Source organism: Boleophthalmus pectinirostris, unplaced genomic scaffold (assembly GCF_026225935.1).
Source record: "Boleophthalmus pectinirostris isolate CB_2022bp ecotype Guang Dong unplaced genomic scaffold, ASM2622593v1 HiC_scaffold_16, whole genome shotgun sequence".
Lineage (NCBI taxonomy): Eukaryota > Metazoa > Chordata > Actinopteri > Gobiiformes > Gobiidae > Boleophthalmus > Boleophthalmus pectinirostris.
The window spans coordinates 19,036,095-19,273,336 of record NW_026571095.1 but is presented as its reverse complement, the minus strand read 5'-3'; the positions used below and the strand labels follow the sequence as shown (position 1 = coordinate 19,273,336).

The following is a 237,242-nucleotide window of genomic DNA, read 5'->3' as shown; positions in this document are numbered from 1 at the left end:
TTGTTGGCACAGAGCCTGCCCGGGCTGCGTTTGGTGGATCTGACCTGCCGACCCACCTGCCGCTATTTGATGTAAAGGAATATAATCTGATCCTGGGCAAAAAAGAAAAACACAGAGACACAGTGTTGTATATTTCTGAGGTACGTGGAAATTATAATATTCCACTAGAGTTTCTGAGCTCCATATAGTGCCCCTTTATGTTCTGGGAGTGGGTAAAGCAATAGGTTTATCATATTAAGAAAGAAATGAGAAAATAAACATGACTTTTTCACAGAGGAAAATATTCCTGTGGGACTACTTCATTTTTTTACTTTTGACTTTGACTTTTTTTTTTTTTTTTTTGATTATGAAGACAATAGTTAGACTGTAGCTAGTTATGTGTTGTCAAAAATGGTTCACAAATATTTAACAAATGTGCATATTTTCAATATATTTTCATATTATTTTATATATTCAATATATTTTTTGTATAATTATATAATTGTATAATGAATAGGCCTATATGAAATAATCAAAATAAAATAAAACACTAACCTACTTACAAAAATACATAGGCCTAGTATGCATTTTATGTCTTTTATTATTTATTATTCATATGTTGTAGGCCTAGATTCAAAATTAATACATCACGTAATTATAAGATTATCATGGTATAAACATTGGTTCAAGATTTATCAATGTATTTTTACTCCAATCCACGAGAGGTCGACATTTAACGATAAGACCAGAGCTGCGCACCTGGTCAACAACAGAGTAAACTCCAGAGCCTCTTGTAGCTACAGAAGCAGCCGGCTAATCTCTTGGACAACGCAGTAAAACTAATGCTTATTTTATTTTTCTAACGTTTCGATTTTCTGTGTCGTTCTGTTGTTTTGATTTGAGTCATTCCTGTTGTTGCGCCAGTGCTACGGATCAGGCAAATGCGTTTCATCTGAATTTCTCTGGATGTTTTGGACACAGTTCAATCTCAGTAATGTTAGCATACAAACAAGCTAGTTAGCCAATTGCTGGAACTTAGCGACCAGACATCGGTGCAGCCCGGATGGTTTAGACAGCAAGAAAGCGCATCTGTGGGAGTTTTAGTCGGCCTTGCATCATGTCGAGCAACCGACCGCAGCAAAACGCCGGAGGAGCGAGCTCAGTGCCCGGGACCAGCAGCAGCAGCAGCAGCAGTGGGGGAGGCACCGGGAGCTCCAACCCCGGCGGAGGTGGCAGCAACTCGGTCACGAGTAACGGGAACAGCTCTCCAAATGTGGTGCCCACCTCTCGGAACTTGGCATCACCAGCAGCCGGCAGTGACAGCGGCTTGTCCGTGCCAAACTTGTCCGCCGTGCCGTCACCCAGGCCCGGGTTTGCTTCACTAAACAGACCCTCTGCTTCTACAAGTAGCAGAAAGAGGTCTCTCCACCAAGCTCCTCTTTACAACGGACTATTAAACTCATACGAGGATAAAAGTAACGATTTTGTTTGGTGAGTATAACCTAGGCACGGGTGACAGATGCTCTGAAAGACTTGAGTTCATGTTTTAATGTCGTTTCAATTTCACAGCCCTATTTGTTTCGAAATGATTGAAGAAGCACACATGACAAAGTGTGGGCACAGTTTTTGGTAAGTGTCAGTCCCTGCAAAACAAAATAATGAAGGAAGTAGCTGCACATTTGTTGCTGTTGTTGCTGTTGCTATGCATTGATTACCAAGAAAAAAATGTTTTACAGTTTCAAATGCATACGGCGAAGTTTGGAGGACAGCAACAGGTGTCCAAAGTGTAACTATATTGTTGATAATGTGGATCAGTTGTACCCAAACTTTCTTGGTAAGTTGTAAACATTATAGATGCATATTTACTTTATATAATTTTATTTTTTGTTTCTTTTATTGTCATTTTATCAGCTGTATGTGGACATGTATTTTGTACGTTATCTTCTATCTTCTTTACTGTTATCTTGCAGTAAATGAGCTGATTCTTAAACAGAAGCAAAGATCAGAGGAGAAACGACTGAAACTAGATCATCCTGTGAGTTGACATCATATTGTATATGCAGTATCCCCTTTACCTGCTTTTTCTGACACTGATAATACTTTGTGGCCTGCAGAATGGGTCCAGGTGGCAGGTCTTCCAGGACGTTCTGAGTCCAGACCAGGAGAACCTTGATCTAGCAAATGTGAATCTGATGCTGGAGCTCCTGGTTCAGAAGAAAAAACAACTTGAGGCGGTAAGAAGTGGAGAACTGGGAATTTGATAAACTCATTAGAAGAACAAACTCAACATTGAAGTTGGAAGTCTAGCTGTAAACGTTACTCTTTATTTTAGCTTTTTCACTCTTCCTCTTTTTGTGTCATCAAGAGGAACTTTCAAAACTTTTCTCAATAACAAGTATTGAGTTGAATGCCTTTTTATTGTAATAGAGATGTCAGTATGTAAAAAAAGCAATTTTAAATCAAGCTGCAAAACTGCCAAAAAACACATTACCTTTAGGATTACTTTTTGAAGTGATCAAAATGACATTGCATATCACAATTATAATCTTTTAGTCCTTACACCTACATTGTGACCTGAATAATCATGATTATCAATTAGCTGAATAATCTTGACATCCCTAGTTTGCAGCATTTTCCCTGTTATGGCTTCTCTTGTTGGTTTTCTGATTTTAGTCAATGTTAGTACTGCGTGCATGGAAACAGCAGGGAAGCGAATGTCTTTTAGGAGCCATCACACTGTCTTTTTCCAATAGGAATCTCAAGCAGCGCAAAGACAAATCCTCATGGAGTTTCTCAAAGAAGCGAGGAGAAACAAGAGAGAGGTACTTTTATGTTTGTGTGTTAGTTTGAAATAATTAATTCAAGGCAAATTATAATCTTTACTCGTCATTCTATGAACAGCAACTAGAGCAACTGCAGAAAGAGCTCAACTTTCTTGAAGAGGACATCAAACGTGTTGAGGTATATCAAGCAATCCTGTCTTATATAGAAACAATTTTGTAAAGTTTGTACATTTGAGCCGTCATATTTATTGTGCTAATTAACATCTGTGTCCACTTTTCCAGGAGATGAGTGGGTTGTATTCTCCGCTGATGGAGGCAGATGGCACAGTGCCTAATGTGGAGGCTCCCTCTCCAGCTCCCAGGTACAGTGCAGCAAATTATAGCTTTGGAAAATCAGTACTCTTCAATTATCATCTATTCCTGTACAGTGTGTATCTCATGTTGCTTATTTTAAACTTGACATTTTGGTTCTTTTTTTTCTTACAGTTGTAGTATTATTGATACACCAGATTATAATCAGCCTCCAGGGTTTGGTGCTTCGACACAGGGTAAAAGACAGACTTGGTACAACAGCACACTGGCATCAAGAAGAAAGAGACTGACGGCACATTTTGAGGATTTGGAGCAGTGCTACTTCTCCAACAAAATGTCCAGAATTACAGGTATGGATCCTATTGTTAACATAAGTTCATTTTTTAAAAGTTTATTTCAGGGCAATTTGTTAATATGACACCAGTTGTAGTAATAAAAATCTACATTTTATTATTTTTGTCAGATGAAGGCAGGAATCTGAACCAGCTAGATGACTTTATGGAATGTCTATCAAAGTTCACCCGCTACAACTCCGTTCGGCCCCTGGCCACCCTTTCCTATGCCAGTGACCTCTATAATGGCTCTAGTATTGTGTCCAGGTAAGAAAGAGTAGTGTCTAGTTGAACATCTTGACATTACATTTGAAAGTGAAAGTGACATCTGTGTTTGTTTTTAGTATTGAGTTTGACCGTGACTGTGACTATTTTGCCATTGCCGGAGTGACCAAGAAAATAAAGGTCTTTGAATATGGCACTGTGATCCAAGATGCAGTAGATATTCACTACCCAGTCAATGAAATGACCTGCAATTCTAAAATCAGGTAAAATGTGGCAACTGGCAAAAATATTAAGAATATATTGTCAATAGAAATGGTCTAATTTTTTCTTGTCCACTAGCTGTATCAGCTGGAGCAGCTATCATAAGAACCTTCTAGCCAGCAGTGACTATGAGGGTACTGTCATCCTGTGGGATGGATTTACCGGCCAGAGGTCCAAAGTCTACCAGGTATATACAGTACATTTGACTTACTTTTGGAAAATCCATTTTTTTGGGTCAGTTCTAAAATGTTCTTTATAATATCCAGGAACACGAGAAAAGGTGTTGGAGTGTTGACTTCAATCTGATGGACCCCAAGCTATTAGCCTCAGGTTCAGATGATGCTAAAGGTAAGTTGGGGTTGAATCCCGTACTTCAAATACTTGCTTACTGAAGTTATTATCTTTTTTTAGTGAAGTTATGGTCGACGAATCTTGACAACTCAGTGGCCAGTATTGAAGCCAAGGCAAATGTCTGCTGTGTTAAATTCAGTCCAACCTCCAGATACCACCTGGCCTTTGGATGTGCAGGTGAGCAGAGTTCCTGTTGGTTGGCTACAATGTGTTTTATTTCATTCTTCCAAAGTTACGCAGACTAACCATAGAATCAAATTAAAAAGGGTTAGGGTAACCTAGCTGCTTCCTTGATAGTTTGATAGTTATACAGTAGTACAAATAAATACAGTTCTGTAAATTCTAAATATTACTAATGGATTTGGCACTGGGTCAAACTGGGAAAGTGCCTAAAGAATGTTTTATTCTCTTGACAGACCACTGTGTTCACTACTATGATCTACGTAACACTAAGCAGCCAATCATGGTGTTCAAAGGCCACAGAAAGGCTGTGTCTTATGCCAAGTTTGTAAATGGAGATGAAATTGTCTCTGCGTAAGTATTGCTTTTCCCCAAACCTAAATATTTATTACTTTTGGCTAAAATTCTTCTTTGAACCTTGCAGATCTACAGACAGTCAGCTAAAGTTGTGGAACGTCAACAAAACCCATTGTCTGCGCTCATTTAAGGGGCACATCAATGAGAAGAACTTTGTTGGTCTGGCTTCCAATGGAGACTATGTGGCTTGTGGTAAGTGTTTACTTAAAAAGAAAATCATCCTGAGATATTGGCAAATCTCAGTCTAATCATTTGGGGTTGTGTTTTTCCCTGCAGGCAGCGAAAACAACTCCCTGTACTTATACTACAAAGGACTTTCAAAAACACTGCTAACGTTTAAATTTGACACAGTGAAAAGTGTTTTGGACAAAGATAAGAAAGAAGACGACACAAACGAGTTTGTCAGTGCTGTCTGTTGGAGGGCCTTGCCAGACGGAGTGAGTTGACATACATTTTTGAGATATTAAAAGATGGATACGCATTTTGTGTAACACCAATTCACTGAACTTTATTTTCAGGAGTCAAACGTGTTAATCGCTGCAAACAGTCAGGGAACAATCAAGGTTTGTCTTTTTATTTTGTTTATCAATGAAATACTGTCTCTGGTAAATGCTCAGATTAAAATCTCCCTTTAAGGCTAGATGATGATCTTAATGTTATGACCTTAATCTTGCAACATAAGACCTTTATTCAGGAGTTTAAAATGGAAACAACCACTGACCATAAAACTACTCAGAACAGCCTGTTATCGTAAAATGTCAATACTTAATCCAGCTTTTCTGTTTTCACAGGTACTCGAGCTTGTATGAAGACCCACATCTGAATTTACAAGTTCTCAATATACATCAGCCTCTACAGGAAAAGTTTTTGGGCAACCACAGCCCTCAAAAGCAGAAACTGAAGATGCTGCCAGAACAGCTGCTGTGATCAGAGTTGTCCTATTTTAATAAGCTTGAAGATCACAACATCAGAAAATTTAGAGGAACCAACTTGAACCCATTCAGAACAAAAGACTTTGAAAAGCATTTGTTTTGTAAAGCTATATCAGCACCAGTATAACTCCTCTTTGTGGTTTTAGGTCAAATTCTCCGCTATGTACTTTTTAATAAAGCTCTTGATCTTAAGGGTGCATCTTCCAAATCCCATAATGATTGATGCACCAACCTCTTTTAAAGGCCAAAGCACAACATACAGAAATTATGTGTCTATGTGAAGTTTTAATCTCCCCTTTGTCTGTTCACTATGTTTATTCTTTGTATGTACAATACTTCTGCGTTCTTTTTCAGTACAGGAGAAACCAGTTTTAATAAATATAATTTGAATTTCCCTCTGTTCAGTGTATATTAAGTAATTGTCTCAGTTAAAGCCATATCCCGTTTAATGGAGATGAAATTAATACAAGCCTGAACATCTCATACTTTTGTTTGTGTGTAACAAATACCGAAACACCATTTTAGTAGCAGTCGGGTGTAGTAGTTGTATAACTTGAAAATAATTTCAAGTCATAGCTTTTGTTCAGATGAATATTAGGAAAGACTGGTCTGTTTTATGATCAAATGAGGTGTTTTGTACCTGTATCTTAATAAATTATTTGTAAATCACAGTTGGCTTTGACTCGTTGCTATAGGTGGTTGTAGTATAACATAATTATTACATATATCGAACTTAATTAACGATCCACGACACTCGGGTCTCCTGCTGTTCTCGATCTCGGCATACAAACCGGAACCTTTGTTTCTCTTTGGCGGCGGAACTTGTTAGCTGTGGGACCATGGACAACTAGCTTGTTAGCGGCCGATGGAAACAAAACCCTCTCAAAGGAAGTTCTTGTAACCTAGTCAATCCTAATCTGAATCCAGCCATTTTTGTAGTAAAAAAACTATTCAAAGGGATTTACGAGTTATTAATTTGACTGTAAAACTGGGAAATTTGCTGCGAAGATGGGAGTCCCTAAATTTTACCGATGGATTTCGGAGCGCTACCCGTGTCTGAGTGAAGTTGTGAAAGAACATCAGGTAACACTGAATAAATAAAAACCTCTCTGTAGATTCAAAGTCTCTGTGTCTTAGTGGTTTGCCTATTAATAAAAGTAGAAGTATATAGTTTTATATTAACGCTGGTTTATTGTGTTGGTTTCTTTCAGCATCACGACTAAAGGGCTCTATAGAGTACCACACATTATTGTCAATATCAAAAGGGCACATAAAGGTTAGCCTTACAGCGCTTGATGAGATCATGTTTACTAACCATAAAATAGGCCCCTTAACATTAAAGCAACAGTGCTCGAGGAGTAAACAAAAATAAATACACCGTGTCAGCAAGCCGCCCTGTAAGTGAGCGCTAAGAGGTGGTCATCAAATCCCATCGTATCTATGAGATTAACTACAGTCCAAAGACTTCTATCTGTAAACTTAATTCGGAAAGTTAATGTAAAAATATCAAATTATCAATAAATAAGTCAAATTAAATTGATTTATCTTAAAGCGCGAGAATGTGTAACCAAAGCAGCTGTTTCATCAGCTGTGTTATGTCAATTTCACCAAGTTGCGTAAGGCGGTTATTTGTATAATGTTGTTGTGTTCAGTTTGCACTGTTTTACATTTGATCCCATTATTTATTGATATTGAACTGCAGTGCATTGTTTTTTGTTTCAGATTAAATCAAGACTCCAATAAGACAAAAGTCATTTATTATAAGCAAATATGAACCAGATTTTTGCATTATTTGACTGTATTATACACAGTAATTTGATGATTGATGTCCATTTCCCTTTGTTCATTATTTTACTTAGATTCCTGAATTCGACAATTTGTATTTGGACATGAATGGCATCATTCACCAGTGCTCCCACCCAAACGACGAGGATGTCCACTTCCGAATCTCTGAAGAAAAGATTTTTGCAGATATCTTCCATTATCTGGAGGTGCTCTTCAGGATCATCAAGCCACGCAAGGTGTTCTTCATGGCTGTGGACGGTGTGGCTCCAAGGGCAAAGATGAACCAGCAGAGAGGACGGAGATTCAGGTAGAGCACAGACAATCCAGTTCACCACCTCACACATTCATTTATGTAATGTTTTTGCTTTTGGTTTTAATACACTTTTTTAATTATGAATCTTGTGTTAAAAAAAAAAAAAAGACAAAAAACACTGCTTTCTGTTGACTCCCCCTTCTTTATTTGCCCCTGTGTCTTTATGTCTTGTCTCTGTGCCTGATTGTATGAATCATGCAGGTCAGCCAAAGAGGCAGAAGACAAGATTAAAAAAGCTTTAGAGAAAGGAGAAGTCCTGCCCACAGAGGCTCGCTTTGACTCCAACTGCATCACTCCGGGTATGAGAATGAACTGTATGGTTTTATTAGCCTTGAATCTAAATGATTCTATTTTGATATTAGTTTAAATAATGCGTAATAGTAATAATCACATAAAAATAACTTAATATGTAAGCAAGTTTAAATTTTTCATGTGTTGTTAGGACCTTATTTACCGCTGCCATTAACTTGAAAAATTTAACACTGGCTTATGTTCCAGGGACTGATTTTATGGTTAGACTACAAGAGCAGCTCAAATATTTTGTCCACAGTAAGATTTCTACTGACAAACTTTGGCAAAAGGTCAAAGTGTACCTCTCTGGGCATGAGGTGGGTGTCAACTTAATGTTAATTGTTTTGATATAGACTGTACTGACTTCACATCGGCATACTCCATTTCTTTATTTAGACTCCTGGAGAAGGTGAACACAAAATCATGGAGTTCATTAGATCTGAAAATGCAAAGCCAAGTCATGACCCCAACACCCGACACTGCTTGTATGGCCTGGACGCTGACTTGGTATATTATTGTTTGGGAGTATTTTATTGTATCCTTTTTCAGACTAAATGTAACATTTCATGTGTTTCCTGTGTGGCAGATAATTCTGGGTTTGACCAGCCATGAACACAACTTTTCGCTGCTCAGAGAAGAGGTCCGCTTTGGAGGCAAGAAATCTCAGAAAAGGTTAGTGCCTAGGATAATACAATTTAATGTAATTAATCTTTTTTATTTGTAACAAATTTCAACTGTACATTTTTAGAATTACTGCTCCAGAGGAGACAACATTTCATTTGCTCCACTTGTCTCTGATGAGAGAATATATTGATTATGAGTTTTCTGGGTTAAAGGTAATAATTTACAAATTAAAATTGTGGCATGACCCATGGCACCTTTAAAGAGCTATGCTCCTAATAATATGTAATAACATTTGCTGTCATGTTATTATCACATTGTATTTTTCTTAAATCTATTAGGAACATTTAGGTTCTAAATATGATTTGGAGAGAATAATAGACGACTGGATTTTAATGGGGTTTCTTGTGGGAAATGATTTCATTCCTCACCTCCCCAATCTTCACATCAATCATGACGCGCTGCCAATGTTGTACAAGACATACATCAGTGTGCTTCCCAGTGTAGGGGGATATCTGAATGAAAATGGCCACTTGAACCTTCGAAACTTTGAGAAGTATGTGGAGAAGCTTTCTGAGGTGAGATATTTCTACTATGACTATGACTGTCTATTTTGATAGAAGTTAAACCATTAAGCTAAGAAAAGACATGTTTATATGTGGAAAATGTAATAAAAAAATGTCATATTTATATTTCAGTTTGACAGAGAACATTTCAGTGAGGTGTTTGTAGACTTGAAGTGGTTTGAAAGCAAAGTGGGCAACAAGTATCTGAATGAGGCAGCTGGTCTGGCTGCTGAGGAGGAGGCTTCTGGCAGTAACACCAACGAGAAGGTACAAAAGGTGCACAAGATCAAAGGAAATCCTTTGCTTCCTGTGTAATAAATAACTCATTGTTTTCATAGATTCGAGCCCTGGTAGACATGACCTCACAGCAGAGACCAATCGGAGGAGGGAAAAATGCTCAGGCAGATGATGAGGAAGAGGAGGATGATCTCTTTGAAACTGAGTTCAGACAATACAAACGCACCTACTACATGACCAAGATGGGCGTGGATGTAGTGTCTGAGTGAGTGTTTAGCAAGATCATCATAACTGTGGATTAGAAGCGAAAAAGTAACTGTAACCATGTCCATTTTTGTGTAGTGAGTTCCTTGCTGACCAGGCAAAGGGCTATGTTGAAGGACTCCAGTGGATTTTACACTATTATTACCATGGTGTTCAGTCTTGGAGCTGGTGAGTTATCAGTTACGTGCTTCTGTATAAATTCATTAGAAGAAAAGGAAATACAAATTATTAATACTTACTGGTGACCTTATTCTCAGTCCTCTTTGTTCATTAAGTTATGCCTTGGATTAATTTTAGCCTTGTTTTTGTTGTCAAATGATAGAAAATCATCAGAAAAAAAAAACATGCAATACATTTGTTATAGTTGTTGAATGGGTGAAATTGACATGTCATTTAATGTATATACCTTTGTTAACTTGCGCTTTCTCTTTTAGGTATTATCCCTATCACTATGCCCCTTTTCTCTCTGACATAAAGAACATATCTGAGTTGAAGTTGACCTTTGACCTGGGAAAGCCCTTCATGCCTTTCCAACAGCTGTTAGCAGTTTTACCCGCAGCTAGTAAAGAGCTGCTACCAGAGTGCTACAGGGTAAATAAATATAAATACTGTAGCACGTATGCATTTTTATTGTATTACTTGGTGTTATATTACTATTTTATATTTTGTATATTATTTTACTGTAGTTCCTTATGACCAGTGAGTTTTCCCCTATTTTTGAGTACTACCCTTTGGATTTCAAAACTGATTTGAATGGAAAACAACAGGAGTGGGAGGCTGTTGTGCTCATTCCCTTTATTGACGAGGTACACCCAGATTTTAAGTACAAGGTCAAATTGATTCATTTCGTTTCAGCTCGTTTTTAATTAATATGTATTTGGAAATGTATTCAACAGAGACGGCTGTTAGCAGCGATGGAGCCTTGCAATGAAAAGCTGACCAAAGCAGAGAAAGCCAGGAACCGCCATACTGAATGTGCTGTGTACATGTACGACAAGGAGAGCGAGTTCACATACGCCTCCAGTCTGCCCCAGATGTTTCCTGATATAATTCACTGTCGTGTTAGGTATTTACACTTAACACAAAATTATAATCACCATACAAAAGGTCACACAGAGTAGATCATATGGGTATTGTATACTCTTAACAGGCAACAGACTATTGCTATGGATGCTTGGCATGTACCATTGGATCATGTCAGCAGGCGTGTTGACCGCTCAGCCCTCTACTTCTGTGGTTTCCCAACGCTACAGCACATCCCACATAAGGTAGGAGTCATTATTTTGTACAAGGGCTGCAACTAGCATTATTTTCTTAGCCGACTATTCAAATATCTCATCTAAAATAAATATCTAATCTAAAATAAAACACAAATAATAAGATAAGATTGATTAGCCACTGTTACTTATTGCAGGCCTATTTTGTACATTGAGTCATGCCTTATATCTTTTGTTTTCAATTCTATTTTTCAGTTTTATAAGAAGAAGAGTGGAGTGGTTGTATTCCAGCAGAGCAGCAGAGGGGAGAACATGATGCTGGAAATCCTTTCAAACAAAGATGGAGAAGCAGTGAGATAAAATTTCTACTTCTGCAACTGTAACCTTTATTATTCTAATGATTCATATTCATATTCCTGTGTTATTGCATTCTCAGATATGTGACAATGTTGCTGCCGATGTATTGGGCAAGGCCATATTTGTGAACTGGCCCCATCTAGAGGAGGCACGGGTTGTTGCAGTATCTGATGGAGAGACCAAGTATGTAGAGACACCTGGAAATACTTGCTGTATACACTATATTTCAAGTAACATTACTACATAATTGCAGTTGTGACCACACATATAAAGGAACTGCCTTCAAATATATTGAGAAAGAAGTTTAATGTAAATGTTATTTTATAGGTTCTCTCTGGAAGAATCTCCAGGTATCCAGAAAGTGTATAACAGACCCTCCACTCCACCTCCCACCAAAGTGTCACGCCTGTCTGATAAAGAGCAGAAAGACTGGGTAAAAGACGTTCAGGGAATCACAGAACAGTAAGTCAAAATGTACATCTTATATCAATGACCAGTGATGGGAAGAATAATGTAGTTAGTTAGAGAATACTGAATACCTGCATTGAAATGTTTTTTTTATTTATATATATATTCTGATACATAGTCCAAGCAGAGTATTGTATTCTGAATGCTTAGAATACTTTTAAATCAGGTTATATTGAAATAATATTGTAACAACACAATATTAAAATCAGCTTTTTGTTTGTTTCACCATTTGTTATGCATTTGTCTGTCACTAGCTGGAGAAGTTAAAATCACACATCTGCACACTTTAAGAGAATTTTTTTTTAATTATTATTATTTTTCTTATCTTATTATTATTCTCACTAGTTATGTGTCGTTTGATGCCTAAATTGTGTGATGAGGTACCACCATGTATTCCTTTTGATTTTAGAAAAGTAACTGTATTCTGAATACCACCAAATGAAAAAGTAACTATACCAATATGCAGTTACTCAAAATTTGTATTCTGAATATGTATTCTCACTGCATGTATTCAGTTACTTCCCAACACTGTCAATGACATGTTTTGGGTTTATGCCTATTATAAACACAGTACATCTTTTACATAGTTACCTGAAGAGAAAAGGCATTGTGACAAATGAGATCGACGTGGTTGTGTATGGCCAGCTACTGACAGGAAGAAAGTTTGTCCCTAAAGCCAATGGGCTTGTTGAGCTGGAGAAACAGTGGGCCAAGCAGATTTTGCCTTTTCCCTACCAGGCTGTTGTCAAGGTAACTTATATAAGCATGCTTTCTGTGTTTTTGTATTGTGGAGTTTCATATGTAGCTATAACCATTTTAAAATGTATTTATAGGAAATAAGGGCCTTCTACTCATCTTTAACAAACTTCACCAGCCTGGATGATCTCTTTCCCCCATCTACTGCAGTCTTCATGGTTGGAAATCCCTACTATGGTGCTATGGGAGAGGTTAATGACTAATTGTCTATTGTACTATTAAACTAATTTATAAGCAAATTCAATATTAATATGTGCAATGTTTTATGTCTTATCATAGGTGCAAGACTCTAGTGATGTCATCAAAGATGGACGGGTGCGAGTTGTGTTCAGCCTGCCACACGAGCCACAGCTTGACACTTTAATACAAAACCAGCATGTATGTAATGCAGTGTTTAAATTCACAGCCAAAAAAGTGAAATGCATTAGCTTACAGTGTATATATTGCCTTTTGTAGAAATACTGTGTGAAGTACAGTCCTGGCTATGTTCTGGCCTCTCGTCTTGGGATCACCAGCTACCTCGTATCCCGCTTTTCAGGGAGCATCTTCATTGGCAGAGGTTCAAAGAAAAAGTAAGTGTGTTTTTGAGCATGCTTTATTGTTTATGATGAATTGTATCACTATAAATTTTTCCTTTCATCTCACGTAGTCCCTGTGGAGAGCAAAGAGCCAATATTGGTCTAAACCTTAAGTTCAACAAGAAGAATGAGGAAGTTCCAGGCTACACCAAAAAGACAGAGAAAGAGTGGCTGTACTCTGCTGCTGTGGAGGAACTGCTGGCTGAATATTTGGACAGGTCATTTTTTTCCATTTTATCATTCATATTTTTATTCATGCCATAACTGCAAATTGTCTAAATATAAATTTGATTGTAAAATAGGTTTTCTGAGGTTTTCACAGCGGTATCAAGAAACTCTCATGATGATGTCTTCTATGAGGATGACATCTGGCCTGGAGAAGATCAGAATGGGTAAAACCACATCCAGCCTAAGTGATTCCATCTAGTGCAGATTTTGAACAAATGTTGTAATAAATAATAAATATGTGCGCAGAGCTGAGAAAGTGGCAGAGATCACAGCCTGGTTGAAGAGTCACCCAGTAAGTTCCATGAGCAGAGCATCATGTGACCTTCAAGTACTGGACTCGGCCATTGTTGAGAAGATCGAGGAGGCAGTGGAAAAGACCAAGGTTGGAAATATATTAATTTCATATCAGTCCATGGCATTTCCATCTATATTAACATTTGTTCTCTGTCAGGTCAAAAAGAGCACTCGCAAAGTTCGTGTGACAGTGAAACCTCATCTACTCTTTAGGGTAGGTCACATCTGATTATTATGAATATATATATATATATATATATATATATATATATATATTTTTTTTTTATGTATTTGTGCAGCACTTTGGAAACAGTTTGTTTGTGAAATGTGCTATATAAATAAAGTGGATTGGATTGGATTGGATATTTATTTATATAGAAAAGCATTCACAATACTGGACCAATTATGATTCTTTAATTTTTCATGTGTGATTTCCTGGCAGCCCCTGGAGCAGCAGCAGGGCGTGGTGCCTGACCCAGAGGCGGAGTATCGGCTGTTCGATCGAGTGGTGAATGTCAGGGAGGGTTTCTCTGTGCCACTGGGGCTCAGAGGAACTGTTATTGGTATCAAAGGAGGTGAGCACAAAAACACTCACAATCACATGTAAATAACTTGTAATATGTTTGAACCTGTCTTTGTTTAATCCATGTAAAGCTGAAAAGGAGGCAGATGTTCTTTATGAAGTGTTGTTTGATGAAGAATTCACTGGTGGTCTTACCCTCAGGTGGGTGACTAGTGAGGTGGGTACATGAACTAATAGACCGACAACTCTGTATTACACACGTTTCTGTCCTTTCAGATGTACGTCACCTCGGGGGTACCGCCTGCCTCCCTGCGCCCTCATAAACCTGTCCCATGGAGCACGAGTAGACCACACATCAGGCAAGCTCACTGCCATCGTCAAACCTCAGCCTTCATCTACTCCCAACAACTCCAACAGACAGCTGGGAGGCCTCAACCACTCCCCAAGATCCCCCTTCATACCCACACAAGTAAGCCCCGGCTCAGGTCTATAACTACTGATCAGATCCAATCCAATATTCTCGAATGCACATGCTGGTGACCAGGTCAGAATGATGGTTTATGCTCAGTATCTGTGTAATTACTAGGCCTATCCACATAAAACTTTAATTTTAACTTTTATTTTAACTTTAACTTAAAAAAGTGTAAAAGTCATCTGGACAGGAAGTAGAAACGAATGAATTCCTAAACATATTTTTTCTTTTTCTTTTAGCATAACAACAAACATGGCATGAGAGGTTCACCTCAAGGCAAAAGGGACTCTCCAAAACTGCTTCAAAAGCAAACCAAGGTCAACTCAAATACTATGATAACTATAAATATAACTATACAAAACACAGTCTGTATTCATATTATTGGTCTGTTCTCCAGAGTAAGGATGAGTACAGCAATGTGTGGCAGTCTTTGCGGAACTCTGGACCACCAAACAAACCCCCTGCTCACTGGCAAAATGATGTAAGCCTATTAAAAAGTGTCAAATATAAAAAGTTCATTGAATCTACATAGATAAAGTGACTATATATTCGATATTACCAGGCCCGAGCTGGTGGCATCAGACTGCTAAAGAAAAACGAAGATGCTACCTCCATTTTGCCCACACAAAACACCAACAAGGTATTTTCTCACATTTACTTTATATACAATTACATTTGAGGTTTATTCAAAATTTATTTTATCCTTATTTAGACCTCCACTGACTTTGAGAGCCTTTTGGCTAACCTGAAGATTTCAACTCCAAAAGAGCCAACTGCACCTTCAACTGCTCCTGCTCAACCATCTACAAGCCAATCAGATGAACCATTATCGCCGCAGTCATTTGCAATGGTGAAAATTGAACTGTCCATGTTTGATGTTGGTTATGTCTCTATGTTGTATAACCTGTTGTACTGTTTTATAGAAGGGGACCATGGTGCTGAAGGAGATGCTGAAGATTGACAGTGCATCAGATTCTGCCCAGTCTGATGGACAGCAGCAAAACAGGAGACGGTCATCTAAGAAATTAGGTTAAAACACAATCGAAAGCACACCTGAACTAAACACAGAAACTGGCATTGTGGTATTATAAATTATACATAGAATGACTCACAACATTCATATAACTTTCTTTTTTTTCATTTAGCTGCAAAAATCAATGCGCCACATGTGGACAGTCCTCCCACAACCTCAGCTCCTATGGCAAACCAGCACCCCATGCTGAACAGTAAGGTGTCTGAGCTGGCCTGTGTGTGTGTGGGGCTGGGCATGGCACCTCCTGAGTTCAGCTTCATCGGAAACAGACAGGTACAACAATATGAAACCAGGGCATTGCTCATTCAAAGTGTTTTATGGTGTGAATGCTTTGACAGTTGATGCATTTGTCTTGACAGGGTGTAGTGTGTCAGGTGAAGCTGTCCAATGGGCTGATGGTGCACGGACCTCAGTGCCAGTCGGAAAATGATGCCAAGGAGAATGCAGCCTTCTTCGCTCTTCAAAGACTGGTACTTGCAAGTTGATAGTTATGAAACCATAATAATCTATAATCCATAATGCTAATATTTTGTGCTTTAAATAATATTTTTGCTTTTCATTTTCTTCAGAACTCAGTGGGCTCAGGTTTACCTCTGCCTCCTCCTGCTCTCTACCCTGGGATACCGCAGATCAGACCGCCACCTTTAGGTCCCATGAATCCAATGTTCAACAAACCAGGTTAGTGTCATGTAACTTTACAATTGCCTATGATGGCTTTTATATATTTCCCATGCTTTGTAGTCATGACATTTTCAGTGATTCTAACGGGGGAGGTGGAAATGATCTATGCAGTCTTGAACCAGAAGTCAGTGGTCCTATTTCTGTTATTTTAGATGAATATAGTGTGTTTTAAAACTCACTCAAAATCTAAAATATTATTTATGATCTTTGGTCACCGTGGATTTTATCTGTATACCAGAAAAAAGCAAGATGTCTTTTTAAATATGGATTCTTACTTTACATTTAATTTTGAATGTGTTCTTAAAATACTTTGTTTTCTCTTGTGTAGGTTTGCTGTTGCCTCCACAGGGCTATGGCCCCGCTCATCTCTGGGGGATGGCCATGCCGCCTCATCACCCACAAAACCCACAGTTTTATGGAGCAACCGGAACTTACCCTGGAGCGGTCCGCCCTCCACCCCCAGCTACTGCTCCCATTGGATCTCACAACCAGTTCATCCCACTGCAGGTAACTAAAGAAATGCAGAAAATGCCTACATTTTGCTGCAAGCTACATGGTACAATCATTTAAAGTTACTCTATATATTGAGATAATTCAAAATGTTCAACTGTCTGGCAAAACTGAAAGATAATCTATATAATGGTTATCAAACTTTTCACACATTGCCACCTAACATAATGTTTAGGTATCAGATCTAAACCAGGACTATACTTGACTTATATTAGGGGTAAACTTGTATTAAACTGAGACTAAATTCATGAATAAGGTAGTTCTAACAAAATGAGGACAAAAACAGTAATAGATTTATCTCTACATGTACACAGTTTAAGAACCACTGATCTAGATGATTTGGGAGAGATCATATGCAAATTTGCAACACATTTCTGCAAACAAACGTTTAATGAGTCATGAAAAGCTTAAAAAAAAACATTTGTTGATACACTAGTTAATCCTATATTTCTTCTTCAGGTGACGAAAAAGAGAGTTTCAGCCAACAAGAAAAACCAGGACAGAGAGTTTTACAGCGCAGCCCAAACGGTCGCCAGAAACCAAACTCAGAAATCCCCAAATCCACCTGTAGACCAGCCACAAGGGCAAAGAAATGTGCCAGCAGAGAACAGCCAGTCCAGTGCATCTATAGCAGCACCCCAGACTCCACCCAGACAAAACCCTCCGCCCTCTGGCCACACCCCTGGCTCTGCCTCCAAGAGGAAACACAGAAAACTGGCGGTAAACTTCGAGGCTGCGAAAGTGGCAGAGTCGTAAGCTCCAATAACAGGGGTTTGAGACAGGTGCTGCTCAAACTTATGAAAGAGTGAACTGAAATTAGTGTGATTGTCCATAGCCTCCATAGCCTATTGTCAGTGTATGGAACATATTATGGTAACAATGCACAAGGAGATGATAATATTCACAATATAAAAATATAGTATTTTTCACAAAAACTTATCAGTACCTAACTATCCCAATTGCTTGCTTATCGTTTAAATGATGCTTTAAATTATATTTGTGGTGTACAGAATAATGATATGGGAACTCAAAGAAAGGTAATAAGTGAAGTGTCTTTGTGCCTTTTAACTAAATAGAACTACATGTACTTGTACTATACAATATTGGCTCTTTTACTTCTCTTAAATACAACTTGGATATTTCACTAACAGTCTCCAGTTCACTTCAATTGCATTTGAAGTTTACCAATCTGAACTGACAAAACCAATTCCATGTTGCCTTTTCGTCTATTCACAGGTGTTGTCAAAAGGAAGTTATAGGAGAGGGTTGCCAAAAAACTTTTTTTTGTTGTTGTTGAAGGCATTTCCTAGCAGCTCATCATTAAATAATACTGCCTTGTTTTAGGAACCAAATTATGCAACAGTAAAAGCGGACCTTGAGTGGACAGCCTAATATGAAAGAAATTTGTGCAATACATGCATGCAAGAGAAATCATTTAACTGTAGGCTCTGTTATGATTGTCTTTTTATTTTTTGTTTAGGTCCATGTAATTGTAATTACGCACCTTTTTAAATGTGTTGTTTTCATGGATAACTCTAGGTGGCGCTATGGGCATGTAGACACTTTTTGGCTCTCATTATGTTGTGTTGCTGTTTCAGTTTGGCGCTCTCAGGGACATGGTAGTAGCCCTTTTAAATGAAACCATAAAGGGTAGGAATGAATGACTGGGTTGGATTATGTGTTTCAAACTACATTTAGTTTTTACTGGACTGTATCAGCAGAGTATTTATTGTGTATAAGATGGGTCTCCGATCATGGCTGATATTTGTACATAATGGTCACAGTTATCTGAGCTGTGCTATATTTTAAAATAGCCTAATTGGTTAGGCCAATGTTAGTTTATTATTTGTTTTTGACTCTTCCATTTGACCCCTTTTGACCCATTTTTTCCCTGAGACACCTGCCTTTATTGTATTTGTATTTTTTACAAAGAGTAGCACACAAGACACCTCTTTATACCAACTGAAATTCCATAAGAACCCTATTTAAGCATCTTTGATCTAAATTTGAAAAACTACAGGATTGGCTAGTTAATAGGCTGACATTACACAGGTGCAGAAATGAGATTCTTAGACTTGTACTTTTCATTTAAATTTTAACTGTATTCATTGGGCTCTTTTTCATATAGTTCGTAAATATTTAAATCTGGAATTATTAAATGATTTTTATTAAAGTTTAAATCTGTCATTTTAGGAATTGAAGCTCTGAATTTTGAGTCTTAATAGGAATTAAATTATATTTTTGTATCTGTGTAACTGAAGCCAAAGATGACACATAATGTAATCTATGTCACCAATAAATGTACTTGGCATTACAATTGATCTGTTTAATTTTTTAAATTCAAAGGATATGGGTTTTATCTTCTCTTTTATAAATTGCCATCAGATATTTTCTTAAACATTATTTGAATTAAGTTTGGAAACTACACAGATGGAGTCTGTTGTAGCAATAAATAATAACATTTTAATTTGTCCTCATTTTGAGAGACTCTGACTGAAATGTTTTTGCTTTTTTAAGCTTAATAATTTAATGTCTTTTGCTCTTTGAGGCTCTGGTGCAATAAGGGAGAATTTATTGATTTGAACATAGGTAGAAGCACACAAGAGAAGATGATTGTCTCCCACATAATGTACTTGATGTAATAAATTAGGATTGTGCTGTATATATCCATTAATAAAGTGGTTCTCTTTTGTTATAACGTGTCTTTTGTATTTCAACATTTTTGCCACAATTGTGCTACAATTGTGGCCATACCGCCTTGTAAAAACCTGATCCTGTCAGATCTCAGAAGCTAAGCAGGCTGGGCCTGGGTAGTACTTGGAGAATTCCAGGTGCCACAGTGGGGCGCCAGTGGCAAAAAACTGTCGTTGTGTCCTTAGGCAAGACACTTCACCCACATTGTCTAGTATGAAAGTGGTGTGAGCGTGAGTGATGGTGGTGGTCGGAGGGGCCGATGGTGCACATTGGCAGCCTCGCTTCCGTCAGTCTGCCCCAGGGCAGCTGTGGCTACAGTGGTAGCTTACCACCACTGAGTGTGGAGTGACTGAATAATGAACTGTAAAGCTCTGGGTATCTTCAAAGGCGCTGTATAAATGCTATCAATCAATCAATCAACAATAATTATAATGTGAATAAATATATATCTGAATGGCTTTAGATACTGGCCACTGCAGACTAATCACTACAGTTTTGAAGATGCAAGTTCCCAGTCTACTAGATGTGAAAACTTCATTTAATATCATTACCATACTGTTAACTTTCAAAGCCACAAAAACAGGATTAAATTAAATTAAAGTGTATTCACAGTATCTCTGCTAACCCTGCTATTGTTTGCCCTATTATGTACCGGATCTTAAGTAGGCTGGAGTATTCTGAATGAAAAATATTCACCCCCTTAAAAAATACAAAATAAAAACATTTATTCATAAAGCACCATCTATCAGTACAAAAGATTTCATGTCATCCCACAAAACAAAAGAAAAGCTGTGTAGAGTGAACTAATACTGTGTAAGTCAAGACACAAATGTAGTGCCAATATCTATCCTATTTGAAAATAGGGAAAGAAAAATTGTCTGTTACAGTGTACACTTTACAAAACCTACATAATACAAAAATAGCACTGAACAGTATATACATGGTCAACAAATATGTCAACTGAGGAGTGGGGGAATTGTCAAACTACTTTACTTATAAGATAAATAAAAGCAAAGTGTTTTTTCTCAAGCGAAACTAAAACAGTTAGCAATTAGTGTAAGCAGCAGGAGAGTTCAGCAGATTCCATCATCCAGATTTCCATACTTTGTTCATTCAATACCATGCGACTTAAAGTACAAACAACAAACAACTGTTAAACACCAACATAGTTGAAACCAAATGGGATAGTGTCTTATCCTTATAATGAAAAATGCAGAAATCAGATTACATTGGACAACCCAGCTGTCGGACTAAAGTTTTACACTCACTCACTCTCAGATACGTCTGTAAACTGGTTCATAAAAGTATGAAAAGTGTGAATTTGTGTAATTAGTGTAACAACCTAGCAAAAACGACATTAAGACACAAGACTAAAAGCATAGATGAGCAGCTGACAAACAAATACTCAATAAACAAATAAGCAATAAGACCTCTCTACACGAGTAACTCTTATGTACTGGCAGTGAATCACATTGATAAAATAAAGGCAAGTTAAGGCAAGTTACATTGAGGGCTTTACAAGATGGGCTGAACCATGTTAGCCTGTTTGTAATGACTGTAAAGCTGCAGTAAATATAGTTTGTTACACTCTGTGCAAGACGTCATCACATAACAAAATGGGAGAGGTAATGCATTTTCCAATTAACTATACTCATAATGGACAAAACTAAACAAGACAGCATCTAGCTACAACAACAAGACAAGACAGTATGGAATTTAATACTGATAATTATAGAAAAAATAGGCCTAGATAAAAAAAAAGTAGTTATTAAAAGTCACTGTAGTTCTGTGATGCTATACTTCTACATTAGTAACCACCTTGAGAAGTGCCCTTTCACTTGTCCCTCGTGTCAACAAACAGTGTCATTTTGTACAGAGTATGTGCCTGAATTTGTTGAATAAATGTGGTTTACTTCATGGAGCTCCATTCTGTCTGTATTTCAGTGTTCAGGTCCTTTTGGGGTTATTGTGGCCCACATAGGTGTTTTCTATACAAAGCACGATATAGTGGTTGGAGCAGGCGCGTGTGTGTTGTCCCAGGAGACGTCCCGACTGGAGCAGAGCAGCCTGTCCGGTCACCGCCATGTCCGCTGTCCTCCAGGCCTCACAGTAGTTTGTAGTCAGTCTGATGCCCACCGGACTGGAGCCATGCCAAATCAACTTCTCCGGCCTAAAAAGAAAGACAACATTTTAGACACTCTTGCAAACTTTTCTGGTAGGTGGAATCTGAATTGGTTTAGTATGTAAAATTTAGTTACTGGGATGTTGTTCTTCTGAATATCATTAAGTTATGAAGAAACAAGTTTGTTTTGTTTTTTTTATTAGTTTTTGGACATATTATTTGGTGAAAATTAAACACTGATTATTAGTGATACTGGGCTGATTTGCATAAGGTGCAAGTCCTGGATTGATTGTTATATTCAACCGTGCAATTTCAATAATGTACTTAATCATTCCACTTATTCACTGATGTCGCATTAATTGTATAAAAAGAGACATTACATTTAGATACACAATACATTACATAGATTTTCTTGTTTTTTCCGGTTGTAATATGTTGGCACTATTAATCTTCCAAACTCTCTCTCCCTGTGTCGCAATTCATAAAAATATGTAGATCACAAGAAAACATAAGAAAGTAATATGGTGTTATTGCATTTATTATCACTTATTTCACTGAGTAGTCCCTCCATGTCCATGTCCCTCTTCTACAATGGCCTCAAATGTTATGTGCATAATCACAGTTTCCTTGTTTCCTGGTAAAAGGTGAATTGTGTAAATTTTCTGGTGGAGGGTCCATCACCTGCTTGTTTCTATGGATATGTCATTGCTCTACCTGGAATGTCCACCAGTATGATATTAAACAGCTTTACATTAAATTTATTCAATTACAGGTAATTTTATAGCTCAAAAACACAAAGAAAAACAGTCATTCTGACTGTGAGCGGGGTTGCCTCTCCACAGATCTGACCTGTAACTTGGTCTGGTTTGGCCTCCATGAAGACAGAAAGGTTTAATACCATACTGTGAAACATTCCAGACAAAGCAATAACATCTCCATGAAGAAAAGCATTTGACGGACCCTCCACCAGAAAAGTTACACAAAGCACTTTTAGGTAGTATTTAAAAATAATTTAGTCATGTACTCACCATGCAGGGTCAGTTAGAACATTGCGCCCATCAAAGGAGTAAATGGGGACAGAGGGGTTGAAGACTCCTCCGTTCCCAGAGAAGATAGACGCCCAGCTGTCGAATAAGACCTCTCCCTGAGCAGAGACGGACAGGTGAACTTAGCGGACCCTTCAGCACTTAACATATCATCTATCACGACAGCTCAATTTACTGGAACACATTACATAGTCATGTCAGAGGAGAAATACTGCCTCTGCATCCTGGGCCAAGATTCAGATAAACTACATATCTGCTTAGGCCTATATAACATGTACTGGCAACTGATGTTTAACTGTGTATCATCTTCCAATTTAACACTTGAATAATTGAATTGCAAGTTATATATATTATAAAATAAATATATTATATATATATATATATTATAAAAAGTCTGTTAATGTCTGAATACACATCACATAGTATAGTGCAAAGACATCTTTGTACAAATGAAATGAAATTAAAACTGGAAGGAAATATATATATATATATATATATATATATATATATATATATATATACACACGCTACATACATTATTTAAACAAATGCAGTTTCAAAAGTCATAGCTCACCCTCATATTGACCACGGGCATGTCATTGCGGTCTGCCTTTCTGACTATAGTGGCCAGGTCCTGGAGGTGAGAGGAGAGGAAGGCTCTGTACGTGGTGGTCAGCCCCATGGAGCGAGCCTGCTGGTAGCACTGGAAGTCTGCCCCCCTGATGCCCCGCATGTCCCCCTTCAGTGGTGTGTTCAGAGCGACCAGATGAAGCTAAGAGAGAGAATAAACGAAACAAAGAATGAATGAACATAGCAGTCCAAGTCTTACAGCTAATTTATCACAAAACAGTCCAAAGAATATCATCTGCTTTGGTTTCTCATACTAATGTTTCTTCACTCACTCCTGGGACTGCGTTGAAGGTCTGTGGCAGCACATTATAGCTGGGCTGGTAGCCCCTGTCACCCTCCTGCAGCTCCTGTGGTGGATATATTAGTTTATAATAAGTTAGTATTTTCTTTTGTATTTTAAATATTACTGTGCATTATGAGTGTGTGTGTGTGTGTGTGCACCTGGCTATGGATCCTAGGAGGTCTGCTCCAGTCCCCAGGTCGACTCAAAGCCTGTGACGCAGCGGAAGATGAATGGATCAACTCTCCAAGCTAAAACATGAACAGGAAATTAAGCATGTGTGCGACAAACCAATATACATGTATCATATTACAACAAAGACATGTATTATCAAGAAGGTTATTCACACCTGTATTTTTTTCCAGCCATGGCGTGTCCTGATGTATAGCTCCCCACCCCTCTCTGATACATAGGCTAGTGTTCCCTCGGCAGCTCGCTGGGTCTCTCTGCTCAGAGCGTGAAGGCTCTTATATGTTGTGATCTGAAATACACAATTATTTTAACTTTAAAGTTGCAATACAATATATATTTCTTTAGTGCCAGTCTAGAAAAAAGCCTCTGTACCGGGTTGGTATATCCTGGAGTCCCGGGAGGACCAGGAGGACCAGGTGGGCCAGGAACAGTGACTGATGAAAAACAAAGCAAATGCTTAAATATTTCACAGATTCATGTTCACTCACATAGTGGTATGTCTTTTTACCTGATCCATAGGAAAAGGCTGACCCTGAAGGTCCTGGAGGCCCTGGAGGACCTCTCGCACCTGGGCGTCCAATCCCTGCTGTACCAGGCAGACCTGGAGGACCAACAGGACCTGGAGGACCCACCACAGACTCACCCTTTGGACCCTAGAAACACATATGTTGTGACTAAAAGTGTTATGACCACATGTGGCCACATGACCACTCAGACACAAACTCATATAACTCATTATTATGTCCAGTCCACAAAGACTCACCACCAGTCCTGATCGTCCTGGCAACCCTGGAGGACCAGGAGGGCCCGTGTCACCCTTCTCTCCTTTCTGCCCTCTGTAGCCCTCCTCTCCCTTTTCACCTCGACGCAGCTAAAGACCAAAGATGTTGTAATTAAGTATGAGTAACACAACTTTACACTTATTATGAATACATCACAAATGACTCACCTCGGCTCCATCTGGAAGACCTGATTTACATAAAAATAAACACATGCTGAGTCTTTGACAAACTGTATTTTGTTGAGTGATACAGTACAATATAATATCTAATAATATAATCACCAAATACAGCAGGCTCCCCAGGTAATCCTGCCTCTCCTTTGTCTCCTTTAGTGCCCACTGAATACGAGCCCTTTAGACAGAGGATTTAATGAATTAATCATTTGTTCTATTTGAAGCACATGCAGATTTAGGTTTACATAAACACAAGTGTTACACACAACAGTTTATTCCCACAAGCTTAAAACAAGGACAATTACTCTTGTTATGTATTAAAAAAAAGGGGTTGGGTAGATTTGTTACGGACACTGATGTTATCAATCATTTATCTCAAAGAGTAACAAAAGTCTTTGGTTCTTGTCATAAAGGTATAAATAAAGGCATTTTTTTTATTTCCATGGGGAGGTGGTTTATACAAATACTACTATCATACATTCTACCAAGGTTTTGTTACTCCAAGGCTCTTGGAAGCATTGCGATGAGAAACAATTGTAGACATATAATTGACATATAGGCACAGGCAATAAACTTAACAAAAGCAAGAAAGCACACACATCATCCCACCAGCCCATCACCACAAGAGGATACACCATAGGAAAGTACAAGGCCAAAAGATTCACACCGTTTCACTACAGAGTACATATGAATCTGTCCTCTTGGTAAATTCACTCCGGTGCAGATAATACTGTACATACAGGAGCACTACTGTAATGTATCAACTGCACCTTTTGTAATGATACAAAACAAGAAAAAAAACTTGCAAAAAACTCTGCATTAATAAAACAGTTGCACCACACCCAAACTGTTAATGCATTGTCTGTCTGATGCCAAAAGACCAGAATAAAAGAAACGGATAAAGAAGCATTAGAAGTAAAAGGTTAAAGCTGAGACGGGGCTGCATAGGTCCTGTTAGCTACCATGCGTTTGCACCCACACACCCACAGAGCCACTCTGACTGGTGCTCCTATGTAAAGGCTCAGTCAGGTGGTCTGGTCTGGACTTACTCGGCCCGGTTTGCAGTGCGGTCGGGGGCGCACGGGGAACACTGTCTTTAGAATTCAAAGAAGAGCAGCGCAATCAGACCGAGTCATTGTAACAAAAGCATTTTTAACGAATCACTTTTTTCTTTCTTCACATTTTCTGAGTTTCACCAGCTTCATCCACTGCTTATAATTACTATATGTATTAGAATAATGTGAAACTTACCCCATTCAAACCAAAAATCCTTCCTGGGGGTCCAGGTGGGCCAGGAGGACCAGGTGGGCCCTAGAAATAGAATTTAAACATTAATTTGACTAAAATATTCACATAGGTTCAGTAAAATCTATACAGCCTGTATGGTCCTTACTGGTGGGCCAGGAGAATCCCCTTTCTCTCCTTTTCTTCCAGGAACACCAGGCCGTCCCTTCAAAGAAAGACAAATGTGTTTATCAATTAAGAGCTTGTTCATTTATTTTTTATTTTTCCTGATATTTGCTAATCAAAGGCAATGCCAGAAGTATCATTGAGCATCATTAAGAGCAAGATTTCCAAACAGAAACAATCTGATGAGCTACAGGTACTCACTGAACGACCAGGGAATCCATACTCTCCTTTTTGTCCCGGTGGTCCGATTGGTCCCTGAATATATGTCACAAACATAGTTTAAAAAATATACATAAACAAATAAGTATATGTTGTGAATGCTTCAATGAATGAAGTATGGACCCACCATAAGTCCTGTGGGGCCTGGCAAGCCACGATCACCCTGCACCATTACAAAACAGTACACCAGTAAGTTCTGATTTGTTTTTTATCCAATGATGAAATGTAGTATTGAGCAAATCAAATGAAGTATCTTGCCTTCACTCCCTTAGGCCCAATAGGACCTCTTGGAGATGAAATGACAGATCCATCAGCAGCGATTGTTACTCCTGGCTCCCCTTTCTCTCCCTTAAGCCCTGGTAAACCCTGAACTCCTTGATTGCCCATGTCTCCCTTTGGTCCCCGAGGTCCCTGAAAAATAATAGTACAATATTAAGTATAAGCTTATAGGGGCATTTGATCTGACATTGAATATGTTAATACAATAGAGAACTATACAGACAATGAATCTCAATACATAACACACTTACAGGAAATCCAGCTCTGCCAGGCAAACCCTCTGGTCCCTGTTGAGATAGTGGGGCAAGGCAAAGTCAAGTTATTAGCGTACAGAAGCAAGAAACTAGTGTCATGATGTATAGTGTCCTAGTATCTATGATGCTTCTACCCCATGTCTGAACGTACCACAGGTCCAGGTGGTCCTTTGATCACAGTGAAGTTATACAGCCCATCTGTAAAATTGAAGAGAAACTGTAGATGCAGAAAGAGTCGCTGTTAATCACTTTGGCTCATAACTGTAATTATACATATATAATTGCCTGCTAAATTTCATGCACTTACCTCTTCCATATTTATAACTGGCCCAGGAGGCCCGGGAGGTCCGGGAGGTCCTGTGATACTGAGTCCATCATTGCCGGGCTCTCCCTGAGGGAACAAAGGAGTTAAAGTGCATAGTTTGAGCATTAATCTGTAATTTATATTGCCCAGTAAGATACAATTACTTTTACCTTTAGTCCTGGGCTGCCCTTTTCTCCTTTAGCCCCCTGTAAATGTTTGTAAACATTCAGGTTGTTAGATGACAAAACTTATTAATAAAACAAAGGATCAGTTGGACATCTTACCCTCGCCCCGGGTAGTCCAGCCAGACCTTGAATACCGGGTGGACCTGTGTCTCCTGCCTCTCCCTGAGACATATAACATGGATATTTTATTGGTTTAAGGTTTAAATAGTTTTTTTTTTATCAAATTAAATAAATTCTTAAAAATGTATTTATTTAGACGAACAGAACATCACCAAACCTTTACTGAGAGTCCTGGGGCACCTGGGGCTCCATCCTCCCCCTGTCAATAAAACAGTTTCTTTATAACAAAGGAGTCATTTCTACTTTTTTAAGCTCTAAGCATCATTGTGCAAGACATATGTAAGATGATGATGATGATGATGTCAATCTAACAACAGTAGCTAAAATACAGCTTATAGCTTTTCATACCTTTGGCCCTCTGGGACCAGGTAGACCTGGAGAACCCTGAATAAAAATAAAAAAAAATACTGTCATATTCATTTTCATTGTCATGAAAATTGTCATATTCAAATTTGTGGTAAGAAACAGGGTTTCTTTACTGACCTGAGGTCCTCTGAATCCAGCACTAATCAGCATATCACTCTTTCCTGAGCCCTCCATATCCTGAAACATATGAATGGATGACTTTACATTATAGCATTGTATGCCATATTAAACTACTTGACTGACTAGATCCAGAGTTACCTCTACAAAGTACTTAGATCCTGGTGGTCCTGGAGGCCCTGGTGGCCCTGGGGGGCCCACTGGTCCCCTCTGTCCAGGGGGACCTCTAGGACCTTCAAGTCCTTTGGCGCCAGTGCTGCCTATTGACCCACATTCACCCTGCAAAACAGGAGAAATACAGTACATTCATAAACAACATGAAAGCACCCAATTGCTTTTTAAGTGCTTTTTAAAATGTATTCATGTTTACCTTTGGTCCAGGTAAGCCGGTCAATCCTTGGTCACCCTAAGAATAACCGTATAAGAATAAGTATTGGTCACACAGAACTAACAGTTTAAGATATATGGTTATCAAAGGTGATGTTTTCACAGTGAGGCTATGTCAATACTAATGTTTTATGTGTTATTGGAGGTATGGTGAAATTACTTTCTGTCCCTTTTGTCCTGGCACACCCGGAGCACCGTCTTTTCCTGCTGTTCCCTGGGAAAAACAAACAAATCAATCTACATAAAACCCACATAAATCATTGCTGTGTGCATGACCAAGCATTAGTATAAGCCTCATTCCAAAATGCAAAGTTTCAAGGGTCACTGTATAATTTTCATCAGTGATCCTTCAAGCTTTGATTCTGATTCAGCAGACCATATAAATAACAAATTTTATATTTTCTAAAAAGGCAGATAATTTCCTTGGCCATGTTGCATTTAAGCTTAAAATAGTTGTTATACAACTGTTATAAGCAAGGTATATTTTCAGTTCAGCCTCGCCTCTTCATTAAAAAAAAAAAAAAACATAATTAAAATAAGTTGGACCAAACATGAACTGAAAGTAACACTGAATAATGCAAGCAGATCAAGTACATCAGCAGCACAGGTAGAAGGAGAAAATGGCAGCCAGTGAAACAACATAGCCACGGATATACAGCCCAAAGCTGAGCATGAAGGCAAAATGTTTTATGTCCTCATAAAAATTATGATACTGCCTCAATGCTAGTTTTGAGTGTAACCTGCCTTTTGTGTTTGCTGACAACAGCAAACCAGGGCAATATACCTCGCCTGAACCTGAAGTGGACCCAAAGTCAAACTCAGAACTCAAGGCAAAAGAGGGTTCAGAGCTGAACCCAGAACTGGACCCAGATCCCAGGTCTGAGTCCAGTCCAGGAGCCAGCCCTGAGCTCTGGCCTGACTCTCCGGAGCCAGAGCCACTAAACCAATCCTCCACAATCTGCAATAGAGTGGAGAGTTGAGATACACACTGAGACAACTGAGGCTGAGAAAACACAGTTCTAATGATTTAATATTAAAGATTTCAGTGAAAATGGGCTGCATTGTCTTTTCTATCAGAGAAACGTACTGGTATTCCAGGTCTTCCTTGTAAACCATCTTTTCCAGGGGCCCCTGGAGGTCCAGGGGAGAGTCCCTCTATATTAGGAAGTGTGTGGGGTGCAGGAGGGCCAGGAGGGCCCGGTGGTCCTGGTGGGCCAGGAGGTCCCTATAAGAAAAAAACATTTATTTAACATCACTACAAGCTTCCATTGAAGATGAGATGAAGTGAACAACATACCCTGATGACTTCAGTGTCCATGTCGAGGTCTCCAAATCCAGAACCCAGTGCATCATTTCCATACTACAATACAAACACTGTGACCCTCAAATCCAACGATCTCATTTTTAGTGCATACTGTTTAATGATACATACTGGTACACTGTGTGATCTGGGCGGTCCAGGTGGCCCTGGGAGGCCAGGTGGCCCAGGTAAACCCAGTCCTGGATCTCCCTAAAGTATAGTATATAAAAGATGTCATACAGGGTACTATATAGTACTGTACTAAGCAAGTGTGTTACATTATTTGCATGAAAGACACACCTTCGCTCCTTTGGCTCCAGTTTCTCCGGGTAAGCCTATTGTTCCCTGAGTCCCTCTCTGACCCTGAAGTGAAATTTTATTTATTTAATTTCATAAAGAAATCAACAACACAAACAATTTGTAAGAAAAACATACTTGATCTCCCTTTTCTCCTTTGGTTCCCTGAAACATGAGTGATGACATAAAAGAAAAACATTATTAAACTCTCAGCAACCTGTTTCTCCTCAAATCTTTGCATACAGCACCTGCTCGCCATCTCTCCCAGGAAACCCTGGTAGTCCTGGGGCCCCTGTGGGTCCTTGAGGGCCACGGGGTCCTGGTTGGCCTTTTCCTGGAGCTAAAGAGGACCCAGGGGGACCAGGAGGACCGGGCAGCCCCCGGGGCCCTGGCTCCCCCCTCTCTCCTTTCAGTCTGTGGCCTCCCTCTTCGGCCTCTTTAATTCTATGAGAATCTGCAAAAGACAAAGCACAATATGAAGTTTATCCAATAACAACAAAAGTCATATGACATAACAACTTACAATGTGACATATTTGGTTAATATTGCATGATTTAGAAGGAATCACCTCTCAGATGTTTGGTGCTCTCAGTGGGAGTCAGCTGACCAGAGTATCCATCTAGTTCAGTCTCTGGGGCCTCGGTGGGTGGGGCACTCACTGGAACACTATCCTCCTGTTTAAGACAGAATGAAATCTGTTAAAAAGGTCTTATAGACAATGTAGATTACCATCACTAGCAACAGCAGCTATTTGCTGTAAACTTGTATTTGAAAACACAAGTGCCTGTTATGTTATCAGTTTTAGACTCATTTAACATTGTTAAGGACAGTCCAGCACCTGTTTGTAATACACTGAAGGATAAGTATCTTACTTAAATATACATCATCTTAAATGGCCTAAGTCTTTGCAAAATTAAAATCTCACAAACTGGACAGAAATGTGACCTTGACTTCTCCATATCTGGGAACATTTATTTTGTTTATGGAGGCAAATTTCTTTTGAAGTTCCAAAGACCCTGATGATTACGAGATGTGAGGTCAGGCTGACTTCCTCACAGAAGGAGGATGAAAGGCCTAGAAATGCTTGAAGATGGGAATGTTTGGGTCTGTCTGGAGAACAACACAGGGTTGAGCATCAAACGGGGCTAACAACAAATCTCTAATATGCAATACAAAGCTGTATGAACTGGTAGCTGTATTCTTTTTGCCAACAAAACTGAACCAGCTACATACAACAATTTGTATCCAGAGACACAATAGCATGTACACTCAAACGCAAACTTAACCCACTCCATCAATGCAATAGTGAGGCAACATCAATATTTCAAATGTAATAGTTTCAATATAAGGAGGAGATATGGTTCTTGGGCCTACCTGTGCTGAGGTGGGTTTCCTTCTCTGTGAGTTCTTCTTTACCTCCTCCTCTGTCTCCCTATCATCCAAAGAATCATCACCACTGGAGAACCCTGAGGCCTTGAGTCAAATAATAATAATGTGAGATTATTAGAAGGCATTTCAAATTTATCCTATGTTTCAGAACCTTTGGAAAATAAAACACAACATTAAACTACACACAAGCAGACTCATTTAATGTATAATTTTATTGACCACAAGTAGTGCTATTGATCTTATGTTTGGAACTCCATGTTTGGATAGGAAATACATACATAAGGATCATCATCTTCACACTGCTCCTCCGCAGCTCTAGGGTCGTCTCTTATCACGAGCTGCTGAATAGACCCCTGGGAGAAAATGGAAAACAATAATTTCTAATGCATAAACAAAAACTAAAGAAAAAAATGTATGTAGAGGTCCCTTACTGTCCAATCCATAATACACAAGCATTCAAATTTAATTGATCAACTTGTAGCGACTCACATGCTACTAAACCCTGATCAAGAGTTAAGACCAGAAAGACTGTATGAAAAATCTTTTATGAATGCCACTTTATTTGATGAAGCTAATTTGGCTGCTTTGAATCGATTCAATCATTCTTTTGTAAAAAACAATTTAGGTTATTTGGCAATGGCTTACCACAAACTTGTCAAGGCCAGTGCTTCCTGCATTGCCCACAAAAATGCCTGAATTATGTGAAAATGTGAGTCTGTCTGGTCTGCGCTGGAAGGTGGTCCTCTCTGCTTCACCACAGTCCATGTAGAGACGCACCTCTTCATGCTCCACAACCAACTTCAAGCCACATCACATAGTTTTAGTTATTCATTTACTGGATTCATATTTCATATATTTTTTATCTAATATTTTGTTTGCTCACTGTAAATCGCGTCCACTGGTCTGTCATGTCCTGTACAGTGAAAGCAGCTGCTTTGTGGCTGTGAGCAGCGTGTTCTCTGTCCGTGTAGTACAACAGGATGCTCTGGAGGCCCTCACGCACTGGAGTGAGGGCCAGCCCCAGCTCCACCACCTTCTGATGGGCATCTGTGATGGCAAACAGCACACCTCCTCTCAAGGTCGTTGGTCGAATCTGAGTAAAATGACAAGTGTGTCTAGTGTTGCAGTATTCCAGTTAACCACGAGATGGCAGCAGAGTGCAATAAACAACAGAACATTTCTGGTTTACTCATAGCAATAGACTAATCTATTTATTATACATGGGTGAAATTACTAAAAGTTATATTTCCTTTTCATTTCCTTTCTTCTCTTAATGAAAACAATTTTGCAGTCCCCCAGAAATGTGCTAAAATTAGGCCATTGTAATTCATGTACCCCACAAAAATTCAATAGACTATAAAATAAAAAATAAAAACTTATATCTAATGGATTTATAAATTTTTTTTTAAATTTTGATATTAGAAAGTTTTATGAGTGATAGTTTAAAATTACCGTGACAATGATGGCGAAGTCCCTGTAGAATGGGCCAGGGATGAAAGTCTTGGTGAGCCGCCCGATGTTGGCTTCAGGCCCAAAGTTGTACGCTGGGAAACCTTCAAAACCAGGAGCAAAGGAAACAGAGGGAGGAAGAGGGACCCCTATCAACTCAGTCAGGTCCAAGTGTCCCCCAGAGCCTCGTTCTGATGTAGAGAGGGAGAAAAAAAAGAATTTTAAAATCTGTTTATTCGCTAAAATTTACAGAAGAAAGGCGGAAGTAAATGTAAATTATATTATATTACAATATTCTTAAATCTATGTAAAGTCTTTAATCAGTAGGCCATGTGAGACTGCTATTTATGTTTGAGTTGCTGTATGCCAATTTAAATTGAGCAAAACAGCATTCAGTGAAGTGTGGAAATTGTAGCTGATATACTTCATGTATTAGTTTTAACTTTAGTAAACTATTTCAGAAGAAATATTTCTTCTCATCCTCAATTAGCCTCGCATGAAATGCATCAGGGAAAAAACAAACAAACAGCGCTTATAGAAACCCCTATAGTCCGGTCATTACGACAGTGATGCTAGTGAATCCACCTGTCATGATCCTAATTGAATAGATTTGGAGCCGGCTACACTTGAGTGCACTGGTCCACATGGATATAATCCCTCATAACAGACACAGGCCATGACACAAGGAGTGTTCAGTTTTTATGCAGACAGCAACCATGTTCTCTAGACAATAAAATAATTAGCCATGAAAACAAAACAAAGCAAAAAAAAAGTATCGTATGTAAATAGATAAAACAACAATTCTCCCCTACAGTAACATCTGTGAATCCTCAAGAAAATAAAGCAGCATAATAGACCATACACGTTTTTAAACAATTAACAGATAAAAAAAAAGTCCCATTTCAGTTGTTTAATAGTTTGTGATAAGGATTTAGGAGGAGCACAAAGCAAAAGTGAAATTTTGTTTGTTGATTTGTAGCATCATGTTGAGATCGTTGAAGATAACTATATTTAACTGTGGTGGTAAAAAGTTCGGATATAGCATTTCCTATGATCAAACAAGTATGACGTAAATAATCTGTGGCAATAAAAGTGTGTGTTGCACAAAAGTTTCGAGGGTTCTTCTGGTTTGGTCCCCGTCTGTAATTAGCTATGATCAGGAAAAAACATGCAGCTGTGTGAATAAAACAGTGCAAAGGAAGTTTCTGCCGGCGCGATTATGGTCCACGGATAAAGGTAAAAGTGCAAAGTCATCACTTCTTAATTAATTTACTAGGTGATGGCTTTTGTGAAAAAACAAACAAAAAAACAAACTTCTAACCATAGGTTTTTAGCCATCACTGTAAGAAAGTTTGAAAAAGTGCCAGCATTTAATAACTTTACACTCCTACTCCTAAACTTAATACCAGTCATGTTGCCTGATCAGCATGTGGAGACTTATAGTATGAGTATATACAATAGCATACTCCTGTGTTGAGAAGTGTATTAAACCTAGTTCTAGCCCAGCATGCTGCACAATGTATTACTGCTAACCGGCTTTGTTCCAATTGGATTTAGTGGAGAGAACATCTGGCAACATCTGCGCTGCATACCACCAGCAGGAACAGAAATAGCCAATCACTGTACTCTTCTTTGCAGAGATATGCCTGTGCATCACAGAGTTACACTTGAGATAGTGAAGAACAGTTGGATAATGGAAGACAACCGCTGACAAATTTATCATTGTGGTGGACCTGTCTAGATCGTCAACCTTCACTAATTTGGGATCTTGGCTGTTAGGGACAAGTAAAACCTGCTTTTCCTATAAATACAGACCTCTGGCAGCACTCACAATTATAGTCAGAAAACCTTTCAACCATTCTCTTCCATATTCTCATAAGAGCCACAGAATAGCATACAGATGACCTCCTAATCAGGTCAACTTTTTCTGGTTTAATAATGATGTAATAAATAATCAAAATAAATTATGCTCATTCTCCAAAACGTGTGTGTCTCTTAGCACATGGGATAGAACATAAGCAGGACTGAATCAAACCTACAGTGTCTTAATAAGTAAGATAAATCAAGACACAAATGTAAAAAAAAAAAAATTGAAACCAGCCAGGAGTGGATCAGTAGCCTACATACTAGGGATGTGCAAATATTTCAGTTACAATTATGATTACTGCTCTTATCATTAGCAAAAACAGTAACATTAATAACTATGTGCACCAATGCCTGTACCTTTATACTTGTAAAGTACATTTACAGTCTGTGTCTGTAAGATACATCACCTACTTTCATTTCATTTTAGGCGCAATGGTACCTTATCTCTAAGTCATTTGTTTCAATAATTGTGATTTCAATTATGCTTTAAATAACTGTGATTATTATTTTTTCTATAACTGAGCACCTCTACTCTATACCACAATGATACTGCAGTGCACTATGACTCACCACTTTTCCAGTGCTTTAGTGGTTTGTAAGTGTTTTTAGACTTGCTGCTTCCATTGCCCTCTGGAGGTGAGAGCCAGGACTGAGTCGTGCTCTGCTCAGCCTCTGACACTGTAAGGATGGTCGGGCTCTCTGTTTGCATGCTGCTCCACACTGCTCCCCCAGTCACCTGCTCCTCTACACCCCAAATAGTAGTCTCCTTTGGGTCATCCAGGCTGCTGTTGGATGGAGAGAGAGTGGAAGTGGAAGGAGGAGAGGTGGTAGACTTGGCTTTAGGGTTGGCCCAAATGAAGGTCCACCATTGGGTTTGTACCGGTGAACAGAGTATGAAGAAGACAGCAAAGAAAAAGCTGAGAGCTGCCATATCCTAACACAAAATGCTCCTTATTATGCAAAAATCTAGACAACTAAAAGTTAGCATTAGCAGCTCAGGATGCGTCCAGGTTCTCCAAAGTTCTCAAAAAGTCAAAATCTCTGCATAAATAGCTGCCAGGATTCTCCAACTCCTTGAGTTTTTCTATACGATCCCTATAGCTTTATTGTCCCTTTCCCCATTTGGCGTTGGTAGCTGCTTGCCATCTCATTCCCTACTCTGCCCATGTGTAATTACCGACTCCCCCTCTGGCCACAGCACACTTGATTTTCTCTCCCTCTTTAGCCTCAGACGGCAGATTAGAGGCCATTCACCACTCCTCCCTTGTCTTCCTCTTCTCACACCTCCTACTATGTACCATGAGGCCGACCCACTTCTATGTCTGTGGACACATATATGCAGCAGTGTTGTTAAAATAAATATAATAAGCCATCACAGTACATCAAATACAGCAGGCCTTGTTTATGCAGCTCAACATCTATCACAGTGATCATACCATATTGAGCGAACTTTACAACCTGTTGGCTAAAAGACAGTGGTTTATATAGTTTTGAATAATTTTTTGAGAAAACTGAATTAATTAGCCTAATTTATCATTAAATAGCTACAGAATGAACAGAGTCTATAATTGCCAATTCACTGGACTGAATGAGGTATTTATAAAGTGATTTATAAAGGGCGGATGTTCTCTTGGAGTTGACAGTACACGGGCAACTGAGAGAGGCCCCTTATGACAAAGAGCAGCCTGTTCTGTTGCATTGTGCCTGACTAAATGTTTGGTGAGGGCCAGGATAAGGGCTGCAGTGCGGCTAAAGACGGGTCAGTGTGGTGGGAGTTTTATTTACATGGGCCAAGGGGCGGCTTACACAAATGATAAAAGAGTTTATAATAGAGATGGCTAGAACAGGTGCTTTGGGGAAGTTTTAAATAATTATTATCATTAACATTTTGGCTATTTCACTTTATGTACAAAAGGTGATTAGGTCTATTTATTTAGATCACGTAATGATAATAGGCAGCATCCTGAAGTTTACAGACCTATGATCCTTTTTTGCTGTTAGCATTAGCATTTTTCAAGCATTGGCTATTTAACAATCAAGTGTACTTACAATTTGTAGTCAAACTGCTGCTCTGTATGCTAAAGCGCATGCGTGAGGTGAGCACGCGGCGGCCTTGTGGCGCTCGCAGGATCCGTGTAAATTCAGAGGTATTTACGTGTACGGCACATCGTGGTACTGTGGTCATTTTATGTCATTTGAATGTTGTGTAGTTTAGTGTCTGTCCATATAGAAGTTTATAATGTCATCAAATTAAGCAAAATGCTAACGCAAACTCTTGGCTTGGAATTTATGTATTTATTTATTTATTTAATGAGACAGGGACAGCGCACAATTTTTGCATTAACCTTAACAGGAGAGATGCATTGTACCAGGTTGTAGCATCAGTGCTAATTTCCACCTTTAGTCCCTGGACAGGTTCATTGATTGATTGTATTTAACTGACCTTGTCTATCAACTGTTCTTCCTGGAGACCTATGTAGCATGTTTGCAATTTGTCCATTAAAGCTGTAAAATGGACAGCAATTTCAAGCATATCATACTGTATATATTTTGATGGGTAGTTTATAATTAGGTTATATTTATTGAGTATATATTTATGTACTATAAGTCTGGTGTGCAAGTCTGGCCTAGATGTCCTAATTCAGATGGTCCAATTACACATCAAGGGAAGAGTCTAAGACAAGGTAAACTAATGGAGCAGATGATAGGTTTAGGATTTTGGGAGAGGGAAGTACCCTGAGGGAACATGATTAGTGATGGATTAACCAGGGATCAGTGGTTGTGGGACAGGTCAGGGTGAGAAGCTCGGGGGTCCAGGAAGAGACACATGGGGGGGGCAGCTTTAATGCCTCCACCCAAGTGAGATGTAGCATGTCAGACACACGCAACATCAGCAGTGCAGGTATGTCTGCTATGTGGCCTACTGTAGCTCCATACTCTGAGAAAACAATGAGCCTTCACTTGGTCTGATTAATGCTGATGTGCTGGGGTCCCCTATGTCTGTGGTGATTAGGAAATGGACAGGTCTTAAAGTTTAAACACAGATGGGCCTTATAGGCTGATGCGAGTGTGGTTAGTTACACGGTGCTATTAGGGTTTAAAACAATGAAATATATATTTAGACTATAAACAAGTCTATTAGACAATACACTTGGATCTCACCTTTCACCCCCCTTTTCTCTCAATCTTTGTCTCATTCATGGCCCAACAGATTACCTGGCACCACTACTAGATAAAAACATGTTCCAAGGTTTGGCTACCTGCATTGTTACAAATAGGTTACATCTTGAAGATAAGTTATTCGGAATTAATTTGCTCTTGTGAGATGCGGTTTTAACACATGTTGCCACCATTGCTTTACAGATTTTACTGCTGCTGAATTGTTATAATAGCATCATCAGTGATACTGTTAGCAGACAACAAACCATAGGATGAACCCCACGCGGGCCTCTGGATTCCAGGAAGAGTAACCCCTTCACCCTTCACCTCTCTCACTTCCCGCTCTACCTACCAGCCGCCCTGCCATACTCTTAATTGGTTTACTGTCATTGCCATTAAGTATGTAGATACTGCAAATGTATTTACCCACATAATAAGCACATGAAATCTGAGTCTGAATTTTTCCTTTTGTGGAATGAATGTTCTCTTATCTAAGATATATTTCCTGTACATTTTTGTTTTCTTATTTACATCATTGTAACCTGAAAAAATAGACTTGAATTACTGACTTATTATACAGAGAAAATGTTACATAATGTATTAGATCGTTCTTTTTTTTTTTTTTTAGGGTCTTCATTCTACTCCGCGAGTCTCCTCTCTAGACAGTAGGATGTCTCTAATGAAGTCGATCGAAAACATTGCTACTCTGGCTCCACTTAGTGGTGAGTAAAGATATTGCGTGTGACATAATAGGCTAGTGTAAAAGATGACACGTTCATTATTATGCCTTGTGTATATGAACAGTCCATCTAAAAATTGCTTCATATGACTTTAAAAATAATTTGAATGCTTCAGCACAAAAAATATCTTCATACACACTGGTTCTGTTTGCTAATTAGAGCGAAAGAGGGTTGGCTCACTGACCAGCACATTTGTGCCAAACCAAACAGGAACACAATTATTCAGCAATGCAAACTACTAACCTTGTTATATCAAACATTTGGAAGGCAAAATAATATTTTCTTTCCCAGTCTTTTAGAGAGAAAATATGTTTTGTGATTCAGCATAATGATTGGAGTTCTGGGTAGTAAAGACCAAATTTGTACAAAAGTGAAAGTATTATTATATCTTCAATCCTCATGTACTCCATTAAATAACTACTAACATAAACATTACAAAAAAACGAATTCTATTTCCAAAGTTGTAACAAAACAACCTGTGACAAAACACTATCCAACTGTTTTGCCACTATTGCTTACTAAAACTAATATTCGGCCACTTAGAACAAATGTATCTGATACCTGTAGACCTTTGATAGTACAGTGTGGACTTTCCTTTCCCACAGTGATGGTGAGTGGCATATCTTCTGATCTGTCCCTTAAACATGGTGGGCGGGCTGCAGGGGTCAACAGAGCAGAGCTGTTCTCATCTCAGGTGAAGTCCAAACAGCAGCAAAAGCCTCAAGGGCCAACTCATCAATGAAGTCAGTGTTGGTGAGTAGTGGATGTATGCACCTCCCCCTGTCCTTTACACATACTCGTCTTCCCCCTGCTCCAAAATGTGTTTTTATTTCATATTTCTAGGCCATGTTCACTCAGGAAATGCTGTTGAGCAACTTTTAAAAGTTAGTGAAGGCATCCAGTCATTTGGGTCAGTGCATGTTTAAGTTCATATAGGTAGATTTAAGGTTCAAACGTGATCTTGTGTGTAGTCACTGACCTTTACATGATTCATTTAAAGGATGTGGCTAAGTGCATGTGACAGAGGCTAGTTTAATTTCCTCTAGAAATCAACTTCATTAATCGTCAGTTCAAAAAACCACCCCCTAGAAATTTACATGTATGCTTTTTTGACTACAGTCACATCTATACATTGGACAAATTGCTTTTATTGGAGAATTAAGTCATTTAAATCAAACGTTTGTATCAACCTTTAAAGTATGGCGATAGATAAGGAATGTCTGGAATCCCTAAAACTATGTTGAGTGGACACAGGCACAAATGGGTCACAGGTAGATCCAGTTACCTTGAGTGTGTTTAAATGGGCCATGTTGTCATGGTAAAAGCTAGGGAGTGTGACCAAAACCTAGGTATTAGGACTACATTACAATGGGTGACAATCTGCTTCTTGAAAAAGTCAAAAGAAGATATTAGGGGAAAAAGCAAAGGGGCCCAATTAGTGGCCTTAGAGGTTATCACAAGTGAATGACCTCAGGCAAGGATTAGCCAAAAGGAGATTACCTTTACTTGGGCTGGCCTTACATTTAAAGGGTCCATATTTTCTGATTTATGTTATAATGTTGTTTCCTCAACAAAAATATACATGAAGTTGTGTTTTGTTTCATGCACCTATGTTTAGCACAAAAATTCCGCATATTTAGTTCTTCTATCAAACAAAAAACTCCTTCCTCCTTGTGATTAACTTGAAAACTACCACTACATGTCATCGGAAGGTGGAATGGAGCATTTTGAGCTTTGGAAATGTAGATAGACTGATAAATGGTAACTCAAACATGTGTGAATGAAAGAAAACACAACTCCAAGTATGTTTTTAGTGAGGTAACAACATTATAACATGACTAAAAGCTCAGTCAAGAGTAAATTTTGTGTAATATAGGACCTTTAAGGTACACTGTGTAATTTTTCAGTTTGGAATAAACATATTATGGCATTTAAATATCAATTTAAATGTGCATTCTTATAGTGAGCGGGGTCGCCTCTCCAACCATATTTGATCTGTATGTCGTATGTGTAACCTGATGGAGCCAATTGCTTATCTCTATGGAGATAGATAAGTTAAATGCCATAGTGTGGAAAATTTTAGGCATGGCTCCATGGACATAAGATTGTTCTATACCCTCCATCACAAGTTACACAAAGTGCACCTTTAGCAACATTGCCACCAAAGCCAAAAATATTGAGGCATTTAGATACAGTATGATTTACTGAGAAACAGTAGATTACCTATAGTGAGAAATGTTGTCATGTATATTATAAGAAGAAAAAATGGTTCTGATACTCCACTGATCACTCTGTAAGACCCTTGAACTAGATGCAACTCATGTTAACTTTATCCCTGATATTAAGGTAGTTTCGGATAATGATGGTGGTTGACTTCCAATTGAGAAGTCATGGGTCTGATGTTTACTTAGCTCCGGACCAACACACAGCTAAGTGGCCATAATCAAGAATGTGGTGTGGTCAAAATTCAGTTTATCAGTCCACTTCACTTAAATCATTTCCCCGTCTTAAGAGCCACTGTCCACTTCTAAACGTGAGTACTGAATGTCCTCCTGTCCTTAACTCAAAATGACCTCACGAAGATTCTAGATAGAAACATGCATTGGATTAGGCAAACATACTAAGCATGATTATCACTGTAAAAATGCAAATGACTTAATTAGAAATGGAGAAATTTATAAGCAAGATTCCTTACTTTAAAGCACTGTTTTACGTGACTTGTGTATATTCATTAACACTGTCCTGACCAAATGAAAATCCTTTACTGGTACACACTGTTTCATATTCACATCATGCATTAATATGTATTTCCAAACAAGATGCATCATGTATGTAAGGCTCATGGTAGTGTTAAAAGATACTATTCTCTTACCATCCTTATCTTGATGTTACACACACATCTTTTTACAATTAGGGATACAACAATAACCATAGTATATAATTTTAACCCAATTCAGTTATACCTGGGTCAGGTATAAAAATATTAGTTCTGTCCCTATTAGGTTCTATAAAGTGATGTAATTTGTTAAATAATATTTCATAATGTCTAAACTTGATATGTGGTTACTTCAAGGAAATCAAGGTCATTACCAGTCTCTACATTGATATTGTTTCATAACAGGTATCTGCAAATACTTAAATCCAACATATCAATGTCTGTATCAGAACTGAAAAAGCTGCATGCTAAATTACCATCAGAATTTCTCCACAGTGAGATCAATAGAGTTTCAGGTTATTTCGACAACAACCATCTGAACGTTACAGTTGAACTCCTGCCTCTAAACGCACACACATCTCAGTGACTGACTGACACACAGTTCAGATAAAAGAGGATATTGTGTGGAGCTGAGGGAGGTCAGAGGTGGACATCTGCACAGTGGGACAGTTTCCATTACATCAAGTGTCCCTGGGCCTAGTCCCAATCTCAGGGCCAATCCTGCACCTAAATTCCCTCTTCAGACCAGAGAAATCAGACACACCATTATAGATCATTACTTTTAACCTTTTTTTTAATTGGCGTCAGTTTATTACTAAACATTTTTTACTTTGAAAATTATGGTAATAAAATTCTCCCAAAGGTCTTGCACAGTGATTCAACAAGTGGACCACAGTAACATACATCAAAAGCAAAGGAATGTCAAGACAAGATTATTCCAATGGTCAATAATTATGATTATTCAGGTCACAATGTGGACAAAAAATAAATAGCTCTGAAAATGTTATAAGCCAAAATAGGTCTTTCTCAATGTATTCTTCCCAAATGATTATTTTGTTTGTTTATGTTTGCTTTCATGAAGCTGATTACATAATAAAGAAATGAAGTGCAATAGCAAAAGTGAATAAATATTAAGAATTTCACTGTTACTAATGGTTTCAATAATCTTGAATAATCTAAAAAGCGCAATGCTTCTTCTCACAATAATCACAACATGAAAATAGTACATTGTAACATTTCTAATGTGCTTTACAGTATAAAAACACATTTAAATGCATTTCCTTGTGTCTAATGTATGAATATACATTATGTAATTCTGAGTATTTCTCTTCCCAGTGCTCTTTGTCAATGCAGTCTGCGCAAAGGCGGTTTACTGGAGGTGTTTGCCCAGCTGCAAGTGTCGTCCTGTGAATAAACAACCTCCTCCAATACGAACGACCCTGAGACACAGTAAAAAGCTCCTCCATTTCCTCATATGATCTTGCATATAATGATGTGTGAATACATGCGTTGTCAGTGTGAACAGTTGATTGAGGTTCTGGGATGTGGTGCTGGCCTATGATGTCATCCCAGTTTGTCTAGTGCGAGTGGGTTGCATTGTGTTTGACATTTGATGTGAACTGGGACAGGAAAATGTAACCTCATATTTACAGTTGGTTTGGCAGATGACCATCATCCCACTGGGCAACACAACAAACACTAGTACTGTGCAAAACTAATAGAGAAAAATGCACTTTAAATATGGCTTTTAAATGTACCATGTCTGTAATAGGGTAACTAGAAGTGGAAGAAGAAGTAGCCAAAGCCTGTTATAGATTTAGGTGGGATTTTTATTACAGCTCCCTACAGATATTACACCAATGCATTTAGTTGCCCAGTGATTTTAACTATAAGACAAATAACTACTAGGCTTAATTTTTTGCTGTTTACTACAATGACTTAATTCCTTTTACTACATTATTAATTGCCACCACATAAATCACTTATTACTCTCATCAGAAATACACAATTGTATTTGATTTTAGCTGTTAACGCAATAATAGCACACCATAATGAATTATTTCTTCTAGAACTTAAAAAGAAATTAATAATATTTTCAAATAACAGTCATAAAGGACATAAAATGGTCAAAAGAGTCAATATTGCCATAAATAAAACTGGGTTTGTAGTCATGTATTTTGACCTAACAAAGTGTCCTTGTTAGATGATCTCACTGATATCACACAGATGATCAACACAATAGTTTGGATTCATACTCAGCTTTTTAACAAGTTACCATGGCAGTGATGCCCCAAACACCAAAAGCCAGAACCCCAGACAGTTTCATAGATCCTCTTAAACCAGGTCAAGGCTTTCTGCATATAACTTGAATTTCCCATGGCTGCTAAACACTAGTCCCTTTCTTTGCATATTATAAACTCAGCTAGAGTTTACAGTTGGGAGAAGAACATGATCTCAGTGACGTCATGGAAAACCTTGCAAATAAAAGTCTAAAAACCCTCAAAAAGAAACACTTTTTTTGTATTCAGATTTCCACTGACTGGCATTTTTCCTATTACTATGCCATAGAGGTATCCATTATGCATTAATGTCTATGACACCTATTTACAGTTGCTTCAATGTGCCTAACTTTGTTCAAATCAAAGTCAGCGCATCATTCAATGGGCACAGTCCAGACAGGACATGGTGGCTGCAGAGACAGGGTGCTCAATCCTTTAATGTAATATAAAGAACATTAAAGGTTTGGGCATTTTCAACCATCTCTCAATGGAGCAGTCAGCAGTCATAATCACAGTTTTTATATTGGAAAGTCCAGCAAATATGCCTAAAGTGACTGATTTTGAATTATGCCACTGGAGTTTCTGGCCATAAACAGAGGTGCCGGTAGCCTACATGCACAAGGATTCTACAGTAGTTACAGTAAATCATGTGTGTGTAGTGATTTGATGTTCAATTTATTTAAGAATTAAACTAGGGCTGATTGGATAATTGCAATCAAACTGAAATTGCAGTTGAATAGTTGCAATCTGCAGATCACTCTATCACTCTTTTCTCTCTAGCTACTCCCACGACATTTTTTAATGTGCACTGTATAAAAAGAAAACTTTCAATCAGTTGTCAGAACAATCAGTTTTCATTCTATTTTTAAAAACATCATGGAAGTATGCATGCTATTCCAGTATAGTTCAGATTTGTTACACTGATACCACTAGACGAGACCACTAGTGCTACTTTCTATTGCCAAATTGAAAGTATATGAAGTACAACTGTCTTCTCTACATGGTATATTGAAGACACAAACATTTACTTATATTTAAAGCAACTTTCATGTGTTTTGCAGTGCTACTTTTGCCTTCAATTTAGACCCTGTTACAGTAGACAGGACAGTGTCTCTAAAACCAGCTAGACACCCACTGAGCTCACTTCAGAATCCTTTATATTGGCTAAACATGGGACCTTTTCAGAGCTACTCATGCAACAGCAAATACAAAGTGAAGGTTCCGGGCGACAGAAATATTAGGTATGTTTTTTACGACGGGGTGAAGTTTGGAGCACGGAAATATTAAGATAAAGAGGTGTCCCTTTTAGCAACAGTTTTTGGGAGTGATCAAAACCACAACAGGAAGGTGGGCAGACTGGTATTTTCTCATCAAATAGTGGGGGAGAAATTGTTGTGCCGTATATGAGATAAACTTGGTCCTTCAGAAGAAAAAGTAAAATAAAGGAGTGATAAAAATGCAATGTATGGCAACAGTGCTGGGGAAGTTGATAAAGTTAGAATGAACTATGCCAAAATACTGGATAGGCAAGTTACTATGGTGAGAGTGAGAATGGATTTGGTTAAAGTGATGCCAATTGGTTTGTGAAATGTTGTGTAGTTTTTGCTCTGTACCAAAAATTCTTTCAAAATGTTTGATTAGTTTCAAGTTGTTTAAGTAAACATGGCTATAAATGATCAAAGCACAACTTTGAGAAACATGGCATACAACCTGAGAAACATTGCATATAAACAAATAATTGTGTATATAATATTTAAAGGTGCACTCTGTAACTGTTCTGGTAGATACTGTATATCCATGGAGATATCGCTTGTTCCACAACATGGCCTTAATAAATTTTGCATTTATTCAATTAAATTTACATGCATACTTACTATCTTTGTTGCATCTCCTTTGTGTCTATATGGAAAAAATATATTTTGTATGCAATACTTTGGAACATTCCAGGAAAATAAAAAATATCCCTATTGAGACATGAACTGGGTGAACTCTCCATCAAAAATCTTACATAGAGTACCTTCACTATTAAGTAATTTCCAATTTCACTGTCTGTGTTTATGCTCAATACATAGACTTAGACAAACTTTATTGATCCACAAGGGAAATTTGGCATTGTGACCATTATCATAATCAGTCAATTACTCCCATTCACTCCCATTACTTAGCTTCTCCTCAACACAAAAAGTGCTGCGAGAACAACCCTGGGTACAATTCAAAGCCACACCCTCATCACCTCCGCTGTCCATCCCCAAATGCCAATCGCACCCAAACAACAAGTGCAGATTGGAGAGGAAACGTGTGCAGACATTAGCATACAAACTAAACATTGGACTTCTCACCCTGGTGCAGCGTTTGCCTAGTCTGCCTCCATCTCTCACACACACCCACAACCACACAGCATATAACAGAGACACAAGGCGAGACACAAGGAGGACATGTTACTAAATAAACATGCCCGCCACTGTCTTGCCCTCCCATAGAGCTGAATGAGAAAGGCAACACAGTGGGAAGCGTCTGACCACGGCAGAGGTGTGAAAATGGAAATGTGTGGAGGACCTATCCTTCTTAATGGGAGGGCATGGCCAATGAGATTCAGGGCATGCCAGTCTATTGTGATTCAAATAGATAATTGATGGGTAGGAGTAGTTCACTGTTAGCTGTGACCTGTGGATGTCCTCGGGAACTATTTTTTGACACTTTACCAAATGTTGATTCAGATTTGGAAAGCGCTCAATTATATCTGTTTGAGGCTACAAATCATTAAATCTCTCTTGCACTCTGACAAACAATCAAAGCAAAGCCCAATATTAAATGTCTTCTCATCTAAATGTGTTTAGATGTGCAATTCACAGCACAGATTGTCATGTTAGCATTGACTAATCTATAGCTCATCCTTCACCACTGAGATGTGATTTCAAATAAGCCGACTGTAATGCCACACATCCTGCCAGATCCTTGTGTTGTGTTCAAAAGTTTTGCTCCATTAAAACTAAATTGAGAGCTGAACTTTGTAGCATCTGTCATGTAAGGACAACCTGTTTCAGCATTTAAATCAAATCAGTCTGCTGCAGTACCTCACATGATACAGCATAGGGGCATCTCTGAGAACTAGCATGTCTCAAATGTTGAATTAAACCATTGTCTTAACTTAATATGTCAGTGTACTTTCTCTTTCATCCAGGAGTTTGGATTTCAAACTACTTTTGAAACTACCTTTGGAACCTTTTTACCATTGCATTAATATGTAAAATTTTACGGGACCTTGCTTATACATCATCATCTAAAGTAGCACACAAGAAGGATATATCAAATGATTTACCTAACTTACTTAATTTTGCCTATTGTATTGTCAACATAGTGTGACCATGTCCATTTTAAGCGTTTCAGAACTTTAAAAAACATTAGAAAGTAGTAACAGTGTGAGCCTAACCTTCAATAACCTGCAGGGCAGTCCCCAGTGAGCACAGCAGGACGAGGTGCAGGGCGTGGGACCACCTGAGGGGTAGCACATCACACACAGAAAGAGTTAAATATTTTACAACTTTCATTAAATAAACTTCATTCATAAACAAACACTGTATATAAAAGTAAGATGTATAGTATATTAGATGTGGAATTATAAAAATCTGTGTCTAGTAGAGATGAAATACATGGTTCTACTTACCCCTGGTTGTTCATTTTCCCAATAAGAGAAGTTATAATCCAGATTTGAGCTCCAAGTGCATGAGTGTATGATGGGATTGCGGACCGTGGCAGTGCAGACCTGAAGTCAGACTAAACTTCTCTCTCTCTCTGTCTCCCTCTGTCTCTCTCACTCGCTCTCTCTCCCCTCTAGATGTGTGCCTGTGTCCCAGTACAAAGACCTCCTCAGTTTGGAGCTGGGTGACTCTGGGCCCACGACGTTTGGGGAAATATGAGTCTCTTGAAGGAAAAAAGCCACCCCTCCCCTCACTGCCCTGAGTGGACCCTCTCTCCCAATTTGGTGCTGCCTGAAGGTAATTTAAATACATGTATAATAATGAAGGTGGAGGTAAGATCATGAGGAAATACATCTACTGGAAAACATAAAACACTGCCATTTAGCTTACATGATAAAACAAGGAAATGACTTATCTTCAAATTGTTTGGGGTGATTAGATAAAAATCATTTAATACAGAATGAGAGTTGAGACCAAAATCAACTAGAAGCAACTGGACACATCCAAGTAATTCATTTAACAGTTTTAAAATGTATTTTACCTTTCATCTCAAAACCAGAATGTTTCTATGTCATTATTTGTCATAATGGACTAATTGTTATAACAGTAGAGAAGAATTTATAGTAAATGGTAATAGCTATAAAACAGTATTAGATGTAGAAATAACATTAATACGGTAGTATAATAGTAATACTTACTATGTACATCTGCAAATTAGTAATATATTATTTACACATTTTTTTGCAGAACATCAGGTCACTTTCTTGTGTAAATTCGCACCTTTCTATATTGAGACATGAAATAAGGCCACATATTTGAGTCATTTTGTCACTGGGGGAGTAATCTCCAAAGAGCTCTTTTATGTCCAAAACATATAATTTGTCCATCAATTGTTAACTGCTCAAGTGACTACATCTTCAATTTGTCCGACAGGAAAATTAACCTTGTCCCAGTTTATTCTACACCCTCACAGACAGCAGAAGAGCTCAGTAGAGTTAGGTTTCTTAAAGGGGAATTTTATTGCCAGTGCAAAATTACACAATATAGTTGGTCAACTCAGATGTGTAATCGGGACCAGATTTACTGCCTTGGCTTAAAGTACAACCAAACAAGAATAGATGAGAGAAAAGACAAGGGAACAACTCAATATAGAAAACAGACCCATTCAATATAAGCAAATACATTCACTCAACACATTTGATATTGAAGAGACTACTTACAAAACACACCAATATTTTTAATTCCTCATAACATTGACAGAAGTTGGATAAACATAAAATAATCTATGCACTGTAATCCATATTATGTGTTGTATGCAAGTATAACATTTCACCACAAGGGGGAGAAGTGACATGGACTCAATACACTATGGAATATCTTTATTCATATGTGATTATACTACACAGATTTTTTTTCTTTTTCTTTTCATTCTATATCTCAAAAATCCTCCAAATCAACTTCACAAACAGGCGTTCCTAATCCGGAGAACCAAAACCTGCAGAGGTCAGAAGGGTCGAAAGACGACTCAGTGAAATTGTGCATGTTGTGATGTTAACACCCGTTCATTAGATCCAGGAATGATAATGACTCTAAGTAAAAGAAAGGGTGGACCTTTTCCTCACTCTCTCTTCCTCTTCTCAACCGGCATCCTCTGTGCTTCCTGACACATCTTTCAGATTTTGTTCAGATAATAATCGGAGCATTTGTAGATCAAAATGAGCAGTTACAATATAATCCAGACGACAATAGACAATTGTGATTTAAAAAATCTCTTGGTGGCAGCACTAGCAAAGGTAACAATTAACAATTAACATTACTGATAAAAAAAACAAAGGGAGATTCTGGTCCAAGTTTGCTTAATCTAGACATAGCAGCTTAATTATTATTAAGAGCATTATTATTAACTAAAAAAAGGTGATTAATAGAACAGATTGACAGTTTGGATCATAATTACGTGAAGCACATAAATAAAATCCTTACTTTGTTGTCACGGAATGAGAGAAATAGAAAAGTTGCTGTAGTTGAATATAACTAAGGTACATTTTCAGTAAAGTTATAGAGACCAAGGAGAGAATTACAAATACCAAATGGACAGACAGTAAAAATATTACTCTGTTGAACAGGAACCATTGTGAGATATTCTTTTCCAATGTAACCCTTAAACTAGAAGACTGGTACTAATCATCATATATTTGTTTTTATAAAATTAGACACCTCCAAAATGAATATGCCATGTAGGTGTTGTTCTCATTTAGCATTGCTCAATCTCCTGCCATATAAATCTTCTGTTCAGTTCCCTCTGTAATTTGTACAAACACATGGAATTTGTCTTTTGTATTAGTTTTGGCTGCAGGTCTCGATTACAATAGGAGGAAACTGTAAAGTGGCAGTAAATGTTGTGTGTTTGACTGGGCAGCGAGGGGGGACTGCAGACTGCAGAGTGTAGCTCACACTGTGATTGTATCCTCGGTGCGTTCTGACCCAACCACGCTGCTCTGTGGGAGAGACAGGAAGGCATTTATCCAGGGCCAAGTATCTCCACAAGATCTTATTGTATTTCCAAGATATCTTATGACAACACTAATGGAAAACAATGATTATTAGTTTAATTTGCTTTGACAAGTTATGGTAACAACATTACTACCCTAAGTATTATTTCTCACAAACTGGATTCATGTAAAATGTATTTGGTCATATAGTGTTATCTACAAAGGCATTCTTGAAAATGATGAAATACATGGCACTAATTGCAAAGTAGGTCAGAAGAACAGGAAGGGAAATAACAATGAACTGAGCCGACACTAATCAGAGAAATTACGTCAGAATCAATCAAGACTAACTGTAACTGCAGTGTGCCAGTATGTTTTTGCTCATGATATGGGAGTGTCTGTCTACTATTGAAATTTATAAATGTACTAACACACACACACACAAAAGAAGAGGTATTTGATTATAACAATTATGGACCAATTGTATTTTTGTGGATCCAAAATTAATAACGAATTTGAACCACAAGAGGTCAGCAATGCAACAAACGTTTTATCTATGAACTCTGTGAACCACAGTGGCTACTTAGTCCATATGCAGGTTTAAACAAATGTTATATCAAAATATACATCTTGAAGAAATGAATGTAGATATAGTGATTTGTAAAGCACCATCACTGAAGGTGTTTTTTATATTAATTCATTAAAATAAAATACAGCTGAACCATCTTTAAAAGGATATTTACTCATATATACAACTTAAAAAAACAGTTGCCAGCACTATTTCATATCACTGCTTAAAAGAGAGAGAGACAGGATGTACTGAATTAGATGCAGTACAAATAAAACATGCTATTGTTGGGCATTTACCATAAAATGAACATAAAAGTGTTTTTAGGTCAGTAGTGTTAAAATAAATACAGCATCCTCTCAATTAACCTTTCTTATTGAAAAGAACTAGCATAAAATAATACTTGTATACATCAAAGTATAATGAACCAATATTAAAATGCATCTTTTGTTCAATTCCTTTTGAAATTATGAAGACATCCTCCTTAATTATGGCACTTGTATCTTCAGCCAAACCAAGTATCACTTTTTTGTTCACAATTAGAATGTGTAATATTGTATCTATCCACAGGATGGCACTATGGCACTATGGCACTATGGCACTAGGAGTAGATGGTGATGATCTCTCGACCTCCTCCTCGCACCAACAAGACCCTGTCCAGGCCTTCTGTAAGAACCTCAAGAAACTCCATATCTGAGGGATCTGATTAAGGTAAAATAGTACCAAAGCAAAATATGTTTAACATAGAAGTTGAAATGATTTGCAGACTTATCTTTACAGAGAAACTAATTCTTTTAATCATGCTCTGACTGATTTTGACCACATATTAGTCCTGATGTAGTCTGATTTGTAATGTTTACAGTTTGCTTTAGCTCTGGTTGAGGACAACATTTTTCATGATATTCATCCACGGAAATTAATTTCAGTTATCGAATGATTACAAGGCGTTTGTCTTATGTCCGCATTTGGATCCATTTGAGTCCTGGTTTAGTCCTGGTCATGTCTGGTTTGTTTAAAGTTAGGGCTGGGCGATTTAGCCTAAAAATAAAGTTGCTGATTAAAAGAAAATCTATCTCCATTATAAATGAGATAAAATAAACAGTGCTGGGGCTGCATTAAACATGTAACCGATGTAGGGCCAAAATACATGATTTGCAGTGTCATGTTTAATTTGACATCTCTGATGTCTGACTTCAAAGTCACTTCTAAAACTTTGGTCCCTTTGACTGCAGTGAGTAGCCTAAATTAAATACATTTTCTTCTAAATAAATCAATGTGAACTAAAAATTTGATTAATGACTTTTATAGATTTTTTGCCCAGCCCTAATTACAGTTTATGTCTTGCAGCTTCATTCAGGTGTCATACTTGACAAATTTAAGTAGGCATCTGGAATCCCGGTTAATTCCTGGATTTTTCCTGATTTAGATATACATAGTTCATATGGTGGTCTAAGATACAATAGAATCTGTGTTTAAAGGATACAGTTCTCATCCCCTTTCTTGTTCTTCGGAGGGCCCGGCATGTTGAGCAGGACCAGCTGTGACTCCTTCGATTTCTTTTTCACAACTTCATTGAGCTTCACTGCTGTGTGCATCCTCCGCACATTTGACTGATTTCTGCATCAAAGCACTAGAATCAGTGAACTACAAAACATGCTTTAACAATTTAACATCCAGAACTACAGCATGCCCGCTCATCTAATGATCCGGAGGCTCAAACTTAACATTCAAAAGCCAAAACAAGCTGCAAATGTAACATGTGACAAAAACATGCAGTTACATGCAGACACAGCATCGGAGCACACAGGGGTTACTTACAGAGTCTCCCATTCACTGGAAACAGGAGCAAAGAAAAGACAAATCAATACCATTTCAGTCTGGAGCAGAACACTTGTGTAGAAATGGTATCATGGATAGATTTATGATTGCACAATAGGTGCATAATGTAGTGTGTTTGACAGAGAATATATGAGGATCTGATATTTTATCACCAATTGTTGTGTGAATAATTACACAGCCACTGTGTTATGTGTGCACACTTCTACATTTATGCACGGGACCATTTTTAAATTACATTAATTCTTAATAGAGATATATGTTACAAGAAGAGCTTTGCACATTGAGTAAGGTGTCACTTGCATAAGAGAACAGGTACTTAACTTGTAGGAAAAAGAAAGTTCACAGGAGCTTTCTTTTTTTCTAAATGCTGATAGAGACAAATATAATTGATTATATTATACATATCTATCTATATATCTACAGTGGATATAAAAATTCTACACACCCCTGTTCAAATGCCAGGTTTTTGTCATGTAAAATAATGACAGCAAGACAAATGATTTCACTACTTTTTCCACCTTTAATGTGACCTATAACCTGTACAATGCAATTGAAAAACAAACTGAAAACTTTAAAAGGGGAAAAATATTAAATAAAAAACTTCAAATTACCTTGTGGCATAAATATGCACACCCTTAAACTAATACTTTGTTGCAGCACCTTTGGCTTTTATTACAGCACTCAGTCTTTTTGGGTAGGAGTCTATCAGTGTGGCACATCTTGATGTGGCAATATTTGCCCACTCTTCTTTGCAAAACCGCTCCAAATCTGATAGATTGCGAGGGCATCTCCTGTGCACAGCCCTCTTCAGATCACCCCACAGGTGTTCGATGGGATTCAGGTCTGGACTCTGGCTGGGCTATTCCAAAACCTCCATCTTATTCCGGTGAAACCGTTCTTTTGTTGATTTAGATGTGTGCTTTGGGCCATTGTCGTGCTGAAAGATGAAGTTCCTCTTCATCCTCAGCTTTCTAACAGAAGGCCGAAGGTTTTGTGCCAACACTGACTGGTGTTTGGAACTGTTCATAATTCCCTCCACCCTGACTAAGGCCCCAGTTCCAGTTGAAAAAAAACAGCCCCAAAGCATGATGCTGCCACCACCGTGCTTCACTGTAGGTATGGTGTTATTTTTTTGATGAGCAGTGTTGTTTTTGCACCAAATATACCTTTTGGAATTATGTCCAAAAAGTTCAACCTTAGTTTCATCAGACCATAGCACATTTTCCCACATGCGTTTGGGAGAGTTCAGATGTCTTTTTGCAAAATTAAGTCGGGCTTGGATGTTTTTCATTGTAAGATAAGGCTTCCGTCTTGCCACCCTACCCCATAGTCCAGACATATGAAGAAGAAGGGAGATGGTTGTCACATGTACTACACAGCCAGTACTTGCCAGATATTCCTGCAGCTCCTTCAGTGTTGCTGTCGGCCTCTTGGCAGCCTCCCTGACTAGTTTTCTTCTCATCTTATCATCAACTTTGGGCGGACGTCCTGTTCTTGGTAATGTCACTGTTGTGCCATAGTGTCTCCACTTGATGATGATGGTCTTCACTGTGTTCCATGGTATATTTAATTCCTTGGAAATCCTTTTGTAGCCTTCACCTGACTGATATCTTTGAATAATGAGATCCCTCTGATGCTTTGGAAGCTCTCTGCGGACCATGGCTTGTGCTGGAAGATGTGGCTACAAAAATGTGAGGAAAAGCCGACTAGAACAGCTCACCTTTATTTGAGGTTGATCAGAGGCACTTTAATTGGTGACAGGTGTGTGCTGACTCCAGTTTAACATGAGTCTAAATGTAATCAGTTAAATCTGAACATGGCCACATCCCCAGTTATAAAAGGGTGTGCACACTTATGCAACCACATTATCTCAGTTGTTTATTTTTATTTAACCTACCTGAAAGATTTCAGTTTGCTTTTGCAATTGCATTGTACAGGTTATAGGTCACATGAAAGGTGGAAAAAATTGTGAAATTATTTGTCTTTGTCTTTGATGTGTTTTTTTACATGACAAAAACCTAGCATTTGAACAGGAGTGTGTAGACTTTTTATATCCACTGTATCTATCTATCTATCTATCTATCTATCTATCTATCTATCTCTATCTATATATATATCTCTATCTATCTCTATATATATCTATCTATCTATATATCTCTATCTATCTCTATATCTCTATCTCTTCTATATCTATCTATCTGTCTATATCTATCTCTATCTCTCTCTATATATATATATATATATATATATATATATATATATATATATATATATATATATATCTATATCTATCTCTATCTATCCATCTATATATCTATCTCTATCTCTCTATCTCTCTATCTATCTATCTATTTGTCTATATCTATCTCTGTCTCCCTCTCTCTCTATATATATATCTATATCTCTCTATCTCTCTATCTATCTCTATCTCTAAATCTCTCTATCTATCTCTATCTCTATATCTCTATCTCTATCTCTCTCTATCTATCTCTATATATCTATATCTATCTATCTATATCTATCTATCTATATCTCTCTCTCTCTCTCTCTCTCTCTCTCTCTCTCTCTCTCTATATATATATATATATATTATATATATATATATATATATATATATATATATATATATATATATATATATATATATATATATATACACACAATATACCATACTATTATGAAATTTTTAAAAAATCAAATAAAAATGGCTTCAAACCCTCAGCATTTCAAGTTGTGGTTAAGAATATGCATTTGCATTACTTAGTAAAATGGCAAAGACCACTGCTGTGTGCCCCCTGACAAGATCATAAATCTTGAATATTTATGACTATTTGTCCAGTATAAGTAGCCCTATACATTTATTATATAAAGTATGATTGATGTAATAAAACTTTGGTGTTCATAATACTACAACTATAGTTACACAGTATAGTGACAAGAAAATACTCACGGCCTCATATTGAACATATCCTTCACTGCCATGCCCTCTTTCTGCTTGGCTCGTTCACTTATCAGTTTGTCTTTGGTCCAGGTCATGTGGACTCTATCTGGAGGCGCAGAGTTTGCTGTTTTGTCAGAATGAGATGCAGTGTTTCGGTCGTGGATCAACTGCGCCTGAGAGGAGGTAAAAATAAATAAATAAATAATCCATAGTAATTATTAGCTTGTCTATTATTTAGTGAAGTGATGGTAAAAGCTAATGGTGGATTAATGATTAGGTGTCAAAGAATCATTATTGAAATTAGGATGATAGTATCTCACCAAATCTATACAGATAAAAATCTATGACTAGGGAGCAAGTTTGTTGAAAAATCAAATGTCTGTGTATTCCCTCAGCCGTCCGGGTGGGTTCCATAGCAAAAGCAAAATGCACATCTAGTACTAAGACATTTAATTGTATATTAAGCTCTAATTCTATTGTCCTATCTGATTGATAGTGAAGCTGAAAGCAAAAGTCAAGGATGATGACAATGAGGATGGCAATGGCTATGCATGAAATATTTCTTTTGGCCTTGTCTACCTCATTCTCAGGTATACACAGGATGGTAACAGGCTGTATTTGATAAGCGGCTTTAAAAGCTGATGGTTTCTTCCTCTTTATGGAGCCACGCGACACATCTGTGATGCTCTGAATCTAATGTGTGAGTCAACAATATCGCATATAATGAACATTTAACAAACACAACCATTTCAAATACTTGATGGCATTGCAATAACTCAATAAAATCCTTGTAGTTCTAAAATCTTAATAAACATTTGCTTACAAAAATTTAAACATTTACAAATGACTTAATAAATTAAAAGATCAATATTTACTGTACCTCCCTCTCTCTTTCTGTTCGGGATAGTTGCATCTGTTTTAACATCTGGGACCTCTGTTCCATCACTAGAGTCTTCTCATAGGTGAAAGCAGATATGTCGCTGTCATGCTGGAAAAAGAACAGCAATAAAATGTGGTATTAGCCATGTTTATAAAACACATTAAAAGAGAGAATCTAAGATTTCTCACCATTTCCACCACCTCCACCACTGCATCTATTCGTAGGTGGTACACAAACATCTGGAGATCTTTCTTCATCTGTATTGAATTGTCATCCATTTGGGCCACAGTGAATATTCTCATTCTGCACTTTCTCCAAACCTGCATTCAATTATATTATCTTAATTGTAGTTACACAATAAATTGTTGAAATAATATTTACAATACCAAATATTAAGTTATTAAAACCTGCCTTGTGTTGTCGCAGTAGAAACGGCAGTAGCATGAGCAGTCCTCCATCATGTACGATCCACCACACGTCTATGGTGCCCTCTTTTAGGCGCTGGCTGTTGTCTGGGAAGTGGTCGATATTTTTAGCCACCAGCAAAGCCTGATGGGCAGATGTGGTCTCTCGTATGGTCTCTAAAGGAACAATGTAAACAGCATTTCAATATAGTGAGAGTTGTCCTGCAGAGATCAGTTCTAGCACCTGTATTAATGCAGATGATGCAGTAGTTTATACTGATGGCCCATCTCTTGTTGATGTGGTACAAAAACTACAGTCAGCATTTCATTCTTTAGAGTTGACTCTGCTGAACCTAAAACTCACTCTAACAGCTAAAAAAGCTAAGTGTATGATATTCTCAAAATTTCATTCCAGGGAAGAACACAACATATAAATATGAATATCTGGGTATATGGATGGACAATCATCTTACATTTAAAATTCATATTGCATCCCTAAACAGAAAACTCAAACAAAAGATTTGGTTCTATTTTAGACACAAATATTGCTTTTCTTTCAGTGCTAAGAAAAAAGCTGGTGGGAGCAACATTTCTTTCTGTTCTGGACTATGGCAATACATTGCATATGCATGCTTCCTCTTCTACTCTGTACATATTGGAAACTGTATCATGCATCACTGAGGTTTATCACCAGTGCTAAGTCTCTCACTCATCACTGCAATTTACAAAGCCATACTGAGTACCTTAGTAATCTCCTTAATATGAGCTTAGGTAGTTACTGGCTTCGTTCCTCCTCCCAGTTAATTAAATCACTGTCTTTATATGCGCCTTTCAAGATACCCAAACCGTTTTACAGTTCATTGCTCATTCACTCCACACTCAGTGGTGACAAGCTACTATTGTAGCCACAGCTGCCCTGGGGCAGTTAGGGTGCCAGTCCGCACCATCAGCGCCTCTGACCACAACCAACATTCAGGTACAAGTTTGGGTTTCTTTCTTACTAGACACTATAGGTGATGTGTCTTGCCTAAGGACACAATGAGAGTTTTTGCCACTGGTGCCCTACTGTGACAGCTGGTGTTCCCAGTGGTCTCCCATCCAAGTATTAACCAGGTCCTGCCTTGCTTAGCTATCCTTTGCAGCACCATGGTCTTGGAATCATTTGCAGATCCTTAAATTGGAAGCTATGGTGTCACTTGTTAAGTTCAAGAAAATTGCAAAGAGTGCGATGACTGAGACGTGCATGTTTTTCGTGAGAGATGCAAATGGTTTTATAATGAGATATTTTGTGATTTTACTGTTTTGTATTGATTGTGCTGGCTTCTACCTTGGCCAGGTCTCTCTTGAAAAAGAGATTCTGAATCTCAATGGGACCTTCTTGTTAAATAAAGGTAAATTAAATAAAAATAAATAAACATTATTCATTAATATGAATACACCCTTGTTGGTATAATTGATATAATATGATTTTGTAGGTTGACAGATCTATGATAAAATTTTTTCTTTGTTGTTGTCGTTGTTTTTTTGTTTTGTTATGATTGTTATGACATGAATTTAGCTGGTGTAAGTACAAATTCATACTACATACAGTGTCAAATCACATATTTATGGTTCTTAACAAATTGCTTCTGCAGTTTCTGACCTATAAAGTTTTTCCTTGACTCCGGCTCACTGGCCTGTTGCCACGCTGCTGGCCAGGCCATCAGGACTGAATTGTGTTTCATTCCTCCGAGTCCAGCTGACTGAATGAGCACAGAAAACCCATCCCTGAGGTTTGATGATACCACTACATGATGGAAGCCTTTGGTTTTCTCTGCCACCATCGCAGCTTTCAAACTCTAAATAGAGCACATTATTATTTTACAAATGTCAGATCAAAAGCATTAAATGCATGTCTAAAATCCTGACTTTCTCTGCTGTTTTGACATCCTGCCCTCTGGTCATGTAGGTCCCCTGTAACACTGAGCAGACGATAGTCAGGCCTTTTCCTGCTTTGAGCTGCGATGTGAACGAGAGAAGCCGAGGATGTTTCACCGACAGGTCTGTGTCTGGCTTACACAGCACCAACAGCTGCGGCCTGAAAAACAAACACACTGTTAATAAATAGTACAGGTGCACAACCCATGAACTATTTGAACATGTTTCACCTCCAGTTTTTGGTGTGTAACGGTGCCTCCTCCAAGTGAATGAGAGCATAACGTGCCGCATTCAGGGACAGACCCCTGATGCCATCTCCCCACTCTTTCTCTGCCCTATATAAAACAGAATTACTTACCTTGGCATATTTCTCTATAGAAAACTGACAATTGCAAAACATCTTACGTAAAATCCTAAACAGATTTTTAGTATGAATTTGTGCCTGGAAAAGCTGTATTTGTTTTGTAAAATATTATTTAAAAATAAATGTACACATTACCAATTGCATACTAGATTTTGCAGTATGTGATCAAAGACAGTTTATTTATGCTGAAGAAAATTGGAAGAGTAGTAGCATCAACACTGCTTTTGCAATATGTCATGTGTAGAAAAATCAGACAAGCCATTTACACCACACCTCACTGGATATACCATACTCTCTGTTTGATTCATGTATGAAATCATTTGTTGATAAATTTTGGGTGACCACAGATAGTAGTTTTTATTATTCTATATTGTTTTATTGTTATACTGAATGTGAGTTTGAACCAGTGTTCTTAATCTTGTGTGAACAGACCAGTAGTACTGAAAAAAAACCCAAGATGAAATCAAAGATGTTTTTGAATGAGAGCTGTGTCAAGTGTTCTGAGAAAGCACGTGAGAACAGTGTGAACTGATTATTTGACCACCAGTTCCCCTCTTCAGATACATGTTTGAATCAAAGGATGAAGCTAAACATTTTGAAAATGTGTTAAAAAAAAAACCTATATAATGTAAGATATGGACACTAACAACTCACCCTCTGTACTCGATGTATTTGTAAATACAGCCAGCAATGACCATGGCAACCAGCGCATAGTACCAAGATGAAACAAACATGAGTGAGAGACAGAGACTCATTCCCAGGAAGGACAAGGTCCTATAAAACAGTGTAATTTAAATTGTAACATAGTGTGATTGATGAAGAGATTAGTTGTTATTGCCAAGTTAGGAAAATGTTATATTTCATATGTTCTCATCTCACCAATGGTAAAACTTGAAGCGTGGTCTCCAGTTTGGAGCACGCAGTAAAGTCTGAACTGCACAGGCCAGATTCACAAACAGATAACACATCAGGAAGAACCTAAGAAAACAACTTTGATAAATGTCATTGATTCTAAATCAGATTGATGTACTTGGTTAGGTCGCTCACATGGAAAGGATGGGGGCCACATCGTCGAGGGACGCGATGAGGATTCCTATCTCACAGATGCCCACAGTCAGCAGCAAAGCCCAGGTTGGTTCACCGTTAGATTTCCCATGACCAAACACCTGGGAATAAGCACAAATACTTACTCAATTAACACACAAACCATTCGTGCACATAGCATAACACCATTAATTACAAGTATAGATGGATTTGTAATCCAAAACAGCAGTTGGTTCAATTACACCCACACACACACAAAAAAAAAGTAGAAATATTTATAAACACAAACCTGTAAGAATGGTATGATGCCATCCCGGGCAATGGCCTGCAGAAGCCGAGGGGCCCCCGTCAAACTTTGAAGCCCCGCCCCACAACAGGAGAAAAACGAACCAATCACAATCACCCATGGGGAGGGCCAGGCCAGGATCCCAATTACAGGGATTTGTCCTATAGAATCACCAAACCTTAAAATACAGAAACAAGTCATAAATTAGTAAGAACAATTTCAGTAATATTCTTAAGAAGGTCATTTGCGTTATAAAATAACAACGACCAAAACACATACTTGTCTCTTAGGACCACTCCTTCAATGCAGGCTCCAAAAAATACAACACAAGAAATGTCTGACATTATGTTAAGGCAGTGTTTTAAACTTTAATATTCTGTAACTTAATGTAGAATTTAAATTCACTTCAGATCATGTAAGGATACAGATAAAGGAGGTAGTCAAGATAGCCATAATGGTTCCTACTGGGATTGATCTCTGGGCATCTCTCAGGTCCCCCGAACGATTTGATCCAGCCATTATTCCTAAAATCCAGTAATATAATAAATAATGTACCTCAAGTATTAACATTTACATTAAGTAGGACTCATATCACCAGCCTACACTGTACTTACCGGTGACTGAAGGAAAGTATATTCCCACTAATAGAGTAAAGTACGTTGTGATATCGTTGAAGACATAATGTTTGACGATCTCTTTGGACGTGTCTGTAGCCGGGACAGAAGGCAGTGTTTTCTTCTCCAGCATCGTACCAGCTGGACCATAGTCTCCCCATAGGTTGTCTAACATGAAAACATTAAATATATGATGTCAAATTAATTAATTAATTAATCAATATTACACAATATATCACCCCTGTCCCTTACACATAAAAACTAATACAACATAAGACAATATATATGTGGTATGCACACTAACAACACGTGCACTCTCAAAAAACATTTCAATGTTCAACTTATGACAAGGTTAGTCCCTGTTACAACATCTTATGTTTTATTGGGATCCTCAGTAATTTTTACTACAGAGCCTAACAGTGATATGTCAAAAATAATGTATGATTCTGGCAACCCTTATATATAATATTAAAACAATCTTTATCAAAGTACAATAAAAATGTTGAATCATACATTTGTTATTAAAAAGGAGTTTACCTTTGATAACCCCACTGAGCAACCCTGGTATGGCCTTTATCTGAGTCAGGTTGTTGAACTCAAAGTATTCATCACAAGTTTCATTAGAGCAGAAGAGGTCCCAGAGCTGCGTCATCACAGTCACATTCTCCACCATTGCTGTTTTAGCACAGGTTTCAAACATGTTGTTTTTCAGAGAGCGATTCCCCACAAGACACACACTGGGCAATAAAATAAATCAACAGTTAATTTAATTTTATATATTAACATATCTCTTCTTTTTTTCTTGTACTCATATTTTTTATATATTGTGTTTTTGTACTGTATCCTGAATTCCAAACCACAAATTTAATTAAAATACATGGTGTCAAAAATAAATAATGAAATGAGCTGACTTCTGTAAAGTATATAATATTATGAAGTATTCTGAGGACTGAAAATACACCAAAGACTTTTTGTAAATGCAAACATGAAAGAGCATTTGTACAGAAGGAGCATTTCAATGGAAAACTCACTTGACCTCTGGAGGTTCAATGAGCGTTTTGATGACTCCGGCGTAAGTGGCCAAAATGGAGAGAATCACACAGGACAGAAACACGAGGGCCAGTTTGTTTACATATCTACAGGACAACAAGATAGTAAACATATAGTAACTTTAATATACTGATTTATGCTGGTGTTTTGGAAGACTGACATACTATTTCAAATGCATGTTCCCTAGAATACAATTCAATCTTGTTTATCTTGTTGTTTATTTAACTTATCTAAATTTTTTTTACACTTCTGACTAATAATGTAATAATAACAATAATGATAAATGCAACACTTACTTGACTCCAACAAAGACGATGAGCGCCATAATAAGCAGGCAGCCTGTACCGAAGACTCGCATGTTATTGGCCCATGCTTCTCCCTCTCTATTTTCAGCTTCAAATACTCTCGTGTACGGGATAATGTAGGTCTTAGAAAACAGAAGAGAGTCAGTTAAATTCAGTAAAGTAAAATACTCATTACTTCACATAGGAGAAGGATCATACCAGCAGGATCTCAATGGTGCCTAGAATATACATGGATCCAGCAAAGGTTGTCCCAAGGTAGAAACATAGGCCTACGGCTCCACCAAACTCCGGACCCAAAGATCGGGATATCATGTAGTAGGAACCACCAGCTAAATTTAAGATGAAAAAAAAAACATAAATAAATCATGAATATATTTTTTTGTTTTGTTTTAATTAAAATGTTATTTTTTTCAACATTGTACTTTCTCATAAGGGAGCAATCTGACACTGCAAGCTGAAACAGGCATTGCATGTATAGCCCAAAGCTTTCATTAGAAATGCATTATTGCCTAAAGCTCTTACAGAGTACAAATTATATAAGATAGGCAGGTGACTCTCAAACATTTCACACCAACTACCACCTACAAACACACTTGTTATTTTCTGAGTAAGACCAGATTTAAATCAAGTCTAGAACAGGACAATTTCACCACCACCACAGTTTGTAGAAGATTGCAGAGGCAGATGAAATTAAATAATTTTGTTTAGAAATATTACATTTCTTTGCTACACTGGATTGGTAGTGAAAATGTGATGAAAAACTATTTTCTACAAAAAAAAAAAAGTAAATATTTTATTATACAAACCTGGAACAACTCCATTTGTAGCAATTGCACTCATTGAGATCGCTGTTAACAAAGTCTGAAAAACGGTAGGATTTACTTTCATATTATTTCCAAATATACAGCATCTGTCCAATTATTTATAAAAAAAATGATTAAATCTGTCAGGATAAGTCCTTTACCACTCACAATGTTTATCAACTACATTATCAGTTGGAACAGTTTGTTTATTTTAGCCAAACATTCATGCATCTAGACATAAAAATTTTGGCATGTGTAAATCACCCTTTATTGTTTATGGGGTTACTGGTCTTAATATCACATGAGCTCTGAGCATTTAAGTTTAGCCCATTCAAACAGTTCTCTCTCTGTCTCACCATCTGCTGCCAGTGACGTCTGAAAAGTGGCTGTAAATAAGATACTATTTGTATGGTTATTAGAGAATTCCTGCTCTCAGCTCATGCATAAAGATATACGACCACTGATCACAAGTGACACTAAATAACCACTATAAAATCTGATGTGTGTTTTCATGCTGTAAATTTGAAATGAAAAAACTAGGACATCTTGCTTTTTGTTATTTATATATACAGAACAGTCTTGGCACATATAATACAAAACTAATATTAAAAGTAATGACAAATATGTGAATTTTTGTGTTTGTGAAATTAGAGCTGCAACATTATAGAAAAACTATTAAGGAACAGAAAAAGATATTAAGAGTAAAGCGAGTATTTGAATACATTTTAATTGAAGACAATCATAGAACAATGTTTTGGACAGGTTGATCGGTCTGTTGATCAATAATAACAATGTTGTAATTGTTAGTAACACATAAAGACATATGTCAAATATTGCTGTGACTTTTTACTTACACAGATGCAGCACATGGAGACGATGGCAAAAGAGCCCAGGATCCCCGCTGTCCCAACAATCCAAGAAAGACGGATAAAGAGGATGACCCCCAGAATGTTCTGCATACAGGGCAGGTACACGCCAATGAACGTGCCCATGGGAGGAACCTAAAAAAATACAAAATATATCAGTTTTAGACCATGAGAATATGCTATTATAATTACTACTTGGAATTAGTCCTGCCACTAAAATTACTTTGAGAGGGTAACTTTTTAAAAACGGCTATGTGTATTCTTTTCTAAATTATATTTGGTATTTTCACAACTTTAATTTGTTCATAATATTAAAATCACACATTAGTTGAATTTTGAATTCATATTTTACATCTGTATTGATGCTGTAACCGTGCCAGGGACTATGCATTGTAAAACAACAAAATAAAAAAATCTTTATGTGCACCAGATATAAGATCTAATTTTTGGTATTTTAGTCACAGACACTGACTATACTATGTAAAATGTTAATATGAACTTAATTTGGTCATTTAGTACAGAAAATAAATAAGTTGTATTTTAACCACTAGAACAGTATAATTGCTAGTTATTTTCCCTCAGTGCTAGAGACAACAGTTTCTTTTTTCATATGTCTGAAAGGCAATATTGAATTGGTAAAAAGACAAATCTTTGCTTGTTAATGGATTAATATCACTACTGTGCAATCCTTAGACAGTGCAGGGAACTTTTTACAATTACTCATAGCATTGTAAATTGTCCAATTTATTTGCAATACCTACCCTTTTCCGATTTACACCCATTTTGTCTTGAGATTTTCCCATTGCACTTTGCAGCTGTGCATCGAAATGTTGTGACGTCCCATATGTAGAATTCCATATATCCCACATTTTTGTTGTCCCTGGTACTCCTCTGTGCTGCAGTTCTTTTAGTTCTTTTCTGACTGGATCCTCTGTACGACTGATTTTACAATGTCACGCTTTTGACCGCTTTAAGTATCAACTATCTCAAAGGGGCAGGGTTAAAATAAAACTAGATTTGCCTTATTTCTTACCAAACTTTCATTCATTCAGTGGATTCAGGACACAGAAGAAGACGGTGTAAGTGTAGTGTCCTCTCATACTTATTGCATGTGATTTGATACCCTATTTTAACCAAAACTGTATTATAATATTTATATTACCATTGGTTTGACAAATATTTAGAAGATGATTTTTTTCAACCCTTCACAGTGGTTAGAAAATAAACTCCTTATGTATATTTAAGTTCTTGTGTAACACATATTCATTTTAATTGTTTGTCATATTGGCTTATTCTACATAGAGGCAGAAATTGTGTTGTTACTTAGAACATAATTAAGTTAACCAAAACATATGTGATTTATTTTTATTGAACAGATCCCCAATATGTCTGTGCATTTTTATTTATTTTTTTTTACTTTGGTCACTTCATGTTGAACTCATTATTATGACCTCTATTAAGTGAATCAGTTAAAGTTCATGTGTCGTTTTTAATAATTATATTATCTTAAAATTTATCTTGAAATCAGATTTCAGAAAATATATTACAGACAATTTTAGAGAACAAATTAAATTACATTACAAATTACATTTACGTTTCTTTAACTGATGTGTAAGTGACTCAGACTGAGCGAATTTGATGCATAAGCATTAGTTTACTTTCACTATTGTTTGAGTGAGAAATTCAAGTCATTTGTTAGGTTAGGTTCATTTTGACCCAGTTCATCTCACTTGTGTGTGGTAACATTACACATAATTAAGTGTATATTGTAAACCACATTGAGGTCCAGTGCTCCCGGCAGTGTATCCTTTGGCACAGAAAGCCCCTGTTTGTTGTGCGTACTGATATTTAGGTCAAACAAATATCTTACTGTCTTTGGGGAACATGCAAATACCACATTTTCGCTCACAGTGCACTCTTTCTGAAGATATTTTACAAATAACTTTGGCTCCTTGTAATAATATTAGTCTGCATTAAACTAAGTCTATCTTGTGGTACATGTGGCAGGTTTAAACCTGGTTTCATCTTGAACTAAACCAAACAAATAAATCAGTAAGTCTGAATTTTTTGGTCTAAAACATAGATGCCCCCGCTCGACCACTTCAGTTTTGACTGAAAAAAGGCAAGTCTGAGGTTCACACACTCTCCAATACGAAAAGTCCCAAATTTGATCTCCCAACTCCTTATAGTTTTGTTATTAAAAAATATTTTGTCAACTCCCCCTGACCTGTTCTGAGCAGAGTTTTCTGAGGAGACACTTTCAGTTTGCTGTATCTAAAAACCTATTTTACAGTAGGTCCTTCAAATTTTCAAGGTTTAAAATTTGGCAAATGTACTTGAACTTTGGAATATGGACTTTTACATGTGCTTTTGATTTATCACAGATTTCTGGGGGCTTGAATTTGCTCGAAAATTCTACTCTTCAAATATGAGGGCATCTTTGAAGGACTGTGGAAAGTGCAGTTTCAAAGACAGAGGTTTGATATTGAACATACACCTTTCCACACACACTGTGTACTTAGTATTTTAAACCTTACCCTCTGTGATGAACGCTCTAGAAGATATTATGTGTTAAAAATGGAAAACATAAATTTGGTGCCATCTTTACCATGTTATACCAAAAAATGACAGCACCCACCAACATAAAATGGACTGTTTTAGAAAGACTAGATGTCTGTTTTTAACATATCCAAAATTTTTGATGGTGGTTTGCCTTGCAAAATGAATTTTTGAAAATGTGTTGTCCGCAAACATGCATAGCATTCATGGACTATGAAGACACTTTCAGAAGCTAAGAAAACACCCTGATTTGCTTAACAAAATGTTTCATTTCATTCTTAATAAACTCTACTTGAAGTATAACTTATATGTAGTCTTTAGCTTTTTAACCCTTGAAAATTTGAAGGACCTATCTTAAATAGTTTTTTTTAGATACAGCTATCTGAAAGTGGCTCCTCGGGAAACAGCTCAGGGAGTAGTTAACAAAGTATTTTAATGACAAAACTAGAAGGACTTGGGAGCTAAAATCTGGGACTTTCCCTATAGGAAAGCGTGTGACCAAAGTCAAATCTGAGATGGTCGACTGGAGTCATTCGGAGATTTGGCGTGGAATGACCCTATAGATAATTCAGCTCTTATTGTAATGATTTGTGTGTAAGTAAGTAAGTAAGTCTTTATTTATATAGCGCTTTCACAGACATTTTCTGTTCCCAAAGACGCTTTACACAGCATTATTCAACATTATTCATTCAGCATTATTCATTCACTCTATACCCTGGTGATGGTAAGCTACTATTGTAGCCACAGCTGCCCTGGGGCACACTGACAGAGGCGCGGTGTGGTTACCGTGACAGTGACTTTCCTGACTCCATCTTCATACTCCTCATGCTCGCGGACCCCCTGTGTGAGGTTGGTGTAGTTGGCCAGTTTACTGAGAAGAGAGGATACCATGGGGGCACTGTCCATCTCCTCCTGTACAGAGACACAGCACAAGATCTGTTATTACAAAACATTTGCAGTATAGCTTATTTTATTAACAATTGTTTGTATTTATTTCATATGTGCTTATGTTTGCCAATTTGCAAATGTCCAGTCTAATTATTTATTTTAGGCACATTGTTTTTTTTTTTATTTAGTTATTTAAAACAAGAACAATGCACAAGAAATATAAATCTCAGAGAGAAAAGAAAAAAGATGCTGTGCGCCAAATTTAGCTACAAACTACTTTCCATCTGAGCCCTTGGGCAGGTACAGAGACATTCTTCTGTTCTGTTAACTTTATCTGAACACACCACAAAAACTGTAGATTAACCATTTTAAATTTGAGATATCAGAGTAGTTTGAAATACAGAAGTAGGTTACATAATATATTTTTTTAATTAAATAATATTCATAATAAATATTGATTAATTTATTGTTTAACATTATCTTATGTTTACAAAAATGCATGAATGATATTCGTCTTGTCTCACCTCAAACAGAGCCATGTTCTTTCCATCATAGTCAGGTTCACTGCTGTTGTCTGCATTGAGGAATGGAGTGGACTCTTTTTGGCCTTCAGCATCATCTGTAAGAGAATTACAAATGGGGTTTCTTAGCATCTTAAGTCAAACATTGTTAAGTCTTGTTAAATACATATAAATAGGGCTTTATATGTAGCACAAATGGCTAGCCATTCTTGTAAATAAATAAGGCTATTACAGTTTGGGAAGAGCTAGAGATTCCAAATAATTTCTATTAAGCCTTTTGAATAACATGTTATATTGCTGCTGTATTACTTTTGTCATCTTTATTTCTTTGTTCCAGGTTCTAGTGAACTGACAACAATGCCAAAGTGCAGCATACTGGTAAGCTCTTTTTTGTTTTGTTTTTTGTTTATTTACTTATATTTTTTTAACAAATCACTAACAACAGCAACAGTTTATTTATACATTGCGTTTATTAATAGAAATTATCAATGTATACCTACGTTCAGAGATAGATGCATTTAGCAAACTACACTGCGTACAATAGAAAATATCCGTAAAAAACAGGACTTGACAAGTGACTAAATATAAACTTCCTTTGAGGCGTTTCTTTTGTTGGTTGGCAGATCCAGTTGGCAGCAGGCCCAACTTATACCAAGAACAATGAACATGAAGAAAAATTACTGCGTACATGGGCGTAGTAAACATGACCAGTATAATTCTGAGTAATGAAATATGCAAACTCATGCTTATTCATTTAAAAATGTAATTTTTCAGAAACGTTCAATACATATTCAGTATTGTAATTTTAAATTACCCTCCAACAATTTTGAAGCAATAGTTTCAACACTGACAGAGAGAAAGAGAGAGCGAAATAGAGAGAGATTGTAGGTCTGATGCTGGTCATACGATGCCACTTTGGAAAATGCCAGTACAGATAGTAATGTTTATACAGATAAAATCTGGTCTAATCAGCGTTAAAAACAAGTGTATGACTGCTGCATTTAATGTGGTTCTGTTTGACTGAAAACCTCAGTTACTTTAACAACAGACCCGCAATGTTTAAGTCTTCTCCTGCAAAAGATTACATATTAGCCTTTATTCTGATAAAAAAAATAAAAAATTGAAATACCTTAGCATTGCTGTTTCTTGTTGTTTCTTTAAAATGATAAAACATTACTTAAAAAAAAGTTAATTCAGTTATTATACATGCTTTCTCTGGTGGCAACAATAAGGCTGAGAACATTAGCTGCTAGTGTTCAAGTTGGTCAATAGTAAGGGACAGGACACACATGTAGGAGCATTTCCCTCATAAAAAATTATCTCATTTAGTTGGAAAAACATCATGACAAACATTACCACTTTAGACTGGCCTCTGTGCTGCGTTGTATGCGCTTTCATGCATTTAGTGCATTTACTGTTTAAATGCAATAAGTATAATTAGAGTGTTTACCGGAAAGAGTGGGTTTTGAGGAATGCTATCAGAGACAAGTATAGGAAAAATAAATCTTACTTCTATGCCTAGTATGGTGCACATTAGATCACCACAATTGTTTCATCATAATCCATTATAATTATAAGATAACAGTCGTACAGAAGGATTATAGATGGTACTTCATCAGAGCCAAAGGCCTGAGCTGACACATTCTTTTGGGCAGTAAACTGAGTCAGATCTTCTGTGGTAGAGGAACACTCCCCTAACTTTGTTAATACTTGAATAGAACACTTTCTACTGTTTCTACTTTTAATAACATTGTGTAATATTGTGGACAGGGTTTGTATGTATGAATGTTGTTGTTTTTTTTATAGCTGTTGTGATACAGACATAAATCAAAGCTATTTTAACAATGGGCTAACCATAAGCATGATCATCACTCAGGAGGAGGATCCCTCATATAACGATATTTTTAATGGTCAGATTATGCAAGATCCTGTTTAGACCAAGATTCTTTGAAGATTTTAATGGTTCTGTAGTTCTGACATTATCCATTTTCACTGCATGATGTAATGCAATAAATAGGGACTTTGTTTTTGCTGAACTTTCAATTATGTTTTCCACACTTGCACATTAGTTCTGTGTTGCTGCTTTAGGAACACTATGCCTGTTTTCCATTATAGATTACTTAAAAGGTTGACACCAGAACCAGTAGCAATTCTGTCATGTCTCTACTAATCCAAACTGGGATGGTATGACATTGGAACGCAAGTAAACTGCTTAAGGGGATCTTAACATCCTCCCTCCTTATCCGATCACAATTCAGTTACTTTACTAGGAGACATATGAATATTAGAATTGAATGTTTGATGTTTGGGAAATTCCACATTTAGTTGTATGTTAAAAATGCACTACCAATGGCAACTGGCTCATAGGCATTTTTAAATGTACATAAACAAAACATGCATGAGAACCAGGCCCTTCAGCCAACAATTACTGTATAGGCCTTATTTCTTTTCTTTGACCCATTCTAGGAGTTCTCCTGCAAGTTTATGCATGCACAGTGACATCATATTGAAACATTTTGAGTTCATAATTGAGTCAGTGAAGCAAACACCTGTCACATGTGTGTTTGTGAGGTAAGTATTCCATATATTGCCGATTATTAATTATGCATGGCAAGTTCCACCCTAATTTTGACCTTCCATTTATCATTGCTTTGCGCAGTGTCAGCATTCCTACCTATTTGAGCTTCTTGTGGGCTGTCCAGTGGCGTGTCTTGTCCACTTCTTTCAAATATTTGTCCTAAACTGATAGGTTTAGCCTCTGGAGAGCTGGTAGCATTACTGCTGCTTGGTGCCTCTGCATCTTCTACAGGAACAACTGTGAAATTGGTCGGCATTTTGGCTCTTCACCCCAACCAACAAGACAAAAGCAAGTAGTCACAAGCTGACTCTAGCTGCTTGCACTTTCACTCTATAGTTGGACCAAAAAGAAGGAAAATCCAGGACTTGGAAATAGTTAGAAAGCTGAAAATCCACATGGTATTCACATCAGAGGTATTCTAGCAGCATTTAGTGGTCCTTGTTTTGTTTGTGTAGTAATCCAATGCCCTTCAAATGTAGAGAAAAGTACCGCCTCTCACACATGGGCCAAAGTCTTCCTGTGTCTTGTGTTTTTTTTCCTCTTGTTCCTTTCCCTCCCTTTGCCCCCACAGCCTGAAGATTATTACCCCATGTGACCTACTCTTTACCATATGAACAGAGCAGCAGCAGCAGTAGCAGCCCGTACAAGGACACAGGCTCCTCCCTCGTCTCCCAGTCACACCTTCAACTCAAGAAAAACAGTAAATCCAACTTCAAAGCTCCTTGAAAAGTAAGTTAGATTCACACAGACAGGAGAATGGAGAATCTAACACATGTTTCTCATTAGGAATCCCAGTATTGCCCAACTGAGCTCTCCTGATCATTCCATTTCCTTCTTTTTCAGACCAGTATGCTTCTCAGCTTTGACTTCCTCCAGGTAAACACAGTGGGCGTTACCTTTCACACAATGCATTATGGGTACTTGAAGGAAAGTACAGTAAAGTTGTACACACACACACACACATATACATAAATTCACACATTGTGCCAGCAAATGAAAAGGAAGCACCTTGAAAAGATTAGATACTTTCCCTTGAGGAGGCTTCTACCATTCAGTACAATGAGGAAATGTCCGGGGCTGGTAACAATAGTGAGAAATAAACATTAAAAGACTTGGGTCTGTGGGAATGGGCATTTTATGGTAACATCGAACTATGAGTTGCGGTAACATCAGGCTATGATGAATTACAATAATAGGGGTGGGATGAGACACAATTCCCACAGGATGAGACAAGACACGAGATTGGGTTCACAAGTACAGGACAAGATATAATTTTGATTTGATACATTTTTGATATTTTGGATTATATCGTTTATAATAAGTGAAGTGTAGTCTAGTTCAGTTGACAGATTTACCCTGACCATTTTTTATGATTTTTGCCGTCATAGCATTGTTTTTTGGAACCACAGCTCACCGGCCCTTAACTCTTTGCTTTTGTCCAAGCCAAATATCAAAACATGGAAACATGAAAAAAAAATATCAAGAGATAATTTTCCTCATGTGTGCACAATCCTGTGGTTATTTTGTTTCATGAACTCTTGTAGCACAAGATCTTGTCCCCTAAATAATAATGTAGCCCACTATTTCATATTTGTTTTAGCACTGCCCAAAATTGATAGAACTATTTGGAGTGTGTTCACTTATTACATTACAATGGAAAAAGCAGCCTTAGTTTAAAATGTCTCCTTAAACATTATTAGTTGTTGCATCTCTTGTCATTTTTCATTTAGTGTGTCAATGTGAACTCCATGCAGCATGCTCATGCCACATACTTTTAACCTGAAGTAACTTGTATTTTGGCTCAATCATAAGAATAATTTAACCACACCTCTGTCAATCATTCAATGCGGAACAGTTCATATGCACAACTTTACATTACTTTTTTCAAATGAGAATATTGTGGTTTCAGATTAAACCGTGAGGCTACATCTTAGTTCCAGATGTCCAGATGTTGGACCATGTTTACATACGTCTTGACATTCACTCCAAACCAACATGGTAAAAGCGCTGAGTCCTGTATTATTGTTAAGAGGGAATATAAGGTATGTCAGAAAATGTACTGATCACCACTGGAGAGAACACAAACATGGCCTGTAAAGACCTCTTCTGCAGCTGTACCAAATCTCTCTCATCTTCTGACCACCAAACCCATTCCCAATACCACTGAAGAAAAATGCTATTTGTTCAGCTTTGTTATTGAAGTGGGGCATAAACATTCATTTCCACACATTAAAGAAAGGCGAGACCAAATATTGAAAGACATAATCCCATGCTAAAATGAAATATATGTTTACCTCACTCTAACCAGCAGGGGGCGCCAACAGTTCGTAAACTCTTACGGAGACTTGACCTAACCATTGACCTTCTGGTTTTCTAAGGTGACAGAGTGGAGTTCCTATGAATATACAGTGAGTGGAGCATTTTGTATTTTGAAGTAATGGGGTGCCATTTGGTTGTATTAAAAATATATAATCAAATTCTAATAGTTTTTTTTTTTTTTTTTTTTCAGGAAACCAGAAGGAGAGTGGCAAATCAAAGAGGACAAACAGATCCAAGCCGGAAATTAAACAGCTTCACGTTCCATGCTCCAGTGTGGAACTTGCTGACAGGTGAGCTACCCTCTCCTTTAGCAGGTCGGAGAACCACATATATATATATATATATATATATATATATATATATATATATATATATATATATATATATATATAAAAATCTCTCCACAACCACACTGGAATTCAGTTGTCTCCTTTACCATCTCCATATCATCATAATGATTGCAATATGATTTTTCAACAATAAAAATGCTATGTAATCTTATACGAACCCTAAATTGATTCTTGATTTATTTGGATATCTAGATTAGGTAATATTTTTAATTATAACTGGTATGGATTTATGAATCAAGCAAGCAAGACCACCCAGCAGAAAAGTTACTTAGTGCACCTTTAACATAGTCTAAATTGATTTAATCCCTGGCAGTTGTGGAGAGCTCAGTGAGCACTTTTCTCTGACATATTACACCCCCACACAGTGTGCTCTGCCTGTGTGCACGTACTGTATGGCTCGCATGTGTGTACATACATACATACATTCTGCTTATAGGGCCCTTTGACAGGAAGCTCCCACTGGCTTTCACTAAATTCCTCACATTACTCCTCTGGACTTGAGCTTATCGTTGGTGGTGTGATATCACTTGGCCCGTGACTGAACCAGCACGCCGTCTTCTTCCAGGACAAAACTACCATTTTATATCCCTCGCATGGCTCGAGTGTAAATGTTGAAAAAAGGTGAAAGCGAGAGAGGTAGAGGTGAAATCAAATCCCTTTAGCAAACAGCAAAAAGGTCAGTGCTGACGCAGACCAGGGAACAGGCGGCCCTCCCTCAAGACTATACTCTTAAGTGGTGAATTTCTATTTGTGGCGTTTTTACTTGTTTACCAATCGCCCAAATCCAAAACCAGGTAGACAGGCAAACAGACTCGAGGCTTTGGACAACTTCTTGTGTCATCATTAATTTCAACTACCTCCACTGTGCGGCACACCCACAAAATGTAAAGTGAGGGAAAATAGCTTTCTCCAAATAAAATAGAATTAGTTAAATTGCTTACAATATCTCATAACATCTATTTTCCGTATTCGTAAATCTATGGATAGAACTGCATTGCCATGTCTTTTTGCAGTTTCACAGTGGAAGTTTCATAACCAACACCAGTGTGGCCACATAAATCCCACAACCAAATAAAAAAATCATTTTAGCTTTTCATTAAATAATAAATCTAGTTTCAAGGTCAACATACATAAGAACCATACACAGTGCATGCCTTGTCCACACTCCGCCATCTTGTTTCTATTTCTCTCCCTGAATACACATACACTTGACAGAAATTTGATGTTCTTTCGTCACAGAGTCAAACAAAAACAAATGTCATATAGGCTATAGTGAATTTTGGTGAAGTGTGAAGAGAGCTTTAATGAATAAGAGTTGTATTATTGCTTGCTTAGACTTGCCAAGAGAGGCCAGGAAATGCCAATGATGGGAAAAAATAATCAAAGTACAATATAGTAAGGTTTTGCTGGGATTGTGTACAAAATGCCAAACTCATTGAACTACCAAACAAATATATTAATCATTATGGCTTGAAAAATGCAGAAAATCCCTGAACTATATTTTGGTTATAGCTGCATCATTGGATTTAGAACCAATTATTAAATTTTTAATATAAATTTTTTTCTAAATGAGAGTGAAATATGGGTGGTTAATACTGATAAAATAATCTCGGGCATATCACAGTAATAATATACATGTTAAAAGGTGTCGTATTGGTTGAGGTTTTAGTATCAGACAAATGTGAATTAACTTTAAAATTACTCCAAAAGAGCGCATTTGACATAGTTTCTTGTCATCAATATATCTAATATTAAAAGAGCATAGCAGAGCACTTAGTTAAAACAACACTGAGAGAATCAATATTTTGATATATTGATGAATACATTTGCCTGTTTGAGATTGAGCAGCAGTATGATATAGAAATTGCCTACTAACCTTGAAAGATGATGGTTCACTCACTTGATTGCATACTGTCAATAAGTTCTTGGGCAAAACACTTATGCCAAGTCTCTTGTGCTATGTGTAACTGTACGTGTTTTTTATTTATTCTTTTTTTTTTATTAACATGTTGTCGCATAAGCATAGATCCACAAATGTGACTTTTTACCATTTTATTTTAGTGAAAGTGGAGAATTTTGCTGAGGCTTTCTGGTGAAGGGACCAACAGGATAAATGTGTGAATCCTTTGGAGTGTGGGCTAAAGTGACCCAATGCACCTCTGTGCTGGCCCAGGACGTCTCACTGTGGCTCACCAACAAAACAGGAGGGAGACACTGCAGCCAAACCTGCAGCTTGGATTAGGGAGTGTTTTTTGGTTGGTGGGATTAGTGGGTGGGTGGTGTGGAGTTATGGTGAGGCCAAGATTTACTGTCCTTAAAAAGCTGCATGAAGTCTAGTCTTGTGTGTGATAATGGGTTTCTGCAGTTCTCTGCAAGTTGTATTTCAAAGATTGATATTTATCCTGATATGGTTGAGAATTATCTAATTAGTAATTTTAGTTATTGTTCACTGAAGCTGACTACTTATACTCATGGTCATACCCTTCATTTGACTGAGTTCCAACAGCATTAATTTATAAATGTAATTGGTTCTGACTTGTTGCTCAGTTACCAGTTTACAGAAGCTTTCTTTTTCTACCATGGACATTTATTAAATGATACTTTGAATTCATTAATTGAGTGAAGGTTGCTTCATACAAAGAGAACTTTATCTCTCCTGAAAATAGGAACTTGTTAACATTTTTAAAAAGATAAAAGAGACAACTATTCTTTTAAACTGTGTGTTTTTCTGCATGTGTTAAAGGGATAATTGTTTGCCGAAACGAAAAATCGAATTCAAAGAGAAACATGACAAATATTAAAGTTATATTCAATTAGTGTTGTTATAGTAGTCGTCATAGTCGTAGTAGTTGTGCAGTAGTTGTAATAGCCTAGTGGTAGTAATTCACACGCTAGGTAACCCACCTCACTGTAAATTAGCAGGGAATAGGCTCCAGCTCATGTGACCTCTGACTTTTTACAGGAAATGTAAACATATTACTTAATGTTTCGTGCAATGACACTAATATTATCCCCTCTGCTTCCGGGTCTGGATTGTATCATGAGAAAGTCAACCAAAGCACTTGCAGTTAAAAATACCCCTTGTCTACTAGAAACCCCCGAAATGGTGAGATGATTACCACGTTTTCCCCACCAAAAACACAGCTGCAAACTATGCTAAAATAATAACAATGTCTAAATCTTTGAGCGCAGGAAATCTAACCACACACTTAAAACACTAACACACGGTTACATTACATTATCCTGTCCGCAGTGACTGTTGGCCCACATGCATGCTGTGTGTCCACCCAGGAGTTAACCACCCAGAGAACCAACTATAGGCCATGAGAATGATTGTTTAAGGCATATTTAGAGCGCTACACATCTACTCTAGGTGTTTTTACATTCAAACACGCAGTTACATGGCCAGCTGTATCCAGATTTTAAAACATATCTTGAAACCGTCGTAATTACTATGCCCAATTTGACAATTCAGTATTCCACTTGCCAATGTACACAATCAAAAAGGCTTTATTGCTAAAATTGGCACTGTGTTGTTAAAACCAGGGTTGACTATTTATTCAATTACTATAAAAAAGCTCTACGCAAATTAAGTTTTGGAAGCCTATCGTTTTACTTGGGGACCTTGGAGATGACATTTACAAGAGTCAGTTTTAGATGCAAAAAGGTGACTAGGCTTGGTTTGGTTTGAAAGTGGATATTTGAAAGAGTTGAAAGTCCAAAATGGTGGATGTAGTTAGTGGTTTGCTGGTAAATGTGGATCAGAAAGGAGAGTGCACATTCTTCACTTCAGTGGGGGCCTCTTTTGAAGACGCTAAGTTCAGTGCATCAAGGTCATGGGGCCCAGATTCCAGGCATGGTTTATATAATGTATCCTGTGTATAGTAGTGAAATTAAGTTAGCTTGTGACTGGATGCTGGTAGGTCTGGATGGAATGGATTTATCACGCAAGATGTTCAAAAATGTAGAAATTACAGCACTCAACTAAATTAACTGACAGATTTAAAAAGTCAAGACACTGGATAACAAATGTTTGTTTTTGTTTTTTTCATGCTCCTCTTCTAACATTACTCATATATGAGTAATGCACTAAAAGACTTAGTGTAAGCCACAGCTCCTTGAATCTCCTTCTGTTTCTTTCTGTGTAAACATATTTTGTTATTGTCCAGTTAGGTCCCTTTGGTCTTCCTGTTAGAATATACGTTGTTATTCTAAAAGGTCATTACAAAAATATCCATTATGAAGGTGTTTTACTTACGATATTGTGAATATTACAATATTGTTAAAGTCCTCATTGACAAGTAATATTTGTAAAAGACTATCCACAGTGACCATTGAGTTTAAAAAAGTATAAAACATACAGTCCTATATTGTAAAATTGAGTAAAATACACATAGCATACTAATACTATGGAAAGTATCTTGAAATGCAACTGTATCAGTAACAATGAGACATGACTGTCACAGAGCAGCATGACCCACAAGGCCAAAGTTTTACACTGTGTTACTTTTAAGAGCCACTTAACACTTTTATTTAGACACAGCCTCGACCCACTGGCTCACATAGCTTTAATCTCTGCAGTTAATGTTTCACTTGCAGAACCATTCATTTGTTCTTCCCATATCTTACCTTAGCTCAGTTATAGCAAGAAATATGACGTAAACTCCATTGATAATTGGATCTAGATATTACAATTTAAAAAACATTCAAAATCACCACCTACAGAAATTGGTTTCACCCTAGTTTCATCCTTGAAATTTACCAGCCTGCCCTATTAATTGTAGATCTAACTGCCTTTGCACCAGGCAAGACTATTCACTAGAGACAGACCAATGTATTGGTTAACCGATATACCAACACTTTTTAGCAAATCGGCTAATGGCCTCCAGAACAGGCCGGTATTTTGTTTTGGCTGACCTGCTGCCTAAATAGTACACACAAATCTTTAATTGAACACTTCAGTGCAAATAGATGACTACTCAAAATGTGACTACATAGCCCCCTTGAAGGTTTGTGGTAAAAAGTGATTGTAGGTGAGTTTGTCATAAATTAAAATTACGTAATTTGGTAAAAAATAATAGGTTCTACATATCGGCCCAAAAATATCAGCAGAGCTCATCAGCCATCAATTGCCCTGGATTCTAAACTGTATCGGCATTGACTATGCACATAATTTCTATTACATTAATTTAAACTTAGGTATCACAGAGAATGCACTGGACTTCATTTAGTCAGTGGTCTCTTATCCACACTCTCTTACCGAGAGGCAGTTGTATTACCCCCTACAGTGACAATACTCAATAGACTCATGAACTTCTTTATTTGTAACAGACTTGTTTGGGTGGCCTTTTTCTTGGGTGATTGTTTGCCAGGTCACAACAGCAGCCTGTTTGACGCCCAGAATGACTGACTTTAACAAGATGGCTGGAGGCTGCCAACTGTAAATGTACTATGAAATCTTGTTTTGACAGGGGCTGATGCCGGGCTGACTGGCCGAGTGTTTGTGATTGTCAGATCAGCAGTTCACAGCGCTGCAGTGCCAATGGCCACCTCTGCAGCAGGACACTGTGAATTCTAGCAGTGCGGCGATGCTTGGCTTTCATCTCCAAGAGACATGGTCCAAACCCAGCTCGTATAAATATGGTGTTACTACTGTAGACGTCATTCTGCTCCACACAGTTTATCTACTCAATCCAAGTTAAAAACAATTTTCTAGTTAAATGTAAAGAGGACAGATATAATTTTCCTCCAGGTTATATTAAACTTCAACAGATATTTAGTATTAAACTACAACATAAGTTGTAGTTGTTAAGCTACATCATAAGTAGATCATTATTTTACATCTTGTTCATTGTTAAGCATCATTTTGGCTGGAAATACATTAATACTTCTCGTTCAAACCATTTAGAACTGAGAGCTCCAGATCTTCGTAATGGCATTTTATCATAGTTAGATGAGATAGGGGTAGGTAAAAAAGTGAAAACAGGAATCACTAAAGGCACGAATGCAGGACATTACAGGATTACTCAAACATCCATCCATTCATCCATTTTCTTCCACTTTATCCGGGGCCAGGGCGTGGAAGCACCAGTGTGAGCAGGAGGTCCAGACTTCCTTTTGCACACACACTTCCTCCAGCTCTTCCAGGCAGATCTGAGGCATTCACAGGTCAGTTGAGGGACATAGTCCCTCCAGCATGTCCTGGGTCTTCCCCAGGGCCTCCTCCCTGTGGGACATGCCTGGGTCCAGGATGCATATGGAATAGATGCCCGAGCCACCTCAGCTGGCTCCTTTCAATGTGGAGGATCAGTGGCTCTACTCCAAGCTCCTCCCTTGTGACTGAGTTCCTTAGCCTCTCTCTAAGGGAGCGCCCAGCCATCCTGCGGTGGAAACTAATTTCAACCGCTTGTATTCGCTGTCTTGTCCTTTTAGTCATTACCCAAAGCTCATAGGTGAGGGTAGGAACGTAGATTGACCGGTAAATTGAGAGCTTTGCCTTTCGGCTCAGCTCCTTCTTTACCACAATGATCCGATACAGTGACCGTCTGTCAATCTCATGCTCCATTCTTCTCTCACTCGTGAACAAGAACTCTTGATACTTAAGCTAATCCACTTGAGGTAAGGACTCTTCTCCCACCTGGAGAGATTACTCAAACATGCACAAATCAATTATAATATAACTGAGTAAACTAAAGAATTGGGAACATGGTTTAGTGCACACTCTATGTCCCTTATAAATACTGCCTCCAGTGTTTTATAAACTTCCAATTAATTTAAACTTGAATAAAAATGTCTCTACATTGGTACAAAACGTGCATACAGCCTATACTGTGAAGGTACAAGTACAGTTGTATATGGCTCCTTTGTGCATGAGGATGACTGACAGCAGCCCTTCAGCCTAGGCCCACCACATCTGTGCCTGTCCCGGAGCAGCAGAGGAAATGCATCCTGAGAAGTGAGAGATTGAAATCAACAAAACACAAGTTGGTCTTTGTCTGTGCTGCTGCTGCCACAGCGAGTGGGCCCGGACGCTCACTGCCTGCTCAGAAATGAACCCTGCTAAAATAAGACAGGCTTCGTATAGAGGATTAGAGCTCTTGGAAATCATGTGCACAGTTTTACAGATTTATGACAAGGTTTTTAAGTTTAATTCCTGAAATGCAAAATAATCAAGATGTCTGTACAGGGTATTATTATTGGCTCTGAGCCACGACACCTGAAAAACTAAAACATGGACAGTGCCAAATAAATAGCGTGGAGTTTAAGTTGGGTGAACTTAATTGACATAAGTGTTTTTGACTGCTCTGACAATTCATCTGAAGTATAGTGCTGCAGCTTTATGCCAAGTCTATGGTAAGATAAGATCTCCTATTAAGATCCAAAAGAGGCAATTTAGCTTCAATGCATTTTTTTTTGAATGAAATGGAACTTGAATTTCCTGATTTGGAGCCAGTGATGAAATTCTGAACTCCATTCCCAGACCATAGCTGCCATAATTGTATAGCAATGTTTGATGTAGAATCCCCAAGTTTATAGAAAATAAATGTGTGATGAAATGACAAATAAAGCCCCATGTACACAGTTATGAAAAAACACAATGATAAATATGTACATTCAAGTATGTACAAGTTTTTTAATTGTGATTGAACCATATACAACCCCGGCCAGCCAGGTCCATATTATTTATACAGTACACATAAGCTGGAAAATACAACATAAAAGAAAATATTGTCCATACAAAATATTTACAATCAAATCAAACATGGTTTATGTATAGATGTACTGTTTAGCCGAATACTTCACAGGTAAAGTATAACACGATCCCTTATTTACACTATATTACAAAAAAATATACATCATTTCCTGCCTGCTATTTCAACTTATAAAAACTAGAGGATTAGGGGTTGAAGATGGTTAATGGTTTGAATGTTTCCTTTAGTTCTAGAGCATTAATCATAGCAGCAAATCCAGTTTTAAATTGGTATTTTTAAGTTGTAAGCAAGATAGACAAATGTTCTCAAATTTTTGAACTATATTATATTTCAATAGATTGATTATGTGTTTCATTGGATAAAATTTGGGAGTTTTCAGATGACTGCAAACACTCGAAATGCTTTTCCAGTCGTCGGATTTAGAAGCCTGTGAAAAGAAACAGATAGATCTGAAGTAGCAGCAATGTTGGGTCAGATTTTGATGATTGGATTTTTGATTTTGTCCATACGTTTCTGATGTGATGCCGTTCTGGTGACTGCCTTTGTACAGCCTCCTCCTGTCCACGGGCATCACATCCAGGTAACCCCCCGACTCATTCTGGATGACCCCTGCATGGACTCCTGCTCGGCAAATACTAGATTTCTGAACATGATAAATTATATTACAAATCAGGAAAACAAAATCAGAAATGTTATTTGTTGTCATGCTTACGTCAGAGTAATATTTTGTTCCAATCACTCGAACTTGACTCTGATGAAGACAATTCCTAGGGCAGTATAACCTGGTAGAAAAAAATACAGCAGCAATGTTTTTAGTTCTCTAAAAAATAAAAAATACTGAATCATGTAAATTACCTTGGACAATGCCTGACAGGTTTCTTGAAAGGGCAATATAGAGCAACGGTAGTGTCGCAGGTGACAGCCTTAACTGTGAGAAAGCAAAAATAGCACTGGAGTTTGTACATCAACAGTTAAAAGGAAAACAAATAATTATTAATACTAATAAAAGAATAGTTCGTAAGAGTATGACCTACCTGGCACTTTCTCAACTTTAAACGAATTTGCACTTCTGTTCTTTCTGCAATTGAAATATAACATCTAGTTATGTAAAACTTCTAACCTAATCTAATAAAACATCTAAACTTGGAGAGCTTACATCTGAGAAACTGTAAACATACCCTACTGACTGAATACCATTCTTGTATGATTTAGTGAAATGTGGTTTTCTGCCCAGTCTGCTCACATCCAGCCATCCTCCATCATTGTCAATGACTCCAGCATGTAGTCCTGCTGCACATACACTGGATTGCTGCAAACAGGTATAATTCACTTACTTGTATAATACATACATACAATACATACAAAAAAAGTTATTATTATTATTGTTTTACCATGTCGTAATAGCCACTTCCAACAGCTTTACCAGGTCTGTCCAAGCAGCCAGGTGGACATTCATATCTGACAAGAGCATGCAGTATTTCTGTGTTTATTTTATAATGAATTTGGGCACAGGCCTTTTGTCTTTACTTTACCTGTTACAAGTGGTCCCTTTGCATTGATCTCTCAATTTTGTGTCACACTCCACCTGCTGACCTGTGGAGGAAAGAGCCCTTCAGAAATGTCGACTCGAAATGGCAGGCCATAAGACGTAATGCTGATGGGAGTGTTGCATGATGGGAGCAGTCCTTACTCATCTGCTCAGTGCTGACCACCTGGTTTCTCTGAGTGTTGTCATGACGAGGGGGGTCCGGGGACTGGGCCCGGGGCTCTGGATCTCTCTCTCGGACCGGATCTGGTTCAGGCTCAGGTTCAATGTAGTTGGTTTCCTCAAGCTCTGGAGCAGGCCGTCTGTCAACACCACCATCTGGAAATATAATATATCAAAGAATAATAACTTTGTTATGTTAAAATATCAACATTTGGTTTACCATAGATTTAGGTCTATTTTACCTTTGTAACAGAGGTTGTCCCTACACCCCCCTGCATAACTGGCTGGACATTGAGAGCAGGGAGATCCATATTTGTAAGGCGCATGGCCCCACCAATTGCCACTTTAAGATCAAAGTCAGAATCAAACTAATGCTGTCATTTCTGTAAACATTTTTGGATATTGCTCAAACATTAAGAAGAACTCACGGTGGAGAATAGTTGCACACGAGGTAGACAGCTTTGGCCCAGATCATTCCCCACACATTCATGTTGTAACAAACATTGATGGCACAGCCTATGCGATTACTAGTGGCCCACACCAACTGTGAAACAAAAAAGGTAGGATTAGATAGATTATTCTAGATTAATCTAGTTCTAGTTTAATAAACAAATGTTTTTTGTTTTGTTTTTAATATATTGGCATAGTGAAACCTTCACCTGAGTGTAGTGTGTGCAGACTGGTCCAGAGCACCTGAATGGACAGTGAGGATTACACTCCTGGGCGTAGGGGTAACTATAGTACCTCACCTCGTCATACCAAGCCTGCACATGGAAGGTTGGGGGACGGTCCCTGAACAAAATACATAAAAGCTTTATTATCTCCAAACATAGTATATCAGTATAATCTATACAGTCTTTAAAATAGTACCTTCCCCAGTGTGCTCCAAGGTTTTGTCCTATTTGTGTCAACATGTGACTGGGGCCATGCTCCCATCGACAGGTGTGCGCCCAATGCTCTGCACTCCGCTCCAGCTCATAATCCCAAACCTAAGGAACAAATAAAGGGAAACAGAAACAAGAATGTAGGCTTAGACTGTAAAAAAAATCTCATACAATTTAATTCATGCCACTTCTAACACAGATTACAATCTCTGTGCAGTATGAAAAACATAGACATATTTATTTATGTGGCAAATCCCTATGCTGAATTGGCTCCCACCTTCCAAGTACAGTATTTGAGTAAGACTTAGGTAGTACCCTGAATGACCTGCGCCTGACTGAAGTCTGTAGAATGGGTCAGTTTTGTTTTTCCTCTAGATTAAGTGGCCTCTTATGGCTTAAATTGTTGCCCATTACATTTTTCTAATAGCCACACACCCTCATCCAGAAAACTAACTTTCACAATCTCTTTTGTAGCTAATGTACGCTAACCAAACTCAAATAAACATACTTGAGGTAACCTGAAACATGAACCTGCTCTTTAAGTGCTGCGGCCATGGACATGCCTTCTGCAAATTTAGCACACTATAGTCAAAACTGGGCCTCTCCTATTAAAAACACACATACATGAGAGAGAAATATCAGCATTGCTTTAGCTGGCAGCTTTGTGCCACTACTGGTTGTGGTGTTTCAAATTGTGTTTCCCGTAAACTGTGGTCCTATTGCATAACTTAAAAAAGACCAAACAACTTCATGTTAATATTAAACAATCTTAAATTAAATCTGATGTAAAATACCCCAAAATTGCTCAAGACTGTTTAGAACAAATTGTATATGTTGAAGCTGGCATTAATGTAACAACAACTGTGTATAAGCAAAAATACAGGTATCACATAAAAATCCCAACACTACTGATGTAATGTTATTTCAAGCTTTATACCGATTTGATATAAATTCTTCCATATGTCTGATTAAAGAAAAAGTATTTGTAGGCACTAGGTAGCAGTAGCAAGTATAGCAGAGGTGGTATATTTTTTGGTGCAACAGTCATTAAATTTATTTTTAATATTTTGACTAAATGGTCCAACCTATCTGGTAGGAATTACATGTTTTTTTTGTAATTTTTTTTTCCATATATACAGCTATGTATACAAAGAGCATCACATATGTGTGTTTATTGTGCAGGTCATTTGAGGTGTGCACATTTGATCCAGGACGTGCTGAAAGAAGTAACCTGGAGATACCTCAGATTTCCAGAGCCAAAAACAGCACTATTCTAAAGTGCAAAATCCCCCTAGATTATCCTCAAAACAAAGAGGTTATTGGGTGTCCCCTTTGCTAAAACACTATTCATAACATCTGCAGCTTGGCCGCACTGATAACTTTAAGGATAGTGAACTCCAAGACCTGTATTTTGAAACAGCGGTGGCCAAGAGCATAGTGGCTAGCAAAAGGAGTGATTTAAGCATTTGTAAAAAACAGTTGGAGTAAGATGAAAAGCAGTGCCCTTAAAAAGTTTAAACTGCTTTGTTTGATAACAGTTCACAGTTAAAGAATGACTCCGAATGGTCCGATGTGGATTTTTAGCTGCTATAATCCTGTATTTGTCTTGCTGTTGTGACTGAGGACAAAATATTGGCATCAAATAACTGATATCACCATTAACCGCTATACCATCCCTAATCATAGGTGCAGACTAAATAAAATGCTAAATTATGTTTTTTTGTATGCAGAGGTCTTGATGCATGCATGACTTTAGCCTGTTTTATTCTTCTATGGTGAACCTGCTACATTTTAACTGAGATCAATCAAAAGTAATTCGCTCTTAATAGATCAGCTTAAAATCTCTTTGTGTCAGTATCTATAAGATATTGTCTGTCAAAATAGCATCTAAATTTGTCCTTTGCATTTGACCCATCCTTCAAAGTTGCTGGGGAACACTGCCAAGAGCAGTGAGTGCCACAGCACAGCACCTGGGGACCCATCTTAAGATCTTGAGATAGGTTTGGTCATACTATTTTAGCTGAAAGATTTTATCTATCATTCATGTTTTGGGTTGATGAGGGAAAACTGTGTGCCCAGAGGAAACCCACCCAGACACGCACAAACCTTGTTGCTATGAGGCGAAAGTGCTACTCAGCCACCATGTCGCATAATTATTACCACAAAGGAACAGTATATTATGGACATCTTTCTTTACAGTGTACTAAAGAGATCTAGTAACTAGCTTCCTTGCTGGTTTTGTAATCAATATTTAGGTATATAATGATCTCCTGGACTGATTTGGTGGTCCTTAAGAAACATTTTCCGTATGACATCCAAAATCCAGTCTTTATTTTTGAAAAGGCACAGAAATAAAGTAACACAACCTTCTGTATATATAGAGAGTCTATAGAGGGTGCATGTCATTATGGGTTGTTTCTGAACTGCATGGTGTGGGGTTTAGAGGAGATCAGAACACGCAGGCAGAGAAGCTTTTGTTTAAACTTCAAAATCTGGAGTTAGGTATAGACACTAAATCTTGAACATATTCTGGCCCCATCACTTCTCAGTGTTACCACATAATTATCATCAGTAGTAGTGTCCATTGCAAAAGAAACAGAGAATTAGTGCAAATATGCATTTACACTCCTGTACGCCACACTTGTGCTGCTCATGTTTGAAATAGATTAAGCACTGTGGCACCCAAAATGAGATGCGTAGAGGATCAAATAAAGCACAACACTGGACTATGCCAGGCATTTTGAGTGTGCTTGGATGGATGGGGAGCTAGAGGGTGGTTGGGGGTGGTGATGAAGAAAAGAAAAAGCAAAAGCCATGGGAGAGAAGAGATGTAGAGTGATGGAGTGGGCAGGAAGAGAGGGAGGGGTGGTAGTTGAGGTAAAGGGCAGGACACGGCAGGGGTGTGAGCTGGATCGGGACCAGGGTTAATGAGGATGGGCCAGAGGAGTTACAGCACCAAAGTTTTTTTTTCTTATTTTTAGACCGGAAACCTTTTTTTTTTTTAACACAAAACAACTCAAAATTCTATTCTAATATTGCTAGTGAAACTTTATTCATGCATCCATTACTGTATTTCTATTTGAAGAGTAGTCCTACATTTAATCAGTAAATGCAGATCAACACATTTACACTATCTTCAAGTGCTTATGAACTGGTTTGCCTGGTCTTACCATGTACTCCATATTGGATGCCGGAGGATGCACTTGGCCACGCAGCTTGTTGTGCAGGTCCAGTATAAGGTGCATGTCTCCTTCAGTGATGGCTCTCTTTCCTCTTGAGCGAGCCCTCCACCACTCTTCATCCTTATCCCAGTACTTGTCCAGAATAGACTCCAGCCTTGTATTGTTAGGGAGGACCATAGAAATGACTGTCTGGCTCAAACACAAGAGCAAGCTGGTCACTCCAATCCAGCCCTCAAAGGGAAAAGTCATTGTCAAGTCCTGCTGGTGCTGATGTTGTAGGCTTGTCTGAAAAAGGATACAACATGTTACTTCTATTTCTACATTATGTATAGAGCGATGGCCTTATACTTTTTAAAATTCATTAAAAAATGATCGTTTGTGCTTCCATGTCAAAATGTATAATTTGCCTTATGTTCGGGCCACACCTCAGTTGCGCATGCGTCAAATAAAGTAATTGCTATCGACAAGATTGCCAATATTAAGAATAATATAAGAAGTAACTGCAGTAGACTACATTAAAACCAGATAACCTACAACGCAGGTTATCTGTTTGCTGTTTACTTACTGTGAAAATCCTTGAGCTCGATATCCAACTGAACACTCCAAAAAGTTATTTTAAAAATATTAAAGCCTCTGAAAGGATATTATTCCGTCCATCACTTAAAACCAACTAAGCAACCGTTTGCATATACGTCCCCCAAGTAACCTGCTGAATTCCTCAAGTCGCCTGTTGCGCTGTAAGTTGCACATGGGACAGAACCTGCGGCACATTTGCGTTTATATGCCAAAATTGTGCTTAGCAACGGGCAAAGCACCGAGCCACGCCTCCACGTGGTTCACGAGCAATTTGACGCACCCGCACTGTAGAGGGCGAAGTGCCGCGGACAGCACCTGACGTGACGTGAGAGGACACTTGTGGTAGCTACATTTATATTCGATTAAACTGTAAATATTGCGTGGCTAATAACGTACTTTTTTTTTGACATAATAGTGCATCATTTACTTTTGAAGATAGGCCCATAAGTGCATTTTTATGTTGATTATGCGCCAATTAGACCTTCATGCGTAATTATAGAATCTTTGTCATAATAACCTTTTTTCCCCATTAGCCTATTTAATCATACAATGACAACTTGGAATTGACTCCAGTAATTTACCCAAAGTGCTACTGCCTCCCTCTGGTAAGAAACCGGACTGCGTCTGTCAGGGCCAAATGGAATAAAAGGCGACTCAAAATGTTTGCTACAAGGTAAATTTAAAATAATCCACTGAGCATGATGTTTTTGAAAAGAAAATTTAAATGGAAAATTTTCTTTATTGGTTCCACTGAATTCCCTTCTGTGCTATTGTAACTCAATCAATGAATGAGTAAGTTCTGTTCTTCTTAATTGGGACTTGCTTTGTATTTATTATGTTTAAGAAACCTGGTACATTATATATTGTTGGTATGAACATGATTTTGCCCATTTGTTTGATCCACTCACTAATAATTAACTTTCAGTCAGGTGACTTCTAACCAGACTGCATTATGTCAATTAGAGCAAACACATCAGAATGGGGAACCTGCAATGCCCCTCTCAGTCCTTTACTGAGTACTCAGTACTTTACTGTTTACTTTAACAGTACAGTAAAAATTAACAGGGCTATTAGGGTCAGACACATAAAGCAGCTTTACTTAGTAGTGCAGTAATGGGGAACATGATACCTCACTGCTGTGGCTCGAGACATCTGTCCATTTCCAAATTACTATCACAATCCTCAGTACCTCAGCCTCCTGTCCGTCAACTCCTCCATTCACCTGCAGGAGCACTACACCTCCGTCCAGTCCTCTCTGAGTCCCAAACAGCTGGAGGACTTTACTCAGAGTCTGAAGAGCACCTTTGGGCGATGGGAGAGTGTCGTATGGAGAAGTGGGAGTGGTCACTCTTTCTTTGGCCATTCAATTTGACACTGTGGCCCAACAGGTGAAGGGAGAGTATGTGTCCAACCCACCTCCGGTCTACACCATCGGCAAGTATCTGAGACTGGTGCCACATATAGCCAACAATCCCACCAGGATGAGACAGGAGACTGAGAGGTATCGCTTCTGCTATGAACAATCCTGATACACAACAGGACAACAGACCAGAATAAGTATCGTTAAAGTGCTACCCAAGTAACAATGGAACTACTGAAGTCTCATTAGACATGGAGTTGACTATTTAGATTTTTGTGATTGTGAAAGACCATTTCAAAAATGACCTATTAGGTCTATATACAGTTGAGATTACAGAATGTGAGTCCATAATAGTTTTTGAATAGTGGAAACACACTGGGTTTGTTTTTCGATATATTATTTTTTTTATGAAGTAGGGCTATATTGATGTGCATTGATTATGTCAGTAGCCTATTTGATATTGGAATAACCCGTATCCCAGAGATAAAAAAATAAATAAAAACAAAACAACAACAACAACAACAAAACAAGTGGCTATAGGACAATGTTATATCAGAGAAAATGCATTAATGGTTAAAATGGTTAATAAAATGCATTTTATTAACCATTTTACTATAGAAAAAACTAGCCTTTCTGTCAATTAAAGTTTATGTTATCTGAAATTATTATATCTAATTGTATAGGCAGATACTAACTATCTCTCTTCTCTGCACCAAGGTATATACGGAAGCTACAATCTGCATTTTCAGTCGATGAAGACTCCTCTGTAAAGATTAAAGACATTACAGTAGTGAACTTGTGGAAGTGTCAAATGGGACAGAGCATGAAAATGCACCTGAAGCGTATCTCCAATGAAACACTAAAAGACACCATGTTCAGCAAAGGCGAAGACATAAACCAAGACCAAAAATTTATTCTTAATCTCAACTGTGACCCCAAGGAGGCCAGTGAAAGATTTTTGGCAGAACTAGATACATATGATAACCGCACCAAAGAGGCTTTCAAGAGTTGTAAGCCAGACAGTAAAAATGAGATGTACACTACAGTGATTGAGAACATTGCGATGATGAACTGGCTGGACATCATAACCTTGCCCTCATTTGAGTTTAGTTTGCTCAGTCAAACAGAAGATTTTGATCTGAAGGCAAATGCTCTGGGGAAATGGATCTAAAATGTGTCGGTTGCTTGACAGATGTTTATTGAGGATGTGAAATTGTAGACATTAAGATATACTTCTATCATTTATTTTCATTAATTCTGATAACGTAATGCTATGTGTTTCTAAATCAAATATTGCAATCACTACTCTACGTGTAGATATGTTTCCGCAGATGTGATGTACCACTCTGCACAAATAAGAGCTTAACTTAACTAGTACCCTAACACACTAAAATTAAGGACATTTCTTTCCAAAGTGTGTGTGTGTGTGTGTGTTTTTTATAAGCCAGTGAGTTATGAACAACACCATAACATGTACACCGTGTAAAATAAGAGCATGCTTGTCTAGAAATTTTGATCAGCATCTTTTTAACATATGTAACATTATTAAAGCTTATTTCAGTATCAATCGGACAACAGTTATGCCTTATAAAATTATTAGGTGTAAGTTGGCAAGTAGTTTATATTAGTCTTTTTTGTCCATGGCATACCTATGAAGTTACAAGTTAACTTAAATGATTTTCACTTAATGTTTACATTTTTGTAAACGTGCGCAGAGGTCAAATGCAACGCCATGTTTCGCTTTTCCAACGTGCGCCCGCTTCTGTTTCAATCTACGTTACTGCATGGATGGAGATCTTATGAAAGGATTAATGCTGAATAAAGGTGGGGCAAAAATGTGAAGGTTTGTGTCGGATGGCTCTGTAATCCTAATCCTTTCGGGAGACGGACAAGGCAAAAAAAAAAAAAAAAAAGATTCTTCACTTGAAATTCACGAGAGCCGAATGAACAAAAATGTTTTTTCCTCACCAGCCAAGAAAGAATTAAATGGCAGTATCTGATCAGTGGGACAGAAATGGTGCGCAAACTTCTGCTGTCAGTCGGTAAGTTTAACTTTGGAAAGCTTTTGCTTTTGTGATGTGAATTCTTTCCGTTTTAAGATTATTTCCACCACTAATAGAAACTCAAAATAAAGTAATATCTTCTTTAGTTATAGCAGCAAGTTTCATCTCACCAGAATTGTGTGGCTCCACAGCATCTAAGAAGAAATCACAAGGTAAGCACTGCAGAAAATAAAACACATAAATAAAAATAATGTGTAAATGAATGTAATAATAATAACAACTTTAGTACCGTGAACATTCTACATATTGATGTTTAAAAGGAATATAAGTTGATGCATTTTTTATTATAACCTCTCCAGTGAAAAACAACTCAGGTGTCACCCCAGCTGGAGAGTGTGGCACATGGGTAAAGGAGCCAGATGGAGGCTACTTCACATCACCAAACTACCCCGAGAAATACCCTCCAGATCGGGAGTGTGTTTACATAATAGAGGGTATGTGATTTGATATAGCTGCAACATTTTTATTTATTTATTTTTTTTTAAATGAATAACATTTTTGTTTATTTGTTTACCATGAATAATTGTTTCCTTAGCTTCTCCACGTCAGTGCATAGACTTGTTCTTTGATGAGAAATATTCCATTGAGCCATCATGGGAGTGCAAATTTGACCACATTGAGGTGCGAGATGGACCCTTTGTTTTTTCACCTATCATTGGGCGTTACTGTGGGCAGGAGAGTCCCACCTTTGTCCGCTCCAGTGGACGGTACCTGTACATCAAGTTTGTTGCCGACGGTGAACTCGAGGCAATTGGGTTTTCTGCACGTTACAACTTTACTCACGGTTAGTGCCTGAAAAAAAACACACGGCTTAGAGACTGGTACAAATAGTGCTGTGTTTTAAATCCAATCCAAGTCATTGTTTAAAGGCTGTGTGCATTTAGTATGATTGATAGGATTAAAGTCTTGTCACAGCCCTGCAAATCAGATGCTATGTAGAACTACCTTTTGCTTTGTAATGTTGTACATTTTAACTTACTGCAACATTAGGGGACCCCAAATGACTCTCACTTCATTATTATGCTTGTGTTTAGGCTCACAGAAAGTCCTGAGCAGGGCAGCAAGACAGAGGAGGGCAGCTCTCCCTTAAAACCACAGCACACAAACAAACACACACGCGCACACACACACACACACAGATGGACACACACGACTTAATGAAAGCTTGTCTTCAGGGGAATGCAGCTTGTCACTAAAGGCTTATGGGAGTCCGAGGCAGAGACTTTATGACCACCAGATTTTATTATAAACCACCTTCACTGAAGATTAATCTGCATCTCGTGTCTAGATTACCACTGATTTCTAGTTTCACTATACTTTCTTCTACAACTTTGTAAAAATATATGAAAACTAAAACTGTTTTGTTTTTGATAAAACATCTTAAATTCCAAATAATATTTAAAAAGCACAGTCCCCTATAAAATTAGTTTTTGCCCATATCAAACTGAAAATCAAGTCACAAGTGAAAATGAGGCTGTTTTGGCAAATGCCTAACCTGCTGATTACATCCATTTATAGCCAATTACGGACCTCTTAAAAGCTATTTGGACATAACCACTCATGTCTTGTTGAGTTCTAATTTACTTAAAAATTCAAGAGTATTAGAAAGAATGTCTTAGTGTTTTCTAACTTTGTTCAAATTTGAATCTAATATGTTTTCCATTGACGCCTAAGATGACCTTGTTTGATGGTCACAATATCAATTGTTAAAATCTCATATTTACCACCAGGTTGTCCGTGGTTCGGGAAGACTAATCTGTCCCAGACTAATCTGCAATAATCCAAGTAGAATAATCTGCACAAAGGTTTTCCGCACAATTTTTCAATCCTTAGTCAAGTATTTTAAAGTCTGACTGGCTTTCAGGGAAATTTAAAATAGGGCAGATTGACTGAATGTACAGTACATTACGTAAGCGTTGTCCAGCTGCTTTCATCTTGCATGGCAATATGTCTCTTTAATAATGTTATTTCTATTCTGTTGGATTTCTTTCTTTTTTTATTTTGAGGTAAAATCTTTTCTCAACAGAGAATGCCTAGGGCAAAAGGATACATATTTATTCAGATACAAGTGGAGAGATCATTTTTTTCTATTTTTTTCATGTGTCTGTAGTACTTTAATTTGCTGTGAGATATTGTTTATGTTTTTGTTTTGATACAGAATTTTAATGTGAATATTTGAAATATATGTCTGTTTCTTTTTATTTAGATCCAGAGTTTACAGAACTGGGCTTACTGCCATCATTACCATGTAAGTATGCATGCCACTTTTCCTTCATTATAAATAGGTACTATAAGTATTTTAATTTTTTCAGTTTGTGAATTTGATATGACTGGCCCTGAGGGATTTGTGGAGTCTCATCAAATCACTAGAGATAACCGAGCCTTGCAAACTGAAGCTGTGGACTGCCGGTGGTACATAAGGGCACCACCAAAATCAAAGGTCTGATGAAAATGACTTATATTCCTTGTAATGATTTTTTTGTTAAAGCATTTATTTTATACAATTTGTCTTTGTATTCTGTACAGATTTACATGCGGTTCCTGGAGTATGAGATGCACAATTCAAATGAATGCAAGCGTAATTTTGTTGCTATCTATGATGGCAGCAGTTCTGTTGAGCACTTAAAGAATAAATTCTGCTCCACTGTGGCCAATGATGTCATGTTGGAGTCACCTCTTGGTGTGGTCCGTCTCTGGGCAGATGAGGGAAGTCGAAAGAGCAAATTTAGAATTTTGTTTACTACTTTTCATGCACGTGAGCTATTCTTTCTCTTGCATTAGATTTGTTCAACTCAACTTTTTGTATTTGAAGTACATCTTTATCTCTATTTATTTTTAGCTCCTTGTGATGATGACACTTTCTTCTGCCATAGTAATATGTGCATCAACCACACACTAGTCTGTAATGGTGTCCAAAACTGTGTCTACCCCTGGGATGAGAACCACTGTAAAGGTATAGTGGCCCAGAAACTCCAAACAAACTATAATGCATTTATCAAATTTGACTCTGGTGTCTCTTTGTTAGAAAAGAGGAAACCAAGTATTCTGGACTCACTGGATAATACCAATCTGACTATCATTGGTGTAACCTGTGGCTTAGTTGTCATTCTGCTTGTGATATCTGTCATCATTCAGATCAAACAGCCAAGGAAGAAATACATAATACGCAGGTATGTTTAATCTTTTCTTACTAACCATTATCCACGCTTACATAAAATTGAAGATGCAGAAAACTAAGGACCCAAGTTTGATTCTTGAACTATGTGGCTGGCAAAGCCTTTCTGTGTTCCCTGCATAGGCTTAGACCCCAGTTAGATAATAAGTATTTCTAACTACCATCCTGACCCAAGGTCTCAGGGCTCTGCAGTTCTCCTTTGCTCCTGCCAGGCTGTCCAAAGCAGAAAAAAGTCAACCTAATATATATTGCCTTGATTTCCACCATTTTGTACATGTGTCTTATATATTTGATCATTCTTTGCAAAATTACTTCCAAACTCATCCACAGAGATGACTTCGACCCCGCTCTGCTGCACCCGGGTTTTGAGCCGCCTCACTACGAGCTCTGTACTCTGCGTCGTGCTCCGTCTGGTGACCTGACCGATAGTGCTCTGGCAGAGGACTTCCATAAACTACGTCGCTCCTCCTCCAAATGCATCCGTGACCATCACTGTGGTGCCCAGCAGGATAGCATGCACGGGAGCGCACACGGCAGTCGCAGTAACTTGAGCATGAGGGATGGTGCCATAGCATCAGACGGAGGGCTTGGACCGCTACCACTACCTCCACCAATGGTGAGTCAGCAGTCCCCGCTCCTGTCCCATCACACTACTCCCACAGGAAGAAGGAACATCTTGGTGATGAAGCACAGTTACTCTCAGGACGGAGCAGATGGCTACAGGGGTGAGGAGGAGGACAGTTTAATGATGGACAATGAACCAACCACCAGCAGCCAGCGCCATATGCAGCATCAACAAATCCATCCTAATATGTCTGGCCTCGACCACATAGTCCATCGCACTCTTTCCAATGACTTCTAATGTACCAGCAGTATATGTAGTTTGTTCTGTAAGTTAGTGAACTGCATAATTTACAGATGTTTAATGCATATGTTGACTCCCTACCTCACAAAACCTATGCAATTTTATACACATAATGCAGGATCTAATAAATAGCATCAATTGTAGTAAACTGATTAATATTTAAAAAGCTAATATGCTTTCAATTTTGAGAGTACACTGCCTGTAAGCTGAAAACTCAGGGGTAAAATCACTGGAAGGCTGGCTTTCTGCGTTTGTTGTGCACTCCTGTGACAATAAAGCTCTCTCAAACTATTAGAATATTTAAATCATTGCATAGTTTTTCTATTTCAAAATGACGCTTGTTTGCCCTAATTCATTTAGCAGTGCGAGTCTGGATATTAGAAGTTTTTTTCTCCCTAACGGAACGAATGAAAGGGAACTCTTCAATAAAATTGAGGTCTGCCCGAACTTACTTTCACGACGGACCGATCTCTTTTAAAGCTTGTAAGAGACCAGAATGGTTGATTATTTTGTTTGATTTGTTTGAATAGAGATTTCCTCTTTCTAATTGCAACGCCGAATGCAATGCTAGTATAGCTTCGATCTGTTCGAGTTTGCGAAATGTCACAAGAAGACACATTTCTGGGAGTCCCATGCCATGGTAAAGGCGATATAGTGCAAACCAAAAACAGAAGCCGTCTTGGTCTCATTGTCACCGGTGTTGTGGGCGGCTCACTTGTGGCTCTTTACGCTGTTGCTGCGCCGTTTGTGGCTCCTGCCCTGAGGAAGGTCTGCCTCCCCTTTGTCCCTGCGACCACGGTTCAAGTAACCAATGTCCTCAGCGCCCTCCGGGCTCGGTCGGGGACACTAGTGGATATTGGCAGCGGAGACGGACGCATAGTGAGTGTTTTATGGTTATTACTTTATCTGCATGTAATACAGACTTTGGCACAACACCGACCATTATCTTTTTTGTACCACTGAACATGTGTGTATACAAATACGGTTTATAATAACCTAAGATTAATTGGTAATCCCCTGGTACACCTCCTGTTTTGAACTTCAGGTGATCGCAGCAGCCAAGCAGGGCTTTAGAGCATCAGGCTTTGAGTTGAACCCCTGGCTGGTGTGGTATTCACGCTATAAAGCTTGGAAGGAGGGTGTCCATCACACAACATCTTTCCACATATCTGATCTCTGGAAGGTAAATCTGTATTAATTAGATTGTTTCACATTTAACATGTGCAATGATGCTTACATACTTAAAAAAAAAAATGTATCCACAGGTCAGTTTTGCCCAGTACCCCAATGTTGTCATTTTTGGAGTACCTCAAATGGTAAGTTTTGTGGTTTCCTTCATTGCAATAATATGTTGATATTATTATTATTATTATTATTATTTATAAGTTGAAACTATAGTTTTCACCTGATGTTTTTGTGCTTTCTGCAGATGGAGAGGTTGGAACACAAGCTGGCTGAAGAGCTGCCAAGCACAGCCAAGGTGGTAGCATGCCGATTCCCTTTTCCCACATGGATCCCTGAACAAACTGTTGGGGAAGGCATAGACACTGTGTGGGTATATGATGCCAAGACATTCAAATGCCACAAAAGGACCAGGACATTATCTGACCCGAGCTAACATGGATAATAACCTTTATGTAAATTTAAATAAATTAAAATATATTTCACCTTTCTCAAAATAGTTCTTTGGCTTACTTAGGAAAGTTTCATATAAGTCACCACATCTTTGCTTAAAATACTAGCCCACTACATATTCTGTATCTTGTCTAAACATACAACTAAGTATCACTTCAGACCACAGAGAGCCACCACATCAAGTAGAAGATATTAGACCCTGATTTCATAAAGTTGTTCTGAATGTGATTGCAAAGAGGTTGTTTTACGCCTTATTAACAAAGGCCCATGATATTTAGTTTCTATAAGTTTTGGCTGACTATTATATAGAGAGGGAGAGAGATACTTTATAGTTGCTGTTGCTGCAACATTGTATCTCAGTCAAAGGTCTCAGTGCAGTTTAACAGGAGGACTAGGGTCAGCAGATCCAGTGGGAAGAGTCAAAAGTGTCCCTCTGTATCCTGCAACATCACAGCAGTGTCCAGTGGGGAACTAGTGAACACAGCAGCAACTGCCTCGTTCATACTCCGCTATGGTGTTTCAGTTGGTGACAAAGTGTTCCATTCCTTCAGAGTGTTTCCTCTGAGAGAGTTTCTGCCACATTAGCTGCCACATATGGTGTAAAAAGCCTGTAGCATCTCAAAGGTCCTACTAGCTCATTATCTACCCTCTTGCATGGCCTCCACGGATACGGAAAAACAAACAGCTCATTTCACAAAATGCAGCAGTCTCAATTACTTGTGTCCTTTGAACTACACATGCTGCACTTCTTAGTTGGTTAAATCCCATGATATGATGTAAAAAACTGAGCTCAAAAAACAAAGTTTCAAAAACTGCTCAGTATAAGCCAGATGGCCACAAAAGTGGGCAAACACTGTTGCCATGCGGAATGGCATTATAATTTAATAGGTCTTATTTTATAGTTCAGTTACTGTAAACGTCTTTCTAGATATTCTTCTGTTGTGAATTACCTTCTTGCTAGAGTGCAAGAGCATTTGGATTATTTGGTGGTATAAAATACTCAGTCTAAACTGACTATTTTCAGCCCAAAATGATGATTGTCGTTACCACCCATTTACAAGCGTGAGAATTAAAGAAACAAAATCTGTAATTACAATGTTGTGTCCCAAAGCAAAAGCCTTCTGCTGTATCTGCATTTGCTTGGCAACCTTTAGGCGCCATCTAGTGAACGGAGAAAGCACCGTTCATCGAGTAGCCTATGCGCTGTCCGTTTTGCGGCGGCATTATGGAGTAAACAGACTGCCCAGAGAATATTCGGTGATATTTTGATGATCGTATACAAAACTCGGGCACAGACAGGGGCATGTGTTTGTATAGATAGCCCAAGCCCACAGCATTTCGAGCTGACTGAGCAAACCCTAGTAGAGCCTGGCTACAGTGGGCAAGATGGATACCGCTGAGGAAGGTAAAATGTTTAAACTTGATTTCACGATACCGTTATATGCATTTTATTGTGTCATAGTATGTGCTGTCTCATAGTATAAATAAAAATAGCGTGAATTATCCAAAGAGCATGTGTGCCTAAGACCAATTTGAGTTTTTGACAAATTATTGCAATGCACCGCTAGTTTAAAAGGACCGCTAGCCAATTAGCTTTAGCGGGCTAGCTAGCCTCCCCGTTTGTTATGGCTTTTGTTCATAGCTTAACGTGCAGATGTTTGCCATGGTTTTCCTTGTGTACAAATGTAACTAGCGTTAACTCTGGCGTTGTGCTTCCCCATTATCTGTTAGTCACTTGTTGCCATTGTGTTCAGTGCATGTTACTAACTTAAAATTTGCCATATTTGGAGGCAGCTTTATAATAAAGAGTTTCCAGTCAAAGATCCATTTCAGATGATGAGAAGCACACCCATTAAACACTGTGATGACATTAGTTAGAGCTTTACAGGGCTCTAAAATTCAGGTGTTGCTTAAGTGTAAGAGCGCCTCAGTAACACTATACATCGTATCGCACACTTAATAACAGGAATTAAATACACTCGATGGCCATTCAGATAAATTACGTCTATAGACAACTTTTACAAAAGAGGAATCTTTATTAATGACCACACAAATAATTTGGTGGAATTTGCTTTTAGGTAGAGCACAATCCTGTTCCACTGGTATCCTATGCGGTGCGTTTACATCTTGGCCTTATAATAGTCGTTTTATTTTGGTCGTAGAGTGACACAGGTAATCCAAGGATTACAGTTTGTCCTACTGAGTGAGTTTGACATGCTCCTCTGCATCTGAAGACACATTCTCAATCTCCACATACCATACAAATAATATAATATGATAATAATATCAATTTCATTTATGATAATTTGACAGTGCATAAAGGGACAAAGGTTTTTTTTGCCTCTGTAATTATGTTATTAATCTACAGTTACACAGATTTGCTCTATGTTTTTAACAGCAGATATTTGCCGGGTTTGTCGGTCAGAGGGGACCCAGGACAAGCCTCTCTACCATCCTTGTGTCTGCACAGGAAGCATCAAATTCATTCACCAAGAATGGTATGAACTGGTTCTCTAACACATGTAAGTGACGGAAGGTTAAAATATATATTTAAAACACTGTCTGTTTTGCAGTCTTCTCCAGTGGTTGAAACACAGCAGAAAAGAATACTGTGAACTATGTAAACACCGGTTTGCATTTACACCAAGTATGTTTGATTTTCTTTTATTCAGTGATTCTAACTATCTTCATACTATCTGTGTAGCAAAGATAATGTCTTTTTCTTCAGTCTACTCTCCAGACATGCCATCCCGTTTGCCTGTCCAGGACATCTTTGCAGGGCTGGTCACAAGTATTGGGACAGCCATCAGATACTGGTTTCACTACACACTGGTGGCCTTTGCCTGGCTTGGCGTGGTGCCTCTTACAGCATGTGAGTAGTACCATTCTTCTAATGGCCTTTAAACATATTATTTTAACAATTCATAAACATGAATGAATCAATCATGACATATCCTGTAGTTATCTTGTATGTAGGTGTTTTGAAGTCATGATTAGAGAGCTAACACCTTTAATGTCTGTGTCCTTCACAGGTCGTATTTACAAATGTTTATTTACTGGCTCTGTGAGCTCTCTCCTTACCCTACCGTTAGATATGCTATCAACGTAAGTATTGATCACCACTGTTCTCAGTCAATCACACTACATACATAATTAGAGAAGACCCTTCTTCACCCTCCATGAGTTTCAGGTGTTTTGTGATAGATGTAGACAAAAGTAATTGATTTAGAGAGGAAATGACCTGATGACAGTAGTTGAAATTCTCTATAAAATATATATAAGCACTATATAACATGTATAATTCTCTTTCGTTCCTCTTCACAGACAGAACCTGCTTGCCGATTGTCTCCAAGGTTGTTTCGTGGTCACATGTACACTGTGCGCCTTCATCAGCCTTGTGTGGCTCAGAGAACAAATAGTACATGGTGGGGCCCCTCAGTGGTTGGAGCAAAATCCAGTCCCCTTGGTACCCAACCAGCCACAAGGCCCAGCTGCAGCCAATGAGGTCATCTTCAAATTATTATTAGGGGATTTAACAATATTGGCTAAACACAAAAAAATCCTAATAATATTGTGGTTAAAAATGCATTTTTACCACACTTACCATGATTGTTTGCTGCATTTCAGTGCAGCCAATGTGAAAATAACTACTAATAAACTGTTAATGTGCCTTTTGAAATGGGGCAAAAATAATGACATAAAAATTCTGTCTGGTATATGTAGAGAATAAATTAACCTCTCAACAGCACAACAGATCATAATTGTGAGGTTACTACTGCTAAATGTTCATATTGCCTGCCTGTATTTAATGTTGAATATTTTGTCAGGATCCTGGAGGGAATGGTGCAGAGAACGGGCCAGTTGGTGCTGATGCTGCAGAGGGTCTGAACCTCGCCGATCCAGCAGCAGCGGTTGACCCACATGAAGCAGGTCACCATCGAGACGAGGGTGCGCTGGAGGATGATGACGACGAGGATGATGATGGAGAAGAAGACGATGATGAAGACGAGGAGGTCAGGGAGGAGGAGGCTGCAGAGGCCAATAATGGAGGACAAGGTGAGTATTTTTATTTTTATAATCCTAAAATTCATATCATGAAGTAGTGCTGCACAGATATTGCAATATTGGCTAATGTGATCACAAGTAACATGGCAACAACACAGATGTATCAAAGACACTTTTCCATCAGACAAAAAAATAAATAAATCTAAAAATCTAGATTTAGATTTAAATTTATTGTCATTGTACAAAATACAACAAAACTTTGACAGAGCAAATATGTAACAGTTAAAATGAATGAATATAGACACATGTAAAATATTTTATTTTAATTTCATATTCATTTCCCCCTTTTGACCTGTTTGATAAGTTAAAGCAAGTAAATTTTTGTTTTCTTTTAACTGAACTCACTATGTAAAAAAACTTTTTAAAATAAAGTCAATTATTACAATTTTAAAAAATTGTTATTAAATATTACATATTTTTCCTAAGTCATGAGGCTCTATGGATTCCATATTTTACATCAAGATTTTTTATATTGTGCTTTGTCCTGATACTGTCTAAACTTTTGGTATTTTTATTAGATATTTACATCTAGTCTTAAGCGTTTTTGTTTCTTTTTTTTTACAGAAGATTTGAACTGGAATGCGCTGGAATGGGATCGTGCTGCTGAGGAACTTACCTGGGAAAGGGCAAGTCTTTACAATGCCCTAATGAAACATATATACATTAGACAGATTTCATTATACACTGTTATTTTTGCCTTATAGATGCTGGGCCTAGATGGCTCCCTTGTTTTCCTGGTAAGTTTAAACAAAGACCATTTTTACATTCTCCTCAACACACAAGGTTTTCAGTTCTAATTGATATCACTGCTTGTAGGAACATGTCTTCTGGGTGGTTTCTCTCAACACACTTTTCATTCTGGTGTTTGGTATGTTGGAAAGTCACTATATTTAGTGGAATGATGTTAATTTTTTTTTTTACTCTAAACTTTTCTAAAAGTTGTGTTCATATTTATGTTCTTTTATATCCTTATCTAGCATTTTGCCCTTACCATATTGGCCATTTCTCAGTGGTGGGATTAGGATTTGAAGAATATGTAAGTATGCATAATAAAGGGTATGTGTTCATTCTAAACCACGTCAGTATTACTCAATACCTTTATTTCAGATCGAAGCATCACATTTTGAAGGTCTGATTACCACAATACTGGGCTACATCCTACTTGCTGGAGTTTTAATAGTGTTTCATGTATCCTTCAAATTCAACTGTTTGGCTTGTTCAACCTTTAGTTTGCCCAAATTGACTCTAATTTAATGGTGAATGTGAGATCGATCTAGTCCTTAACTCTCCTCCCTCAAGGCTTTTGCTTCTTTGGTAAAATTCCAGCGATCTAGGCGCCTTCTGGGGGTCTGCTACATTGTTGTCAAGGTATAGTATACAGGACAACATTGGACGAAAAGTGATCATTTATATCTAATAAAATGGTTTTGTATGCATTTGTATTTTCAGGTTTCACTTTTAGTTGTGATGGAAATTGGCTTGTTCCCTCTGATCTGTGGTTGGTGGCTTGATATCTGTTCACTGGTAAGACCCTTTATGATTGAGCTTTTACTTATACTAATCGTTAGGCATAAATTAAGTACCTCAAATTTCAAACCTGCAGGAGATGTTTGATGCTACGCTTAAAGACCGAGAGCAAAGTTTTGACTCTGCACCTGGCACCACTCTGTTCCTCCATTGGTTGGTCGGAATGGTCTATGTTTTCTACTTTGCATCATTTATCCTTCTTCTCAGAGAGGTACAGTAGCATTTAGTTCAAAATATTATGATTGCATTTCCAATTAAAACAAAACCCCACCTTGATTATGAACCTTTCTTTGCAGGTGCTCCGACCTGGTGTGCTGTGGTTCCTGAGAAATCTGAATGACCCAGATTTTAACCCAGTGCAAGAGATGATTCACCTGCCCATTTACAGACACCTGCGGAGGTTCATCCTATCTGTGGTTGGTATATTGCTTTATTCGTGATTTATAAACCTGATATAACCTAACCTAACTCTAACCCATTTAACTGTATGTGATATAATGAATCTTCTGTATACTTTAGGTGGTGTTTGGCTCTATAGTCCTGCTGATGCTCTGGCTCCCTATCAGAATAATCAAACTACTTTTTCCTACCTTCCTTCCCTACAATGTCATGCTGTACAGGTAAGCACTGTTGTTTACTCTGTTACTCTGTACTTCCATGAATGACCTCACCAGGCCCTGTGTCTCCGCAGTGATGCTCCGGTCAGTGAGCTGTCATTGGAGCTGCTGCTGCTTCAGGTGGTCCTCCCTGCATTACTGGAGCAGGGACACACTCGTCAGTGGCTCAAACGCCTTGTCCACGCTTGGACCTTTACTGTGGGATATGTGCTGTAAGCTGGGAAAATCTTTTTTTTTTTTTTTTTTTTTTTCATTATATACTACCAGTCAAAAGTGGACACAGTTTTTTATGTTTCTTATTAATTTCCATGATTATTTTCATGGTAGATTCTCACCGAAGGCATCAAAACTAAATGAAAGAATGAATTGGTTGTGTAACCGTTGGGTTTGTGTTTCTATTACAGCGTGACTGAATTTTATAATTAACATAGATAAAAAGATGCATACTATACTTATGTCTCCAATAAGCAGTTTTTTTTCTTAATTGGTTTAGAGAAGTTGTAAGAAATGTTATTTTGTTTGTACACACAGGGACCTCCATTCATACTTGCTCGGAGACTTTGAGGAAGAGGAGAACCAGCCCAATAACAACAATAACAATAACCCACCTGGTCGTCATAACAACAACAGGATACCTGGCTTGGGGGAGGGGCTTCATGCTGCTCATCAGGCCATTCTACAGCAGGGCGGTCCTGTTGGATTTCAGCCTTACCACCGACCCATGAACTTCCCTTTGAAGGTAATTAAACCATATGTTTTAATTTATTATAATTCTTTCTCTGTTGGTTCAGATGTTAAAATACTGTTTTCCCCTTTGCAGATCACTTTGTTGGTGATCTTTATGTGTGTGACTTTGTTAATGGCTAGTCTCATCTGTCTCACTCTGCCAGGTAATAGTCCCAACTATAAGCTTATTATAGTCTATCCTTTGAAGTGACAAAAAATGGGAACACTTTCTGTTCAATATCTGTGTAACATAGTTATAAGATACATTAGTGGAAGTTGTTATTTCACTAGACACACACTGACTGAACTCTCCATTCACTCCTCAGTCTCTGCTGGTCGTTGGCTGATGTCTTTCTGGATGGGCGGGGCTGTAGTCCATGAGCTATACACAGCAGCCAGTGGTCTGTACGTGTGCTGGCTCTCCATCCGAGCTGCCACCATGTTGTTGTCCTGGATGCCTCAGGGACGAACCGTCATCATGCTCAAAGTGCATGAATGGACTGTCATGGTAGGTGGACTATATACATGTGCATTTTATGGCCTTGTGTTACATTATGGTAAACAGATCTATCTTTCATTTATAAAATTACGGGAGTTTTATGGCAATTTGGGACCACCAACAAACAGTAAGAAAAGATTTCTAACCCTCTATGTAAAAATTTGCATAGTGCCCCTTCAAGTCTCATAATTTGGAATTGAGGGTTTAGCGCCAGATATCTTTAATGGTAACGATACAAAACATGATGCAGCCAAAATAACATAAAAATTATGGTTATATGTAACTGTTATGTGTCTTTTATACCCTGACAATAATGTACAAATCCCTCACCTGGGCATTTTCATAGAGGACATAAATAAAAGCCATTGTGTTGTGCTAGATCATGATCCTGGCAATAATCTGCACGCACCTATTCCCTAGTGAATACTAGTGACCCCAGCCCTTGGGACAACGGATGGAAATTAGCCTTAGGCTACAATCCGGTGTGTTTACATTCATGTTGTCATGTTTGTTCATTAACATGCTCTGTCCCAATCAAATAAATAAATAAATAAAATAAATAGTTTATACTTTACTTATACCTGCATAGATTGTGAAGACGATGGTGGTGGCCGTGCTGCTGGCCGGTGTCATCCCTCTGCTTTTGGGTCTGCTGTTTGAGCTGGTCATTGTGGCTCCTCTCCGAGTCCCACTGGACCAGACACCCCTGTTTTACCCCTGGCAGGTAGAGACCACATGTTATTTTAAGAATGTCTAGACTCTTAATCCTGGTTGTATTCAGCACAAGAAATGTCTCTTACTTAATATGTCTCTCTCTGTGGCAGGACTGGGCTCTGGGTGTGCTCCATGCTAAAATTATTGCAGCAATAACACTAATGGGCCCACAGTGGTGGCTCAAAACAGTCATTGAACAGGTCAGTTACATCAACCTTAAGGTAATCATAAAGTCTGTTGTCTATTTATATCATGCTTTTTTCAAAGGTGTTTTAGACTGGTTTGTAGCCTTTCTAGTTCTTTCAGTGTGTGCTGTCAGTACTAATATTACATTTTGTTCATAAAGTTCTTATCATTAAACTTCAAACACTTTTTCTACATGTGTGAAAAAATTAAAATGCACAGAGGTACCCTAGCAAACCATCCAATGAGAATATAATAATCAAAAGAAAATAAAATGCACAGATAAACATTTAACAAAACAATAAATAAGCTGTAATGAATATATTATTCATTTTCCTTAGAAAATGAATAATTCTCCACAGGATGAGACACAAGATTACATCTATGAGGACAAAAAATGGTGCAGTTGAGGTCATGAATTTAATCTCAGAATTTTCTAAAAACTACAACTTCTCACATGAAGGAAAAAGATCATTCATATGCACAAAATTGTATGGCAAATTAATCTTGCGATCTTGTGGTCCAAGATCTTGTCTCATCCCTATTGTTCCTTATTTTACAAGAACCAAACAGCTTAGCTTAGTAGCAGTAAAACACATTGCTGAAAAATTCAGTTAAATAAATTGTTGTTTATCCTGTAGGTCTATGCTAATGGTATTCGGAACATCGACCTGTTTTATATTGTAAGGAGACTTGCTGCTCCAGTCATCTGTGTGCTGCTGCTGTCTCTGTGTGTGCCATATACAGTCTCTAAAGGAGTCACACCGCTGCTGGGTAAGTCAGACTGACACACATTCACAAGTGCTTCTGGAGTGTGCTGGAAAAAGTAAGAAAAAGTCCCAATGTGCCTTATAGCTTTGACTATTATTTTATACAGCAAAAAAAGTTTGTAAAAGTTGATGGCCACAAAAAATGTTAATGTGGGAGCCATAGACCGTATATATGAGCTAATATAGCATAGGCATAGGCTTTTATGTCTGTATTTTCTTATGATCCCAATGCCAGTATTTTTACGTGTCTCTTTGCAGCTGTCCAGCCTGAAATGCAGACACTGGTGGAGAGGAGGATCTATCCATTTCTGCTGATGGTCGTTATACTATTGGCCATTCTTTCCTTCCAGATCCGCCAGTTCAGAAGACTCTACGAGCACATTAAAAACGACAAGTCAGTGGCACATTATTTCCATTTCATTTATTAAATTATTACTTCATTATTATTTCTGATTATTAATTGACTAATATTATTCTTACTGACTTTTAATCGTATTAATGATTGATGTTTTGTCCCATGCAGATACCTGGTTGGACAACGCTTGGTTAACTATGAACGTAGGAGCACCAGTGCGTCCTATAGCACCTCTTAAAAAAACACTATAAACAATGGGAGGAACTGGACTGCTATAAATCCTAATGTCCAATGTATTTCTGCTCGTTTCTCTTAACTTGCAACTACAACCACATAATAAGCTGAGACAGAAGACTGAAACGTAATTTATTTTCAGGTCAAACACTTAAAAACACATTCACTTTTCTGGTTTTAATTCTCTTAAAAACTTTTAGTTGGCTCTGTGCTTTTACCTCATATGGTCCCCCATTTCCATTGTTTTGGAGCAGATTTCAGACAGCTCTGTTTCCTAATGATCCAGTTTGAGATGCCTGCTTCGTGGGAATTTGTCACATTAGAATTTGTGGTTCTGCCAAGCATTTCAAATGACTTAATTAAACCGAGGCTGTCAGAGAAAAGGAGGGAATTATTTTATGTAGCGACAGGATTTGTTTAATTTAAGCTGTTTTTAATAGATGTGTTACATTTCTGCCATGAACTGTGAAATGATTTAACTTAAGAAAAGAAAAATGTTACTTGTTGACCTCCAGTGGTCTTTCATTCACAAAACAGGAAAGAAAACTGAAATATACCACAAATACATCAACACATTGTAAAGCTGTGGTCATGTTCGTTTTCACTTGTGTAAAAATATTGCATCACTTATTCAGCATCCAGTTTGGACGTACCCTCTTGTTGTAGATGTATCGTGTGCAACTTGTATGTCCAACAAAAACACCATAGTAACTGCCTTTGATTGGCGCGTTCACCCTAAGCCCCGCCTCCATGACCTCCAGCTTTAAACCTGCTTTGTTATATCAATGCAGAGGTCTGTGCACTGGCTCACCATTTCTGAATGGCCTCTAAACTCCAAAAACAACCTTAAAGTGCAATAATTTGGTTTTTAGATGTGTTTTGCTGTACTTGAGGCTGTGATGATGGTTATAAAGTAATGGATGTAAAATTGTGTACAAATTAAGTTGCAAGAACTTAGCATGTTTCCCCTGGATGTCTGTGTACACAGCTTCACCAAAAGTTCTTTGTCAGGTTGCCACAAATTATAATGAATGCCAGGAGAAAAAAAACAACCATATTTAAAATTTCCCTAAAATGTACCATTACCATTGTCTTTTAATGCAATGTTTGTGCACTTTATTTCACTTGTAACAATCATTTCAGATCTACTGTAGGTGTCTGTCAAGTTGGATTTTTATCATTTTACTTGGATGAAAATCTGTCAGTATTGACCTGTGGGGATTCTGCAAAAAGAAAAAGATTTACATTTTAGTTTGACACTGAACTGAAAGGCAGTTTGACAGATGTGGATATATGCATTGTAGATAATAGTGCAGGCAGCTGTACTATTGCGTGGAATGATCACATTTTACATTTCATGCTATCGAAGTGTCCTTTTTAGTCTTTTTGTTAAATTAAGCTGTACACTTCAAACTCTTGGTCTTGTATTTCAATTTATAGAGGCAAATAATTTCTATTTTTATATGTACAGAACGCAGTGGCATGTACTGTAACACAGAAGTGTGAACTTAAGTTGTGTGGGTCTGCAAAATTATTAAATAGTTGTGAGTTAATCTTACTGTGTTGTTGCTTTTCCTGGGGACTTTCAAGATAATAAAATCAAATGTACTGAATTATAGTCTTAATTTATTCTTCAACAGGTGCAAATCAATTTTAGGAAAATAATTTTTCTAAACTTTTGCTTTGATGTCGCCTATTCATTGTTATTCCATTGTTAATTAATATTTATAAATACTATGGAAATGCTAGTAACACTTGTGATTGGTTCCTAGGAACCCTTTTTCCTAACAGTGATGCTAAGGGTTATTTTGGTTCATCTGGTTCGGGATAATTGGAACAGCAGTGAGGCCTGGCTCTTGGAAACAGGACACTGGGATATTTGTGCTGAATCCAATTAACTCTGCTAGAACAGGACAGCAGTCAGCCCAACTACTGTATGAAAAGAGCACAACTCAAAATGTAAAATACTAAATAAATAAAACTATTGTCTGAACTCTGAAACTCTGAACAGTAGATCTGCTTATGTAGTAGTCAGTAGTGAGGTGCATTCTACTACTAAGATGGGTACACATGAAAAGATGCGTGTACATGACCCAAATATTCTAGTTCAGGTGTATTTTCTACCTATTTCATAGTGAATTCACACTGAAATACTCTAGGTCTAGGTCTAGATATATACTGGGATCTAGATCAGCATACAATTTAGTAATTACTATTGTTGACTTCCCTGAAAATTCCATAGCATTTTCATGTATTATTTAGTAAATATACTAATGTGCTGTCTACTGTACAGTAAATGTATAAACTAAAATAATTTTGAATATTGTAGATTAATTGCTCCTTGTATACTACCTTTCAGATTCTGTTTAATAGACATTATTTTAAGGTCACTCTTGGATGAGAGTGGCAGTGCCGTACAAGGTCAAACCAGAGCAGATCACATTTAGTAGGATATCCATTTTGAGCCGCTGGGGCTAAGTGCAGACCTCTCCTAAAGAGGTGGGGTCGGGCTGGCTTTGCACCAGCACTAATAACATTAAATCATTAATAAACAACAAACATGCCTGTGAGAAATGTGTTAGTAAAAATTTTATATATTAACTGTAAATGGTATGACTATGTGGAGCATTAGTTTACAAATAAGTACATGCATCTATAAGTGTTGGTACTTTGGGATTGGGGAATAAACTCAAAGACAGTGACTAAAGAGATTAGCACACGTCAGGCTAGGAGCACGCCGTTCATCCCATTGCTGCACTGCGTCTCTCCAGGGAAGCACTGGATTAACTCTTCAACAAAGCAACCATTTCCAGCCAGGACAACTAATTTTCAGAAGTTTGTTTGTTTTTTCATCCTCAACCCAAGAGAATTTTTTAAAATCTTTGGATGCTAAGGTTTGACAAACTATTAAGATTTGGTTATTACCAGCAATGCCACATTTTGTGAGATTAAAACTTTTTTAATATATCTTCAATTTCCTAAAGGATGGACTAATTTACTTTTTATCTGCTGCCAATCATCAAGCCTTTGGAATTAACCAATGCCATTTTGTGTGGTTAAACTCTTTTGATAGTCAAATTAGAAGAATATAGAAATCATATTTTAGCAAGGAAATAGTGGGTAATTATTGCTATTGTTATTATGAATGCTGTCACTACATTCAACCCATGTGACCTCTGATGACCTATGTGCCTTGGGAATGAACTTGAAAACATTGCTAAGTTTGATGTGGGTAGTCTTTTGTCCAATGTAAACATTTACATATCTTAATTATTCCTCAACCTGGCAATTCAGGTATTCCTTAACTTGCATAATTGGTTGGATAGTGAGTAAATGGTGTTGACAGTGAACCAAATTGATGAGTTAAAGGTTCGAGAGAATGGGTTTGCTAAAGGAGGGGATATGGGGGATTTTCACAATAATAGATCAGCCATGGGTTTGCCTGTCATGTATATCACTACGATTGATGAACAGGGAGAGTCTGAAGTGACAGCCGATGACGAAAATATCACATTCGAAGTTTCATATACTCGTAACTACTGGGAGGATGAGGATGATATCTACCAGGAGTTTGAAGAACTGGACTTTGAATCTCTGCCAGACCACTCGGACACTCGGAGCATTGCGTCGGACGATTCCTTCTACCCGCCGGAGTGTGCAGACGGGACAGGGTTGGAGCGGCCCCCCAGTCCAGACAGCCCCGAGCCCATCTCCTTCTTTAAGGCCTGCTGCAACAACAACTCCATCATCGTCAAGATTATGATACGCCAAGGGGTGACTGAGGAGGAAGTGGTGGAAACAGACAAGAACAGGAGAGTATGTATCAGTTTGTAACATACGGGTCAGTCATAGTACAATATTTGCGTGATGCTGTATGCAAGCATAGTACAGATAAAGAACTACTATGTAACTTTTATGGGAACCTGCTTCTCTCCATGCATCCATGTTACAGGATCTATGGAGAGGCGACCCCACTCAAAATTACAATGCATGTTTTTCACGGTCTTTTATGAGCAATAAAAACAACAATAATTGAATAAATGCAAGATAAACTAGTAGCTTCAGTACAAATGTGGTCTGACTCATGGCACAGATTCTCTATCACAGAGCTGCATCTCTTTCAGTCTGCCTTGGGGCAGACTTGTCAGTAGTAGTTGGTAGGAGTGAATGAATGGTTAATATTGTAGTAGTAGTAAAACAACTTTTAGTGGTAAAAATATGTGCATCAATAAGATCAATGCATAACATTTCTGAACATAAGCAGTGTTAGTACCAGTAATTTGCAACTACACAATTGCTGGGATAGTGAGTAAATGGTGTTGACAGCTTATAGCTTGTTGATTTAGCATAGTCAAAAAGCTGTCAAGTGGGGTATTGTCAGGAAAGCTTACTAGGGGAAGGGCGAGATGGTAAAGGTTAAATCTTAAAGGAGACTCTGCGCGTTTAGTTAAGCTCTGAGCAGCAGATGGTCTGTATCAACAGCAAAGTGTCAACAAAACAGCGTGTCTTTAGGGCTCAGCTTTTAAAGACAACTGAGCTAAAAGACAAAGAAAAATACAGGATTACGATGTTATACTAAACTTGAACCTGATGTAATTCATGTTTGTTTTGTTCATATTTTTTTTACTGGGATTCTTCTTTAAACAATGTGACATCAACAATACTAACTTGCAATTATTAGTTAAGATTCTTTATCATTATCATGTTCTGTCGCTAAATGCAATAACTATAGGAGATCAACATTGAGATATAGTTAAGCCTTGACAGATGCTAAGTGTGTTAAGTGTGCTAATAGTTCTAACCAAAAGGGAAACATCACCTCTGTGCTCGTAAAGCTGCTTTTTAAATTAAGCCATTCTCTGAAATGACCACAAGATGACATTGTTGTTCTTGAACTAATTAAAGGCTATGGATTGTTTCGTGGGATATTCGACTTTTGCTATGCCTTCTTCGCAACTTGGAGTAATACTAAGTCAAACTGAAAGATAGGGAGTCAGATTTAACATATACCCAGTTTACCTTTTGTGTACAATGAAATTTCACCTTAATCTCTCCTGTGTTGCAGAGTGGCCTTATTGCAGCGTGTTACCATGGTTACATCGATGTGGTGATGGCCCTGTCCCAGTGCCCGTACCTGGATGTGAACTGGCAGGACAACGAGGGCAACACGGCACTCATCACCGCCGCACAAGCAGGTAACTCCCCTCACCTCTACTCTCCTCCACTCAGCTCAGAGCAACCTGCTAACCCACAATCCACCTGGAGAGACAAAACATGCATTCATCTACATCTACAAGTTTCCAGGCCTACATAATAAAATATAACTAAGATACACAAAAGTTTTTTGTTTTTTTTAGGTACGTCCCATATGGATGTTTTACAGACAATACGTATGCCTTTATCAATATTTCAAAATCTATAGCAGAGCCCACTCTATCCAAGTTTCTGTCTTCTCAGAGACACATGTAATGTTCATGTAATCTGACATCTCACATCTGTCCAGCAAGGTGAATGCTGCTTAGTCGACCATAAATGTAGTAAAACTGTTTGTAAACTAAACTCAATTGAAAAAACAAGGGAATAACAGTGGAAGGTTATAGGCTATAAGATAATTATTTCCAGTACAATTGTGCACATATCAAGAAAAAAACTGAAAAATAAATTGTAAGATATTCTAGCTGTGGATGAATGGCATGAGACAGTTTAACTGGAATTTTTAATGAAAATATAGCCGTCTGACTTTGATTTTCTTATCTTAATAAAAAAAATGATCTCACAAAACAATTACAGAGCTATTTAGAGTGAAAAGCTGCAGAGTCAGTTTCAAATTGACCTAAATGAAAGCACATAAAATATAATATATTTATTCATCCAAATGTAGTTTCATTGTTACTTCAAAAGTTAAGATCACCCTTTTCATAGCATCAATGCCACAAATCCAGGCATGACACACACTGATCTGTTATCCGCTAACCATGATAAATGAGTGAGTGAAGATGAATAGCCCAGGACTTCTCTTCATTTTCTGCTTCATTAAAACAAGCATCGATCGTCTGTCAGGATGCAGGACAGAGAAGTGGGAGCGGTCTGGAGACCAGGTGACCAAAGTCTGAGGCACCAGTAGAACACAGTGTCCAACAAAATACCTTTCCTCACTGTAAGAAATGAGTAAGTGTGTGTCAGGAAATACAGCACATGAGTATATAAGTATAAATATGTGAGAATTGGAGTTTATTTGGAGGAAAGGGGTAATTGTTTAGACATAGGAATACTAGCAGTAATGCTTTTTGTCATATACATAAACCAGAGTACATGACAAGTCTCTCTGAATTCACTATGGACATTTTTGGGCACTAATTATCACACATGAAACCATCATGACTCTATGGCTCTGATTTGTTGGTGTGTTTTGTGCTTTTCAGGTCATGCGTTCATCACCAACTTCATGCTGAACTATTTCCCTGGTCTGGACCTGGAGAGGAGGAACTGTCATGGCTTCACGGCTCTGATGAAAGCAGCCATGCAGGGTCGCACCGAGTGTGTCCGCACTCTTATGCTGGCAGGTAACTACACAAAAGCAGTACAGCAGATAACAGAGTAACAAAGATGATTTTACATAGTTTGATTCCAAATTTATCTCTGATGTTTCCAGGAGCGGATGTCCAGGCACGGGATGGTGGGCGTGGTCTGACCCCTCGGGAATGGGCTCTGTTCACTGGACGACATGACACGGCTGCCTTCATGAATGTGCTGATGGCCAGGCCCTGTGCCGAGCAGTTCTGTGACTCTTTCCCTCTGGAGTGGCCCTTGTTGGAGGTTTGTGACTCTGACTACAAATCAAACTAAACTGATTCAGTATGAAGCTTATGTCAAATGTGCTTGTCAGGAGCTGGTAGCTGAAGCGGAGAAGCCAAAGCCTTGTTGGAAGCATGTGCTGAGTATGTTCAGCTGTTGCCCTTATAAGTTCTACATCAACAATAAGATCTCACCGGTGGAAGATGGAGTGTTGGAGCACATGGTACGTGCCACCACCAGTATCTGCAGCCCATTCATCGCCACAGCTGCACACACGGTGAGCCCGGGCAGCCCTCCGTGCATCGGGAAGAGGCGCTACGCAGTGCAGGAGATCCTGAGGAGGAGGCGGCTGGCTGAGCTCAAGAGTCTGGGCCCTGAGCGGCTGAACCACTACAAGAGGTTTTTCCAGAACTCTCAGGTGCAGCTGATCCCTCGTGCTGTGGACCGCAGGGCCAGTCTGCAGCCTCAGCTCCTAACAGAGGTAGCTGCTGCTGCCTCTTCTATAGCCATGAGAAGGGCCAGTCTGCTCCCTCTGCACCTGCTCCGCAGAGCCAGTGTCCGGCCTGGCCTCATCATCCCCAAAGTGCGCCTCTGCAAGGCCTCCAATCCCAACTACAAACCTGACAAAGTCCGCAGGAGCCGGAACAGGAACCAGCTACAGGTGCCCAAGTGGGACTATAAGATGAAAAAAGTGGAGAGGAAACAGGAGGAGGAGAAAAGGAAACTTCTGCTCGACATGAAACGCAGGTGACCTCAGAAGTGCTGATAAAGACCTGCACTGTGTAATGTAAACAACTTTGATCTTTTTATAAGAATGACAAGGTAATGGGATCTGTGGCCTTATTTTCACTTATAACTGCACTGGAATAATATGTTTGCTATGGCAGCTCATATATTTGGAACAACATCCTTTGAACAACATCAACACTTTCTAATTTTGACACCACGAGATTTCCCTGTGTGCAGCATTCATAGAGTATAGTGAACACACCAGGTAAAAGGGGCTTACGCGGCGGCTGAGGACGGGGCTCACAGCAGCTTTGGAGCACCTTTGAGCAGCATCTGAAAGCACAGCCAAGAATAAACAGCTTAATGCTCTACGCTGACTTGTTGACATTTAAAATAATCACATGAAGTCGTCTGGATTCTGCTACTGTGAATAAGACTGTTGCCAAGTTGTATTTTTGAATACAACAAATTAAAGAGAAGGGGAAATGTGAGAAAAATGTGAGAGAAATGCAATGCCCATTAAAACAGTATGTTTTTGGTGTGGTTAATAGGTTTAGCTGCCTAATTACACAGAGCGCTTAAATGTGAAAGCCAAAATTATTGCTGGATAAGCACAAAACACCATCAGAAACACATGAAACAGCATTAAGAGTTGGGTTGTGTAGACTCACTGACAATAAAGTGAGAAGATGCCAAATTCATTAACTTGTAGCCTTGTTGTAGCCCTTATGTCTCACAAAAGTAATTTTGAAATAAATGTTTGTTTGTTTTTTCCCCAGAAAGCACGTGTTAATTTTATTATTAAATACATTATTTATGAAATAGAAGGCTACATAACCTTGTTGCACTGCAACACATCTCTAAATCAGCATCTTATCTCCTGTGCAGCCAACTGTCCACACCCGTAACAGCTTCTGTGCTTCATGAGCCACAGGTAACAGTTGCACTGACCCTTCAGTCGCTACAGTTTGGCTATTGTTAAACTCCCCTGATGCCACTAATGTTCCAAGCTACTAGGGCTCTGGCAAAGGAAGGAGAAAAAAATGGGTTGACAGTGCAGATGAAGAGAACTGTTTTCTCACAGGCCATGCCTCATGTGAAAGCTCAGAGTGACAAATGTGAGGCTTATTCTGCTGATTTGATAATTATCTTAAAAACCAAAACACCAAATTATTTACTTAGTCAGCCAGAACCACATACACTGACAACACTTTACAACAATGAGTGGGTATGGAACAGTATCCTGTCTCCTCCATTCTATAGGGCATGATTGACAGGTGGATTACAGATTTCTGAATCAACAAAAGCATCAAACTGTGTACAAGAATTTTCAAGATGATACCAGACCCTTTGAACAGACTGTAGAAGGGATTGGCTGGTCAGGCAACCAAATTATAACATAAATAAATGAAACATCATGTCCAATGTTTATAAATACTCTAAATGAATCTATGAATAGGCCTATTTAATCTTACAAACAATTACTTTAGCAGGTCAAAGCTGCATACTTCTTGCTCTTTATTCTACTTAACTTTTTTTTAACCATTTCTCTGCAGGCAGTTTTGTTGTTTATGACATTTTTTGAATATATATATATATATATATATATATATATATATATATATATATATATATATATATATATATATATATATATATATATATATATATATATATATAATCAAAATTTCAAATCTCTTTACTTAGGCTAAATATTCAAAGGGACCTGTGAGTGAAGCATGCAGAGAGGGGCAGGGTGTCTGTAGTTCACCTGAGATAAGGAGGAGGAGGAGAAGAAGAGCAGGGCAGTCTGTCCTCTGTCCCGCCGCTGTGACTGACACGTGGTTCGGCTTTGAACGGCTCTCTCACGGTGGGACGGACATGACCTCAGCCTGATAGAAATCTAAGTTTGCCGCTATATTGTGACTTTACAGCGCGTGCCATGGAGAGCGGAGCCTCCGAGACTAAAATGGCTGCCACTCTGACCTGTACCGGGGGTGCAATACTATTAATGGCCAATAGAGCGCCCCCGTGAGCCAATATCTGGGTCCGACTGTAGAGTTACACAGTTACATGCAAGGGCAGGGACACATGTTCACTAAACTGTTGTGTGCATTCGCTTACATTCATCTGCAAATAATGAATACTTTCAAGGCTTAATAAGGATTCAAAACATTAGAAAAGGGAGGGACTTTTGACCACAGGTTTATGTCAATGTACTGTAATTTTGTTTTGTTATTATTAATCATGATTATTTCAGAGTTATGGCCATAGGAAAACATGTGTTTTATAAACCATAACTCATGCTCAGGCAGTTGTTTTCATAAAGCCAAAATAGTATTTAAAGGTGCCCAATGTGATTTTTCTGGTGGAATTGGCCCCAAATTTATTTATTTCCATGTACAAGTCTGTCCATGCCTTAGCACCAAAGTACATCTCTAGCATTTTAGTGCCATATGAACCATCTTGCACTCTGAGGACCTCATGGACCCAGGGTGCCCAGAGTCAGGACTAAAAATGGGGAGCGTTTCAGATTCATGCAGCTAAACCTGGGACAGTCTTCCTGAAGATGTGAGACAGGCCTCTACTTTGACTCTGTTTAAATCAAGGCTCAAAACAGTTCTATCGAGCTGTGCATATGAGTGAAAGATTTTCATTCTGCACTCTTTCTCATTTAATGTCTCATTTTATGATGGTGATTTATGTTTTGTTTTGTTACTTATTCTATAAAGCACTTTGAATTACTTTGTGCATGAATTGTGCTATACAAATAAACTTGCCTTGCCTTACTATCTGCCAAGTTACAGGTCAGATCAGTGAAGACTAGAGAGGCATGTCTATGTTCTCAGTAAGTATGCATGTTTTTCAATGTATCTTTTAGCAATAAATCACCTGTATGATTAATAATAAGAATAGATGAGTTAATCTACCTTGGATTTAAGTAAGTTTGCCAATGTATGGGACAATTCAGGCAAAATAATCACATCTCAGTGTAAACAATCAGATGGTGAATCCTCTTCCAGAAAAGTTACATGTTGCAGCTTCAATAGAACTGAGAAACAAATCTGGAATAGGATTTTAAGTATGACATTTTGGAATTGACAGACTCCAAGCAACAATCTAGGTGAAAACTGAAAACCACACTGTGACCCTCTAAATGCTATCTGTGTAGCAATAGCATTATATTATAAAGCATTTGCATTTAGTTTGAAGCTTTCACATGACTTGGCCTAGATCCTCTGAACCCTAAACTCATTCCGGCTCATTCCATTTAACTTTCCAACTTTGCTTTTTAAGTGCACAACTCTTTGGCAACTGACCACAAAATACCCAGATGGTTTAGTCTCCTCGAATGCACCACGTGGGAGAGGTTTGGAATAGATGGTGTCTTCTTGGACTTAAAACTCTACACAGCAAGGAGACGTTTTTTGTGATGGATTGGCTGTTCCAGGTGAGTTTGTCCATTTATATTGGAAAAACCCTAAACATAAACCTAAAAATATGGACAAAGAATAAAAAAAGAAAATAGTACCCAGAAAAAATAAGAAACAACAAAATCAAGAGATATTTTGGATGATCCGTTTATATTTTTGGAGCAGTTGCATCTGTTTGAGGCGATAGAAAGATACACAATTATCTTTTCAAACACATTTTGGTCTAACAACATAAACCAACATTATAACTCGTCATACAGGTCCTAAAATGGTTTTCAGCCAAAGGATCACAAAGACATACACATGTGCGTTCATTCAGTGTTTGGTGGGGGCATTTTTAAATATTTAATGATTAACTAGGAACTTTTTACACAAGAACACATTGGAATGAAAACCAAAAGCAATATTTTCTAGGTCTAACTTGAAAACATCTGCATTTTAGACAGAAGCTGGCAGTTTTGATAATGGTCATAACCATAGATTGCTGTCCGGTTTTCATGGCTAGTGTTCTAGTATAATTTGTTCCTTTGGCTTCATTGATAAAATACCCATGCATTCTCGGGGTCCAGGCATCAGAAACACACATTTGAAAGAAACTTGGTGGTGTGTTCAAAGTCCAACATTTAGAAATGTTTATTATCATCATCGTACTGTACCGTATGCAACAAACATTGTGCACTGTTTAATACAGACATTTGGGGGAATACTTGTTCTTCTCTCACAGATGTAGCACCGCTTGTGACTGCTGCAGTGACAATGTGGATCCATGGGCCTGCTCTACTCTACTCCACATAGCAACAACATTACACGACAAACAATTTTGTGTTTTTGACCAGGAAATCAAATGTGAACAAAACCCCTACATGAAGCTGTTTTTACATTGTCTTTTTTCCATAATGTTGCTGCTATAAGTGACATCCACGTCTGCACATAAAAAGTATATATTTATATTTATATAATATATATCCATACTCTATTAACAGTTTTGTCTACCATGGAGTTAGAACCGCCAGCCATTCCTCAGAAAAGTTTTTTGTACTTCAAACATTGATTATTTTACAACACAGAAATCAACTAACTTTGTACAGCTTTGGAGGCGGCACGTCTCCGCTCAGTCGCAGTCCCTCCACAGTCGCTCTTTTTTGTTGTTTTCTTGGTGAAATATGGACAGTAAAACCATTTAGAAAAAGCCATAGCATTTACAAACTAGCATTGATTGAAGCGTTTTAACATGTCCAGCCAAAATCTTCGGCTGAATTGGACCCTTTATCAAACCACCACTTGACCTCTCATTTTGGCACGGTTATGTAGGCCTACACAATAAGCACAGGAACAGAAAGGGGGTTTAAGTGGTTAAATGAATATTACATTACATTAAAGGCTTATCTGCTACTACTTCCATCAATGAGTAAGTCTTTCATCATGGCAGCCACTGTGTAGGGCAGCAAAAGGAGCACCTCACAGAAATGAATGGACACAACTTTCCCACTCTGGCAAGTCCGTGATAAGAGTCCTGAAGATTCGCAGTGATGAATGTGGCTGTGTACAATAGTAGTCAGTAGTGAATTTGTGAAGGCCTGACATGACACCAAAATAGTGCAATGTAAAGACATCCCTGTAATGTACATTTATTACTATACAACCAGAATAAAAAAGTAGAAATAAGAAACGAATAAAACAAATTACAAATGTCCACAAGCGTTCTTTCTTTGATGATGAAACGTCGCACTGAAGCCAAAGAAAAACATCTTAGCAAACAGACGTCCTACATGTCCTACTGCGTGTTGTGCTTCACGTTACTAAAAGCCATGTTACTACTGTATACCACGTATGTACAGATGACTCCTGCAAATCCATAAAACTTTCCGGTCCACTTTGCAACCAATCGCATAATCCATCTATCTCTTCCAAAAGCCGTCAAATTCATCACATCTTCAATATCCTCTTGTTTGACTTATTCACCATCTTCGTTCAGGGGCCGTTAGTGCAGGAGCGCCCCCTGTCTGTTGCATCGTGTATCACAAACTAAAGACAAAAACGAAATGTGTTGTCAGGTTTGGTGGTGGTGGCATGCACATGCACGGCTGCTCCTCTTCCGTCCTGTGTCCCTCTGTGTGTCCAGCAGGAGTGCTTAGTCCACTTTGCATTGTCTCATTGTCCTGCTACTGTTGCTGCTACAAGAAGAATGGGGCGGGGCTAATCCACAGTCCCTTCCCCAGTGCTCCCTGTCTAGACCCAGGAGTCCGGAGAAGCCGGGTAGTGGCTGGTCTCGTAGTTGAGCTCACTGTAGGGCCTTGAGGCTGAGTAGAAGTCTACATAGTTACCAGTGGATTTGAGGCCTTGTAGGTGCATTTCGCCCTGTGGGGGGCGCCCTCCTGGATGAACCTGGGGGTCATAAAAGGCTTGGTCCTCGTAGTTGCCGGCATCTGGTGGAGGAGGGTTCTGAAACGGAGGGTATGGTTCGGACGGTAACCCTTGAGATGCAATCTGTGGAACATAACATGGGTTAATACATTAGACACTGTAATAAACGATGTACATCTGAGACTATTGAAGATTTTACATACAAATAGGTCTGTGATAGTGACGAGCGCCACGTTTTAATTGTGTTGATTCAGTATACCAGACATTCTTTTGAATATCTATACACTGCATCGCACATCTTCATTTTCAACCCAAATGTGTCAGACTCACACATGGGCATTGAACTGATGTAATTGTCTCATACTTAATTCATCCTCAAGATTTTCACAGGATACAAACAGTGTATATTATAATTTCAGGCACCCCTTTCCATTTTTCAGTCTTCTTAGCTTCTTTCATGAATGATGTTGCACTTGTACGTGCATTTTCAATTCAACAGAGCTACTATGGGAACACTGAATAGAAGTACTTTGAACTACAGTAAAACCTCTTTCCTATTCAGATTATGGTAACTTTATCTGTATTCTTAGACATCTGCATATAAAAGCAGTGGTCATACCTGGTTATACTTGAGGTCATCTGTAGGGGACACGTACGCTCCTCTGTGCAGTGTTGATGATCCTCCCGAGATTTGAGCTGCAAAGACAGGATCAAACATGTTGAAATAAAGTTATATAAACACAGCATTGTCCCCTTTCAGTAAGTGATAAGCACTGTAGCTGTCTATGAGTATCTCAATATTTTTGATAAGTTTAGCCATATGTTAGGCCACTCCTCTACAAGTAATGCTATATATAATGTATGAATTAGAAATGTGTTTTCATTGTCTTCAAGGGTCTTGTCAGTACAAAATCCCACCATTCATAGCATCCTTTCTGGATGTGTGCTCGCCCTTGTTGCCATGGTACGTAGCGTTGCCCGTTGACTCATAGTCTGCCTTCCTCTCCTTCAGTGCCATCATCTCTCTAGGGGAAGCAGGCGCACTCGCTACACACAAAACAGACACACAATATGAATATTTTCTGTGATTTCACCAACAAATAACTCGATCATTTCTCTGTGGGGTTTTCACAGTGGAAATGCTGGGAGCCTTTTCTAAAATGGTAACAACAAAGACTGTTTAGAAGGGGGGATTTCCAGTGAGAAAGGAAAGAGTGGTGAGTGGTTAGATGGTTTGATGGTTAGATTATAGCCAAATTGACTTGAAATGGCCTTTTGAAGACAACAAGATTAATTTTGGTAGTCAATATTTTTAAATGCATATCAAGATACATCTCCAGTGAACTAGCTATGAACAAAATGACTAATACAGTAGAGTAGAGAATGACTCTCATGAGGGCTACCTCTATCATAAGCGTGCTTGTCTCCATTGACATTCACAGGAAAGCTTTGCCCAAAATGTTTCATGTAACTAGCACTTATTCAATTACAGATGTTTTAAACTCATTGAAAAATATACACTGTTTGTCCAAGATCTCCTCTCCACAAATAAGACCTGTAACTCTGCCTCTATGATAGACAAATGAAATGCAATAGTGTGGAGTTGTAGGTAAAGCAGTAGCACCTCCATGGAGACCCATAGAGCATCTTTGACATTCAAAATGCAGTGTCATAGAAACATTTTTCTCTTTATACTGTTGCCCCACAAGAATATTTTCAGCACAAGGTGTCAGTGTCTGCATAAATTTTTAAAAACTGGATTGACATTGATATTTGTCTTCAAAAACAAAAGGAGACCCATAGCGCTACATATAAGAGAGAGAACCATCCCGGGACACAAAAACCTTACCAAACATTACATTACCTGTGTTAGTCCTGAACCCATTTAACTTAAACAGCCCTTAAACACTGCCGCACAGGGCCATCACAGACTGAAGGGTCATTAGTTGGAGCCTGTCGCAGTGTGAAGGTTAAAGCAAACTTGAGTTGTGGAGAAGTAGTGTGGGTTCGACTGCTCTGTCTTGAAGGGCTGAGTGATGAAAGCACAAGCAGGATGAGGGCCAATGTTTGTGGGTGGGCTTTTATCACATTGTGGGGACTAAAATCTGTATGTAGACTCACATCATATCTGCCTCACTTATGGCTCCAATTATTAGATCAATAATGTGATTTACAGTTCAGATATGGATTAAAAAAGATTGTGATTAGGGTATAGGTTAAAAGGACAGTCCAGAATTTTGGACATAGGCCCTTAATTTCCTAGTTATCCTGACTGTTGGAAACGTGTGGAGTTTATTTCAAACATTATTCTATCAAAAGAGACATTTACATCGAGAGTCTGGCGTAATAATAGATTTGCTTCGGGTGCTGTGTGGTGTGTGTAAGACTGTTTTTAGTGGCAGGCTAACTGTGGCCATTGACATGCGCCATCCTAGCACCAATGACCTCTGCAAATACAAGGACTGGATGGAATATTTAAAAAATTGTCTCCACACGTCTCCAACACTCTGGCTATCTAGGAAATGAGGTCCTATGTCCAAAATTCAGGACTGTCCCTTTAAGGTTAGAGAAGTTTATTGAAGTAGTTACAGGTTAGGATCAGTCTCTAAGAAAGTAATGTCAATGTGGTAACACTTTATAAAAACTATAACTACTGAGCCTTAATAAAGCATGAAGAGTCATTAATAATGTTTATATTAAGAATTTATTAAGAATGATTCAGGCCTGGTACTTAATTAATAACAAAATGTTTTAGCCTAAGCCATTAATTAGATAGTTACTAAGTCAATCATACTTAAGAAACTATTTGTTCATTATGAATTAAGTCTGTGTTCATGCTTTATTAAGGGAAATTAGGATTAGTTATTATAAAGTGCAACTGTCAATGTAATGTCCCCAAAAAGAATGGAAACCCACTGTGTGTGTATGTGTGTGTGTGTGTGTGTGAGGAGCGGGTGAGGAGGAGAGGTGGGGGCTGACCTGATCGATTGTTGGGCGATGTCCGGACCGGAGAGATAGAAGGGGTGCGTGAGGAAGAGTAAGGTCGCTGTCTGTCACGTTCTATCGTAGAAGAGGAACCTACAAAGTGGTACTGGGAATATCCATCCTACAGAAGACACAGGTTAAATTAAACTGAACATTAGCATCTAACATGTAAAAGAAATTACTGTTGACATTTCTGAATTGAATTTGAAATAGTGGTAAAAGAAAAGTAGGTGTTTTGTAATGTGTTTTGTAATGTGCATCCATTAAGTTACCTTCTTGTAGAGGCTGCGCAGATCTCGGTACTGCCACATGCTGTTGAGGACTTGAGATGCTGCCTTCACCACTTTGGGACTATGTCTGGGAATTCAGTAGGGACAAAAACAACAGAGAATAAAGCTTAACCAGCCTTTGGAGAATTAAAATAATGTAAATGCGTAACATACGTAAATGACCCTTGATGTGGCAATCGCTGATCCTCCAACTACTGTAAAACTGACTCTTCAGTATTTTTAAGGACACGGTCAGTAGAGATGTGTGCAAAAATATCGAAATATCATATTGTTTAATGTGATGATAAGGTATTGATATCGTGGACTGCTGTATCGATATATCACCAAGAGTATTTTTATATATATTTTACAAAATTATTTTGTTACAGCGCTACAGTTTTGTTGCTTGTTCAGAGGAAGGAAACTTGTTTATGGGACACATTTGACATATTCACTGTTTTGATGATTAAAATGATTGTGTTTTATATTCGCTTTGCACAAGAAGTGGTTTAACAAAGACTTTTAGTGTATCATTTAGCCATTATTTTTTATTGAACTGTATTGTACTGATTTGAAATATATCGTATCGAATCGAAAGTGCAATGTATGTATCGTATCGTGGCCTATGTATCAAAGTATGTATCATAACAGCAACTTCTTAATGATAACCAGCTCTACCCATAATACAGAAGTTGACAGTTGGATTCCTATTCCCTGTATTATATACTGGGTCCTTGGACATGACACCAGGATAGTGCAATTGTGGTTGGTCAGAAAGGTCTAAGACAGTTGTGGCTTAGACATAAACTGGAAAATGTAGGTGCTTTCTCACGTGTTTCTGCATTACCATAATATCATATTAGTTAATCTAGGAGAGGGTTTTCCTGTTGGTGGTGTCCAGGTTCTCCCATGGGCTAAAGGACATGTGGAGCATTTTTGTTCTGAGGACTCTTACTCTCCTCCCTACAACTGCTGACTCTACCTGAGCAGACCTCCTGTTAAGATACATTGAGACCTTTGTTACTCTATTTATTCTTATATTTTAACTGCTCGGTGTGCTTATGTTGCTTATGTTGGGATAAATAAAGTTACAATGATTGATTGATGGAGAGTGAAAATAATTACATTGCTGATATAATAGGAATCGGATTGTCATAAATATTTACACTCGAATGGAGTATAGAGCTGTTCAGTGTTTCATATTGTCATGACTTAGACTCATAAGAAAAGAGGTTCTGCTCAAGTTGGCAGGCACATAATTCAAAAATCTTTTAAATTCCTTTAACATTGAATTGCATTGCTAATAATTTGCAGGAGTGCCTGGTATTGAGAGGAGAGGTCACAATGTGCTCTTATTCTCCTTAAACAGTGAAATCGCCCGCTGAGGTCTTGCATAATGCCAGTACAATTTATTCAAATGCTGCACATTAACTGCTGTGTGTCCCGACCTACATAGTGTTTTTTCAGAGTGGGGGGCATGTTGGTGACCTGCTGTGGTAAACAACGCACTGTGAAGCGAAATAATCATTTGGGTTGAGGTTATGGGATGATGAAATTTTATTAAGCAAAAAAGAATAGATAGATTACTTTAGTCTGTAGTGCAAAAATATTAGGCAACCCTTCATTTGGTTGTTTTTATATCACACATGGAAGGGAAGGTATTTTGAGTATGCCACATCTACAACAAACGTGCTTGGGCCTGAAAAGGGTTATAAACAGGGTTATACGTGTACTAGTAAAAGTGCATTATGTAAATTTTCTGGTTGATGATCCACCATCTGCTTTTCTCCTAGGAAATGTTTTACCTATAATGTTTAACAGTATGGCATTAAACATATCTATCTCCAAGGAAATAAAAACAAGTGGCTCCAACAGGATAAGGTACCAGAATCACAATTGTGAAGAAGCACAGTAAAGATGAAAGTTTTTAAATGCAAAATAGATACATTTAATGCCATGATTAAAAAATAAAAGTAAAAGTAAAATTAAACTAAATAGACAGATAGAACAGTTCTGAAGTGTCTATTTACTTTTCACGTTAGATACAAGTACATCCACTCATACTTCAAACCCTAAACCTCCAAAACCTTCTACCTATCCCTTTCTACCTGCCCTCCCTCTGCCTTCCCACTCTTCTTACTTGTCTCCTTTGCTGCGAGCAATGCCGATGAGCTTCTCAATCCCCCCAGCATCTCTCAGGGCTTTAGTGTTCTCCATGTTTTTGGTGATGACCTCGTGGAGAGCGCAGCAGATCGCCGTGATGGTATCGTCCGACATCGTTTTCGACACCAGGCTGCTGTTGGGCCCTCCGCCTCCCCCGCTGGTATTGTTGTTGTTGCTCCCTCCAGGCAGGCGGTGCACCAGGTCCCTCATGGCGTATTTACCTGAGGACACACACAGAGACACAGGGAAGACAGAAGTCAGGGGACAGAAGTGAGTAATGGAGGTTAACTGTGCAGGGACATTCACAGAGAGAGACAAGTGAAAATGCTAGGCTGAGCACTTACAAGATTTTTAATCAAAATGAGATTTATTTCAAATGGTCAATTATATGCACTAGGCATTTTAATAAAGAGATCTGCAGCCAAGTAAAAGCATGAATGGCATGTCTATTTTTTTGTATTTAATTAATTAATTAATAAATAATAATAACAATAATATAATTTAATCAACTGTTATGTTATTAAGTATCACATTCGGTCTACTCCCCATGCACAAAAGACAAAGAATACTGTATAACCAAATTCATAACAAGCACATGAGCAGGTGAGCTGATGTGCATTGACTGCAAACACAGATGCCAAAAGGTAAACTTGACCTTTGCTCTTAAACACTGACCAGGTCACCACAGCACCTGCGGGCTGCAGCTATGTTCTGCTGGATGTTTAAGTGTAGCTGTTACAAAATCAAAAATACGAGCAGCAAACACTGTGGCATCGCCATGCTCATTCACTTTCAGATACAGAAATGCAACTTACAGGTAGGCAGATGATTTTCATTTGACAACAGCTATGCCAATGTTGACTGAATCTGTTACTAAACTAGTTTAAAACTTTTTCAGAGCACAGAACCTACTACATCATGGACAAAAACCTAGGAATCAGTTATAGCGCCAAGTCAAGCTTTCTGTAAGTAAAAAAGGCTTGTTTAAAGTAATTAATTAAAACCATTTAATAATGTTGTCACTGCTTTATTAGCATAAAAGTTATTAAAAATAAATTACAAAAAAGAAGACATATTTCACCATAGCAGTCCGTGGATTGTAAAAACTGTGCAGTGTACTTAATTACCCAGAATTCCACACAATTCTGTATTCAAACAATTACAGACACTGCATCTTTTTCAATCCATCAGTTAACTGTAAAAGACCAGTTGGCTTTCTGCAGAGAAGTCTGTATTAGCTGCGAGTATTGAAATATTTACACACTGGTGTGAGAGCCCAATACACAATATGTTATGTCTCTAACAAGATGCGATCATGTTAAGAGCACAAGGGGAGAAAGAGACAATCTGTTCAAATCAGAATATACATGAAAGCCCAGGGCAGCCATACACCGTAAAGACTGACAGCCCAGCCCACACAGTGCACATGAATGGCCACATGCTGGTACTCTGCCTCCAGCTTTAGACAATAAGAGGAAGGCGGCATGTGGCTGTTGCTATGGGGACTGGAGGAAAGACATCAGCCGGTCTCCAATGAAAACCGTAGAAAGACTTATCCTTTACAAAGATTTGACTTGTATCTGTGTCGTTGAATGTTACTTTAATGATGGACTATTATGTTCTTATCACGACCAATCAGGTTACATCAGCGTTCACATTGGCTGATTTGTTTCTCCTTTGGCAAGGTCGTGTAATTGCATGGTTTGTTTTTGAAAAGCATAAAATGGTAGTGACACACACTTTTGGAAAACTGAAAATGTTCAATAGTAGTTTGAAAAATATTCTTAAATCTAAGTCTCCGCAGTGTGCATATATTGGTTTGTAGTTATGGCAAAACAAAGGCTAATAATTAAATGTTTAGTACTAGGGTAGAAAAGTTATGATTAATAAACTCCAGCGACAAAGGGTCAGGGATGAATACTATTGCACTTATTTAATAATCCCAGCCTGCTGAATCAAGGTAGAGTATTCCTTTTAAGTCCACGTAGGAAAATTTTCCCCACCAGTGGGTGACCACAGTGCAATACATGGGATCCCATCTCCAGACCTTGAGCTAGATTTGTTCATTACTTAGCTGAAAGATTAGGATATATAAGAGTATTGACAGTACGGACAATGATTACATTTTTTTTTTTCCTAATTAATTAATATTTTGTAATTGATTACAAAAAAGAAAAAAAAAAGAATATAAAAAACTTAAATCATTTTTAAAAAGTTGGGAACTATTTATTCATTTACAATGGCTACCTACTTGGAATTACTTGTTTTTGTTTGTTTTATTGATAAACAGATGCAAACAGATAGGTCGAAGTCTTTTCGGCAGAACACTTTTAGGTGAACACTACAAACACTTTGACTTATTATCAACATTAATGATAACAACAAAGTTAACACAATATGAAGAAGAAAGAACCAGAAAAGATCTAGCGTTACGGTGATCACTGAATATCGTACATCTAAACCGCTTGTTGAAGCTGCCTGAAACATTGAAAGGCCTTCAAACAAGTGAAGATTCTGTGCAGATTCCTCAACCTGAAATCCTCATTTATTTTGCCACAGTCGAAGAGATGGAGAAGAACAGCTTGGCCCAGTCTCCACAGGCTGTTGACATTGGTCCTGTTGACAATGGAGCCAAAGATGAGTGATGGGAAAAAAGGACGCAATAAGAAAAGGCTGAACAAGACAAAACCAGCCCAGGCATCCCCAGCTTCCAGGGGATCTTCATCCAATGCACATGGTTCTTTCCCCATGAAATAGGGAGGGTTTAGACGCAATCCTAAAAATCTGAGCCAAGAAAGCACTGTGAGGAGACAACAGTATCCACGTCCTAACTGGAGAGGGGAGGCTGCTGCCAACAACCCAAATGCTGACCAAAGATATGCCAAGAAACCTTGGTATCCAAACAATGGAGCAGAGACATCTCCAGCACCCAAAACCTGGGTTCCAAAAGGAAGAAGAAGACCTTTTAATATTGAACAGGTAACACAAAGAACAACCCAAAATGGCAGACCTAGTTGTCATAACAAATCCAACCAAGAGATATCCCAAGGTCCTAAAAAGTGGAGAAAAAATTCTAGGAGTAGCAATCGACCCCAGATAGGGAAGGACCAAAAGTCCACAGAAAATGCCTGGTTCAGGAAAACTGAAAAAACAAAACAAAACTTGGGAGAACAGTCCACACAAGCAGGCTGTTCAGGAGGTTATAAATGTTGGACAAAATTGGTCGAAAGCCCCTCAGCAAACTGAGGTGTATCCTCAGAGACCACTGAAAGATGAAAGACCACCAAGATGTCTTCCAAGAAAGGCAGGTGACCACAAGACTCCATCTGAAAACAGGGAAGAGAAACCAGCTTCTGAAAGTAAACAAACTTGTCTCCGAATTTTAAGCCCCCCCACCAAAGCCTGAGGTTATCGATGTTTTTCCTTCTGATCCAACTAAAAAGCAGAGACCACCCAGGCATCTTCCAAGAAGAAACCAGCTCTGAAGACTGAGGTTATCGAGGTGTACCCTTCTGCCTCACCAAAAGAACAGAGACCACCAAGGGCAGGAGATTGTAAGACCAAAACAAAAAATGTTTGTCCGTCGCCCAATGTTCAGACATTTTATTCAACTCAGGTTCCAGCATAAAGAATGAGATTTCTTCCATCTGTCTGACTGAGAATGAATAGGGTGCAGACAACATTACCAAAAATGGAGGTTATACAAAAGTGATCACAGAGACAACTCCTAAAACAACAACTGTGGCAGGAGTAGTAAACAAACTTTCCTAATCCAAGCTCTCCTAATCCATCAAGTGTCTCACAACACCAGCTCCAATGTCAGAGTATCAGAATCAGAGATGAGGAACCATCCAAATCTACAACATCTGAGCCAGAAGACACTAAACCAAGTGTCTGGTTCTATGCTGAAATACCAGACAAACCAGAGGCAGCCACCATGAGAGCTCCAGGAGCTCAGCAAACAGGAAACAAACTGAGAAAAAAGAAGAAAAGCATGGCCGGATTCCTCTTTTGTTTCAATGGTGAACCTGAAGGCGATGTAATGTAAATCAAGATTCATCCCATGACCCCTCTTTCTCCCTTTCCCCCTTTCACCCTTCCCCACTAAGCCCCCCCAACTCCCTTATCTTAGCAAATATTCAGCATCAGACCCCAAAATATAAACATTCCTGATCTCAAGTAGGCAGCTTATAATAAAGCTTTGAAGAGCCGAGGAAAATCTACTGTAAACTCTATTAACTATATAATTTTCAACATCAACAATGAATATACATTACTAAAATGTATAATAAAAATATTTTATTTATATTTATAATAATTATTTGTCACTATTTTATATGAATGTAGACTTCCATAAATCAGGCTTTTGTTGTGCTTATAACTCTACAACAGGTGTCACTGCAGGATACATTGAGTATCAAACTCTTATATAGCTTATATATTTGAAACAAAGTAAATCAAATGGAGTAATGTAATGAATTTATAACTGTGTTTTGTGCTTGGCAGCTGTTACCTATGAGCTCCTTGTTCCTGATGTCCAGAGCCATGTTGCGGAGTGCGGTGGCCACAGCACACACCACCCTGTCGTTGTCTATCCTGAGCAGCTCCACCAGGATGGGCAGCCCCTTTTCTTTACGCACTGCAGCCCGAATGTACACTGACCACTGCACACAAGCAACACAAGCATTTCAGACAAATGCACAATAATGACAAGGCTGTGGTTCTACTTAATAGACTGAGGTATATTCTCTGATAGGAGATACAACAACTGCTTGTCTCCATGTCTTCATTTTATTCAATTACAGATGTTATTGCCTTGAAACACATGCATTCCCAGTGCCTCTCCACAGCTTCTAGGACTTCCTGCTAACCCTCACATTTACTAAGTACCTGAGCGTTAACAACTAATTTCGAGCCTAAAAAGATTAAAAATGCACTTCAAATTGTCTCAAAGGTCACCAGATTTGTTTACCTTATAGGACACCATATTGTTTAGGTTAGAGAGATACTATTGATCCTGCAGGAAATCAAGAAGTATATTGCCCTGCCAGGACATCGACTGTGTTATTGTCAGTCCATTTGGCAGTTAATCTACATTGACTTCCTGTCCTCAGTAGATTTTTCCTAAGCTTTTGTCATTGCCCTTTCTCAGAAATCCAAGATGGCGACTGCCCAGTTGCTCACCCTCCAGCTGCCAGCCGCGAGGTTCTGTAGTGCCCCGGCCGCGCCCTCCAGCGTGTCCGGGTTGGAGCACTCGGACAGCAAGGTGAGATAGGGCTTCACGATGGTCGGGTGCCATAACATCTGGATGCCTTTAGGGGGCTCTGCCAAGTCTGGAAATGGGCCCACACCATCCCACTGCAGAAAGGAGAAGAGATGCACTTCAGAATAAGCCTGAGGGATGAATGTTTTGGAGATGAATTTGTTTTGTCAGAAACAATTAGGAAGAGAATATTTGTATAGTGAATATTTGAGTAGTGGATACCAGTCTAAACAGAATGACAATATGGCAGGTTTAAATAAGATAAATTAGTCTAAAAGGACCACTCCTTATGCTAGAAAAGGTATTACTGTACATTTGAGTTGATATTTTGGCCACTCCCAGACAGAAAAAAAATCACACAGTAAAATACAGTAATATCTTGATTTATTATTTTTTTCTTTTTTCTTTTAGTTTTTTTTCATCCACTCCTAAAGCACAATTTTCATTTCACAACTGTACAAAGCAAATGTATTTTTTGACTTAGCATCTCCTGTATGCATAGAAGCAAGACCTTCGCTAACAAAAATAGCATTAACTGAGTGCCAAATATCAATAAGGCAAATGTGATTATAAGGCTATTAATGACTCAAGGGACCTTTCATCATTTTGAGTAGAACGGGGTCTCTACTCTAAAATAAATAGTGTCACTGTTAAAATTAAAGTGACTAGGGATCAATAAAGACACAAATTGTCATAGAAAGTACCGATGAAATAAAGGAAATTTGATATTACTGCAAGAAAATACCTGGCTAATTTTATCTGCATAAGATGTTAAAAATGCACAAATACTAAATCTGTGTATTGTTGATACCTTATGATATCTAGTTTTTTTCTAGCCCTACTCTCTTGTCACCTCCACACTGCCTCGTCTAATGCCCTCATTTCAGGCTTCGCCAACACACTCCCAGTCTGTACTTGACGATAATCATCCGCAGCTGCATTGGAGTGGAGGCACAGAGGGACAAAAAGCCCAAAGTGTGGCACATATTATTATTGTGGAGAGCTTATGATTGACTTCTCACATCTAGTTTACAGGTTAACTCAACATTGGCCATTCTGCCCAGCTATACACAAGTTAGTATTTGGTCGAAAAGCAAGGCTCCAAACTAACCATCACTAACCACCACCAACTGATGAATAAATAGCAATTGATTCAGACTTCCTGATCTACCGGAAATGTTTGGTTTTCAATTGAGCTGTTTTCTACGGGTTGTAAAAAGAAGCCTGCCACTCCACCAGAATGTGTCGCTGATTGCTTATTACCATGACAAGAGACGAGAGCATGTTTCAGTGCTCGCATTTCGAAAAGATTTTCAAGTAATGATATTTTTAGATGAATTTATGTTGAGTGTGGTTGAGGAGAGCTACAAACCATAAAATCATACTTAGGATACAGGTATGAAGATGTCTCCATCATGTTTGATGCTTCTTTCAAAATGTATTTTTAAAAGCTCAGATTAAGAGGAGTTTAAGTCTTTGAGACCGTTTTGAGATCAAAGCTTTCCTCACATTTGACAGTTTCTGAAGTCTATTATGACTGTATAGGCTGTATACATTGAAGATACCTACATATAATCCAGGTGCATGTCAGAAGATGTGCAAATAACATCATGCATATCAAAGTGAGCCTTGAGCTGTGATGTTTCCATAAATATTCATAAAGACATCAGAAAGTATGAACCCAAAATGAACTGGGCAAACTGCTTATAACCTATAACATTACATACAGTACCTACCCTCTTGGAAATGAATGCAAGACAATGATGCATACCATATAGGGTATCTTTGCATATGCACATTATATATATCATGGAAATAACTAAGTCTTAGCTGCAACTATTCAAATGAACAGAATATTTTTTGCTCTGTAAAAACTTTCCTTCATGTATGCATATTTAAATTGACCATTTGTTGACCTATGTCAGAGGAAATAATCATCAAATCACCACAATGCTCTCATACATAATTCATTTATTTCACTGAAAAATATGATTTAAAAAAAGCCTTATGTAAGAGAGTATTTTATTGCTTATTGTGAGATTATGCTGCTGGTAGAATTTTGATGAAATTTCCAAGAAATGCTTGTGATGGCTCAAAAAAGAAAATAGCAGTTTTTATTGACTGTATGCATTAGGAAGGTAAAGGAATACCATATACATAATGTTCTGATTAATTTAGCCTTTATGTGGATTCACATAATTTCTCATTAGGAAAATTAATGATAAAAATCTTAATGATTGCAGTCTTCATATTTGGAGAGACCTAAAAAGAGTAGAGGTCCACAGAGACTGGAGCTTGACCCATTTTTAGGGGAGGAAAGATGTCAGGTTTCAGAAGAGAGGCTTGAATGTGTCAGTGTATTATCGGTAAGCCCTAAATAACAGATACTGTCTGCTGTCAGGCTGATAGTGGGACAGTTTATTAGGGATGCATTTTCTGTAATTTCACCACCCTCAATACCCCCACATAATTCCTAGTCTGGCAAGCCAAAGACTGCATGGGTTTACATAGTCTTATAGTCTGGAGCCAAATGTTCTCCCTGAATTCAGATAAACTAAATAAGAAAGAGGATGTGCTCGATGTTCCAGACCCTCCAACATTTGAAAAGAAAGTAAGAGGGACATGACTTCCACTATTGGTAGTTTCTGTTTATTTTAGATGACATACTGTATGTAGCTATACCTGATCATGGCCCTTCTTTTTCTTCTTCTTCTTGCCCCAGCAGCCAGAGCTCTCTCCATCTTTTCCTCCAGTGTCACACAGCAGACCATCCAACTCTTCTGACCCCCCCTGGTGGTTGTGGGAGGTCTCTGCGGCCAGACGGTATGACAAGTTCCTCAAGATGCACACGCAGTTCTCCACAGTCTGGGGGACAAGAAGACACAGGGCAAACAAGTGAGTGGGGAGTGATACAGAAATAGCTCAGGGTTAAAAAAAAGTGAGAAGAAATAGATTGTTTCTGGTTGGTAGGCTGGAAAAAAAGATGTTATCTGCTGCGAGCTCAACTTCATTATGCAAATATAGTTTATGATTTTGCATCAGAGAAGTAATGACTGGTTATTTCAAGAGAATGTTGCAAGCCATAGAAACATTTGTAAAACTTGAATTATACTTGAAAGCTCTGCTGCTGTCTATATATATAACTATATATAACTGCTAACTATATATAACTCTATATAAAACAGTGAATATTGGGTGCAATCAGATCATTATAGCAATATATAAATATGCCACCAAGAGCAGTGGAAAAGTACATTTTTGCTTCAAGATACTGATCACTCCCTGAATTTAGCTTGTACTGTAATTTGTCCACTTCGTTTATAAATCTCTATTTGTCCATACACAAAATGCCAAACGGTTAATAGCTATGATAAAGCACGATAGTACACATGAACTAACTTAAACATAGTCGTTAACATGTTTAGATACAGTGTAAAATGCCCTCCCTGTGTGCCAAGACCCACAGACAGGTGCTGCAGCACAGACTAATCCTATTGTTGGAAATCTCTGTGCACTGAGCAGTCCCACACTCTGATCTGGAGAAGGATTTTTGTGGATTTAATATTTCACATCTTCTTTTAAGGCTCCTTCAAATAAGACACATGCACAGAGAGGACAAACAGGGTCAGGCACACAGTACATAACACTCCCAAGACATCTTTCTGTGTCACTGACTATCTGGGTTGACAAATATCTAAACACTGTAAAAAGTAACCGGCTGGAAGGCAATGTTGTCTATGTTGTAATGTGGAGGGTAATCTAATTTTGGAGATGAAGCAGGACACTGACATCAATAAAAGAGACAGGGCTGTTTCTAGCTTTGAGGTGCTGAACAATGCTATTTGGAAAACATTGTTTCAGATACAGTGCATTATGTAATAGTTCTGGTTCACTGTTTCATCAAACTGATGGTCTCCTTGGAGATGTTGCTTTCCCTTGCCTGCAATGTTCCACTGTATGGCAGGGCAACCCTCCAGGCCAAGTTACAGGTCAGAGACAACCCCGCTCACATAAAGGCCTAGCACAGACAGCATTGTTATTTTTAATCGGCAATGACCATACAAAACTTGGATGAAAAGTTTTGGTGCAGGGATATGAAATATTAATCACTGATATATGCGAAGGCAGAATGACTTTGCTCTTGCCTGTTTCAAGCCATGCGAAGACTATTCATCATTGGCAATTATACTAGTGCATTTCCTTTATGGATTCAAAAAACTAAACCAAACAAATCATCATGTAAACTTATGGAAAGGGAACGGCCTCAGTCAGAAGCTATTATGCAAACCACACTTGAATACAGTGGAAGCAAACAATAAAACACAGACGCAGAGAACTCATGTAAACATATGTAAATTTAAATATACTCTACAGCATAACTACTCATCCATGTGCACTGCATTTCAGTCTTGGATAGAGCGGCTCATTTCTTTATATAGATTCAGGCTCCTGGAAGTGGGGAGTCAGAGTAGCGTGACTGTGTATTATAGATGTAATATGAGTACATTGGTGTTCAGTATATTGAATGTCTGCAGGCGGTTCCACTGTGGGCTCTTGTGTGCATGTCCGTACCTTACTGTCTATCTCGCTGCTCCCCAGGGCCGTTTGGATCACGTAGAGCAGCGCGTCTGTCAAACCTTCACACTCTCGCATCCTTCTCCGAGCCTCCTCTCCAGCAGAGCTCACGTTCCTGTAAGACAACGTGGAAAACACTGATTCAACTGAAACAGCACTCAGGATAGCACACTTCAGAAGATATGCTTAACTTGGTAGTCAAAATCAATCAATCAGTTAATAAATCAATCAATAACTGCTGCTGTTTTCTGGCACAAATTGCAAACAACTTTCCTTCTTTTATCATGTTTTATTTTTCTTTACATTATATGAACCTCAACAATATAAAATAAGCATCTAATCACACCTAATAGCACTTAAAATGGCATAATTTAATTCACAGTAGATTGAAATGTACAGATGTTTTATTGGGGCAAAGTGTAAAAAAAAACAAAAAACATCTTTTACTCATTTGAGGGGATATGATGTTTCTACCCTTTGTGTGTGATATTCATAGATCATTAATGCTTTGTGCAATATATGAATCTCAACCAAGACATTTACTGGCACACTGAAGCACATTTCCGATGGACTGCCCTAAATTTCTCTGTATTCAGATGTTAAAAATGGATAGATCATATTTTTTGAAAGTATGTGCTAGTCCCAGCATATTTAAACTCAGAATATCACTCCACAAAAGCTCTCAGACTGGAAATTGACTTTACATAATGCAACCAGAGCATGGAGTTTCAAGTTCAGTTCAAGAATACATTTAGACAAAGATTCTGCCGCCTCTGAAGGTGAGACTTAAGCAGTTTCACAAATGTTTCAAGAGACCAAAGCCCCTTATTTTACAAGACTTAATTAGAGCATATCAGACTGTGTAATAGTTGCTCCTGGCTTGCGATTGGCTCAGTCACGAAAGCTCTTTTTAAGACTTACTTGTTGTTCTCCTATACCTTTGCCTGAATTAGTATTGAAGACAAATTTCTGTTTTATCTTGAAACAGACAAATAAAGTTCTGTTCTATTCAGCAGGGTTCAGGTTAGCAGTCATTTAGTTGTTTGAAGACTTGTCCAATTAAAAGACACATTTGCAACAGTTTTGGAGTAAGCTATACCTATATCATTTAAAACAAATATGCTTAAATATAATGAAAAAGCAAACATCCTCACAAGATGAAAAGTAGGTCAAATCACTTCAGGCAGATTTTTCTTTCTGACAGAATAAGGGGAGATGGGATTTTCATTTTTGTTGTATATTTATTCAAATTGAAAGGACTTTCAAACTATTTCCCCAACTAACAACATATTTTGCCAAAGCAAGATATCTCCTTCCGCGTCTAAAGCTCAATCTTTTCTAATTTATTGCAATCACTGTGCCATTTATAATTTATTTATAAGTGTCAGATCAGTATGAGTGAAGCTAGCCCTGTTTGTTTGTATGTATGTGGAGACAGCCGCTTCAGACTGTCTGCACAGGATAAATAGCTAAATAAAGGAGGGCTAATATGATTGAGATAGAGTCATGGGCGCTGATAGAGCCGGAGTGAGGGATGAGGGCGGAGAAAATGAGAAAATATTGGAAAGACGGAGCAGCGGAAAGAGCAGGTGGCCAGCCGTACAGCAAACCATGAAATATTCAATCTTTAATCTAACTTCCAGCCTTTCCTAACGAGGCATGAGAAAGATGAATAGCCAGCTTAGCAAGTCCACACAGAGACCCAGGCTTTGTACGTTGACATGGAATAAAACATTTTTCTATACTGTATGTTATTATACAGAGCAGAAAATCTTTAACGTTAACTGTTGACTCTATTGACAGGCCACATGCAGCATCAGGTAGAGGCAGTGATAGGAAGAATAATAGTATCTTGAAATGTAATCTGATACATGGTCCAATCAGTGTACTGAATACTTTCACATTGAATTGCATTATATTGTACATGAAAATATTTTTTGCAACATTTGTCATGGATTTCTTTATCACTGATTAGAGAAAGAAAAATCGTACATGAACGTACCACGAGAGCAGTGTTTTAAATTATTCTCATTAATACCACAAAGTTCAAACCTTAAATTGCAAGATGAAGTATTGTCAAGTCTTTCTTAGTTTTTAGGAAAGTAAGTGTATTCTGAATACCACAAAATGGTAGAGTAACTGTACTTGTATACAGTCAAAATTACTATTCTGAATATGTATTTAGTTGCTTCCCAGCAATGAGCAGAGGCACACAGGGAGAAGCTAGACATGCTCACAGACAGAAATGCAAATGTTGAAATGGCAGCGAGCCCACTCTATCCCCACTCAACCCTGCTCTAGTGGTGCCAAGTCCTTCACAAGAAAATGCTGAGGAGAATACAACCATTTTTATTTACGTTTTTACCTAAATTAGCCAGTTAGTCATTTGATTAAGTAAGTTGACAATAACACTGTACTAATAAAACAGAGAAAGTCCGTGGAGCTTCTGGCAAACATTTCAATACTAAAGAATAGGCTGAGTACTCAATATCAATCTTGAATAGTTTGATTCTAAAATCTTCAATAAATTTAACATTTTATCTGTTGTCTGTTTGTAAAATTTTTCCTTAGTATCAGTACACTTCAAATTCAAGTTCAAGTTTTATTGGATTAGTATCTGATTTTTACTATTTTTAACAACTGCAAAAACAAGTTTTGGTTTGATAACAATCCAGACAGAAGCTAGCACAAGATGGAAACTAAAAGAAAGTATTAGAAAATATATCTACTTGGTGGTTTTTATTTTGGAAAGTTATTGCTGTTTATTAGCATGATAATTTTTTTATACAACAATGGGTGTATGTATCAGGAGCAGAGTCTTTCCTCTTAATGAGATTTAAGCTGGTGAGATATAGGACAGCTTTGGAAACATGAAATCAATTATGAAATGAATTCGATGATAAAGTCTACAGTTTAAGGATAATTTAAGACTTTACCACGGCGCGGTACTTTGCAGAGCGCTCTAATTTGTCACTTGTTCGTGTTAAATGTACAGTAAAATGTATGGCCTAGTCTCTGCTCAAAGCTAATTGTGCATCGCTAAGCTGCTTTATTTTACATGAAAAATGTCCCTGCACTTCTTTAACAACTTTGCAACTATTTTAGAAGAACTTCAAACACTCACAGAGACTCAAATAACACTTAAAATAGGCTGCGGCTGTCTCTTTAAGCAAAAAGTTAGAAAATCAAAACAATATGAAAATAACTTTGCAGAGATGAAACACTCGACTGCCTTTTTAGACTTCATTTAGAAAGCGCTAATGCTGCTATATGTTATCAGAAATGCTGGGTATTTCATTGGATTTCACACAATGGGAAGAAGAGCTGCAGTTTCAGCTAAATCTTTACGAATAAATACAAATCTGCAATGTTTTTTTTGTTTTTTTTTCAACAGATCCACCTAATTGTCTTTCTGAAGTATTATTTTTAATCATAGAATTAAAACTTTCAAATACACAGCCTTGAATTGCTCTGTATCTTTCAGACTCGTTGTATTGCTGTATTCCAACAGCATGCAGCATATGAATAAAACACTGAGCAGATACAAGGCTATGGAAATCTGCTCAGAATCCATTACTCCTGCATTTACAATCATTCTCTGCCATGGATGGAATTGCTACATAATATTTAGACAAAGAAAAAACGTAGAATTTATATCTAATACAATCTTGTTTTATACATTTCTAGGAAGCCATGTTTATTTTGGAACCCAGGCACAATGTCCACAAAGAATTATTAGCCAACACAATAAAAAGTTAACAAAATAACAGTGGAACAACTTCTGTAACTGCTGGTAGATACAGTCAAGCTAGAATCTAAGGCTTGTGGAAAAAAAACAGGCTCCGTTTAACCTATATGGTCCAAACTTATTCTTCACTTTCACAGTTTTCAGAGGCCAGAGCAGAGTTTTGCTATCATGCCAGTTACTTTCAATAAAAACGATTTATAATGCTCAAACAATACAGAGGTAAGAACTGCTTTTACAATGTATCTGTACTGGGGCAAGACAAAATTTACTTTATTACTTACATGAAAGAAATGGTTACAGCCCCTTTAAAATCTCACAGGCTGCCATCCATCTGACTACTATTACTAACTAGAAATTTTTGAATGGTTTAATACAGTCTGGAGCTCAGGAACAGCCATAGGAAAGCAGATTCCTTCTACGTAAATGAGACCACCACAAAAGCTTATTAGCATACTAGGAGCCCGTGAACCAAAACAAGCAAACTGCATTTGTCATTACTAGCAGACAAGTGTATGACTATTACCTCATCTCAAGAGAATTAAATAGTAGTGACTCATTTTCAGTCTGTCAGTTCAGAGTGCGTAAAAATAACAGAAACTAAAAATAATCCTGCTTTCAACTCCAACACTCTTATTCCATCCTCTAAAAATAGTACTACGGAGGATCAGATATAGATTTTTTCAACCGATAAGTTACACAATATTTTTCTTGCCATTGTGATGGATAAAAAATACTTTCCAATGTCAATAACAATCTTGAAATATTTGATTGTGTAAACATAAAGCCGCCTTTTTTGCTGCACAGAGGACAAACTGGAAATGAAGGGTACACATAGACTAGGGCATCATCGGTCCCATTTTCCATATTGGACCGATACTTATATGAGAAAAAAGAGAACTTGGTTACTAGAAATAAATAAAACACCAAAATTGTCCATTCCTAAATAGTAGCAATGTAGTATTTGTATCTAACTGACCGTAAGCAGCCGGTGGCATTGCGGAGGACCTGTGAGGAGTGCAGGTGCAGTTTTCGGTCATCCTGCGTGTGAGGGGAGGTGTCCCAGCCCGAGTGGGGGATGATGACTGCGTTGGTCAGAACAGCCAGAGCATCCTGAATGATGGGCATCTTCAGAGCATCGCAGGAGGACAGGTTCCACAACACTCCTAAAGGCAAGAGATATATGAAATTTTAGGTAAACAGAGGTACAGTTTAGGCATGGGACAACTTTGACGAGTAACAAATCCATAAAGATGTACATAAAACAAAATATTATCAATGAAATATTACATATTCACTAGTAGTAAAAATAAAGGGCCCTGATCTTAGCGCTAGCATTAACAAAGGGTGTGTCTAGGTAGGGCAGTACATCGCTGCTGGAGGCTGGAGTGAGACTGTACAAGTACATATATGGTGATGATATTTCTGTGACCGCTGTAGCATTTAAAAGCACTACCGGTGTAGGTAATGTCTGCAATCTTTGCCTCATTACCAGGCAGCAAAGAGGGGTGTGAGGAAAAATTATATATGGGTACAATAGAACTGTTTTGACACCCTGCATTTGCCCCACACAAGTGACTGATATGTTCCATAAGCACACAAAGCAGAAATGTGCTGCTGTCTGTACAGAGTATGAGACGTGCGTCTGCTCCAATGTCACAGCCCCGAGCTCAAAAAATGTGCGCGCTGATCCCTGTAAGAGTCCGGCCACTCCACGGCTGTGCAAATTTTTTTTGTTTTTCTACAGTTCTGATGGTAGTCCACCTACTGGTGACTAACTTTATAAACTACCCAAAGAGGCACAATGGGAATAATTTGGTCACAAAATTAAATAGAGCTGATGAAAAGAGCTCGATGAAAACGAGAATGTGAGGAAATCCAATATTGCAGCAGTAGGACCTCAGATAGGGTAAGAAAACACACTTTATGACAGAGCTGTAAACGACCTCATGTGAATGAGCAGCTTTTGTACAGATCCATATCAAACCAAACTATAGAGCAGAGCTGAGACGATACAGGAAGCGGGCGAGGGGCTGTGCTCTGCTGTGGGAGGGCATCCAGACAATGCACAAACATCATTCTAATATATTTCCAAATAAAAGAGACTTGATCATGTTACATGCTGTTTTTCAGTGGACTAGTTTGATATTTATTTTTGCCATTCTGGCAATTCTCTGAATGTGCCACACCATGCCCTCAGTCTGCTCCACTCCACCTGACATTCAGGTACAGCACAACTCTTTTATAGAGCTCCACACCCCACAATTGCAATAGTGCTAAGATTGGGGTAAGATATGGCCCAAATATACAATAACATTCATGAAAAGATGTTTGATAGCCTAATGGAGTAGGAAAAAAAACACTGCCAAGTTCCCAACCCCTCTTACATTACTGAAAACTCCCAGCAGATGAAGATGCATAGTAATATATTCAATTTAAACTATTTACAGATGTCATTTGTGCTGTTCATTGGAGGCTTTCCCGCTTATACCCTAGGCATTTTGGATAAACAACATACATGCCAGCCTGAAGTTGGCTCCAACTGAATGCCGCTTCCAACTCTTCATCCCCAGCCTTCACATGGTTCACTGTCCTGTCTAATAAAACCTGCTAGACAGAAAACTTTCAAAAATCAAACTGATGCATAATGTTGGCTAATGGGAGACCAGTTCCAAAAAGGAAGTGTTCAGGAAGTGTTCAATGTGGCACTGACTCTTATTGACTGGGAAAATTGTAATTTCTCTCTCTTTAACGACTGCAGTGAACCTCGTCATGGTGTTTTTATTTTGCTGTTTTGTAAGTAAATAAATTATTATGCCTAATATGGACCTGTCTCCAAATTCGCTCCTATAACTGCCAGTATCATGACCTTCAATTGACTGGAGCTGAACACTGGGTGACGTCACGCTCCCACAGTTCATTTCCTTATACAGTCTATGGTGAAAACATGATGGAGGGACATCAATCACACTATAACTAATTGCTACTTTTACTAATTACATTAATCTTAATATTTAGTTTTTTTAAACACATTTTGTAGTCATAGCTTGAGTAGACGTTTACACAATTTACAGTCACTCTTAATTAACTTCTACTAAAGTGATTTTACAGCGGCTGTACTTTGGACACTGGTCACATCTTATCATAAATTAAAGCTGAGTGACTCATTGAGGATAAACAGATTTCCTTGTCATCACATTTATTGACTTGCACCATCACCGTCACTGTCATAAAGCAAAAACAATTACAGAGATGTGAGTATTGCAATTAGCACCCCGCACCGCTAACCTGCACCTGCCCAGAATTTTAAAAGCTCTAATCTTCCCAAACATAGCCTTTAATTCATTTCCATTCTGGCTGGCGGTCACCAAAGTGCGAGTGTAATTAATAGAGTACAAGGCAGAGGCAGTGAGGGCGGTAAATCACTTACAAAAAGCTCGCCTCCTGTTCCTAATCCTCTCCTGAATTCTCCGTACAGTCGCGGTGCAGCCAAGCGAGAAAATGGAGGAGTTTTCTGTCCTTTCCCAATTACTGTTCACATCCTCTGTCAGCCACCAAAACACACGGTCTAACAATCGCACAGACTAAAGTTTCCCTCTCAAGAGACACAGCTTTTCTAACCGCCACCATCCACAATTATACACAGAAAAGAAAAGACAATGTGTGGATTTCATAGTGCCAACTTTAGCAGGATAAAATGAAAGAATTTAAGTATAAAAACCAAGAGGCTAAACATCAGCTAAACAAGGTCCAAAACAGAACTGAATTGCGAAATCCCAGTGATATCCTGACTAATCTAAACCCGGATTACATCATGAGATTCAAACTAGTAAAAATAAACTGATATTGGATTATTGAGACTACACCAAGTCTAAACTAGGACTAAGACATGAAGAAGAATGTCTTTACTGTGATTTCTAAGTATGTTAACATTTGGACATAGTGCTAAGCTGCTAAAAAAATTTACACTCACACACACACAAAAAACACTACACCTGTATTACTTCCTGGTTCGCAGACAATAAAACACTTCATAATTAGACACAGACAGCACACAGTGGCCCCATTTTGGATCACACATTTTGATTCATTACCTGAAAAACAAACAAACAAACAAACCAACAAAATAGGGTATAGACCCTTAAACCAGAATGAAACAAAACTAAACTTACTGGCATGGGACAAAAAGCCTTTCAAAGCAGGTCTCCGCTCTCTGGTTCACTTTGAGAACCACTTCACTGACATAACCTTGATATTCATATAATAACATGTAATTCTTGTCAACTACTGTCCATTCCCACATTTCTCTGTTCATAATTATATGTCTGTGTAAGTCCAGTCTAGTGTACTTATCTAACACTTAGACTATTTATACATGCAATTATTGTAAAAATACTTCCAAGATCCTTCATGGCCACATTGTGCTATCATGTAATTACAGTATATTAATGTAGACTGAACATTTTAGTTGAATACATGCACTGGAGGCAGGGGTATCTTGTTGTGGTCAAAAGGGCTTTTCTAAACGCTTTGCTTTGATGCGTTACAACCGTAATTAGTGCAGACCGTCTTGAGAGAGAGAATTACCACCCTGAGGAGAGAGGAGGGCATGCTGGCTTCTCATTTGGCACATTTTAACATGACTACAGGCAGGGAGCAGTTTGTTTTGGTAAATATAATAAGTTATTCTACAAGTATGACTTTTTTAGAAAAATACGTGTAAATGCATGCAATGTTTTGTCTCGTGCCAGGGATGCTGTCTAGGCTGGACTATTGAATGTAAAATGGAAGAATGCATTGACTTTTAGTGTTTATTTTGACATGAGAAATGTGTAAAAAAAAAAAAAAAGGCAGATTTGATAATATTTCTAAAGCCAAGGCAATACGAGTCAAATGGAATCCCGCATTCAATAACAACAATGCAATAAACAAAAGTCAATAAAAGAGAAGATGGGGCCAATAAAACTAATAAAATTGCTTGACAAATTGACATTTGGTTTAATACCTTATGCATAAGATCTTAATGGGACATTCAATCTGTTGTTTTATCTGAGAGATTGTTTATTGTTGTTTATAAAAATGCCACAGAGCATCCAGGATAAGACTGCTTAATAGTTTATTGGCTGGTAAAAAGCAATCAATAGGTGCTTTGGCCCAATGTCATACTGTGGAATTAAAACACACACATATATACAGGTATATGTATATGTATATATATATATATATATATATATATATATATATATATATATATATATATATATATATTTTTTTTTTTTTTTTTTTTCCCCCATACATGTAACTTTGTTGATGGGTTGTCCGTCACTTGCTTTTCTGGGTGGGTGGAAATGTTATTGTGTTGTTGGAATATTCCACAGTGTAGCATTACTTAAAAACAGGTGACGCAAACAAGACAGATTACAGGTCACATTTCTATCCATCCATTTTCATCTGCTTTATCCAGGTCACATTTTTAACTGAATAAATGTAAGATAGATAAGCTTAGTGTCATACTGTGGAACAGGTAAAGCAATAATATTTCCATAGAAACAACCAGGCGCCAGACCCCCAACTAGAAAAGCTACTTAGTGCACTTTAAATATTTTTTTCAACAGTAAACAGTCAACATATATTGAAGATAATATTTCAAACATGTATGATCAGAGAGATACATACACATAAAAATATGACCAAATGTTGTGTGTTGCTGTAGAGGAAAAAAAAAAAAAAAATGCATCAAGTATACATTTCTTAAGTATGATGAACCCTGTCAGCTGTTTGGGGCATGTCTTTGTGAGTGAGGCATATGACATCATCTCCCCGAGGTGCACTGCTCAAGGATCCAATCTTTGATGTGAGACTCAAAAGAGGAGAGAACACTTCACTAAACGCCTCAGTATGGATCCAGTAGAACACACACACATGCACACATATGCACACACATACGCACACACAGGCAGCTAATGGCAGATCAGATGCAGAAAGGTAATTGCTTTGGTCTTACGTCATAATGCCCTGTGCAATAGAGGAGGAAATGAATATTGTGGCTGTCTATTACTGTGAAGAAGACATTTTGAATCTCTGAGTATCATCAATTGACCGGCATACCTGATTTATGTTTGCTTGAATACATAGAGATGGGAGTTGCAAGCCATATTTTTGTATTTTTTTATAGGTCATATATTGCATTTTAGAGATTTCAGATTGGGTGATATAATAATATAATAAATAAATAATAATATATAATAATTGTGATCACAATTTCTTCATATTGATTGATCACAATTTTTTACTTTTATCGCATCTGTTTTTTTAAATCAAATTTCCTCTGTCAAAGTCTGAGCTCTGCTCCAAACTACATACTTTTACTGCTGACGACTATCTCTAGACATCTCCAGTAATCATTGACATATCACTGACAATTAGAAATGACTGAGAAAACTAAGACACAATACACACCAGTGGGACTGCGATTTAAACCATAGATCTTCAGTGGCTGAACGCTCTACCCACTGAGCTACTGGATGAATTGTTATAATTCATATAATAATCTAAAGGTAAATTTAAATTACATTTTTTGTGTTATTTTTAACTGCACATTATAGAGTAAAATGAGCAGAAAGGCTAAACTACTGCAGTATTTCTTGAAGCTGCAATCTAAGCAGAATGATTGCCACATTTGTTGCCACTAAACAATCAGGAGTTGTTGTTTTGTAAAGAGGGAGTAAAGGGCGACCTTGGCAGCAGCAGCAGGGCGGTTTTGTACCAAGAAAACAGCTTCTGTGTTGAACACGGTGCACAATATGGCTCTCGCGTGGTCCCTCTGCAGGCAGTGATTTCACCATTATGTGAAGTGAGGTTTGGAAGGTGTTGAATTAAACTTTGGGGTCAACAGGAGTCAGCTGCACATCTGTAAACATTGTCCACAATGCTCTTTGTATAGTTAAAGATCACTGAATGAGACAAGAAGTTGGTAGACTTCATCAAAAGTTACATAGTGCACCTTTAAATTAGGTAAGTTAGGTTAGGCATTTTTAAAGAATATAACTTGAACACTGACACTGTAATCAAAAGTAAAACTATCATGTGCCAAAATCAGCAAGCACTCAGAAGTTTTCAATCAGTATTTTAAAAGAAAAATCAATCAATAAGGATTATCATGGGGATCAATATTTGGAAGTATAACAATTACAGATTTTCTCACATACACGGTACAGTCCTCACAAAATCTTGGCATCAGCTAGCCCTCTGTTTTGATAACGGATGCCCATTGATCACTTTTAATGACTGGTTCCACACAGGCCTATGGCCATGTATTAATGAGACACTGGAATCACATGCAGCTATCACGTTTACTCAGTTTGTGTCCCTTAGTGATGTTACCATTGGATACGGGCAGATAACACACTATAGCAGCCCAAGGTCAGGCATTTCAATTGGGTTTAAATCTAAGTTACATTAAAAAGACAACATCAATGTGAAAGGATTGGTATTGGAGATTACCGTAGTATTACAGTGCTGTATCAGGGAATGATACAAGAGCATTTTTAGACAAGGTTCACATTTTTGCATCTATAACCAACAGCAACTATTAATATACAAGGAAGTTATAAGTTAATAAACAAGAAAGGGTACCCCATGCCACAAATCTTCTGAGTTATGGTGACAGAAAAGGAAAAGAATTACATTTATACATACACTTTATTCACTTGGGCTATATCCCAAGCACAATTGTTAATCCACCTTTTAAATCGTTCCATGCTAGATGTTTATGAGTATATATATTTATAGGGAGCATAAATGTAATGTGTTTCCATAATAATGGTATCTTTAGATAACCTTGCACAGTGAGATGGATTCTCGAGAGAAACAGTCTTGAGAGACTCCTGCTGTGAAGTTTATCGGGGGTGGAACAATCACAATCACTGAGTTTTGTGCAGAAGTCAAAAGTCAAGCTCCCATGTAACAAACATGGCAAAGCTGACAGATGTACTTCAGCCTATATTAGCATCAATAGTGACTACCAGTATTTTGTTTGTGGACAACATGCAGAAGGTAAGCGCTCTGTGCATTTGTGAACAGGGAAGATGTCTGTGCTTTTCTCGCAGCGAGATATAGAAAAAAATTTGATTTTTTTAGCTTGTTCCGCTATTGTGAAGCTTCAACCAATCAAATTCAAATAGTTGTCATGATGTTCTGTGTTTTTCGTTTGCTTTCAGTGAGAGTCATCCCAGACTGATTTGTAGAACTCAATTCAAAGTGCTACACATATCAATCTGGAGTTTTTATACAGGCCCAAAGTTACTTAAAACTAGAGCCTTTTACAATATTTCAGGAATTAAATCACTGATGGGTTTGTAAACCTGTGACTTACATGTACAAACACATAATAGAAGTGACATTTCTCACAATGAAGCTGACAACAACCTGTCAGCTTAGATTGCTGCTTTATTTTCAATACGTAGAAGATGCTCACAACAGAGTGAGTAAAAATAGATGTAAGTACAATAATATTGCTCATCTGAAATTTAAAGGAAGAATCACAAATATACCTAAATAAGATGGAATGTCAGTCCCTACCAACTGACTATAATATTTTCACCATATGTCATACATGTAACAAGGGAAGAAGGCAGAACAAACAAGATGTGGCAAGCATGTGAAGAGTGTATGCCAAATACTATGGATCTTATAGTTGACAGATGGCAACTAACTGCTCGTGGGAATAAACTGGATATGGTGGTATATACTGACCCATCTCATGAGAAAATAATGTTCAGAGCATTAGGACAAAGCGATATGGTCTAAAATCAATATTGCTAACTAAAATAGGATATTTGTACTGCAGTATATTGAAATAATATACTTAATTATCTTGGCCTATAGCTATACTTTTTGCCTCCACAGGTCTGTCATTACTGTCATTATCTATACTTTTACTGAGATTCTGCAGTTAATATTACACTGTTTTGTATGTATTATTGGTGGCATTCATGTGCAATCTATACAGTTGTTAAAAGTATCAAAAATAGATATAGATAGATACAAGAAGGTATTAATGCTAAAAAAGTCACATTCACAGGACAGATATAAGCTTTTCCTGAATAGCTTTAGAAGGCTCTTGAGCTGTATCGAACCTACCTGGCCGACTGAGGGATCACACAGACACCAAAGGGTAATATAAAAGAAAGTACTATGATTTAATATCGAAAATTACCTAAGCTTGTCTAAAGAATGAGTGTTTTTATTATTATAATCAAGGTATTGGAAACAGTATTGAGTATTAGTCTATGCCTTAGTATTAAAATCAAGTTTGAAATTTAGCATTGTAACACTAGTCTATATGTCTGTGCCTTACAGGCTGAGATGAAAACCATTTGCGGTTTCTTATACAAATGATATAAAATGTCATATCACCCCAAAATTCCTATGTAAATATTATATTATCATATTTCCTGAAACGAGAAAGAATAAACAACAAAAACCTAGAATGAGATATCTAGCCTAACCTGTTAAATTTCTGCACACTGGGACTGGACCCAAATTGAGTCCATATCAACAAAGGATCACTGTATAGCCATAACTATAACAGCAATTTCCCATTATATGTGCTTAAACCTTTACACCATAACAATCTGTGTGAGTGAGAATGCACTATGACCAGGCAGACAGGCAGTGTGGTAACCCGCTGTGATCCTGACTCAAAATACCCAGTGAGGGGGAGAGATAGCGGGCTAGAGGCAGAGAGGACAAGGCCAAGACCAATTACTAACAGTGCATAGGGACGGAGGGGCGCAGATATAGAGGGAGTTATTTCCACTGGGTTTTGAAGAGGAGAGAGAGTCTACGTCCGGTCGCTCGTTCACTTGATTAATTTGTGACAGGAGGGATTTCAGAGCAGCGTGCCTTGAATTGCGGCTCTAATTTATATGGTAATCTTCCATAAGACTCAGGCGGCATGCAAAACCTTTTATTTTGTCTTGGTCTATAAGCCTGTCTGTACCAAGTATGTATCTCTCTATTACACAACAGTTTGCAAGTGTGTTTATTAAGATTATGTATGAAAATATATGTATAATGACCAATTTAAAACTAACTGCATTTTGTGTTTCATTTCTACATCTGTTTCTCAATCGATCAGCTCTCAAAACATTCATTTCCTCACAATCACCACTGTCTAAATGAATATAACAATTCAAGCATACTTGCACAACTTTTCTGGTGGAGGACCTGCTACTTGCTTGTCTCTATAGAGCTGTTACTGCTACTATTTCACAGTATGGCTTTGAATTTATCAATCTCCATGGAGACAATCAAGTGACGCTACCAAGTCCAGATCACAGTAAGAGTGCACGTTTTGAAAGTTATTTCTTAGTAATAAAAACGTTGGTTATTTAATGAATGCACGATAGATATGCAAATGTCGTACTGTGAAATATTCTAAGCACAGCAATAAGATCCCCATGGAGAAAAGATGGCAGACCCAACCAACCAGAAAAGATACACAGAGCACCTTTATAAATAATCGCTTTTAAGCACAGTTTCAATCCTGGGCTAAGCATATTCTCAACTCTCTAAAATCCAAATTATCCACACAAGTAGTGGATAATACAGCATGAAACTAAACCCTCTTATGTTGTAGCCTTTTTTTAACATTCAAAGTACCGTCTTATTACGCTAAATTACATTGAAAACAGTTGTCTGTCAGCACACATCATCTGTCATGTCAAGTGTATGTAAAATGCAGAAAGATTAAGGCTTGCGGTCTGGCCTTGGGGGTGTGAGGGGAGAAGACTGCACTTTGCAATGTAATCACATCATCTGGGTTTAATTACCTAGTGGTGCTCTACAGTGCAGCGCGTGTATTACTTTTCCGACACTTCTGTGCTAATAAGATCAGAGGATAAATCTGCACACTGAATCGCCTTCATCTGTGGAAATCTCACCGTAATGATAAATTATGGAAGGATGGATTTTAAGGCTCAATATTGTGATGGAGACAGAGTGTAAAGGGACTGACCGGAATATTTGTCATATTGGTTTTAGACTTGGTTAGAGTTCCAATGCAGGTTTTTTGGTGGAGGGTACACCACCTGCTTGCCTCCATGGATGTTAATGCTTTGCATGGAATCGTCCATAGTATGGCAATAAACACATTATATTTGCCTTCACTCAATGACAAGTGTTTCAACTGCCAAAAAAAAAAAGTTATTGGCTCATGCTTGAGTTTAGTAGCTGATTTTGTGTTTACTTCCACTGAAAGTTGTACCATTCTCTACTTTAGTATCATTTTATTGCGTTATTGCTTTGCCGTACAACATATGGTTTAGCAAAAGTGAAAAACAATTTAATGGCTGGATTAGGGCTTTTGAAAGTCCCAACTCCAACTGTTTTCTAATTAGTATTGAACAAAAATCCGCAAGCATGACACAGTAATATACTGCTCGACCGCTTTTGCACCAGAAGACCTAAAATCACTGTCCTCTACATGTAATGCCTGGAAATACACGCTCCTTAGAGACGCACAGCAGAGATTTTTCTCGAGTGTGGGCTGCTGGTTAAAGGAATCCATTTTTCTCATTTGGCGTGTGGATTGAAATAAAATCCCCAGAGGATTCTGGACATACGCAGGTTTGAAAATGGAGTTGTATTCCTCTTTTAGCCCTGTCATGTGTCCATCCCCTCCAGAGGTGAACGTGCTCTCACCATAGCAAACTTCAGTTAAAGAGAATTGTCGGCTCTATACAGTAGAGCAGTAAAAATATTAGTGCATGCTTTGCTGGTAATCCTTTAAGCCTACTGGAACCTTTGCAAGCCAGGCTAAAGACAGATATTTCAGCTACATTTTAAGATATGTTTTACATTGTCCAAGGTCATACTGCTATCGAGAAAAATACATTTTGCACTATAAAACAGCTGTGATACACTGTATAAATTATTATTTATTGGCTAAATCTGCCATGCTTACTGCAAGCAAGCAAATCCAACATAGAGATGCATGTCTCAAAGCAATATAAAAAAAAAAAAAAATTTTCATTTAATTTATCATATAAATATAGTCAGAATTCTTTTGAATGAATATTCAGCCTCTGACAGCTCTCTACCTTTCTACACACCCATTTATTAATAAAAAAAAAAGAATGTTATTTGATATTGGACAGTGCAGGCCAAGATTCACTACAAATGTGCATGACTGGGCAGCGGCTCACCACTGGGTTTCTGATGGCACCAAACCCTTGTACTGTGTATTTGCATGTACTTCACCTGGTCATAATGTTATGACTGATCTCTTGTTCGTACCTGTGAGCAGCTCTCGGATCTCCACGTCCGTTGTCTTCCTGAGCAGCCGGACCAGAGCAGGGATGCCTCCACAGTTTTTCAGGGCGATCTTGTTGTCATCGTTGGCTTTGCCATAAACCAGGTTTCGGAGAGCTCCACATGCGCTGCGGTGAACATCTGTCATCCTGTGGTCAAGCAAGTCCACCAGCAGCTGGATCCCACCCTGTCGTCGGATCTGAGAAGCAGACACAGAATACACTTAGAGAAGTTCATGCGCAAAAGCTGATTTCTTTTTCCCTTTTTGTTATTACCTTTTACAGGTATTATAAATGAAAGTGGCATTGAGTGGATTTGATCAGGAAGGGAGGAAAATAATTGTACTGCGCTAAAATAGCCGAAGCTTTTGAAAACATTCAGTTACAAAGAGGAAAAAATAGAAGGCCGTAATATATATTTTTTTTCTTTTTTTTTATGGAACTTGTCTGTTATGTGAACATTCTGCACAAAATATACTTACAAATAGAACAGCAAATTTATAACAAGTACACTACCAGTCAAAAGTTAACGTAAACATACGGAAGATATCAAATATATAATGCAAGATATATAGATATATAATTATGTAGTAAAGAAAAAAAAACTCAACTAAATATATTTTTTTATTTACATTTAATTTCAAAGGAAATAATAGCAAAATCAACACCCATTTCTGCTTATATTTAATCTAGAAATGACTGGCAGACTTTACGACTTTTGTGAATCTCCCAGTTACCGTCTCGACAAAGACTTTAAAACACATAACCCGATTTAGCTGCCGTACAGATGGTGCAGATAGGTAGAGGATCTGTCAGCCCAATAGCTCTGCTCTTAAAATACAGCTTTCTCCACAAAGTACTCCATCCCTCTGCACCTGTAGGCCACTATTTCACCTACAGAAAGGTAAAATTGCTGCACCAATCTAGGGGGCTAACATACGTTTATTGTGCGGACACCAAGTATATTTTTCAGCCTTTTCTATGAGCCATTGATGTCTGGAGAACTTTGTTTGTCCTTAAATCTACTGTCTCCATGGGGATTAATAAAGAGCAATTGTGCTGGATTGAGCCGACATTGAAGAGACAGACAGCGGCAGTTTCACCAAGAGGCTAATTGATGGCCACTGCTGAGGGCAGGAGCACCGGCAAGGAAAGGGAGGTATTTGCAATAGCTTCAAGTGTCTGCAAGGAATACATGCTTCATACAAAACAGAACTACTACAACTTTTTTGAAAGAAAGGTAGAAACTATACTACTACTTAGGGGTGTCAAATTATCGCGTTAATTGCGATTAATTAATTACAGTCATATTTAGCGCGTTATGTTTTTTAATCGCGTTAATCTCATTTTTAATCTCTAACTTTATTGTTTCTGTATGCGAGTTTCTTTATTATAAAATCAGTTTTTATGTGTTGTTGGGACAACAACACACACACACACACACAAAAAAAAAAACACATTTATAAATTTTTTTATTTCGGTAATTCCACTCATTGCCGGAAACCCACACAAAACGCGCGCAATAAGAGCGATGTAAATGTCATGTTAATGTTGGCGGCGTCAGTTGCACAATGGACGAGGTCGAAGAGCCAGTAGAACAGAGTCAGCAGTGCACAGGTAAAAACGCATTCGTGTCTTGGAAATTATTCTCCCGACGTGAAATATAAAAGAAAATAACAAATAGAAAATCGCCTACAACTTAAATGTCACTGGTGAAAACAACCTGCCACATGAGGGGAGATGCACACAAACACACACAAATACACACAAACACAAACCAACACAAACACACACCTTCATCATCGTCATTAACCTGAGAACGCGCGGACCACGTTTCCTTCCGTAGTTACTGCGTGGACACCGCTGTCCTCCCGTGTGCCGCGTACGTTTTCTCACGTACGCTGCGTAAACCGCGCTTCCTCCTGTGCGCCTCTAAACCAGAACTAACACCAAGACTAAAACTGGGACTAACCCAGTCCAGGACTAAACCAGGACTAAACCAGGTCTAAACCAGGACTAAACCAGGACTAAACCAGAACTAAAACCAGAACTAAAACCAGAACTAAAACCAGGTCTAAACCAGGTCTAAACCAGAACTAACACCAAGACTAAAACCGGGACTAACCCAGTCCAGGACTAAACCAGGACTACAGTAGGACTAAAGCAGGTCTAAACCAGGACTAAAACAAGGACTAAAACCAGTGATCTCATATATAAAGCATTTCTCTATCAATAATATTTTTAATATGGTTAAAGAAAGACTGGACTTTTTATTGTCTTTAAGTAGACAAAAGTTATTATGTTCAGATTTCCTGGTCTTTGCTACTTTACAGCAAACAGTTTCTTATTCATGGAGACTTGGGCTCAACAGCCAATTTGAAGAGAACAAACAAGAACAACATTTGCAGGATGCGGTTGCTACATTCATGTAGTTTTAAAAAGCATGAGAATATCAAGTAATCCAAAGTATTCAAATTACGTTACTCACTTTAAGTAATTAAATGGATTAAGTTACAAACTACATTTTGGGATATGTAATCTGTAATCTGTAGGGAATACATTTTAAAAGTCACCTTCCCAACACTGCAGATTATTAATAGTAATAATAATGATGATACTGTGGAATGTAAGTGACTGCATCTGTTAAAGTTTGTTAAACAATAAATGACTTTATAAAGTCACTTTTTTTTGTTCTATATCAGTCTCTTGATCTGCCACAAAAATGTAATAATGAATTTAAATGAAAATACCTCAAATTGAAGGCTTTTCTCAGCAATTTTTAGGTGAGATTAAAAAGAGATTAATTAGATTAATTAATTACAGATCATAATTAATCTCTCAATTTTTTTAATCGCATGACAGCACTACTACTACTACTACTACTACTACTACTACTACTACTACTACTACTACTACTGCTACTACTACTACTACTACTACTACTAGACTGCTCATATAGTAATAACACATAATATTACATAAATTATAATAAAAACTAAACTGTCTGGTTTAGTCCTGGTCAAATCCAGGGTCAGTTCCTGTTTTTGTCCTTGTTTAATCCCAATTTAACCCCAACAATTTTAATGTGGTGTATGTAAGTCTGAATGCACCCTAAAACATTTATACATTGTCCTAATGAGGGAGGGCTGGGCTTTATGACTATTTATCAAGATTCTCAATCCAATTTTACTTTGCCTTATTAACAGCAGAGGATTGGCTGTGGACCTCTTTCTAAAAAACTCCAAGCACTGACAATTAGAAATGACTGAATCTAAATCTTGATTAAATTTGATTAACTGCACAGCCTTAAGCAAAATGTACTTTAGTTATTAGCAGTTGCAGCAGGCTTTTTCCTAAACCTTGCATGTCTTTCTCTGTGTTGACGTCAAAGCCTTTACAAAGATAAATAGCCTATGCAGCCTGTACATGATGACCCCAATAACTCATATAATACATTCAGTACATGTGGATGTTTGAACTGTCGGGTAATGGCCCCTCTGCATTTGCCACACTGAAGTATAGACCTGTTTGGGAGCTATAATATGGCTCTTTTGTATGAAACAACATGAAGACACTGGGTGAAAACTGTTGCCATGGTGCTGTGTAGCTGTCTTTGATACTGTGTTTGTGCAACAGAGGACAAACCTAGGGCAGCCTGTAAATAATTATGTGTGTTTCTATTGCCTGTCAAAACCAAAAGGGTTATATTTTTTCTTTTTGTTGTTGTTTTGGTGGTCAATATTAAAAAAAACCTGAGCAATATTTAAAAATATATACAGTATATCAAAAGAAAAGAATAAAGTTTTCAAGGGTAGGCTGTTTGAGGCATCAGTTTAGGATTAGTTTATGCAAAAATTTGCTATAAAGTGGAATAGTGGTGCCATTATTTATACCCCAAATATGTGATTGTAGTCAAGTAAAAGGCCTTAAAACCATAAGGATAATTTGTAAGTTTCTGGAAACAATACTTTACACATAATGGGAAGGTTCAGCATTATAACTTTTGAAATTTCTTTCAACAGTGAATCTCCTGAAAAGACACAGACCCCTTCCCTCCATCTGAAATTATGACATCTGCAAATTCTCAAACATTAACTCAACCTATTGCACACCCCTTGTCATAATTCTATACATATAACAACATTTTTATACAACTATGTTTGCATGGTGATACCTCAGATTTGATCTTGTTGTCTCCGAAACAGAGGTGCTGCAGGTAGGCCGCGGCATTCGACTGAACTGATGGAAACTGATGCTGCAACATCTGGATGACCTCCGGCAGCTCTGGGTCCCTCCAGCCAAACTCTCTGAGAACACACAGGAAAGACAATAGAGATGAAGACAGGCACGAAACACTTTTGAACAAGAGCATCTGTTGGTTTATCTGATAGTGCATGGTGATGTGCTGAATACAAATAAAAGAGGGAAAAGAAACAAAGATATGTATGTATTCGAATAATAATAATGAGCTTTATTTCTATCCAAGGTCACCTCAGAAAATCATCTGCCTCAGCCTGCATGTATTAACATAATATGGATTTAGCATAACTTTTGCCCATGAGCTCTTACAAACACGGTCCTTTTTGTTTATCTGAACTGGGGACTAGCACAAATGCTTTTAACCATCTCAATCAGCTTTTTAAAAAAAATATTTTTTATAAAGGCCTTTTCAAAAAGCACATCATCAAGTTCCCCAGTGAGTTCTACCATTTCTTCTTGAGCAATAAATACTAACTCACAATTCTATCATTTGTGTCTTTGTTTCACATGTAGCCCTGCCTGGGCAGTCTCTAACTTCTTTTCATGAGATCAGGATTCTCTGCTACACCCCTGCTCATGGGTCCCTATCTTTAAAAGAAACAGAAATTAAACATGAAGTGATCATTAATCAATCTACATTTTACAAAATTCAGAAAACAATATGAGCTAGAACAAGCAAAAAAAGAGCCAGTACTTTGTAGTGCCAGCTTTGTTGATAGTGTGGCCCTGGGCACATCTTGCCTAAACTACACTGCACACATGATGAAACACATCTAATAAAAGGATAGAAAAAAAAAGGCTACAGGAAAACTTAGAGCACTTTTAATACTCCATTATGAAGTGCGGAAGTCGATCGAAGACTGCATGTCCACATATAAAAGTATGATAACCCAAAATCCCATTGATCTGAGAATATATCTGAGTCTTATGGATGAACAGTAGGAGCTTCCCTTATTTTCTGACTGGTCCGATGCTTTGGTCTGACAGAGGAACGTGAATGTGTGTGCCTCCAGGCTGGCTTTAGGCAAAAAGAGGCTCCTCTCCACCACACAGAGCTTAGCTGGGCCTTGAAGTGCAAAATGTACAGTGGTGTGAGGGAGAGAAAGAGACTTGATGAGCGTGAGAACTATCAGATGTCAGCCACTGAAGTTATGGTAATGTTCAAAGGCAAAAGGGAGGCAGGTTTTAAACAAGTCGATTCTCTGTAACCAATGGCAACAGCATCAGGATTGAGAAGATGAGGAGTTGTGTTTTTTGGCAATTATGTTTTATTAACGTTCATACAATTTAAAGGTACACTGTGTAACTTTTCTAGTGGAGGGTCCGTTACCTCCTCGTCCCTCATTGCTTTAGAAAGCTCCACAGTACTGCATTAAATGTATTTTATCTCCATGGAGACAAAAAAGTGACATGTCAGATCTGTGAAGGGGTGGCACTGCTCATGTTTTTTAAGCAATAAAAACACCTGTAATTGAATAAATGCAAGATAGATCAATTTAATTCTACAAAGCAACAACAACTTCATGGGAAAAAAATCTGATGACGGACCCTCCACCAGAAAAGTTACGCAATGCACCTTTAAATGAGTAATTTTGTCTACAGTCCAGACCAATAAATCAATCTACAGTATTATTCTAAAAAAATCTGTCAAATTTCACACTAGTGCCAAATTGTACAAATAGTACACTGACTTAACATCCTCAGGCAGTACAGTACAATTGTTAATTATATGGTCTTGAATAGAATATTTTGTTTTAATTCAACATCTCTAAATATTGTAGAATAAGTGGCCACTACTCTTGATGATGGATTCAGGCATCTTAAAAATAAAATTAAACACACAGGCCAACAGCAGGGAAACTATCTGCTTCAGTCTTTTTGTGCAAATCTCACACCAGAGAAAATTTACTTCAGTAAAATTATCACACGTACACTGTAACACTCTGATAGTATTTCCCTATGACAAACAATGACAACCAAACACAAGAAGTAAATCTAAATGGATTAGAACACACAAATAAATAAATAAATCCTCTGAATATTTTATACTTATTTTTGTGACTAATTTACACTGAATCAGGCATTTCATTTGTGATTAAGCCAGTTATTTCAGTTCTCAAAGTTGATGGACTGAAAGCAGAACAAATGAATGAAGTGTGACTATATTGTCATGGTTATAATCAGTTTATTAGAGGAATAGAAATCCCCCATTAAATCCTGCATTTCAGAAATAGCAGGGTTTCAGTTGACATCACAATACTCTATATTCCAATAATATTTAATAAAGATGAGCACAGCTAAAATTAATATTGCTTTAAAGCAGACCTTTTTGTTAATATAGTGAATTCTATAGGGTCTAGTCACTGATAGAAATGATCATGGTCAACATTTGTGAATTGACCCCATCTGGCAGTATGGCATTATCACATTGTAGAATCTGGGTACATAAATGAAAACCTAATCATTTATATTAAAGAAAAATACCATGATGATCAGATTAACCAAAACAAATCTAAATGTCTGCACTCAAAGCCTTCAAACATGCCCTGCTCCCTTTTAGGCACGTTCCACCCCACATGTATTAATACTATTATGCACGTATACTAGTATCAGGCCCCATTACTGTGATTAGAGGTGACATAACCTTGTGTAGGTCACCTTGTGGGCTAATTGACTTGATAAAACAAGGCTGCGTTAGCAGCAGGGTGGGCTGTCACATGTGTTTGTGTGTTGTAATTAGAACGAAGGGACACTCGATAAGAGCAGAGATACACATGATGCTGACCATCCATCTCTGCAGCTGTGAGGACACTGTGAGGCCTGGACCAAATGGTGACCATAAAGTGGAATGGAGGAGTGGTCATTGGCATCACGCATTAAAGATTATGAGCTCCAGGAAAATGGTCAATGTGACTTCTTTGGGGACTGACGCAATAGAGGGCAAAAGGGATATTATTGTTGGTTCTGGTCTAAAAATAATCCAACTATATCCATCTATCTCAGATTTATTGTTTTCACTATATCTACGGAATGAGCAACAAGTCATAGCAAAAAGATTATTCTTAAAACTGATTTCTGGGATTTTCAGTTCACCCACTACAACAAAATACATTTAGTGTGCATCCTATGATCCAAAGTAAAGTTCACCCAAGTGGTAGCTTTCATGTAGAAAAGAATAGACACTTGAATGGATCCTGGTTGTCAGCGCACAGCCATACACCCACATGCTCTGAGTGACTACAGCATGTGAGATCCATTTATTGTGTGAAATAAAGAAGGACATAAACAGCTGCCCAAAAAAATCTAAAAAAAGAAAAATTTCAATGTAATAAAAACAAATAGTAGTGGCTGCAGGAGTGAAACATCAAAGCCCATCTTACTCAAATCATGGCTCAGGGCTGTGACGCTAAAAATGTATTAAACTTAAATGTGCAGCTCCACTCTACATGTCAGAGATCCACAGACCAGCATAGTGAAGAACACTGAGGAAAATCATACTTAAAAATGTACATTTAATGGTGCACAATATAATGTAACTTTTAAAACTGTAGTATGGCCTTAAAATGGTCTATCTTGTGATAATTCAATCATGTGTGATTGAACAACACCTTCAAAAACAAGCATCCATAGTGTGAGGAGGGTTGCCTCCCCACAGATCTGATCTGTAACTTGGCTTTGTCTCTATGGAGTTAGATATGTTTTAATAGGTGACTTACTCTCCAACAGAAATGTCACATAGTGCTCTATGTGAACCAGATGCCCAAATGCTAAAGCAATGCTAGTATAATACCACACATTCAGTACATTGACCTTGTTTAAATTTTCCAATCATAAATTATTTTTTTATTACTCTGGCTGCTTCATTTCACCCTAAAATATGTTCAAAGACTCTACAGCATCTGAATCTGGAGAAAAGTTGAGGGCTTCTGACAAGTTGCTCCACTGCCAGTCTACCCTAATTTAACCGAAGTCTAACATTGGTTAACACACTTTCAAACCAAAGGGCAAAGATCTGTCAAAAAATTATCAGCAAATCTCCCTACTACAGTCTCTTCTGTTGTGCATCCCTTTGTTAGAGAACATTAGAGTACAAGATGTCTCAGCACAATGACTGATAATATGAACTTCCAGCAGTATAGTTCACTGTAGGGAACAAAAATATACTTGTTTCAAATATGTCTCTACAAACTACAGAACTAGCACCTTTTGTCTGAGTGTCTCTATCAAAATGCTGCATATAAGAGAAAGCTAAAACCATAGGATAGGAATGACTTACCAGTGTCTAATAGAAAAATACTTTTAGCAGAAAAATATCAATTTTCACATCACCAAAAGGGCAACAATCTGAAACTAAATAAAGTAATGATTTCAGCTATCAAAGTCCAGATATCCAGGCTATTAGCTGCACCCTTACAATGGAAAACAGACTAATTTGTGTCTTGCTGAGAGGCGCTGAACCGCAGAAGATGAATATCAGGTGAACCAGCTCAAATGGGGCACATTTCCACTTCAGTTGTCATCATTTTATCACTAAATATTTTTGCTCTAATGCGCCAGAGGCAAATGCAGTGCTTTAGAAATCTGCCCAAACGTATCATGTCCTCAATATATTTTTCATCAAACATGTTTCCGAAAGGCAGCCATTTTACATTCTGCATCTGTATAGTTTCAGGAGATTGGAGCTTACCCAAACTAAGAAACCTAAATGGAATACATGATGTCAGTCATTTAGGATTAACGCAAAACACCATTTGCTAATATTAATTCAGTTAGAGCAGTTTACTTTGCCAGTTTCACAACTGAGAGAAGTTGAGCAGAACCCATAATACTAGAATACTTCTACTGTTTTTCATTTCCTTAAAGGTGCACTATGGGTAACTTTTCAGATGTTACTGCTTTGCCTGAATATTCCACAGAAAGGCATTAAACATATGTTGAACGTATTCAATTGCAGGTGTTTTTATTGCTCAAAAACACACTTTCTTATTGTGAGCTGGGCCTCTCCACAGATGTGACCTGTAACATGGATTAGTGGTTTCAACTGCTTGTCTCCACAGAGTGACTGAATACCATATTGTGTCGAAATTCATAAAAATGAAAAATAACACCTTTGCATCACCTATGTCATACTGATAAGCTGAAAATGACTCTAGCACCATTCAGTCCATTGTCAAAAATACCCAATGCAGTATCAAATGAAAAATGAATGCAAATCCCACCACCTAAATTAACTTCAGTATGTTAAAAAGTACTATTTCCTCTAATTGTCTCCTCTTTGTCCCTGTCCATCCAGGTGGGCTCTCTCCTCCTGTGTTTGTTTATACTGTATGCGTGTTTCTATCACACCGCCAAAGCATTCACACCACAATGAGCCCACAATTAAAGCCGGTAAAAACATCCACAGAGTCTGAATTATAGAGAGGCTGGAGGCAGATCACGGCTATATCGGGCTGAAAGGATTTCCTATGAGTCAGGCTTTTGGGGAATAGTGTTTTGGAGCCTACGATTGCTGTGCATGTTTTGCTGCTGCTGAGCGCTGTCGCTGAGTCATTCTGCACAGAGACAGACAGACAGGGTCCCACTGAGTGAAGAGGAGAGAGGGGACAAGGAATGCTGATTAACCACATTAACTTTGGAGCGGACAACTTTGAAAGCTTTGGAAAGACTGTTAGGTAACAAATGGGCAAATCAATGTTAAACTGCAAAGTCCATTAACTTGTTTTATTGTAACCGCAAACGGTGAAATACTCCAGTCAGTAACTGCCCTTGAAATTATCCCAAGCCTCTGTCTGATGTAGAGAATATCATTGTTTGAATCGTTTCACTTTGTAATAGGAAAGTGTTTAAATAAAGCAGTTATATATAGTCATTATTTTAGCCCTACCACTGGCTTATAAACGGTTGCAATTTCTATCCAACAAATTGCAACAGTGTATTTGAAGTACACAACTCTTTTATGAATTGATGTAATTACAGTTATTTTTATTTAAGCTGTATTTAAACTTTATTTAAGATACTCTTTAATTCTTTTACAGTGTAAGGGAAAACCTATTACTATTATTACTACAATACAATTATCAATGTATCAATGATACAATGATCAGGTCTAGCCAAACTTTATATAATTACCACAGAGGGAGTCTAATCCATTTGACAGATAAAGAAATGGTAAAAGAGAGTGACCGTAATAGAGTCTACAAAGTAATACGAGTGGAAAACATGAGTTTGTTTTTGGAATATATAATAATGTATGGTATAAATCTTAGTTAGTGTTTCAGCATATTGTTAAACAGTGTGAAACATTATGCACTCCCTTCTGCCTCTGTCCTCTCCTGACCTCTAATCAGTGTAAAAGAAATAAGACTCCTGCAAAAGGCGAACACAATAATAGCCACAAGAACAGAGCCTTCCCTGGAGAGAACACCTAAATGGGCACCAACAGAAAAAGAAAATGCAAAACAAAAAATAATTAAATGGCATTGAAAAAGCATCAGGTCAAGTTAACAAAATGAGGAAAAGATCCAATTTTGAGAACTGTTTTGTATTATTGTGTTGTTATTGGGGTATTTTAGAATATCTTTTGACACAAGATAAGATAAGTTCAGTTATACTAAAGCAAAAACGTGCATGCATTATAATCCTAAGACTAAACAAAGACCAAAATAAGGCTAAAAGATTGAATAAGGAAATTCATTTGCACCTTATACCACTGTATCTACCCCTGCCTATGGTATTTTGTTGTGTTGTGCATGCTAGAAGTGCCTCAATAGTGCATATGTTTACACAATCTTTGAATCTTGAAAAAAATCTTTTTCTTACATTTTAATTAATAAAAGAGTACATTTCTATCAGAAGATAGCCAATATACAATACAGATATTTTTGAGATACATTGTCCAGCCATATACAATTCCCAAAAGAACGCTGGGATGAGTATGCATGGTTTGTGTGCTGGCTTAGTTGAATTTGAGAATGCGAGGTGAGGCCATAGGAGATGGGAAAAGGTCAGAAGAAGCCAGGCAGAAACAGACAAACACAATGCCGTGTCTCCACATGGTCAGTATGGATCACAGCTCTGGTGGCTTCTAAAAGCATAAAATCACATCAGGCACCTCTACGCTCGGCAAGATGGGCCCTTACATAAGACCTCCAATTTAAACTTGAGCACACAAGTGAAGGATGTGACAGTTTAGACAAGCTCAAGCAATCTCACTTATAGGACATAAGGCTTTACTGATATCATGATACTTAAAAAGAATGTGGACTTAAGGCAGATGCATGGCAATCTGGTGGGACATCTGAAATTGCTAGTCCAAATTGAAGTATAGTGCTAGACATCTAGGTGTTATTTTACAGTAACAGTTTGTATGTGTGAAAAACGTTTAAGTTAGTAATGATTAAGCACATACTTGAATGCGAAAATATGTATTATTTTCACCTCTAAATTACATTTCTGAAGCCATATTCTGAGTTTAATTTTTTACACAATAGTTAAATAATAATAACATATTTTTTTTCCCCTAAATCTATCTTATCCCACCTTTTAGTAACAACACAGTGAATAATGAAACAAGCCACACAGCACAATGACAAACCACCAGGACACATAAAAACTAAAATGATGGAGATGATGGAAGCCACAGGAGAGAATGAAAAACACAGTCAGCCCGAATTATGAGGAATCAGATAAAATAACTTTCCCAATTTAAAATCAAAATTATATTAAAAACGTGACCACAATACAGATGGGAAATGCCATGCCTCTTGTGATAGTGTTTGATAAAGTAGATGGAAACTTACTGTGAATGACATATGTAAAATATAGAGACAAAATGTGTACAATAATAATGATAATAAATAGTTGGAATTACTTTGTCATTCTTTGCTCGGCTTGATTTTGATTCCACACAAGGAATTCGGGGTCGTACCTATCAAGGGGGGACAGGCAGAGAGAAACAAGAGAGAGGTATAGGTTGGCTGTCTTTCAAAAGATGCTTAAAAATAGTAGTAATAAAAAATAGTAAATAGAAAAAAATATAGCCATCATCTTTCTCTCTCAACATTTGGTTCTCAGGCAGTGATAAGTGGGATGGGCACATGCTTGTGGCGGTATGGAGGTAAAGAGAGGGTCGTTCTAATAGACTGATCAAACACAAAATGACATAATACACCATGTAACTAAAGCAGAAAAGACCAGACATGGAGACATATGACTCCCAATGGAGGACCACTTGGCCTGCATTGTTAAGATAGGTCAAAACAAATTGGATGTATATGGTAAGCTCTAAACAATTATATATTTATTGTTTTATTAATGCTAAGATGTGTTAACATAAAACAAATAAACAAAACACAACGCTAGACCCTCTCTTTAGCTACTGTCATCAGCATTCAAGTTGCACATGTCTCAGGCACTGGCTTCATGTCATGAAAGAGAGCGAAAGGCCATGCATCTCAAGTCAGTCACTGAATGAGCAATGCAGATGTGATGTCTGTCTACAAACCCACCAACAAACAAACAGACAGACAAACAGAGGATGTGTGAAGCACAGGAGAGAAATAAACACTAGACAATGAGTGAGGTAATCATGGAAACTAAACCTGTTTTATCTGACACATTCAAGATAGATAACAACATCATTATTTATACAGTGACTCTATTATGCTCCCGAGCTGCCGGGTTTGTTTGACAGTAGTTAGGCAGAATACAAGGAGGTAAATCCAGGACACAGGTGGAGTCAAACTTTATCCAAACGAGTGAGAAGACATCATTACTCTAATGGTGTAGTTGTATTTATACACTTTTATGTTCTCCCTCTCACCTCATATACGTGTGCATCTGTCCTGATGTAAAGCAGCTGTGTTGTTCGGCTGCATTTTCGGACAGATTGGCACTGACAGAAGGGGACTCCGCTCTTAACAGCAATAGCAAACTTTTAAATTGGACTGCGAAGTGTGCAGCATTCATACAGGACTGAGAACAGGTCTCTGCGCCAGGCAAACCAGAGAGGACAGTGAAAGATGTGATGTGTTTTACATACTAAAGCCCAGATTCAGCAGCTGTGGTTTCAACTGGCTATATCTGTTAAGTAATTAGATCTTATGTATGATTTAAAGAAAAAAAAAGAAAAATAAAAACACACACAAATTAACCAATTTTTAGCAACAGCATTCTATTTTCATTTGAAATACTAAGATGTAAAAAACTGACATATAGCACCCACGATTATGACCAGTTATGACCAATAATTATGTTTTGGTGAATCTGGCCCTCAGTACGTTGAGTAGATGTGGAAAAAGGGAGCAGTACACAAGCTTCATCACGAGCCATAGCTGATTGTTAGTAAAGCCGTGTACTCACCTTGGGTCTTTCTGAATACTGTCCACAGATGGAGAGCGTCCCAGGGCGGGCTCAGGAGGCAGGGCAGGTCCTGATTTACTGTAGGGCGACTCGGTGGATGGGCAGAACTGCAGAGTGCGGTATGGGTTTCCATAGTCAGATGCCCCTCCGGCTGTGGCGAAACTGGCTCTCTGAAACGTCCCCTGGCTTCCGGTTCGCTGCAAGGGGATTGGGTCAACACCGGGAGAGGGCGGGGCTAAAGAAGGAGTGTAAGGAGAAAGCAAATAACTGAGGACTTCTTGGTACAAGTGGTTCACTACAGGGTCTGGAGATTGAACAGTAACAACATGGGGCCAGTAACAGTCAGCACATGAGGAATTAGACAAGGAGCACCAGCCAAAGACAAAAGCAAATAAAATGGGGAAGAAGCAAAAAGACAAAAGCAATGTTGTAAAATAAGTCAACATATTCACAGGCCAGGTAACATTACAACATTATCTCACCATGATAAACTTGCAAACGTTGTCTGATATGGAAGCTGGAGTATGGCATTCAAAAGGCTCTGATGAAACATTGAGAGGTTTTATCCCAAAATAAACAAATATACCTTTATTTATTTTCAGAAGACCTCTCAATGTTTGCCCATATATTGCCATCACAACTATTAAACCAGCTTAGTATATCCAATAGCATGCATGCAGAAATATCAAAGCCCACACGAAAGCCATGCTGTACAATGCAAATACATTGTCCTAAAGAAGACAACAAGTCACATCACACAGCATCTTATGTTTCATTGAAAGGTCAAATTCTACACAGTAGCAAGTTAAGTACATGACTTCAACTGTCATTTTCTCATAATTTTCTAATTATTTATACATATTTTTGACAAACCTGAAGGGCAAATAAAAAATGTGATAAGGTAAAAATTCTGAGAAAGGAAAATAAAAATCTAAACATTGGTTGGTCTACCATCTATGTAAATATTATATTAATTACAATCCCCAAGATAGAATTCGGAAGTGTTTCTACTAGCTGAGCCACATTTTATTTTGTCAACAAAATTCAACAGCTAACTAACTAAGTTAAATGCTATAAAAGACCCTTTTTATCCAAATATCTTGAGAAATTACTTATTTGATTACATTGTACATTTCACCTGTCACAAACTAGAGTTTAGTATTGTTGTTGTGGCCACCAAACTGCAGGTTCTCTACATGGCTGATTTGCTTAGATTTCAGAGCACCCCAAACTCACGCCCATGAGATTAATAGAGATTAATTCCCATTTTTGAAACTAATTAGTTAACAGACTGTGACTGGAAGACAAATTACCAGTGAGACCCCAATTGGATCTGCCTAACCTGATAGTGTAAAACGCCCGTACCCATGATCAGATGGAGCGCGTATTTCTAAGCAGTGTTTTATATCCCGAGCAGCTTTGACATAAGATGGCATTATTAAAAAACACCTGCCTTTGAAGTACACCGCGTCATTTCTGTCTCACTCTCCATGCCGGAGTAACGTCTTTTTATGTCAATCTAAAACTGGAAACTCTCTGATGTCTGCCGCAAGTCATAGGCTATATATAATGCAATTTGTTGGATAATTACTCAAGCTATTTCAGCAGTTTTATTTTAGAGCAAAGAATAAGTCCTCATATTTTATACATACCCCTAATGTAGTGGCAGGTAATTTAAGGCAGCGTATGGTTATATAGTTGTAATTTACAGGTAGCTCCTCTGAAAAATTAACTCCAAAGAGTAGTTTTATAGTTGCATATGCCTACTTAAAAATAACATTTGATAATGTGTTTGCTTTTATATAATTAACCTTAACAAAGCACTACTTACTTAATAACCTAACCCCAACCCCCATCTTTAATGCTAAACTCATAATCCCTTATTTAAGTAGTTACTAAACCTGAATCAAGTTTAACAAAGGCTCTTTTATTTTAACCTTCTTTGACATATTACTGACACATTTAATTCTTCTTCTAAAAAAACCTAAAGCTCTGTATTTGGCCCCTCCACCAACATCTACTGTATGCCCACATTAACTTCCCCTGCTTACACTGGAACATAAATCTTTGAACAAACATCTCTCCATCTCTGATCTTTACTCTACAGTCCTGTGATCCCCGCTGGGCTTACCTTGACCTCTCAAGTTAGACTTTGTGTAGACCCGGTCCTCATAGATGGGGTCGATGTGGTGCTCTGGGGACTGCAGAGGTCTGAGCTCAGAGCCCAAGTGACTGTGCTGGGAACTGTAAGAGCCCCGAGAGCCTGCAGGGCAGAGATAGAGAGCAGAGGTTAAAAGATGTGAGGAGAAATCCATGGTGTAGTCAAGAGAGTTTGAAGAGTAATAGCCTAATGGTATAATTGCCCTAGTCATTTTCCAAAGTTTAAAGAAAAATACTAAAATAAACTGCCAATGTCAGAAGATGACCGGGGCGGGTTTTGTTTTTTTTGCTGTAAAAATCTTTCTGATTGGCTGAGGACTGAGCCAATGACTTCTGATGCAGCAGAGTCTGGAGATTAGAATGAGGCAGAAAACAATTGGTCAATTGATGAGTTAAGGTAACAAAAAATAAATTAAAATGAAATGTATTTTAAAAATTTATAAAAGCAAATTTTGCAATTTACTATAACCCACTCTGAACAAAGCGGTCACCATAAAGTATTACCATAATAGACAGTAGATTTTTGTAACATGGGAGCTTTGGTTGGAAATGAGTTCCAGTCGTCGTCAGAATAACTCAATTTACCTTTATCAATGTAGTGGAACTTACTAATACAAAAATGACAGATTTCACTTTTCACAAAGTTTGAAACCTGATTGGATTCCCATTTGTCTAAGTTGTTCAAAAATTCATGAGAACATTTGCAATCTAATAAATTTCAGATAAAAACCTCGAGCCAATTTCATCAAATCTGTGTGAAATTTGTTTTCCTCCGTGTTGTGGCAATGCCGCTGCAGAATACCAATTATCATGAATGAAAAGAGGGCTCATATGACCTCTGTGTTCATGAAGACTGATGTCCTCTAGAGACGACACTAGAAAGTACTTGTTTGAACTTAAAAAAATAAATACGTATGGGCTGATATGCACACAGAATAGCCAGAACATTACAGCCACTTGCAACTTTCTGGACAGGTTAGTAATTTAGTTAGTAGTTTAGTCAACTTGCTAATTGCTAATAACTCTTCCTTGTCATTGTGGTTGCCATCACTATGGTTGCTCAACTCCATGACAAGTGCATCCATGTGAAATGACCTTGTCAAACCTTCTAAACTACTAAAACAACACATTCACGTTAGAGCTTGGGATGGATCTATGACTCTGCAGTGTCAGAATACTTTTAAAATGGTCACTAAATACAGTATTTAGCAGCTGTGGTTTAACATTTGGCTAATTGACAATTCTGTTGATGTGTAACATCACAGTCCCAAGCTCTATTTACCTATAACACAAGTTAACATGGAGATAATGAAATCAAAAATATATGCTTGTTCTGTGCATACAAAATACATTCATTTAATTTGACACAGTGGACAGCACCTCACAGGAGACCACAGCACAGCACAGACATGGATAGAGTAATAAAGTTTTGCATTGACCTCTACCTGCGAGGCTCCCAGGCCTCTTTAGAGTGGCATTGGCGTACAGCTCGTGGGAGATCTTATAGGTGTCCGCTCCGATGTGATGCAGCATGCGTTTGGTGGGGGACAGTGTGGCGTAGTTTCCCACCACGGAGCTGAGCTGGTGCAGGGGTGAGGAGCTGTGGTTACCCCCTGTGGACCCTCCCATGGCCAGAGGAGAAGAGGCGCTGGCCGCTCCCGAGGCCACCATGTTGATCGGCGAGGACGTACTGAGACACAAAGACGGCCAGAATGAGGATATATAAAGATACTGTTTATTACTTGAATAATTATTTCTTTTGTTGGCAAAGTAATTAAACTATGAGAAAGAAAGTGAAAAGAATTTATTTACTATTACAGTACTTTGCTACCACTTTATAACAACTTGACACTGATTAGCAGAAATAGGCATGAGCAAATACTTACTTCATAATGAACAAATTGTTTGTTAAAAAAAGATTTTGGCTCAGGGTATTCATTAACTATACATCTGTGTATTACCCTTAAAATTTTATCCATAATGTTATGCTATTAAATAATGTACTATTTAAAAAAAATTTGACCTTAACCTAAGTAGTTACAAAGACAGACTCTTAGACAGATTCTTAATAAGCTATTTGCTAAATATATATGTAAGTGTTTGTTCATGCTTTGTTAAAGATATTAAAAGTTCAGTTCTTATAATGTGTCACCAAAGTATGTAGTAGACATTAGAAGATCGATTGAGCTTAATTTCCCCTCCCACAACATTAATGGTAAGAAATTAAGAAAATTACTTGTGGTAGTTGATTTTGCAATTACGCAAAAGTAATTCAACTTTTATATTGGAAAAAAGGTAATTAAGAAATGCGCAACATCATAAGATCCTTGCAGATATTATAAAAGATAAATGTGTGCTTTATAAAACTGGGTCACAGTAATAACATTGGTGTTATGATTAGGTTCTTCACTCAATGCCCAGTTGACAATGACTCATTTAAACACCAGACAAAATTATCCTCCTCCTCCTTTATAGCACAGGTGGGGTTCCAGACAGTTCGCTGATATTTAAGTTTGACCTGTATCCCTGTGTACTAAAGCATCACCCATCCATTACTTTTGAATGTGTCCCATGTGATTGGCCAACATAATGGAACAGGACCATTACACAGCAAAGTGCTCCTTAACTCTCTCAATGTCCAGTCTCTAAGTGGCTTTAAGGCTGTTATGATCATCTCACCAAACTATAACCAGGATCGTAACTGCGACTGAAACATGAAAGCATTACATGTGTTGAGATATAGCTATAAATTATTACTACTTAAAATAATGAAATCAATTTATGTGTCTTTGAACTTTGTTGCTTTGCATTTCATTGTTTTTTACTGTAATATTTTGAAATACTTGCACCAGACCATAATGGCAGAACTGCAACGAGACACCCTTCTATATTTACTTACATTGCCTTTCTTTTGATTAAAAACATATGAAGTAATATATGATGCCAATACCAGTATGGTTGTGATGAACAGGTCTGAAGCCAGCAGACATAGGGGCTTATCAAAAGAAATCCTAGCTTCAAGTAAAGTAATTTTCTTCTATTGATCAACAACTGTATTGACTACCTACAGTTACGTTCTTTGTGGTGTGTTGTAAGTGGTATTCCTGGGAAACGTACTCCTGACAATAAGATACACTGCGTCTATTTATTAAATGAAAAAGAAATGCACCTGTAGGATTTGGCGAGTCGGCTGGGGGACTGTTTTGGTGAGGATACCCGCTGTAGTGTGGCGTAGCTGGGCATGTCTGCGGAGACCGATCCCAGGCGCTGAAGCTTGGTTGGAGATGCCACTGACTGTGAATGATTTCACAAGATTTTAGCATACACTCGTACTAATTTAAAACAGTGACATAAAGGTGCACTAGGTGTAACTTTTTAGTGTAGGGTCCGTCATCTGAAGCCACAGTGCTGTACTAAATGCATTTATTTAGGATTGCTTCTATTACAGGTGTGGGAGCCTAAACCCAGTTTTGTAATTTTTTCATAACTAAGATAATTATTCTTATTTAGTTTGATTTAATATTTACTTAGAATGTATGATTTTTGGTCATTTTGGTAATTCTTTATTGTTAACATGATTATTTGTTGATTATTTGCTTAAAAAAAAAAAGAAAAAGATTTATTTAAATGTTTTTTTCAATTAATTATTGCTAATGTTAATCATAATTTTACTAAAGTAATGTTTATTTTTTGTATTATTTTGTGGTCTATGGCTCCTTATTTAAGGCGAGTGCAGGTGCAACATGGGAGTGGAGTGGAGCCAAACTGTTTTTTGACCTCCTGTCACCTGTATGTTAAAAAATTCCCCTTTTTGTATGTATTTGTATGTCCCAATTATGTGAATACACAGTAAAGAGTTTTTAACTGCACTTGGATCACTCTCCATGGATTCTTTCATTTTTGAGGCATTTTAAAAGGTGGAATAAGGTGCACAAAGCGTCAACTATGGCTTCACAAATGTGTGGACCTTACAATAGGTGCCTTGAAAAAACGTTGAAAAACCTCATGTAGATAAACCGATGGTAGACCCTCCACGAGAAAGTTCCATAGTGCATCTTTAACTATCAAAACTGAGGAAACATCTGGCAATAGAAAGCCCATTTGGGTTAAGAGCAAAATCAAGGTTCTGACAACAAAGTATGAGGAATTCTATCAAACTTCTAAACCAAAATATTAATAGTGAACATGATTCATTGTAATCAGTAAAATCAATATTTGCTTTGAACATATTTACTTCATGTTTGAGTAAGAACACTGTCAAGTAATGTAAGAAATCCCACAAAATGCTTCCTATAATTGTGAAAAGTCCAGTGTCACTCCTTTAAAATATTAATCTCCATTCATGTACTTTCAGTGAGACAGAAGAACAATGCTTCCATGGAGCAAGAAACCAGAGAGCCCTGAGTCCAGATCAAGAATGAGGAGTTATCTGAGTCGTCATAAAAGCAAGGCTGTGAAATATGAACGCTAAATGATCCTGAAATGTGTCTGTGAGAGGGGCACTTTTTAACTCTGACACTGTGGACAAGAGGCAACGCTTTTACCCCTTCAGATGAGCTCATTGTAATAGAATGTAATGGTCCCTTACATGCTAAACTTGAAACATGAGGTGAATTTGGACACAGATAGGTTGACAGCCTTTTGTTAAGTGCAAAGTTAAATTGGCGATGTCTGTCTGCCATGTTCTATTTCTTAACGTAAAATAGAGTGTATTGAGGATTGAAAGCAAGTGACAGTATTATACAAAAGCTGATGAGATATTATTTGACATATTATCAGACCACAGAATGTATTCAATCAGTGCCAAAAAGTGTAAGTCTTTTTCAAACTCAATATTTTAACTTTCAGGACTACTTCTTCAAGAGTTTTTGTACTTTTCCTAATAATTACCCCAAAGTCTATTTAGTGAATGTTACATGCCTACAGCAACTAACAGAACTTAGAGGAACAGAACTTTTTTTGTGTATCAAAGAAATAATTACACAGCATAGCTGTAAATATGAAAAAAGCGTTGTGTTTATTTTGTTACCTCAGTCATTTTTGTCCGACATTGAAAATGCTGACCCATTGGAGTAACCTTTTAGTTTTAGTGAGGTCTGTTTAATTGTTACAAATTTGAAAAAGAAACTCAAAAAACTATGTTATCAGTTGAATGACCATTGAATAATTATTTCAGATGTTTCAGAGACCGAGAGGTTATTCTTTTATCAACCAAAACAAACAAATCTGATATAATGAAAATGGTAAAAACAAGCTTATGACAATATGAATATTATTATATGTTTGCAAAGTGCATAAAAAGGCACATTTTTCACCTGTGTTTGTGTGAGTACCTGATTGTAGCGGCCAGTGACTGATTCTCCCAGCGCCAGGCCTTGGTTGCTATGGTAACCCGCGGCTGCATATGGGTCCTGGTTGTTGAGCTGCAGAGCACTTTGTGACAGAAGACCTTGTCCTAGAGATGCACAGAGACGAGAAACACGAGCCTCAAAAAACAGTCACGAAGTCACCCTGCCTCTCGATGTTCTTTTGTTTTTGTCTTTTTTTCCACAGCAGAAACCAAAATTGTGTTCTCAAAAGTAAAGTCAATTTCGTTTCAATCTCAATATTTTCCTTCAAATTCGGAGGGGCAATTAAAATGCCATCTGCCTAATACAAATGCAATCTACCAAATTATATCACAGACATTTCTTCAGTTCTGATATTTAGTTGCCAAATTAAAAACAAACTCAAGCCTTACATTACAACTGAGTGAATCTGAATCTTAGTCTGGATTTTATTTCCTAATAAACAATCTACCACGATTTTCAATTCAATTTGGTTTTGCCCATTCCCGAACAAAAACAAAAGCCTAGAGGTCTTCACTTTGTCATTTCAACAAAATTACTCCCTACAGTCTGAACTCTGCTCCAAACTGCATGCTTCACTGACAATTATAAGTGACTGAATCTTGATTAAAATGTGATTAATTGCACAGACCTACTTTAAATGATACCCTGTCTTAGAGGATGACTATACTTTTTGTTACTCATTTCATCTTTCACATGACTTTTTTTATTGACAATGAAAGCAACAATACAAAAACCTTGATTCTTTAATAGCCCCAGAGAGATGGATAAGGGGCTTGAAAGGAGGCCGAATATGCAATGCTTTGGCCTTGTTTTTAAGAGACAGCCATTTGCTTTTTAGCCGCTATGTTATTCCAGTCTTCTCTAATGCTCCCTGACCCTTATGTCTCACTGTGTTCTTGGCCTCAATTTCCAAACATTTCTTCACTGCCTTTCTTTCATAGCCTACTCTCTCCGGGTCTGTCTGTTCCAGTATCTATTTCACTGACGTATTCCTTCCTTTTCTATCCCAAATCTGTTAAATTGAAAAAAGAGACCACAGACATTTCAGAAGTTGAAAAGACAATCCAATCCAGTTTATATATTTCACACACAAAAACTGTTTCCAAAATGCTGCGCATAATTAAATATTAAACAATGGTGCCGTTTTCAGCAAGAAAATTAACTGGTGTGGAAAAAATAGCCTCCTTTGCAAAAGACCACCACAACGGAGAAATGTAACTAATAATATTCAGTAATAATTGGGTTTTTGGTCTGTTCTATGGTACTGTGATCAGACAATTTACCCAATACTGAGAGAGGGTCCTTTATTTAAATGTGCACTAAGTACCTTTTGGTGAGGGGTTCGTCTACTGTTTCCATGGAGATGTAAAATACTTTGCCGGGAATTGAGGCAATCATGTGGTGAACTCCCACACAGAAAGTTACATTATGCACCTTTAAATCGAGAAAATTCTTAACTGCTTAGGATGCTAATCATTTCAGTCATATAGGGAAGCAAGAAACCAGACACGAGAAAACAATACACAGACAGATCACTCGTTTTTAGGTTTGATGAAGTAAAAATGATCTCAACATATGAACTTGTTTGTTGTTGAAAACCCAGTGTCCTTGCTAACATTTTGTGCCATCAGCAGCGAAAACATCAGACTATTTCGAGCGCTGTACCCTCATGTCTTATTTAAAAGGGCTGCTGTGCCTCCCATCAACTTTGTGCAGAGAAAAATAACATCACTGCAGTGTATCGGCGCTAGATAGAGTTACAAATTGTGTTGGTGTCTCAAAGGACTTCTAAAGCTGTCATCTATCTACAAACACAATCCCTCCCATCTCACTTATATGACTGCTTGCCATTAAGTATCTGACTTTCAAATTAATAAATAAAAACTAAAATGTATGAGGCTTCTGAAGATGAATCAAAGAACGTCAGTGGTCAGTGAATGCAACATGAGAAAGATTTTAAGACTGTAGCTCAAAACAAAGTATGTCAAAATAAATCGCTGTTGGGGGGCTGTAACTGGTCATGTTGCATTATTTAACAGTGATATTAAGCTAAGTGTGGTGATAGGTTTACTAGGTCAGAACAGATAAGGTAAGTGTACACGCAGCATGCAATAGTAGCACTTTCACTTCTCAGCTCTCATGTTTGAGCACAAATAAGGGGGACAGTTTTCAGAATATCTGGCAACCCACTTTAAGAGCATTTCACATGGGGTTTTAGCAAGGAAGAGGTCTCATAAATATGCTATAGCAACCACGAAGGCCAGTGACTGCATTTTTATGAGCTACATTGAAAAATATGGAAGCTGTTAGTTTCTTTTTGTGTTTATTTACAGTCATGTGTACCTATAAACTCTAACTACATGGTGTTACTGTTATAATATAATGCAAATAAGCTCAAAGTGCTCGTCTAACTTGTACCGGTCTAAAAGGCATTTGGCTTTTGTTCTGCGTCGTGACCAGCATTTCTATTGACACCTTTAAATATTTCATGAATGTCTATTTTTAGATATCCAACTGAAAGGCTTGTGCTTTCTTGGCCACAACACTGACAACAGATATATTTTTGATTCATTATCACTGAAGACAAATTCAGTCATCACTTCAATAAAAGAGTCCTTGACTTTTGAACATGACACACATTTTATTTTATTGCTTTTGATCTAAAGGAGAGCTATGTAACTTTTGAGAATAATAGAGACGTTTTGTGTGAGGTGAATTTCTATGGCACCAAGTCCTTGTAATGTATGTGAACGCACCAAAAAGTTCAATGTGAGAAATTCACAGCTTCCAGTTCATAGGCGCCATTTTGAGTAGATTTGTTAATTGCCGTGGCAACGGTTATAATGTTTCTTCACTCTAAAACACACGAATAGTTGACGGTATATCATTAGCTCTGTCTTTATGGCACTTTAATACATAACTAATTATTAAGAATCATGCAAGTTACACATTGTCAAAACTAGTATTCATCCATATAACTTTTCATTATATGTTTGGGTTTGTCCGTATACAGCCACCCCATGTTTCTTGTATACATGGTGTTGTGCATGCCTCCAGTTCCTCTGTGTGCACTTAAACAGCAGGCGAGCTGACTCCGCAGTCGGGGAGGATTAGAATATCAAACCCCTCATGTTTCTGACAGTTCCTCTGTCCCATGGGGTCCACAAGCCGCACACACAGGTATCATCTGGGACCTGCTGAAATCTGATCACACTCAACCACAGAAACTCCAGGAGAGTCTAAGACTTCACATAGGTCTAGGGTAAAATTGTGTATACTGCTAGTAAGGCGAGGCAGCAAAAACTCAACAGAGCTGTCAATAATAAAAATCTACATTAATGCCACAATGAAATCATTAAACACTATGGTGAATGTGATTTGTTGCAGGAAACATATGTTGTGAGATCCCTCCCCTCTCTTCACTCCATTTCATGTTATGGATTGCCTTCAGGTGAAAGTAGAACTCAATTTGGACTGAATTCTCTTTTTAGTAATGCTTCAATTAAAAGCTAATGCCATTTTAAATACTGACTGACAGAAAAACATGCATTTAGTTGAGTACTTATGATTCTATAAATGAATGTAGTTATTAGCTGCATTTCCTAAATGTAAACTGAGGACCACTGACAGTAATGCCGACACCGTAAGTGGAGTATAGTAACTTACTGTCTCCTGTACATGCGTCCTGTGAGTCCAGGATTCCAGATTCCTGAAGTGACCGGATACAAGAGTCCACCAGCTCCAGGCCAGTCGTGAGCTCCTCCTCTATGTCCTTCTGGCCATCTGCAAACACATGCAAAAGCACTGGTTTACTCTCAAACCATTTAAGCACAGATGACATTTTTAATGCAAAGAAATTAGACACAAAACAAAAAGAAAACACGATCCAAGAGATAAAAACAGACTATTAATATTATGACCCATTGCTAGAACCTTATAATAATGATATAATAATAATAAGTATTCTTATTTCTTGTCAACCTGGAAGTACCGAAATGAATCCATGAGTATATTAACAATGTCGATATTAACAATGTACCAAAAAAAGCTGTATTTCAGATACACTTAAAGAGGCCATATGTTTTGTTTCATTCACACATGTTTAACATATATTGCATATTTAGGCTTAGCTCTTCTCTCAAATTGAAAACACTCTGTCCCACTTTGTGATGTCATGTGGCAATACACATTGCTCCACTGTGTTTTTAAATTCCATACACCTTCACTAGAATCATTTGGACACTTTCAGCCCTGAAATTACCCGTCTCTACTAAACTAAAGGTCAAAGGTAGATGTTAACTTGAAAACTACAGCTTCACGAGATCACAAGGTGGAACAGAGCCGTTTGACACTCAAAATAAAGAATTACTCAAACAGGTGTGAATGAAACAAAACAAAACTCCAGGTATGTTTTTGATGAGGTAACAACATTTTAACATGGCTTAAAGCTCATAAGAGTCAATTTTGCATACAATAGGACCTTTAAAGGGCCAATCCATAATTTTGGACATAGAACCTCATTTCCTAGTGAGCCAGAGTGTTGGAGACATGTGGAGACACTTTTTAAAATATTCCATCCAGTCCTTGTATTTGCAGAGGTCGATGGTGCTAGGCTAGTGCATGTCAATGGCCATAATTAGCCTGCCACTAAAAACAGTCTTAGTCACTCCACAAAGCACCAGAAGCAAATCTGTGTTGATAGAATAATGTTTGAAATAAAACTAACCTTGCATCACATAAATCAATGCGAGGATTGGATGGAATAGATTAAAAAGTATCTTCACACGTCTCCTGGCTCACTAGGAAATGAGGTCCTATGTCCAAAATTCCAGACTGTCCCTTTAAATATCTACTTCATATTTTGAAGGTGAAAATCGGGTACAAATTTTAGTACAGAAAGTTTTGAAACTAAGGAAAATTGATGTCATGTTGCTGTATTTAGAAATTGTTGTCCAGTCACAAGTTACCAGACAGAAACACTCAGATGAGCCAGATAGAGTGGCATAAATCGTGTGGTGGTAGAGGTAATGGTAATGTGTGTGCTTTCTAAGTGGATTTAGCTGGATAAGTTATTGACCTCCAGCGACACTTGTGGAGACTGATACTGATGCTATGGCTGAAACATTTCCATCTCTTTCCCTGGCGCAGAGGTGAATTTACTGACCCTCACGCTCACCAGCCCAAACTCAATTTTAAACCTGTCCAGAGCTGGAGTGATAGTTTCTTAATGATTCGTAGATCAAAATCCCTGATGGGACTTTCCACTTTTCGTGACAGAATGAATTTGGTCTTTCTTTTTTCCCCCTTTTTTTTGAAGAGACCTTAGCAGATGGGCAAGCACAGTTGTCACCAGCCAGACTCCACTATGAGCTTTTTGTATTAGGCACCTCATTGTTGGCAGAGGTCACCAACTTTGCTCCAGGATAATCAATCTAGTCTCAACCCGGGCCACATCACAACATGAATGACACAGAAGAGAGAGGGAAGAGGAGGGAGGGAGAATACAGCGTCATGCATGGGTGCTGTGGCTGCTGGTGTTCATAGAGCGGACTAAAGGACTGTCAAAAGAAACTGTCAGAAGCAAAGAGGTGACTTCATTTGACTTTTAAATGGTTCAAAAGGTTCACGCTCATTGGATCTTGGTTTCCTCAACATGCTAAACACTTGCCATCTGTCTACAAACAGGTTCATATATGTTCATAATTATGTGCAAATACTTAAAAAGGACTAGAGTTGTCAAAACAATGTGAAACCCAGATACTACTAAAAGCTATATAATAATTTGAACATGAATTAATATTGAAGATTGACACTTCCTGAAAAGTTTTATAACAATTTTAAGTAAGTATGTAAGTATTAATTATGATTTATTTGTTCTTGTTTTATGTGTCTATCTAGTGCAATCAGTTACAACTACTAATTTACTTGAACCATGACTTAACCTATGAAGATGAGGATTCATAAGCCTAAATACAATTTTCAGAAGAATAGAAGCTACTACATTACATTATTACAATTACTTCGATTACTGTAGCCTTTTGAATCCAAGACAAGCACTTTTTTTTTTTTTGCCAATGAAGTCATTAATACTGTAATTATTTAGAGACAATTTAGATAAATTACTTCTCAGGTAGTTTTAAATAGAATCTGGTTGCTCAAGTTAATCATGTGTTTGACTTTATTGTGTTGAAAAAATAAAATCCAAAATACTATCAAAGTGTGGGAGATAATTACCTTGGTTATTCCATCTGAACTTTTCCTCTGCAGAGCTGTAGACACACAGAGAGAGAACTATATTAGAATATAAAGTCAATGATTCAATTTACAGTAACAGACAAACTGAATTGTATTTCAAATATGAGTTTATAATTCAATTCTCAATAACAACCACCAAAGTTGACAAAGAAGCAGCATTCCCATTCTAAGTGATTATTGCATTTAGCTGAAGAATGCAGAGGCCTTGGGCAAAATGACACAACTGTACAACAAACACATTACAGAGAAATAAATGAGAATTCTGAAAACATCCAAATAGTAAGTCAGTAATAATGAAAGATAACCTTCAATAAGTATATAATGTGTGTTCAAACATGCAACGCAGATGAGTCAGAGCAGATGTTTTCCATACCACTATATGCACACATATTCACAGTCAGGTAGAACTTTTGTTCATACTGATATTGTATGGACTGCTTATTAGGTTTGAATGGGCTTCATGTCAGTCAAAGATCAGACCTTGGAGATGGCCTTGGTTATGCTTCATATGCACCTCCTTTTCAAAGCCTGAGCTTCTCTGATCTCAGAAGCAAAGCAGGGTTGGGCCTGGTTAGTACATGGATAGGAGACAGCTGTGGATACCAGATGTCACAGTGTCGCACAAGCAACTTGTCATTGTGTCTTTAAGCAAGACACCTCTCACCACACTGCCTCGTATAAAAGTGGTGTGTGTTCGTGAGTGTTCGTGGATGTTGAGGGGATGATGGCGCAGACTGGCAGCCGTGCTTCTCTCAGTCAACCCCAGGGCAGTTGTGGCTTCTGTAATAATCTTACCACCACCAGAGTGTTAAGTGAATGAACAGTGCACGAAATTGTAAAGCCATTGTAAAATCAATCCATGGGAGCCACAAAATAATATACTGTATTTCCTTTTTTACTTAACACAAATGCTTAAAGGAAAGTTGATCACATTATTAGGTTTATTTGGTGAACTGATATTTTATCTGATATCATTTGAATAATAATGACAGTTGATCACATTTTAGATATTTTGATGAAAAAGCGACAGTACATTCCTATGTATGAATCAAACCTGCCCATACAGATCGTAAACTTCCAGACAGCGTCCATGAGTTCTTTTCCACAACTATCTTTAACTATATGGACAAGAATATCACTCTTGTGTTAAGTGCTTCTTGCTCAAATTGACCTGGGGTTTTAGTGATCGGTCTATTTGCTCCACGGGTCATTTGAATCAAGAGGCTGCAGTGAATAAGAGCTCTCTCCGGTTCTCTCCTCCTCATCTTCCCTCACCTCTGGACCACCACCACTTATCACAGGACTTAAAGCTCACAGGTGATCCTGGCCTCCATGACTTAAACAGGACTGGAGAAGCTGAACAGAAAAGGTGAGTTGATGACTGAGTGAGTGATGCTGATATTCTCAATTATAAAGTTGATAAGATTTGAATACTGTGAATACTGTGATATAGTTAAGCTGATGAAGTATACAAGATGCAGAGAACGTGGTTAGGCAAAAGATTATCTTGTCCAATAATATCAGCTAAATATTAAAAAATGACAAGAGGGGATTTCCATTGCTTCAGATGAAGTATTTTTTACAGTGATTTTTGTTTGTTGGTTTCTATGTTTACTTATTTATAGGTGACACTTTAGGTTAAGGACCACATATTAATCGCTAAAACTAAGTATTAGTTTTTATACTAATTAGCTGTTATTTAGCTATTAGTTGGTATTTATTAAACAATTATTAATACTTATCAACATTTCAGTGTATGTACAAAAGCATCTATTATAATTCCCACTACTTCAATGGCGAGAAAATAGTTAATGTTTGAATATTAATTCTGACTACTACTACTACTACTACTAATACAATAAAATAATTTCCTAATAATATAATAACATCCACTTAAAATACTAAGAAAGATGTAATTAAGTGCTTATTATGCATTTTACTATGAGCTAGCTATTAATGGGGTCCCTAATTTGACGTGTTAGCTTTATACATTTATATTTATTCTTCATAATCATTTAAAAACTAATAACAAGAAGGATCCCTGCTAATTTGTTAAAAAAAATAAAAAAAAATAAATAAAAAATACAGACAGATATTATAATAAAAAATAACAACCTAACTTTATCTTTTCCTACAACCCAAAGCATCCATAACCTCTCTCCCTGCAGACACAGAGCAGATGTGTTTAAATCATGCCATTGATTAGCTCTGTGTGTGCGTGTGCTGTATGTTTATGTGCTGTGTGACAGATTACAAAAGGGAGTCAAGCGCTACATGTTAATGGGACCCTCTGTTGCTAAAGTAGGCTCCTCATTCATCAACCATTATTACCTCCACAATACGCAACATGGCCCACACCAGCAATAGTGTTTCTTATGCAAACCCCCCCCCCAAAAAAAAACAAAAACTACTGAATTTAGAGAGTATCAGTTTACAACTGAGATGCTTGAAGAATGATGATGATGGGATCTGCTGTGACTGAAATGTTAAATGTGCTCTTCATTTTACTCGGTCAAAACAGTTTGGTTTTTTTTAGTTACAAAAAAATCAGATTAGAAAGTATGCAGGTCTTGTTCACTGGTCCTCTTTTTTTTTTCTTTTTACTGAATTTCCTTTTGTTTGCTTAAGGATGACTGTTCAGTCTCTCAGCGCATTACCATTGTCCACAGCTCCTGACCAGCTTCCCCTTTAGCATTACGGGGTCAAATATAACTGGGACTAGATAGTGTAAAGATGGAAATATCCAGGGCAATATTTGAAGAGTTTATATAGACTGGGTAGACAGACAGAGACATAAGTCCGTGAACTATATTTTTACAAAAGGCTTTTTTTAACACAAAGATCAAATCAAAGTCAACTTACTTGGAATGGGGACAACCATCTTTAAACTCCTGAATACTACAAGAGAGTTAGTAATCCACCTTAAAAGCTTTGTTCATGAACTGAGAAACAGAGGTGAATTTTAGTCATTTTTGGCTAAACAGGTTTCACACCCTGAAAAGACCTCTTGGACCAGTATACCGTATTAGCACTTGTAAAGGAGAAGGACCGCATCAGAAACACAGGGAGAATTACAAGGACCCAGAGAAAGAAACTAGTGCTGAATACTATTTCACAAAATGGTTGAAACTAAAATGCATTTAAAGGCACTGTACCTATTTTTTTTTTATGAAAACATGAGAAACAGAACTGGTTTAATTTTAAACCCTTCCTTACGCATTCTGGACATTTTAATGATTCACTGCAATGAGTGTATAAGTGCTTTTCACAACTCTCAGAGACCAGAGCAGTGACGGTAAAGCTAACAACAACTAACATGCACACTTTCTGGTTAACAAACAATAAAATGCTTTATAAATAGATACAGGCAGTATGCAGCAAACAAAATGGAATCTTGTCAGCTTTAAGCCATTTTTATAATGTTATCTCCTAAAAAACATGCCCAGAGTTGTGTTTTGTTTCATTCACACATTGAGTGATTGTTTATTATTTGTTCGTTATTATTCAATCATTATCTGTCTATATCTCCAAAGCTCTGTTCCACATTGTGTTGTGTTGTCATGAAGTGGTAGTTTTCAAGTTAACAGCTACCTTTTTTGTTTTATTCAGAGGGGAATGGCAATTCCAGGTCTGAAATGATACAAATGATTCTAATGAACGTGAATGGTGTTTAAAAACACAGTGGAGCACTTCCTGTATTGCAACATGACATCACAAGGTGGAACTGTTTTCTGTTGTGTGAGTGAAACAAAATATAACTCCTGGTATGTTACAAGGAAATCATAGCACAGATCAGAAAACAGTGTAATATGGGCCCTTTAACAACATCTTTAAGAAGACTATCAATTTCTTGCACTGACTACCTGCTATCACATTTCTTCTCACACGCCTCATCCTCCCCTATACTATATAAACTGACCACTATGTGAATGATCTGACTGACCTCATGACTATGCTGTGAGGAAACACCAGTGAGGAGTTAGTGTTTTCCCATAGATTCCCTTTGCTGCGTCGATGGGCTGTGGCAGTGTAATTAGTGACCGAGGGGTGGACTCATTGACTGGACGATCAAAAGCCGTGTGCTGCAGGTCACGCCACTGTTCGGCCACTTCATCACCGCTAATGACAAAACGCATGTGCCACGGAGAGGTGTTAGGAAAGCCCACTTAGCCAGACCCAGATCACAGCACAGAGCTGGAGACGAGTTTTATCCAATATACGCATGATAAAGTCGAGGATAAATTCTCCAGCAAAGGTGCCCATATATTTTTAGGTGTAGGATCTAAAACCTCTTATGGAAAAGTTGTTATTTCACCAGGAAATTACACAAAATGGTTAATCAGGTAGCCAGCTGCATGGAGACAAGAAGGGGACTCTACAATTCAATTAAAAAATGTATACTATACTGGCACATGGCAAATTGTCCAGGCAAAGCAATAACATTTTCATGGGACATCAGGTGACAAAGTTGACTCTTGTGAGCTTTAAACCATGTCTGAATGTTGTTACCTCCTCAGAAACATACCTGAAGTTATGTCTACATAATTTCATTCACCTCTCACCTGTGAGTGGCCATAATGCAATGGCTGATGAGTGAATACTGCAGCAGTGTCATATCCTGTTCACAGCCCCAGATACTTTGCATAATCCTAAATAACATAATCCCAAATAAGGGACAATGTTGTTTACAGCTTCACTGCACTGACACAATGCTGGATTATCTACAAAGGCCTTTAGCTACTCTTTTAAGATACAGTACACAAATGACCTTGCCAAATTACAATCTCTTTATAAAGCACCTTTGAACATCCATCTGTTGCAAATAAAAATGTTTTCTTATTGTCAGTATGGCCATTTCTATGAATTGTTTTCTAACATGGTGCCTTCTGTTTTTGACATGTCTACAGTACCTTGCTTTATAAACTATATAAAATAAAATAAACCTCATAGCATAGTTCAAAGCTACCTTGTGAATAATTTTGTTTTACTAACAAGAAAAGGAATACTTCCAAAGCACGTTAAGAAAGAACATTCAGAGAAAACTATGTATAACTGAATCTGTATGTGAAGTCCCTATGTCGTAGTCAGGCTGGCACCACCTAGTGCCTCCGCTCAATTTAATAATCTCTCCAGCGATTAGGTCAGGAATCGGAATTCACTAGACGGTTTGCAAGAACCCTGGAAGTTGTAGACCATGCACAGGCCAATTAGCGAAGAGCTGTGAAGACATGACATCAAACTCAAGCGCCTGTCTGGGTCCTGTTTGTGGTATAGCACAACAGTAAACAAAGCGGGCAAGATGGATGTAGACGAAGCCATACATTCTGTGTTGGCAATAATTCCTGAGATTGAGGATTTAAAGCTGGAACAAAGAGAATGTTTGGTGAAGTTTATCAAGGGGAAAGACATTATTGCCCTTCTTCCTGCAAGATTTGAGAAAAGCCTAATATACCTGTTAGCCCCGCTAGCGGCGCATTACATATGTCACGACCAAATAGCAGCGATTGGTTAAATAAAAAAGTACCCACCTACCGTCGAGTGAATGAATTCTAATTCTGCAAGGTCAGACAATTTCCACGAATTGAAACCGGCCGGCCGGACCGCATATCGTACCAAAACTGTAAATAAGATTTTTTTTTTTTTTTTTAACAGAGACTTAAAAATAAATGTGAATGCTTTTATGTTCAAAGCCCAAACTGGGCATAAAGAAAATTATATATAATTTTGATAACATTTGCCATTAGCCTCTTTTGAGAAAGAAGACAAGGCTACACACACTGAGGTATAATTTAAATCAAGTAAATGTTAAGTTGGATAAAGGTACCAATGATAACACTTAAACTGAGTACATTTTTGGTAATGGCCATCACACTTTGGCCATTTTTAGCAGACTGAAAAGGAACTGCACCAAGTAATACGGTGTGATTTCAATCATCATGTCCCCTTGTACATCCTGACCTCAAAGAGCACATTTGGGGCAATTTGGGGCAATTTGTGGAAGAATTTTTAGATAAGGGCACTGCTCTGGCCTTGTAACCTGGATCACTGTAGCCAAAAACAGCAAGAAATAGCAAATGACAAGAACAAAAGATGAACAAAAGAAAGTCTATAAAAAGGATTTCAAAGACCAGATGCCAGAGATAGTCTCAAAAAACACTATTGTATCCAAACACGCTCTCTACTCCATCCATATAATCCAGCTATTGCTATTCCCTGCATATTATGTGTTATCTGCAGACCACAATGGCTGCATGGTCCCCCTGCACAGAGGAGTTGGATAATAGAGGCAAAGTACAACAAAGGAACAAAAGATTTGGAAATCCATCGAACAATAATGCACTCTAGAATCATTATGCAAAAGTTACATTCAAAGAGAAAGTATTTTATTTTGTATCAAATCATTCAACACTGCAAGATTAATCACAATCAAATCAAAATTGCAATTTGAATGGGTGCAATTAGCAATTTGCAAAGGCTGCAATTTTTCATATAATCAGAATTTCCTCCACAAACAACAACATATCCTGTTTTAGTCTGCAGAGTTAGTTTAGATCTGTAAAAACGTCTTGTATTAATTTGTCCTATTTAACACTGCAGTAACCTTACAACAACGCATATATCAATCATCACTGTCAAACCACTGCATACATTTTTCACATTCTTGTTGGTCTAGACTTTAGACTCTTGTATTTTACATAACAATACGTCTGGAGTAGGGTTGAGTTCAGGGCAAGCAATAAATCAGTTTACAGTGAAATGATCACAATTATTATTTATTTGATGTTGTTGATAACATCTGGCACACACATAGGTTCCTATATAAATCAGTGGATACATTCCACTTTCAAGTTGTGATAACCAATGAAGGTGGAATCAGCATCCTGCTATCGAAGTTTTTGATGAGCCGTTACAACATATTTTCAGCGGAGTACTTTTGGGATACTTTCTTGTTTCTAATTTAACTATGTTTGAAGACATTTCAATAAACATAAAAAATTATTTATGTTACTTTACATTACTTACATTAATTATTTAAATTATTAATGTGTCAATCAAAAGGTTATTACTGTAAAAACAATGTTATTCTACTAAGATGAAATTCAAATAAGCAAATTTGTCAACTTTTTAAGCAAGAACCCTCAACCCTCTACCACCAACATGGACTTGTACAATATGTTGGTGGTGGTAAGTGGTATTTTGACACAAACCGATGAAAAAATTGTCCTAACTTGTATACTATATTGGCCTAACCTTAAAATTTAAGTGGTAATTAGCATTGATTAGTATTGACATTTACAGTGTCGATACCAAAATGAGTACTAAGCCCGTCCTCAGTACAAAATGCCTACAAAGGCGAAAAGGAAATGCAAATCTTACATTTATGATCTTATTGTAAAGGTTTCAAAGAAACACACAATGAGCTTGAGTTAGGGTGCATTACCAATTTTGTGAACATTTAATATCCTTCCAGGCATTCTGGTATAGCAAAAAGTAAGCCAAATGCAATGTGAGTAACAGCAAGGGCCGGTGGAGTTTCATTCAAACTGCCATAATGCCACACAAGATGGGCAGCGTGTCAAGCGGAAATGGCTTTAAAGAGACCTATAAGTCAGCGCTACAATCCCAGAGAAAGCAGGAAGTACACCTAAGGCTAGCTCCAGGTCACATAAACAATATATATTACTGCCAGTATCAATCTGCTATGTTGAGACTGTGGGTGAATTGTGTTTTTGTTTGTCTATTTCAAACACTGTTCTCCTGCCAGATCGAACAGTCTAAATGGAGCAAAATGACATTAAACAATACATTAGGTAGATGATTTTTGGTTGGAAACCTTATGCTGAGATATGTGGGTGTTTCTAAGCCTATGTTTTCATAAAATGTTGGTACCAATGAATAATGTTTGTTTATTTTGTTTGTTTATTTGGATCCCAATTAGCCGTTACCAAATTGACAGCTACTCTATGTTGACCTTTTTGTCGAGTTTAGGAAAGACCTCAATATTTTTGTTCTCTTGACATGGGCTATCATTCAGTTTAAATTGAAAATAAAATGTTTGCGTAGACTAGTTTAACATATTTCATCATTCATTTTTATCCTGTATAGTATATTCATCGCTACCAGTTGATATGAGAATAACAATAGTGACTAATTAGCCCCCATATGTTCTTGTGGACTGAAATAACAAGCCAATCTGGACCATGCTGCCAGCAGTAGGAGAAAACTCCCATCTCACAGCAGTGGTGGCATAAAACACAGACATGCTGTGTGGACTATTGTAATGAGGAACGAGCTTAAAAAGCTGCTGCTGTTGCTACAGCACATGCAGCTGTTTATCCACCAGACTGAGGAGAGCTTTTACTTCCCTGGATAGATATTGAGTAGCTTTAATTACAAAGATGTAGAGTCCCAGTGCACTGTAAAAATGTGCTTTATCTCCCTGGGTCAGTTGTTTTATTTCATTTTGAATTTTGATAGAACAAAAAGTCAACTGTTGCTAGGGGACGTGACTGTTAACAGGTTTGGTGATGAAAAAATGGTTGGCGATGTCAGCATCCTCTGGAGAGTTCTATAGTAGAAAAGTTGTGGGATTTGCATTAAAACAAGATATTAAAGAGTTACTCGTTCAAACTTTGCTCCCTATCAAGAGGTTTGCTTATAATGTTCAATAAATGAGGTTACCTCTGATCTTATGTTCTCTGTTATCAAAAAGCTTTAAATTGCTTAATGACAACCTAAAAATCCTCCAGTGCAGGTCAAGTGCCTACTAGCTCCTAAATAGAGGATTGAACATGACTACTTGAATATGAATACTTTAAACCACTCTAGAAAAAAAGGTATTGGCATTATAAGTTTTTTAGCTATTGAGGTTTCCTCAGATAAGAAATTTTCAGGTGTGCAGTGATTTACATAACAATGTTGCATAGATTTTACACTGGATGCCTTCCCTCAGTCAATTCTATTCAGTTTAATCAGGCATAAAGATGTTTTTTTGTGTGTGTTTTTTTGGAAAATATTATGTACAAATGTATACACATTTTTTAAAGATAGCAAAAAAGGACAGCAGCAGATACAAGTTCTACCTATACAACTAGTCTGAATATTTCCTTGAAGTGTTAGTTTGATAAAAGTCAGAGTAGAGATGGAGCAGGTGAAATGTGATTCTAAGATACGTGGGGAGCACATATGAGCTGATATGAGGCCTGCATCAGCATGCTCTAGACCTGGAACAAGCTGCACTGAGCCTATAAAGGAGCAAGGTGAAAACTCTTCTAGTGGACAGTCCACAATCTGGCTCGTTTCCGAAGAGATGTTATTGTTTTTCATAGAATATTCCACAGTACATTTATTCATACAGGTATGAAGGTCAAGGTTACAAGGTATTTCTCAAAAAACAACAAAAACTGTTACTGTGAGCAGGGCCTAACACCCCACTGTAAGCTTGGTTGTGCTGCCTGCTGAACATTATACATCTGGTCATCTGATCATCTCATCATCCTTCAAAAAAAGTTACGTAATACACCTTTAAGATTTTACATCCATATGGGTATTAGATCCATTACTCCCCACACCAGCAGGAACAACTGCAGCGTTCTGAAAGAATAGCTTTTGTTTAGTCTAATTCACTTCAGCTAACATCATACTGAAATTCTGTTCAATAAAACTGATAGTATTGTCCCAGCATCAGTCCTGGCTATATTGGTGTATACAGATGAGATTGCAGCACACCTGTCCACTTCCTGCACTATAGGGGTGTTTTTGAATCAAATTAAGCTGAAAATAAATTGTGCTGGTGAGGCTGGAGCAGATTGCCATCACCAGGAAAATGCCCAAAGTGTCTACACGGCTCAGTCTGTCTGCCGCTGATAAAATGTAAGACAGACTCAGTCCTTTTTCAAAGCTCAGTATGGGCTGCCAAAGCTGTTAGGACACTGAAGGTGAGGGCGATATGAGGTCTAAAACATAAAGAAACCAAGTGAAACCAAGGAGCAGGGTACGTTCTACTTTCTCCTGTTTTCTGATGAGAAACATGAGACCTTTTGAAGCGAGTGATTAAAACCCAGCGGGATGCAGCTCTGTTCCTGTGAGCTCGTCCGCATGCTCCCAACAAATGCTAAGGCGAGGAAGCAGAAGTGTCCCGTGACCCACTAAATTGGTCAGATTGACTTCGCAGATTGCCAGTGCGCGCGGCCGCCATCTTGACTCTGGGCCAAAAGGGAAATGAGGAGCCAGGAGGACGACATGCTGGATCGCCACATGGGATCAGCCAGTCTCTGCCCTCCACCGGTCTGTGAAGAGCCCAGAGACACACTGCCCCCGGAGGTGTCTGTTGCCGTTGATAAATAGAGCGAGTTGCCAATGACGACTGATCCTGCCAATCACTCGAGATCTGTCAAAAAACGCAATACGTCTAGATGTCAGAAATAACGTCTCACTTCTGTCTGGCATTACTGTACAAACATTTGAGAATTTCTTCAAACACAATCAAAACTGTAACGCTTCCTAAGACAACAAAGCACGTCAGAAAACAGCACATCATAACTTCACAGGCTGGTGGGAACAAAAGCTGAAATCTGGTGACTTCACTGGGTCAGCATCTCACTGCTTTCAACTTATCACAAAAAAAAAAAGAGTCAACTATAAATAAACACAGCTGTCATACAAAACAGACTCTTGGGATCTGAGGGGAAATATTCAAACGAAAGTCAAAAGCAAACGGTGATATTAGCATAACTGTGTTAATTACATAATATTACAAAATAGGCCTAACATTTCTTTTCACTCATTATAGTATATGTAAGTGTATAGTATTTGAGGTCTCAAGTTATTTCTCACTTCCCTGACATCCTTACTTAAAACAACTACCTTTCTAAGAGGGCCTTCCTGATTTTTGGACAATAAAACATTTAATTAGAGCACACAGTGGTCTCATTATAACCCTAAATGCTGCTTTGACAATACTAGGGCTGTACAACGGTACACAAAAAATCATGTTTCGGTACATACCTTGTTTTTTTATGTCACAGTTCGGTTCATTTTCGGTACCGTATGGGAACAAAATGCAAAACCATTTGCTTGTGGTTTATTTGTGTGTTTATTAAACCAACAATTTGTTTTAAGTTTATACAAACTGGAAAATAAAATAAATGCAAAGTGCTGCTTTGTAATACTGATAAGTTAAATAAAATATTCTCAAATAAGCAACAAATGTATATATATTATCAAAAATAAATTCCTTGTAAACAGTAAACAAAACTTTTCAAAAAGTAAAGTGCGACACTAATAGTTCCAGAATGAAGTTTTCTTCATATTTTTGGCCAGAAAAAACAACTACTGCCTGCAGTAAGTGCAGATCTGCTGCAGTTACAATGTCTCCAGCAGTTGAAAATACCCTTTCGCTAGGGACAGAGGTTGCGGGTATGGGGAGGGAAGTGGAGATCCCGTGCTGGCGAAAGGTGAAAGTGAGGACTGGGGCACGACTGTAGTTTTGCGAGGATTCAAATGGTTCTGAGGGATGTATTCAAGGCGGGGGGCAATTCTTGTCAAGACGGCTGCCCTAACTATAAAGCGCTGCGGGAAACACTGCCACCCCAATCATTGATGAGTTCCCTCATAAATATTAAAGAGCCTTCCATATAGCTGCACATGTAGTGGCGGAATGAACGTCCCATACCGAAACAGTTCAGCACGAATACATAAACCGTTACACCCCTAGACAATACAGTCACTTTAACCTAACAAGCCAACAAACAAATTGACCACCACTGACAATGTAATATCCTATTCAAATGTAACATTCATTAACATCATTCTTTGCAACCCACCTTTGAAATGTACCTGTTTGTCCATAATCAACACATAAAATAGAATAACCTTCTAAATTACAACATTACAATGACTGAAGACCACCCACCCTTATCAAGACTAACACAGAATCAATATCTTTAGCCACACCCTGTGCACCCATCGTCCACTGTACACCTTAGGGCTGTATGCCAGATCTCCTTATCAGCATTGATCTCTCCCAGTAGCTCCTGTGTGTGGCACAGATCCAGGTCTGACCGTGGCCAAGTAGCTCCACTATCTGTATTCAGCCCCATTGTGCTGCCGCAGCTGAATCCCAGGTGCTCTTGGCTTTGAAAAGGCAATCACTGCATTTAAAGAATTACCTTAATTAAGTTTAGCCATCAACAGTTCGTCTGTGTATTGAGTGCTGTATGATTTTCTCATTGCCTCCTATTGTTCATCAGCGCTGGAGAGAACAGGAAGGACTCCTAGGTGCTGGCAGACTGTCATAGCCATGTTTTATTTTCAGAAACTTCTGCATTCTGCAATATAGGTGTGTTATTCTAAATCTCCTCACTTCAGTCAGAAAACACCATAAAATAAAATGGATTCAGGTGAGTATGTCTTTTTCCTTTTTACACTTTAATACAGAATATGTCTAGCAGAAAAGGATATAGCAAAGGCAGCAGGGACATTACAGAGGGAAGTAGAGAGGGAAGTACAGATTTGGAAGCCCTCTCATCATCTTGGACTGAATACATTTGATCGACAGCACTGTATATCTTTGAGGTTTACTGTATATCTTTGTCAGCGCCATGCATGCTGGACAGTGAACATACAGATACTGTGATAATAGATGAGATTCATTAGGTCAAGGAAATTAGTTGCCTCACAGGAGTTGTCATGGAGGAGTTCATGAGTTTCAGCTTTGTTACTGCAATATTTTGGAGAATGTTTTCATTCTCAGAAGATACAATATTTGTTGTGGGAAACACTCCTAATTTGGCATCATTCTGAAATCCATGGAAAGGAACTATATGTAGTCTGCACTCTTACAGTATTTTTTTGTTGTTTTTTTTTAAAGGTATTACAGTCACAACTGAACCTGGGTTGCTAGTGCTTTAACTGAACCTGCAGAAGGACACAAGCACTGATGGCTGATGGCTGCAGGTACCAGGTTTTCAGGATTGAAACTGGCAACCCACATAAGAGACTCGTGAGACTCATTCTGCTTTCTGATTGGATAATTATCTTGAGAACCAAAACACCAAATTATAACATACACAATTTGGCCATAATTGCCCATGTTTTTTGAAAGTAAGAATAAATTAACATTAGTTATCTTTGTTTTCAGTAAAAGCTTGATTTCTGCCTCGAGCTGGGGACAGAGATAGTCGAGTTTATGAAATTTAAAATCTAAATCTCACATACAGTTCCTTGAAACTTGCATGTCATTAAATTATATAATCATATTCTGTTCTCTGGAACTGATTCCATTTTAAATGTGTCCATTATAAAATAAAATTAAAATAAAATAAATGTAAAAAAGCTTATTTTTTGTAACTTAAATATTTTCTTTTTTCTTCATTCCTTTGCCAGAGCAGCTTCTTCCTACATTGTCCATATATTTTATTGGATCTCACAGTGGCAGCCCTGTTCCTTTTTGCTGCAGATCAATAGTTTAGTCTGAGGCTATGCCTCACACACTACAGTGGTCGGTCTGTCTGTATGTGCAGCATGATATTAGCCTTATTTTGACTGTCTGGCCTCACAGGCTAGAGTGCATGTGTTTGTGTGTTTAAGGGACCAGGATCAAGTGGATCAACAGTCTGCCCCCCTCGTCCTCTCTGTGCCTCCTGCTGAGCACCACGGCACCATGGCACCACCTCACACCCACCACAAAAATGTTATTTAATTTTCTCTTGTAAACATTTGACTTTATGTAGTTTTAATAAATCTTATAAATACAGGGTTTAGAATTTACATTGATAAAATTACTGCTTTATTTACTCTATTTGCTTTCATAATGTGAATGCAATACAAGAAAATAATCAAAATAATCACACCCCATATGATTATTATTATCATCATAGTAGTACATTTTTCTGGTTTTACTGGACAGGACATGAAATCGGGAGAGCGAGGGTAGAGACATTCAGTGGACATGGCCAGGAGGTGAACCCATGATGCTAAAGTAGTAACAACCACAAATGGCCAGCACAACATTTCCTATATGATTAATATCATGTACTTTGTCATAAACTCAATTAAGCGATATATGGTTGTATTGGTACAGTTCTGAATGTTGCTATTAGAATTATCATTGGCGTACCAGCTTCTCATTAACAGATTTCTGACAAATGGACAAACATACCAAAATAAAATGTATAAATGTATTGAACAAGCATTTTTCTAATTATGCCCCCTTCTCTGTAATTCATTACAATATGCAGACAATGAGCCATGGCCTATATTTTACATAATTGGTTTCTCTACTTTCTTCTTATTTTCCTCACAGTCTAAGATCAATGCCATATAGATCATACAAAATGCTGCTTATAAATAAAGCTTGCAACATCCTCTCTCACTGCTGGAGAAATCGATAGGATGCTCACACGGACCATCGACCCTTGTCACCGTCAACCTCCTGCCAAACCTGCATCAATACAAGTTAAAAATTCACTTCCTCAATGCCTTTACCATTGAAGCTATTGTTGTCATTATTCTACTTTGCAAAATGATAAATAATTTCAAACTTTTTCAAATACCACATGTTCACCTTAGTTGTACTCAACATTTGGAAGCGTTGGCTGAGAGGTAGTGGCCTTTAGCTAAAAGTCTGTTTGCATTTCGCCAGAGCTCTGACATTTAAAAGGGGAATGTGTAATGTGACTCCAGATCATTCAGTAGTCAAAGAGCGCTCCAAAATGGCCACTATACTCAAACAAACACACCAATGACAATAGAAAAGAGGTTATATTCACAATTCAATCATCAGTGGGGTATGAATTACATTTAATTGTATGGTAAAATACAAATTACCCACACTTAATGTGGATTTAGCTAAATCTTTAAGCTTTAATCTTTAGTTTATTTTAACTTCACATTCGGACTCCAAGGACTCCAAGTCACCAGTTGCTCATTTCAATACTTGCACATCCATATTTCATGTGTTGGCAGTTCAGTTAATCAACCTACTCTATTTGTTTCATATATGAAACTGTACAATATGTGTCACTATATAACTAAAAACACTTTGTATCAAAGTTTCAGGGTAATTTCTGATCAATATTTAACATATTATTGTGATTGTTCTGTCTATTTGGAGATGTCACTGCTTCACGTGAAATGTTCCAAAGTATATATTTATTGATCTCCACATCCACATTTAAAGTTTAGAAGGCGTTTGTTCAAGCCTAAATGCATATTAGCATTGTGCATATTTAAGTCAAAACCTGTGAAACATGAGGACACATGAGGAGACATAAAGAGCCTCTGGCCCTGACGAGAGTACCATGCGCTCTTACTGCCACGGGATTGGCTGTAGACCAGTTGATTGAAATGCCTTTGCATTTTCATCAAGCTTGACCAATGTTTAGATCATGATCTATCAATATTTCCATTTTTTGGCAAAGCTCAAATCTCCACTGTGACATCAGCTAAATTACAGGTCAGATCTATGGAAAAACAACCCATTTCATTTTTAAAATAGATTACTGTAAGTTCAAGGCAATATTGTGGAACAACGAGCAATAACATGAAGACAAGTAAGCGGCTTATCCTTCACCGTAAAAGTTACATAGTGCACCTTTAAATCAAATTGCAGTTATGATTATCTCAGCGTCTTTCTACTTCCTTCCTATACAACAACCAGTGAACCCCATAAACCAAAGTACTCCACAACACATCAGTCCTGTGAGGCCCGAACTTGTCAGAGTATAATCACAGGGGGAAAAGTGTGAGTGGAGAGGGCTGAAGCAGAGGCAGAGCTGGCTCCAGAAATCAATCAAACAGGAGTGCATTCAGTGGACGGGCCTTTCTTCCCTCTTTGTGTCTTAGCGCCTGGCGTCTTTGTAGTGGTGTGTGACTGATCCTCACTCGCGGTTCTGTCTCGGAGGATTTCACTTGGAGTTCTTCAAGGTGAGCAGCTCGACTAGCTCAAGTGACAGCAGTTCTTATGTTACACCGAGGACATTAACACGCTGTACTGAAGCCAGGCGGGATAATGGAGGAGGATCACAGGTAAATGAGAGGGAAGAGAGGGGTACAGATTTCTTTGGGCTTAAATAAAACTGCATTTAACCACTCTCACTTTCACATCACTTTCTGAATTGTTTTTTAAATCCATTTCTAAAGTAAAATGTGCATTTGTGAGCTAGAGTCACAGTATTAATATTACAAGTTTCAGTACAAAAGTAATTGCAGATTATAGCTATATAGCAGCACCCAAGCACAATACATCTTCTTTAAATATTATGATCAAATGTTACATCTGTTTTCATTTTCTTGGATTTCCTAAAATATTACTGTATTTTAAATCAAGGTGGTAACAAAATTGACACTGATATGTATAATGTTACTTTGACTTACTGTTAAACCTGCCAATACAGCATCAGATATTCACAGGTTGGTCACGTTAGATTTTTCCCTTTTTAAACGGGTACAGTGGTAACATCTCCATTAGCCTCTACGCTCAGAGGATCAGCAGGAGGAGGGCTGGCAGCACAGCACCAAAGATAATAGGCGCATGCTGGGTGCACAAGACGGGTCGCCTTTGCCCGCCAGACACCCGGCAGTGGGACACCCTGGGCACTACGGGCAGAGCCAAATCGAATACATGTTCTTAATACACTGAACAACCAGACAGGCATTCAGTCAATAGATTATCAGGCAAACGTAACAGCTACAAAAAATTGTGCATGACAAAACTGACACTGGTTGAGTGAGTTTTATATGACAAGGCCATGTCAAGACTGAATACCTCCGAAGTGACATGTAAAAGCAAGTGATTTTGTACTAATGTGCCACCCGAATCAAGATATAATATGAGCTATACAACTGATTAGTTTGTCTCCAAATAAATTATTCAATCTTACCAGTGTGTGCTGCCAGCAATGAAAAAACATTTTAATTGTCAGGTTTTTTTAGATAATAACATTAACGAGAAACAGTCAGCTGTATCAGATTGCATTGTGTTTTTTGAAATAGATACATTAAAACACATTTTGTAGTGAGGCTCCATGTTTTCAGATTAAATTGGAGTTTCCAAAGTTTTGAAAACATGATTTTAACAAGTTAACCAATTAAAGCTAATCAAATGGTCATAATAGCTAAATACCAGTTTTGTGAGAGGTAATTGTCCTGACATTTGGTTAAATTGACAATTATTTTAAAATGTCCATCTGCAGTTTGCAGATTGCATGTAAATGTTGTCTGCTCATTTGTTTATTTATTTTTTTAAAACCAAATCTGAGCCAAACTACCAAAGACTAAACTGAACTAGATCTTCCTGTGCCAACCATAACATCATCTGTTGTTATAAAACACCAAACAGATGGCAAAAAATACAACAAGTGCTAATCAACAAATAGTCTATAGTCACATTCTAATCTCAAATCTTATCTCAAATAACTATAGTGAACTGAACATTTTTACTCAGTGTTTCTTTCCACTTCCTTGCACTAACTTATTAATAGTTATTTCTTTGCTGGGGAATGCAAGTAGCAAGTAGCAGACCAGAAAAGTTGCTTTGAGTAGAGCTGTTGTTGTAGGCGTTAATGTGCATGCATCCAGTTCTAAATAGCAATTACGGTGATTGCTTTTCTACAACCATTTTCTAGTACAGCTCAAACAGCACATTCACCATGAATGTTCCTTTTCTCACCTGTGGAAATAAGTAAAGAGACATGACTAATGATAGACCATATGCTTCTCTTCTAACTGCACATTTGGCTGATGGTGTAGCTCTGGTGTGGATGGGGCCTTAAAGTGTTGAAGCAGTGGCAGATGCTGTGGCAGTCTCTGTGACCTGTGCTGACTGATTAAAACTGGAAACAAAGGCACAGCTGAAAGTCCCATTAACACCTCTCAAATCTTTGCAAAACAACAGAGAATTTTGAAACTGAAACCACCCCTATGTGCCACTAGACTGCAAGCCCATTCATAATTCAAAAATATGCTAAATTACAAGAAATCGGACTTATTTCTGCAATGTCTAGAAGGGGAACACTCACTCAACAATGCAACACTATTATTCCGGCACAAGACAGCAGCCAGGTCCATTGTATTGTCCCTAGTCATAACACCTGTAGTAATATAATATCTATGCCCCTGCGGGTTACTCAGAGAACTGAAACCTGACCTGTCTTTATTCAATGGCTGTCTGTTTGGTTTATGGATTATTAATAGCCTATTCAAACATCATACATAGCACATATTACAATAGGTAGTGTGCTCACTTGTTTCTGAAATAACAGAAGCACGTTAGCCGACACTACAGGGTTAGGCGTAGTATAACAAGGGCTGGGGAGCAGGAGGCTAGCACATCTAAATGCAGGTGTGAAAACAGTGTAGCAGACAAGAACCTGAAAAAGAGCTGAGTCGTTCTGATTTCTACTTTGCATATGGTAGGAGCTAGCAAAAAGCTAATCAAACTGCAAAGTTGAGTTGACATGATTGTTCGTTTTAAATATAGCCTCTCACGGATCACATCTACAGCTATTGATTATTGACTTACCAGAGCAGAGGGCACATTGAGCGGTGCCGAAGAGGACAGGCTGCAGCAGCATGGCACTGGCTAATGCTAGTGCTAATCTGCTAATAGTAGCTACAATCTGATTTAGCACCACCTGTGGAGAATGTTAATGACAGTCATTGTGATCATTTAAAGCAGTGTTTCTCAATGCGCCTGATGCTAGGAAATGGTTTATCTATTGTAATGTAATTTTTTTTTTTTTTTTGTCTTTTTAAAGGCCTGTACCTCAACTTCAATTTATAGGCTACTTAGATTAAGACAAATGCTCTTTATTGCATAGTGAAAGCTGTTAAATAAATTGAGACTGCAGAATGTAATTCATTTCACATAACATTTTCTCAGGTAATGACTAATAGGCCTGCAGAAGCTACTGACAGGGTCACCTCTGTCCATTCAATCAGGCACATCATCACGACGAATCCTGGGAAGCTAACTCTCTGACACAGTCTCACACACTGGTATGGTGGATTTTTAAGAGAGATAAAAAGGGAAGCAGTAGACAGATTGGAAAACTCTTAACAGAGCATCTAAATGATACGATCCCAGGCAGCTGTTTCTATGTCATGGGGCTCAATTGTAGAATTATAATAAAATCTGGAAGATGAATCCAAGATGGCGCCGTATTGTTTTCAATGACCTGGCCTCAATGTGCACATGGCCCCAAAAAAATTTTCACTTCCTCATTTACGTCCTCAATAGTGGCTAGCGCCTCCCAACCATGTGATGTCTGTAATGTGTACGGCGTGGAGAGTTTAGACCAAACAAGTGAGAGCTGCTAGAGCGGAGCTAATGCAGGCTCAGAGCATGCTCAGAGCGGGGCTAGACTAACTCTTATAAAGCTATATTTTAGGCACTTTGACGATTTAATTTTTTTTTTTTTAAGTTTATGTTGGGGAAATAAAAAAGAATCCCTACAAAATCCAATCTTTTTGTGAAAGTTGTCAATGCCCTGTCCCCCGAACATGGGCATTTGAATTCCCAAAAAATGCATTGTGCTTCTATGGGCGAATACTTTCTGGGCCAAAACTCCTGGGAGCTGCAGTACCAATGGAGTGACCACTAGTCAGTCTCGAGCCGGGACAGAAGAGGAGTACCTTATCCAGTTTTTATTATAGATCCATGGGCTTAATTCACGCTTACGTCATGAACCAGGAAGATGTTTGGAAACATACAATGACAAGTTCCAGTGAGCTCTGTTTGACAGGCTCTGTCTGACAAAATCTAGGAAAAATGAGAAAATGGCTCAGTTTTCTTCATTTACATGTCATTGTAGCGTTCCGTTATGTTAGGCTAATCAACAATTACAAGATGATTCCAAACAGCACATACGTATACAGTCTTCATTTTATCAGAGTCGGTAGGCGAACCCAATGTCTGGAAGTTGCCGGCTCATGTTTCCAAATGTCGTCCTGGTTTGTGACAGAAGTGTGAATAGAGCCTACATCACAGTAACAAAACAGATGTGGACGGGGCTAATAGTTCAATCTAAAACATGTTCCTGACTCTCTCTCTTATTTGAGATTGCCACAATGCACCAGTCAGCATGGGGTCATCAAAATAGGCAGAGTCTTGACAACGATGCTCCCAGGCAAGGTTAGAACCACTGCTGTTGATGGGCAAGTGCTCAACTCACTGCACCACTGTCACTATTTGAAGGACAATACCAAACATAAACACACATCTCTTTATGTAATGGCTAATTTAAATTCTACAGACCAACCCAGTCTTATGTAGGCTGCTTTCCGGATACATTTTGTCAATGAATTGTACAGATTAAATGTTGCCTGTTGTGTTCACAAAGACTGCTCAAGATAAATATAACTCCCTAAGAATAAACAATACAATGTTTCTGAGGTAATTGAAAAATAAATCCTTGCAGCACAATGCTCGACCGTCCTCTGCGCAGCTTATTGCTTTAGTGGACTTGTGTTTGGCCGAATCATTTGTCCATTTGGTAATTACAAACCAAGTCAAACAAAGCGGACGGCACATAAAAAGCAATGGCTAATACACTCTGGCCCTTGATACAATAAACCTATGTAATCAAGTTAGCAAGATGGCAGCGGTTATTCAATCCGTGGTGCAGCTGCGCGGTGAAGTGGTGGAGCAGACATGTTTTTGGATCTCCTGTCTCCTCCATCTCCTTGTGCTATTGCTCGGGAGCCCTCTGACAGTGCTAAGAAGCTAAACGAATGCACTGGCTAATTAGAACGGGGAACAAAACGGTTTTCAGTCCATGTAGCCATTTCTTTGTTCGGCTACGTCTTCAAGTGCAATGAGCAGCACAATGGCGGCAGATGAGTAATTAGTTTGAGACGGATGGGATCCCAACTCACTTAAGGAATCAAAGGGGAGAGTAGATGATGGATTGTGTGGGTGCTCCGAGATTGTTTATGTGTGAGTTTATGGCCGACAGAGGTACATGTTGACTGTAATCATGTTATGCGGGTCTGAGTGGCAGGGTGAATGCATTAGGCTATTTTCATTTTCAAATGTCAAGAATGGACTATGCACCGTTTAATGAAAGGAACTAAAGCTTGCATTGATAATTCATAGTTACAATCTAGTTCATTTGCAAGAATAGAATACGTAATCACCCATCTCTATATGTTTTTTTTTTTTTTCAGTTCAGAATTGTTTTTTTCCTTCATTATCCTTTGCTTGAGAATGGTACTAAATGCAAAATAAATGTTTATAAAATGTTAAGCAAGTAATAGTTATGTTTCTACCATGGCGCTGACCGATGAAGGCCAAAAGCATGTTGTGAAATAGCACAAAGCTAAATTAGCAAGTGAGTGGGAACAAGCACAAACTCCATCTGGTGAGAAATCCTGGTGTAAGCTAAGCAATTATGAAGTGCAGTTTGACAAAAGACATGAAATGTGGACCCAACATAAAAGAGGGACCTGCAGGAATACAGCTGGTCCACACACAGGTTTATTGTGCAGGCGAGGGTCCAGGGCAGGTGCAAAATGACACACTCATGCAAACACACCTGATGCTAGTCATGCTTCCAGTCTCAGAGCCAAGCTTGCATCTCTCCAGCTGACTGGCAACAATCTGGCGTTCGGCTTCCAGCTCCCGGGTCAGACGTTCAAACTGCAGCTCCTACACAGAAAAACAAGAAGTTAGTTTCACAAAAGTTTAAGCACCATCATTTATAACACTTTTTGTTTCTGCCCAAGTAGATAAAGTAAAACAGTTCACTCCCCACATAGTGTTGTCATAAAACTACTATTTTTTACTTGATTTTGAGAGAGTTTCATTACCACATTGAGAATAGCATGTGATTTCCAACACATAATAATAAGATTTACTTCAATCTGACAAAGTTTATAAAAAGTTTATAGAAAGGTCAAATTGTATCTCTATTTTTTCGATACTTGTTCAAATGAATGCACTTTTGACACAAGTTTGATTGATTGATTGACTGATTCATTTTTACTTCGAGTTTGTGCCAAGAGAGAAACAATAATGATGTATACTACATATACATTGTAAACAACAGAAAAGCACATTTCTTGAAAAGGAGTGGGAAGAAGAAAAACTTATAATAACCCACCCCTATTCATGACATAGTTTCAAAAATGATGTGGTTGCTTCTGTATATTAATCACAGAACTGAACAAATATTTACATGTAACAAAATAAATAACATATTATGCATACAAAATATAATTTTAACCTCAAAACCTTTTTTTTTCATTTTGCACTGTACACACATATATATATACACATACATATACACATTATATACATATTTATATACACATACAGACACGCATACACACACACACACGCACACATATATACATATATACTTTTTTTTTTTTTTTTTTCTCCCAACCCATTCCACAGACTGACCCCACACACAGATACACACATGCTTTTTCTGGTGGTTCTCACTGATTTTGTTTTAAATTTATTGTCAGCTTGTTCCTATATAATTTGTATCTTCTTTCTGAATCCTTCGTTTTCAAGTTTATTAATTGTCTATAAAGATAATTTTTCTTTTTCTGTAACCCCTTTGTTAACAAAGGACAATAAAATTTTCTTTTTTTGTTTCTTCATTGTTGAACAGGACAGTGTTTATTGTATAATGTCAGAAATATATGTAAAAAATTATTGTAGGCTCTATCAACGTTGTTCTCCAAGTATACTGAACTCCAGTCCTGATCCTTAAGGTCTTCATTCAGTGATCTAACAGTTTCATTGGATCGCATTCTTTTATAGACATTGACAATACAGTTATCAACACTGCGATTCTTTTTAACTCTTTCACCACAACATAGGAATGCTTGTAAGTTTCCTAAGTTTAAGCATTACTAGGTATTTGCTTAATGATTTTTTGGACAACCAATCTCACATTTAATTTCTACCACACTTTCTTCCAGAATCGACCATAAACTGCCTCAAAACTACAGGCAACACAAATGAGGTAAATAAGCAATGCGAATATCAATACAGTTACATACACGCATGCTTTTCTAATGTTGTACAGTTCTAATTAGTGTTATTTTGCACATTTTTCGGCTCGCTGGTTCCTGACACATTTTAATTGTTGTGAAATGGACTGTGCAAGCTGTGGAGGGAGTGCATAGCAGATAGAGCAAGGTCTGCCACTTTCACAGAGCCAGACAGAGACAGACAGAGAGAGGAGGACAAGGTTCTGACACTGAGACACCAAACCAAAGCCGTCTAAATGTCAAACTTGTTTCTGTGCAACTGAGATACTCTCAGAGACTTAAGTTCATCACAAGACTTATGACAGACAATGCTGTGGTTGAGTTACTAATCTTACTACAGTGGATGGATTTGTGGCAAGCAAAAGGAAGTAACGTTGATACAGTATATTTTGGAAGACATGTTCTCTGGGTACATTTCCTACTTTTAAAAACTGTATATTATTCATATCACTCAATCAGATTTGTTTGTCCCAGAGGTAGTTATATAAAAGTGGAAATAAAAGTGCTAGTGGCAATATGGGCAGTATCATAGTGCAAGTAATATTTTGCTGCAGACCATATTAAATTTAGAGTACAATTTCATTTTAAAGTTAATTTTATTATGATATATTTTATTCATTTGTGTTTTGATTTTAATGTCTATCTTATTTTGTCAAGAACTTTGAATTATGTGTGAACAAAGTGTGCTCTTTATATAATTCTGCCTTAAACTTGGAACTAAGCTTGGACTAGACCAGGATTAAACTAGGATTAGAACAGAATTTAACAAAGTCTATATCAAGATTAAACTCGGCTCAAACCACAAAAAGTATAAGTTAGTAGGCCTTCTGTTTTAAGACTTCTGTTACATTCATCAAGTTTCGTGCCCATAGCTACTATCTATGCCTCCTGATTCTTCTGTGTTTTGGTGGATTTTGTGTGGATAAAGACAGAAAACTGATTCATGGACACAAAACACAGGTGGGCTATGCAAATAAAATGTTGCATTGTTTTAAAATGTCTTCATGCTTAATTCATGCTGGGTGCTGTGTGAGGAATAACCACTAATTACCCGATGAGCAAACACACCAACAGCTGATTATAGCATTTCTATTTACTCCGCAGTAATTACAGCTGAATAAACACGACTGGTTTTACCCAAATTACAACCAAAAAGACCAATAAAGACGTGAGCACCATGAAGTAGTACTTGGTGTTGGAAATTTACTTTTTTTAGTAAATTGCACAGCTCCACTTTGAGACCTATTGCAATATTTAAAGGTAGGGCAATGAATAATAATTTTTCACTTTTAGTATTTTAGTAAGTATTTCTGAAACATCTCCTCTTTTAGCCACGAAGCTCCATGCGCCACAATTAAAGTGTTTTGCACATAGATACATTTACAGAGCCACTAAAAATCAGATAACTACAATAATCAGATCAGATTTTTGGTGTGATTTTACATGCACAAAAGAATTCTGACCATCAAAAACATCTAGTGACATGGATCAGTTAATCATTGATCTAGTTTTTGGAAGATTGGGGTTAGAATTGTTTTCTTTTTTTTCTTCAAAAATCAGACAGAACTCATATTATTCACATCAAATGCAATTGCATACGTACCATTTAAAAAAATCTGATAACTCCAGAAATCCAAGTCAATAACATATATTCTCATTGTACACATCTGCATCGCTCATGGCATGTACAAATGAAGCTGCATTGATTCTTGGAATGGCCGTGCGGTTTCCATATTCACAGGCCAACAATGTGGAGCAAAAGAAGTGTACAGGTCAGTGCACATATAGACCAACAACACTATGACGCTTATATAAAGCAGCTGAACTGACCTCAAAGTGCCTTATGTTTCCACATAAAGCTCAGATAATGCACAAGAGAGAGGCTGAAGTGAAATGTGCTAAATGTGGAGGAATCCTTTAAAGTAGTAATGTGGAGGATGTGACAAATGTAACTGTCACATATAAAGTGCAGCAATTAGAGGCAGCACCCGGAGCATATGCAAGCACACAGCACTTGCATTTTAGAATAACTTTTCTAAAGACTAAAAGGAAAAATATCCACAATATGAACAAAAATGAATGCTTTTAATGACCACTGGTATCTATCTCTCACAAGGTAATGTGAGTGTGCCTGTACAATTAAACACATTTTAATCAAGATTGAGATTCAATCATCTCTAACTGTCAGTGATTTTTTTTTTATTTGTTTAGTCGAAAATTGTAATTAGTCAAGTTTTTTTGTTTTTGTTCTTCTGTCATCAGCCATCTATAAGTTCAAGGGTAAATTCCACTGAGCCATAAAACGCTTACATTGTATCAAACGCTGCACAAGAGCCTACAAAAACACCCATTTCTGTTCATCTGAAAATGCTAGAATCACTTGTAACAGTGCAAGATACAAACACTTTGTAACTGCCCTTGTCCTCTGAGAATGTGAACATTAGCCAAAGATCTTAACTTTCATATACAGCCAATCATTTTGTGCACATACATCGCAATCATAAAATTTACTGATCATTCAAAACCGGTGAGTGTTTTTGGAATTGTTTTTGGAAGTGCATCAAAAGCTCTCGATCTGCTTATGTAGAAAGCTCTGTACGAAACATAAAGCTCCTCTGATGTTTTCCTCGCAGCTGGTCCATGCATCTGTAAGCGATCCGACTAACTATCTTTGCTTGTGAGCGCTAAGATTGTTCAACTTCCCTGAAAAATACAGACACAAAAGCCGTTTCCCTCTCGCCCCTGTAGCTCCCTCCAATTCTGTCTGACAGCCCCACACCTGTTACTGCAGTCTCCGGGGACCGCGATGGCGAGAAATTGAGGAAAAGTGCCACAAAAAAGGAGAAGAAATTTTGAAGGAACGTGTCGCCTGAGAGGAGACACAGTTAGACATACCTTCACATGGACCATACTTCATCGCAAACACGCCAGTGCACTGAATATCCTTGCTTTTTTTCTACGCTCCCTCCTGGACAAAAACAAGCCTGGTAGTTCCTGGGTGGAAAACTCATCTATCCTGCGTTGGGGACTGCAAGAAAGACTACAAGTGTCATTTGAGCTGGCTCCAAGTCTCTACGTCTCTCTCACTCTCTCTCTCCTTTGGGGCACACACACACACAGAGAGTTCAACCAGGCACAAAAGTCGCCATGGCAACGCTGCATTTAGAGCCCCGTGGCATTATGTATGCAACGTTGCATCACAATGGGCCCTCCCACCACACCGGGCCAACACTGCCAAAAAAGCCCGCTGCTCTCTCACCTCTCCCCTCACTCACTCACTTGCTTGCCCGCTCACTCTCTGTCCAGGCCATCTGCACCCCTCCCCCTTCCTCCCTGCTGATGCACCAGTAAGGAGACGGTGGGGTAAGGGAAGAAAAGATGCTCTCAAGAGTTTCAGGCTAGCAGGCATTCCTATACATAGATATAAAGCTATGTGTAACTGCTACTATTGAACTACTGCTAAATAAATAAATACGCTCAGTGATTTACAACTTGATTTTGCATATCAGCAATCAAATGACCTTTCCAATTTCTATATAGTGAGGTGAGACCAAATCGTTGTTTTGCAAGTCTCAAGTAAGTCTCAAGTCTTTGACATCAAGTCCGAGTCAAGTCCCAAGTCAAAGACAGGCAAGTCCAGGTCGAGTCTCGGATCACTGGCCCATAAGTCCAAGTCAAGTCCAAGTATTCTGCTTTGAGCTTCAAGTCATTTCATGTCTTTAAACCAAAAAAAAAGTACCAAATAAAGCTTAGATTTTTGTAAGTTATATGAATCCATCCATCCATTTTCTTCCACTTATCCAAGGTCAGGTCGAGGGGGCAACAGTTATATGAATTTTAAACTAAATTTTACTTAAATAGTCATGCTACATGAGTATTTATATGTATTTATATACATTAGAAAAGCAGTTTTTTCCTTTTTAAATGTCTTGACAAGAGTGTGAATTATTACGGCCGGAATATAAAAAATAAAGATTTAAGAGTGCTTAATAACAGTTATTTTGTCACATCCTCTGCACTTAAATGGAAGGATCATGTTTTATGTAGTTCCCTGTTTTACTGTGTTGTTCTATATATTACTGTAGTACATTTGAGGATACCACATCACAGTACTTCCTTTATATCCAAAGTACCAAACAGAAGTGGAGGGGACATGTTCCAGTTTGTTTCTGTAAAATTAATTACTGCATGTATCAACTGTAAAGAGAAAAGTATTTTCTAAAAACATTTTTTTTTAGGAGAAGCATCAAGTCTTCTCAAGTCACAGGGCTCAAGTCTGAGTCAAGTCCTAAGTCACTGGCCTTCAAGTCCAAGTCAAGTCCCAAGTTTTTGTCTATTTTATCAAGTCAAGTCTCAAGCCCTAAAAATAGCGACTCAACTCTGACTCGAGTCCAAGTCACAACTTGCAAGTCCCCACCTCTGCTTTGAGATGTTACTGCTCTCCCTATAGGATGGCATTAAACATATCTATTTAATACAATACTTTGGAATAATCTGGACAGTACTATAACATCGCCATGGAGACAACCAGGTGACATACCCTCCAAAAAAGTTACATAGCACATATAAATGCTGGGGTTAAGAGCTGGTATAGACATTGTTATTGTGACTTTTCCACATCAGTAAAGTAACTGAAAAAAGTTTTTGGTCTTTTGGTATTTATATAAGAGTACATAGCCTGAATACATCTGTTGAAAATTAGCAGCTGTCTTATAGGAGTCTGTGACCTTTAAGAAATCCCAAAGCAATCGCATAGCATACAAATGTGCAATGGAGCTCACGTCTTTAGAACATATTCTTTATCAGGACTAATCCTCTAAGGACTTTCAAATTCTCAAATTATTCTGATTAGGGACCTCTTCTGAAAGATAAAGGTTTGTTTCATCAGTTAAAAAGGTGGTCTAGTGGACAGGCTAAATCCTTCCCAACTTGAAATGCATGATTACTATGCACAGTCACACTAGCCTCCACCAGCACATATAATACAGGAGTAGTTAAGCCCTGGGGATGTTCTATAGTTTGATATGAGAAGAATTAAGTGCATGAGTCAAAAACCAGTGCGCTGAATCCAACTAGCTGTTTTGGACGACAGGCCCAGCACAGCATGAGATGTTTTTCAAATTAGGCTCCTGTTGTAAAATCAAAACAAGCCTCCACACAGAATACTAAATCTTCATTTCTTACCCAGATGCAGTCTAATTGAAGATCCATGGTGTCTCAAAGTACGGTTCCACAATTCAGAATAATACAGTCAAGTTTCCTCTTATGTTTTCCTTTACTCTTCACTGAACACTGGAGTATGGTGCACATGCAAACAGCAGCTAATGCAAATTTCTCTATTCAAATCTTGCCCGGCTGAGCGTACGTTAACCCTCAGTCACTGACCACAAGATTCATCAACATAAGTGGGTCATGAAGTTGTGATTGGAGAAAACTAAAAAACGATTAGGTCAGGTCAAGACAAGTCACTGAAATTGTACATAGTCTGGAAAATTGAGTCATTTGGCTTTACTGGTCATTTTCTGTAAGTAGCAAGTTATGTGCAAGGGGTCACAATGTGGATAAAAAGCAAAAACTTTAAAATAATTAAATACAGATAGATACTGCTGTCACAGCAATGGCTATGGGGGCAAAATGCCAAAAACATTCAAATTAAGATTTTTTTGGACTAACTCAATTTGATCATGACTGAACAAACTCAATTAGATGAACATGATTCATATGCGTTTAGTATAGGAGGAGGTAGATGAAGATCTGCTTTTTTCTGGGAATTCACTCATTACTCTGATTGGTTAATCCACCTGTCACTCACTAAGGGCCTGACAGTGGTTGACCAACACAAAGACTGGACAGGCTAAAAGTGTGTGCAAGTTTCAGCTGAAAAGCTGAATTATGACAAAATCACAACAAATTGCAGATTGTCACAGGGATCAGATTTTTATCATCATATCACTTCCATCTAAACAATGGTTCCTATCTCATTAATGATAAACAAATTGCGTGCAGACTCCAGCCGAAGCCAGAAACTATTCTTACAACACAAGACTTTGATCTGAATGTGTGAATCATAACAGTTATTCTATTGTTTCTCCTCCGACACACACATTCGAGCAGGTCCAGTTAGTTTCCTCACCACAGGACTGCTTTTCTTCTAAATCATTCTCGGCCTAAAATAATAACCAAGGCCACTAACTCAAAGCCTCAGAGCCACGCTGACATTTTCTGATCCAGCCAGCCCCAAAACTAAATGCCACATGGAGACCACAGGGCACAATTAGACTGCTTTACAGTGAGGAAGCACGGGGACAGCAATAAAACGCTATAGGACAATCTCTTTCATTCTCCCATCTCACCGCTCACCACTGGCCCATACTGACTCTTATTCTACCTTACTAATTGCGCTAATGGGTATCTCTGGATGTTTCTGATAGCTGGTGAAAGCACAATCCCTCTCCATCTTTCTTCCTTGTGTCTGCAGTAATAGCCGCAGATTAGCAGTGAATCTTGGGTAATGCAATCAGAGCCGCTCATTAAGACATAGTTAATTGTTGTCCTCGCACCGTTAAGGCTGAACAAGCTATGATTAAGTGCAAGCATACCGCGCGCTGATGGGTCCAGGAGGTATGGCTGTGACGAGGCAATGGAGAATACTGTGGTGTAAATCATATTAATCTAATCATGGAGAATGCAGCGACTTTTAAAACAGGATTTTTATGTAATTTATAACAGTGTAACTAATACCATTACAAGCTGTCAACGCTGATCACTTTGCACTAAGTTGATAGAACAAGCATGAACATGACTCAGGGTAAAAGGGTTTCCTTGAATAAACAGGGAAAATGTACCAAGTAAATTGTTTCGATTAGCTGAGAAATATACAGGACTGTGACTGTACAAATCCTTCTTATGCTTTATATAGTAAGAATTTCTAGAATTTTGGACTTCTAAGTTCTATCTACCACAAAACCCTATAAACAAAGTACAATTCTTTTAGAATCTCAATATTTTGACATAAACATTCAAACCTACTAGAACACCTAAAGATGTTATATTACAGCTACTTTTTACTAGCCTGATTCATCAGATGGTTTCACTTCGTAGAAAGGATCTGACCTCACAGCAATAGAATTAGTTTGCTTGACGGTATATGGGTACATTTTTAAATTTAACCAATCGCTGTTATTTGGTCATGATGTATGTAATGCGCCACTAAAGGGGCTAACTGGTATATTAAGCTTTTTCCAAATCCTGTAGGAAGAAGGTAATAACGTCTTTCCCCTTGATAAAAGTCATCAAACATTCTCTTTGTTCCAGCTTTAAATCCTCGATCTCGGGAATCGTTGACAACACTGAATATTTGGCTCTTCGCTGATTGACTGGTGCCTGAAGTTGCACTTCCGGGGTTTTTGCGAACCGTCTATTGTATTCTGATTCCTGACCTAGTCGCTGGAGAGAAGTGAAATTGACCAGAGGCACTTTTTATCGTTTGTTCAGTAGAATTCCAGAACTGAAATGATCAATGATTCTAGTGAAGGTGTTGAGTTTAAAAACACAGTGGAGCACTTCCTGTATTACCACATGACACCACAAGGTGGAACAGAGCATTTTCTGTTTGAGAATAGAACTCAGCCTAAATATTATGCAGGATTTATGTGTTAAACATGTGTGATCAGAAAATAGAGTAATATGAGCCCTTTAAAAAACCTTTCTGAGTGAATACAATACAGTTCCTGCTTTAGAAAATCTATGGCTTCATTATTTTTGCATTGCACTACACATATCAATGCAATCTTGAATTCTAATCTCTGGTCTACAAATATTTTGTTAAAGATAATGTGAAGCCTGAGGAGAAAGACAGAATAAAATAAAAAAGCCATATATAATGATAAGAAAATAAATCATATAACTCAAGCAGTGAAGGGGAAACAGACTGAAGTAGATTTGACACTCTTAACTGTTTATCCTCAGTCAGACAGATTGATCTTGTACTTATACTGTATACAGTTGTATTTAAGCTTTAAAGCTGAGACAGTGCCAGGCTGTGCACATGTCCTAAGACTACAGTACAGACATTCAGATCACAGATATCAGCACAGTATTACTGCAATCACTATAGTGCCCTATTTCACCTATTTCTCTCCTATAAAGTACAGGTTGCAAGAAAAGTGTAAAAACAATCAATAAATCAAGATAAGGATAATAGATTTATAGCAGGCATAATAAGTTAAAAGTAGACAATTCACCCAGTTTCTGTAAAAATCGACCGTAAATGCAATCTGTGCTGAAATAATATACATCATTTAATAACCTCCGCATCACCCCAAGAGGAGACCTTTTAATCTCTTTTTTAAGCAAGGTAAACTTAATAATATCAACCATGTCGGAGCTTCAGAATCCAAAATAGAAAGATGTAAAAATATTCATTAAAAATCTTTCTACTGTTATAACTGTCTGCACTTTTAATGGAGCACATAATCTGCCGGTCCCCACAGTCAGGGAGATCATTTGAGGAAAATGGTGCTGTTCTGCCAGGTTCAGGTTTAGTGTCTCATGACTCTATCAGACTCTCTGTTTATGCACTGAACCACTGTGAGGGCTGGATTCTGGCCAGAGCTGATAGAGGTGCAACCAGAACTCAAAGGTTATGTGGGTTATGACAGTTATTGATGTTATATAGATGTAGTATATAAGATTTTACTATTAAACAAACCAATCATGATTCATATTGGATATTGGAGTGGAGTGTTTTAAGTCTCATATTAAGAGTCACTTTTATTCTCTGGCTTTTAACACCGTCTGAGTTGTGTGGTCCTCTCCATCTTTTGTGTATTTTTTATTTCTTTAACTCATTATGGTTTTGCTTTTATTTGATTTTATACTGGTTTTACTGCTTGAAGACACGTATTATAAATTTTTTTGCAATTATACCTATTGTTGTTTTCTTTTTGTGCGCTTTCTAAACTGTTCTGTTTGTAAAATGTGCTATATAAATAAAGTGGATTTAGATATTGTATTTCAATGTTTAATATGTATTTTATGTTTATTCATGTCATCCAGAGCTTTCAGTAGCTTTACTTTACTATTTGGTCACCATGGTTTGGTAAAGTATGCTCTCAGTAAGTCCTTTGACTGTCAGATTCAATCATTTTGGCCGGTATATATACTGCCCATACACTGCCCACACGGTTCAGAAAAAGAAACAAAATGAAAGATGAATAGATTCTTGTTGAAGGACACAAACTATTCAGAGAGGTCAGGGGTCGGCCATAACCACTCTTTATGCACTGAAAGGAAATAGGAGGAATGGCAATAACAGCTATGAGCATTTAAAAAGTACCTTGACCTCTGGCTTTCACAATACAATAGACCAAATGCTGGCAAAGAGATAAGAAAAAAAATAAATAAAATGAAGAAGAAAGAAATATAATACAGTAATTTATTTGAATACTTGTCTGGCTCAGTAAAAAATGCTGCTTAGCAATTAAAATCAAGGTTCACTGTCAACTGTCATTCACTCAAGCAGTGGGTTGATCATGTCCAATTCATTTAAATCTGATCATAAACTTAAACAAATAACAACTTCATTGCTAAATAATCTGTGTATCATTTGTTCATTCGTTTTTTAAAATAAAACCAAAAATAAGAAAATGAAAAAACAACAGTTTTCTTCATTATTTGTCACCAAAACCAAAATGAAAAATGGATAACAGTTTGTTTTTTCAGTTTTCGATTTTGTGTTTAAATGAATAATGGAAAAAACAGGTAAGCCGTTTTCTGTTTCCGGGAATTAAACTGCAATGCCGGACTTTTGCACCACATATGGACTGAACCAGGACTGAACCAGGTCTAAACCAGGTCTAAACCAGGACTAAATCAAGACTAAAACAGGACTAAACCAGATCTAAACTGGGACTGAACCAGGACTCAACCAGATCTAAACCAGATCGTTTTTTTTCCATTATTCACATTCCATTCCATTAACACAAAATTGTCATTCATTTTGATTTTGGAGACAAATAATAAAGAAAATTATTGTTTTTTCATTTTCTTATTTTTGGTTTTATTTTGAAAAACAAATGAACGAATGATACACAGATTCTAAATGTTAAGTGATAGTGTTAAGAGATAGTTTACTTGGTCCCAAAACAAAATTGCAGCCCTGAGATTCTTTAGGTACCACTTAATAATATACTCTTTAATTCATAATGAGCAAATCGGTGTTGGTATAAGAGTTGGGTATATAGCGTTGGGTATAAGTTACTTAGCCTGAGTGAACTATTTGCTCATTATGAATTAAGTCTTGTTCATGTTTTATTAAAGCTATAACAGTGTATTTATTATAAACAGGGTTAGTTCGTGCTTGTGTGATTTTTTTTCTCCACTTTGTGATAGGAAATGCATAACAAACGGTGAAACAAATATAACACTGTTTTTAATCTTATGTTGTGTGTTTATACTATAATGTAAATGCAAGTTCATGTAAAAAGTATTTGAAATATTTGGAATACAGTACTCTGATTGGAACATGTATCGGAATATATAACAAAATACATTTTAATACAGGGATTCAGTATATTCTGTAACTAAACAAATGTTCAAAGTATTCTTCCCATCACTTATTATAAAGAGTATAAAGCGTTTACTTCTTGTTGCCATGTAGCCTCGCTCTTTGTCAAAATCTTAAGCAGCTTCACTTTGACTGTCACCCATCCATTCCCTGCGCAGAAGCGTCTACAGCCTCAGGGTTTGATTTATGACGCTGATACTTGGTTAGCTTGCTCTGAACAGCACTGGGCTCTATACAGTGGGTGTGCATGGGGTCATTAACTCCAGTTCACCCGCATTATGTCTAGCAGTCAACCACTACAGCGATCACACTCACAGGCCTATGTACATGCACTGCTCCAGACGACAAATGGAACACACTCATCATTAAAGCTACTAATTACATCTGCGCTTCATGATACGTGGTGCCGCTCTAAATGGTTTATGTTCAGGTTGACAGCAGGAGCAATGAAAACGCATGTAGATCATAAATAAAGTAAGGGCGGCTGGTGTTAATGAGGCAAACGAGAACGGGTCAACTAAAGTGACAGAGGAAAGTGATACTGTAAACATATTTATACATTAACTATAAAAAGTAAATGGTATGTATTGTGTATTTGATGTGGCTTTGGTTTAGTGCATTAGATTGGAGGGCCCATATTGCGCTATTTTCTGATCTATGTAATAGTGCTGTTTCCTCTTCTTTGTGGAAATACAGGAAGTGCCCCACAATGGTTTTAAAGTCCATGCACCTTCACTAGAATCAGTTAAATCATTTCAGCCCAGGAAATTGACTATTTTTAATGAACTAAATGTAAAAGGAGCTGACATCACAAGGTGGAACAGAGCATTTTGAGCTTTGGTGATGTAGACAAACTAGTAAACCAGGATAACTCAGATGTGAATGAAACAAAACACAACTCCAGGTATGTTTTTGACGAGGTAACAGCATTATAAGCTTAATATATATATAGCCTAAAGCTCACAAAAGTAAATTATGTGTAATATAGTAACTTTAATAATAAATGACTGGTCTTTCTCTTTACAAATATACTCCTATTGAACAGTTCCAGCAGATCTATACTTCTTACAACTTTGTCCATGAATGAGATACTTTATTCAACTTATATACTGGAAGAAGAGACAGGCAGTGCAATTTTTTATCCTGATGACAGATTTCTGACAAAGCAATCCATCAGAAATGTGGTAAAACGTGGCTGCTGAAACGCAAAAAAGGAATAGACAAAAAAAACAATAACCACAAAAGTGCAGACATATCACTGCATACCACTATTTGAAAGATTACACTGCAAAGATAGATTTGATCATAAATAATGTAGTCTATATCAAGTTTAAAAGCTCATCAAAAACATAGCTGGCATTGTGTTGTGTAATCCTTTATTATTAGACTACATCCCCCAAAGCTCAAAATGCCCTGTCCCACCTTTTGATGATGGGGTAGTTTTCAAGTTAACAGCTACCTTTTACCTTTTGCTGAGTATAAATTGGTAATTCCAGGTCTGAAATCCACAAAATCAAGGAGACTCATTGGTTGGCTCATGACCCACATGTGGCTCACCAAGCTTTAATTGGTGGCAAGCTTATACCAGAAATAGTAACACAGCCTAAAATATTTTTTCAAATGTGCTAGATAAACATATAGTGAACATTGCAACACAAACATCTGCATTACATACAAACATACAAAATATTGTATCTGACCCACTACCTGAGCTGCATTTTAAAAAGTAGTCCATGCTCTTGATTAAAATTATCTACATAAAGTGACCAACATAAAAAAATGAGTAAAATGACAGCTGCGCTAAACTTGCACACGTCTGATCTCTGAAACATGAATCATGTCCAGCGTGACATACAGAACAGACTCACCATCATCATCATCAACATCCCTCTGTCACAGAAAGTACACATATATTCCACTGAGTCATGTCCTTTAGTCCGAGAGAAGCTGAACCACATCAGCGCACAAGGAAAGAGCTGTTTTTATCAGCACTAACAGTTTAAATGCAAATGAGCCATGTGGTTTTAAGTTTTGTTTTGGAAAACATAAACAAATGTGCACAAAGCTGCATTAAACACTATAGTACAGTACATTAAACACTGTAGTATAGTGGTTATTGTTTATATGTTGTTAAGTTGAGTTTATTTATACAGATTAGTAATAGTAATAATACATGCCAGCTTCCGCTCATCCCAGTATTAAGGTAAACCTGGTTTTAATTGAAAATATATTGGCTGTGTTTCTTTTTTGTGAGATGTCCACTTTATATGTAGAAATGCACATTTGCAAAGGTGACTTGGTATGTTGGCGTATGTTGGGTATATGTATATGTTGGGCATCACAAGGTGGAACAGAGAGTTTAAAAATAGTGTGATATAGGCTCTTAATACAACACTAGTGATATTATATATTTATATACACATACATTACATACATGTTCCATCTCTATTTTGGTTTATCATTCAAACAGTTCTATTATAATGATACATTTGCTGCCAAAAAAGCACCACTCATGTTGTCCCAGCCTTATTTAGTTTACAAAAGCACTGTGCTACTACTTAATAACATCACCACAATGTGTCATTTTGACATGTTATGCCCTTAAGCTTTGTTAATCTTAAAACAGGGGAAAAACACATTTGGATTTTATAAAGTGTTTACCGTCTACTGTTCACCCACAAGTACAAAACATAACCAAAGAGTAAAGAGGAGGCAAAACACTAAGCGCATGCAACCCCTCCCTATGCAGTAATCACATATTCTCCTTCTTCTTTGAATAAAAGTAAAACTGAATAAATATTTCATCCACTTTGAAACTACTGTATAAATATCACACTGGGAGAAAACTATTTTGGGTGATTTAATGAGTTAGCCTAGCCAGTGCTAAACAAATCTCAATTAATGCTTAATAAACAACATTAGCGGAGCTGCAGGACAAGTGGGAGGATGAGCTGTATAGAACCCATTATTACCACGGCCATGATAAGACACAGAATATAGAGCATGATTTGGCCTATAGCGCAATTAACAGGAAAAGATTGCATTCAAGATACCGAGATAAGCATTTCCTTTATGTTTTGACACCATTTACAACTAGGGCAACTTTGAAATATAAGATAAGTGCATGTATGGTTAGGCTGGTCTAATTATGCTGACTGAAACAGGCTATATGCACACATAACCAAGATTTACATGAATTATCCAGTAACCTATCTGCCTTTATAAAAATGTATCGTTGCTGCGTTAATCTTCCTTTCGCTCTCTTGTTATAGGATATGTTGAAGCACTTTATACTGCAGTCTCCATTCCTCCAAGTACATTATATAGTCTTTTAGGAAATCAAGTCGTGAGAACATTTTGGCTGGGCTGCCTAAAGTAACATAAAATTGCAGAATAATGCAAGTATGAGGTTATGTTCTGAGCCTGATGAAAATGGCAAGCTCCAAATTGAAGTTATGTAGCTGAAGCAGATGGAGGAAGAACAGGAAGTCCCTTTTAAAGCCATAAACAGCCAAAACACCAATAAAGGTCTGATTAAGTGAAGGAACACAGTGTGCTTGTTTGTTAATTCAGGTCCAGATGATTGATGGAGCAAAATGTTTTTATAATTCAGTAAAGACATGTTATGATTTTATTTGGTAATTAGTACTAATTATCTCTATATATATCTCTTTTTTTTTTCATTCTAAACTTGCTTTTTCATAGTAGCATTTGCTATAGAGTTGTTTTTTTTCTTTTTCAAATCCAGCTTTGCAAAGATATGAGATAGGTGCAAACTGAGATTTTCTGAGCACCGACGCTTTGTATGCAGAACATAAATGCATGCATCAATCAAAATACAACTCTGAGTAAAGCTAATGATGAGAGAAAAACATTACAGCGTGGTCAAAAGCAGGCTAGCCTATGCCATATTCCCCTTTATACTGATCAATCTTGATTTTTCCTTTCATTTTATTTTGTTCTATTTAAAGCTAATAAAAATTTGCCTGATTCATCAGCCAGTTTCACTTCGTGGAAACGGTCTGACTTCACAGCATTAGGATTTGTTCTCTCAACGGTAGGCAGGTACTTATTTTTTATCTATCCAATCTATGTTATTTGGTCATGACGCATGTAATTCGCCGGAACGCTTAGTGGTGCCCAAGTAACTGCCGGCACAACAGCAAACAAAGCAGAGAGTGAACATATCTGTCAACCATCATTATCCTTTCTTGCGAGATGAACTTGTGAATTAAAGGTGCAATAAAAAATGCGAAGTTTCTTCGCTGATTGGCTGGTGTGCGGTTTACAACTTCCGGGGTTCTTGCAAACTGTCTAGTGTATTGAGCGGAGGCATTAGGTGGCACCAGCCTGGCTAAATAAAAATTGCTTTGTTTTCGATATTAATTTCTTGTACACACACACACAAATACTTCATTGCCATTTAACAAAGTCTGAACTCTGCTCCAAACCACGTGTTTCTACTGGTATTAGGATTGGCTGTGGACCTCTCAATTAAAAAGACCAAATATATTATTGACAATTATTAACGACTGAAACGTGATTAAAATTTGATTATTTGTACCAAAAAGATATATTCTGGTAATATTACTGAGCAGTCTGTGGTAATATACTAGGGCATTTACTAACAGTGCCATGGGTCTATTTTCTCTTTGTCTCAAACTGTCAGAAAATCTTTATCCTTTATCAAAATGTCTTTGATTGTCTTGACAGCTACAGAAAAACAGTCTCACTGCCGCTGATGTGGTGCTCAAAAACATTCAAACACACAGGGTTCACATTTTGACAGGACTGATGAGACATTTTCTGCAAATTTTCTTCAGCTGCTATGGCGACAAACAGCTAATCAATACCGCCAGCCTTAGTAGGATTTGATTGTGTCATTGGATATGGGACGATATCAGGGTTTTTTCAGTCACATCTCACATTATAACAACAAGCTTTCATGGCAGCACACTGAGCTTCAGGCTATAGCAGATGTTTTGTTGACAGTTCAAATGAAGAATGATACAGCGAAAAAAAGCTGACAGACGTGATAAATATGACAGAGAATGGCTAATCAATCACATGTAAGTTACAGGAAGTAGAGAAAACATAGCAGCGGGATCTCCAGGAGTGACTCAGCACATGCGCCTGACTGGCACTGCTCTGAAATACGCGTGAGTCTATGTTTAAACTGGGGCCTGAAGTAGGGATTTGGTGAAGACAGGTGTGCAGACCAGGTGTAGTCATTTCTAGTTCTCCTGACAGGCCTGATTTAGCTGTTATTCATTCATATCAAATTATAGTAGACAGATTTTTCAACATGGCAACCTCAAGATTGGTAGCAGTTATCTAAGGAAGTTTAACATCAGAATGACAGAAGGGAATTAAGTGCTGGGCTAAAATGACATTATGTATATGTATGCGTTCACTTATGGAACAAAGATCTAGTACCGCAACTTTTAAAGAGCCCATATTACATACACATGGCTGTAGAATGCTGTTACCTAATCAAAAACATAGCTGGAGTTGTGTTTTGTTTCATTCACATATGTTTGAGTAATCCTTTGTTATGAATATGCCTACAACTTGAAACCTCAAAATGCTGTGTTCCACCTTGAGGTGTCATGAAGCAGTAGTTTTCAGGTTAACAGACAGAATTTGGTAGCCTAATTCATCAGTCAGTTTGATTTCATGGAAACCGTCAGCATTAGGATTCGTTTGCTCAATAGTAGGCGGGTATTATTTTTTATTTAACCAATCGCTGCTATTTGGTCGTGACGTATGTAATGCACCAAATCCTGTAGGAAGAAGGGCAATTTTTCCCCTTGATAAAATTCTCTTTGTTCCGGCTTTAAATCCTCAGTTATGAGAATCGTTGCCAACACAGAATGTATGGTTTTGTCTACATTCATCTCAACCACTTTGTTTACTGTTGTGCTGTACCACAAAAAGGACCCAGACAGGAGCTCAATTTTGACGTCATGGCTTCACAGCTCTTCGCTGATTATCCAGGATTCTTGCAAACCATCTGGTGTATTTTGATTCCTGGCCTAGTCGCTGGAGAGAAATGAAATTGAGTAGAGGTACTAGGTGGCGCCAGCCTGGCTAAGAGTTTGGCAATTCCTGAGCAGAAATCATCCAAATGATTCTAGTGAAAGTGTATGGAGTTTAAAAACACAGTGGAGCATTTAGTGTATTACCACCTGACATCACAAGGTGGAAGGGGTGTTTCATGTTTTAGAAACTAACTCTGAGCTTATGCTGAGATTGTGTGTTAAATACAACAACTCTATGTATGTTTGTGATGAGGAAACAACTTTATAACATGGATCAAAAAATCGCATGATACGGGCCCTTTAACAATCAAAACTAGATGATGCACCAACCTCAGCTATAAAGTTCCCCCAAAATGCTGACTAAGCCTGATCATGTATCAAGTCTATAATATGATTTTCAACCTGAACACAGCCAAATGTCCAGTGCAGTGCATATTTCTTCTGACACAATCCGAACAGTAAATAGTGCCTCCCAAGCCGAGCTACAACAACCTTGGCATTAGCCCAAAAATAGAAATATTGAAATATTACTCACTGTAAACAAGTATGGGGGGGATTTGACAAATGGCTGCCTTGACGAATAAATAACTTCACTGCGTTGCCAGATTATGAGTAAAATGACTCCAGCAGAGGCAGAGTGGAGTGACTAATTATTTGTCCCATCATTCATCAAGCAGCTAAAACTCCTGTCTCATTGCCTTTAGAAAACACCATATAGATGCATATGTATTTGACCTACTTCAAATATAGGAATAAAATATGTAGGATCCATTATTTCTCCACTCTCAGCATCTCTACCTCTATTTTTATCCTGTGCCATCCGAGAGTGCCTTTCTCCGGCTATACTTAACACCCTATAGTATTCAAGGGCGTACTGTAGGCACCATTTGCAGTGACTGGTATATCAGCTCAACCTTTGTAAAAATAACATCTGTGTTTGAGAAAAGTCATGAATTTTCTGAGTCAATATATCTCCCTAGTTTAAATCCAAGATCAGTGGTGGAAAGTAATGAATTACACATAGTAATGTACTGTACTTCCATAGACTTTTTGGTATTGTTACTTTACTGTAAATTTGGATCATTCTTACTATTACTTCACTACGGCTGTATCTGTACTTTTACTTACTGTCCAAGATAGTAGAAGACTAGGAAAACTCAGTTTAGGTGTGGGTCTCATTTAAGATGAAGTTTAGGCTTAAACAAATAGAATGAAAACATATCAGGTTTTCTAATCCCAGAACTCGAGGAGATCCCAGGACTCAAACAGATCTCTGGACTCAAGACTCTCCCAGGACTCAAGTAGATCCCTGGACTCTACACCCTTCCAGGCCTCAAGACTCTTCCAGGAATCTAGACTCTTCCACTCTTCCAGGATATGAGACCCTTCCTGGACTCAAGATCCTTCCTGGACTCAAGACCTACCCAGGACTCGAGCAGATCCCTGAACCCAAGCAGATCCCAGCTCTAGATGAGCTCACAGTCCAATAGTGCTCCCTATACATTAAATAGTTGTGTAATATTTAGGTGTGATGTGTCATCATGTTACATATAAAATACATTATTGTGGTGTTAAACTATTTCTTCTCCTGCCTTTCCTCCTAGACAATAACTGATAGATTTACAGTTCACTATTTCAGTGTACCATTAGCTTCCCATCTGTGGAGCATTTAGACATCATGAATGTCAATTTAAGATTTAATCAAAATGTGTTATTAAGTAGTTTGACACTCAAATGCAGTGATAACTGTACATTCTCTAACTGACTAGGTTTGTCTGATTGTTCCCATCACAAATAAGATTTCTATAATTTGTCCACAACAAACAATTTTCTTTTATAAATTTTTTTCAATATCTGCTTGATATGCATGTCACTGTGTCCAGCTCTCAAATCTGCACACATGCTTTATTGGGTTCATTCCAATCAAAAGTTTAAACATACCCAAAAACAGTGAATAGTGTTTATTAATGGCTTTACCAAGGAACCTTAATTTAAAGCATCAACAACATATTCCATGGAGACAGCAGTTAACAGGTCAGATCTGAAGAAAGATGAGCCTGCTTACAGTAACATAAATGAAGTAGAGTGTTTTTGAACTATAAAAACAAAAGATAGCTATGTTTAATACCATTATGTGGATCTACCAAGTCAAAGCAATAAAGAGAAGAGTGTAAGTCCTAGTTTAACACATTTGGTAGCAGCATAGGCTGTAAGTGTGTCCATGTCAGTCTATCACGCCATCTGTTGGACCATCAATTCATTATCAGCTCCAATGTGAAATATGTTCCAATGACAACTCTCTAATTAAAACATGAAATACAACAGACATTAACAAGAGAGTCTGGCTGCGGACCTTCACCCAAAGGACCCTACCCCGCAGACCTTCACCAGGACGCACCTCTACCCACATGACCCTCTCCATTTTCATTAGTTTACTCTTTAAAAGCAAATTAAGCAGTTTTTGCCTCAGTTCACAATTAAACATCATTAAAAGCTTATTTCAATGTTTGCACTTATTAGCACTTCAAAGATTGGACATTTAATCCTCAATACATTTCTTAAAGTGTCCTTATTTTTTAAGTATCTTTGTCTTTGCGCTACTCTTCTTCCATACAGAAATTAACAGTTTAAAACATGTTGCCACAAATATTTTATGGTCAAGATAGCCTACAATTGCATAAATACAAATAATATAGACATTTTATCCATGAATGTGTTGCTGTGGGCTCTGTGTGTGGTTAAGATTAGGCCCAAATTTGTACTGGTTAAGGAAAACGGGTTGGGCTTGTCTTGTAAAATAATATCAACTTTTGTAAGAGCAGCTAGAAAACAGTGGACTTTGGTGGTCTTTTGTGTAACCAAGGAAACCAAACATTGTATTAGAAACATTTTGATAACATTTAATATTTATATAGTGTCTATGGGGTTAGAATCTCAGTATGACTTTCCTTTAAAATCACTGCACACTGCAAGCCAAAGAAGACAATTCCCCGTAGCACCCCCTGCAGGTAAAACCCACAAGGATAGATGATACTGCACTTTTATCATTAGTCTAAAAAACAGATTTTGAGAAAGTGAAGGGAAACGATGCCTCCACCACATTAGAGCATTCTTCAGATGACATGGAGCGGCTGTATCCTGCGGGTGGATCCCAGAACAGCTCAAAATGTGCAGGCGACATATTTGTGACACATCAGCTCAGAGAGAACCTCCATCACTCTGTTTACCCTGGGCCCTGTTTATCCTAAAAGCACTGGGGGGCATGATACACACTACAGTCCCCCGCCTGCTAATCTTATTTCATTAAGCATGACACCAAAACACACATACATATACATTTAGTCAGGCTGCAAGGCGAAATCATAATGGTATGAAAAAAGAATAGTCAAAATCACAATTAGCAAAAAAAAACAAAACAAACAAACAAAACAAAACAAAAAAACAAAACGCTGTAATCATGTAGTAAGTAATATGATATAATCTACATACTAAATTTCAGAGATGGAGAGTTGCAATTCATGACTTGGACTCGAGGCAGACTTGAGTCACTATTTTTAGAACTTGAGACTTGATTTGATAAAACTGAGTAAGACTTGGGATTCGACATGGACTTGAAGGTCACTGACTTGGGACTTGACTCGGACTTGAGGCCTGTGACTTGAGAAGGTCTGAGAAGCACTTACAAATCTGATTTCTTTCTATTATGACCATAATGATTCACACTAAGATCTTGACAAGAGATTTAAAAAGGAAAAAAATTACATTTCTACAACTCTTATATACACTATAAATACACATATATAAATATACATAGATTTTTTAAGTACAATTTATCTTAAAAATCATAAATTGCAAAAAATAAATACATACATTTAGTACTTTGGTTTAAAGATTTGAAATGACTTGAAGCTCAAAGCAGATGACTTGGGACTTAACTTGGACTTGAGGTCAGAGATTTACTATAGAGACTTGTAAAACAATGACTTGGTCCCACCTCTGCTAAATGTTGGTCTAATCCCTCATTCATTCTGCAATGAGGTTTCAAATGATGGACTATAGGTTTTAAGAAAATAGTTTTGCCTGTCATCAAATTGAGAAAGCCTCTTACAGATGAAGTATTTTCAACTTAACTGGTCCAGATGTCCAACTCTGTAGCTATTTGCAAATAACAAAATGTTCTGTCTCCAAAGAGTCTTATTAAACCTGCTAACCCTCTGAAATGCCATGTCCTTTTTGTATTAGTTTACCTGTTCATGTTCATGTTCATGTTCATGCTACATGCTTTTGGACATGTCTAAAATGTGAACTGAATCTTGCTTTTGAAAAAATAAATTGCAAATCAAAATTGAAAATGTTTTATTACATTACGATGAAATCATTTTACTTCTCAGAAAAAATGCCATTCTTCAAATTTCTTCCTCCCTGCCCAGTACTGACCTGTTCCTTGACGGAGGCAAGAATAGCAGAGGTGGTTTCGGACTCTGAGCCGTCTCCGTTGGACGCGTTCAGGACGGGACTCAACATGGTGGCAGCACAGGCAGTGTCAGACGCCACCTCAGGCACTGGCATACCTCCTGAAAGAATAAGAAAAACACTCTTACTATTCTGAAGGAGCCACTTGCAATGCCAACATGTCAAATGCTGTTGTGGAAGACAGGGAGAACATGCATAAACACAGAACTACTGCAAACAAGAGGGGGATGTCTTGAAATATACTTCTGCAACTACTGTGTGAAACTTGGTATAAGAAAAACAGCCACTAGGGGTCACAAGTAAGTGTTCATAGACAGATCCATGCCTTGATAAAAGTAATTTTCTTCTCATAAAATATAAAAATTGGAGACAACTTCATTTCAATGACAGACATGTCTCAAAGAAACTCAAAGGAAAGGCAAGTAAGAGATTATAAAATCAGAAATGTGATTTTACTAACAAAGACACAAAGATATGCATTAGATGGAGCTGGGATTGAACCGTCAACCACTGGACTACTAACTAAATTCTATTATATTTTGAGTAACTATCAAAAGCATAGTTTTCCACTAAGTTTGATTGCTGAATAAGTCTATTTACAGATAAAATACTCAACTTTCTATAATACATTCCTGAGGTCCTGAATGCATTTCCAGACAAATACTATATGTTTTACCAAAAGCAGTGTGCGAAATATGGGGGGTGTGGGGCCATTTTTGTGCTATTTCCAGTATCAGTAGAATTGAGTATCCTGTTTAAAGTCCTAGACCCCACACATGTATATTGCTGTGGTTTTATTCCATATACATCGTACAATATGTTGCTACTTTCCATTGCAGCTTCATTATCATTCAAGTCAACAAGTTACCCTCAGTGTGGTAGACATGCCATCACAGATACACACTGCAGACACGTAGACACACACAGACACATGGAGACACACAGAGACACATAGAGGCACATGGAGACACATGCTTGGTGCCGTGTGTCAGCTCTGATTGGAGTGAGCGGAGGAGGACATGGCTCTTCACATGTGCCGTGTAATCCTGATGCAGCGCCGAGATGGTGTAAGCACAGCATCAGCCCATGTACACACTGATGAAAGGCCTGTCAGGGAAGAGATAGAGGGAGAGCGGGAGAGGGAGGGGAACAAGACGGAGTGTTAGAGGAGGGAAGAGAGGAAGAGAAAAAGGGAGAGGAGGGAGCAAGAGAGGGAGAGAGAAAGAGGGAGTGGTAGGAAGAAAGAGGGCAGCAAGAGGAGGGGAAAAAGGACAGAGAGAGGGTGGGGTGGGGGGGGTAGTGCGCGAGACGGAGAATGAAGAAGAGAGTAGAGTTCTATAGGAAAGGAAGAAACAGAGGGATTAAAAGAGGTTACCCAATGCAAAAGCATACCCAACAGGTCAAATCCTTCAGCTGAGGAAGACCAAACCTAGAGCTTAAGGAAGCACTGAAGGATGCATAAGACAAATTTCAATGCAATAACAATTTGTGTCTTCCCTATGAATTAGCTGTATTCATTTGAGTGTTTACTTGTCAAATTGTTGTTGGTTTGCTAGTTGTTTTTCACTTACAAAATTGTGCAATTTCAAGAAAAACACTTTTATTTTCAAGCTTCCCACCTCCTGTCACAGACAATCACAGCCTGATAAGCTTCTCAATAGAGATAGACCGATATTTTGTTTGGCCCAAAAAGCTGCTTACATATGCATGAAAAATATATGCATAAATCTTTATTTGAACACTTTAGTAAAGAGGGTACTGCAAAAAATTTGACTACACTGCTCTCTACACAGTTTGTAGTAAAACAAGGTTGCGGATGAGTTCGTACTGAATTCTAATTAGATCATTAGAGGAAAATGACAAAATCAGCCCTACATATCAGCCTAAAAATATCTGCTGAGGTCATCAGCCATTAGTTCCTCTACTTCTCAACTGATCATTTGTCATGCACTCGTTCTCCGAGTTTTTGCAGTTGTTTGTTATTAACTTTTATAAGAAACAATTCATTCATGTATAGGCAAAAGTGTGGGAAATACAACAATCAACAACCACAGCGATGGTCAGTAAAAGCTGCTAATATGGCTGACCTGCCGTCACTCGTCATCCATTTTGAAAAAAAGCCCCACTGTTGTTCATCTCTCTTGAATATTTTATAACTCCTTAGTGCTTCTTCTATTCTTGGTCATATTTAACCCTCTTTCTCAGGCATCCCACTTTAAACTTTAAACATTTTTGCTGACTGCCCATATTCTAAGTCAGATCCTTTTCGAGAGATTGGACATTATGAAATTTACCTAGTGTTGTGACAATTAGAGACAATGGTGAATTACATAAAAATATTGAAATCAATTTTTATTCATTGTGATTAGGTTTGTTGCATGAAAACTTTCAAAATATCTGTTCAATTATAATGTATAGAAAATAACATGAAAACTAGTATAACATGATTAAACTGTTTACTATCAGTTTACTTATGGGAAAACTACTTACTGAGGTTTTACACTACACATTCTTATAATTTTATTGAAGCAGGATCAACATATTTTTATGTTAGCAACTACAAATTACACAGGAAAAATTTAGTTTACCAGTTCATTGCCATTAACTATTTTATGGCTGACATCAAATAGACACAGCCTGCTCCACTGGCACATATTAAAAAAATAAATAAATAAATAACAAAAACTACAAATGTTTGCTAGCTGTACATGGCTAACCATACAAAAGCAAAATAGTGGGCTAGTTCAAAAAGTATGATATAGACTCTCTCTGTTACAAAAAACAAATGTTATTTCAGAAACTTCCTCCTCTACTTTCCACCTTGTTATGACCTGCCCGGACAGCTCTCTCTTGGATTTATTCTGGTTTTATTAGGCAGCGGAGGGTGACAGAAGGAGGGTGACCTGAGGTTGTGGCTTTGATTTGAACCTGCGACGCTTGAACGCACCTGAGCCCACCCACAATCCCATTCTCTTCTCCCACAATATACAGTCGCCCATAAAGACAATCAGCGACCCATGTGACCTTTTGTCGCCATGGACACTTGATATTCTGTGCACCTCCGCTTTTATACTTCTTAGTCTCACAGTGGCTAACTTCTGACATGTTTTCAGAGTTGATTTTTACAGTAATCAAGAATGCCTATAGATTGATCCTTAACAAGCCCATGTTTACACTATTTTCTGATCTATGTTGTGTTGTTGTTTCTCTCTTCTCTCAAACAGAAACACTCTTTTCCAACTTGTGATGTTATGTGGTAATACAGGATTTGCTCCACTGTGTTTTTATGCTCCATACAGCTTTGCTAGAATCTTTTAGATGATTTCAGCCCTGGCCAATTGTCAATTTCTACTAAACTAAAACTAAAAGGTAGCTATTAACTTGAAAACTAAAACTACATGAGCTAACAAGATGGAACAGGGTATTTTGAGCTTTGGAGATGTACACAGAATAATAACAAATTGTTACTCAAACATGTGAATGAAAATCTCAACTTTAATCTCAACTGTACTTAAAAAAATCATAGTATATTTATATATGAGTATTTATATAAGAGTTGCAGAAATTAATTGTGTTAATTTTTCCTTTTTAAATGTCTTAGTGTGAATCGTTGCAGTCAGAATAGAAAGAATTCAGATTTAAAAGTGCTTCACAAGTCCAAGTAGAGTCCCAAGTCTTAGTCTATTTTATCAAGTCAAGTCCTAAAAATAGTGACTCAAGTCTGACTTGAGTCCAAGTCAAAACTTGCATGTCCCCAACTCTGCTAAAAGCTCACAAAAGTCAATTTTGTATAATATGGGATGATTAAAATAGTTTGTAGAGGGCAAAACGAAATTGTGATAAATTTCAGATTGAGTCAAAGGAATCTTCTAAAGAAATTTTAAGTACCATGTCATTTTTATCAGATACTCATCTGTGGTCTTTTTTTGATAAAAGCTGCCTTTGAAATCTATTTAGAGCAAACATCCTTGTCATATGACTGAGAGTAGTGTGTAATAATCAAATAGTTATTTAATACTGATTTATGCCATTGCTTATCTTGTGCTGCCAAAAAATCCCTTCATTCCCTAAAGGGCACAAAAATAAAATAAAATTGTCACTATAACAACGAAAGTAATCCAATGAAGACACTGAAGATGATATTTGTGTTTGTAGTTTTTGACTCAGAGTGTAGCCCTGTGCTTTTGGGCAGTTGAAACAACCATGGCAGTTTCGGTAGCATACAAAACTAATGTAAAAGTCATTAGATTAGATTTTTGAAATTCCATAAGGTGTTTGGTTATTGGTCATTGTGCAGTTGACAGGACAGTGCAGTGGTTTGAGTCGTCTACATCAAACCCAAAGGCAATTCCAGCTCAGACCAATGCTTGCTTAGTTGTGTCCTTGAGCAAGAGAATTCATCCATATTGTTGTATTTTATTATTTTTACACCTCTTTTTGTATCTTAACTCTATTTGACGTAACTCTACGATTTTAGTTAGAACTGGTTACATTTAAGTCTCTCTATTTCTTGTTGCAACAGCATGTGTTGTGTGTGTTTTCAGAAAGACTGTTGGATTAGCAGCCACTTTCTACTTTCTACTTGCTACAGAAATAACTTGGAGACTAAAGGATGAATGAAAAATGCTACATAAAGAGGTGTTGTCAGTGAAATCCGTCTGACAGAACAGAATAAGAAAACTGCAATTTCAAAGAATAGTTTCTGAATTCCTGTTCAGATGTGGAAAATTGTTCCTATTCTGGACTTGTTGTGCTTGTATCATTATAGATTCTTGTTATGCATAACGCCAATTCAGTCTTACAGCAATAATGGACAGTATATGACAGCAGATCTTTTCTATAAGTGGTGATTTTAGCTATGCAGACAGGAACAGCAGCCAAATATAGGTCAACTCTCCAGCCTTGACTACAGCACTGACCAGTACAAAGCAGCTTTCCCCAATAACCACTGGATGTAGGTTATCGAGGTCTGCATCCGGGCTACAGACAAGATTTACAATATGGATTAGGCCTAAAGGCTTTATTCCCCTGTAGTGTAATCTTGGATTTTTAGAGTCTATATTTATGTTTGTGGTATAATGCAGTGAGTATTTAGGGCTGCATTTCGGCACTAATCTCTGTCGTTGTTGTAACATTGTAAAGACAGGTCTGATTGACATGGTTGACATGGGGAATATTGACTTTAATCTATGGACCCTTTAATCTCATCAGTGTGGTCTGAGACAGCAGTCAACAGACATCTCTGATCTACTCTAAACTATTTATTACCCAATAGAAGCAAAAGTACAGTTACATCAGTAAGAAACTATTCAATGACAACTTTGTATGAAGTCACTTTTGGTTTAAAACATACTATTAATTCAGTATGTGTGTCAGTTCACCTTAGTAGCAAACACATATCATACTATACCATTTAGTTTATAGTTTGCTTTTTTTTAGGCATCTTTAAAAAATGGAGGCTAACCAACTATGGGAATTGCATTTAAAATGTATCCCAACTGTTTTCATTGTATTATTAATATATTTTCAGTTCAATATAATGAACTGTTTTCTGCTTTTAGCTATATTTAGATATAGTTCCTATCGCAACTACTGTATTACTTGTATAGACTCACTTTTGTTAACTGTATTGCTCTCATCCTAGCTTCACAGATAACATTTTTACTAAATATTATTCCCAAAATTATACTCTAGAAAGCATGAGGTATATATTTTAGTGAGTAAAATAGAAGTTACTTTCCACTGAGTCCTTTATTACAAATAATAATAGTTACCTTCCTGAGAGTACGTGTACAAGTCATACCCAGTGCAGTACACGGGTGTAGTACTGTTCACAAAGGCAGTGGAGTGTGTCTGCTGTATGCTTGTGGGAAGCTCCTGTTTGTTGTGTGTGACGGCCAGTCCCCTGTCGCCTCATTAGAACAAGCTGCAATGTTTTGTTTTGTTTTTTACTCGTCATCTGTCCCTTTGTCTAGACCCTGTGTCCACAGCTCCACTTTCAAACAACGCTTCAACGCTCAGATTAACAGTGTAATTACTACAGGCTTTGGACCTATGCCGCGCTTGGATTTGATTGGTCTAAAGGTTCTGCTGTTTCCATGTTGGTACAGCCATCATTGCTTGCATTACTTGACATTGCTACTGAGTTACATACAGCGAAAGTTGGTCAAACACTGCAACACATTTTACATTTACAAAGTTTTAATGTTGGTGCTCAGTAAAAATAAGTTTGTCTGTGCAACACAAAATGGTGAGCTAAAAAGATGTTCAAGTTAACAACAAGAATCTTCGGCCATCAAAAATTCATGTTACTCCTTGTACCAGGGCCAGTGGGCATCAGTGTGGGAATGTGAGTCCAGGAGGGTGTAGAGCAACCTTAACCTTATAACTGTCCACTATGTAACTTTTCTGATCAAGGGTTTACCACCTGATTGTCTCCATGGAGATAATATTTTTTGTATTAATTCAATTACAGCCAAGTAGCAGTAGTATAGTGCACATTTAATCTTAAGAATTTTGTAGTACTGAATGAGGCCAAAGAAGATTTATATTGCAAGATGTTTTTTGCTTTTTTTTTACAATTTGTGAATGGCATACAAATATAATTTTTTATGAAAACATCAGCCAGACAATAATTTAAAATTATGCGCTACTGAAAAATAGGCAATAAAGTCCCTCACAAAGTTGACAATATACCATTACCCATTAGCTTAACTGCAGCTTGATGGATATTTGCCATATTTGAACCAAATTGGACAACAGCCACACCAAAAAAGAATACAAATACAAAATGGAAGAGAAGTCTTTATATCCCTCATCAGCAAAACTATAACTGAAATCCATTGGCAAATAAAGAATATTTAAAAACAGTTGCATCTATTCTGGGCGCATATGTTGAAGATGTTTACCGGTTGCCAACTATGTAATAAAAAATAATGATGTTTACTCAAGACCAACTGTGGAATTCCAAGAAGTAGCCATAACCTTAATGTACAGCCAAGGCATTAACTTCAAATGAGAAACCAAGCCAGTCATGCAGCAGCCCATAACTGTTTATACTAAACCTATAAAGGTTAACACGGTGATACAGTCAGATTAAGAGGGAATCTTGGTAATATTTCTAACACAAGGTGAGAATATGAAACTTCACAGTGCAAGTTTGTGTTCATTTGAAAGCTATGGTTGTTTCTTATTGTATTTCAATTAGCAGTGTACTCTGTGATCCTGTTTTAATTAGCGATGCGTTTAAGGTGCCAGGGATACTAGAGCCACCATCTCCAGGGACCAGTCACTTCACACACACATTTGCACTCACGGTGAGTCATCCTCTGCCCACTCCGGCTCCAGCCATCATATTTATTATCATACAATTACCTCACTTCTGCACATTATTTATGCACAGTACAAAGCATGAAAGTAATTTTAACATGTGCACACGGCTATTAAATTAAGACTTTAATGAGCAGGGTTGGTGATTCTGTAATATTAATTATGAGTTTCACTAGGAAACAGAAATGTTCTTTGTTTGAATGACATGAAGCATATCTGCCTAAATGAAAAATACAGAGATTAGCAACAAAATATATACAGCTATTTTAGTCAGTACCTGTTACTTTGACAAAATCTTACAAGCATTCATACATACACTAGAATACTTGTTTGGAACCCTTAAAAATATATATAATCTCAAATAGATCACACAAGAAAGACTATTTTTGTCAAACACTAAAATCTCTGATGACATTATTGCATTTTCATAAATCATTGTTTTGGGGTTCATTGTGTGTTTTCCAATTGTGCTGATGGTGAAAACCTCATAAGAAGACTCAAAGGCTGAACAGGGACCCACTGACTCTGTAACACTGTTCCTGGGATCCCTGTTTAATTACACTATTTGTACAGTTAAGTTTTATAAGCCTCTGAGGTGTTATTGAGCAATGTTTTCATGATTCCTTTTTGCTTTGAATCAAAATGAAGCCAGAATAAACCCCCTGGTCGATTCCCTTTGTTGGTTTTCCCTTAACATTTTATCCAAGTCTCAGATCACACATCTCACACCAGGGACTTGGTTCTCATGTAGGTACATAAATGAGGGCTTTACAAAACAGTCAATATTTATATGGTTTAAGAATATAACAAATCTCCAAATGGTTTTGGATAATTATCAAGCTGTTGGGGTTCTTTAAGAGAACTGGGAAATGCATGTATTGATTTGACAATATACAAGCTACTTTAAATCAAGACATATTGACATTTTAAAATATAGAGCCTGAAATCCATAATATAATGGCCATTAAATCATTTTATTGACTGACATAAAACAGGAAAGAAGCATTTTCATATTTGCCCGATTCAAATGTTCCATATCATAATGCACTCCAACTGCTCTAACCTGGAACTGAACCATTGAATTCTTTGCTGCTTCAGTTCTCACACAAATAAAGAGTATTTATATTTAACTGTACAACAAAAAATGTAATAAAAATATAACACTGATAATAAAATTGGCTTAACACTGAAGGTGTTAAGCCATGCTAATGCCATAGAAACAAAAAACATACATCCGAACATTCTTTGGAAGATTATTCACCTGGCCAACCAGAACCACATGCTTTGCTGAAACTTTACAAAGACAAGTGGTTCTGGGCCCTATCCTGTCTCCCTGATTTCACAGTTGGATTAACCAATCAGAGAGATGCATAGCTGCTTATCTCAAAATATGTTATAGATTTTGTTCTGAATGTCACATGAATTTTTGAGAATCTACAAATATGCTTGGATCACACTAAGTTAGGGTGGAGGATTTTTACTCTGTCCAGTCCCAAACCCTGCTGGATTCAAACAGAATGTGGAATGGACTGGATATAGAGGCAAGAATATTACAGCCAAAGCAACAGGCTTTAAATTGGACTATTTGTGTCTCTTCTTCATTGTTCATTAAGCCTTTTAGACACTAACAAATGTTTAGCCATCACAGTGTTCAATTCCACACACACCGCTGCACGATGAAGAAATCCAGGGGAAATCATTTTGCTGCTGAGTCAGTAAGAATCTCCTGCGTCGGTTTATCCTGCAGCAGTGAACTAATCCAGGACTAGACTCAGATCATGCATATTAATAACTGTTTGTCTCCATAAAATTTCTTTCAAGGACACCCTGCAGTCAGGACATGTCTCGTATTTGACCACGTCTTTGGGGTGAGTATGCGGATGCCTGGATGCTCATTTGGCTCTCCGCACACCAGGAGCTGTCACATAAGACTGACAGATCTGCGTGAGTCACATGACATGACGATGACGAGGTGTAGATGTTAACAAAGGAGATGAGAACGTGATATTTGGCCTATTGACTAATCTGATCTCACTAGGCTGCCGTCGTAAATCATACATCCATTTATCACATCGACTCCTGCATGTGCAAAGTGAAATAGACTATTAAAGGTCCTATATTGAGCAAACTTGACCTGTGAGCTTTGTTAGAATGGCGTTACCTCATCAAAAACATACCTAAAGTTATGTGTTGTTTCATTCACTCATTTTTGAGTAACCGTTTATTATGAGTTTGTCTGCATCTCCAAAGCTCAAAATGTTCTGTTCCAGCTCGTGAGTATTCATGTTAACAGGTACATTTTATGTTTAGTTCATTAGAGATGTGCAATTTCAGGGCTGGGGTTATCCAAACAATTCTGGTGAAGGTGCATGGAGTTTTAAAACACAGTGGCATCACAATGTGGAGTGTTTTCAGTTTGAGAGAAAAATATGTAGGGTTTGCGTGTGAATGAAACAAAACACAACTCCAGGTAGGTTTGTGATGAGGAAACAGCATTATAACATTGATCAGAAAATAGCATAATATTAGTTTGGCCCATGACTTAGTCCCAGTTTTTAATTTTGGCCTTTGAGTTATAGATCTTTTGAGAATAGATCTTAAAACTATGTCACATTTCCAGTTTTTTTGTTCGACAGCAGTATGACATTAAACATATACCTCCCTGGAGACAAGCAGGTAACGCTACAAGGCCAAGTTACAGGTACAACTATCATAGTAAGAATATAAGTTTTTCATATTTTGAGCAATAAAAACACCTGTAATTAAATAAATGCAACAAGTTTATGTAAATTCCAAGCAAAACAATAACATGAAGCAGGTAGCGTACTATCCACCTGAAAAGATACTTAGTGCACCTTTAACTAAATATGAAAGTCAAAGTTGAAGTAAGTTGAAGTAAGCATGTTTCTTACTACTCTGAGATATACATACTTTAAACTAAGAAATTTAGGAATGACTGAGAGTAAAATCCATAATGAAGATGTTAAAGGGAAAGCATATTCTGGTCACACTGGTTTGAACAGCCTCAAGCCCTAAGTTTAGCAGAGTCGTGGGAGACCTCTGCTGGTTATGATTTGAGCAGTAAAACGCAAGTGTCTAAGCCAGTCATTCACATTCTATTCAACCCATATGCCTAGTAATGTCTTTGTGATACTGCTTTAAAATAATACATGGCCTTAAAGTGTTACTGATTTATTGATGGGATTGTAGAGTCAGCATTGTCTATTGCTATGTGCTGGGGCTAATCCATCTTTACAAAAACAATAAGCATACAAAAAATAAAAAATCAAGTCAAGACACATTTCATAGCTAGTTTTGTCTTTGTTTCTCCAAGATTCTATTGTAATATTTTAGATCCTGCCGTATACAGAACATTTTAAAGGCACACTGCGTAACATTTCTAGTGAAAGTCCGCCACCTAATGTCTCCATGGAAATGAGATAGACAGGTCAGAGCACCATGTTTCATTACAATTTAGATTTGTGGAGAGTTGCCCCTATTCACAGAATGAGTTGTTGTACTTTTGAGCAACAGAAACACAAGGAATCAATAAATGCTAGATGGAAATTTTTAAAGTCATACCATGGAACAATCCAGGGCAAGCAATAACATCTCCATGGAGACAAGGAGGTGGTGAACCATATATGAGAAAAGACTAAAAAGACTAGAAGTTGCTTTGCTTCCCTTAAAGTGCATTTGAAAGATTCATATATTTGAATCTTATTACTTGGTTTGGTGGAATACTACCTGAGATAAATATTGACCATAATTTCATATCAGCCAAGTGGCAGTTTGTGAAGAAAAGTAGAAAATAAAAAGCAGGGAGTTCTATAGAATATCTCTTCCTGTCAACAGCTGTCAATCAATTCTGACAGTTTAAACACTGATTTAACAAAATTTATTGTCATAGTTGTTGGCATTTTTTTTATTTGTCAAATAATAACTCTTGTGTAACTAAATTAGATTAAAGCTTTGGCCCTTAAACTTTATGGTTGCTAGGTAACTGCTGCTCGTGTCCAACTAGGAAATAAAATTATGACCTTCACTAAAATTACAAAACTAGTAAAGATAAGGCAAATTTTTAGTAAGCCTAAAATCTTAAATCTAATGATGTGTTTTTGGAGAAATTAGTAGTCATATGCAGTTCAAGTCTAAAAAAGCAAAAATCTTTATTGCGTGCATCTTCCCAGTGGATATAAGTTAAAAAGAAAACACAAAGTGCTCACTCAAGACTTGATACTCCTCTTCATTACAACGTATCCCTTGTTTAACGATACATCTCTGTCTCCAAACAACAGCCCCCCGGCAGCTAAAAATACGATCGCCATCATGAATTAAACATCTTTCCGTCAGATCCTCCGAGTGAGCAAGCGTCTTCACCACATGCGATAATTACAGAGGTTACAGTGACGCCGATAAACAGTGGGCTAAGACAAATTAAAACTCACAATAGTCTTTTCCAAAACCACAGAGGAATTCACACTGAGCAATACAACAAAACTGTTTGAATAATACTTACATGATGGAATTAACATTAGATGGATGAACAAAACTGGGGCATTATCTTATCTGCACTATATAACTTTCAAGTGGAGAGCCTAGATATCTCCACGGATATGTTATTGTTGTAATGTTCCACAGTATGAGGGTTAACATATTTTTCATCCATTTACACCTTTTTTTTTTTTTTTTTTTTTTAACTCAAAATACCTTGAAAATTTACTTTATTTGAATGCTTGTCTCTTAGAAGCTGGATTGATTTAATGCCGCACTGTGGGGCATTCTAGGAAAAAACGTAGCATCACTTTTAAGAAATGCCATAATATATTTTAAGCAGTATAACAGGAAAAATATGTGCATAATTCTTTTTGTGTTCCTCAAAATTAAATTAGATCCATTCTGTTAAAGTGCCTGTATTATGCTATGTTACCGCCTCAAAAACATACCTTGAGTTGTGTTTTGTTTTATTCACAAATGTTTCTTTATCCTTTATTTGATCTGTCTACATCTCCAAATCTCAAAATGCTCTGTTCCATCTTGTGATGTTACAAAGTGGAAGTTTTCAAGTTAACAGCTCCTTTTACCTTGTGTTCAATAGGGATAGGCAATTCCAGGGGTGAAAGTCTCCAAATGATTGTAGTGAAGGCAGTGGCGGACCGTGTCTTCGAGACCTGGGCCAGCTGCCCATATTTATATATAAGTGTCTGTGGCCTACAGATGTCAGAGTGATCAAATACAGCCACTCAGCCGGTGCGCTCACCTGCGGAGGTGCATTGGAGGTGGCACTGAAGCAGGGCCGAGCCAGCTCGGTTTAATGTATGTAGAACACATGCACTGAAGATATTCCATAATATTTAGAGCTTTTGTTGACTGCACTGACACCTTTGTTGACACTGGTGTTCATATTTTTGCACTACCCTCAGGCTGCATCAGGCATATGCACCCCAAGATGTTTTATCATTTGTATCTAATGTACATTTGCAGATTTGACAAGAACAAAGGTGATTCCAATCAAACTTGTGTCTGGCATGGCTGCGATAAATACGTTTGCTTCAGAATAAAGTAAATTAAGGCTTACAGTTACACATGTGCCTATAAGTTGTTTTGTGTCCTTTATTGACTATGATAAACAGGTTCTAAAAATTTTAGTAAAGAGTGTGTGTTGGCCTCGAACTCATCACTTGTAAAGAAAACAACTAAAGTCCATCATCTTAACCACTACACTATATAAGCTCAGCCTATTAACTTTCAGTACCTGTATCTGTTATCCGCCTTACGGTCACATTTTACTACGACTCTAGCAGGCAGGTTAATTGGTGAAAGCTACTCTTAACATTGGACAAGTTAGCACAGTTTTTAAAAGCGTGATTCCGTCCTTTACCCTGTGCCTCGTGCGCACTATGGCACTGAACAATCAAGTCTGCAGAGGGCTGCATGATGGCGTTTTAAAAGGCTACAATGCAAACTTATCTTTCATGTGACACCTGGCAGGGCATATCTTCTGACATCCACATTGGACATTTTACCACTGTTACTAAAAGCTTGATTGTGCTGTATGCTTTTGAGGCCTGGTCAAAATTGCTGATGCTCAATTAGATCATCTATAATGATCTGATATGACGTGTAATAATGTTTAACTAATCCAAAGTCATAAAAGTGTTTGGTGCCACAGCCATACGGGTGGGATGTAATAAAGTCATTAGTTTTACATTTTTGTTGAAATGTCTGGGCTAACAGAGAAGGCCCTGTTGGCTCTGACAGCCCACCACTGAGTGAAGGTGTATGGAGTTTAAAAACACAATGGATCCCTTAATGTATTGCCACATGATATCAAAAGGTGGAACAGAGTGTGTTCTGAGAACTCTTCTGAGAATATGCAGTGTTTGTATTTATTTAACATGTGTGAATGAAACAGTATTCATTCATTCATTCATTCATGAACATAGACAAATACACTATTGTTTGTAAATCTGATACAATGACAAGACCTCATCAAATAAAACACCCTTTATTTAAAATATGAGTACCATTTACTGAATACTCTATAGCAGTGTTGTTTTCCCCATATGGCTTATTGTACTGGCTTATAGTCGCTTAATTGTCAGTGGTAGCAACTACTTCTCCACTGCTGCTCACAATAGCGCCTCATTAGCTGCTTTCTATAGTGGAATATGGAAAGAACAATGTGTAACTTGGTGGAAAATGCCTTTATGCAATTCTTAAACATCAAGACAAATCAGACTCCATTCGATACTTATTTGTCATTACCATACCAATGAAGTCATCTTTGCATAGATCATCTTTGATGAGACTCTTCAAACCATGTAATAAAATAATGGTAAGGTAGTGTCTGTTTTAATCATTGCCATTACCAAAGTCATATATTTGAATAAACCATCACATCGCTGTAAGGTAACAGCACAGGGAGGGCAACTTTACAAAGACCTCCTGTAGTCTTTCTCAGCAGTGGTAGCATTAGCATTGCCAGCCTTGAGCGACAATAACACACACTAGCTCCTGTAGCTCCGTGCATAAGGCAACAACCTGCTTTGAACAGCTTATCTCTGGAGTAAGTGACATCACGGGAGACAATGTCAATTTGAGCAATGCAGCCAACACCTCTGGAAACAAACCTTGAGTTACTGAATGAGAAGTAGAGAAGACATAAAGAATGCAATATTCATATGCAAAAAATATATATTTGTGGGTTTGTTTCTTTGCCAGATCAAAAGGCTAAAATAGGTTCACGTTCTGAAATGTGATGATGACATAATACCATTTAGCATGTAACTCGGGAGATGCACTGATTCTGAAAGAAATCACAAAATGTATGATTTTATTCGCTATAAATTAGGTCAAATTTAATAAGAGGACTAAGAGAACTGTACATACACTGTCAGCTGTCCTTGCATCTCAAACCACCAACAACACATAAAGCAGTGTTGGTTGATTTCCCTCTAGACTCGCTGAACAATATGAACAGGAGAAAGAGTTGAATAATCAGTCTTCAGGATATGACCTCTGCTTCACCTCCTGAGTCACTGTCCTGGTCCAGTCCCATTGTGAGATAGGGACTGTTCCAGCCAAATGCTTTTATATTTCTGTAATACTTATCCTGGGTGTGTCATTCTAATATAACAATGAGTGGATTGTGAATGCCCTATATCTTCACCACTACAACATAGAATCAATGCTAATCTTCTACTGTTTTCAGCCATTTTTGCCTTCCCATTGAATTGTTCATTTGTACAATATTGAGTGGTTATTGCCCAACAGTCTGTTTGATCAGCCACACTTTTGAATCTCTCTCTTTCCAAAGCGTCACACATTGAACACAGTGTTTTGAGCTGTGAGGCTGGTCTGCCACAGTCTTTCTTTGGCCCCGTCTCGCAATTATCTCTCCAGAAGAACAGGACATGCTGCCGTGTTCCCAGCAGCCCTCAGACAGTTCAGCTGCTTCAACAACAACATGGAGGAGATGTGCATCGGTTGGAGTGCTCACAGAGAGG

The 237,242-nt window shown here is 37.8% G+C and overlaps 10 protein-coding genes across 18 annotated transcripts; 6 read left to right on the top strand and 4 right to left on the bottom strand.

The window, feature by feature from the left end:
- The first annotated feature begins 752 nt into the window (after positions 1–752).
- Positions 753–6,106, top strand: cop1 (COP1 E3 ubiquitin ligase). The gene is made up of 19 exons (XM_020936057.2): positions 753–1,470; positions 1,549–1,608; positions 1,716–1,813; positions 1,950–2,014; positions 2,094–2,213; positions 2,733–2,801; positions 2,881–2,940; positions 3,045–3,124; positions 3,249–3,424; positions 3,538–3,673; positions 3,751–3,894; positions 3,971–4,079; positions 4,159–4,240; positions 4,304–4,420; positions 4,660–4,777; positions 4,848–4,972; positions 5,057–5,217; positions 5,299–5,343; positions 5,572–6,106. Exons 1-19 carry the CDS (start codon positions 1,097–1,099, stop codon positions 5,587–5,589), a joined length of 2,157 nt encoding a protein of 718 aa, XP_020791716.1. The 5' UTR covers positions 753–1,096; the 3' UTR covers positions 5,590–6,106.
- A 428-nt stretch (positions 6,107–6,534) lies between these two features.
- On the top strand, positions 6,535–19,604 carry xrn1 (5'-3' exoribonuclease 1). Its single transcript, XM_055151584.1, has 39 exons — positions 6,535–6,795; positions 7,572–7,804; positions 8,012–8,109; positions 8,309–8,418; positions 8,498–8,608; positions 8,688–8,773; positions 8,850–8,937; positions 9,064–9,300; positions 9,421–9,555; positions 9,627–9,790; positions 9,868–9,957; positions 10,224–10,380; positions 10,476–10,595; positions 10,686–10,855; positions 10,940–11,057; positions 11,262–11,357; positions 11,443–11,546; positions 11,691–11,825; positions 12,419–12,581; positions 12,665–12,778; positions 12,867–12,965; positions 13,044–13,159; positions 13,237–13,383; positions 13,468–13,557; positions 13,640–13,775; positions 13,845–13,901; positions 14,130–14,262; positions 14,342–14,411; positions 14,487–14,679; positions 14,922–14,999; positions 15,080–15,163; positions 15,245–15,322; positions 15,395–15,532; positions 15,606–15,711; positions 15,828–15,988; positions 16,075–16,185; positions 16,285–16,393; positions 16,725–16,903; positions 17,366–19,604. Exons 1-39 carry the CDS (start codon positions 6,721–6,723, stop codon positions 17,660–17,662), a joined length of 4,986 nt encoding a protein of 1,661 aa, XP_055007559.1. The 5' UTR covers positions 6,535–6,720; the 3' UTR covers positions 17,663–19,604.
- Positions 19,605–20,247: 643 nt separating this feature from the next.
- col15a1b (collagen, type XV, alpha 1b) lies at positions 20,248–47,526 on the bottom strand. The gene is made up of 42 exons (XM_055152160.1): positions 47,326–47,526; positions 47,092–47,156; positions 32,905–33,092; positions 32,336–32,545; positions 32,098–32,250; positions 31,731–31,805; positions 31,438–31,536; positions 30,632–30,737; positions 30,312–30,517; positions 30,202–30,228; positions 30,067–30,129; positions 29,899–29,976; positions 29,764–29,826; positions 29,554–29,691; positions 28,627–28,680; positions 28,450–28,485; positions 28,221–28,358; positions 28,080–28,139; positions 27,945–27,980; positions 27,754–27,795; positions 27,576–27,638; positions 27,462–27,497; positions 27,295–27,378; positions 27,139–27,204; positions 26,985–27,020; positions 26,713–26,865; positions 26,582–26,617; positions 26,437–26,490; positions 26,219–26,275; positions 26,077–26,136; positions 25,875–25,919; positions 24,934–25,003; positions 24,820–24,839; positions 24,634–24,741; positions 24,379–24,523; positions 24,243–24,304; positions 24,028–24,159; positions 23,840–23,929; positions 23,671–23,745; positions 23,343–23,540; positions 22,751–22,866; positions 20,248–21,770 (listed from the first exon to the last, which is right to left on the bottom strand). The coding sequence occupies exons 1-42, from the start codon at positions 47,337–47,339 to the stop codon at positions 21,548–21,550; spliced, it is 3,780 nt and encodes a 1,259-aa protein (XP_055008135.1). The 5' UTR covers positions 47,340–47,526; the 3' UTR covers positions 20,248–21,547.
- Positions 47,527–49,940: 2,414 nt separating this feature from the next.
- LOC110170462 (solute carrier family 12 member 7-like) lies at positions 49,941–71,146 on the bottom strand. Of its 7 annotated transcripts, none has more exons than XM_020936113.2 (27): positions 70,372–71,146; positions 67,701–67,795; positions 67,075–67,200; positions 63,718–63,864; positions 62,867–62,921; positions 62,259–62,389; positions 62,052–62,182; positions 61,737–61,841; positions 61,243–61,442; positions 60,706–60,873; positions 60,517–60,615; positions 60,371–60,428; positions 60,095–60,269; positions 59,809–59,927; positions 59,641–59,739; positions 59,416–59,535; positions 58,628–58,732; positions 58,389–58,557; positions 58,123–58,318; positions 56,488–56,657; positions 56,265–56,396; positions 56,077–56,184; positions 55,776–55,889; positions 55,206–55,369; positions 52,235–52,249; positions 51,900–52,033; positions 49,941–51,109 (listed from the first exon to the last, which is right to left on the bottom strand). In XM_020936113.2, the coding sequence occupies exons 1-27, from the start codon at positions 70,529–70,531 to the stop codon at positions 51,018–51,020; spliced, it is 3,387 nt and encodes a 1,128-aa protein (XP_020791772.1). In that variant the 5' UTR covers positions 70,532–71,146; the 3' UTR covers positions 49,941–51,017. The 7 variants fall into 7 exon arrangements, with proteins under 7 accessions (XP_020791772.1, XP_055007567.1, XP_055007562.1 ...); XM_055151592.1 differs by lacking the exon at positions 70,372–71,146 and adding an exon at positions 68,827–68,958; XM_055151587.1 differs by lacking the exon at positions 70,372–71,146 and adding an exon at positions 68,198–68,394.
- Positions 71,147–81,031: 9,885 nt separating this feature from the next.
- Positions 81,032–86,679, bottom strand: LOC110170360 (cysteine-rich secretory protein LCCL domain-containing 1-like). Its single transcript, XM_020936002.1, has 14 exons — positions 86,419–86,679; positions 83,235–83,353; positions 83,024–83,156; positions 82,793–82,908; positions 82,607–82,707; positions 82,347–82,520; positions 82,189–82,249; positions 82,048–82,114; positions 81,835–81,965; positions 81,691–81,734; positions 81,512–81,584; positions 81,369–81,438; positions 81,166–81,299; positions 81,032–81,083 (listed from the first exon to the last, which is right to left on the bottom strand). The coding sequence occupies exons 1-14, from the start codon at positions 86,677–86,679 to the stop codon at positions 81,032–81,034; spliced, it is 1,536 nt and encodes a 511-aa protein (XP_020791661.1).
- Positions 86,680–90,283: 3,604 nt separating this feature from the next.
- On the top strand, positions 90,284–94,466 carry LOC110170361 (neuropilin and tolloid-like protein 1). The gene is made up of 10 exons (XM_055151767.1): positions 90,284–90,408; positions 90,516–90,581; positions 90,729–90,863; positions 90,965–91,213; positions 92,636–92,677; positions 92,742–92,869; positions 92,956–93,184; positions 93,269–93,382; positions 93,455–93,599; positions 93,935–94,466. Exons 1-10 carry the CDS (start codon positions 90,381–90,383, stop codon positions 94,464–94,466), a joined length of 1,668 nt encoding a protein of 555 aa, XP_055007742.1. The 5' UTR covers positions 90,284–90,380.
- Positions 94,467–94,922: 456 nt separating this feature from the next.
- Positions 94,923–96,136, top strand: atpsckmt (fATP synthase c subunit lysine N-methyltransferase). Its single transcript, XM_020936004.2, has 4 exons — positions 94,923–95,348; positions 95,515–95,652; positions 95,735–95,785; positions 95,899–96,136. The coding sequence occupies exons 1-4, from the start codon at positions 95,070–95,072 to the stop codon at positions 96,085–96,087; spliced, it is 657 nt and encodes a 218-aa protein (XP_020791663.1). The 5' UTR covers positions 94,923–95,069; the 3' UTR covers positions 96,088–96,136.
- Positions 96,137–97,243: 1,107 nt separating this feature from the next.
- On the top strand, positions 97,244–107,407 carry LOC110170399 (E3 ubiquitin-protein ligase MARCHF6-like). Of its 3 annotated transcripts, none has more exons than XM_055151765.1 (26): positions 97,246–97,509; positions 98,506–98,602; positions 98,678–98,751; positions 98,833–98,976; positions 99,137–99,209; positions 99,429–99,609; positions 99,932–100,160; positions 100,734–100,795; positions 100,874–100,906; positions 100,986–101,037; positions 101,147–101,205; positions 101,277–101,357; positions 101,469–101,537; positions 101,619–101,693; positions 101,773–101,907; positions 101,993–102,112; positions 102,216–102,316; positions 102,388–102,525; positions 102,845–103,052; positions 103,134–103,203; positions 103,366–103,547; positions 104,128–104,262; positions 104,363–104,452; positions 105,077–105,209; positions 105,464–105,599; positions 105,729–107,407. In XM_055151765.1, the coding sequence occupies exons 1-26, from the start codon at positions 97,491–97,493 to the stop codon at positions 105,796–105,798; spliced, it is 2,766 nt and encodes a 921-aa protein (XP_055007740.1). In that variant the 5' UTR covers positions 97,246–97,490; the 3' UTR covers positions 105,799–107,407. The 3 variants fall into 3 exon arrangements, with proteins under 3 accessions (XP_055007741.1, XP_055007740.1, XP_055007739.1); XM_055151764.1 differs by having other exon boundaries at positions 98,503–98,602; XM_055151766.1 differs by lacking the exons at positions 104,128–104,262; positions 104,363–104,452; positions 105,077–105,209; positions 105,464–105,599; positions 105,729–107,407 and adding an exon at positions 103,918–104,113 and having other exon boundaries at positions 97,244–97,509; positions 98,503–98,602.
- Positions 107,408–109,127: 1,720 nt separating this feature from the next.
- Positions 109,128–113,340, top strand: ankrd33bb (ankyrin repeat domain 33Bb). Its single transcript, XM_055151768.1, has 5 exons — positions 109,128–109,610; positions 110,860–110,989; positions 112,217–112,357; positions 112,447–112,610; positions 112,681–113,340. The coding sequence occupies exons 1-5, from the start codon at positions 109,128–109,130 to the stop codon at positions 113,338–113,340; spliced, it is 1,578 nt and encodes a 525-aa protein (XP_055007743.1).
- Positions 113,341–118,981: 5,641 nt separating this feature from the next.
- ctnnd2b (catenin (cadherin-associated protein), delta 2b) lies at positions 118,982–222,000 on the bottom strand. Its single transcript, XM_055151714.1, has 23 exons — positions 221,869–222,000; positions 199,353–199,465; positions 177,796–177,830; positions 175,228–175,344; positions 171,544–171,665; positions 169,380–169,504; positions 167,656–167,900; positions 166,182–166,313; positions 164,051–164,285; positions 162,561–162,617; positions 154,605–154,737; positions 150,417–150,630; positions 139,096–139,282; positions 134,369–134,486; positions 132,479–132,661; positions 129,703–129,891; positions 129,047–129,197; positions 124,511–124,754; positions 122,374–122,458; positions 122,096–122,222; positions 120,035–120,163; positions 119,736–119,812; positions 118,982–119,239 (listed from the first exon to the last, which is right to left on the bottom strand). The coding sequence occupies exons 1-23, from the start codon at positions 221,998–222,000 to the stop codon at positions 118,982–118,984; spliced, it is 3,408 nt and encodes a 1,135-aa protein (XP_055007689.1).
- Positions 222,001–237,242: the final 15,242 nt, after the last annotated feature.

Bases quoted from the DNA above. Each gene is read 5' to 3' on its own strand.
- cop1 (XM_020936057.2), top strand. From the start codon at position 1,097: ATGTCGAGCAACCGACCGCAGCAAAACGCCGGAGGAGCGAGCTCAGTG. The intron at 2,015-2,093 runs GTGAGTTGACAT...TGTGGCCTGCAG, and splicing joins GACTGAAACTAGATCATCCT to AATGGGTCCAGGTGGCAGGT. The intron at 2,802-2,880 runs GTACTTTTATGT...TTCTATGAACAG, and splicing joins CGAGGAGAAACAAGAGAGAG to CAACTAGAGCAACTGCAGAA.
- xrn1 (XM_055151584.1), top strand. From the start codon at position 6,721: ATGGGAGTCCCTAAATTTTACCGATGGATTTCGGAGCGCTACCCGTGT. The intron at 11,826-12,418 runs GTAAGTCAAAAT...TCTTTTACATAG, and splicing joins GTTCAGGGAATCACAGAACA to TTACCTGAAGAGAAAAGGCA. The intron at 16,186-16,284 runs GTACTTGCAAGT...CATTTTCTTCAG, and splicing joins TCTTCGCTCTTCAAAGACTG to AACTCAGTGGGCTCAGGTTT.
- col15a1b (XM_055152160.1), bottom strand. The intron at 28,359-28,449 runs GTAAACATGAAT...CCTGTTTTGCAG, and splicing joins CCGGCTTACCTGGACCAAAG to GGTGAATGTGGGTCAATAGG. The intron at 21,771-22,750 runs GTGAGTACATGA...CTTTCTTTTTAG, and splicing joins GTTCTAACTGACCCTGCATG to GCCGGAGAAGTTGATTTGGC.
- LOC110170462 (XM_055151587.1), bottom strand. From the start codon at position 68,387: ATGTACGCAGTAATTTTTCTTCATGTTCATTGTTCTTGGTATAAGTTG. The intron at 59,740-59,808 runs GTGAGCGACCTA...TTGTTTTCTTAG, and splicing joins GTGGCCCCCATCCTTTCCAT to GTTCTTCCTGATGTGTTATC. The intron at 51,110-51,899 runs GTATCCTTTAAA...CAGATCCCTCAG, and splicing joins CAAGAAAGGGGATGAGAACT to ATATGGAGTTTCTTGAGGTT.
- LOC110170360 (XM_020936002.1), bottom strand. From the start codon at position 86,679: ATGACTTTTCCCTTTGAGGGCTGGATTGGAGTGACCAGCTTGCTCTTG. The intron at 83,157-83,234 runs GTACTATTTTAA...TATTTTGTTCAG, and splicing joins CTTGGAGCACACTGGGGAAG to GGACCGTCCCCCAACCTTCC. The intron at 81,084-81,165 runs GTATGGACAAAA...TTCTTTTCACAG, and splicing joins AACGGCATCACATCAGAAAC to GCTTCTAAATCCGACGACTG.
- LOC110170361 (XM_055151767.1), top strand. From the start codon at position 90,381: ATGGTGCGCAAACTTCTGCTGTCAGTCG. The intron at 90,582-90,728 runs GTAAGCACTGCA...TAACCTCTCCAG, and splicing joins ATCTAAGAAGAAATCACAAG to TGAAAAACAACTCAGGTGTC. The intron at 93,383-93,454 runs GTATAGTGGCCC...TCTCTTTGTTAG, and splicing joins GGATGAGAACCACTGTAAAG to AAAAGAGGAAACCAAGTATT.
- atpsckmt (XM_020936004.2), top strand. From the start codon at position 95,070: ATGTCACAAGAAGACACATTTCTGGGAGTCCCATGCCATGGTAAAGGC. The intron at 95,349-95,514 runs GTGAGTGTTTTA...TTTGAACTTCAG, and splicing joins GCAGCGGAGACGGACGCATA to GTGATCGCAGCAGCCAAGCA. The intron at 95,653-95,734 runs GTAAATCTGTAT...ATGTATCCACAG, and splicing joins ACATATCTGATCTCTGGAAG to GTCAGTTTTGCCCAGTACCC.
- LOC110170399 (XM_055151764.1), top strand. The intron at 100,907-100,985 runs GTAAGTTTAAAC...CACTGCTTGTAG, and splicing joins ATGGCTCCCTTGTTTTCCTG to GAACATGTCTTCTGGGTGGT. The intron at 103,053-103,133 runs GTAATTAAACCA...TCCCCTTTGCAG, and splicing joins CCATGAACTTCCCTTTGAAG to ATCACTTTGTTGGTGATCTT.
- ankrd33bb (XM_055151768.1), top strand. From the start codon at position 109,128: ATGGTGTTGACAGTGAACCAAATTGATGAGTTAAAGGTTCGAGAGAAT. The intron at 112,358-112,446 runs GTAACTACACAA...TGATGTTTCCAG, and splicing joins CCGCACTCTTATGCTGGCAG to GAGCGGATGTCCAGGCACGG. The intron at 112,611-112,680 runs GTTTGTGACTCT...TGTGCTTGTCAG, and splicing joins TGGAGTGGCCCTTGTTGGAG to GAGCTGGTAGCTGAAGCGGA.
- ctnnd2b (XM_055151714.1), bottom strand. From the start codon at position 222,000: ATGCCAGTGCCTGAGGTGGCGTCTGACACTGCCTGTGCTGCCACCATG. The intron at 167,901-169,379 runs GTGCATTTCTTT...TTTGTGTCTCAG, and splicing joins CGACTCGCCAAATCCTACAG to TACGTCCTCGCCGATCAACA. The intron at 132,662-134,368 runs GTACGGACATGC...CTTGTCCCCCAG, and splicing joins GCAGCGAGATAGACAGTAAG to ACTGTGGAGAACTGCGTGTG.